General features: G+C 42.9%; 2 protein-coding genes across 4 annotated transcripts; both read left to right on the top strand.

Annotated features, from left to right (window-relative positions):
• The first annotated feature begins 13,727 nt into the window (after positions 1-13,727).
• On the top strand, positions 13,728-138,452 carry KIAA1549 (KIAA1549 ortholog). The gene is made up of 20 exons (XM_063133338.1): positions 13,728-14,257; positions 78,073-80,820; positions 82,317-82,405; positions 86,137-86,314; positions 89,851-89,981; positions 92,001-92,184; positions 95,723-95,782; positions 98,086-98,231; positions 102,110-102,287; positions 105,959-106,140; positions 117,614-117,816; positions 119,849-119,973; positions 123,619-123,824; positions 126,243-126,466; positions 127,608-127,752; positions 129,488-129,793; positions 130,459-130,511; positions 132,481-132,629; positions 134,492-134,646; positions 138,097-138,452. The coding sequence occupies exons 1-20, from the start codon at positions 14,002-14,004 to the stop codon at positions 138,349-138,351; spliced, it is 5,973 nt and encodes a 1,990-aa protein (XP_062989408.1). The 5' UTR covers positions 13,728-14,001; the 3' UTR covers positions 138,352-138,452.
• A 20,909-nt stretch (positions 138,453-159,361) lies between these two features.
• Positions 159,362-197,290, top strand: ATP6V0A4 (ATPase H+ transporting V0 subunit a4). 3 transcript variants are annotated; one of them, XM_063133344.1, is made up of 20 exons: positions 159,362-159,478; positions 160,112-160,190; positions 161,128-161,222; positions 162,483-162,608; positions 163,842-163,936; positions 166,361-166,487; positions 166,627-166,709; positions 170,784-170,877; positions 172,897-173,109; positions 176,006-176,156; positions 178,433-178,572; positions 179,951-180,108; positions 183,511-183,604; positions 186,155-186,273; positions 186,766-186,982; positions 190,268-190,375; positions 191,966-192,103; positions 193,962-194,079; positions 195,464-195,635; positions 197,200-197,290. In XM_063133344.1, exons 1-20 carry the CDS (start codon positions 159,362-159,364, stop codon positions 197,288-197,290), a joined length of 2,535 nt encoding a protein of 844 aa, XP_062989414.1. The 3 variants fall into 3 exon arrangements, with proteins under 3 accessions (XP_062989414.1, XP_062989415.1, XP_062989416.1); XM_063133345.1 differs by having other exon boundaries at positions 190,268-190,392; positions 191,992-192,103; XM_063133346.1 differs by lacking the exon at positions 191,966-192,103.
• The last annotated feature ends 23,955 nt before the right edge of the window (positions 197,291-221,245 follow it).

Here is a 221,245-nt window from a genome sequence, read left to right as displayed (position 1 = left end):
GCTGCTGTTGCCAGGCAACCACTCTCAGCAACCGAATGAATGAAGAAATAAATATATGGGTCAAGTGACAGGATCACTTTGCTGGTTTACCTACTCTTTTTACTTCTGCTCTCTTGGTTTCTCCATTCTTGACAGCAAGGAGTTCTACATATTTGTGTGGCATTTTCCTGTGCAGGAAACCCCATGCACACCTTCTAGTTGAAATTATCTTGCTGATTATGATGCCAGTGAAAGGCATACTCCTGAAGTATGGTGATGGGCAGGGGCCATAGCTTAGTGGTAGAGCATGTGTGTTGCATGCGGGAGGTTCCAGGTTAAATTTCCATGTAAGGATAGGAAAGAATCCTGCCAGATGCCATAGAGAACTGCTGCCAGTGCACTAGATGGACCAATAGCTTGACTCAATATATGGCAGCTTCCTTTGTACAAGATTTTCTGAGCCTTGTAATCTATTAAATCCCCATAACAGAAGGAGATGGTAGGAAAGGAGGAAAGAGCAGCTGGCCAATGAGCTGAAGCAGAGGAGTGGCTGTTAGGAAACACAATAGAGACCTTGCAGTACCCTCAGAAACAGCCAGCAGCAAAACACAAGAAGTGGACAAATAAAGACTTGCTCAGTTCTATGGAAAGCTCAGTAATAGATCATCCTGACTCCACAATTACTTACCTACATCTAGCATCCTTATGTTCTCTCTGATCCTACAGTTACTTACGTTTATCACTCTATGAACATTCACTCTATCCCTGCAGCTATTTACCTGTACGGTAGACCTTCAACCTGATCCTGCAGATACTTACCAGTATCACCCAACAAGCATCCATCTGGGTCCTGCAGCTACTTATTTCACTGTGTGACCTTTTATCCTGGGTTCTGCATTCACTTACCATTATTGTTCCAGACACTCTTCACCTCATCTTGTAGCTACTTACTACAATTCCGAAGAAGTGATCCTGATCCTGCAGCTACTAACTTGAATGATCCTCTGTTGTAACAAGGAATAAAATCTATAGTTGCTGCACTTATGTGGGTCACATTGTCCAGAAAATAATTGATATAACTCTGTGAAAATGAAGATAACTGCAAAATGCATTTATTAAGAATACTTAGATCTCATTTTATGGCTCTGAGAGGCTCTCAAACCAGTTTACAAAAGATTTGCCTTTCCTGGTGTCATATGAGACAGCATCTCCTAGCTAAATCCTCTAAGGCTCAAAGGAGTGGGGCTGAGAAGCTAGAATTCACTCAGCCCATGATGGAAGCGGCTGTCCCTTGCTGGCAGTTAAGAACACAAGAAATGTTGTGCTGAATCTGATTAAAGGTCTATCTATTCCAGCCTTCTGTACCCATGGTGGCTAACAAATGCCCACTGGGAAGCTACAAGCAGGATAGGAGTCAAATAGCACACTCCCACTTGTGTTGAGAGGCATAGTGGAGGTAAGGTATAGCCATCATGACTAGTGACCTTATCCTCCATTATTTTTTCTATTTCCCTTTTAAATCCATCCAAGTCATCACTACAGCTTGTGGTAGTGAGTTTCATAATTTAACTATAGGAGAGGGCCTTCTCACCAAACCCATGTAACAACCTCCCATCGGAGGTCCGTCATGCACCATCCTTGTAGGCTTTCAAGAAGGCCTGAAAAACATGTTATTTTACCATGGCCTTCCCATGATGAATACTGCTGTTGCTGCTATTATTTTTCCTGCTGGTTTTATTGTTTTGTTTTGATTACTATTTTATTGTGATTATGCTTTTATTGTTTTTAATATTTTAATATTTTATTGCTTTTAATATTTTATGTATCCTACTGTTGTAAGCCGCCTTGTGAGCCTCTGCCCTGAAAAGCGGCCAAGAAATGTTTTAAATAAATAAATAAATAAATCTGTCCTGAATTTCCCACCATTCAGCTTGTTTGGATGATGCTGGGATCTAGTATTATGAGGGAGGGAGACCTCTCCCTATCCTCTTTCTCCACACCATACATGAATACAACACTCACCTTTTCTCTGAGCAAAAATCCCCAAATGTTGTAACCTTTCTTCATAAGGGAGTTGCTCCAGCTCCCTGATCATTTTGGTTGCTACTTTCTGCATTTTTTCCAGTTCAACAATATCCCTTGTTTGAGACGCAGTGACTAGAAGTACATACAATATTCCAACTGCAGTTGCAACATACGTTTGTATAAAGGCTTTATGATATTGTCAGTTTTATTTCTTATTCCTTTCCTAATGATGGCATGGGAGGCTGCAATCCTGATGAAGCTAAGCAGGTCTAGACCTGGGGGGGATCTGCACGTCGCTCCCAGAGCGCTTCTATGCGACCCCAGTGCACCCCAAAAACGATAGTCTGACTTCCCTGTAAAAGAAACGACGAAGAGCCGTCCATGTTGCCGCCGCCGGGGAGAGCTCTCCGCCGGCGAGGAGAGCTCGGCAAAAGAAGGCGGGGTGAAGAGCGGAAGAAGCTCTCTACCCTGTCTTCTTTTGCCGAGCTCTCCTCGCCGGCGGAGAGCTCTCCTCATCGTCGTCGGCGGCGGCATGGACGGCTCTTCGTCGTTTCTTTTACAGGTAAGTCAGACTATTGTTTTCGGGGTGCACTGGGGTCGCATAGAAGCGCTCTGGGAGCGACGTGCGGATCCCCTCCTGGTCAGTTTCTGGAAGGGTGAATACTTGGGAACCCCATGTACATTGATTCCTGCATTGAGCAGGGGGTTGGACTCGATGGCCTTGTAGGCCCCTTCCAACTCTATGATTCTATGATCTTCAGCATGGAATTTGCCTTCTTTTCTTTTCTTTTTTTTACAATAGCTGCATACTGCTATTGTTTTCATTGAGCTATTCACTACAATATCCTTTTCCTGGTCAGTCACCATCAGCTCAGATTGCATCAGCGTATATGTGAAGTTAGGATGTTTTGCCCCAATTGCTTACATTGAACAACGGCTTCAATGCCCATTGTCAGTAAACCTGGCCACCTCACTGCTCACCCATAACTCCAAATAATTTAGGAACAAGTTAAAAAACACACTACACTTTTGTATTGGGTAAACCTGCAGGTGGCTTTGTGCTCCCCAAAACAAGATGCTTCACATTCCTATAAACACATAAGAAACCAGAGATTCAATGTAACAAAATTCCCAGACGGCAACATGAGAACCGAATGCTGCAGCCCTGCCATGACAGCTGGCCCATGTATTCCTGTCTGACCTTGGTGTTTAATAATTGCTGAGGCCAGGACCACAGTCAGTCACATTCTCGAATAATTTCAGAGCAGCTAACAATGCAAGTAAACACCACCGAAAGTCTAAAAGGGAGGTAAAGGCAAGTTCTTGATTGATTGATTACATTTTTAAACCGCTCAATAGCCTAAGTCCTTTGGGCGTGTACAAATTAAGAACACAGCATCCCAAATGAAACAAGTCAGATAAAAACAAAATAGAGAAAGTCGGATAAATACCGAAATAAAAAAAACCCAGGCCCCAATACGTAATGAAATCAGAAGTAAAAGAACTACAGGGATAAATACAAACATTGCTCCAAGGGCTCCAAGGAAATGCCATTCCAATTGGTGCAAAAACTCTTGAGGACCCTTCGTACATGGCATCCTGGGAGTCTGAAACAGCTGGGGACAGTGGAATCTAAAGAAGCTGTCCTTTTGAACTGTTTCACCCTTCTATGAGTAAGTTTCCTATTAGCTGAAATAGCACCTGTCCAAAATACACGTGTGTGCATGTGCCTATGTATACTAATATAGAGCCAGCAAGGGGAAGGATTTAGGTTGTAGATTCTTTGCCACTATTTATGCAACTGGATTCTCAGATTTGGCTTCTGAAGAGGCAAAAATAGGATTCCCTAAAATTGAGTTTGCAGGCTAATTTGAGAAATAACTCCCTTCTGCATCATTCTATATTCATAATTTACAGATACCTCAAAGTGCTTTCAAAGTCCCCAACCATGTTTTCTTATTGCTCAAAGACTGTGCCCATGGCAAAAAGGACTTTTGCTAATAGGGTCCATTAAAATCTGCTCAGTTTCACCTAGCAATAAATACCAGCATGCAACATTTGGGTCTCTCCCCCACCCCTTCTGATCATTGCCTTCATATTTTGCTGTGACTCTTTTCTAAGTTACTTGAGATCACTTCAAAATTAGTAGGACTTTCTTGCATAACTGAATGCAGGGTTACATTCAGATAGCCTGATGCCAACACTTGTTGCACGAGCAAACAAATGCTTAAGGTAAGGAATGCCTCTACTTTCACTAGCACATACAATGCATTATTATGCAAAGATGTTTCAGTATTGCAGGTGAATATAGTGGTGCTGGTGTTTAGGAACAAGGAGACAAATTAAGGGACTGACTTGTATTACATGGCACTGGACACTCCATATTTGCGCAGTGAATTTGGCAAAAGTAGCAGTGTTATGTAGTGGTTTGGGCAGTCTTCACCAACCTGATGCCTGCTTGTTGGGTAATAGGAATAACTCCACAGGCTTCCAAATACTAGTGGGTGATAAAGAATGCCCAGCAGTTTGATCAGTTCCTATTTCCTGCTCCCTCCCTTTCCTCTTCCTTCTTATTCTTGTATTTGCATCAAGCACTATACAGTCTCTCCAGAGAGGAAGAAAGTTACCATATCTCATGCCTTTGTTCACTTACAATCACGCATCCATAAGAACATAAGAAGAGCCCTGCTGGATCAGACCAAGGGTCCATCGAGTCCAGCACTCTGTTCACACAGTGGCCAACCAGCTGTCGACCAGGAACCCACAAGCAGGACATGAGTGCAACAGTACCCTCCCACCCATGTTCCCCAGCAACTGGTGCATATAGGTTTACTGCTTTAAGGGGTGCTTGTAGTTAAACAGTGCTAGATAGCCTTCTCTGACAATGTGTATAAAAGCAGTAATAGAGTAAGTTGATTTGAAGTTCTTTTAAACTGGGTCTAGTCTCTGTTTATTGCCTCCAATACTAAATGCTGTGGTGCCATGCTTTCTCTATATAAAGCAACTTTGCTGTAAGTCACACCAGACTTTTCAGCATTACTGATGTGTCGGACTTCAACGCCAATCATTCCCATTCCAAAGCCTCCCCTGAACCACCCCAGCTACAGTGGTGGAATGCTCCACCATTGTCCAGGGAGGATCTCTGCAGGCTGACCTTTCTCTCTGTGGGTAGGGCTCCCTCTTTACCTGCAGAGAGAGCAGTCTGCAGTTCTTCCAGGGCCTCTGGGTTCCCTCTGAGGGAGCATAGGATCGCACTGTAAAGGTATATGAGTTAAAGAAAGAAAAACATACCTAGTAATATTTACCTGTTTGTTTTTTTTAAAAAAATCACAATTTTAAATAAATACAGTGCACAGTCCTATTGCGATGATTGTAAAACTCTGAACCCAAAGGCTTTTGGATATCCTATGCACACAACTCTATTAGGAGTAGTTACTCAGAGTGAAATATATCTTATAGGACTATTATGCTCAATTATAAAATTCCTCAATATTTGTGGGGCACATTGTACAGCTATGATAATATATTACATTTGCTTAGAGTGCCTCTGACTAAAGGCAAGAAATACTGATAGCATGGTGAAAGAGCATTGGCAAATCAGAGAAGAGTGCTCTAGGTTTTACAAAGTAATTTGTAAATAAATTAGAGTGAATTAGGCTTACAAAGAGTCAGTTTAATAATGTTTGACACTAGTATAACTACCTAAAATTGCACTATTATGATAATTATTAAAAATAGTAACAAAAGAGATTAGTTAGCTCTTCCCAATGAATAAAATCAAGGCAGTGGCTGTGATCTGGCACACAGATTGCTTATATCTCTTTAATTTCAATGGGATTTAGGCACCCAAAGTAAGTGAAGGATTGAAGCAAGGGTTGGATTTAGGTTTGTTTGTGTGGGGAGTTAGATGGTGTGAGGGTCAGGGTTGAGTGAAGGGAGTTAGAGGGTTAATCAGAGTAGGAAAGAATTAGTTATGAATGAGATAACGTCTGTCGGGTAATTTGTTTCAATAATAATTCACAAGCTTTTTGATAGCTGCAACCTGTTTCTATGCCTGTGCTAGGACATCAACGTCCACTGTGTATTTAGAAACAGGCTTCCCAAATTTGGAGGCCATGTGTCCTACTTTATGAAGGACAGCCTTCCATTTTGGAGAGCTGGTGGAGCACAGTCCTCTATCTGACAGTGCTCTGTGTTTAAAGGGCTGTTGAGTCCCAAGTCTGGTTGAAAGAGAAAGACCCACAAGGGGAGAGCCAAGGGGGCTTGAAGTTGCTGTCAGCAACACCTGGACAGGTGAACACCTGAGCAGGACACAGGTCACCTAGTCAGTCTTCTCCACTATGGTGAGATCTATTGTATTTCTTTTTAAATTATCATAATTATTTCTAACTTTGCACCTATACACACAGATTTGCATATGTTAGGTCACATTAGAAATTGAGGCCTTTATTCCAACCCCAAACTTGTACTGTATTTATCTATCATTTTAATATGATTAAACATACAGTAAAAGGCTTTGCTAGTACATACTTTAAACAAAACTAAGTTTGGGATATAGTATGATTTCAGTTAGGCCTGGTTCACTTCCTTAGTATTCTTGGATTTTTTTGATACCACTATGATGTCGGGTTGAAAATCACTATCAAGAGCTGTATTATCAAGAGCTGGGAGTTGAGAGATCTGGGTTCTAGTCCCCACTCAGCCATGGAAACCCACGGGGTGACTTTGGGCCAATCACAGACTCTCAGTCCAACCTACCTCACAGGGTTGTTGTTGTGAGGATAAGATGGAGAGGAGGAGGATTATGTATGCTGCCTTGGGTTCCTTGGAGGAAAAAGGCAAGATATAAATGCAATAAATATTTATTTATTTATTTATTTATTTAATGGCTTGCCTTTGCTGCACTTGATATTCTGAAGTACGTAAGAATTTGAAATCCAAGACACATGCCTGGTGGGCTATTGGTAAATTTGGCCCCAGTTTTCGAGTCTTGTGTTTGAAAAGAGGAGGAGAGGAAGAGGAAGAGGAAGAAGAAGAGATCTCTGTGTTGAGACTTTTGGTGGAGCTGCCTTTAAAAGAAATATTTCTCTCTTATTCAGATCATTCACAAAGCTTACATGCAAATTGGAATTTTAGTGCAAAGGGGACTTTTTTTTAATGAGTTTGGCTTTGAATTTTCATATAGAGTGTTCACTAGAGAGGAATGCTCCTGCACTCGTCCTTTACGTGACCTTAATTTTGTATTGCATTAAATGCTACTGGAAGAGAAGGGCATTTTTGTTTAGAGATTACAGCTGCTCCTTTCAGCAATTCTTCCAGTGGCTTTTTTCAAAAAATAGCCTGTGGAACCTGCACCTGGTATCTTCTTAAGTATTAATGTGCGGGTCTGTATATATGGAATTGTTTTAGTGAGTCTCTGTAACTAATTTGAGAAGTGGGGAGGAAATCGAGGCCTTGTGAGTTTTATTTATTTATTTTCTAATCTGTCCAGTACCCAAAGCTCTCTGGGTTGCTCACAAAATAAATTAAGCACTTCTTAAGATCGAATTCATTTTGAGACATCACATCTTTGAAGTACTATTCCGATATAATCTCCACACTAGCTCCCTAAATTGTCATGCTGCCAATATTTAAAAGGGTTCCTGCCATTATCTTTATTAATGAATTTATCCTTTTTATTTGTATGTTGCTTTCAAACTAGGGAGGATTCTGTTTACCCTTCTAAACTGACTGATATACTGACACTGGTTTTTTTTTGGAAGGGGGTTGGGTCTTTGTTTTTTAATTCAAATGAATAACAAAATGTCCATTAAAGGTTGGGAATGTATTGTTACTCACCTCTGCATGCCCACATTTATTCTTGAGCCATTGATCCAAAGCTCTTAAATCTGGCAGTAAGATGGAATTGGTTGCTACATATGCTAATAGGACTCAAAGGAGGACAGGGATTGGTTACAAGGGCAGCTGATCTCAGATGCACTGGTGTTTTCATAGGCACTGGTGGTATTCAGAAGCAAGATGGACCCTTGATCTGATCCAGCATGGCTCTTCTTATGTTGCTTAGTCTGAATTTAGAATTTAAATTTGATGTTTAATTCCTGCCCCCAATCTCAAGAGATGCTCTGCGCGCCCACCCGTCCCCCAACGTCTTCATTTGGTGGCTGTTGTTGTTCAGGCGGCTCTCTCTTCTCCTTTGCCTCTTCTGTGGTGGTAGCATGGAGTATTAGTGTTTTCCTTCCCTTCTTGGTACCAGGGGTGGAATTTCTAATTCAAGAAAGAAGTAGGCTCCACAGATGATATGTTCTTCTCTTCCTGTTGAACAGCTTGCTCGCCTACTCTTCATCAAAGTGAACGGACCACCCAGACATTTAATTGAACATAGTATGTCACATTGTGGCTTCTCATAGGCCATCATTCAACATGAGCATCCAAGCCAAGAGGTGAGCCAAACAAATATACAGCATCAGAAAGGGCAGTTTTCTAAAACCAGTTGGAGAACACTTGAGCCTCTCAGAATACTCCTGGTGTCTGTGACATGCAAATGGTGAGGGCTTACAGGAGGGAGCAAGTATACTTCCATTTTCAATTGTTCCTATGTTGTTTGGTGACAGCCAGAACCAGAATGCTGAGTTGTTTAGGGGTTGCCTATGGTTTGTTTTTGGGTTAATTCTGGGTAGTTTAATCCATAAAAAACCCACAGTTTCTGGGTTTGGATGTCACGAAACAAGGAGCATTCCTGGGATATTATTTGAAAATGGAAGTAATGAGCAATGCATATGATCACTGCTGTGTCGTCCGTCCCCCCACCAAATTCTTGGATTAAACAACGCAGGAACTGGCCATGATGTGCGTACCAGGTCTCTGTCACTGACCTTAAAATGGCCATTCCGGAGCAAAGAAATTCAAAGAGAGATTAGAAGCTATTTAGTTGGAATTCATCAACAGTTTTAATTCTGTCACCAGAGGCTTGAATCAGGATAAAGGATATTTATCTCACTATGTGTGTTAAAGGGCTTTCCTAGTGCCATATTTGTGTTACCAGCAGCAACTGCACTGTGAATGACCACTGTAAATAATGCGATTGTCACATTCTGCATTTCATTTCCATCTGGCCTCACTGTTTACAATTCTTTCCCTTCTCCATATGTACTACATATAAACCTGAAAGTCTCCATAATACTCCATGCATCTGATAAAATGGGCTATAGTCCACAAACACTTATGCCAGAATAAATCTGTCAGTCTTTAAAGTGCTCGTCAAAATGAAGGAGGGGAAAAAACACTATGCGAATCCAATGGAAAAGAAGAGATAGTCTCTAGTGTTGGAAAATAGAAAAAGGTTTTTATTTTTTGCTACATATATCTTCAATCTTTAAAAATTGTATTGTTGTAAAAGGACTTAATGTATAAAAAGCTCGACGTTTCGGATCTCCTGATTCTTCTTCAGGAGCTTCTGAAACAAATCCGTGAACCACAAGTCCAAATACAGTAAGCTAAAACAGCTAAATGCAGCAGTTTTTTCGTTCTTTCTCTGCTGTAGATGTTCTTATGAATAATATATTCTTATGAATATGAAGGTGAATATTATGGGTCAAAGTCTGTATTCCTAGCCAAGGAATTACAAACTTCAGTAACATCACTACAGGTATTGTTTTTGACAGCATTTCCTGGATAATAGTTGCCTCTGTAAAAGCATACTTCCAGATATAACAAACTTGTTTTAATAAGCCATTGTTTATGGAACAAAAAAAAAAAAGGGGGGGGGAAGGTGTCGTACCCATGTGTCCCTTCCCCGGCTCCACATGCACCAGGTTTGGTGCTTTGATCATGGTTTATTGAAACCACTGTATCCTATATTGGCTTATTCACCAGGATCTAATTCTGAGGCTAAAACACAGTTTCCTGGTTCAGGTGTGACAGGAAACTATGGCTTAAACAAACCACAACCAAAAAAGAACCAAAACTGGGTGTGCAGCAGGAGTGTGTGGGCACAAGTTGTCTTAATAAACTATCATTTATTAAGCCATAATAGTTACATCTGAGCAAGCCCTATGTCATCGTTTCAGAAAAAAGAATTGTCTCATTTACTCTGTGTTCTCACTTTAGGTAATAGTTCAAATTACACAAAGTATATCAATTTCATGAGGTATATCAATTTATTAATTTCAGCAGAAATTCTAGAACTAGAAGATTTCTCAAACACACATATAATATGAAAAAGGGCACAGGATGTAACCACAACAAAAGGACAGTTACAAAACAGGAAAACCATAACATTATAAAAATATATTAAAAAAATTATATTAAGTAAATCTACTTAATGTGGAACAATGGTTAATGTTGGACTGGGAGAGGAGGTGAGCCATGTATCTCATTCGGTGTTCTTGGGCAGAAAAATGTCTCCCTATCCACTGGGTGTGTGCGCTCCACACCAAAAATCTGGGGGTACAACGGACCTCTGAAATCACGGTGCAATTAGGGGGCAGTTTTAAAACTGTTGGAGACCTGTGTTGCAGTTAGATCATTTGGAGCCCCGAACGGATCTGTAAGTATCCTAAGTTTTTTTAGGCAACGTGAGGGCTCATTTCATGTTGATGGAGAACTAACTGAACGCTTCCATATTAGGAAGACACTGTAGCTGAGGGAGGGGTAGTTCTGAGATTGACATCTGTGGCTAACCAATAGCCAGTCTCCTCCCTGTCCCCCCTCCAATCAGTGTTTAGGGGAAGGGATTGCAAATGATGTAACCCATTGTGAACCACCCAGGGTTGTGAACCACCCAGGGAGCTTTGGCTGTTGGGCGGTATAAAAATGCAATAAATAATAATAATAATAATAATAATAATAATAATAATAATAATAATAATAATTTCACTCCATTACTGTGAACCGTCAGTAAACACAGATCTCTATTTTTATAAACTGAAGACTGTGCATCAGCAAAGTAAAGGATAAAAGGTCCTGCACAGTTTTGGATATACGTGTTTGTGTGGGGGGGATATGGTTTGAGGTTTGTTTGTTTTTAAAAAAACACCTTAAAAATCAAGGGATGAAAGTATGTGCTTTAAACTTGGCATGGCTAAAGCCCTACTTAAGAGCTACCAGGGTGCCATTTTTCATCTCTTTATCTTTAAAAATGACAGATGTATGAATTTTTGTTAATTCCCATTGCTGATAATAGCGCAGTACTTTAAAAACGAAGTGGTTTTCTGACAAGTAATCTGGCAGTGCAGAGAGATGGATGCCCCCCCCTGAAAATCAGAGTGGAATTTCGGGGAGGAGCAGACCTGCTCTGAATACCCCTATCCACTATCTCTACACTGTGCATAATTTTGTACACCTCTATTATGTCTCACCTTACTCATCTTTTCTCCAAGCTAAACAATCACAGCTGTCAAAACCTTCCATTACAGGGGAGTTGTTCCAGCCCCTTGATCATTTTAGTTGCTCTCACACAATTTTAGTTGCAGGGTGGAAAGAGTGGCAGAGACAAACTTTGCCTCCCTGTCCTCCTGCCATCCATTTTTTTGCTAGACTGGCTTTTTTGCCCATCTAGCTGGGGCGCTTTGGAGGGGGAAGGAAAGAGGCTGGAGAGGCCTCAGGATAGCTTGTATCCTGGCCTCTCCAGTCTCCTCCCCTCCCCACTCAGCGAAACGCCCCCTTTTCACCATCTGTGAGGTCACTTTCCAACCTCAAAGAACAGCTATTGTGGTTCTTTCCATGATGGCTGTGAGGGGACAGGCACTGAATCCTCTTCTAAGGTTGAAGCACTGTCTCGGACTTTGTGGGAGGGGACTCCGAACAATCTTATGGCCCCTCAGACACAGTCTAGGGGCCATAGGATTGCTCCCATAAATTATAGCATCACCATGATTGTAGAAATAAAATGGGAGTTTACTTCTGCTGCCCTCATCACCTGCTACTTTCTGGGTGGACATTTTTTTGGGGTGGTCTGCAGGCCTGGAATTGGGCCTGAAGGCCCATCTCTACCTGCACCACCGATTCACCTGTGTACACTTATTTCTTGACTTCATATCAAAGAGTACACAGCAGCTATGCAGAGTATGGTCATATACTGAGCAGGAGATATGCAGAAAATGCCTACAAAGCAAGGACTTCAGATGCTGTTTCAGTATTACGTTGTTTGCTGCAACCGCATGGGTTAGAAACGTGCAGTTTTATCAAGGATGAATCCCTCTGTACCTCCTCAGTTCGATACAACGCAGAAGGCATCCCTGCTTGTTTCCTCATCACAAGTATATATGCTGAGTACCGTGACTTGAAGGAAAGAAATCTAAAAATCATTAGCCCTGAGGAAACATAACTTCAGTGCGAAGATGCCCATCCGCAGCCACTGCCGCCCTAGGAGCATGCACGCGTGACGCTCCTCTCTCCCTTTTGTCCCTGCGCAAGGCGGGAGATGGGGGTGAAGAGATTTGTGGATCCCACAGGGGAAAAGGGGAGCGTTCCAGTCCAGCTTCAAGGGAAAGGCGGTGTTTTAATAAAGAAGACCCACCCACCCCGTGTTCACTACGCCGAAGACCGCCCACGCGCGCCCCCGGCTCTACGCTGCTGCTGAGACGGCTGGCTATTCTGGCTGGCTGGCGCAGCGCACGGAACCGCAGCGGGAAGAGGAGGGAAAGAGGAGCGGGGGCGGAGGCTGTGAGATCACGACGCCCCATGCTGACCTCGTCTCTTTTTGTTTTGTTAATGAAAAGCGCTCCCCCCCCACCCCGCCTTCTTGCGCGCGCGCTCGGCTTGAATTGCCCGGCCAAGGATTTTGCCGGGCGCGCGCTCAGCCTGCCTGCGCCTTGGAGCCGGGCCTCCTTCCCCACTCTCTCTCTCTAGGCGCGCGCGCGCAGGTGCTGCTCTCTCCAGTCCTCCTCCGTCTTTCTCTCCCCCGCCCGCCCGCCGGCTCCGCTTCCTTCTCCGCTCTCCGCCCTCCCACCCCAAACTGAGCGTCGCCGGGAAGCAGAAGGGTGGGCTCGTGGTAGAGGAGGAGGAGGAGGAGGAGGGAGCCCAGAGAAGGAGAAATTGAGGGAGGCTCCCCGTTAACCAGCAGCCTCTATTACGCCCTCCACACACACAGAGCAGCCCCCTTCCCACGTGAAGAGCCGGGAAAAGCCAAGAAGCAACAGCAGCCGGCCGGCCAGCCTCTCTCTCTCCCTTCTCTCGCTGCTCCTCCTGGAAAACGAGAGCCGCGGCCCGGCCGGAGCAGACACGCGAACTGGCTCTCCTCCTCCTCCTCCTCCCGCCCCCTCCTCTGCCTGCTCCCCTCCTAGCATTGCAGCCTCTTTTGCTGTGCCGAGGGAGGGGCCTCTCCCTGGCAACCCTTTCGGCGCCCTAGTCGCTTCTTCCCTTACGCACAGCTCTTTCTCTCTCGCTTTCTCCCCCACCCCCCGCTCCGCCCTTATGTGATCTCTTACTGGATTCCCCCCTTTCGGTTTGCGTCCACCAACCTTTCCTCCCATCCCAGTGCTGCGAGATCTCCCTTTCTCTCCCCGTTCCCCTGTCCTAGCTCTGTATCCCCCCCCACCGCCCCCGCAAACCTCGGTGCAGGGTTCCCTCTTCCCTTTCTCCAGCTATTGCAATCGCTCTGCCTCCATCCTCCCACGCATTCTCGGCTCCATCTCTCTCCCCCTCCCTTGCCTCCCTCCCGCCAGCATCTCCCTGGAACGGGATCCTCTAATCCACTTTTTCTCCCATAAGAGGATCTCCTTTCCTTTCACTTTATTCCCCTCCTCCCGTATCCCCTTTTCTCAGCTCCATAGTATAGGGTCTCACTTTAATTCTCTTGCCTTCTCACTTGTTCTTTAGATCCTCCATCTCTCTCTTTCCAGGGCACCGCTAGCCCCCCTGCCCTCTTCCACCTGCTCCCCGCCACTGCTCCTACGCCTGTATTTCACAACATTGGGGTTTCAGAGCCGGGGAGGGGGGGACTTGCTCATACCCCCTCCCCATGCCTTTGATTTCTGCCCGCCTGCCTGCTGGTGTTGGATGCTCAGAGGAGGAAGCGGAAAGCCCGCCCAGCTCTTTCTTCTGGGGGATGCTGGTGGTGGCCGAGATGTTGACTTGATGCTTGGCTTTGCCATGGATGGGATGACATGCTTCATGGTTGCCTTGGTCACGCTGGTGCTCTGTTGCCCCGGTCCACCTTGGTGCATTGCCCGCCGGCTGGTGCTTTGGACGGGTCTCCCTGTGCTGCTGCCTCTGTTGTTATCTGTGCCAGCCTTTCTGGCTTCCCCAGTAGCAGGTAAGGGAATACAGAAATCCTGTGCCAATAATACTTGGCTCCAGGTATTGCTCTCAAGCTTCTTTTGTTGGGAGGCCAAAATATGCTTCGTTTTTATATCTTTAGAAAACTGTTTAAATTCCTAGGATATGTTGTAGCTGATTTCTTTTTAGAATCAACCTCTCTTATAGCATAGTTGTAATTGATTTTTCCTCACAGTAAAAGCGGTTTCGGGAATAATCAGTGCAGTGTTGAAGATTTTAAAAAATGAAGTCCAAAAACCTTTATTTCTTTGCCCGTCTCCTTGTTTTTACCAAGAAAAGACAAGTGTGTCGTTTTGGTCATGTCCTATCCATAGAGAGATTTTGTTGGGCTTGAGGGAATGAAGGTAAGCAGTGGAATTTTTAATTTGTTTTGTTTGTTTTTGGTTTGTTTGTTTGTGTTAAAGGAAAGGTATTCTCAATTAAAAGCTTGTTTTTTCTGGAAGTTAAATAATTGAATGCCCAAAGTGAAAAGGGTAGGAGGCTGAGCCTGTTGGAATGGAATTAAAAGATAAGGAGTGGTCTCCTGCCTTGTTAGTTGGAATGGGCTTGGAAATTAGGTATCTATCTGAAAGCTGATGTACAGTTGAAATCCATTTGGAATGTGCATATTTCTGGGGAACAGTGGAGTATTTTTCAGAATAAGTCCTTGGACACTTGGAGAGGTTTAGTTTGTAGTAGCTTGCAGTAGCATTTCTAGGATTCTACATAAATTCATTTGAAGCTCAGTGTGGAACCGCAAAGTGTTGAAAGGAGGAAATGAACCCAATATACAACTCTTTAAGACTAAACACTGCTTTCTTCCAAAAGAACAAGCAGCACGTAATGGGTCTCAGTTTTGCCTTGAAACAATAACTCATACTTCATTAGTATTTTCTCAGTACTTTAAATAGCAAGACTATTTTCTTCTACTTGTTATTGATAATAGAAGAACATGCGAAATTGAAATATAGTTGATAAATTGTAGCCGACAGAGTCTTTGTGAAGACTTCCACTTGTAGAAATGAATCCTTTACTCTCTCTTCCCACAATGTCCCCCCCACTTATTTTTAAAGAAGGAGAAAATGCCATCTTAACTTCACAGATGTCATTTGAGAGAGGAGTTACCATCTGCTGATGTATGTTTTGTTGTTGTTGAAAGAAATCTTTTTTTAAAAGATGGCGATAAATTAATACATATAAATCTTGTTTCACCATCCATCTAGTGAAATAGCTGAAGTCTCATATCTGGAGTTGTAATAATTGTGTTAGCCATTGACAAAAGCTTCATTTTTGTGTATAGCCAAGCAGCATTCACTTATTTTCATTTTCCTCATCTGTCATAATGTCTTACCTTCTTGGCATTTGCAAACCTGTATTATCCAAGGGGAACTAACAAAATGATGGAAGACAGAGGGACCATTCCATTAATCTTACTGGCCATTGAACAGGGTCAAGCGTAAGGTGAAATTCAGAAGTAATTTTGAGAGATTCAGCATGTAGATTGAATACCAGATGCAAGGGTGGATATATCAAAGTTATGGTTTTCAAGATCACAGGTGGGATCTTCAGCTTTTGAAGTGTTATTGGAAATGAATCATACATTAGAAGGACATAGCTATTTTCAAATTTTATTAATATCAGTCGGGAAGTATGTCCGTTGTGGCACGGGTCTTACTGCAAATGTTGTTCAGCCAGATAGCATGATGCAAAGCCCTGATAAATTTTCAGAAATCATGAAAGTAGGCCTGCCCCCGAATTATGTTACTTAATGAGATTTCCAAACATAATTTTGGGTACTTGGTCTTTTAAAGTATATGTCATCATGTGTTGAAAACCTTCTTGACTTTAAACAATTGTTAAGAGTTTCCAGGCCAAGGAACAATAACCTTTGAACTGTAGCTCATCCATATTCTTGAAAGGAGCTGAGTTCATTTGTTAGGTCAGCCACCAAATCCCTTGACTTGCTGTTCTATTTGTTTCTGAGCCCAATTCAAAGTGCAAGTTTTGACTTTTAGAGCCCTAAATGGCTCAAGGCCCACTGAAGGCCCACTTACTCCCATATTGTACTGCTTGCCAGTTGAAAACTTAAGAGGGGATGTGCTCCGCTTGCTTCCGCTAATAGAAGTTAGGTTGGCAATATGTGAAATTGTGTCTTTTCTGCAGTTGACTGTGCCTAGGGTTTGGAATTTCCTTCCAGAGAGGCACATTTGGCCACTTCATTTGGCTCTTTTGGGTGAATGTTGAGAAACATCTTCTTCCTGGCTTTTTAGAGATAATTGAATGGTCCCAACTCCTGACGTTTGCCTATCTCTTGTTATTTTGAGCTGTCTGTGTCTTATCATTGTTCTGATGTAATTGCGTTTTTTATTTTGTTTTTTGCTTGTGTATTTTCATTCTTGTACGCTGCTTTGGAGGTTTTGTGTCTGAAAAATGCTATAAACTTTTATTTGCCCTAGGATTGTCATGTGTTCCATCCACCTTCTTTCCCCAGTGGCTACATCTTTTTTCTTTTTACTCTAGAGTAGGCCCAGTTCTTAAAAGCACCCCTCCCTTCCCCACATGTAGGGTCACAACCTGCATTGTGACCCTGTGTCTACTCTAGAGTAAAAAGAATAATAAAAAATGTAGCTGCTAGATACAAATTTACATGATCTCTGTTTTCACTCTTAGTGACCATATATAAAAGAGCAATAGGTCGTATAAGCTTCCTACTCTAGTGGATTAACAGATTTAGGGTGAGATCTTATGCATGTGTAGACAGAAAAAAGTCCTACAACTCCAAGCATTCCTGAGGCAGCCATGCTGGATGAAGAAAGCTGGGAATTGTAGGACATTTTATTTTTTTAACTATGCACTGGAGTGAACCTGAAGTCTTCTGAAATATAATTTCCTAAATTTGCAGGCTAAAGAAACACTTGTACAACTGTTCTTCTAGGTAGAAAAAGAATATATTGGTAACTTCTTCCCACATATATTTGATATTTGGGACGGGGGTAGGATTAGTCTTATAAGTCTGTTCCCAATATTTTATCACAGTTCACAAAGCCAAGAAACAGAGTTCAGGACAGGGCTATGGAGATAGGGGTTGACTTGTTTCTCAGCAGCTCACATTGATTTCTATGGGACCTCAAAGAAAATAGATTAGAATCTGAGAAGAATGAAAACTTGGTTCCCGCTCTAGATTTTGAGATGGGTAGGTAGAAGAGGGCTATGATAAGAGTGAGGGCTATGTTTGTGACTATTGGGGAAGAAGAAGAGTTGGCACAAGAGATTAGGGTTATCTCCATATTATATACATTTTGGACTTAAACTTCATAGGAACTTTTGCTGTGCCATTTCTAGAGTGAATGGAAAAGCGCCTTTGAAAGGAATTTCCAAGGGACTCTGTGTAATTTGGAGAGCATGTCCATCTTAAAGGACATCCTTGTTTGGTTTTCATGCACTTCGACTATTGCTTACATCTTACTATTTTACAAGTTGGAGATGGTTCTTATTTCTCATATAGAAAAGATGGGAAGCATTCTTTAGGTGCGTTAGGTAATTTTCAATTTTAACCTGCAGCATTTGCCATCTCCTATGCAACTTCACCCAGAACTTTCTGCTGTCTTTGTCAGCTCAGTCCAATCTTCCTCATTCTCCTTAGGCTCTGAACTTTACCAGGACACTTGTCCTGTGTCTCGCCCCTCCCCTCCTTCTTATGTCTGTATTGACTTGTGCTCAGTGGTGCAGGTAGGCAGGTTTAGACCTTGGACTTAATGGTCTTACTGGGGTGGGAGGCGGGCTTTAGACAGCCTTGCATATTACTTCAGTTGTGAAGCATGCAATTAATGATTCTCTTCTTATTCCCTGCCTCCCCACAATTGCCACCCCATGCTTTACAATTGTTTCTACATTCCTGATATGTTGGCGCAAAACAACAACAGCCAGACTTGATTGCTAACCCTGATTGTAAAAAAATAAAATACTCTGAGCATGTGTGATTTCACATTATCAACTCACTTAAATCATAGCGCCATCATGACTCCAGGAATGAAATGGAATTTACCAGGTTTGATGCTGACTTGTTTTGCCACTGCTCTGTCATCTGCTCCTTTCTGGGTGGTCTTGCATGTGTGTGTGCGTGTGTGTGTGAGAAAGAGAGAGAGAGAGAGAGAACAGAGCCTAGCCTTAACTACATCACTGCTTGTTCACAGACATTCTTCCTGCCTCTGAATAAACAGTCTGCTGCTCTTGTCCGCTGTCTCCGGTCTGCATTGAAGACGGGTTGAGCAGTGGAAGCTGAGCATGTGATTTGTGGAAAGTAAGGTTGGATGCATGTGAGAAATTAATCTGGCAATCACCTTTACAAAAACTGTGTGTGTGCAGAATTGGCTCTACTTTAACTTGGTCTCTTCCTTGCTTGCTTTCCTAGGTAGACTGGAATCTCCTTGAAGTTAAGGATGGCTTCTCATCCTTGTAATCCCGTACTCTTGCATCATAGTCCCATTACCCAAACTTCTGATTATCTGTATGTTTAGGATGTTTGCTGGCTTGTTCAGAAAACAAGTAGACAAAAACATGCTTTTCAAAATACATTAGCAAGCAATGGCTAACATAGCAAGCAATGGCTACATCATTCTTCCACGACCTAGTGCCTTCTGGATCTGTTGGACTGCAACTCCTAGCATTCCCAGCCGTGCTGGCTGGAGGAAACTGGAAGTTGTAGTTCAACACATCTGAAGAACACAAGGTCGGGGAAAGGTGGTCTATATTCTGAATTCTCGTCCACAGGAAAATAAACCTGAGGTCATACCCAGTGATGTTTTTCTGGTAATAGAAGTAGTTCTGTCAGCAGAACTGGTGTGTGTGTGATTCCCCTCCCCTTTGCAGCTCCCTGTGTGCCCTCCAGATCTGCTCCAGAAGACTCGGAAGCTCTCTGGAAAAGATGTTCAGGCAGCATGGATGGCTGCAGAGGGGAGAAGAGTGGGAGAAAGCCCTGTGAGGCTGGTGGACGTCCGCTGCTGTGACTTACATTGGATTTAATCCATAGCTTTCCTGTTTTTTCCCCTTTGGTTTGGTCTTTTTTTGTGCATGCAAGTGGAATTTGTTTCTTCTGCTTTGTAACTATAAACTTGGTGGTGAAGTAAAGTTTGTTTATTTATTTATTTATTTATTGCATTTCTGTACAGCTCAATAGCCAAAACTGTCTGGGTGGTTCACAAAAATTGAACCATGAAAACAATTCAAAGTATAAAACAAACAACGGTATACTAACACAGAATAAAAGCACAACCAGGATAAAACTGATCAGCGATGCAGAGATTAATACAAATTTAAAATACAGATTTAAAACAGCAAAGTTAAAAACTAAGATGATAAACTGTTAAAATACTGGGAAAATAAAGAAGTCTTCACCTGGCGTCGAAAAGAGTATAACGTAGATGCCAGGCAAACCTCTCTAGGGAGCTCATTCCACAGCCGGGGTGCCACAGCAGAGAAGGCCCTCCTCCTGCTTCACTTCCTTTGGCAGAGGTTCATGAAGAAGCCCCCCTGAAGATGATCTTAGGGTCTGGGCAGGTACAAATGGGAGGAGGCATTCCTTCAGATAACCTGGCCCCAAGCTGTTTAGGGCTTTGAATGTTAATACCAGCACTTCTGGCAGCCAGTGAAGCTGGAAAAGGACTGGCATGATGTGGTCTCGTTGGCCAGTCTCTGTTGGTTGTTTTATTGGCCGATTCAGAACAGTGCCATTTAAGAAGCTAGCCAGTTCTTATAATAATTCTTGTCTTGTTTCCGAAAGGTGTTTGCTTAAGCTGCTTTGCTGCATGCCATGTTGATGAAGCTGCCAATTTCTGTACAAGCTACTTGCTTACTTCATTGCCTAATTTGTACAACAGCAAAGTTGTACTCTACCTTAATATATTGGGTTATGGTCAGCATGAGTTTCAGGTTCTATATTAGATAAAATTGCCCTCTCAGCTATCCCAGGAGATACCCAAAGACATAAATTATAGAATAATTATAATGCCGTATAGAATAAAATGAATAGTCTTTACTTGTAGGGTTTAAGTATTTTCATATATCAATTACTGATGAAGCATCTATATTTGTAAACATTCCCCCCCCCCCCCGATCTGGCATGCATACTGATTATTTGCTACAAATAAAACATATCTTGTAAAATCTTTATATCTAGGAATCCAAAACTCAGAGTTGTACTTGTATTGCAGAATGTATATCTGTTCAGACAGGGGTGTTCAACACATGCTCTCCCCGCCTCCTCGGTGTGGACTCTGCCAGCCCCTGCTGTCCCTGTGCTCCCCTCGCCTCCATTAGGAAAAAAAGGTATCTGTAGATCTAACGGAGTGCCAAAAAGTCAAAATTAGGCCCTGTAGCTGCTACAGGGGAATGCTAGGAGTTATAGGACTTTTCTCTCTCTAAACCTGCATAGGATTGCACCTTAAGCAAGATCACTTACTTGAAGACTAAAGTGCCTACCATCAAGGTTAGTACAGTATTTATGTATTTCTTCTGAAAGGTTATAAACTGCTTTTCAATTCACAACAGTTCTCAAAGTGGTGAACAATAATAATATTTATTTATTCATTGATTCATACATACATACAATTTATACCCCACTTTTCCACCAAGAAAATGGCACTCAAGGTGACTCAAGGCATCATTTTTCACCAACCCCCCACTTAAAATACAATTTAAATTACCAATTGTATAATGGGATTATCTATCTTTACAATTAACCCAAGGTAAGGTTATTAATTTTGGGGAACCACATGATACCCTGAAACTGCAGAGTTGAAGGAACACACTGATGCCTACTACTGAACAGGATACCAAGGGCCACTGAGAGACTGCATTTCCTGTCTCTCAGGAATAACTTCAGGACAAGGGGGAGACCATCCCTACCAAGAAAGCAGATGTTCTTAATGCTTGCTTTCCTCATCCCTCCCCTTTCCTTTTTCCTTTTTTATCTTGTGTCTGTTAGTTTGTGAATCTGTGGACAGAGACTGGCTTATCTGTTACTCTCTGTACTGGGCTAAGAAAAAATTAGGCACTTTATAAGTGTTAAATGACTATAATAATAATAAAATAAGTGATTACAAAGTTCTCATTTGGAAATTTTGTCTAATGTGTGGCTAAAATTTTCCTGATGCATCTGATGAGGTGGAAATTGTAACTTCATGCCAGAATACATGTTTTAGTCTTAAAGGTTCCACAAGACTCTTTGTTGTTTTGTTGCAACATGCTAATACAGCCATCTGTCTGTAAATTTACTCTATTAATCGCTTGTTAAGAGTTTGTTTATGTGAAACAGCTTGCAATGCTATGCACATTTACCTGAGAGTAAGCCTTGCTGATCTCAGTGGGACTTACTTCCAAGTAAACATGTGTAGGATTATGCTGTCAATGACTATAATTTTTGGAAATTATTTCAAAGGCATATTTTCTCTCCCCCCCCCCTAACTTTGCCCTCCTGTTTATGTACTGCACCATGTAGCTCTACATTTGTACAGGTGGAAAAAGCAGCAATGATAGTTTAAAGTTCTAGGAAATTTTCACTGCATGTGTTTATACATGTAATTAGTACTGCTTTCAATGGCATTTTTTAAAAAAGGTTTGGTCTGTGCTATGAAGCGATACCCAAATTTGTCGTGTTGTGAAAACTATATTCTAGGAGGAGGAAACCCATCTATCATTTGGAAACCCAATTTTGAGAATATTGGTTGATTTTAAAGCAAATCCGTTTTATAGCCTGATTATCCAATTTTGCAACATGTACCTAGTTAAGATTTTATTTCTTACCTACTCTTTGCCCAAGTAAGCGCTTTGCTTTGTTGAATATTAAATAGCTGAAATGTTTCTTTCAAAAGATGCTTTGAAAATCTTTTATTAAGTAGAAGTAGCAGTGCTCTCTCTCTCTCTCTCTCTCTCTCTCTCTCTCTCTCTCTCTCAATTCAACTCATCCTCATTATTTTTTAGCGCTCAATGTGGCTAAAATTCTCATCTATTTCAAGTGGGAGAACAGTGTGAAAACAGTTGCTAGTTGTTTGGGTAAATATCTTGAAATATTGCAGTTAGGCTCACATTCTTTTGCCATATACACCAGTATTAGATTTTTTAAAAAAAAAATACCCAGAGAGACATTAAATTCTTACAGAAGTGCTAATTACTATGGTATGAATGTGAGCTATAGGCAGAACCTTCCTTGGCATATGAAGCAAAGGCAAAATCATGAAAGTTTAGAATACTTTGTGTGTCATCTTAGATGTATGACCTACCCCATGAGTATTTCAGACTATCTGCTCCTCTGATAATGTTGGTGGGTTTGTTGACTGCCAGACTGACTAGACTTGTTGACCTTAACGAGACATCCCATTTATTGGTCACTTCCATTAGCAGAAAGAGAAGAGTAACCAGAACCAGCAGTTATCATTTGCCTTCCAACTTTGGCATTGTCTCCACAGAGAATGCACATAATTTTCTCTTGACACGGATGCACACAAAAAGCATCCCTGTCGCAGTCTACAAAACAAGATTTATAAGTGCCAGTAGGTTGTTGGCTGATAAGGTGGCTCATGGGAGGTTTATATTTTAGCCTGGGCTTTCAATTTATGATTGCCCACGTTGCATTCAATTCATAGTTATCCACATTGGATCGATAATGCAGAGCAAGCGAAAAACCCTGCAACCTTTTCTCTGACAGCAGGACTTCTCTCATCAAAAATCTGTCTCTTGATCACATGGCACTTTCCTGCTTCTATATTTATTTATTCTTGCATTTATATCTCACCTTTTTTTCCTCCAAGGAACCCAAGGCAGTGTGTACATAATCCTCCTCCTCCTCCTCTCCATTTTATCCTCACAACAACAACCCTGTGAGGTAGGTTGGGTTGAGAGTCTGTGACTGGCCCAAAGTCACCCAGTGGGTTTCCATGGCCAAGTGGGGACTAGAACCTGGATCTCCCGATTCCCAGTCCAACACTTTAGCCACTACACCACACTGGCTCTTTCTCTATATAAAAAGTGGAGTTGGGAAAAGTGCAGAAAAGGGGATCTAAGAGCACAATGTTATGCATGTTTAGACAGAAAAAAGCCATACAACTTCCAACATTCCCCAGCCAGCCACGTTTTCCATCTAAACATGCATAGGATTGTGACCTAAGATGATCAAGAGGAGCAATTGCCCTATGAGGAAAGGTTATAACATCTAGGACAGTTTAGCTTAGAAAAAAGGCAAGTAATGGGAGACAGTAGAGGTGTATAAATTTTTTGCATGGTGTGGAGAAAGTGGATAGGGAGACATTTCTCTCTTCTCTCAATACTAGAGCATAGAAACAGATCTATTGAAAACACAAAAATAAAAGAAATAGACAACACCCAACCAGTTGAAACCCCTTTTCAGCAGCACACTAACTTAGATGCCAAAGGTCTGCCTATATAAAAAATATTTTATACCTTTGTGCCTAGTCCAGAAACTTCATCTAGTTCAAAATATGGCAGCCAGGTTGGTCGCTGGAACATCTGGTGTGATCACATCACACCAGTCCTAAAATCTCTTCACTGGCTGCCAATTAGTTTCCAGGCGAAGTATAAAAATGTAATAATAAATAAATAAATAAAGTGTTGGTTATCACCTTTAAGTAGAGCCTTGTGTGGCACAGAGCAGTAAAGCAGCAGTTTCTGCAGCTGAAATTCTCCCCACGGCCTGAGTTTGATCCCAGCGGAAGCTGGTTTTAGGCAGCCAGCTCAGGTTGACTCAGCCTTCCATCCTCCCGAGGTCGGTAAAATGAGTACCCAGTTAGCTGGGGGAAAGGTAATCACAGCCGGGGAAGGCAACGGCAAACCACCCCGCTATAAGGCCTGCCAAGAAAACTTCAGCGAAAGCTGGCGTCCCTCCAAGAGTCAGTAATGACTCAGTGCTTGCATGAGAGGTTCCTTTCCTTTCCTATCACTTTTAAAGCCCTACAAGGTTTGGGTCCAAGCTATTTGCAGGATCGCCTTCTCCCATACAATCCGCCCCACACACTCAGGTCCTCTGGGAAGAGTCTACTTCAGTTAGCAAGAACTAGATTAACAACTGTTACCAAGAGGACCTTCTCTTCTGCTGCTCCCAGCTTGTGGAGTAGCCTGCTGGAGGAGACTCGTCAGCTTGACAGTCTTTTAGCATTCAAGAAAGCTATTAAGACTGATCTCTTCTGGCAGGCCTATCCAGTAGAATTTTAGGATATTTTTAGTATGTTTTTAGGATGCTTCTGGGATGTTTTTAGACAGTATATACTATGTTTTTAATCAGAAGTTTACGTATTTTATGCTTGTTGTTCCCCGCCTCAATCCAATTGGAGAGGCGGGTAAGAAATTATTATTAGTATTAGCCTATTAGCAGATGGACAACAGTGAGGGGCCCAATCCGTCCTTCCTTGGCAGGGATCCTGGAGCCTAAGAGCAGCCACTGAGAAGGCCCCCTTTTGCCTCTCCACCAAACAATGCATAGGATCGTGCTGTGAGTTACATAACTGAGCAGACGTTTACAAATCTGGGGCAATGTTTTGTGGTACCATCTCTTCCAATGCATGATCATTGGAAAAGCCCTGTTCTGAAATCACCAGCTCTTCTAAATAAGAAGGGCATCATTCACAGACACAGCTGACTATGTGGGGAATGCTTTTTGCCTCAAAGCATGTATGCTGTATGGGGCCAACTGTGAAATATTTTTGAGTAAAAGCAAACTATCCATCAAGGATTTCTGCAAGTCTTCTGTTGCAGTGGACTGTGTCTAAAATAAACTGTATACAACTACATTCTGGTATCATATGCACACACAGCCCCTCAGCTGTCAAGATGACTGTTTGTATCTGTTACATTATGTATATAGTGTATCCCTAGAGTGAGATTTCTTAATTTAGTGGCTGCATTGCGCCACAGCAAAGGATCAAAGGACACAAGATATACACCATATTCTGGAGTTCAGCATTTGTCCAAATTCCAGACTCTCTTCATATGAATTCACAGTGGCAGGCTGCCTTTAACTCTGAAAATCCAATTCCTAAAATGTGCTATGTTATAATTAATTATTCTGCTTCTCATGCTGAGTAGGTTGCTGATATTTTAATTTTTTGCCTGTTTTGGAGTATGGCCACTGTTGGGAGGGGGCACCAGTTATGTAATAATGCAACAGCTGCCAAGTTCTGAGCCATAGGGAAATCTTAGAAATTCAGGACAGAGAGACTTTATTGGAAATGTGCTGCAGCAAGTGCCGCAGCTTTGGAAAAGGATACACATACAGAGCTATTTCCTCCGTCTAAGTGAATCACAGCACTCATGCATACCGTGGCTTCATCTCTTCATCCATGGTTTGGGTCATGGAAGTAGACACCGAGTTCTGGTAAGAACGATGCTCATGGACCACTATCACAATAGCTGACAGTTGTGTGTGCCATGGTTTCAGCATTGCAACATAAGGCAAATCTAGATCTGGGCTGAAAATATCACTCTCAAAAATGGGGTGAGAATAATAAGAGCTGTGCCAGGAAGGGGGGGAGGGTGTTTTTAAATTTCTCCTGTGACAGTTTCCAGCCTTTGGAGTACTACTACCCAACTGTGCCCTAGTGCTAATGACATGGTACTAGGATAAACCATTGCATGCGCTTGCTAGGGCAGTGGAAAAAAGAAGTGATTTCCCACCGGCATTCTTAGGCCCTAGATACCTGATGGAGCACCTACTCCATTATGTAACTGCGTGGGCGTTGAGATCTAGTTAGAATGCCCTTTTGACGGTGCCAGATTTGCCTGGAGTTCAATATATATGACAACTTGAGAGAGGGCTTTCTTGGTTCAGGCACCCCAACTGTGGGACTTTGTCCCCTTTATTTATGGTCCATGCTGAATTTTACAAGCTTTCAGCTCCAATTAAAGACCAAAGGCTTTTGATAAAGCCCTTCAATGAAGACTCCTGAGCAAACTTAGCAGTAATGGAATAAGGGGCGAGGTCCTCTTAAGGATCAGTAACTGGTTAAAGAACAGAAAACAGAGAGTAGGAATAAATGGTAAATTCTCCCAATGGAGGGAAGTACTACATTATTTAAGGTGATAAAATCAAAAAGGGATTGTGAGGAGCTCCAAAGGGCTCTCTCCAAGCTTGGAAAAAAGGAGGCTAAGGGGAGACATGAGAGAGGTTTCCAAAATATGTATGGTGTAGAGAATGTGGATAGGGAGACATTTTTCTTCCTTTCCAATAATACTAGAGCCTAGGGTCATCCCATGAAGCTGATTGGTGGGATATTCAGCACAGATAAAAGGAAGGGCTTCTTCACACAGTGCATAGTTAAGCTATGGAATTCACTACCACAAGATGTATTGATGGCCACCAATTTGGATGGTTTTGAAAGGGGGCTCACAAATTCCTGGAGGAGAAGGCTCTCAATGACTACTAGTCCTGATGGCTAACTGCAACCTCCAGTATAAGTGGCAGTAAGCCTGTATACCCATTGTGTATACATAGAATCATAGAATAGTAGAGTTGGAAGGTGACTACAAGGCCATTGAGTCCAACCCCCTGCAATGAGATCACACTATTCTTTGATTCTATGTTGGGGAGTATGGTTGGGAGGGTGCTGTTTTGCCATGTCCTGCTTGTGGGTTCTTGGTCAACAGTTGGTTGGCCACTCTGTGAACAGAATGCTGGACTATATGGACCTCGGTCTGATCCAGCAGGGCTCTTCTTATGTTCTTATGTTCAATTTGTTCACCAGGATTTTGATTGAATTTGTTTTGTTGCATTGTGACAGTGGCATTAGGCAACTTTCAAGGCTGGGGCAACATTTGGCAATTTATGAGTCACTGTTCTGGGCACCACCGCTAAAAGACAAGTAACCTGACCAAAACCGAGTTAAAGGAAGAGGAGTTTAAGCCCCACCCCACTAAATAACTCCTTTTAACTCATAGTTTTCAGCATCAACAGAAAACTATTGTACACAAAAAGAGAGAGATGTAGGGCACCTTGTGGGTGCCAAGAAAGTTTCCTACTCCTGATGTACGTTGTTATTTAACTGTGTTTCTTCCCACCCCCCACCCACCCCGGTTTATTTGTTTCAGTCAATATTATATGATTTGAATGTCTTTTTATTGGTTGTACCCCAGTTTGGGATGATTTTATAAAGAAAAGTGGGCAAAACATTTCATAAATATATAAATATATGTTTGCATTGATATGGGCATAATGCTACACCATGGATAGCTCCAAACAAGGGGCATTCCAGACAGAGTAGGAAGGAGGAAGGGTGCGCATGAACTTTTGGCATGTTTAGGGGATTGGGAACGTTGCACCTGGATTGGAGCAACATCAAATATTCTGGTAAAGGACTGGATGAAGGCGAACAATCTGAAGGTTAACCCAGGCAAGACAGAGGTGTTTCTGGTTAGTCAGAAGACGGATCAGGGAATAGAGCCCCAACCTGTGCTGGATGCACACATACCCCTAAAGAGTCAGGATTGCAGTTTGGGTATATGTGGCATTACCCCACAATTGATTATATTGTATATGTCTGTGTTAGTATGTCTGGTAAGTATGGAATGTTAGAACTGAGTGGGTGTGGTTTATGTTGTAATAGGTGGGAGGGGGGAAAGGAGTATATAAGAAGGGTGTTGGGTGTTTGTGAGGGGAGTTTTGAGTGCGTGTGGGAGAGTTGTTTATTTGTAGAGTAAGAAGAGTTTGGATTCTAGCTACTTAGGATTGGTGTAAAGAGAGTGAGGTGGTTGGTGTGTGGAGAGTTTAGATTGGGCAGGATTGAAAGTATTACATTTTTATTTAAGGCTTTTAAATAACAATAAACATTATTTTGTTAGCTACCAAATACCACGTGTCAGCTTGGCATTATTTACCTGCCTTACAGTTATTAAACACCCACACCAGATTACACCCACAGTATATTTAGAGCAGATCCTGAATTAAACCGGTTTCCCTCATAGCTGAGGGAAAGGTTTTAATTAATCCTCCCTCAGGTTTTCAAGTGGTGGTGGCTTGGTCTGAGAAGGGTATATGTGACGAGCCTAGTGTAAGGGTCTGTTACGTCACAGTATACTCCTGGATTTGGCCCTGAATTTGGATGCCTAGTTTTCAGCGGTGGCCAGGAGTGCATTTGCACAGCTGAGGGTAGAATGCCAAGTGCTCCCATTCCTAGAAATAGCTGATCTGGCCATGGTCATGCATGCTTTAATTACGTCCTGTCTGGACCACTATAACATGGGGTTGCCTTTCAAAACTGTCCAGAAAGTACACCTGGTCCAGAGTGCTGTAGCCAGATTGTTAACAGTGGCCAATTACAGGGAACATGTGACTCCCTTGTCCCAACACCTTTGCTGGCTACGGCTCTGTTTACAAGCACAATTCAAAATGCTGGTTACAGCCTTTAAAGCCCTGTATGGGTTGGCCGCTCCCAGGCTTTAGAAATCCCTTCTAAGGGAGTCAAGGCTAGCTTCCTTTTTGTTCTTCTGCTGGCATGCAAAGATGTTTTTATTCAAGGAGGCCTTTGGCCTGGGAGCCGGTCAGTTGGATTGGCTGCCGTGTTTATTCCTCTATTGTTGTGTGTTTTTTAATTGTGTTTTTATTTTTAAAATGTTTTTATTTTAAACGTTAGCTTTTATTATTGTTAGCCTCCTTGAGTGCCATTTCCTGGTAGAAAATAAATAAATACGTTAAATTGCAGTTTCACCTTTCTCCCCCTTCATATATAATGTGTTTGAATTTAACAGTAGCTGGAGCTAGATATATAAAATAGATTCCGGAGAAGTGCACATACGTAGGTATAAACAATAAAAAAAAGAAAGGAGATTAAAAAAGCAAATTAAAATTATTCACCTTAAAACAAAGGACCAGTAAAAATAGTGGCTAGTCAGTTGAGGAAGGCTTCTCAGAATAGTGTTGTTTTCAGGAGGCGCCGGAAGCAGCCTAGTGTTGGGGGCTGCCTTACCTCCAGGGGTAGGGAGTTCCAAAGAGAAGAGGCCACCACACTAAAGGCTCTTCTAATCTGGTCATAAATCTATGTGGAACTGCCAGGAGCATGCCCTCCAAAGACCTCAGTGATTGGGCAGGTTGGTAAGTGATTGGTCAGGTTGGTAAGGGTGCTCTCTCAATGTTAGCAATAGCAAACTGAGTCAGTATCCTCTGCCCCCTTTTCAGAGAGCGGTGCTCTCCTTCCATCTTCACAACCGCAGTTCATTTAAAATGCAAGGACTGACAAAAAAAGTTAACATTTACCAGGGGATAGTTTGATTGGTTTGTACAGCTTGTCATCCCTCTTGCTTATCTCTTGCAGTGCAATCTCACAGTACTCTCCTGTACTGGAAATGCTGTTGCCATGTGAAGGCACGGTGCCCTGAGCTATTTTCCAGCTATAGTTCTTACTGGTGACGTGGTGTTTGTGTCTGGCACAGGACACAGTGTCATTGCAAAAATAAAAAGGAATATAAAAATGCTGCATTGATCTGGGTTTTGGTGGTGGCTGGAGATCTACCATTAAGTAATTGCAGGCAATTAATGTCAAAATTAATAAATGCAGAGAGGACTGAACAGACTGCAGACCACAGTATACCCTGCAGTTTTTAGAAATGTCAACAGACAGCACAATCCTATAAGTGTCTACTTAGAATTTGGTCCTATTGAGTTCAATGCGAATTACATCCAGCTATGTGTGTCGAAGTGCTGTTGTAATGGCATATGCTTGATCTCCAGGATTTGTAACATAGGTTTTGATTGAGGGGACAGCAGTGTGAGCAAATAGGAATTTCTGTGGTGGCTGGTGGCTCATATGTGCAAACTTTAGTGGTTTTGACCCAGACCAAAGGTGCTGGGTCAAGAATCAGATGGAGGATTCCTTCTGCTACCGATGAAGAGATATTGTGCAGCTATTCCATTTTTTCCTCCTTAGCAGACTTTTTTTTCTGATAAGAAAAAAGACAGAAGAAGTAAGAAATGGGAGAAATACAAATGGAAGATGACAACTTCTAGACTACCTGTAAAATTCCATGCATGAAGCAGAACAATATAAATCTAATGTGGTCATACCCTTAGTTAGAGCAGCCCCTCTGAAATCATATTGATTTAAATAGGTCTACTCTAAGGATGACTAACTCCGAAGCCAATGTGTACATTTGCTCACCACTTATGATAATTGTTTTTGCACATCTTTGTGTTATTCACTGTAAATGTAACTTCTGAATATTTTTTCTGAATTTCAAAATTTAGTACACACTAGCAAAATTACTCGTATACCACATCTTGTGCTTTACTCTTGGCTCTGATTTAACCTCCCAATGTACCTGCATGTAGTGTTTAAAGTACATTAATTGCTCTCCCAAGAATTTGTATATGAAATGAGGAATTTGGTATTATAACTTTTAAATAGGTGCAGTTTAATGCTGTGCTTCTCTAGAACCTATGGAACATTTCACAGTTTTCCTTTCAGTAGTGCAAATACTTCCCCCCAGCCCTGGTTGAATATATGAAATGTGTGCTAAAATAAGTTATTGGATTACAGAAATCTTGGATGGCAGGCATTGACCTTTCAATAAAAACTGCTTGCCGGCCTCTTTGTAGCCAGGGCAGCCAGGAAAATTCCTCCTGGCTCAGACTAAATTAATTCAAATAGGGCCATACTGGCCTCCCATTTTTCCTTGGCTGATGAAAATGTCCCGACACCCTCTATGGAAATTACTTAGTAAAAAGAACTTATTGAAGGAGGTTCCCATTCATCATTTTGACACCCCATTGCATGGGAATTACTAGCCAAGTTAACTGGCCCCATGGATATTCATAAGCTTTTGTTGATCTTAAAGCTAAATGAGTTGTCTAGCTTTGCAAACCTACATTAAGCAGGTTTATTATTGCTGAGACAGACACTTTTTCCACTTGGCAAAAGAGTGGAGTTTTTATTAGTTACACATAGTTCGGATAATATTTTCTTTACTGTCAAATTAAGTCTTCTGAGTTGCAGTGACAGCACTGAGTATCAGAACTTCCTGTGAAATCTTTTTTGGCACCATTGTGTTGCACAGTGGGCAGTCTAAAGCAATGCACCCCCTCACCCTGACCCCCCCCCCCAACTGATTCTATTCATTGCCCATTTCTCGGTGCATTTTTCTATCTTGAAGGGAGAGGTCTTGTGACTGAAGTACTGCAAAGAAGTACCTGTGGCAAAGCTTTGGCATCTCGTGAGAATAAGGGACATGACGTGATTAACATTTATTTATTTGTGACAATTCTCTACCGCCCAATAGCCCAAGCTCTCTTGGTGGTTCACAGCAAGTAAAACTGCAGTATGCAGCATAAAATGCAATATAAAATGTAAAAGTTTAAAACTCCAGCATAAAATTAGAACCAAAATAAAACCTAGCAGCAATGCAGAGATTTAAAATACAACAGATTTTAAACAATACAATTAAAAGACTAAAATGCCTGAGACAATAAAAAAGTCTTTACCTGGCACTGGAAAGAGCACCGTGTAGGCACCAGGTGAAACTCTCAGAAGCTCATTCCATAACCGGGGTGCCACAGCAGAAAAGGCCCAAGTTGGATGAACTTGTTTACAATGTAATATGACTTTTTATATATTTTACTTGAATGTCTTACAGCTCCTGACGAAGGATCTCTGGATCCGAAAAGTTTGATTGAAAGTTGTTTTGAACATTTTAAAAATTTTATATTTCGGATAAAAACAGAAATTTCTTTTGACATTTCTTATCACCAGAGCTAGTAGCCTCTTTTTCTCATAGCCTTTTCGTGGTGCTTTCCCCCTCTTTTTTCTCAACCCTCTTCTTGGTAGCCATTCACCTCACTTCCTTTTGCAGTGGCTCCCAGAGAGGGACTGCTGAAGATGCTTTATTTATTTATTTATTTATTTATTTATTGCATTTGTATACTGCCCCATAGCCAAAGCTCTCTGGGCGGTTCACATAAGATAAAAAAAATATATACAAAAATTAAAAACCACAAAAACATGCAATATGCACATACATTTAAAACCACTATAACAACTTTAAAGTGATGAAGATCCTTTTAAAAGATGATCATCTAAGATGATCTGAGCAGGTACGTATGGGAGGAGACAATCCTTCAGGTAACTTGGCCCTAATTTTAGAGGACTAATGTAAAATTGCAACAAAACATCTAAAATAATAAATTCCTCTTTCTTTACAATAGCATGAAAAGGGGAAGTGGTGGAAGATATTTGGGGCTGCACTGTAATATTTACAGGGGTGTTGAAAAGCCTGATGTGAAGTGGCCACCGGCATCTAAAAATTGATCCTGATGAGCTGCACCTGGGTTGTTGGAGAGGGCCAGAACTTCACTCTTCTCCATTGTGTTGCTGTCGTCTTGGTTACTTCCTCCTCCTTACTTCTTTACACCCTAATTGTAACCAGTGGCCATTTTCAAGAGGAATTGCTCAGAACATTGAGCCTATGATTTCCATGTAGATTTGAATACTGCTAGGCGGGGGGGGGGGGAATAGTGGAGGGAGGCAGACCCTGAACACCAACAAGAAAAGAACTCCTCAGCACTTCCGTGTTTATTCCTTCCAAATGAATCTTAGAATATGTATCTGCATGTTAAGTTTTGGCAAGCATCCTTTGCTCCACTGCATGTGTGTGTGTGTGTGTATCTGCTTGCAAACAGCAAACATTCATTGTATGCTGTAAGGTTGGATCAGACCACATAACATTTCCAGATCTGGTTTAATGGATAAAGGTGACCTACTCACCTAGCCTGCCCCCCTATATGTTTGTGGCATTTGCGCTTGCATCCATGCAGTACAATGCTTGAGACAAAAATTACAACATGGATTGCCTCATTTAAGTCGAGAAAGCGACCATATGATTTTCACCTGCGTGCACTGAACTGTTGGCGGCATTCTCAGTTTCCATCCCCGTGTGTACATGCAGGTATGGTGGAGTACCAGGTGGCTCAAGAGGAGCTGTGCACACGCTCTCATTTCCACTTGTTGGCAGAGATGCGTTCTCTCATCTGGCAAAGATGCGTTCTCTCATCTGGCAAAGAATATACCAGTCTGCTTTGTCTTTATTTCATAATATTAATATGATGGCTTTCGATAGTGTTTGGCAGCTTTATTGGGTGGTTTCTCAGTGAGCAAAGAGAAGGCCTGCAAGGGTTTAGATGGGCAGGAGAAAGAGGCAGGCTAAATTGGGCCTAGAGGCTGGAGATTCTGAGGCCATGGCTAGATGAAGGGGTAGGAGGATGACGATCTCGCAATTTTATGATCGTCGCCCTGGTCTATACGCGGTACGCGACATTGCGGCTGCTATTTTGTGTTTTTTGTTTTTAAAGGAAAATGAGTACAGGAGCATTCGAACACAAGGTAAGTTTGTTTAAAGAAAACACACCCTCCCCCTTCCCCCATCCCACCCCTGTGCCTGGGTCCCGGCTCCTTGCGGTTACTCGCAAGGAGCCAGGACAACCCGCTACGCCCAGCCACACGTTCCGCGGTCTTGGAATTATCCCACGACTGCAGAAAAAGTGGGCTAAAAGGATAGGGTGGAATCCTGGGCCAAGGGAGGGATCATCCCTCCCTGCTCCCGGGTTCCCCCGTGCATCATGTGGACGCACAGGGATGATCCCGGGACGATCCCAGGATATAGGCCTGGTCTCGCCATGGCCTGAGTTCCAAGGATAGAAGTCTTCAGTAAATTTCTTTAAACAAAAACAGCAGAACCGCCCCCCCCCCTCCAAATTTCCTTTTCCAGTAATGCAGAGTCAGTGGCTTTCCCTCTTTGACTCGTGTGCCTCAGACCTATTGGCTTCTGAAGTGAAATGGCTCTCGGCATCTCTGCTTGTCTTTTAGAAGTTCCCCAGTGACTCTCATCCCTTGCTTCATATTCAAGTACAGCCGCCCTGAGAATCCCTTGTACCTAAGAATGCGGATCTCCTCAGGGCATCTGCGATAGCAACCTGTCACTGGTGTCACATTGATCAGTGTTGTTTGCTTTTCTTTTTAACATTCATCTATTATATTTTAAAATGCAAGCCTCTGGACTGCTGGCAGTCTTGAGCTTAGGGATAGATGCTTGCATGTAAGGTTGATTTCTTTTTCTTGCTCTGGCTTGGGGTAATTTCTTCGCTATTTCTGAATAGAATAAACCCCATTTGATCTTGCAGCATTAACATGGGGCATTTGTGAAGCTGGTAAGCATGTAAAGATCAAGCATGGCTTTTTTCAATTGAATTTTCTTGATAAAATTGTTGGTTGCAGGCAAAGTTCTTTTAGACTCAAGTTATTGGCAGTGTGTGAAATACTTAGATTTCATTGCACTAATTGCAGTTTATTGCTGTTGTCTGGGCTCAGTTCAAAGGACTGATGATGACCCTATAAGTGATTCAAATGGCTTAGATCCTGGCATACCTAAGACACTGAGCTGGTTCAAATGTAATGTGAAACCATGGTTTGACAATATGTGAATGGGCTCTGCAATCGCGTGCTCCCTTCTCACAGTTCTTCCTCCCATTATGCACTCTTATTTGCCTTTAGCAAACCAGTGGTTGTTGTTTTTATCTCAGCCAGGCCAATTAAGAACACACTATGGTTTCTTGCTAAATTGGAAGTTAAGGTGGGAATTGAAGGGAGAGGAAGTAGGGAGCGCATGCGCACGACATCAAGCCATGAGTGATTTGGCTTTATGTCTGAACCAACCCACTGCTTCCGTCCATATTTCCCATTGCTGTTTCTAAAAGGGCCGTGCAGCCTGGAGGAGAGAACCCTCCAAGTGCCTAAACACAAAAGCACTGCAAGTTGGGAGATTTTGATGGTGTTAAACATCATTGCAATCTTCCAACTTACAGGGCTTTTGTGTTTAGGCGTTTGGAGGGCTCCCTCCTCCAGTCTGCACGATGTTTTGGTGCCTTCCCTCTTCGTGTGTGTGGTATTACCCTATTTCTTTGATTTTAAGACACACTTTTTCCCATATAAACATCTCTAAAAATGGGGTGCATCTTAGAATCACGGGTGTGTCTTAGGTTTTTTTTTCCTGTTGGTGGTAGTGAAATTAGTGTGTGTCTTACAATCGATAGTGTCTTACAATCGAAGAAATACGGTATTTCTAAAAGGGACCAGGGGAGTCCTCTTGAGTTTATCGCACATGAACCAAGTTAGACTGCAAGGCAGATAGAGAAATATTCTTGGTTGCTTCCATCTCAGCTATGGATTATTATTATTATTATTATTATTAGTAGTAGTAGTAGTAGCAGTATTGAAAATTCACACCAAAGCAGAGTTATTTTACAACATCATAAACCATGGTTTATGAAGTCAGACTTCAGCACTCGGGTGAAGTTAAAAAATACTAATATTAAGCCTGGTTCGGATATAATGGGGTACTCAGGCTTAATACAAGCCACAAAGGAAGTGCCAAAGCTGGTGTGTGGGAAGGGAGCACACAGTCTTGATGTATACTCTTTGCTCTGTAAAGCATTGGTTATGGAACTGGGAAAGTTTGTCTAAACCAAACATTTATATACAAACTATCTGGTTCTCTCCCCAATTTTGTTTTCTTGAGTTTGCTTCAGGGGTGTTGAACCTCTTTCAGCCAGAGGCCAGCTTCCATTTTGTGAAGCTCTCACGGGGTGCATTCTAGAGGTGGGCGGAACCAAAGGCAAAAGGGGCGGGGCCAAACATACCAGCATATTTGAGCTTAAAGCTCTTACTGCCAGTAACGAAGCTGTAGGAGAGGCATTTCAATGTTTTAGAATGGGGAATAAAACTGCACAGAAGCCAAAAAAACACCGAATGATCTGAGGTTGAGGGAAAGTAGGAGGGTTCATGGGAAAGGGGCAGGGCCATCTGCAGAATTCCATCTGCAGTCAAAACATTTTATGATATTAATTAGGTATGTTTTTGTCTTCCCTACTAAACCAGATCTATGTTCTACTTAAGCACTGGTTAGGCCAGTGTCCTGGGCCTAACCAAAATCTCTGAGGTTGCACATAGTTGTAATTGTTTTCATTGCTTTTAAGTTCTATACTGGTTTTAGCTTGATTAATGGTTTAATTTGTTTTTAGCTGTGTATATTTATTGTTTTATACTCTTCATATGATTTTATCTGTATGCTGCCCTGAGATCCCAGTGATATAGGGTGGGATACAAATGTTTTAATAAAGAAATAAAACATGTTTTTGTTGTTCCTGATTTTAAACCACTTTTCAGGTTAAATTAACCTCCCAAATGTGGAATATGTTGAAACCAAAAAGCACCATAGTGGCAATCTTTGCTGTGCTATTCATTCTTCAGTTTCAGCAGCTAGAGCATGAGTGGACAACCCTGCAGCCCGTATATGGCCCTCTGCCCACTACCCATGTGGCCCACCAATCCCATCTCCAGCTAACGCAGAGTATGGTGACATATATGCCATGATAGTGCAGGGAAGCAGAAAATAACCCTTGTTCTTCTAATATCTCTACTGACTCCCTGTTGTGTTCTGTGTACGATTCAAGACACTCTTTTGATAAAGCCCCAAAAGGCTTCAGTCCTGTATATCTGAGCACAGATCTCCTTTCCTGTTTTCATTTGTGATCTCTACAATTAACTTAGCACACCATCTTTAACAATAGCTAACTATGGTTCATGATTGTGTAGAAAGTTCATACAGGGAGACACAACCTGTCTTTTAGAAGCAGTGTTATATTTTGGATAGTTTTGAGGCTAAGCTGGCAGAAGGCTAGTGCTTTTAATGCCTGTTTGATTAAATTTTACCTTGTTTTGAGAAAATGTTTATAATTGGATTTATGTTGTTTAGTCTAGTTTCTGCTATAAGCTGTTGCAATGGGCAGCCTAACTTCCTAAAAAAAACCACACACCAATTTCAAATTGTGTAATTTTCTCCCTACTCTGAACAGTTCCATTGGAGGATAACAATCATGGTTTGTTATTAACTTAACTGTATGTTGGAAATCAGTAGCTGACCTACACTTGGGAATCTAATTTCTATTTCCTTCGTCTGAAAATAAACTCAGATTTCTAGTCCTTAGAAGAAAATTGAATTTAAGCATGTAGAGAAGAATTCAAAATGATGTGAGCTGTTACCAGGACTTTGTGTCTTTGTTTACACATGCAGGGTGAACTTATATCTGAGCACATGTGGGTAGACAAAACTATTAGGATCTTTTGAAGGGGCACATGCATGGAAATCTTTTGCACACTTGTGTTCGGGCATGGGTCACCATGGCTAGATCCAGCATTTCCACAAATAGGCACAGTTGGCATGCTAGCCTCAGCTGTGCAAACATACTCCTGGCCATCATCGAAACCTTGGCCCTTTCTACACCTAAGCACTATCCCAGGAAAATGGAGGGATCGTCCCTGCCTGCTCCTGGGATACCCTGGCCGTAGCTAGACCTAAGGTTTATCCCAGGATCATCCCGGGTTCGTCCCTGCCTGAGCGCTGGATGCGCTGTGTGGCACTTAGATGAACAGGTTTGACCCCAGGACAATCCTGGGAAAAACCTTAGGTCTAGCTACGGCCCCTGTGTGTCATTTGTATGCACAGCGATGATCCCAGGAAGATCCTGGGGGAAAAGGCCCTGGACTTCCAGGTTCAGGGCTGAATCCTGGAGCATAACGAAACTGTCAACCTGAGTCTTCAAGAAGAGTGGAACCCCACACAGCACAGGTTGAATCCCTGCTCCCTAACCTGCCTTTTGACTGAGCAGGAACACGTCTGTTTTGTCTAGATTAAGCTTCAGTTTGTTCACCCTCATCCAGTCCGTTACTGACATCAGACACTGAAGAAAATAGATTGATAGTAATTGACTCCCAGCATCCTAATCTGAAATACGGTATTCAATTTACTTATTTAATTTTTATTCTCCCCTTCCTCCAAGGAGCTCATATGGTTCTCTGCACATTCATTTTATTCTCAAAACAACCCTGTGAGTTAGGCTAGGCTGGGAGAGAGCGAGATAATTTTGTAGCTGAGTGGGTATTTGAACCTAGATCTCCATTTCACAAAATTCTGTTAGATGTTATGAAAATATTAGTGTTTTATTCATATAAATATATTCAAGAGCTACTGTGGTGTAGTGGTTAGACTACATAGTGTTTTTAACTAGGTAGAGAATAATTTTCCAGTACCTCTGGTGACATTTGGTTTTGTTAAGCTGCTTTTCCAGTAGCCTTGGCCTGATTTTGGTAGGTCAACAATGAAAAGTCAACTAAGTATATAACATTTAATGCTTTCCCTCCCAACTTCCATTTTCCAGGTCTTTATAAGGTGCCAGTCATTGTAGTGACTTGCATAAGTACATAAACCCAGAGCTTCCTGTTTTGGTCTTATTTAATATAAAGCAAAACTCGGACTCTGGCACCAAATTGCATTGTTCCTACTTCCTTCCTGTTCATCCATTTGAGGGAAGGAGAATGAGATGAAGCACTCTATGTGCAACAGTCCACAAACTACTTAAAGATGGCACATTTGCATTTTAAAATGATTTGGTCTTATTGAAGTCAGATTATATTCTCTGTTTTCCTACTTGTTTAATGTTGAAATGGAGAATATCTTTCATTACAGGTTGAGATTTCCAGAGATACTGTTTTGATTTAATGAGTGCAGCTTAAACTTAAAGCATATACTTTTTAGGAAGTTAGTGGTTTGTCCCTCATAACAGATTCACTTGCATTGGCTGCCTGTATGTTTCTGAGCCTGATTCAAGGTGTTGGTTTTAACCTATAAACCCTTGGGCTGAGCCCAAGATCATGGAACATGTGGCCCGTTGCTGCGGTTTGACTCGGCTCCACGCAATTACTCGCATGGATCCGGGAGCCGTCATGGGGCACTGCGCTCCTCAGGAGCACTGCGCCCATCAGGGGTAGGGTGGGGGGAGCGGGGAAATGAAATGATTTTTTTTTAAAAAGCACCTACCTTTAGCACACGAGCGTTTGTGCGCTCCTTTTCCTTTAAAAATAAAAAAGTGGGCGCGACACCTCTCTTCCTGACGTCGTTGCGCCTTGCGTGTAAACGGAGGAGGGATTTCGCGTTAATCGCAACGCGAGATCTTCCCTCCTCCATCGCAGACTATCAGGTAGGTCTAGCTAAGGTCATTCTCTCTCTCTCTCTCTCTTACACACACACACACACACACACCAAAGTCAGAACATTGTATTGTATGTAACTGATAGCCATTACAAACAACATAACTTAGTGCAATAACAAAACATAAAACATAAGTCAATTAACAGATGTCCTGCTCAGTCAGTTGCAATAGCATTCAGAGTGATTATACAAATATGTTTTGCAGCCTTAGCTAACAAAGCTGTTTAAATGTGACAAAGGAATTGTGGTCTGATATTGACTGGCAAATCTTCACATAGATAGTTTTACCCTGTAAAGATGCCAAAATGTGCCCCCATGATCTCTTCCTGAGGTTTTGATATAAAACGGGAAGTTCAGCAAATAAGTTCAACAAATGGGAGATATCCTCTACCTCTCCCAGACCACAGATAAAGAACCGTAGGTTTCTTAGCACCTGCCTCTTTCATGATCCATTTTAAACAGACAGTGCCATTGAGAGAAATTTGAAAGTTCAATTTGGTCTAAGTCTTGGTTATGATCCATCCCATATATCCACTCTCTCAAATTGTTTTTGGGTTGTGGGATAGTGAAAATACCTGGTGGGAGATTTTGGGAGAATAGCAACTCTTGACATAATTTAGCTCATCTACCCTTCATCTGCATACATTAATATCACAGTTTTATGGTTGCCTATTGCAGCGGGGAAGTGCTTTGGGCAAATTATTCTGTTTTTATTTTATTTTATCTTGTACACTGCTCCGAAATTTTCAATGGAGAGCGGCATATAAATATTGCAAATAAATAAAATAAATAAATAAAACTGAAATGATTCTGCACCCATTATTCTGCACCCATTATTACGTTCTGCATTTCCCCCCTGATTCCCGCATAATACAGCTCTAGCTATATGTTTTGAATGTGTGTGCAGTGCTCGGGAAAAGGTTTTTCTTTTCTTTTGCCATAACTCAGCCTTGCAGATAAATTTGTTGGTACTTATCAGCTTGCAGAAAACTTTTCCCTGCCTGCCCACTCAAGTGTTTATAGGACGACTTCAGCAGCAGGACTGGACAGCTACTTATCCAGAAGTAATTGTTGTTTGCTCCAGACAAGTGGCTGACTGCCAGGCTGTAATAATGGAACACAAAATTCTTACGTAGCTCATTTGTGCCATCTGGAATACTCATGATGCTTGCCTGCCTCATTTCCATTTGAGAGATACTACTGCACAAGCTCGTTGGGAAACAAGTGCATAAATATCACTGGACAAAAGGGATTGTACGTTTGGGCAACTTTATCCAATCTTTTTGATGCACAGGATATTGCCTTCTTGTTTTAGCAGGTCAGCGTCAAGTTTATGAATAGTTCACAAACCTTCAGATTGCAAAAAACAAATATTTGATTCCGTACAGTAACAGGAAAAGAAACTCAAACATTCATGAAGCTCACTTAAGAATACATTTTCAATTATTGAAAATTAGACTAGATTATGATAGAATTCAAACAGCCAGTAACCCTTAACAATTCTGCAGAAGTTGCTTCTTAATCTTTATAAAACAATCTTTATTCACCAAGAGCAGGAACCAATGGTGTCCTTGCGTGGGCATCCAGATCCACCAGTTCTGGTGCACTGCGCAGCTGTCTCCACCGTGTGCACAGCCCCTACTCCTGGCGGCTGCGATATAATGCGTCCAGGGGCAAGCCCTGAAATGAGCGAAAACTTTTGCTTCTGGAAGGGGACAGATTGTGTCCCTTCCAGAAATGAGATTTTGGGAAGTGCACCAGGACTGGCGAACCTGGCTGTCAAGGGCACCGTTGGATCCTGCCCCAAATGTTGTTGTTACTTCAGTATCAGGCTTACTTAAAAATTATATAATTTGTATTCTATTTTGGCAGTAGCCAAAGTTTCTAGTAGCTGTGTCCTGGTCAAATACAGTTTGTGCTAATGATTGTGTAGCTTAGGATCCAGTTGCCTTTATGATGGATTAAACCTAGGAAACTTTCTTGCAGCAAGTGAGATCATTGGCTCATCAAGCTCCAGATTGTCTACTCCAGAAGTAAGCAATCTGGTGCCCTCCAGATGTTTTGGACTAAAACTCCCATCAGCACTGGTCAGCACAGATAATGGTCAGGGATTTTGGAAGATGTGGTCCAAAACATCTGGAGGGCTTCAGGTTGCCTACCCTGTATATACTACTTTCCAAGTTTTTCGACAGGGTCCCCACCCACCCACCCCAGCCTACCTGAAGTTGCTAGGGACTCAACCTGGGATTTTCTGTAAGCAAAGCATGTACTTTGCCACTGAGCTATGGTTATTCCGCTGTTGATAAATCAACATTTTTAGATTTTTGGAGTTCTTGCAGGATCAGACTGCTAGTTAGGTGGTCGTCCGTCCCTCCCATCAGTTTCTGGACATGTACAATTGCGAATAATTATCTGCTATTTTGGGATCAAGGGCTATTTTTCATTCACAATAGTTTCCTGTTGGAAATTCGGCTGCTGCCCTTTAGGGCAACGTTTGGCTCCATGCGGAGTCATTTTGACAGCCTCTACCTCATCCCGCCCCCAACTCCAGTGATCCGTCTCCACCAATGTGAGCTTGTAGGTGCTTACCTAATAATTCATAAAAGTAAAGTCATTGTAAAGGGTCATATTCCAGCTTCTTCTTGTAATACGGAACAATTCTACAAATTTCTTTGTGACCTGAAGTGCATCCCAAACATTTGAAACTGGAGCACAGTGCTGTTTAGATACTCCTAGCAATACTTTAATACTAAAAAAAGGAAGGTTTTTATTGGCCTCCTGGCTGGCCAGCTAAACCATTCCATTACTTCATTTTGCATTTTTGTGGCTATTCTAGTTTATTTTTGAATCAAGCTGCCAGAAATTCCATCAACACACAAGTTGCATTTTTTTAAAATGATAATCGTTTTTAACTACACTAACAGAAAATTGAGTCTGGGTATTTTGTAACAGGTTTTCTTTTAACATCAGGCAACACGTGTTTTTCTTTCTTTTATAACTACTGCATTATGTATGATTCTATCATAATTTTAAATAACAGGAAATTAAAATAAAACTGCTTGAATGAGTGAGGTTTGTATCCCGCTTTGAATCATCTTGTAAAAACCACAGAGAATTGCACAATCATCTTTTAAGATGATTATATGGTTCAAATTAGTATTGTATAAATTAATTTCCTTTGTACTTCTAAAAGAAAATTTAAAAATGATGTTATGCATTTACTGGGTTTACTTTCTATTGTCTATTATTGGGGGTTCTTTAGACATTCCATTGCCTTTAGACATCAACTCTTGTTTGTATTCCTCCCAGTTATGTGACTTTGGTAACTTTAGCTACTTTCCTGGCAGACTACATCAAACGTCTACGCCACAGAACCAACATTTGTCTTTCCTAAGCTTGGACTGTGATGCATGATTTTGCCCTCAGACTACAGAATCGAAGGAAAACAAACTCTGGCCTCTTCTTTCAGCCAGAGGAGTAAGGGCCACTGGGAGTTGCATCCTCTGCCTCCCATGAAGAACATTATGGCAAGGAGAAAACCAGCCTCAAATCTCATCCGCCATTCAGAGAAGGAGCAGCTAACACAGAGCTTGCTTCCCCTATAAAGCTTCAAAATAAATAAATGCAGCTTCAGGGCATGAAACCATCAACAATATTCTTAAGCCCTTTGTAAACTTGAGTGTATGATTTCACCATAGTTATATGATTTGAAAAGGGAAAGGGATGGTCTTTCTGGTGTGTGTGTGTGTGGGGTGTGTGTGTGTGTTTAAACCTAGATCTGAAATGAGTGCTTGGCCCAGAAGAACTGAAAGACTAGAGAGTGAAGTTGCACTATGAATGTTCAGGTTCAGTTGTGGGGAGATTAAGACATATTGGCAGTTGTCTTAATGTGTACAACTGGTACTAAGAGCCATTAAATCAGCTTTCCCCAATCTGGTGTCCTATAGGTGTTTTGGACTGCAACTCCCATCAGCCCCAGCCAGCAGGTGGCATGAGGAGAGTTGTAGTCCAGCACATCTGGAGGGTGCTAGGCTGGGAGAGGCTGCATTAAATTAATCACTTTTTACTGTAGTGTGATGTTAAGAAGGCAAAGATTAGATTGGGAATTAGGTAAATACAGCTAGAAATATTTCTCTGTTTCTGTGCAGCATCCCTGGTAAACTCACCAAAGGCTAAAAGCTAAACGAAGGGTCAAAACAGTTGATATGGGAGATTTGTGAATGGAATTCCTGCCTTTTTTAAAAAAATAAACTTAAAAGTAGCTATGGGGGGGCTCCGATTTTGACCAGAGCAGCTGTGCTGGGGAAGTGTGTTTTCTTGATTTGAATCACACTGTCCTGAGCCTGCTATTGGTGCTGCTGGGGGGTGGGGAAATACAGGCACCTGTTGTAAATTCGGTCCTGTTTAACATCCAAACATGGCCTTTGACCCAGCAAAGAGCCCCCCACCTCCCCAGCTGCATCTAAACATTGGGAGTTCCAATCACTGATCTCCCAAGTCACATCTGGTGCAGCCCCCAAACCCTAATCCTATATACATTTACTCAGCGACAGATCCCATTGTGCTCCACAGGGCTTATTGCCAGGTAAGAGGTCATAGGAGAATGACCTCACTCTTTTCCGGTGTACTTCTAAAATGCTCCTGTTTCTCAGAATTGCATCCTCCAGTGGTTTCAGGCAGGCAGCAGCCACCTGTTCACATTGCCTTTCTACTTCTCTCATGGGGTACTTGCTGTATCTGTTTTGGCAGAACTAGGACACTCACCGTTTTCCAAGCTAGGGGCAGTGCTAAGCAATGCACTATTAACCATTTACCAAGGGAAAACAAAACTGTGCTTCAATAATAACACAACAGCAGAAGGAATTCAGCAAGGGCCAACTATTCTCTTAGAACCATGCAAGAACAACTTTTCTCGTTTTCCCTGCTATGGGAGGGAAAGGAGATGAGAGTAGGGTCAACTTGATTGGTGCTCCCTGCCCCCTGGACATCTCTTTCACACTGAAAAGGCAGACTCTTTCTCCTCTCCCAGTGGCTACTGAAATGTGATTGTCCAGAATTTGGGAGGAATATTGGATTGTTAGGGACTGGTACCTAAATACCTTCATAGAGGTTCATTTAATTTGCTTTAACATGAACTGTGGTGAAGAAATGCTGTGTATTAACTCATAGGTTGCCTCACGTATGAAACTTTTCATACATGGAGATCATATCTGTGTCGGAGAAGGTGTGCATGCTTCATGTAAACCATCACCTGTGGTGAATGCCCACCATGGAAAGCTATGATTGACTGCACCTTCTTGATATATTAACAGGTAGCGAAAATGAGATGGTTCAGATGTTTCCCCAGAAGTTGGATGAACTTATGAGGTGGGAACGAGACCACACCAGTTATCCCCACCACCTCCTGATGTCCATATGCATAGGGTGAATCTTTGCAGAGAGGTGGTCTTTGTGTGTACAACGGTATGTGCATTGACATCTAAACAATCTGGTTTTGTTTAGATGTCAATGTTCCCCCCTGCAAAGATTCACACTGTGTGCAGACACACTGGCTAGTCGTGTGTGACATTTGGGGTTGAATTAGCATGGCGCCAATCCCTCCTCACTCTTTCACCCAGTGTGTGAAGGAAACTTCCAAATAGGGCTAATATAGTCGTCATTCATCATAGTGTGCATGCAGTGTACTTGCTTTTTTCTACATGGCAGTGACACTCACCTAGGGCAAATGTGAAACAGCCCTAAACATTGAGATCTGTTGCACAAATAGAAAATATATTTAGGCAAGACAGTCTGGGATGTAGGAAGCAAAGGGCAAGTAAGAAGAATCAAAGTTTGTCATAATGGTAAGGATGCTTGACTGGAACGGTGGCTTTAATGGGATAAGGGAGTCACTCAAGCAACCTGGGGAATTGCTGGATTTGGTTCAGTAATTAAAGGTGCCGAAATCAGAGTTGTTCTCTACCCATTGTGATTCTCCAATATTGTATTTGGTAGATGAAGATTTAAATTTGGTAGCACTAATTTGCACTATGCCTCCTCATTGCCCTCTGGTTCTTTCCAGTGTTACAGAAGATCTTCATACTACTGAACTGGCTTAGGCCTTGATGGGGCCAACACAGCTCCAAGCCTTCTCTCCTCCATTTTCTGAGATGTATTTTTGGTCAGCTTCTCTTACAGTCTTCAACTCAGCTAGTCACTGTGAGTTGCTGTGGCGAAAAAAGCAACCTAGCAATGAATGCCATTTAATATTTATGAGCACCAAAATGGAGTTTTTGAGGGATAATAAGATCTTTGATCTTAGGGCTTAAGTGCAGGATAGGCAATGTGGTGCCTGTGGGCCCCAACGTGTTACAGCCACCATTCTTGGTCCCCAGCAAAGTGCCTTATCCCTCTCACTGCATCTGGGATTGCTGTGAAATAGTTTTTTGTTGGTGCTGAAAACTGGGTTTAAAGGAGTTGTTTAGTGTGTTAGGGCTCATCCCCCACCTCTGCCTTCTATGTTATTTGTCCTTTGCCATGCTCCCGTGGCAGTCATTTTGTGATGGTGCCCAAGACAATTTATCAAATTGCCAAAAGTGTTCATGGCCCAGAAAAGATGCCTTAACCTAATTTAAGTGATGCTTTTCTCTCTGTGCTATGAAAAGGACATTTTATTTGGCGGGGTGAAGTCAAAGCTACTTTAAAACTATTGAGATCTCTTGACTGAAAAGGATAACTAATGAGATGAGCAAATACAGGCTTGTAATGCCAATAGAATTACTCAAGTATATTTGACTGTTCTAACGCTGCTACCTCCATCGTAGAGAATATCTCTTGTCCTTGCTGTTTAAACTACCTACGTCGTAGTCTAATTTAACTTTTGTTTTCATCCTGCTTAGGTTTGCCAGCGCTGCAAAATGTATCTGTCTTGTTATGGTTTTTTCTCCTCCCATGACGTTTCCTGCACATTGTTGCCTGTGTCAGATGTTGTGCACATCTTTAAGGCCATTGTTACTCATCCAAGTGGTCCTCCAAAGCTTATGTCTCTCTTAGATGAAAGAAATGAAGTAGTTGCCATATCTGTTTACTTGACATTTTGTGCAATTTGGGTAAAGTGACTAGATCTTGAAAACTCAAGATGAGATTATCAGACTTCTATATCTTTGAAAAAGATTACCATATTCTCTGACTATATGGTACCTGGACCAGTTTCATGATATTTAATATATGGGAGTGGGTAGGAAACAGGTATGTTATATACTGTAAATAATAAATAATAATAAAGAGATCTTACAAGGTCTGTAATGCGAATGTAAAACCTATGTTGACTAGAATTAATATTATCACACCTAAAATTGTTAGAGGAGTGCAAAAAATAAAAATAAAAGTGTGTTTCACTCAGCTTTTCCCTACTATACCATGGTAAAGCCGATAATGGAATTTTCAATCTATTTTTCTCCCAAATAGCCCATGGCTATTCTGTGGATTTGTCCGTTGAGTCATTATTTTTAATTGATTAACATTATAATGTAAAATTAGATCTGAGACCATTAAAACTCTTGTTAAAGCAGAACAGCAAAAACATAATGTTGTCTATCACATTTTTATCACACGTTTCTTCCAAGGAGCTCATATTTCCTTTCACCCACTCATTTTATTCTTCTTGTGACCTTTTGAGATGGGTTAGGTTGAAAGGTAGTAACTGGTCCCAGGTCATCTAGTCACTTCCCCAGCATCTGCACCTAGTCGCTTCCCCACCACCTCCACGAGACAGAAATTGCTTTGCATGTAAGTGTATGCATGCCCCCTGTTTCCATATGCACCACTCCTTTCTTCTTCCCTGATTCATGTCAAAAATAGTTGTAGTAGCATTAGTAGTACCCATGAGCTGAATGGTCAATCTTAGCAATGCCCCGTGCTGCTGTTGCAGAGACAAGTGAAAGAGAAGAGACCCACAAAAGGTTGGGAGAAAACCTCAGTAACAAGCCAGGAATCTCCCAGATAGGCTAGCCAAGTACTCTCTCTCTCTCTCATTCCCTCTCCCTCTCTCATGGCCTATCTATGACCCGGTTTGCATAATACAGTGGGTAATTGTGGATTAATTAGCAATGGCATGTGCAGGGTGTGTGCAATTGCCATTTTTAATATGAAATTCTGAGTGGTGTGATCGAGTTTGGAGTGTGTTGTGAAAACTCTGGGCAGTGTGGGTAATGGTGGGTTAAACAATCCACACATAACCTTGGATTAGTACTATTGTGTGAACCTGCCCAGTATGTTGTTCCTTCTTCCCAGGCTGACACATGGATCCTAACCCATTTATGAGTCCTTACCCTTCACTGGCACATGTGCAATGTAATATAAGACTAGCTGCTCTGTTAAATGTTTTGTGTCTCAAAATGTGTGTTTAGTAGTTTTAATTAATAACTTTTCCGAGTGATATTCAAATTCATTTTTTTTAATCTGACTGTCATGTGTAGATAACCTTGGCTGACGAAAATGATAGTTCAGCTTTTTGTTCTTAATAATGAAAATTTGATAGCTTGTTTAACTGTGCACATTCACCTTTAATCCATGTATGTGCTTTGTTTCCAAAAGTATTGTTGCATTATCACATCGTGGTTTGTTATGTTTTAATTTTGAGACAGGTAGCCGTTAGTCTGTTGCATCTGATGAAGTGGACTGTGTCCATGAACACTTATGCCAAAATAAATTTGTTATTCTTTACGGTGCCACAGGACTCTTCATTGTTATGTTTTAGGTTCCTTAAAAAAAATTGATATCATTTTTGTGAGAAAATAATTTGATGCATAATTCAGGGGGTTCAAAAAGGACCATAAAAATGTTGTTTCTGCAGTCAGAGACTACAAATTTGAACAACATTTTTATCTGCTGCTACTTCAAAGATATGAAGCCTTAGGAGTTGATTCTCTTCTGGCAGTATTTTAGCTTTGAAAAAAAGAGGGTAAGGGGAAAAAAATATGCATGGTATGGAGAATGTGGACAGGGAGACATTTTTCTACCTCTCCCTTAATGCTAGAACATGAGGCCATCCTATGAGGCTGATTGGTGGGAGATTCAGGACAGATAAAAGGAAGTACTTCTTCACATAGTTAAACTATGGAATTCATTACCACAAGTTCTGGTGATGGCCATCAATTTGGATAGCTTTAAAAGGGGTTGGATAAATTCCTGGAAGAGAAGATTATCTTGATGGCTACATGCTACCTCCAGTATCAGAAGCAGTAAGCCTTTATATGCCAGTTGCCATGGAACATGGGTGGGAGGGTGCTGATGCTCCATGTCCTGCTTGTGGTTCCCTGGTTGACAGCTGATTGGCCACTGTGTGAACAGAGTGCTGGACTAGAAGGACCCTTGATGTGATCCAGCATGGCTCTTCTTATGTTCTTAGCTCAGGATACAAAATAACAAAGTTTGGGGTATGCAGTGTGTTAAGTTGACTACTAAGTGGCCTTTTTTATTTGGCAATCTAGTCCATTCACAGACTGCCATGATTTCAGGTCCACTTTAATTGATGCTGTGCTGGTAATATGGGATGTTCTTTCCTGTGATTTGCATCATACTATGTTCTTACTTTCATGACCAATGTTCCCGGTCAGTGGATTTCCCCTATATGTAACAGGCAGAATTAATATCCTATGTTGTCATTTTCAGCTTTTCTTCATGGGTTCTGTGAATTCCCACATACGGAATGCACTTGCAAATACTATTCAGGCCCATTGACTGGGGAATGAGCCTTGCCTCATTAGTCATTTGCCTGTACTCTAGCCATTGAGTAAGTCTTTTAGGACTTTGCTTTTCATTCTTACAGTGGCCCTAAAAGAGAAGCCCTAATCACATCTCAGTGCCTGTCTTAGTGGCTTACCTGAGTTACATGTCACTACCATGACAAATGCAAGGAAGGTCTTGCCTTATCTTAACATCCACTGCTAAGTCTGTGATTATGTTTACTGCCTTTGCCAGGGATTTTTCTGTTATCATAATATGTAGAGCAGCCACACAGTCTATGCCTTCCACTTTGGTTAAGGATCATGCCTTAAGACGTACAGTTCTGATGTGAAATGAGCACTGGAAGAGCGATCTTGCCTGATATTTTCATGTGATCATCTATTTTGTCTTCTAGCATAGTGAGCTCGCTAATGTAATCTCCCCTCTAGAGGACTGCACAGAACCTACAAATAAGAAAACAACTTTTGCTTGCTGAGTGGGTACTCTGTGCAGTCTTGCTTACTGCCCTCTATTCCCTCATTAGGAGACACCCTGGAGAGTTATGACCTCGGTTTTTAGGGTATTTCGATTATGCTCTCTGTGACAGACACTGGATGGAACTGAGCAAGTAGAAACTTGCTCTTCTCTTGCACCTGATGTAAGGAACACTTCTGTGCGGGGCTAACGGAGGACAGTATTTGTGTTGTTTCCAAGTAGGTCTCATCTGTGGTCTTCTCATGCGTCTTCCCATCTGTGAGACTGCAGAGAATAGCCACTCAAAGAACAACAGTTACAGGTAAAAGAACCCGTTTTGTTTTTGCCTGAATGAAAGGGGCAACCACTGAGTTAGGCTAAACTCCTTGGCATTCAGTTTGATCTTAAATCAGTTTTGCAGGCATTCATATTGTCCTCAAATGAATATGTGCATTGTTTATGCCTCCTGGGGGAGTTAGCTCTGCTAAGTTTTCTGCCAAGTAAATAATCATCTTCTGCTCTGAGAAATCCTAGCTCTGCTCTGAAAAGTTTTTCAATTATAGTGTACTGAAAACTCTCAGAAACGGGATGCTGCGGAGCATATCAGAATATATACGACCTTCTATGATAGTACCTTTTATACCCCTTGCATAATCCTTGTACATTGCGTGCAACTCTAATGCCCCACGCTTGACATGTAAACAAGTTACACTGGCATTGTAATTAGATATGTGTGTACCATTACCGACTGGGCATTTAGGCTGCTAGGGTTTGAGGATCCATCTTTCACATGCCTAATGACCAATCATCTTACTGCTATAGGCAGCAGTAGTATAAAAACTGGTTCTTCTGATTTACAGATTTGTTTTTAAGTAATAATTTCAGCTCTGTGGGATTCCTAGCTTTAGCAATTTGGATTCCATGATATTTACCTCAAAAATGTCATTATCAAAACTTTCCAAACTACCTCATAGTGCAGCTCCCTGAATAGAGGAATAAAAGTGTCAGAACCTCCTGAGTAAGACAGCTTCAGATGTCAAAGAGGCTTGGGGAAATAGGAAGTATGAGTGTCTCCTCTCTCTGCCACTCCTGTATTAGCCTCAGGCATGATAAAAGGAAAACAGCCTGCATTATGATCTATAGGCAGGAGGAAATAGTGACTGTGAGGAGTCCATGCATCTCTGTTTCCATCACTGAGGGCTTTTACTCTAATTCTGGCTTGAGGGAGTAACTGTTCACCTTCCAGACTGTCCAGAGAGATGTTATGTGGAATTCTCTGGCAATTTCCTGAACACCGGCATCTGCTACCTTATGCTTGAGTCAGACCATGGGTCCATCTAGCCCATAGTTGACACTGACTGGCAGCAGCTCCCCAGGGATACATGCTGAGTTTTTCCTGTCCTATCTGGAGATGTTGGGGATGGAACCTGGGACCTTCTGCATGCAAAGAATGCACTCTACTACTAAACAACGGACCTTCCCTTCTCAGCAGAAGTTTGCCACCTTCAGCTGAGGCAGAAGGTATTGAGTTAAGCTATGGGAAACATTTCTCATGAAGGATGACAAGTTCACATGGAACTTAATACTGTCCTCTGTTTTGGTTTCATAGAATCATAGAATAGCAGAGTTGGAAGGGACCTACAAGGCCATCGAGTCCAACGCCCTGCTCAATGTTTTGCAAAAGATTTTTGTTCTGCTTTGTTTAAACGACAATGCGATGGATTCAGACTAAGTGAGTTGCACTTCAGCCCCATTGAAATAAATGGGCCTTAAGTTAACTTGACTTGATTCCCATTGCAATTAATGGGACTTGCAGTCCATAGTTTTTTGGGTTTTTTTTTAAAAAAGGCTGAAGATAACAGGATAGCATTTTGCCTTTCCATATGAAAGAGTTGCCATTGCATTGAATGCACAAGAACGCTCAAAATGCACCAAAACAGAAATAACACACACATCTCCATAAGCTCTCCAGGCACCACTAGTAAGGGGGAAGCAGTTGTCTTCATTATTCTTCAGCAGTCTTGTTGACATACACCATTTAATAGTTCAGGTTCATTGACATGGAAGAGTACACGAGGTAGCTGTGCTGAAAATTATTACTAGCAATCTCATTAATTTCAAGGGCTTTGATTTATGTAACTGGCCTCTTAGGGAATGCTGAAGCCCAGAATCCTGGCAACTGAGGACTCCATTCTTTCAAAGTCTCTGGTTTGTTTGTTTTTTAGCTGGCAAGGTTGGCAATATTCATTGGGAGCTGTTAATCTTTTTTTTTTTTTAATTTCCCTTTTTTAAACCAATGGAGTTTTAACCAAACTCTGTCCTGAGAAATAACAATGTATAATATTTGATACTAAGATTTCAAAGGTGGATGCATCACTTCCGACAGGCCTACCCAGATGAATTTTAAACCTAAGAATTTTAAGATGTCCTGATAGTTATTTTAATATTGCACTGGTCTTATATGCTCTTTTAATTAATTTTATGTATTTGGTTTGTATTGTATTGTTGTATGTACTAATGTTGTCCCCTGGCTCAATCCAAAGGGAGAGGCGGGTAAGAGATGATGATGATGTATATATAGATGGCTTTGATAGTATTTATATCATAAATAGTTAACATGAAATGTCCAATAAAGATATGTCCTCTAGACAACATTTGGGGAGGGCACAGGAAATTTCAGATTCCTGGATCTGAGGCTGGAGATAGTACTCCAACTTCGGACCCAGGAGTCCGAACTCCCCTCCCCCTTGCAGTTGGCGTGGAGAGAACCATGCTGGCTGCCTCTCCAAGCTTGCAAGGGCAGTTCTGCGGGCAGAGAGAGAAGGAGACTGGGGGCTCATCTACATCTATGAGCCTTCCGGGATGGCGGGGGGGGGGGGAGGATCCTGGGCTTTCCCACTTCTAGGATCATCCCCTAGTGTGCATATGCCTGTGCATCATCCCGGAAGTGAGGAAGGACATTCTGGGATGCCATTCTTTTTTTTCTCTTCAAATTGGAGACAAGCAACACGGGCACGATCATGCCTCAGAGTAAGTGTTTTTTAAAAACAACAACAACTGGTAGAGCCATCGATGCAATGGCACAACAACTCCCCACGCCACCCTGAATGGGCACAGAGCCCCCTTGCAGAGCTCCATGCCCGGTGGCAGAGCCCCACTACTCGCAGAGCCCCACTACTCTTGAATGAAACGGATTATCTAGATCCATTTCAATCGGGTTTCAGGCCTGGTTTTGGAACGGAAACTGCCTTGGTCGCCCTGTGGGATGACCTCTGTCGGGAGAGAGACAGGGGGAGTGCGACCCTGTTGGTTCTCCTGGACCTCTCAGCGGCCTTCGATACCATCGACCATGGTATCCTTCTGGATAGGTTGTCTGAGCTGGGAGTTGGAGGTACTGCGTTGCAGTGGTTCCGCTCCTACTTGGATGGCCGATTCCAGAAGGTGGTGCTGGGGGATTATTGCTCTGTGCCGTGGCTCCTAAGCCATGGGATTCCACAGGGCTCTATCTTATCCCCTATGCTGTTTAACATATACATGAAGCCGCTGGGGGAGGTTATCTGGAGATGTGGACTGAGGTGTCATCAATATGCGAATGATACCCAGCTCTACCTTTCCTTTTCATCAAACCCAGGTGAGGCAGTGACTGTTCTGAACCAGTGCCTGGGCACGGTAATGGACTGGATGAGGGCTAACAAACTGAGACTCAATCCAGACAAGACGGAGGTACTGTTAGCGGGTGGTTCATCTATCCGGCGAGGTGATGTTTGTCCTGTCCTGGACGGGGTTGCACTTTCCCTAAAGGATCGGGTCCGTAGTTTGGGGGTGCTCTTCGATCCAGAACTGTCACTTGAGGCACAGGTGAACTCAGTGGCAAAGAGCACCTTTTATCAGCTTAGGTTGATATACCAACTACGCCCTTATCTGGACAGTGATAGCCTAGCTACAGTTATCCATGCTCTGATAACCTCTCGCTTGGATGACTGCAATGCGTTATACGTGGGGCTGCCTTTGAAAACAGTCTGGAAGCTTCAGCTGGTACAAAACAGGGCAGCCCGTTTACTAACAGGGACTGGCCGGCAAGATCACATTATGCCAGTCCTTTTCCAGCCTCATTGGCTGCCAGTCCAGGTCCGGGCCCGATTCAAAGTGCTGGTATTGACATTTAAAGCCCTAAACGGTTTGGGGCCAGGTTATTTGAAGGAACGCCTCCTCCCATATGTACCTGCCCGGACCTTAAGATCATCTACAGGAGCCCTTCTCCATGAGCCCCTGCCAAAGGAAGTGAGGCAGGTGGCTACTAGGAGGAGGGCTTTCTCTGCTGTGGCACCCCGGTTGTGGAATGAGCTCCCCAGAGAGGTCCACCTGGCACCTACACTGTACTGCTTTTGTTGCCAGCTGAAGACCTTTTTATTCTCTCAGTATTTTAACACTAAATTTTAACTTAAATTTAAATTTTACTGTTCTAACTCTGTATTTTAATCTTATATCAATTTTGTTGCGTGGTTTTATCCTGGTTGTGCTTTTTATACTGTATTTTGTAATTGTGCTTTTAACATGTTGGTTGTTTTATTATGGTTTTAATTTTTGTGAACCGCCCAGAGAGCTTCGGCTATTGGGCGGTATAGAAATGTAATAAATAAATAAATAAATAAATAAATAAATGGCTGGTGTAGACATGGCCTGGGATGGTCAGCTTACGAAGAATCTTCTGGTCGCTCCAGCCTCCTTCACCCCTGCTCTGCAGACCCCCAGCTAGATAGGCATTTGGCTCTAGGCTGCTCCTGCCCTGCATAGGATGGCTGCACGCTTCCAAACATGGATGCTTACAGCCATCCCAATAGGATTGTGCCCTAAGAGAGTTTCTCATGTTAATAACAATAAGACTTAGCATTACTAGAGTGCTTTCAAGGGCTCAAAGTGTTTTGCATATATTATCTTTCTAATCCAGCTTTGAGGGGGATCTTGGCAAATTGTTCACTGCTGGATCCCTGAAACAATGCAATGCCGAGGGCATTGATAGAAAATGAGTGCCCTTCCCATGAAATTTTAAGTCTCCCCTCCCCCACACTCTAGGTAGTTCTTGGCTTGGACAAAGGCACACACAGTAAGAAAATAAAATAATCAGTGACGGTCTAGTGGGTTTGTAATCATTAATATACTTTCAGTTCAAACCTGTTTAGTTTTTTATTTTTATTTTGAAGAACACATAACTGCAGAGCAGAAACGAATACCCATCTCAGTGTATTTTAATGGTGAATATTTTCCAGCAAATATTTGTTGAAAAATGTATATAACTTTGATAGTACTTAGTATTTAATGCTATCTGTTGAGGAGGCTTGTACAGTTTTAAAGTTTGCAGTTGAAGGTTTTGAATACTAGTTGGTTCAATTAAAGGAATTGCCTTACTTATGCTGTTTCTTCTTGGGGATTACCACAGCTACCAATATTCTGTTAGGTTATTAATTATTTTGGCAGGCTGCCACACAGGTTTGGAAACTGAGCCAATCCTGACACAGTATCTTCAAAATGTTTCCACACTAGATAAGACAGTTATGTTAGTCATCATCACATACAATGGCAGTTCTTATTTAAAGGTGACCAAAAGGCTGAAGAATTTAATCAATATATTACCTCCTTGGTGGTGACTCATTTACAACACAGAGGTCCAAACAAGAGAAAACTGCAAGTTATGTGGCTCTCTGTACATTAGCAGCTGCAGCAGCTGCTTCTGCTGCTTCTTCATCATCATCATCATCCCAGCTTTCAATACACAGCAGATACAAGGTGGCTTACAACAATGTATAAAGATGAAAGGCAGCAATAAAATTATTTAAAATCCAAAGCAAAGCAGCATAATACAATAAAAACAGCAGAGACAAGTACCAGTATCATGGTCTTTAAACATCAAAGCCCCACCATTAACTAAAGAATGCCTGCTAGAATCAAACAGGTTCTTAAAGCTGACAATAAGGGGATCAGATGCACCAACCTTGGGAGGTAATTCCACAGTTTGTGTGACATTATGAAAAAGGCCTCTTTTCTCATCCCCATCAGCCAAACACCTGTCAGTGGTGAGATGGCAAGAAAGGCCTCAAATAACGAGTGGAGTTTATTTCTAAAAACATTTGTGCTATTTTTATCTGTCTAGAGTTGACAAGAGTTCATTTCCCACCTCCCCACATCATGCTAAACTATGGTTTAACAGTTTCTCCCAACCTGATGGCCTCCATATGTGTCCGACTACAACTCCCATAATCCACATCCAGACTTAGAATCATAGATCATAGAATCATAGAGTTGGAAGGGCCCTATAAGGCCATCAAGTCCAACCCCCTGCTCAATGCAGGAATCCACCCTAAAGCATACTTGACAGATGGTTCTGGTTTGCTTCCTGGTATATTTGCTATGACACTATATGAGACTGACTTTCCATGTTATTTCAAAGTAATGCAGATGCACCTTCAACACTTAATCCTGATGGACAAACAGGCTATTTATGTGGTGATGGTGGCGGTGGCGGTGGCGGCAGCGGCTCTATGAGGATTTGGCGATTTTCTTCATGCCACAATGGCTGTACTTGCACTTCACATAAAAACATGCTTTAGTACACTGTGAACAGACAGGAATGAGTCTCAGACTCATACATTCCCTCCTTCCCTCTCTTTAGAAGCATTCATTTTCACTTTTAGTTAGCCATAATTTGCCATGTTCTCAAGACTAAACTTGTGGTTAACACTGGTTTGTTTTAACAAGCCAACTTCACAAACCACAATTTGAAGATGGCTTGTTTTAAACTGACCATAGTTAACGTTGGGCACAATTTGTCACACCAAATGACATGATAAACTACAGTTAAGCAAAATTGAACCTAAATGCTCCCAAAGTCCTCCTGGCCATCATGTGAACCTGAGTCTGGCAGTGGCATGTTTCTGCGCATTCATATTTTGCTAAACCAGGTTTCCCCCAAACTGGTGTTCTCCAGTTGTGTTGGATTACAACCCCCATAATTCTCAGATGGATGTGGATTATGGGAATTGTAGTCTGACACATGTGGAGGGCATCAAGTTGGGGAAGCTATGCTAAACCATGGCTTAGCATGATGTGCAAAAGCAGCCAATGTGGTGAAATTTTAAGAGGTCGCCATGATAAATTATTTTTGAGTGTACCTGGTCTCAATCACCATTGATTCCAAGGGTTACAGTGATTAATTCTTTTACATACTTAATGAGCTGAATGGACATCCAGTCTTTCCCCGCTGTTTAATTCTAAGAAAAGAAAAGAATTCAGGCTAAGCTTGCACAGGAGTTAAATAATAATGACTTAACAGCCCAATTTAAATAAAGTAATTGAAAGCAAACCTCTCTGAACTACCGTTGATGGGTGTTCCTTGTTGTTACTTGGACCGGTCAAAAGGATGTTAATCGTATTTTACTGCCTAGTTTTACAAAGCCCCTTCCTTTCTTTTTGTTCATATGTAATTCTTTAATGAGATAAACTGATTTTAGAGGGGGGTGGGAATTGAAAGGGCTCTAAATACAAGCCTTGGTTGTGTCTGGTTGTTTTTTCCTTGCAAAGCAGCTTAATCATAGCTTCTAAGTTTAAAGTAAAATAACTTTCCTGAATAATCTGTTGGTCAGCTGTCGACCTTCTTGTAGTCTGTTCTGTTTTACTGGGATCAGATTATTGTTTCACATGTTTGGGAAGCGTCAGCCGCTTTTCGTAGTTCTGCTGTGTACAAGATTTCTGTTAGTATACAGGTGCCAAGTCTGCTGTATTTTCTCCAGGCTTCCTACAGATAAATGCTCCTACATTTAGTAACTGAGGGCCTAACTACACATTCCCCCCTCCCCACATAAATAGCCATGGGGAAAACTGACTGATTTCGGATCCATGGAAGGCAAGGAGGGATACTGTAACTCTCTCTGCCACTGTGCTAGCAAAAACCACCTCTCTAAAGCTACTATACTGTTTGCATTTGAAATGGAGTTTTCTTGGATACTAGCAAGTAGCAGCTTCAGAGGCCTGATCTACACCAAGCAGGATATTGCAGTATGAAAGCCCTGGTTAGGCCTCATCTAGAGTATTGCGTCCAGTTCTGGCCTCCACAATTCAAGAATGACGCAGACAAGCTGGAGCGTGTTCAGAGGAGGGCAACCAGGATGATCAGGGGTCTGGAAACAAAGCCCTATGAAGAGAGACTGAAAGAACTGGGCATGTTTAGCCTGGAGAAGAGAAGATTGAGGGGAGACATGATAGCACTCTTCAAATACTTAAAAGGTTGTCACACAGAGGAGGGCCAGGATCTCTTCTCGATCCTCCCAGAGTGCAGGACACGGAATAACGGGCTCAAGTTAAAGGAAGTCAGATTCCAGCTGGACATCAGGAAAAACTTCCTGTTAGAGCAGTGCGACAATGGAATCAGTTACCTAGGGAGGTTGTGGGCTCTCCCACACTAGAGGCCTTCAAGAGGCAGCTGGACAAGCATCTGTCGGGGATGCTTTAGGGTGGATTCCTGCATTGAGCAGGGGGTTGGACTCGATGGCCTTGTAGGCCCCTTCCAACTCTGCTATTCTATGATTCTATGAAAGTGGTATGAAAGTGGTATATGGTATGTGTCATGGGCCCCAACAGTTGTTAGTGCACTTCAATACTACTTTAAAGCAGTAGAGTGGCTCCTGCCTTTTTTATACCGCTTTCATAGTGCTATATCCTGCTTAGTGTAGATTAGGCCAGAGAGTCTGTTTCTGATAGGACAATGGCTGGGAAAGAGGGAGTTGTTAAACTTACCTTTCCACCTTCCGTGGTCCTGAGCCTGTCCAGGCTTCCCTGCAGCTGCTTATTTATATAACAAAAACTGTGTTTGTTAATTGCATTTAAATAATAATAATAATAATAATAATAATAATAATAATAATAATAATAATAATTTCTTACCTGCCTCTCCCTTTGGATCAAGGCAGGGACAACATATCAACACATCTTAAAAATTCTTGATTTCACATTCATCTGGGTAGGCCTGCCGGAAAAGGCTAGTCTTTAAAGCTGTCTTAAATCCAGAGAGAGAGAGAGAGAGAGAGTTAATTTTACGAATCTCCTCCAGCAGGCCATTCCACAATCTGGGGGGTGACAGAAGAAAGGTCTTCTGGGTAACAGTTGTCAGCCTAGTTTTGGCTGACTGAAGTAAGTTCTCCCCAGAGGACCAGAGTGTGTGGGGTGGACTGCAGGGGAGAAGGTGATCCCTCAGGTAACCTGGACCCAAAGCATGTAGGGCTTTAAAGGTAATGATCAACCCTTTGTACTTTGCCCGAAAAGTACAATGAACGTCATGCCTAACTATGACTCCAATTGCCATAGTTAGATCATTATTTTTATATCGCACCAGTGTACATGGCACTTTATGGACTGACATGGCATCATAGGCATGTCACTCTTCTCAAAAAGTTTCTGGTCTAAAATAGTGGGGAATCAAGAGCGAGAACAGACACATGAGGGTAGGGTGGGAAGAATATGGCCAAATGCCGTCATGTGGACTTGAAGCTTGGTCACAGTTGGAGAAAGAGGATTGGTAAGATAAGCAAGCAAAAGGCCAGGAGAAAGAGGTGGGTTTTGAGAAAGAAATGGAGGATCAGCTGTGGCCCCTTGGGTGATTTGCAATGGACCATGCCATGCCTGATTGAACCCTTGCAAAGAATTGCAAGAATTGGGGGAGGGACTATAGGTCAAGGTAGAGCACATGCTTTGCAGGGAGAAATTACAAAGTCTTCTCCCAATCCCAGCCATCCCCAGGTGTTTGTGTGTTTTATAAGGATCAGGTTGGATTGTATAGAAGGTGAGGGGGAACATCTCTTCGAGGCCACAAAGAGCTGCCACCAGTCAGAATAATAGACAATACCCAGGCTACATGGACAAATAGCTTAACACAAGTTACCTGTTCATAATTCCTGTGACCTTGGTCTGGTGCTGCCAGGCATTTCATGTGCTCTTAAATGAAGATCACTGAACTCCGAGATTAGTTTATACCTTAACTGTTAAAGGATCATGAATTTAAAATGCACAGGTGGAAAATGGAGATAGTAGTATTCTCCCTAGCCAAAGCAGATCATGCAGTCATGGCTATGCCATGATGAAATGAACTGTTTTTGTTATGTTTTGAAGCATTATGCATTGAAGCTGTGGAGTGAAGAAACCTGTCTCAATATTCTTGTAAAAACTAGACACCTTATTTTCTGGAAGTAAGAGCAGAGTGAACAGATCCTTGTATGTTTCTGGAGTGTTTCCTAGTGCTGCTTGTGGGCAGGGCAGGAAAAGGAAGATGTTGTTTCAGTCAAGACAGACAGACAGCAGGTTTTTAGTTCAAGCTGGAAGCAGTGTCAAGCATGTCTCCCTCTTGACAACTCTGGGGAAGCCCTAATTATACATTTATCTTGCAGACGTCTAGATTGCAGCCAGTGTCTTGAGAAATGATGTGCAGAGTTAAAGCACTGAGTGGCCACAAAACAAAATATGCATAAAAGCTGTGGTTTCTTTCAGACATCTCTATCATTACAGCAAATGCCAGTAACATGTTGATCAGAACAATTCCTTCCTCTGGATGTAGTTAGTTAAATGAGGACTTAAAAGAGACCTCAAGCCATGGAAGTTTTAAAAATAGTTTTGGGTCAGAAAATGCCCACTAAGAGGAGAACTATTCTGAAAAACTAGGGTTTTGCTAGCACTGTGTTATTGGCATTTGCTTCGAACTCAACTGAACACGCTCAGATGTAGTGAAGCTTGGAGAAAAGTGGCATTGTTAACTAGTTCTGGGTACCAGAACACTGATGGGGAAGGCAGTTAAGGTTGGGAACAGGCAACTGTTTTAAAAGAGTTGAAAGCTGTTTGAGAGAGGCAACGTTTCCCTTGGCGTACACACAGATTTGTGCTGACCCAGGACCACCTTTGTCAGATGGGCTTTGAATGCCTTTGAAACAGCACAAAGCCTGTTTCACCAGAGATAACAGTAGAATGAATGTACACATCCAGAAGCTGTGCTCTATTTGGCCTTGGACTGGAGAGCAGACGGGCAGCATGCTCTTGCCCCTGCTGCAGGGCAAGGGGGCAAAGGCAACTGAGAAGGTGGCACCTGCCGCATCCCAGGAAGAACATAATGACAAGGAAGGCAACCCAGCCCTTCCATAGCCACCGAAAGAGCAGCTTCAGGGAGTTTGCTTCCCCTCCTTGCCAGAAAGAATACTTGGCTGCAGTGGCCAGATTCCCTGAGACTGCAGAACTGTAAGGGAAGCATACTTTGACCCATGAGCCAGAGAACTAAGGACTGCAGAGGTGTGTGTGTGTGTGTGTGAGTTGTTGCTTTTCGTATTATTGCCTCTTGCTTGTAAGTCGCCTTGAGAATTATTTGTATGAAAGATGGGTTATAAAAACTTCAAAATAAATAATAATAATAAAAAGAGTTAGGGTTAGGGTCCACAGTCCTCTGAAGAAACATTGTTTATTTCTAGGGAAGGGATAATTCCTCTGAGGCTCTCTAGAGTTTGGCCCAATTCATCTCAATGTTTTTACCCTCCAAATTTGGGAACATTGGTGCCAGTGAAAGTTTTTTCTAAGTTTAATGGTTCTGAGTGTGCGTGTGCCAGAGACAGCTGTCAAAGTAGCTGTGGTTACTGTGATTGGGAGAAAAAAAGGGATGCTATGTATATGTCCCTGAAAAAACAGTTGATGGACAGTGGGGCAAGTGGGTATTTGAAGCAGGGCACCCCCTAAGAGTCAGAACAATACTTAAAACCCTGGAGATAACCTTGCTAAGGGTGATCTAGACCCCTTTCCCCATCTGTCAATTATCAAAGGGTGTCAAATCAGTCTACTCTTGTCTGTTATCTTGTGTGTCTGACAGCTGAAAGATACAAGGCTGCAGACAAGATAAGCCTACATTTTTTACTGTCAGAGTTGCGGAAGTATGCAACTCTTAAAAACAACAACAACAACAACAACAGGCATTTGCGTACATTCCTGTGGTCAGAAAAAATATTGTCAGGACAATTAAAAAAACACCCATTGGAATCCTGTGATAGCGTCTCCAAAGTGCCTTTTGGGCACAATTGGAGGGGCTGTCATCAGCAAGGGGTGCTTGAAGCAGCTTGGCTGTGACTGCAAAGAGCCATCGTCACCATGCTCAGGAAGAGCAGCTGGATTTTCTGCTGCTCTTGCTGAGTGGCTCGCTGCCCAGTGCCCTCAACCCACAATGGGTTGGCAGTGCTGTGTTTGGATGACATGCCAAGCCATGATGGGTTAAGCAACCCCCAAAATAAACCATGGGTTATCAGGGTGCACAAGTCACCATGCAGGAATCAGTCCAGGTTTGCATGTTACAACAACCCACCGTGGCTTGTTACCCATGATGGATTGGCATGTCATGTGAACCCAACCAGAGACCCAGTTCGGACAATTAAACAACCCACCACTTGTTAACCATGGGTTGTTTGCAAGTAGTTGGGAGCGAGAGAGTGCTGGCTCCTGCCCTTCTGCCTGCACTTCTCCACTTTATTAAATAATCCAGGATGCCCCATTCCTGGGTAATTTACCATGAGGTCTAAACCTGGAACTCTGGGTTATTGAGGGAAATTTTGGAGCAGAATCCTAGTAGGAATTAGGAAATTAATTGGGGGTGACCTCCTGATACACTCTTGGCTTGCATTTGGTGCTCTGTCACATTTTTGAAATCCCATTTTGGACCAAATTTTCCATTTTTAGGAGTATGTGTGAATAACTTCATGAAAAAAATCCTCTCTTTTTGTGTGCAATTGTTTCCATACCTGTTCATAGCCTTTGCAAATTAATTGTAACTGAAGTGAAACTACTGATTTAGGATGATCTGGAGGTGAGATGCGAATTCATTGAAAAATGTTTTCTTTGGGGAGATTTGGATGGGAAATTGGCTGGCTTTGCCATCTGAGAAAATTAAATAAACCCCAGTAATTATTTCTAAATTTGCATATGTATATATAATTCAGCACATGCACATTTTGTGCAGATTTTTGTTCTATGGGTTTGTGCCCCCCAAATTTTAAAGTGTCTTGCAGCACGTCTGTTCCTCAGTATTTCATTTTTATTTATTTTTTTAAAAAAGGAAATTGCCAACACTGAAAATGATTCTCTCCTTTCAAATTTCTTTTCCTGCCCACGCTTTATAAATGTTCTGTGTGTATTGGAGCGCACAATGCGCAAGGCATTTCAGGCTGGGTCCACATGATGAACAAAGCCATAAATTGAACCATCTGTGAAGTGAAAGCATCACAGACTTTACTAATATCGAAGCATTATTGTGGAATCATGGAACTAGTTGTGTGGGTAGAGAAACAGGCAGGCCGTTTTTCTTCCTTCTGGCTTTCAATTGCCAGGAAATGATGTCATACTCTAAGCGATACTGCAAAGGGTCTCCCAGGAGTCAAAGCCACAAACTGTACTTGTTCTATAGTTGATTTATTCGTAATTGGATACTAGTAAATAAAGCCTGTCGCATCGTCTGTTTAAGAATATAAAATCCATACTGCCTTCTATGGGAAAATGGATGGGATTTTTCCTCATCCCTCCCTCCTATATTATTTGTGACTTCCAAAAGAGAGAGCCTTTTAACATATAATTCAATCCTGATTTTATAACTATAGGTTCTTGATGGCAATATTTAAGGCTGGCCTGTAGTTCTAGAGAGGAACAACTCCCGTACCCATGTAGTGATTTTATATGCTTCCCCCACCCCCCCAAATTTCTGTTTGGAAACACATTTACAGATTAAATCATTCAAAGTGTATTATAACGCCACAGGTCCAAATACAGGTCAGTTTTCTCTTCTGCTGTCATTGATGTAATTTTTTTCTGCGCTAGAAAATGAATGCTATAAGCCCATAGTAATTGCCAAACAAAAGGAAATGATGATAGGTTTCTCTGCTATTTTGTAATCTCTAATCTGTAGGATATAATAGAAACTTGTTTATCTAAATATCCTAGGACAGGGCTAGGCAATCTTTTGGGGCCATGGGCATGTTTGACAATTTAAGAAACTCTTTGGGCACCACCACAAAATGGCTGCCATGGGAAGCATGGCAAAGGACAAGTAGCCTGCTCAAAAGACTGAGTACAAGGCAGAGGTGGGGGCGGGCGGTCTGAGCCCCAACACATTAAACAACTCCTTTGGACCCACTGTTTTCACCATCAGCACAATAACCTATTTCATAGCAGTCCCAGCTGCTTGTAAGAAAATGTGTTAGTTACAAAAAAAAGGGGGGGAGCCATAGGGTACCTTGACAGGCACCAAGAAAGGTGTCCGGGGATGCAGTGGTGCCTACCTCACATTGCCTACTCCTGTCTTAGGGGTAGAGAATCCAGTGGAATTTTAGGATGTTTTTAGGATGTTTTAATAATGTATACTATGTTTTAAATTCAGTTTTACGTATTTTATACTTATTGTTTTATGTTTTATGTATTTTATACTTATTGTTGCTCCCCACCTCAATCCAAACGGAGAGGCGGGTAATATTATTATTATTATTATTATTGGCAGCATAGAAGGATCAGCATGGTTGGGCACCTGCTGAGTCCCTCAGCTTAGCAGATCTCTCTCCCCCCCCCCCCCCCCCCGCTGACCCAAGATGTACCAGTTTTCTATTTCTTAATGGGAGAAGTAGCTGTGAAATAAACAGAATGCAAAGGAGTTGTGCTCTGCTGCACCCTCTGGGCACAGGAATCTGGGGGGCAGGGGAGAGTGATTGTCTATCTTTTGCTGGAAGAAGCGCTGGAAGGAGCAGAGAACTACTTTCTTTGTCATGCCTTTTATTCTCGCAGTTGCTTGAAACGTGGGAGAGTTGTGGGCAATAGCCTCAGAGATCCCTGCAACATCACAACATCCATTTCCCAGTGTTAGAAATAAGCCAGAGAAACTTGCTGCTTCACTCTTTCTAGGGGTCTTTCCCAATAAATAACGGGGGCTTGCTTTAGAGGTTTCTGTGATGCTGAAGAAGTTTCTGAAACAAGCTCCCATTTTCTGTTGGGTGGTTCTTTGGGAAGGAGTGGAACAATTGATTTATACCCTATTGCAGTGGTAGGAGCCTGTAGGCCTCCTGTGCTGAGAACCCAGAAAAACATGTAGCCGGGTCCAGTTCACACATGCATAAGCATCTTTCTCTGCCCTTGGGGGCATGAGCAAACAAGGACAAATAAAATATCTGTAGAATGAGGCATGCTCAAGCTGTATCTGGGATTGTGGGTGAACACAGAAATTACTACCTGCAATATTTATAATCATGTAATTCACACGTTAATGTTTGTCCGTGTGAATGAGTACTCAAGAATTGTTGGGAAAGTGTGTAGTTCATTGGAAATACTGTTTATACGGAGCTAAATACATTGGAGTCACATGGAGGACAGTGTATTCACGTCATCACAAGTTTGGATCAAAGGGGATTCTATATTTCATATAACATACTTCTCCTTCACTGAGTCCACTTAGAGCTCTGTGATTTAATGGCAGAACTACCCAGGGTATGAAAACTTCACCTGGCAGATCTCTGTGAAACTAAATATTAATGACCAATCGTCGTTATGCCCTTTGAGTCCTGGTAAATTATGGATGACTTAAAAGCATACCGAAGAACTGGATAGACTAGACATTTTTATGAATATTTTTTCAAAGGGCTTTGGCAAAATAGAAGAACGTGGCTGCTCAAGGGCAACGTTGTAATCAGTCACATTGACTACTTAATTGAAATGCCCATTGAATCAATATTGTTTCAAAACTATCTCTAAATGTACATTTTAATGGTTATCTGTATTGATAAAAGTTCAGGTAACCATCCATGCAAACGGTATCAAGTTGCAGTTGTGAAGATGTAGTCAAAACATTCACTTGCATAAATTTTTAAAGTGATGTTACAAAAATATGCTGAGGTTTGGAAACATTAGAAAAATCAAATGTTTGATTATTAAACATCTGTGTATGCAAGGGAAGATACTTTTTTAAAAAATACATCCTTTCTAGCCTTCTCTATTACTGCATTTATATTCTGCCTTTTTTCCTCCAAGGAACCCAAGACAGCGTTCATAACCCTTCTCCTCTCCATTTTTATCCTTACAACAACAACCCTGTGAGGTAGGTTGGGCTGAGAGTCTGTGACTGGCCCAAAGTCACCCATTGGGTTTCCACAGCCAAGTGGGGACTAGAACCCGGATCTCCAGACTCCCAGTCCAACACTTTAGCCACTACCCCACACTGGCTGTATTACGTTCTTTCCTTATTTTGTTGTTCTTGCGGCTGCTACCACCACCACCACCAACTGTCTTAAATTTAGATTGTAAGCTTTTTTTGGACAGGGATCTGCCTTTTCATAGAATGATAGAATTTTAGAGTTGGGAGGGATGTTGGAGGTTACTTGATCCAAGACCTTACTCAATACAGGCTCTACGATGCAGATTACAATTACATCTACTGAGAAAAAGAGTCCATCGACTCCTGTCCCACTGTTGAATAGTTCTTACCATTAGAAAATTTCTCCTAATGTGGGCTGGACCCACCAATGGGTTTCAGTGCTCCAAACTGCACAGTGCCTCTTTGTTTGATCACTCTGTGCCATCGCTGCACCATGCACAAAACACAGGCAGGTTTGTCACTGGATGGTGATTATATATATATATATATATATATATATATATATATATATATATATATATGGGAATAAAGAGAAATGTGATAAGAAAGGAAAGCTCTTAGACTAGGATGAGAATGTAAAAGCAGCAGGAGGGAGGTATGAAATAAACTGGCAATGTGGGGGGATAGGTTAGAAATTACATGTGAAAGTTGGAGAGACAAAATGACAGGGATACTTGTAAGAATACTTTGAGAGGCATGTGGGGAGGAAAGCAATATAAAATAAAAAGTCTTCTCTGCTTACAGTTTCTGGGTCAGCAAATTCTGCCTGAAATGGGGAGATTGAGTCATGACACCTCCAGAGCCAATGTCTATAATTCAGTTGAGGAAATAGCTGTGGCAAAGAATTTTGCAATTTCCAAAAAAGGATTAGGAATCGATATAAAATTATATCAGTAATTGCTGGCTGATAATGCCAAATTCCACTTCCACCTGCCACCATTTTGTGACCGGTGGGCCTCAGTCATTTTTAGCTGTCTCAAGAGGACCCTGGGGATAAAAAGATTGAGAACCCCTGTCCTAGCATTTAGCTAAAATCTGCTTCATTTCAAATTTAACCTCTTGGCTCTAATCATGCCCCCTGGAGCAATGAAGGACAGGTCTGTATCATCTTATGTGTGATAGCTATTGAGATATTTGAAGAGCATTATTTTTCTTCTCTTCTCTTGTCTTCTCTAGGGTTACCCAGCTTTTTCAACCAGTCCTCATAGGACTTGGTTTTGTTTATGTTCTTTAAAATGCAATGTGTACTGGTCGTGCTATATAAATCAATATTTTACTTGGCCAACTCTATATGTGATCACAGCCAAAAGGGAGGGATAGTAGGAAACTGTATCTCTCCCCCCCTTTGATAATTCATTGACTAGCAAGTGGGGATTTTAGGAGAAGCATGATCATTATCATCAACATAGGGAAATAATTCACATGTGAAAAACTTAAATCTGAATTAACTCCTTATTTGCCTAAAATATATATATATTTTAAAAAAACCCAATTGTGTAAAAAAGAAAAGAAAAGCATGTTCCTCCTTTTTTAATTTTTGTGTCAACTTACACAATTATAGTTAAAAATAACAAAGGGTTATTTTGTTGTTTCATAAGTTTTTGTGGGCTAGACTTCATTTCATCCCATCTCTGGCAGTGTTTTCCATTTTTAGGTGGAGCATTCATTACTTATTCTATTATTATTTTTTATTCTGCCTTTCTGCTACAACATCCTACAAGGCAGCTCAAAGTTCCGAATACTGTGAATTACTTGCAAATTACTCGTTGGCCTAAAGGGAAACATTAAATCTTGCTTCTGATATTTTTTGTATAACTTCCTAAACTGAAATATTTTAAAGCCCTATAAATTGTAAGTAGCTTTTGAAGCTGTGTGATATTTACATGGATCTATCTTAATCACAATGAACATTCTTCTTAAGTTAATAAATGACAACAAGTATTTTCTTGTTTGGTTACAGCACTGGCGTTTAAGTTTGATTTCCTTAATGCTTTTGTCTCCTCTTTGCTCTCATAAAACATGCTTACATATTACTGGAAATAATCACAGACAGTGCTGTTCACTGAGTTAAAAAATTGGATTTGTTTTCCCGTGACAACTTAAAAGTAATTTGGTGCTTACAAATATGGAGAAGCAGATAAAATTCAGGGAAAGATCTGCCTTCAGTGTTTTGCACCAGATTTGCAAGGGAATTCAATTTGAAGACTCAATTCAGGTGAAGAGGCTCTTTCACAAGGTCAGGGGCATATAATACAATAGAATTAAGACAACAAGGGATGGAAAGCGAAGCATGCCTCTAAGATAGCTGACTACTTGCTGGATTTAATGTTGTCTGTGCCTTGCAGATTACTTTTAATTTTTAGTCTGTCCTCTTTTAACCAGTCGTTATTTAACATCCTACTCTGAGGCACATCCTACTCTTGAGGCATTTCTACATTGAATTGTCTGTCGAGGAAATTCTGCACTTTGGCCTTGGAAACTTCCTGAATTGCAGGGCCTTATGGGGTCACAATTTAGGGTGCACATTCAGTTTATGTGGCTGCTGGGACAGTCATGCTATGAGAATGCATCCAGGAATGGACCCAACCTGTCTCTGTTGCTGCATATCGCAGGGGAAGGTTGGGGATGGTGAACAAGCTGTCTTTCAGTCACCTTGTCTGTCATTACCAGTCGCACCATTCTTGAAATGCCAGAAGGTTGGGCCCACCAGTCCTGAGATGCTCATCTGCCTCCTTCTCCTCCTCCTCTTCTTCATTTCTATACTGCCCAATAGTCAAAGCTCTTAGTGGTTTACAACTCATAATATAATACAGCATATAAAAATAAATATATAAAATTTAAAACAATTTACACAACTAAAACCAGTTTCAATAGAATACTAGCCCTGTTTAGATGGCTGGCTTAAGTGCCCCCATCATATGCCGTTAAATGCCTATGAGTAGACAGTGTTGGTGCCAGGTGGGCCTAATCGGGGGGGGGCACCACTGAAAAGTCCCTCTCCCTTGTCGCCATTCTCCGAGCCTCCTTCTTATTGTCTTTGGCCATTTCTACACCAGTAGAGGGAGGGAGGGGGGATGATCTCGCGAGATCCTGATCGCGAGATCCTCCCCTTAGTCCACATGCGGGCGCGACATCCCGGGAGGAAGGAAGGTGTTGCACCCGCCATTTTTTAAAATTTATTTTTTAAGGAGCTGAGCTCATGTGCGCTCCAACAAAAAGTGATTTTTTTAAAAAAAAAAAAAGCCCCGACCCCACTCCCCCCACCCTGATTCTTCCTGGCCCAGTTCCTTCCCTCTACTGCTCCCCAATACTTGCAGGGAGGAGGGAAGAAGCCAGGACAGGTGGCCACATGTCCTGCGGTCTTGGGATGATCCTGAGACCGCAGGAAGAATAGGATTTTCCCAGGGATTATTTATCCCTGAGAAAACTTGTTATCCCTCTTTCCTCCCGGGAGTCCCTGTGAGTCATTTGAATGTACAGGGACTCGGCCGTGACCAGCCCACATTATCGGGCTGGTGTAGAAACGGCCTTTCTTTCCTCTTACTGCCTTTCTTTCCGTCACTCCTTCCTTTTGGCAGCTGCCAATGCTCCATCTTTTATTTCAGGTATGGGCAACTTGCAGACCCAGGGCTGTCTCAGTCTAATTTCAGAAACTCTTTGCAGGCGACTGTAACGGAAGTCAGGGTCCACCTGACATCCCTGCAAGGTAGGTTCCTGGACCAAATGTCCTAAACTCCCAGACAACCTGCCTCCCTAGCCCTGTCTGCAACTGGGACGAGCCAGATGTTCCAAGAGTAAAGCACAATCGCACATTAGGGACCAAAGCAAGTTTATTAACACCACTAAGACTAACATGTAAGGCCTTGGCCAATAAAAGCTAAGCAAAAGGGAAGGGGAAAGGTTGAGGAAAGGAGTGGAGGAAAAGGGGTGAGAAACAAAGCTGATTACCCCAATAAAATTACCAATAATTTTATTGGTAATTACCCCAGTAAAAGGGGTAATTACCCCCAATTAAACCATCAGTCATTCCACGACCCGGCCAAAGCGGCGGCTGACTTTTTACAAGATACCCCAACACTTAAAACATAAGAAAACCTAACTAACTCGAAGCAGTTCCCCCTGACTGCCTGGACCTGATCTTCCCTTGACACGCGTGTCGTCCAGACCAGAAGATGGAAGCCCTCCAGCACTAAACACCTTTATCCCTTTTCGGCCACCTGGCCCCATGATCCACACCAACCAACCAATGCCCTTCCTGGGCTCCTGGCGACCCCTCCCAACAGGAGCGAGACCCACATTCTTTCCCGAAGTTGAAACGAGTTGACTTCTAAGCACTTCTGATAATCCCCAGGTGCTACAGGGGGAGTTGGAAATGCCAGGCAAAGATGACTTTGGCAGGCGCACCCAGCTCCTTTCCTCCTACCTGAGCCTGGGACAGCGAAACTCAGATCACAATAATGTACACATTCTGGCAGGCACAAAAAGGCAACATTGAATTAAAGCAAAACCCAGGTCAATGTCCTTCACAGTGACCAGTTCAGTCGTCAAGCAAGAGGGATCTGTTTTTTCCCAGCATCCCGCTGGGGAGGAAGAGAGAAGGATAAGGTGGCCCTTTCTGCTGCCAGCATGCAGCCTCAACAGATTGCCCCTGAGGAATGCTGCCCTTGACAAAAAAAAGTTTTGCCCACCCCTGTTTTATGTATTCCGGTATTTATACTCTGCTTTTCAAGGCAAACCCTTTTCACAAAGCAGCTTACAATATAACTAAATTAGTGTCAGTTTATTAAGCAGTAATAATTGATGGAAGCATGGAAGGGACCATCTTGCACAACTGCTGCAGAATGCTTTTTTTTTAATACTTCACAAACTGATTTAAAGTTATATAACTTGAAGGTATTCAGCCCACCCCAGCCAGCATGACAAATGATCAGGGATGATGGGAGGTGTAGTCCAAAATATATGGAGGGTATCAGGTTTGAAAAGGCAATTCTGATCTATGCTTTCATGCTTTTCTCTTCAAATATTTTAATATTTATTTGTAAACCATTTAAATATTTTATTATATTAAGCGGTATATAAGTATAATAAATAAATAAATAGGCCACCTCCTTACCTAAGGTCATCTTTTGACATGAAAAGATGTCAAAAGGATCATCTTTTGACATGAACATTGTTCTAGCTATTATATTTGCCAGACATTGGTATCCCCATGGCAAATTTTCCACCCGTTAGCCTCGTTTCTCCTTCGATTCTGACCTCTGGTTTGTCTCGTGTCTCCTGGTTTCTGGCTCATCCCTGACTGCTCCCCATGGCGCAGTCCTGACAAGTTGGTTGGGAACAGTCCCTGAGTGAGCTTGCATGTCCTCTTGAGCATGGATTTTGAAGTCAATCCTCCCTCAGTCGTACACTAGACTGCTTTACATTCACCTAGGGCTACATAAAGGCTTTTGGAGTGGCGAAGGGAGTTAAGTTTTGTGAATAAAGAAGTTACTGTGAGAGATAAAGTATAATTTTCTCTATAATGAGGGGCATAAAAGAAAAAGAGCTGGCACAGTGATTTATGCGTCTTTTTTCTCCTTTCTCCTTTGAGTTCTGCACATTCTTTGCAGGAATTTGTTTGATTTTGCTTTGTTTTAAAGTACTGACAGTCCAGCTTGTGACAGAGGTGGAATAAATAGTTTTATCAGGCAGGAACTTTAAACAATTCTACTGAATTCTCTCCCCCCAACCCATTTTTGGCAATTAATGGATGAGCAGAGTTTCTGAGGTATTTTTTTCCCATGCTGATGGAAACCTTTTAGTGCAAAATGTCCATTAAGAGTAGCCACATGATTATGAATGTGTAAAAACTCAAAAATTAATAGTCTGGGACATATTATGGCAAGAGTGCCAAATTACCTACTCTTGCACAATTCATCATCTTCTTTTAATGGATGTGTTTATCAGACTGCCATGAGAGAGTCGGAGTGTGCAGAGTTGAAGCATTAATGTTAAATAGATGTGAGATTCCTCCAGCCCTTTAATGGCTTAAAAGCATCCTCTCTTAAGCAAACTAGCATACTGGGGCATTTTAGCATGAAATGAGAGGGTTGCGGAATATGCAAAGCATCTAGTGTAGTGGTTAAGGATGAGCTCCTTGTTCAGGATCTTAGATTGGTCATGAATTTCTTTGGCATATCAATTGTTCTTGGCCTCAGTCCCCTTCTGCAAAATGGGGATAATGATAGTGGCCTACCTTATAAGGTTGTTTGTTTAGGTAGGATATTCAACAACCCTTTTCTCAATACAAAAATTCTCTTAACAGCTTCCAATATGAAATTCAAGGGAACAATAACATGAGTTAAATAAAAAATAACCACATCTCCAGATAGTGGGATCAGATAGCAGGTGAGGGGGAAAGCCTCTGTTTCAAACCCTGTAAAACCACTGGCTATCAAAGTAGACAATACCGAATGTGATACAGAACTGGACTGAACTGCTTTAAGACACCTGCTTCTGTTGACTCTTAATAACTAGAATCAAACTTTTTCCTTCATCAGTGTCCCATGTCCTCAAATTTAGATACATTAATATAGCATTGGTTTCATTCTTCAGCAATTTAGCATATGGGAACAGAAAGTGAATTAATTTAATCCTTTCCCCAACTCTACGACCATTTAGCTTGCACTAACCAGGCAAAGTCAAGGGAGGGTCGTTGCTCTGTATTTGACGAAGGAGAATAATTTTCCCATATAACAAAGCTCTATTTCATGCCAGGTAAATAATTGAAATGGTGCTGCAGGAAACCCTAAACCCCAAGGTCATACTGGAGATGGTAGAAGCAATGTGGTGTAAAGGATAGGCTGCAACCAGTAAAAGGGACCCATTCTGAAAGCATCAAAGAGTGGATGTAGTTGAAAGCATTCACATGATACCCTGCCCACCCCCTTTCTCATCACTGGGCTGAATAAGAAGCTATTATATTTCACGTGCCTAATAGCCATCTGTCATAACAAGAACATGTTCCCCAAGGCTAGCAAGGGGAAGAGTGCAACCTCTTTAATGCTCCCTGCTCTAAAGCATCTCTCAGCTCCAGGCTTATTAGGCAATTTCAGTTTTGTGGAGAAGGATGCTAATCTGTTCCCAACAAATTTCTCGATTGTTCCTCCTTGCAAGCAAATCTAGGTTCAGGTGGGGCAGAGTGTTCTACTTTTCCCAAATTTTAATTCTTCACCATTGGCAAGTGCCTGTCTAAACTGACCTACTATAAAAACAAATCCGTGTCCATCAGATCATGGAGACAATAATCTCCATATGGGTTTTTAAAATTTAAAATGCTTTTTAATTTATTTTTTACATAAGCATTTTTTCCACTTTGGTGGCCATTTCTGTATGAAAGAATGGGAAATCCTGGATTCTTGGGACCCGGTTCGTTCCCTGAATGAGTGAATGCAGACTCTGTTAAGAGTCAGGAGTTCAGCCACCTTATGCAAGTGATGCAACTGGCCCAGGGTGTTGTAACAATCAGATGAGAAATCAATGTGGATAGGTTGTTTCCAGTAGGATATTTTTGACAGCAGTGATCAAGCCTGCTTTAATGCATTAGGCAAAATGCGAAGCTTGTGCTCCAGGCAAATTCTTTTTTCAGCAAAATGATAAGAAAAAGAAAACTGTGTTTCCTTTTGCATGTCACATTTGAACATATTATCAAAAGGGAACAAGGGAATCTGACAGGCTGACTAAAATTAGATGGCAAATGCCATGACCTTTTAAAACAAGCTATATGCATTTTTAGCATGCAAATTCAATTTGATCCTTATGAAGCAATAATGTGCATTCTGAACATAGACACACATGAATTATATCCTACCTTTTGCATATAGCAATCATGCAGCTTAGGCCTAATCTACACCAAGCAGGAGCCACACCAAGCGGTATATGGTATGTGTCAATGGCCCCCACAGTTGTCAGTGCACTTCAGTATCGCTATAAAGCAGTAATGTGGCTCCTGATTTTTATATACCGCTTTCATACTGCTTTCATAGTGCAGTATCCTGCTTGGTGTAGATTAGGCCATAGTTTACTAAGATTTAGTGATAACCAATGTTTAGTGATAACATTGCTTAACCATAGTTTTAAATAACTCAGACCCCACTCCCCTTTTGCAGGCAAGATATAGGCCCGGTTCAGATGTAATGCTAAAATATGATTTAACACTATAGGAACAAAGGTTAGGCTTGTCTGTTTCCATGTCCTCTAGTGCCTGTGCAAGGAGATAAAAAAAATATGTTTCCAATTGTAGGACTAAGTATGGTTCCCCTTGATGTCTAAACTCTGAGAACTGTGGTGTATTCTACATCTTCTTAGTCCAAATGAGGATCAAATAATGATTTGATATCCTGGGTTGTTGACTTAACAATAGTTAGAACAAACTTATAGTTCCCCTGAATTCAGAAGTCAGAAGAAACTATGGTTAGTGCTAAAGTGGAAAGTTTTGATGGAGGAGAGGAGTGGAGCATATGGGCCTGAAGCTCATGCAGGTTCATTCCATAATATGAAACCATGGTTTTCGCATTACATTTGATCTGGGCTTAGGTTGCAATTCAAGAGGCCCCTTTAGGCTTGCAGAAGATTTGCATTGGTAATGGCTTTTCCCACATCTTGGCAGGGATGTATTTTGTGCTCAGGTAGAGTGGGAACAAGAAAAAAATGAAAAGTTAATGGTGGACATGATAGTCTAGCCTGCCCATGCAACTCCCCCAAAGTAGGAAATCACTGAGTGCTTCCTCGATTGATCACTTGAGTTGCATAGTAGCATTGGTTCAGAAATTGATGTGTCATTGGGACCAACTTGGTTCTTCCCAAAGGCTGTCTTCTCTCTATACATTTTTGTAAAGGTAAGACATAATGTGAATATTCTTCAACATTGGACAATAAAAAATAGATACACTAAGATCTGATTCATATAATTATTTATTTTGTATATATGAGCCTGATATTTTCAGAATATATGCTTCTTTGCTTAAACCTTTTCCCTTGATTTGTGGATTTGGAAAATATGGCATCATGGTCTTAGAAATTGCTGCTGACAACTTCTGTGGTTGCTCTGTTTATGCACTACATTCATGCACTACATAAATGCGCACCTGTCCTGGAGACAATTGGGACTGCCTGTGTGGACTTTGAAATTAGATTTATAGTAACATACATTATAGGTATTTTTGTACTCTTACTTACAGGCAAGTGTGCATAGAGTTACTGGTTCACTGCCAGGCAAGTGTACATCCTGAAAGATTCATTGAAGCCTCACAGATTTGGGACATTTTTTTAATCTTGTGAGTATCTAAAATTTGAACCCTAGGAAGGCTGAAGCAAAACTATGTTGACTTGAACATTTTGTAGATCATCCAATGGTTGTTGAACAATCCTTACGGTTCATTCTTTGTCACAGTGGTTAAGGATCTGTGTCAGTGAAAAGGTTCCCTGTAGATAACTAGGTTACTAGGATAATTAGGCCGTTATGTTCACCAGAGTTTTTTGCTATTAAGTTGCGTAGTAGCGTGATCATTGTCATCTCTGTCCAGTCTTTCAGATCTTGTCAGGACTGAGCTGTAGGCAGTGGTCTGAGATGAACAGGGTATGAGGAGCCATAAGTTGTGCCAGGAGATGGAGGTGAGGGACGAAGCTAGAAGTTCAGGCTGGAGAGCAGGTCAGGGCTGAAGGACATGAGTCAGGAGTGATGAACAATCAAACGATACAGGAACACACCAAAGCTCAGGAAAATAATGTTGCTTTTAAAATGTTTAAATGGAACAGGAAGCACTTTTATGCTGCTTCCTGTCTACGAGGGAGCAGTGGCCAGCGGAGATGGGCAGGAGAAGTCCAGGATCTGAAAATAAGTAACAAGTAATCATATAGCAAGCTATCAGGATTCTGTAAACACTGGTGATGGGACACTCTCCTCCCTATTGGGGCAGACCCTGATGTCTTCTTCCTCTGTGCTTTCTCTCCTGAAATTAGTCCCCCCACCCCAAAACTCAAGTCTCATCTACACCAAGCAGGATATTCCACTTTGAAAATGGTGTGAAAGCGGTATATAAAAGGCAGGAGCCACACTACTGCTTTATAGCAGTATTGAAGTGCACTGACAACTGTTGGGGCCCACTGACACATACCATATACCGCTTCCATCCCGCTTTCATAGTGGAATATCCTGCTTGGTGTAGAGGTGTCATGGGCCCCAACAATTGTCAGTGCACTTCAGTACTACTATACAGCAGTAGTGTAGATCCTGCAGTGCACTTCAATACTTCTATAAAGCAGTATTGTGGCTCCTGCCTTTTATATACCACTTTCATACCGCTTTCATAGTGGAATATCCTGCTTGGAGTAGATGAGCCCCCTGTCATCATTCCATTGCCATTGAGCTTGCTCAGACCCCATTGGGCTGTTTGGGGGTGTTAAACCCCCCCCCCCATAAGTTTTTTCCCCTAATGAATCTTGCATTTCTCTAAACTTCTCCAAAGTTCCCTCAGATTGTTTTGGACACATATAGATAGGATATTTTATTTTTATTTATTTTATTTTATTACTTTTATATACCGCCCCACAGCCGAAGCTCTCTGGGCGGTTTACAACAATTAAAAATGGTAAACATTAAAAGTATACAAAATTTAAAAACCATCAAAAACATGATATCATATAACGGGAATACCACTCAAGAGTGACAAAGAAACAGAACCCAGGATACAGCCATGAAGACAAGCACAGACCCTGCTTTTAATATCTGTAGTCACCAAGGGCAGGGCAGTTTTAGCATACATACACACATACACATACTTCACACTCATCCTTTCTTTTCTCACAAGAATGAATGGCTACTATTCACTGATGTGGGGAAAAGTGTAAAGTGTTGTGCTTAGGGATAATGTTACCTATATTTCCTCTGCCTTGCAATACCTACTTTTGGCCTGTAGCTTAAATCCTTATTAAAAGCAAACAACAGACCACTTGTGTTTTGAGCACTTCAACCAATGTATTAAGGAAAATGAGCTCGTTGTTGTTGCCTTCATTTTTAAAATAGCTCAATTATAAAGATAATCAAGTTTTGGGGTTAATTTTTGGAATTAAGTTTTGAAACCCTAGCTGAAGTTGTGCTTATGTTCCTGTCACACATGGCTTCTTGCATGACATCAAATATAGCTAAATGCCAAAAAGCATAAATGCTCCCAACAACATATTTGAAGTATGATGGGCAATGGTTTACTGCAGTCAAGCTTGTGCAGCACCGTTGCTTTTTATTGTCCTAGATCTATGGGTTGTCGTTTCATGAATTTCCTGTCTACCAAGGCAAGTTTTGTGTTAATATAAAGTGTTCTTGCACTCATGTCCTCCAGCCCTTACAATGGCTTTGGTTTTTGAATAAATGATTGTTGACTAGTATTTGCATTTGGACTGTGGCAAAGAGTGTTAAGGAGATCTGAAATGTCAAGAATAAAATAAAATAATCAGTACAAAGCGTTTTTCTGGGCTTGCTTTGTGAAACAGCCACGAGGTATAAAGAGGATGATTATGTTGATTAAGAATGGGCCCAGCATTCAGCTGTTTTCATGGATGAGATAATTTGCTCAGTTCATTCCCAACAGAGGAAAGATTCAATATAAGTTGTTTTACGTGGTACAGTTTTACTAATGCTTACCGATTTTGCCTGTAGGTCAGTTGTTTGCTTACATGTGCTTCCTTTCTAGGCTGACCTATTTGCTGCGGGATCTCCTGCGTGTTGAGAAGGTTCTAGGTAGAGTTCCAGGACAGACACAGTTATTGCAGGGCTCTTTCTCACTACTTGGGCCTCTTAACCACTTAGTGTGAACTGGGTATGTGCTTTAGAACAGGTTGGGAAGAAGGTAGACCAGGATCTTTTGGTAGATCTCTGGATGATTTGCAGTATAATCACCAAGGATTTCTGACTCCCACTAGTGTTAGGAACAATATAGCTATTTATTTAATTATACTGCTGAAATGAAAAAGGCTTGGATAACCAGGAGTGGATTTTTGTGTGGAAGGAATCTGAGGCTTAGTCAGCATGGCCAGTTATCAGGGGTGATGGGAGTTGGAGTTCAAACACGTGCAGGGTATCATGTTGGGGAAAGCTGCTCCAGCAAAACAATTTGATGACAAAAAGATTCCCTGTAAAGTAGAAACTTTGGACAACTAATGTTGACATTCATTTCCCAGTTTAGCTCTGTTCATATGCAATTTTGCAGACGCATCCTATCATTCCCTGGATCAGTGAATTATTGTAGGATTTTGACATTTCAGGGTATTAATGTTCATTTTATTTAATATCATGATTAACTTGCTTTTCCCTGTTTTAATTTCAGATGACACGTATTTGGAGCAGCAGAATATTTCCTCCCTTTTGCCGAGTCAATACACTGAGGGCAGCATGACACACAAAGCCTTAACGAAAAGCACAACGGATCCCCAGGCAAATAGTGTGTTTCCTGAGAGGGCGTCACCACCTGTTACCTCTCCTTCTGAGGTGACCTCATTGGGCCAAGAAGAAGCAGGCGGAGTCTCGACAGGACAAAGCATACCAACGTTGGATATTTCAGTAACGAGCAATGAGGCAGTCTTAAGTGATGATAGATTTATTAGCTCATTTCCTAATGCACAACAGACTCCTTCATTAAAGTCTTTTACAGAGGACTATCATTCAGGTTCCTATCCAATGAAGCCAACAAAGGAAACATTACAAACTGTGTTGCTAGCGCCTTCGTTACCAGTCCTCTCCTCGTCGCTTGAGTACATGGAAATGCTGCAAACAACATTGCAAAGGGCTGTCTCCGTTCCTCATGTTCCTCTCCCACATTTGAAGCCTTTTGACACGACAGGTGTAACTCTGACTCCAAGCAGAGACTTGCTCATGCCCCTGACTTACTTACATTCTGTTGCTTCTGAAGTGGTGGATGCAACGATTGGAAAAGGAAGGGAAGATTCTCTCGTCCATGCCTTCTCCTCGACATCTTTGCTTTTTGATACTACTGTGGAAGACTCGCCCATGTTTATGAGACAGCTAAATGAGGAAACACAAATTACAACTGACGTTTTGACAAGAAGTACTGACACATACACTGAAGCCCACTATAGTATTAATAGTAATGTAGCAGGAACTCTCAGTCTAAGAAACTCATCTGTTCTGAGCATTTTAAAGGAAATTCCTGTTTCATTAACTAACACAGGGACTGCTATGTTTTCAACTCATCTTCCTTTTCTTTCCCCCTATTCTTCCCCAGCTACAGTTCTGACTGCCTCCAATAGTCTTTTTAATGAGAAATTGTTTACACTTGAGTTTTCTCAAAAATTCTCCAGAAGTACAGCATCAGTTTTGCCTGAAATTTCAGAAATACCAACTCAAGTTGAGTTCTTCCATGACTCCATGAGCCCAGTGCCTTTCACTAGACCATATGCTTCATGTTCATACTGTGACTTCACCTCAACTCCCTTGGAGCCAGTTTTTTCAGTGCGGCCATCAGAAAATGATGTGGGCTCGGGTGACTATGTTGACACACTGTCATTTCTGGCCACTGAAGTAAAAGGTGTTGCACCGTTTACATCAGTAGTTAGTGAGCTGTATGACATGCCGGAGTCTCCTCCTGAAGTATTTGATACTACTTTTCCCTCTAGACCTATTGTTTCATTTTCTTCAAAGTTTACAGAAGTCTCCAAGTCAAATGCTGTGGAAATTAGCCTTAAAAATATAATATTTACATCAATTTCCCCTTCCCCATCCTATGAACAGTCCTCTGAGGTAATATCATTGGAAAGCACTTCTGTCAGTTCCCCCTACTCTGAAACTGAAATGGTTACGCCATTGTCTAGTATAGTGGAACAACTACGCTCTGATGTTGCCACAGTTTCCCTTGAATCTGCCTTCATCGGAAGTGTGAGCACATCATCCATGACAATCAGGAATTCAACTCTGCTGGAAACACCTGAATTTATGCCATCAGCATCTACAAATTTCCTTGGCAAAACACTTGAGGGGTTCCCCACACAAGAACCTGCTGTAAATGGATCAGACATTCCACCCAGCCTTTCATTAACCCCTTTTCCCTCTGAGCCAAATGTCTTGTCACAGTCATCATCTTCTAGAGCCACATCTTTCTTGATAATGCCAAGTGATTTGTCAACATTTTTACCTCACATTTCATCCACATTCCTTCTGCCATCTGTGCTTTTTGACAATTCTTCTAGTTGGAGCTCAGCTGAGCTCCCAGGTGTTGACATCTCAAGCATTGAGGCTTCCCAGCCGTCTTCATGGCAAACTTCATTTTTTAATTCGAACTCATCTTCCTTTCCAGTCACACACAGTTCTACAACAGTGCCATCATCAAGTTTCTATATGAACTCTTCTGTGTTATTGGAACCAACATCAACCTTAGTGGTGGCATCTGAATTTTATTTTACCTCAGCTTTCACAGAAGCTACCTCTCAGTTTGAGTTATCATCCTTAGGCATTGATGCTACTGTCTCTACACAGGTGCTGCCCACTTCTGTTTCAGAGCCTGTTTTCACCAGCAATATCTTAGGGGATGAAACACGTGTGACCTCATGGTTCACTTCGTTACAGACAACTCCCATCTTAACATCTTCATCCCTTTTCGTGGCTGCAACTGCTGTTGAGGAGACTGGTGCTACTGCTAATCTCAGTTTGGTTTCCTCTTCCGCTGAAGCAGCTGCTACCACAAGTTTTTTTACAACCATCTCCTACATGCCACCATTGGCCACAGATTTGAGCAGCATAAAAGTTTCCCCTACTGAATCAGCGGGTATAGTGTCATCATACGTCCCTACAGTAATGCCTACATCTGTGAATACTTCAATTGAATCTGGCATTCCAACAAGATCTAGTATAACTGAGTTTACCAGTGTGACAATCTCTACTGCCACCACCTCTAGTAGTAAAATAAGCCTTTCTACAACTACCAGCAGTACACCAAACTCTGCTTTGACCTCTGCATTGGTCACTACTCCACAAGTTACAATGCCTACCATTCCAACTACCACAACTAGACAGCCCTACGTTTGTGACATCGCAATCCCTGATAAATATCTAGTGACAGCTGGTAAGACGTTTTCTGATCTATCTCCCCGTACCACCACTATTAAACCCTTCCCCTGCTCAAAATCATGCTTTCATAAAATTGTACAAAAAGAAAATGTATTGGTTTGTAAATGGTAATTTCCCCCAAAACACTATGGGCACTATTATTTTTTTATTTGTTTAAAATGTTTTAAATGTCAGCCCTAGTTTAATTCTCTAGTCACAAAAGTCTAGTGCATGCTAACATCATCAGTCTCAGGCCTGGAGTGGTGCAAGTAGGTAGACAATAGTGCTGGGGCAAATTCCATTTTGAAGAAGCTCTTGGGGGTTGAAAGCAGTTCTGCACCCCTGCCTTATGTAGACTCTTTCAGTCAGAGTAGTCAACACTGAGTTAGATCAACCAATGGTCTGCCTCAATATAAGACAACTTCATAACTTCTTCTCCCCCTAGCTCAGCTTCCTATTTATAGATTGATAATTATATGTCTTACATACGCTAAGGCCTTCTTTCGATTAAGGGAAAATCACGTTTCCTTACCAGGGCTTTGCTTCCTGTTTCTCTTGTGCAGTTGTAATGGGGCTGCATTACATGGCAGGAGAGGGGCGACCACATGGTCTATAATAGAAAACTTCTCCTCTCACTGCTCATAGCACTGAATGGGACAGTGCACCAGATTTTGAGGGTCCAATCCTCGCTTTACATTTTGTACATGAGTACAAAACAACATACCTCATGTTGAAATCTGAAAAGTGTGTGTATTTTGTACACCATTTTGAAATACTTGGAAGCAAGGAACAGCAAATGAACTGGCTTGTCTGCTGAGTATTTCATACTCCTCAAATTGTACATGTGCACAGCCTTCCAACTTGAATAGAGGCACATCCATTTTGTATCTCATATATTTATGCCCAACTGCAAAATATAAACTGACAATGGGCTCTTAGGAACATAGGAAGCTCCCTTATATCGAGTCAGACCATTGGTCCATCTAGCACAGTATTGTTGACAATGGACCTGTTCAGACAACAGGCTAAGCCATGGTTAGGCCACTACACATTTTGCAGCAAATGGTTAGTGAGCGTGTTTAAACCATGGTTATGTAGCCACCATGGTTAGGAACGGTTCACAAGACACTATACGTTATGGTTCACGCCACATGCTGAGCCATAATGTTTAGCTAAAAATGCTTAACCACTAAGACTTAGCATGTCATGTAAACGGGGTCAATGACTGGCAGTGGCTCTCCGGGCCTTCAAACAGGTGTTTTCCAGCCCTGCCTGGAAATGTCAAGGAGTGAATGTCAGGGAGTGCATCCAAAGCACGTGCTCTACAACTGAGTTACAGCCCCTTCCCTATATTGCTTGCATTTTCCCTGTGGTTCTCCAACCATTATTGTCCTATGGCCGGAGAAGGATTTTCTCTCCGTTGCCACACAGTCTCACTGTTTTAAATTTCTGTATTTAGATCTGTGAATGCATGATTTAAACTAAAACTTGTTCATTGATTCAAATTTCCAGTGCTAGCCCGGAAATCTGTATCAGAAAACGTCAGTGAATCCATCAAAGGAATCCTGCGAACTGAGTTTCGAAGACTGGTAGAGCTGGAGGTCAGTGATATGCAGTGTGCAATATAACTGCTGCTGTATAATAGTTTGTTCCATTATGCAGATTGGAGGCATCTTCACAGAGATACTTCAGGAAGTGATGCGTTTAGCTTGGATACATTCTCTTTTTAACTGGAATCTTAAATTCCATCTAACCTCCATTTAACTGGAATATCTTGCTATTGTGCCAGTGTAACATTGTGGTTTATGCTGGATTGGTATAAAAGTCGATGTGCTCTGTCCTTGTTTACCAATCCAGAAAGTCCCAGGACAAGAGGCCTTAAATCCAACTGTCTCTGAGCCCACAATATTATTAGCATAATGGAGAAAAGATAATTGTACCCTACAACACTCAACAAACACTTCAGAGTAGTGTTGCTTTCATGTCAAAGATCTGCTGTAGTAGAATCACACTGATTTATGCTATCAGAAAATATAGAAAGATATTTTAATAGTTTGGGGACAGTATCCATCTGTCAGGTATGCTTTAGGATGGATTCCTGCACTGAGGTTGGACTCGATGGCCTTATAGGCCCCTTCCAACTCTACTATTCTATGATTCTGTGATCCAGTTGGCCCACGTGTCAGTGGGACCCACTCCCAGCGCAACGGGAAGCTAGCACTTTCTAAAGCAGCTGGAAACAAGCCAAAGAGCTAGTTTCTGGAATGGAACAGGTCAGCGGAATTAGGGAACTCTGTTGACCTGTCCCATTTCAGAAGTGAGCATTTCAGCTTGTTGCTCTAGAAAGTACTAACTTCCTGTTGTACTGGTGTGGGTCCTGCTGGTGCAACATACTCATTGGAGGCACAGCAGCAGTGTTGGATATTGCCCTCTGTACCATAAAAAAGATAGATGAACTGATATTTGCTACAGCATACCCAAATGTGTCCTTAAAGTTTGTAAGTAAAGCTGAACAAATTATTTTTTTTCTATCCTTGCTTTTCTACATCCCTTGTGTATACACCATATTCCCTTCATTTACATTTACATTAAATCCGAGCTTCAGGCCACTATAGGTGTGCTGCGTTCATCAATAATGCAAGCCTGGATTCATCCTCTGGCAATCTCTTTTCACAAGGCAAGGAAGATACATTTCTATGCAGTTATTCCTTCTTGAGTTGTGACGGAACGATGTCATTGCATGCTTTTTCTGTCTTGGATGGAGAGCCGTTTCCTCTCCTAATGGCAACATTTTATATCTCAAGTGTTTCTCAGCTCCCTCAAGAAAGAGATTCATGCCTCCTAATGGAATCCTGCCAAGGTTGCTATGTTTTGAAATTAACCACTGTGCAGTTTAATAACCTACACTAATGAATTGTTGTTGGATATCTTGGAAATGCATTCCCTGGTGTGACACATCTCCCTGCAAACAAGCTTAACTTACAGTTAAACTCCGCACAAAAACTGGTTTATGTACAGTGCAATCTGAAGGTAAACAGTGTGTGTTCTATGGCTTGTTTCTCCCTTTGCATCTTGTATTCCTGTTCACAGCTGCCTCGTTTTTATGATGTGTTGTGCAGGAGGTATTTCTGTTAAATACAGCACTGTGGCAAAGTACACTTCAGGAAACTGAAATATGTGGTTGCAATTTGACGTTAATGGCTCAGCACCAATGTGAGATGCACAAAATATGCCAGGTGAAAAAAATTTTGTTACAATGTCTGGTGGTGAAAAGGCGTGCAAGCTTTGGAGCCTTACAGAGGTCTTCATTATGAATATGAAAACACTTGGAGTGAGTCTACAAAAAGGGAGATATCATAAGATGATACTCCTTTCATCAGTTGTCACTTGCCAGGTACACTGCCATGGCTCAACCCCAGGAGATGCTTTATTAATGCTCAGTGGGTGAATTTCATATAGTTGGTTTTTGATTTTTTGATTATTATTTTTTGGGATGATGGTATAACTCTAATGGGTGAGTTACGTTCTTTTAGGGATATTGGAGAAATCCTTTTGAGGGGTGAAACTGTTTGACGTGTTTTCCTTGGTTCGCCCCCTGTGGACTTTGCTTTAGTCCCCACTGCGACGCCTGACTCAATCTGCAATGAGTCAGGCTGGTTTGCGGATTTTCCAGGAATTTTGTGCCTTTTGTGGGGGAACTTCTGGAATTTGCACAAATTTTGGAGCAATTTGCACAAATTACCACCGAATGCACAATTTGCGCAAATTCCACTGTAATTTGGGCAAATTGCAGAACCTTCCAACCCTCCTCCCAAAATACGCAAAATGTTGCCAGAGTTCGGGGAACAGCTTATAGATCAGCTTACAGGTGCAAAGTGAGCCATCCAGATTGGGCACATAAAAGAACAAGATTTCCCAGCGATGGACATCCCTATGCACTGCACATGGTGGTGGTGCAGGTGGTAATAGAAGACATAATTACAGCCTTTGATTGTGCACTATTAATCTGCATTTGCCTTCCCAACCTTTGAAACATGCCCTGCTTAGCTGATAGGCACGCATTTGTTTGTGGGTTGGGATGATAAGCTGCAACCACACACAGGACACCATTCCCATTGTGGGGTTTATTCATAGCCATTGTGTGAGGGAGGTAGAAGAATTCCTACTTCCAGCAACTCAGAAATACACTACCATTAGTGACTGTCTTTTTGTTATTGTTGTGTTTCTTGAGTACATCTTCCTGTGCATTACTAGTCCTTCCAAATATAATAATTAAAAAACCCAAAAAACTAGGGCATAGTTAGGGTTGGAGTATGTATCATACTGGTGAAAGTAGCCTATGGTTGGTTATAGTTCTGTGGAAAGGATTAGGTTTTAAGGTCTGTTTATACAGACTTAGCAATATGATAGGTTATTATTGTTTGAGATGTTTACAAAGGTGGTATAAATTAGAATGAAGGAACGCATGTACCAATATTTGAAAGGATATTATAGGAAGGTGTGAAGGAACAGAACTGTCCTTCCTTTTTGTGTGTAAGGTTTGGATACTATTGTGTTAACTGTTTTTTGTGCGTATGCTGGTCAGTAATGGTCAAAAGTTTATTTAGAGATTATAGGAGTCAGGATGTTTGCTCAGGAAGCCAAAAGATTGCAGAAGGCTCAAGTCAAAAGTTTAGTTAGTTATAGGAACCAGGATGTCAGCAGAGAAAGAAGAAGAAAAGTTTGCAGGAGGTTTAACATCAGGTCAGGGAAAGAGCTTAGGAAAAGTGTTTACGGCAAAGCTGAACGGGACTGTCCTCCTGACTGGTTGAAGTTGGGGAGCAAAAATAACTAATTTTAAGTTAAAAGCCTAGGCAGAAGGAGGGTGAGATGCACAGAGAAGAAGAGAGAAAGAAGGCCAGAAAGAAGCAGAGCTGCTGAAAGTGGAGAACTGGTTGAAAGAGTACAGGACCGACGACAGTAAGATATTGCTTGGACAAAATAGAGAGACAATCAAGTTAGGTTAGCTAGAAGCATGTATCTCTGTTTTTATTATTATTAGTAGTAGTATTACCCTGTAGTTCATGTGTTTTTGTTTGTGTTCATCCATTCACAGTTTAAAACTGTTGTATTAACATTTTTCTTCAGTAAAATTTTAAACTTTGTGGTTTGAAATGTTGTGGTCTCTTTTCTTTTGGGTTACTCATCTTCCGTTTGGCCTCTTCACTGTTGAACACAAATACACCACCGCTACCACACACAGACTTTCAAAATAACGATTGTGCAGTGCAGTAAAAACTAGTCCATCTTGGTGGATTTAAACTCCCATTTTCTGTTTTTTGTTTATAAATAGGTTTATAGTCTTTCTCCCAAATTCTCTTTCCTGGTGACCTCGGGTCCTTTTGTTTACACGGCAATTGCTGTCATCAACGCTCTTGTGAACAGCAGCCTTCTTCGTGGTCAGATACCTCTCATCTCATCACTGCAATCTTCTTTCCCCGCCCTAGATCACAAGTTCCAGGTGCAGACCGGTAAGCTAAGTGACATCACCCTTGAATATTTTGATTGTGCAGAGAAGGAAATGATCATTTGGCATGATTGATCCAAGTTTTGTTGAAGGACAAAACATGGTCTCTTTCTCAAGTTGCAAATTTGGGATGGATATGTTTTGGGTTTGGTGTGTGTGTGTGTGTGTGTGTGTGTGTGTGTGTGTGTATGTATGAATAAAACTTTGTAACTAAATTTACTGTTTAGACTCACACCTTCCAAGATGAGACTGGTATAAAATAGGGGTGTGCACGGACCCCCCACTCCGCTTCACTTTAAGATCCGCCATTTTCGGATTGGCCCGCTCCGCCCCGCCCCCACTCCGCCTGTGCCCACTCCGCTCCGCTCGGAGCTCCGGATCCGGATCGGAGCTCCGGTCCCCCCCCATAGGGGGGGTTACCGGGCCCTGCCGCCATCGCCGCCCATGCGGCGACGGCGGCAGAGCCCGGTAAGGAGGAGGGGGGCCTTACCTGCCTCCATCCGTGGTCCGTCGCCGTCTTCAATTGAGCCCGTGGTTCCATCAGGAAGTCTGGACCGCAAGTGCGGCCCAGACTTCCTGCTGGAACCACGGGCTCAATTGGAGATGCTGACGGACTGCGGACGGAGGCAGGTAAGGGAGAGGAGGGCGGGGGGGTTACCGGGCCCTGCCGCCATCGCCGCCCATGCGGCGATGGCGGCAGAGCCCGGTAAGGGACCAAGGGGGAGGGGGGCCTTACCTGCCTCCGTCCGCGGTCCGTCACCGTCTTCAATTGAGCCCGTGGTTCCACCAGGAAGTCTGGGCCGCAAGTGCGGCCCAGACTTCCTGCTGGAACCACGGGCTCAATTGGAGACGCTGACGGACTGCGGACGGAGGCAGGTAAGGGAGAGGAGGGCGGGGGGCGTTACCGGGCCCTGCTGCCGTCGCCGCATGGGCGACAGCGACAGCGGCAGGGCCTGGTAAACCCCACTTACCTTTCCGGCGGAGCTCCAGATCGAGGCGAAGGATCCGCCTTCACCTCGATCCTCTTCGCCACGCTCCGCCGGCCCCCCAATCCTCTTCGCCTCCGCCTTAAGGGCAGGCGAAGCCCCCCGCTCCGCTACTGCTTCTCCGGTCCGATTAGAAGCGGAGCACATCCCTAGTATAAAACTCAGTATAGGACAGAAAGATAGATGGTAACCCCGATGGCTGTGACACATATAACAAATGGTTGGGAATGTTTGTTCAATAACAAATTATTAGTTAACTTCAATAATAATTTGTTGAGATCATAGTATTCTTAATGTTTGACATTTGCTACTAATTTATTTAGTTGTCAGGGAGCACACCCATAGGCACCAGTGTGCATGCAGACACCTCTCTTGGTGCCTTCCAGGTTCCCTGCTTCCCCTGATTTTTATTTCATTTCTTAAGATTTTTTTAATTAAAAAAAATTAACAGGGAGGATGGCATACTGCTAACTGAAGTGTTGTCTTCCAGTGCCATCTTTATTGGTTTCAGAAGAGGGTTCAGGGTAAGTTACTTTTCTTAGTCTAGTTTTCCTTTTGGGAAATAAGTGTTTTGTGATAGGCCATGCCCACCATGGTAGCCATTTTATGTATGGGCAACAAGCCCCATGGCAGCCATTTTGTGAGAATGCCCACAACACACTCAAAAGTGTTGGTCATTACCTTTAAAGCCCTAAACGGTTTGGGTCCAGGTTACCTGCGGGATTGCCTTCTTCCATACAGTCCGCCCCTCACACTCAGGTCCTCTGGGGAGAACTTATTTCAGTCAGCCAAAACTAGGCTGACATCAGTTTCCCAGAGGACCTTTTCTTCTGCCGCCCCTGGATTATGGAACGCCCCCCCCCCAAAAAAATACCTTTTTGCAGCAGAATATGGTGGGCTTTAGGGCTCTGGTAAAAACAGAGTAGATCAGAAGTCTACCCACCCTGACCTAGAGTGTATATAACTGCAGCAAAAACATCGTGATATTGCAAACAGCTAATTCTAAATAGACTTGTTTCTAGGCATATTTTCTTTTTTCTGTTTCTATAGAAAAGGTCAGCAGCATCTTTTTCCATTATCTGTAGAATGAATGAAATTTTGCTTTTTGACACCAATAAACAGATCACCACTACTCTTAGAAAACCATACAGCTCTGCAGACAGGACTCTAATTTTGCACACTCTTTGTCTCACAGAAACTGCAGTGCGGCCTGCAGAGCTTGGGATCCAGTAAGAAGTTCACCAGACATGTACTAGGGCACTCCAGATGCTTGGCCATCCTCTGGTTTTGCAGCCACAACAGGGGGTTATCAAGCTCTTTGCAACCCACCAAATAGGCAGGATGCAGGCCTGTTACAATTCGTTGCCTGATGAGGTGTAAGCAGGACTGCCAAGTCTAGGCTGTCGTAGATGAGTCTTGGCAGTATACCGGTTACATCTCAGGGGAACCACAACACTGACTCTGTCGGGTGCAGAGGTGTAATCAAGGCTTTGTAGGTTTCCAAGGGATCAAGGTAAACATATCAAGATCCCAAAGAGAAAGGGAAGACCCAGGGGATCAGTCCAAGATTACTTCTGTTGTATTGATATTGTGTTAGGTACCTTGAGTGCTTGATTGAGGAAAGGTTGGGTATAAAGAGGAAAGAAAAAAAATAATAACCTGAAGCAAAGGGAGACACAGACACATCCTCAAAGTATCCCAACATTCAGGCATGGGTCTATTAGTTGCCCTGAAAGTATTTTTTTGTGAACCGCCCAGAGAGCTTCGGCTATTGGGCGGTATAAAAATGTAATAAATAAATAAATAAATAAATAAATAAATAAATAAATAAATAAAATAAAAATTTATTCCTGGCTAAGGTCAGCACGGTCCATCGAGGTTGTGGTTGTGGTTGGCTTTAACCAACACGGTGTCTTCTAGATGTTTTAGACTACAACTCCCAGCATTCCTGACAATTGGGGCTGATTGTAGTCTGGTAGGCACCAAGTTGGGCATGTCTAGCCTTGAGAAAAGAAGATTGAGCGGAGGCATGATAGCACTCTTCAAAAACTTGAAAGGTTGCTACAGAGGAAGTCCAGGATCTCTTCTCGCTCATCCCAGAGTTCAGGACACGGACTAATGGGCTCAAGTTACAGGAAGCCAGATTCCGGCTGGACCTCAGGAAAAACTTCCTGACTGTTAGAGCAGTTCAACAGTGGAACCAGTTACCTGGGGAGGTTGTGGGCTCTCTCACACTAGAGGCATTCAAGAGGCAGCTGGACAGCCATCTGTCAGGTATGCTTTAAGGTGGATTCCTGCATTGAACAGGGGGTTGGATTTGATGGCTTTATAGGCCCCCTTCCAACTCGACTATGCTATGATTCTATGAAGTTGGGGAACGGTAGTGTAGGGGATGGAAATACCCTGTAATTCCAGAGCTGCAATGACAAGTAGGTGATCATGTGTTTGGGAGACACCAGGCTCTTGGGGGTTCCATGTTCAAGTCTTTCTGTCACTAACTGGTAACACTTACTCTTCAATTTAGTAACACAACCATTTCACTTTCTGTTTCTAGTGCTTCAGTTTGTGCCGCAAAGTATTGACGTTGGGTTCTGCAACTTCAGCCAGCGCATTGAAAAAGGGCTGATGGTTGCATTCGGAGAGGTGAGAAAACATCGCCTGGATATTTCCAACTTCACTGTGCAGGTGAGATGAGCATATTCTGAAGTGAAAGCCACCCTTCTTTTTCCTTCTTGCCCCCCAACCCTGCCCCAAAACTATTGACTTTGCATTGATAACAACAGTACTGCTGCTGCTGCTGCTGATTATTGCTATAATTATTCCCCGCCAATGCTGTAACTTAAGACAGTGTTCAAAGAATTTTTTTTCTTTCCAAAGGTTGCTAAATCCTGCTTTGAAAACAAAAACAATCCTATCAGGGCAGGTTTTTTTGTATTTTTGCATTGCAAAAATACAACAGCGGTGTGTAGGTTTTGCAATAGTGCGTTGGGGTACAATTCCTGAAGCAGAAAACAACTATTAGTGGGACCTATATATGTTGTTCAGCTTTTCAGTAGATCTTTTGAATTCTTGCCACTAAATTGTAGTCGTTATTATTCAACTATTTCTACAGCACTTTTTAGTGCATACTTAAGCAATATGTTAACTTGTGTCAGATAAGCAGATGTCATACCACTAGCCCCCTTTTATTTATCTGAAGTAAAGAATAATTTTGTTAAGTGTCTGCTTTTTCCTCCTGATAGATCCAAAGAAGTTCACGATATACAATTAATAAAAATTCAAGAATAGAACACAATGGCCACTTTCTCATGCACCATTGGAGAATCCTGGCTTACCATGAATGAGCTATATGCTGGTACCCATAGTCTGCTCATGCCCATGTGGTGCCTTCCACTAGTACAATGGGCTAAATAAAATCAACATGCTTAGTGTGTTGTCCAAACCCAGGATCCTGACTTAAGGCAGAATTACAGACTGCAGTTTGTTCTTGGTTTACGATTTCTGGCTTGTTAAGAGAGGAACAAGCCAGGATCCCAGGTTTAGAATACATGCTCAATGAACCACTTCTGGTTTGGTTAGCTAGCTGCACTCGCAAGAGGAGCCAGGTGGGTGTGAACACACTGCAGGCACACACATGCATCTCTTTCACTGTAAGCCAGGATCCTCTGGGATTCTAGCTTACCACTGCTTGATAATCTTATTCCATGTTGTTTTTAATTGTGTTGTACCCCGCCTCGATCCAGAGGGAGAGGCGGGTAACTAATAATAATAATAATAATATAATAATAATAATAATAATAATAATAATAATAATAATAATAATTCAGCCAAAACTCAGCTTGCAAAGAACAAATTAGAAAGTAATACTACAGTAAAGCAAAAGTCTTTATAAAAAAACAAAAAGGTTAAAAAAATCTGGATCCCTAATGGACTATTCAGGCTCCAAACGTAAAGATGCTTACTTGGGAATAACCCTTACTGAATACTGTATTTACTTATTTATTTATGACATTTCTATACTGCCCAATAGCCGAAGCTCTCTATACATTGGGACTTTCCTCTGAGTAAACATGCATAGGATTGTGCACAAGTCGAGTGAAGCCAGCTTCCTGAGAAGGGAATTCCTCAAAACTGGAACTATCACTAAAAAGGCCCTGTTCCTCCTCTTATAATAGTAACCATTAATAACGCTTAGCATTTATATAGTGCTTTAGAATACTCAAAGCATTTTACATACGTAGTAACGTACTTGTATCCTTACAACAACCATGTAAAGCAGGGCAGTGTTATTATCCCCATACTGCAGATTAAGCACTAAAGCAGAGAAAGAGCTGCTTATCTGAGGGCATTTATGCCAGAAGTGAGTTTCGCAGATCAGGGTTTTAGCCATTGCATGACACCAACACTACATCTCAAACAAGTTACTAGTTCAGCTATTTCATAAAGTCGTGGACTTTTCTCCATTGGATAGAAGTTGTCTAGACAGGTGAAAAGAGAATTCTGAGTACAGCTCTTTTAAGGATTGTGACATAAATTCACCCTGGCCTAGGCCAGTCTTAAACTTTTGTGAACACTGTTTAGCTATATACACTTGTCTCGTAATTATATATTTAGATTTGTGGGTCAGGAAAGGAAGAGCAGTACTAATGGGTTTGGTGGTGTGTGTTTTTTAAAAAAAACTTTATTCTAACTTGGTCTTTTCAGATATTGAACATAACCCTGGGTAGATCTAGAGCAGTGTTTCGGCAAGGCCCTGTGCAAATTGTTTTTGCCGTCCGAGAGAAACGTGGATTCTTGAATGGGTCTGAAGTCAGCGAACTGCTAAGGAACCTGTCTATGGTGGAGTTCAGTTTCTATTTGGGATTTCCTGTCCAGTATATTGCAGAACGTGAGTATTCATATCACACAGTGATTCCTGTTTTCCACCTGACCCTATGATTATTTGCTTTAAATATTTTCATTATCCTGCCTTTTCATTGAAAAGCCTTCAAGGCAGATTACCAACATTAAAATAGTTTGGTGTGAAATAGCAAACAATCCAACCCACTAAAAATTACAATCTCCTCCTTTCCCACCGTCAGATTCCCAATAGGACTTGTCTCTATGGCTGCTATTAAACTTTCTTAAAAGCAGGATGATATCTGATCATGGATCTCCCACTATCATGTCTAGTTTGTCCTTAAATCATCAAGAGAAATCTTTGGCTGTGTTCAGACAACTTGATAGTCAACAGTAGGGTAATAATCAACTCAACAGTTGTTTATCTAGGGGGTACTCCCCACGTACTATGATAATAAACAATCGTGGTGTGGATTAGGATCAGCCTTGAGTTGACTATTAGTCCACACTGAGGCCTTAGCTAGACCTAAGGTTTATCCTGGGATCGTCCCGGGGTTGTCCCTCACTGCTCCCAGGATCCCCTGTGTGTCATTTACATAAACAGGGATGACGCCAGGATGATCCCGGGATAAACCTTAGGTCTAGCTAAGGCCTGAGTTGACTCACTCATCTCCTGCCCTCTCTCCCACCCACCCCAGTCCTCCCATCAGCCATTGTTGCCGATAAATCTATCCTGCCATCTGGACTAGAGCAGCAGCTACCTCTGACCGTTCTTGCCTTGAAACTCTGTAGCTGAAGAAATAACTAACAGTGCCTTCCACACAACACGATAACCAACGGTGGTTCAAATACCCAACTCTGCACAACATTGGTTACTTGTGTTTGTTTTTCCAGACCATTTTAACCATTGGTTAAAAAACTCCTTCCACACAACATGATAACCCACAGTGGGTTAAATAACCAACCATCACCTATTTAAACTACCTTTGGTTATCATGTTGCCTGAATCCAGTCTATGGGCTCATCTACACCAAGCAGGATACATGAAAGCTATATGAAAGCAGTATATGAAAGGCAGGAGCCACACTAATGCTTTAAAGCGGTACTGAAGTGCACTGAGAACTGTTGGGTCTAACACACTGGCCTTAGCTAGACCTACGTGATAGTCCGCGATGGAGGAGGGAAAATCTCGTGTTGCAATTAATGCGAGATCCCTCCTCCATTTACCCGTGAGGCGTGATGACCTCAGGAAGAGAGGCATTGAGCCCGCCATTTTTTTTATTTTTAATGGAAGAGCACACGAATGCTCGTGCGCTAAAGGTAGGTGCTTTTTTAAAAAATAATTTCATTTCCCGCTCCCCCCCCACCCTACCCCCAATGGGCGCAGCTCCCAGCTCCATCTGAGTAATCGTGCGGAGCCGGGTCAAACCGCGGCAATGGGCCACACGTTCCGCAGTCTCAGGCTAAGCCTGAGACCGCGGAAAAAGTGGGCCCAAAGTGGAGGGCTCTATTCCGGGGCAAGGGAGGGATCATCCCTCCCTGATCCCAGGATCCCCTGTGCGTCATGTGGATGCACAGGGACGATCCCAGGGTTCGCCCTGTGATAAAGCTCGGTCTAGCTAAGACCTATGAAAGCAGTATGTGTCAATGGGCCCCAACAGCTGCCAGTGCACTTCAATACTGCTATAAAGCAGTAGTGTGGCTCCTGCTTTTTATATGCCGCTTTCATAGTGGAATACCCTGCTTGGTGTAGATTAGGCCTTTGAGTGAGTTGGGCCCTACTTTGGGAAATAGAAGTGGGATAGTGCAATTAACATTTAAGGAAGAAAAAGAATATATTATTTCACTGTAGAAATTTACAATTTAAACCAAAGGTTGTTCTCAGGTGGCCAGGGGCCTTCTTGGAATCCAGATGTGGCCCTTCGGGTTTCCCAGACAGCCACTGCTCTTCCCCTTGCTCCTAACTACCAATTATATGGTTGTTTCCCAGCTTTGTACAGGTTTTGCTCCCATTCTCTAACGCTGTAATTCTTCTCCCAAGGCTTAGTTACTGGCAGTAAAAGCTTTTAGCTAAAATAGGCTGGGATTTTGACATTCATGAATTCATTTATTCCATTTCTATACTGCCCCATAGCCAAAGCTCTCTGGGCGGTTCACAGAGGGTATAGCTAGACGGGGCGATATCCTGGGGATCGCCCCGGGATCGACCCTGTGCGTCCACATGACGCACAGGGCATCCCAGGAGCAGGGAGGGATGATCCCTCCATTTCCCCGGGATATCGCCCTACCCTTTCAGCCCACTTTTTCTGCGGTCTTGGGATGATCCCAAGACCACGGAACATGTGGCCTGGCGTTGCAGGTTGTTCCGGCTCCTCACGAGTAACCGGGGTGGGGTGGGGGGAGTGGGGAAATTCATTTACTTTTTAAAAAAATACTGACCTTTTGCGCACGAGCGCTCATGCGCTCGGTCTCCTTTAAAAATAAAAAACAAAACGGCGGGCGTGATGTCCTCTTCCTCCTAGGACATCGCACGCGTGTGTAGACAGAGGGGGAGATCTCGCAATAACCATATGGTTATCGCGAGATCCTCCCTCCTCCGTCGTGCTAGACCGGGTAGGTCTAGCCATGGCCAGAGATTAATAACCATTTAAAATACATTATACAAAGCGAAAACCATTTACATGAAAACATATAAACAGAGAGCACAGACACACACACACGGAAAACATATCTAAAAACAACTTAAATTGTTAGAGGGCACCACCCTTTTGGCTCCACCCCTTTTGCCTTCAGCCCTGCCCACTACTGGAATGCAGCCCCCGAGAGCTTCTCCGACATTTAATCCAGCCTGCGGGCTGAAAGAGGTTCTGCACCCCTGATGCAAGGAATAAAACTCTGTGTGTGTGTGTGTGTGTGTGTGTGTGTGTGTGTGAGAGAGAGAGAGAGAGAGAGAGAGAGAGAGTATAGTGTGTGCATGTGCGTGGCATATGTAGGTGATACGTTAAGGGATCCATTTAGACAACACGCTAAGCCATGTTTAGGCCACTAATCCTTTTGCAGCAAATGGTTAGTGAGCATGTTTAAACCATGGTTATGTAGCTAGCAACCATGGTTAGGAATGGTTCACACGACATGCTTAGCTGTTATATTTAGCTCAAAATGCTTAACCATCATGGCTTAGTGTGTTGTCTGAGCCAGGGTCAATGCCGTAAAACATGCTTGAGTTTCCAGATTCTAAAAGGTGGCACATTAAGGAAGCCACTGTGTATATCAAGGCAGGAGGCTTAGCCAGTCTGCAAATAAAATAACAAGCTTTCTAAATTTATACTTTAGCGTTCTTCCCCTCCTCCAGGCTCCTAATGTGCAAGCATATAATGGCTGTGTAGGAATTTAATTAATTTAGTTTAATGGTCAGAACATAGAGCTGGCAGTGATTATTATCTTGGTCAATTGACTTTCCCCAGGACCTTGACCAATTTATTTCACTGTCTCAGTATGAATTATAAAATATTCTCTTGATTCTAGGCTCTTACCTTTCTCAGTCTTTTAATTGATGGTCCTTGCTTCTCCCTATATTTTTTTTCCAGCTGTTTATTATTCTCAACTGAACACATCCTACTTGATGAAATTTTCCTGGGTGAGAACAGGTATGTACTGTAAGACTGAATAGCTTCATGATACCTATTTGATAGATAATATACGGAATCCATCATTAAATTCCTTTAAATTTTTAAAATTGTGTCTGCAGTTCTGAATAGCGATGGGCAAGCTCTCACCTGTTCACCTTGAATTGACTCAGAAATGAACCCAGTTCTTTTTAAAAACATGGAAAAATGTGGCTCGTTTTCTGATCTAATGTGAACATCATCCCTCCCTGCTCCCAGGATCCCCTGTGCGTCACGTGGACGCACAGGGACTATCCCGAGACAATCCCCGGGATATTGCCTGGTGTAGACATGCCCTATGACTAAGCATGCAGAAATCAAGGACGTCCCATAGCCACTGTCCATAAGGCATAGCACACTTGCTATCTAAATATGGAACTATAAGTTATGAAGAGCCTTGGACTGCTGCTAAAAACAACACACCCATGTTGACTATCTCCCTCCTCTCTGCAACATGTAATTAAACTTACCCCCTGGTATGATGTCATCACAGTGAGCAACTCTCCCACTTTGCCGGCTGTCACTGAAAGGAGTGGGGAAACGCGTCATAATGATCTCAGGACACAAATTAAGTGGTACTTTATGGAAGGGAGAACTAGACACGGAGCTATTGTTTCCAACATGGAAACAATATCTTGGTTTTTGCAGTGTGTAGCTCTGTTCTAAGTAACATGGCTTGTTTTGTCCTCTGCTTCTCTTTTTAGTTAAGGACTTCCCTTGTGCAAAATGTCTAGTAAAATACATAGAGCCAGCCGCACAGAGCAGAACACTTTTTTTTTTTAGCTTAGCAATTTTATGTAACTTTTAATTATACATAAGCTGTGAGTAATAATCACCTCTCTCCCCAACGACACACTTTCTGGTTGAGTTCTTGATGGCGAATGATCAAGCCCCCGGGGGGATGGTAGTAGGCGTAGAGTCGTGCATCCCGATCCTTTGCTTACTTGGATGTAGCTTCCACTGAGTTCAGCCTTAATGCCCCAGTTTTGTACTGATCACTTTGATGCCTTTCCAGCATCAATATAATCACATGGAGAGGAGACATCGAAGATTCCTTTCCATGTTTGCAGAGAGAGAGAGAGAGAGAGAGAGAGAGAGAGAGAGAGAGAGAGATACAGATATAAAGTTTGGAAATATCCATGGGTAGGCATTTAAATATATTAAAAAATAAACAGCTGTAGCAAAGGTTATTTCAAATTTAGGTCATAATGTCCTGATGTAATTCTGAGGACCCAAGTTAAGGATTAGAAAGGAGCAAAGCTTGCAGATGTGAAAACTGGATATTAGGAAAGAATCACATGGAGGTTGAAATGATTTTTGAACTGTTTTCTAGTTTTCTACCTTAGTGGTTTTCCTACCCCAATTTCTGTCTTTTATCACAAATAATCTCCCTCTTAGCTGGTGAGCTCCAAGTCCTGTAGTTTATGTTGATATACTCTTCTGCTTATGTATGACTATTTAGTTCACATGTCAGCATTATGTTGTGTTTGTAGCAGAGGCCAGGTTATTTCCAAAGAAGTGCCAAAGACACAGGCTTCTTCCAGAGGTGCCTTTATTATGCAGTTGCCCTGCCTCATTCACAGAATTTTATAGGGGTGTCCAGGTGACGTCATCTTCCCACCGCTTCTGCTGTTTTTTTCTTTCCATAAAAATATTTGTTAAAGAGGAAGTTGGAGTAGACCCACTGAAATCAATGGGCAATGTGTAATTCTGCTAGCGCAAATGAAGTTGCATTAGTAGAAACTAGGTTTCTGACTTTGTGCTAGAGAAGAATCCATCTAAAGTTACGATTGCTCAGGTGGTTGCTCAATGCTTACTCAAGCGGTTGCGCAATGCTTGCACAAGCGGTTGTGTAACAGAAAGATTCAGTGGAGCTCCATTAGCGCTATTTGAGTTTGCGCAATGACACTATTAGATGCTGTCCAGTGGGACTTAATTTAGTCATAACTGACCACTGATTTCAGTGCATCTACTTGAAATATGCCTAAATGTGGACCCAATCCATGTCTTTATTCTGGAGTAAATAGAAAAAGGGGAAGAGCAAGTGTAACTAAGGGAAAATAACTTTTGATAGCCAGATTCTAGTCTTAAATAGATATAATACATCATGATAGATAACTTAGCTATAGAATATCCACCACGGCTTCTATCATCACCAAGGAATCAAATCCTACCTTCACCACATTGGTTGGTAATCTCCAAATTACCTGTGATTTGAAGTTGCACATTCAAATATCATTTTTCCTATGGTCTTATTTTCTATCTGAATGTATTTTTCATCATAGTTGTCCTGGGTGTTGTCAACCAGAAAATTCAAGAGGACGTTTTCCAGGCTGAGATGGAGCGGAAGCTAGCCCAGTTATTAAACGAGGCCTTGGGCAGAGGGCGGATATGGAAAAGGGCAACGTTTGCTGGGAACAATGTTGTGCAGGTATGTGAACGGAATTCAAGTGGTTGTCTAAATCAGGAAAGAGAGCATCAGCCATACAAAATTTGCTGATCTGTGATTATCTCCCCGCCCCGAATGTTTTAAATTATGTTTTCTTGTTATTGCTATCTTTTGGTTTGCTGGGTGACTGAAGGAAAGGTCTGTTTTTTATGGTAACTGGCTTGCATAAGCAGAACTTGAATTAATTGACTTGAGTAGGAGTTTTATTTAATGTGGTTCTTTTGTTATTGCTTCAAATGGATGAAATTTTTTGCTTGTTTTTCTTCTGTTTCTTCTCTTGTGATCCTGTCAGTCCCAATTCCTCCTCCAAAGGTGGTAAGAAATTGTCCGGTTTCTTTTTTCTCCCCCTTTACCCATTGTAAGCTGAAGTCAGATCTATAAGAAAATTGTGTCCTTTGAATGTTTTCATGAACACTGAAATAGATGGTCATAAAGGGTATGCAACTGTCCATATTACTTCAGAAAGATACAGCATTTATTTCCCAGAGCTTTACACTACTTTTTGTTGTGATTTGGCTATTCAATGTAATTCCTCTGCAAGTAGCTTTGTCTTGGATGGAAGTAGACAAAAGTTCAGCCTGGTAGGGCTAGCTATTGGTGACCTTCTCTACGGATGATGAAACAGAAATACAGAAAGGTTATGTACAGGAATAGAAAAGTTTCTAGGTCTCAAGTTCTAGGTTAGTAGTTGCGATTGTATGCCAGCCTTTGTATTCCAGCTTTTGCTTGGCATAGTGACTGTACACTGGGGCTATTATCTACAAATACATTATATAGCTGGTGTTACATTTTGGTTTTTGCTCCACTGTATTTTATTCGTTCCTTATACAGAATCATCAGTGTACATAGTGCTTTATAGTGTTACACAGGCAAAAATATACAGATCCCTGCCCCAAGGAGTTTACAATCCAAAATAGCTAATGGACAGACAACAGAGAGAAAGGAGGAACAGAGGAGGTTAGCTAGGGATAAGTGTGGACAAATGAAGTTAATGCACTTAAAGCTTGGGTCACACTCTTACACACACACATACACACACACACACTCACCATGGGGAAATGTGTTGGAGGAAGAACAGCAGGGATACATAGTAGAAGGTAAAATTTAAAAGATCCATTGGCTTTGCAAATGCAACTCTTAGCGTGGCCTGAGGTAGATTCTCTGGTTGACCCCAAGTCAACCTTCACACTTATCTATGTTAATGATGAGATATTTTTTTAAAGTTTGGCTTTACGTTGTTGAGACTGACATCTTTTAATGTTTTCTGACTTCTAATGTATTGCTGCTTTCATTGGTTTGCTGTCCTAAGTTGTGATTTTAGATTTGGTTTTATGTACTCCTAGTTGTTGATTTGATATTATTATTTTTTATGACTCAGCTTGAGCATCTTATGGAAATGTGACTGATAAATAAACTGCTGCTGTTCTGATCTGAATTTTTATCAGTTTTGTAATTTATTCTTCTTCTGCTGTGTTGTGTGTTGTACATTAATTGAGTCATATTTATTGACATGGTTCCAGTGTAATGCTAAACCATAGTTTAGTGTTATGAAAATGAGACTGCTTAAACCTTGGGCTCCAGGACTCTCTCCCTCCTCCAGCAAAACTGCAGGAAATAAATTGAAAGCATCCTGGCTCTGGTTTTAACTAAATGGAATTTGTCATTACATCCAACCAGGAACTATGGGAGCATTGTTTCCATAACACTAAACTATGGTTTAGTATTTCTTCTGAACAGGACTGTTCTGTAGTATGTTATTTTATTGAAAGAGAGAGAGAGAGTTTGATTTGTTTTCATAGAAGTGATTTTTGTTTGCTGCTCAAATGGCCTGGTTTTGGCCATGTGGCAAGGTATAAATGCGAAAAGTATATAAATAAACAGGCAGATTTATGACATACATGCAAGTGAGGCAATGCAGTATACCCTACTCTACCAACCTGGGAGAAAAATGTACTGCTTATAAAACAACTCGGAATCTTTTATATTTAAGTCCTCCCACAATTAAATTTTAGCAGAGGAGACACACTAAATCTATCTGAATTGCTCAAAAAGGTTTTTCATAGACGTTAAATGTGCGGTGAAGATAACCAGAAATGACAGAGCTGTCACAGAATGTGTTTGATTGAATTCTAGCTATATTCATTTTATGTATGGATATCCTTTCTTTCATCCTTCATTACATTTTAGTATTTGAACTTCAATTGGAATAGGGGAGAGAGTTTGGCATGGGGAGGAAATGAAATTATGAATTGCTGCCCAAAAATATATTTTCCAGGAAACATAATTTCTAGATAATAATATAAATTTAGAATCCAGTTGTCTTTTCTTATTAGAACCTGTAACACAAAGTTTGTGTAATTTATGTTTGCAACAAGGCCTAGAAGCACTGCTATAGCTAAAGGTTTGTCAGTGATCCCATTGTAAATTTGACATTTTGAGAGATGATATTAGCAATGCTCCAAATATCATAACTAACTGAAAATAAATCCATAAATTATAACCTTGGATGACATGTATTCTTCTTGTGTTTTGATTTAGATATTATATTAGCTAGTTTTATTGAGGCAGCTCAGGCAAATCAAAAATAATTTTCTTCTGAACTGAACACAATACTAGCCCAGTCCTATGTGCCACCACATAAATTCTTACAGCTGGAACCATTGATAACCTTTTGTGCAGTATCTCATTTTTTTCTTCTTTCTGCAATATACTCAACTACTTAGGAGATTACTTCATACATCTGGTGAAATGGGCTCTAGCCCATGAACGTTTACGGCACAATAAATTTCATAGCATCATCGAATTGCAGAGTTGTTTGTCTTTACAGTGCCTTAGGAGGCTTGGGTGTTCTTACAGTATTGCTTGCTCCTTGTACATTAGTACCTTTGGTTTGGGTTTTCTATTTAGAATTTTCCTCTGCTATGCCTACTTTTGAACAAAAGCAACCACATAAATGGCTAAGCAAACTCTGGCTTAAAATGGATTAGATGAAATACTTCTAATGTTTATACAAAGGGAAAAGGGAGGGTGTTTAAAAAGAAGAAGAAAAGGTCTCAATTAGAGTCAATGCTGTCCCACGGGCCCCATGTTGCACACCCGTGTTCTACAACCTTACAAATCTCAGGGCCACAATACCTGATGGAGCTCCTCTCCTGATGCTTGTATTTTATAGTTTTTAATTGTGCACTGCCCAGAGAGCATATTATTTATTATAAAAATGTAATAAATAAATGAATGCATAAAAAAAATATTAACCTTCCTGGAGACTATGATCAGCATGTGAGGCCCTCTTCCAAATGTCTCCTCCAAGGGAGGCTTGGAAGGTGGCAACAACGGAGAGGACCTTCTCAGTTATGGCCCCCCAATTATGGAATGCTCGCTCCACTGAGGTCCACCTGGCACCAAAATTGGCAACTCTTCGGAGCCAGGTTACAGCTTTCCTCTAGTCCCAGGCATTTGATAGCATATGATAGGGCTTTTATTGACAGTTTTTTAAAATCAGGTCCTGATATCTTAGTGTAGCTGTTTTTTTAGCTGTTTAAATTTTTTCTTGAATTTCGTATGTTAATTTTTTATTATTATTATATTGTATTTTGGGGTTGTCATTTTTCTGAACTGCCCAGAGTGCTTTTGTTATTGGTTGGTGTAGAAATGAAATACATGAAATGAAATTATGAGTGCTAGCTTTCATGTGGAATCATCCAATGATACGAAAGGAAAGACTCACATCAGGTATTTGCTTTTTCATGCTGCTCTAAATATAATGCATGTAGTGATAGCAGTCATGGGGCAGGGAGAATATGCAGTATATCCAAGAGTGTTTTAATTTGAAGCTTTCTCGTGTTGATGTGCCTTTTCAGATTGTAAACGTATCACGCTTACACGAAGCTGACAGCCCAGTTATGCTGGTTTATTTTGTGGAGGATCAAGATGGAGAAAGGCTTGGTGCTGTGAAGACGTCTGACTTGATTAACAAAGTGGATATCCAGAGGGCTGCCATCATTCTAGGATATCGCATTCAAGGCCCAGTGGCTCAGCGTGAGTCTCTCTAACAAATGTATTGATTATCGGTTCAGCATTTTTGAGGCGACATGGGGTGGATGTACACCAGGGTGCAGAACCTAAGGCCTGTGGGTCAAATACAGCCTGTCTGGGATCCCAACCCGGCTCCCTGGTTTTCCCCAGATGGCCACATCCCCTTTTCCCTGACTACTGGTTGTTTGATGATTTTGTGCAGTATTTTCCCCACCCTAAAAGATTGAAATGCCTTTCAAAAGGCATAGTTACCGGCAGTTAGAGCTTTAGGGTGCAATTCTATGGATGTTTAGACAGAAAGGAAAGCCTACAACTCCCAGCATGCCCCAGCCAGCATGGATCGCTGGGGCATGCTGGGAGATGTAGGCCTTCTTTTCTGTCTTAAATATCCACAGGTTTGTGCTTTAAGCTAAACATCCATAGGATTGCAACTTTAAGCTAAAATACATGGTTTTGGCCACAACCTCTTCTGTCTTCGGCCGCACCCACTGGAGTATGACCCCTTAAAATGGAATTTGGGCCCTTGAGGTGAGAGAGGTTCAGCAAAGGCAATCATTTTTCAAGTGGACATGAGATTATGCAGGGCTATTTGTCCGTAGATTCACTTTCATTTTGTGGAGAATGTTAAACCCCCTCTGCTTTTTTGGAATATGAACAGATGTGGTAAAATTCTCACCACGTGAGCAGATGTTAGATATAACCAGCTCTCAGTGATTTTAATCCTGCAACACTTACTATTTGGTAAATAGTTACCTTTATTCATCCGTTATACAACTAAAATTTGGTTTTGGTTTTGGGGCCTGCCCTATATTATCTGAGAATATAAGATAGGATAGGATATTGCTTGTATGTCAAATCTGCACACACACATACACACACCCAAAAAACTTTAGGGGGAAAACAGAAATCAGATTTAACTACTGCTATAAATTAAGGAGCTATAAAAGGCCTTGTAACTTCAGGCAAAAGTTGTTGGCGTAACATGAGCTTAGAAACATATGTCACAGTTTCTTTCCCTTGATTTAAATGACATTTTCTTTGCCAATCCTTTATTAACAGGATGGTAGTTTCTGCCCTTTTCGTACTTATATAATGTATCAGCTATGTGTCAGAATTAATTAGTGACTTCAGTGAATATCAGAAAAAGGAGCAGGGGATGTGAGGGAAATATATACAACAATATGGAGCTGAGCTGTCCTCAAATTAAAAATAATTTTAAACAGCAGGCATATGTAAACTACACCAGAGGATTCAGAATAGCTAAGGTTTGCATGAGTGGGGTTTAGTTATATAACTGCTTAACCTCTTAATGGTGTTGGCTTGTCTAGAGTGTTTGCATGATCCGCATGATGTAGCAGAATTGTGGATCAGGCCCGTGTTCATTTCCCACTGTGTTTGAGAGACAGGAGCACCTCTCTGGGTGTAGATTCCCATGCATGTATCTGATACGTTGGATCAGAGCCACTTCTAAAACGGCAATCCAGTTCTTTGGCTTGCATGTAGGTATTTAGGAATCCTCCAGGACAGTACAACTTCTCAAAACTTAATATTGGTGAGAGAATATAATGTTTCTATTGCTGGCAGATAACATTAGCATGTATTTTAAGGATTCGGGGGTATTTATAATATAACAGGCTTTGTTTTTCTTAAAAGACAGTAAAAGGTTTTCTGAATTAATGGAGCAAGATTATAGTTTATAAATACGTGTTTATTTTATAAAACTGTGAAGGATTTGTCTTGCATAGTTTTTAGTTCCCCCAAATCCTATGTTTGTAAGGATAACTATGGGGAAGACAAGTAAGCCTTTAAGCTTGTTATGGTCTGCCTATTTAATAGTATATTATGATATTTGCCTTATTCAAAGCTCTAAAAGTTGTCAGTGTTACGATATGTTAATACAGAACAAGCTTGACTTTTTACATATATTTTTATCAAATTAGTGTAAGCGTATTATTTAGTATTGAAGTAAATTTCGTCTTGAAGAAATTCTCCAAGCAGATAAGAGATTAGGGATGCCACCCTATGGGTTGTGCTTGCAATAGACAGAGGGTCTGGGTTCGGAGCTATCTGCCTATCCTATGCTGTGCCAGCAAGAGCCAGGCAGGACAACAGAGGTGATTTTGCCTCTGTTTAAAATGCAAAATGCCGCTAGATGGGCCTCTATCTAGGTGACTTACCTTTCAGTGGGCGGGAGGAGACTAGGGAGGCCATAGCATACTGTAGAACCCAGCCTCTCCCCTCCCCTCCCCACCCCCAGCATGCCCCCTTTCCTCCCTCTCCAACTTATCTTATGAGGTCACAGTTGAGACCTTGTAAGAGATATTTTGTGCAGCAAGACCACATCATGCCAGTCCTTTTCCAGCTTCATTGGCTTCCAGTCCAGGTCCGGACTTTAACATTTAAAGCCCTAAACAGCTTGGGGCCAGGCTCTCTGAAGGAACGCCTCCTCCCATATGTACCTGCCCGGACCCTAAGGTCATCCTCAGGGGTCCTTCTCCATGAACCCCTGCCAAAGGAAGTGAGGCAAGTGGCTACCAGGAGGAGGGCCTTCTCTGCTGTGGCACCCCGGCTGTGGAATGAGCTCCCTAAGGAGGTTCGCTTGGCACCTACATTATATGCGTTTAGACGCCAGGTGAAGACCTTTTTATTCTCCCAGCATTTTGACAGTCTATAAATAAATTTTAACTTGGTGTTTTAAATTTGTAATTTTGCATTGCTGCTGTTTTTATCTGGTTGAGCTTTTATATTGTATTTTATGTTATGGTTTTATACTGTTGTTTTATACTTTGAATGGTTTTAATTTTTGTGAACCGCCCAGAGAACTCCGGCTATTGGGCGGTATAGAAATGCAATAAATAAATAAATAAATAAGTTGGGGAGGAAAGGTTCATGATTGGATTTCCTCTGTCCTCGTAGCTCTGTCTATAAGCATAGAGGAGGAGATCTACAGTCTCTTGTGGTGTCCCAGATGCTGTCTAGGGACTAGAGAATTCTCTCTAATTCATTGAGAAAACATGTTGAGGTGCAATCTGCATCCCACTTCCACTGGAGTGGAAAGTATTCCATTGACATACTTTAGCAGCAGATCCTCTAACATCCTAAAGGATGTTACCACTATTTCTAACACCTCTCCAGGAATGTACACATCATGCCCAGTTGGCCTTTCATTCTTATTTACTGTGATGTCAGGGGGCAAGGCTACATGGTGCAGTCCCATTCTCTGACCATGTAAGTTGGTAAGAACTTTTTTGAACATCTGAATAGGGCTGCTGTGTAGAGCCTGCTCTTATTTCTTTCCAAATGTGCAAAGGTCGAGTGAGGGGCAGGATTGGCATGTGCATGGAGTTTGGTGCAAGTCAGCCCATCCAGTCTGACTTCTCCCCCACCCCGAGTATATGTGAGAACAGGGCTGCAATCTCCGTTACTCTTCCTTATAAGCATACATTAGAACAGCCTTCTTCAACCTCGTGTCCTCCAAATGTATTGGACTCCAAATCCCATCGCTCTCCCAGCCAACATGGCCAATGGCTGAGAAGAGTTACATCTAGAGGCCACCAGGTTGAGGAAAGTGGCTTTAGGAGTTATGAGATCTTATGATTCAACACTTCTAAAATATCAGTACATTCACATCTGTCACAGGCAACATTCTAATTCTTTCCCAATTCCTTTGGCAGCTGTGGACAGGGTCAAAGAATCGCCTCCAGAGTCACAGAACAATCTTTGGATCATTGTTGGCGTTGCAGTCCCAGTAGCTGTGGTGCTGCTTATCATTATCATCTTATATTGGAAGCTCTGCCGAACTGACAAACTGGAATTTCAGCCGGACACCATGAACAACCTTCAGCAACGACAGAAGGTAATGGAGCTGGCGTGGGTGGAAAAGTTCTGCAGTGTCTAGACCAGGTTCCCCAACCCAGTCCCCTTCAGATGTGCCGAATTACAACTCCCATTATCCCCAAACAGCCCATGCAATGGGCATGCTGTTTGGGGATTATGAGATTTGTAGTATCTTTGGGCATTTTAAGGATGTTCCCCATGGCCCAGGAAGCATATCGTGTCAATGTGATCTTGAAACTATAGAACACTAGATTAATAATCCATATTTTTTCTGTAGGATGCATTTGGTACAATGAGAGAAAGAACTGTTAATTGGCTTGGCTGCTAATGGCTAATAAATGATGTAAGTAGCAAGTTTAGAGTGTAAGTCTCACGTTGCCTTCAGTGAAGAACAGGAAAAAGTTGATTAGGTGATACCTTTTATTGAGCTTATGTTCATTGGTGTTTGAATTACTAAGGGGAATATTTCTGACACTGCTATTTGTAGACCATTGGATGAGCTGAGAAAATGTCTTTTGCAAAACAGTTAAATACCACTGGCTTACTGGCAACATCTCCATGTAAGTTTGTTTTAATTTTCAACTAAGTAATAACAGGAAGAAACGTCATCAGCATTATCTGGATCCATTATCTGGATCCATTTCAGTTGGGTTTCAGGTCTGGTTTTGGCACGGAAACAGCCCTGGTCACCCTGTATGATGACCTGTGTCGGGAGAAAGACAGGGGGAGTGTGACTCTGGGGGAAAGGGGAAGAATGGGAGTGGGGCACGTGTGGAGGGGAGGGGGCTTCATGCATAATCAGTTACCTGTTGCTCTTTATCTTGGATTATGGGGTTAGAGTAAGATCTAATACCATTTTAGGTTGGAAATACATGACAATCCGAAGGACTTCACAAACTTTTTCTTGCCACTGTTAAGTGCTCCTGAAGCAAGCATTGTATGAGTTGTAGTCATAATATTTCAGTCCTCTTGCATTCAGGGACTGATATGCTGCAGATATTTTCTGCTCTGTGTCATACTTTCACTGTCCTTAATTAAGCATGGGAAAGAAGAGAGGGGCATTAAGCATTTGTGGTTGTGATGCTGTCAGAATATCTTAGTGGCACCTCCTGCCTCTCTCTACATTGTTGAGACTGAATGGTAAAATCAAGGTCAGCAACAGCTATAACCTAGATGAACTTCTGACTTTTGCATTCCCTGTTTTTCTTGAGCTGTGTTGATAGTTAATGGTAGAATTCTACCTGGGAAAAATGGGAGTGTGGTTTAAGTACTAAATATTATCCCACCTCCCAAAAAATTAACAAATACTTTTTGAAATGGTTTGTTCGTAATTCCTTTAAGTGGACTGTATATAATAGGCCTGGGGAACTTTGCTTTGAGAGGCAGACTTACCCCATTTGTAGCTTGCATGACCTTAGTTTGAACAGAAGAGTCATGTTGGATCAGGCCGAAGCCTGTATAGTCCAGTATTCTGTTCCCACAGTGACCACCCAGATGCTCCACCAGGAAGCCCTGAAGTAGGACATGAATGTAATAACACCCTCTCGGTCGTGTTGCCCAGCAACTGGCATTGAGAGGCATATAGCCTGTATTATATAATACATATTATTAATGTCCAAAGCAGGGACTTGCACATTTTCCCCATAAGATGTGTGTGTTCCCATACTCAGGTGTAGGGTTCAGAATTCACTGGCACTTTCTCCTATATTATTAATGTCCAAAGCCAATTCCAGACAGAACCCCAAAGCTCTCTGCCATCACAGGGTCCACAAGAATTAGATCCCTCTAGAATACTTCGCTGATTTAGGCTGAAATTCACTAGCTTCCAAAGGCTTTTTATGCGTCAAAGACCTTTCTTATGTGTAAATGTACCAGAAACAGTAATGCTTTTTACTCTTTCCTGGTGTAGAATGTTGTATATTCTTTCCTTCTTTCCTTCATTGAGCCCATAAAAGTTCTCCATTTTGATAAACTTGGAAGAGTTTTATTCTAAGTTTATACTTAGTGATCTATAAAATGTACAGTATTACACACTAAGTAAAGCACTAAGTATTTGGTGGTGATGTGAAGAGATCTCCTCCTGTTGCTGCTCCTGTTTCTGTGAGTCCGTCCCGTTCCCTGCCAGTGTATTTGTGTAACAGGCTAAAACAACACAAGTTTGGGGGTGCTCCTGGATCCGTAGCTCCAAATGACAGCTCAGATAGATGCGATGGCCAGGAGTCAGCTTCGGCTGATACGCCAGCTGCGCCCCTTCCTAGAGTCGGAAGACCTAAAGACTGTAGTGCACGTGTTGGTAATTTCGAGGTTCGACTTCTGCAATGCACTCTACATAGGGCTGCCTTTGTGCCTACTCTGGAAACTTCAACTAGTTCAAAATATGGCAGCCAGGTTGGTCACCGGTATACCTAGGGGTAACCACATTACACCAGTTTTAAAATCACGTCACTGGCTGCCAATTAGTTTCCAGGTGAAGTATAAAGTATTGGTTAGTACCTTTAAAGCACCTTCTCCCGTACAATCCGCCCTGCACACTCAGGTCCCTTTACTCCAGTCAGCAAAAACTAGGCTGACAACTGTTACCCAGAGGACCTTCTCTTCTGCCACTCCCAGACTGTGGAATGGCCTGCCGGGAGAGATTTGCCAACTCAACAGTCTTTTTTAATATAAAATGCTATGAAGACTGATCTCTTCTGGCAAGCCTACCCTGTCGAATTTTAAGAAGTCTGGCTGTTTTTAACAGTGTATTAGTTTTATATGTTTCAATCGGTTTTATGTATTTTATAATATTTTTGTATTTCATGTTGTTCTCCGCCTCGATCCAGAGGGAGAGGCGGGATAATAATAATAATAATAATAATAATAATAATAATAATAATAATAATAATAATAATACAACAGAGGGGTACCTTTAGTCACTGCTGCAACTTGAATGGGCTATTGAGATGACCGGGTGGGACAAGTAGGAGGCAGTTGCTTTGCAAGGATCATTGCAGTTCCCAAAGAGAGGCCTAACAGAAAGAAATTAACCGGGTATTTCATTGCTTTCCTGGCATGTGGGAAGAGCAGATTAAATTTGGTTCAAGGTGAGGGAAATGAATCAAAATGATTTGAAATCTATTTGTAGGCAGACGGTACAGCATAATAAAAATTAGCGGTGAGCTTCTGATCTGGAAGCATTGCAACAGGGACAAATCTCAGTCCTTACTGTTCCAGTGGCTTCATCACAGATTGGTCTCTCCAAGTCGAAGCAGCCTTTTTAGCAGAAAGGTTACATAGAAATGCACCTAAAGTATGAATGACCCACTCTGCAAGTCACCATGGGCATGTCTACACCAGGGGAGGGGAGAGGGAGGATCTCGTGATATGCTAATCGCAAGATCCTCCCCCTCAGTCCACATGGACTGCGGCCAATTTTTTTTACAAACATGAAGAGCTGGAGCGCACTTGCGCTCCAGCGAAAAGTAAAAGGTAACCCCCCCCCAAAAAAACCATCCTGTTCCCCCCACACCACCCCCGATGAGCATGGAGTGCCTGAAGACCTCCATGCCCGGTTCCCAGCTCCTCACGTTTACTTGTGAGGAGCCAGGACAAAACCGGGACGTCCACTAACACCTGCCGTGGTCTCGGGACGATCCTGAGACCACAGGAAAAATTGGTCTAAAAGCCATCCCGGTTATCCCAGGGAAATGGAGTGATCTTCCCTCCCTGCCCCTGGGATCCCCTGTGGGTCATGTGGACGCATAGGGATGATCCCGGGGATGATCCCATGTCTCTTAAGAGCCTCCCCTTGATGTGAACGGTGTTGTCACATTGGATAAGGATTTTTATTTCCTTGGGAAATAAGAAGAATTCAGTACTGACATTTGTAAAGTTCTAGTTTCTCCCATCTTCAGCTTGAAGGTATGACCTGTATTAACTATGTAGGTCTGTTTAAATGGCAGGAGGTGTATGTGTGGGTGCACACCTGCAGGGACACCTAATTTGTTAGTTTTCGAAGGAAATAATGTGATTTTCTTACTTGGAGAAGCTTCATCCCCAATCAGTCATGTTTGAGAACTGTTAGATATGTTCTGCTGAAATGCAGATGTGTCTTTGGATCAGGGCTGATCCACCCAGGGCCATAGGTTCAGCCTTCAAGGTATTGTTAGAATCTTGCCTTTTTTCTAGCTTATGTGATTAAAACTGTGATTAAAATTCTAAAGAGTTGGGTAAAAGTAAAGTAGAGTGTGTTATTTTTATCTTACTCTATTAGAACAAACCTTCATTTGCAACTTTTTAACAGAGAGCAATTCAAAAAAGAAGTGCAGTGTGTCCTTTGAAATCCCCTAACTTTCTATCTGTTTTGTCTGTATAAATGATGTCTGCCTTGTGAGTATGAATTTGGTTTTTAAAGTGTGTAAACACACTGTACTCGCCGTACAAATACTGTACACTGTGTAAATACACTGGAAATAGGTAAGACTATGATCGTATGTACATTTACATGGGAGTAGACCAGTTGGACATAGTGGGATCTACAATTGAGCAAACTTGCCAGGATTTCTCTGTAAATGCTGTCTTTTATCTAGGCCAAGGACCCATATTGCTCTTCTTAGCAAAGATATTCCTTTGCAGGTGCACCAAGGAATACAAGGACACAGACTTTCTGTTATTTATTAATTCTTTATCATTCTGTCTGTTGTCTTGAAGAATAGCATCATGCATCTATTATTACACTTTGAAGATCAGACTGGAATATAAAATCAGTTACTGACTTTCCACTGACCCTAAACTGAAGTCATTTCTGTACAAGAGCTTTTTGCATTGGCTTCTAATTTCTTGCAGATTTTTTAAAAGACTCAGAGCATATCTCTCTTTTAAAACAACAACAACATAACACCTTTTCATGTTTCCTTTTTCTCACCACCACCAGTTTTCCAGAACTATGTACACTAGCATTTTTGCCAGGTCATAATTCACCAAGACGTTTTTACAGGGTCTCCAGAGCAGCTCAGAGATTAGCTGCCAGAGCTGAAATATTATTATTCCTGGGATCAAATATAGGCGCTTACTCATTAAGTAATGTGCTTTGGCAGTTTCCATATCGGTTTCTCTAAATAGAACAAAGCAGCATTCTGCATGTGGATATAGACAGACAGATATACTCTGTCGATAGATCTACACCAACATGAACGTATATGATGCACACAAAAATGAGTAAATTAGCTTACAGTCATTGTCTTTATATGGACTATGTTCACACATAATGCTAAATCATGGTTTTGCACAACATGAGCAAGCTGAAGCAAGCCTTAGGCTCACATTCTCTCCTCCTTCTGTGTGACTGTGTTCTGCAGTCATTGTCCAACAAAAGGAAAACCACAGTGTGATAACAGTTATGTTACTCAACTCCTAATGGTGAGGACAAAGCAATGGAGGCTAGTGGCTCTGATGGCAGTGCAGTCAGAACTCTAAAAGGAGCTATCCAAGGGGCCAAAATAACAGCACATTTTATCTTAAAGCTCTTACTGCCAGTACCTAAGCCTCAGGAGAGGCATTCCAACCATTTAGAATAGGGTGGGGAAACATGCAAAAGAGGGAAAACCATGAAATGATTGGCAGTCAAGGGAAAGAAGGTGTGGCCAAGAAAAGGAGGTGTAGCAATCTTGGGAACTCTGGAGGGCCAAACTGGGTCCCTAGGAGGGCTGGATTTGGCCCATGGGCCTAAGGTTCTCCACCCCTGCTCCAATGGCATATGAAGGAGATGACTAGGCTGAACCCTTCTCTTAAAAATGCTAGTTTTCTACATACAGGGAGGTGTTCATGGCATTAGAACATAAGAAGAACCATGCTGGATCAGACCAAGATCCATCTAGTCCAGCATTTTGTTCACACAGTGGCCAACCAGATGCCCATGGAAAACCACAAGCAGGAAATGAGTGCAATAGCACCCTCCCAGTCATGTTCTCCTGCAACTGGTATACAAAAACATACAGTATGCAACTGGTGTATATAGGCATACTGCCTCTGACACTGGAGGTAGCATGTAGCCATCAGGACAAGTGGCCATTATTGCTTTAACCTCCATGAATTTGTCTGACCTACCTTTTTAAGCTATACAAATTGGTGGCCATCACTCCATCTTGTGGAAGTGAATTCCATGCTTTAATTATGCACTGTGCGAAGTAGTCCTTCTTTTTATGTGTCCTGAATCTCCCTCCAATTAGCTTCATGGGATGATCCCGAGTTCTAATATTATGAGGGAGGGAGGAAAACGTCTCCCTCTCCACACCATGCATAATATTGTACACTTCTATCATGTCTCTCCTTACTCACCCTTTTTCTGAGCTATACAGTCCCAGACATCGTAACCTTTCCTCATAGGGGAATTTCTTCACCCCCTTATGTGCCATGACGTGGTACAATCCTGGAAAAAGATGTAGGTGTAAGCCCCCTTCACACAATACTCTTATGAAATTGGTGGCCATCACTACACAAGATGTAGTGATGGCCACCGATTTGGATGGCTTTAAAAGGGGGTTGGATAAATTCCTGAAAGAGAAGGCTATCAAGGGCTACCAGCCCTGATGGTTGTGTGCTATCTTTATTTATTTATTTATTTATTTATTTATTTATTACATTTCTATACCGCCCAATAGCCGGAGCTCTCTGGGCGGTTCACAAAAATCAAAACCATTCAAAGTATAAAACAACAGTATAAAACCATAATATAAAATACAATATAAAAGCTCAACCAGATAAAAACAGCAGCAATGCAAAATTACAAATTTAAAACCATGTTATTTAAAATTTATAGATTGTTAAAATGTTGGGAGAATAAAAAGGTCTTCACCTGGCGTCTAAAAGCATATAATGTAGGTGCCAAGCGAACCTCCTTAGGGAGCTCATTCCACAGCCGGGGTGCCACAGCAGAGAAGGCCCTCCTCCTGGTAGCCACCTGCCTCACTTCCTTTGGCAGGGGCTCACGGAGAAGGAACCCTGAAGATGACCTTAGGGTCCGGGTAGGTACATATGGGAGGAGGCGTTCCTTCAGATAACCTGGCCCCAAGCCGTTTAGGGCTTTAAATGTTAATACCAGCACTTTGAATCGGGCCCGGATCTGGACTGGCAGCCAATGAAGCTGGAAAAGGACTGGCATAATGTGGTCTCGTCGGCCAGTCCCTGTTAGTAAGCGTGCTGCCCTGTTTTGCACCAGTTGAAGTTTCCGGACCGTTTTCAAAGGCAGCCCCACGTATAACGCATTGCAGTAATCCAAACGAGAGGTTATCAGAGCATGGATAACTGTAGCTAAGCTATCTCTGTCCAGATAAGGGCGCAGCTGGTATATCAACCTAAGCTGATAAAAGGTGCTCTTTGCCACTGAGTTCACCTGTGCCTTAAGTGACAGTTCTGGATCCAAGAGCACCCCCAAACTACGGACCCGATCCTTTAGGGGGAGTGCAACCCCGTCCAGGACAGGACAAACATCACCTTGCCGGACAGAAGAACCACCCGCTAACAGTACCTCCGTCTTGTCTGGATTGAGAATACTATCTCCAGTATTCGAGGCAGTAAGCCTGTGTGCACTCGTTGCTAGGGAACATGGGTGGGAGGGTGCCATTGCACCATGTCCTGTTGTGGTTCCCTGGTTGACAGCTGGTTGGCCACTGCGTGAACAGAGTGCTGGACTAGATGAACCCTTGGTCTGCAATAAAGAAGCACATGTGGGAGCAGCTCCTCTGGATTCCACAGATTGTGTAAACCAATGCTTCATTACACACAGTACTTGTGTGTTCCCTTACAGTATTGGCTGGTATTGGTAAAGTTTGTGGGTCGCCATGTTACGTGAATTTTTTGTTCATTTTTTTCCTCCTGAGTGCTTCCATTTCACACACACAAAGTGACGCCAGTCATTTCAGAATTCATGCAAGGTGGTGCAAAAGGAATTGCCTGTGAAGAATAAAACCAATAGATAAAGAAGAGAAAAATAAGCTTGAAGATGCATCAAAGTGTGAAGGGAATTGAGATGCAAACAGAATCTGTGAACAACCTTGAAAAAAGTAAATGCATTTGAAAACAATGGTGAAGTTCAGAAGTTGTCAGGGTTACGTGGTCAGAATATAATTTCATTTATCACGTATTTATTCTGCCCTTCCTCTAAACAGCTTAGAGTTCTGCCCTCTTTATCATCACAACAATGCTATGGGGAATGTTGGCCCAAGATCACCCAGTAAGCTTTATGAGAGAGTGGTCACTTGAACCCGTCTTGGGCTTCATCCAATATACTAACAATTTTTATCACATTAGGTTAATTTTGGCAATAAGTAGGATGAGCATGACAGAGAAAATGATTTAATTAGCAGAACTGTCCAAAGAAAAGAGGCTTGCTAGAATCAAATCAGGAAATGGCGGGTGAAAAATGGGAAACGCACATTTGGAAAGTGATTTGAACTTAATGGGTGAGGGGAAATAATGGAAATAATGACTCCTTCTAATAGCAAACTCCTTTCCCCATGCCAGTAGAATTGGAGTTAAATCAGGGACTCTGAAAGAGCTATCAGCACACTTGGATAAATTTCAAGCTATGCAGAAATACAAAACAGCAACGATGACCCCCCACCCCACCCAAAACCCAGCTCAATAAGCACTAAGCAAATTCAGTGCTATCAGTTATAGTTAGAAAAGAAAACTGGAAAACTGGGCAGGGAGTGGAAGAGTGAACTGGTTTGCTTGAAGACGGTTTCTGATCCCCCTATGGGCTGGATGTCATCAGAGGGCAGGACCAGGCTCCAGGGCCAGCCCTATCATTAGGCAGAGTGAGGCACTTACCTCAGACAGCTGATCCTGGGGGGCAGCAGCAAGGCAGAGGAAAGACCTGTGTGCCTTACATGGCTCAGGACCGCAATACCTAAGGTAGGGTGACCATATGAAAAGGAGGACAGGGCTCCTGTATCTTTAAGAGTTGCATAGAAAAGGGAATTTCAGCAGGTGTTATTTGTATATATGGAGAACCTGGTGAAATCCCCTCTTCATCACAACAGTTAAAGCTGCAGGAGCTTATGCTAGAGTGACCAGATTTAAAAGAGGGCAGGGCACCTGTAGCTTTAACTGGTGTGATGAAGAGGGAATTTCACCAGGTTCCCCGTATATACAAATGACACCTGCTGAAATTTCCCTTTCAATACAACTGTTAAAGATACAGGAGGCCTGTCCTCCTTTTCATATGGTCACCCTACCTAAGGGCACACCTCTCCCGGCTTGAAGAAGCCCATATTCTACACTCAACATCTAAGGTCCTCCTCTGGGTGCATACTCCAAGGGAGGCTCGGAAGATAGCAAGAAGGGAGAGGGCCTTCTCGGTGGTGGTCCCCCAATTATGGAATGATCTCCCTGACAAGGCCCGTCTGGCACCAGCATTGTTATTTTTTCGACGCCAGGTCAAGGCTTTTCTCTTGATGAGTTTCAGTTGATGCTGGATTTGTTTGGCTGATTGCTCAAGTTGTTTTTTAGATACATGTTGCCTCTGCATATTGTCTGTTTTTATATTTAAATTTTTTGCATATTGTATTTTTAATACCTTTAACCTTTGTGAACTACCTAGAGAGCTTCAGCTATGAGGTGGTATAGAAATGTTGTTGGAGATCACAGCAGAGATTTCTCTCCCCACTAGCCTTCAGGAAGCAGGAGGCTCACTTGAGGCCCTGCAGGCCAGATGGACCGGCCTGGGGGGCTAAAATTGGCCTGCGGCCTGAAAGTGCCGCATCCCTGGATTATAATACCCTGGAGGAATTTCTGACTGGTTGGTTGGAACGCTGAGCAGGAGCACTCCAATTAAGACAGCCTTCCCCAGTCCAATGCCCTCCAGTTGTTTTGGACTACAATTCCCGGAATTCCTAATCAACAGTCATGCCGGCTAGGGCTTATGGGAACTGAAGTCCAAAATATCTGGAGAGCACCAGATTGGGGAAGGCTGTTTTAAGAGATGCTGATACACTGTACCACTGTGATGCCAATACCCTGTCTATACATAAGGCACAGACAAGCACACAGAAAGTACCTTTCCCATTAAAGCTTTTTATCTCCATCTGCTGGTTCAGATATGACAGTGGCACCTTCTCCAACCTGTTGTGAAACAACATTAGTTTTCTGGTACCAACCTATTCAGTAGCAGCAGCTCTCTCTGTAGAGCTGAATGTGTTTAATGTTGTTTGACTGAGAGGTAGAGTTCATGCTATTTCTCATGAACATAACAAACAGAACATTTTAGATTTCTAGGAATCTCAGTTCTGCTGTAGGAACAAACGTTGCCCTCGTCTTTACGGAAGGGTCAAACTGAAGGATTAGAATGTAAGCAGTATCCAAAGCAGAGGTTCCAAATTCAAGGGAGCAGGCAGTTGTGCTCAGAGAGCACCTTTGTGGCACCTTGAGCCTCTAGGCACCTTTGTGGCACCTAGTTTGTCTTCACCTTTCCCTGTAGTTTTCTCTTTTAAGGGACATCTGTTCCAGCTGTTTTTCCTGGGATATGCCTCTAAACCAGCCTTCCCCCTCCAGATAGGTTGGACTGCAACTCTCATTATTCCCAGTCCACGTGGCCATTGGCTGGCTGAGAATTGGCTGGCAGCTCAACACATCTGGAAGGCACCAGGTTGGGGAAGGCTGCTCTAGACATCCCATGCCTACAGGTACACTCTGCATCTCAGTGTACGTTGTGTCCCTTTATTGGGTCTTTGCCCTTATGAATTGTTCTGCACAATTTAGTACCGCAACACCCTGCTTCTTTCACTGAATTTTACAGAGTGCCCAAACATCATCATTGTCTTTCTGTTTTCCTGCCACTTCTTCCTGGGGAAAATCTGCTAAGAAGAAAAAGACTGAATAGCTGCATAATTCCTTCTGATTGGTAGAACTAGGAGCCCACTGTCTGGAAGTGCTTTCGTCGCCAGCTGAAAACCTTTTTATTCTCTCAATATTTTAACACTTAATTTTAACTTAAATTTAAATCTTACTGTTTTAACTCTGTATTTTAATCTTATATCAATTTTGCTGTGTGGTTTTATCCTGGTTGTGCTTTTTGTACTGTATTTTGTAATTGTGCTTTTAACCTGTTGGTTGTTTTATTGTGGTTTTAATTTTTGTGAACCGCCCAGAGAGCTTCGGCTATTGGGCGGTATAAAAATGCAATAAATAAATAAATAAATAAATAAATAAATAAATAAGTGCCCATTAATTTTGGACAGCAATCACGGCAAATGGTCTGTGACAAACAATAATATTGAATGTAACACTGACTCATCAAAACTTCTTCTTGTTACCTTAACCACATTGTCGTGGAGACATGATGTTCATCTTTTCACTTTTTCCAGTAGTTCATGCATCTAACTTCCGTTTTCATGTTATTGGGGCATCCTGCAGCTATTTGGATTCATCAGCCAGATTTTAGCTTGCATCCTTATATCAGCTCATGATTTGCTTTGTCTTCCTTTTCTTGTCTCTTTTCTTTTTTTGCACCGTAGCTACAAGCTCCCAGCGTGAAGGGCTTTGATTTTGCAAAGCAGCATTTAGGCCAGCACAACAAAGATGACATCTTGATCATACACGAACCAACTCCTCTCCCAGGACCAATTAAGGACACCACCCCCTCTGAAAATGGTGACCTCCCGAGCCCCAAGGCCAAGATCTCTTCAAAGCCATCCAAGAATGTCCGACACAGAGGGAGGTCAGTTCAGATGATGAGAAATTGCTTGGCGCAGATTAAAGTTAATTAGTTACGGAGGATTATTTTGCTCTATAAGGATTTTTCTCAGCTTGAATAGTCTTTGCTCAGGGACTTGCCTTTTACATTAATCCACAAGGATTTGTGTCTAGTTCTTTTTTAGGTTCTTTTGCTGGCCTTCTTAATTGTGGAGATTTTTCAGTTGAGAAGTGCGGGTTTGAGCCAGGATATGAGGTGTTCCTACGATTTAATCGTGTAGCTAAACTTTCCGATGTTTCAACCTGGCACAACATGATGGCTAAACTGAGAAGATAATGCATCACTGCATTTTAACATCTCTTTTCATCTTGGCATTTGTCCTTCCCTAACTGGCTTACCTCTTACATCAGGAGTGGGGAACCTTTTTCAGCCTGCGGGCCGAATTCAATTCTGGAGAAGCTCTCAGGGGCTGCATTCCAGTGTGGGTGGGGCCAGTGGCAAATGGGTGGGGCTGAAATACAAAAATAAAATGGCAGCGTAGAAGAGGCATTTCAACCTTTTAGAATGGGGGAGAAACTGTGGAAAATCCGGGAAGCAACCAAACACTTGGCAGTTGGGGAAAGGGTTAGGGGGCAAGGGAAAGGGGCTTGGCCTTCTGGGAAACCCCAGAGGGTCAGATTGTAACCCAATTTGGGTTCACAGGCCTGAGGTTCCCCACCCCTGTCTTACATATCTCAACTCCAAATATCTTCTTGCATTATTCTGGTTATTCTTAAAGAGCCTAAGGCCTAATCTACACCAAGCAGGGTATTGCACTATGAAAGTTGTATGAAAGCGGTATATAAAAGGCAGAAACCACACCAAGCAGGATATAGCGGTATGAAAGCAATATAGTATGTGTCAATGGGCCCCAACAGTTGTCAGTGCACTTCAATACCGCTATAGAGCAGTAACGTGGCTCCTGACTTTTATATACTGCTTTCATAGTACAGTATCCTGCTTGGTGTAGATTAGGCCTAAGAATAAGCAGAATAGCTATTACCCCCTTCATTCAATTAAAGGGTAACACTGCCATGCTTTCTGGCCTCACCCCGGACATCACATGCTGGGACAGCCATTGCTCTCCAATGTTGATGCATTGAGTGTGGGTGTGTCTGGAAAGGAGTACCTATGTTTCACTTGGGGATTATTGCATTTATATCCCACCTTTTTTCCTCACAACAACAACCCTGTGAGGTAGGTTGGACTAAGAGTCTGTGATTGGCCCAAAGTCACCCAGTGGGTTTCCATGGCTGAGTGGGGACTAGAACCCAGATCTCCTGACTCCCAGTCCAACGCTTTTAACAATTAGAAAAACACAAAGCAGAAGAATAAAAATTCATAGTTCTTAAACAATACTAAACCACCACACATTATGGAGGAAACCAAAAGGCCTGGGGAAATAAAAATAAACATCTCTTAGCCTAGTGTTGGAAAAACGTTAAAGTCCTTACTGAATAGAGGAGAGCCTTCAGGCTTTGTTATTTTCAGCTGCTGCTGCTTGAATGCACATGATTTCCTTGTCATGTCTATCAATGGCAATTAGCCATTTCTGCCTTGTTTTTTTTTTCTAATCCTAGTTTCTTGCTTCAGTGAATTCCGTATGTTAAGTATGGATTATATGAGGGAATACTTCCTTTTACCTGAACCTATTGCCACTCATTCAGGGAACTTTTGCATATTATTGAATACAATGGAAGGCAGAGGGAAATAATGGCAAGGATCTGTTCAAAGGGAAAAGATGTGTATGTTGTAATTTGTTGGTATTCGACATGCTCTTCTGCACATCTTTATAAATGTCCTGTGGCATGTTCTGAAGGCATACGTTGCAGTAACCCGGCTTGAACTAAGCAGGTCTGGGTCTGGTCAGCACCTGGAAAAGAAGCCACCTGGGATCCCTACGTACACCACCTTCAGGTCTACATTAGGAAAAAGGAGAAACATAAATATACAGAGTAATAATAACAGTATGCCATAATTTGGTTTTTAATTTTGTGTGGCGGTTTGGTACCTACAGAGTTTCCCCCTCTGATGCTGACTCCACAGCAAGTGAACAGTCAAGTGGTCGAGAAACAGGAGAAGAAATGGCAAGACCACAGACAGCTGTCAATGAGGTCAAACCCCACAGAGTCAGCAAGTCCGGTATGTTGCACTCTCTTATGCTCCCATTTTCATAATGTGAAAAGAATTCATACCTGCGTCTGTTTATGAATCACACAGGTGTGCCAGGAATAGAGAAACGGCTGGATAATTTCAACTAGGCACAGCTTGAAATACATTTATGCCCCTTTGCTTTAAAAGTGCCATTTCTTGTATGACTTGTGCGCACACAAACGTGTGTAATGCTTGCGTGGGATAAATATATAATCCGCTTTTGGTTCCGTCTCTAATTTCCCCTGTTCAGGTTTATGGCTACAACATGCTATATCTCCAGACGGTAATAGAAAGCTTTGGGTTCAAAAACCTTTTACTGAGATTTGCGCTGCGATTCACCAAACACTGCAGTCGCCTTGTATTGAACCAGAAGCGCTTCTGTTCCTTGGTAATGTTGCTACTCAATGAGCACCAAGAAGCACTGTATTTGGTTATGCGAGTCAATGGAACAATTGTGATGTTAAGATCGAGATGTATGTATAATTGTGTGAAATTTCATCCCAGAACAGCAGTTAGATCTGATTCAGACCTTCAGAAAAACAAACACGTGATACATCCCCCCCCCCGCCCAAATGCAGGTGGGAGATTTCACATTTAAAAGCATCACTACATCAAAAATGCCCTCTATGTCGGGATGAAGGCTTCCAGCGTGGAAGCATGCAATACTCCACATTCATTCTGCAGTGGTTGTACACTCTCAGAAGGCTTATGCCATGTGCCTTTTTCTGGAACAGTTTAATCAACTCCCTCCTGTTAAAATTTAGGAACAGCTCTACCAGAGTTATTTTCAGTAGCATCTGGCTCTCCTTTTGTCACAGTTGGCTGAATTATAATGTGCTCTCTTTATCTTTTCTTTCGATGCTGCCAGGAGTAAACAGAGTGGGTAAGTTTCCAAAATAATGTGCAACTGTCTTGCAGGAACACTGAAGCATTAGATGAGAGAGATTAAGTGTAAATGTTGGTAGAGTAGAGTGGTTTTCAGTGTTTTAAGATTTAAGGTTGGATTTTGGATGCTTTCCCACATTATAGCCCATAGAAACCATGCAGTGGCAGGTGTTCTTCTGTCCTTAAAGAGCATTTGAAACTGCCACATACTGAACCAGGTCCGTGGTCCATCAAATCCCGTACGGTCTCTTGGCTGCAACTCTTTCCCATCCCCTGTTCCAACTTGACCATTCAACTGGAGATGCCAGGGGTTGAAGCTGGAAGTTTCTGCATGTTACGCGCATGCTTGGCTACCGAGCTGTGGCCTTCCTTCCTACATGTCACACCTTAATGCATATATCAGTGCCCCACTATTAATAAGAATTCCTCCTCTCCCACTTGAGGAGAGGAGGAATTTAGAGTGGAGAACTTTCAGGAGAAGGTGGGAATCCTTAATCTCTTTCCATACCTATTCTCTCCCCACTCAAATTCACCCTTCCAAGTTGTTTCCCTCACCCTCTGCAGGATTTCAAATGTGTGGTTGCCTTTTTCTCAAAAAGGCTTTGCTGCTTTTTAAAAAAATGGTTTGGTCATGTTATGTTATACATGTGGCTAGCCCTGGCTGTTCAGTGCCTCCCTCCTTTTACGGTTCTAGTACTCTAGCAAACTCCTCATTTAGTTCATTGTTATGTCTGAATGAGGCCGTACCTTCACATTCTGGCTGTAGTGGATAGACCTTTTAGGAATTAATTAACTTTACTGTGTGCAGCATATGAATTGCCCTCTATTTGTCTTTGCCACTGCATTTAGTGTAAGTCCTTTCCATCCACAAGATAATAAGAACACAAGAAGAGCCCTGCTGGATCAGACCAAGGATCCATCTAGTCCAGCATTCTATTCACACAGTGACCGACCAGCCATCGGCCAGGGATGAACATGCAGGACATGGTGCAACAGCACCCTCCCGCCCATGTTCCCCAGCAACTGGTGCACTCAGGCTTATTGCCTCGAATACTGGAGATAGCACACAACCATCAGGGCTAGTAGCCATTGATAGCCTTTGCCAACCCCCTTTTAAAGCCGTCCAGATTGGTGGCCATCACTACATCTTGTGGTAGTGAGTTCCATAATTTAACTATGTGCTGTGTGAAGAAGTACTTCCTTTTATTTGTCCTGGATCTCCCACCAGTCAGTTTCATGGGATGACCCTGGGTTCTAGTATTTTGAGAGAGGGAGGAAAATAATGAAGCTTCATGATCTCACTGTTCTTCTTCCCCTCCTCAGCACCCCATTCTTGCACCTGTAGTTGTGAGATACATGTGTGTGTGCATACACACACACACAGAGAGGTGTTGAAACCATTGCAGTACTAACTGTGAACCCAGGACCCTATTTACTAAGGCCAGCAGTTTACTGATGGTGTGGGTTGCTCCTTCTCCCTGGGAGCCAATTGGATAAGAGAGGTGGCTTCTGTGAGCGGGGCCCTGGAGTGGACCAAAGTGGGAACCTTTCCTCTCAGATCCTCACCCGTGGCTTTGGCCATTGTTGTCCCTGACTTCCTGGCTCACCTACCTTTGATTTTGCTTCTCGTTACCATACTGTAGGAGAAAGGAATTTTACTTGCATTTGTGTCTATCCTCTGCAAGGCAGTATTTTCGCCTCCCTCATAGGAATATTGATAATTTCTTGTTTAAAAATAGCGTTTTATGTTTCTGTCACAACTTTTGTTGCAATCGTTGCAGCAAAACATTAATCCAAATTAGGTTACTGCAATACGGACAGTTCAGAAGCTGCAACTTGTGCAAAATACAGTGACCACATTGATAGCAGTGACCAGAAGATCTGAGCAAATAACACTGTTTCTGGCCCGCTTGCACTGGATGCCTGTATATTTGCGAGCCAAATTCAAGATACTGGTTTTGCCCTATAGAGCATTACATGGCTTAGGACTGCAGAACCTAATGGAGCACCATGAACCTACCCTTATACTACATGCAGCATCTGAAGCCCTCTTCCAGGTGCCTCAACTGAGGGAGGCTTGGAGGATGGCAGCAACGGAGAGGGCCTTCCCCCCCCCCCCCGATTCCAGTGAGGCCTGCCTGGTGGCAACATTGTCATATTTTTGGTGGCAGGTTAAGACATTCCTCTACTCCCAAGTATTTGACAACATAGGGATAAGGTTTTTAATGGGTCCAAGGATTTACTGTTGATTTTTTTAACATAGTTATATTTTTGTGCATTGGTTTCATGTTGTGTATATTAGGGGTTTTAACTTTGTAAACCTCCCAGAGAGCTTTGGCTATTGAGCGGTAAGGAAATGTAATAAATGACGTGAAATTGATGGAGGCATTGGGCCAGATCCATGACAGGGAAAGCAGCAGGGATTGGCTCCCCAGTCCCCACTGGGTTCGGAAGCTCTAGCCGTGCTTCGGCACCGGTACACCTGTCAGACACTCAGGTTGCAGGAAGGGCCCATGGTATAAATTTGGACTGTGATGACCCAGGGATTCCTGCCACTCCCATCAACTTTATTCATTTTTATTAGTATTAGTATTATTTCTTTTTGTTGTAATTCAAATAATATCGTTCAAATGGTGATGCAATATTTGATCCAGAACATTTTGCAAAAACTTGCATTCGTTGGGCCTTGACCAAGATCATTAAACAAACAAAAGTTTTCCTACCTTTTTATCTGTACTTGTTATTCAGGCCCTCCGCAGATCAGTAATGGCCCAGAGCAACACTCCTCAGCCTCCATCTTTGAGCATGTGGACAGAATGTCACGCTCCTCAGAAGTCAGCAGAAGGGTCCCTAGCAAGATCCAGTTGATTGCCATGCAGCCCATTGCAGCACCTCCAGTTCCAAACCAACCACTTTCTGACCGAGTAGCAGAAACCAACAAAATTAACAAGGAGGTAATCCATTTGGTATATTGTTTCTCAGCCCATGATAAAGAGATCATAAATTGCACACTGGTAGCCTTTCTGCTCAAGGCCTTGATTGCGCACTTATGATTCCTCACTTACGGTAGCTTGCAGGTCCTTTACACAACATGGTCCTCCTCCAGGGCCTCTCACGTGTTTTGCAAGCATTTTAGCGGAGTTTTTTATTACTAGCGCTGAAGGGCTGCTATTATTTGTGGGATTACTGTAATTGCGGAATTCTGCTATGCCACAGTGCCACCTAGTGCTTGTGTAATGGAACATAAGGAAAGGAAGAGAAAGAAAAACCTTGGGTGAATAACACGTGTAAAGGAGCCAATCTTAATCCTGCAAAGAATCCAGAAACAGAAGCCTTGGTAAAAGTGCGGGTTAAAAGCCTCATGTAGGAAATCCCCAAGGGTATCTAAACTGCTGCCTTAAAACAGCTTAATAGAGATTTCTAGGTCCTGCCCACTTTTAGAACTGCAGTTCCCAAAGTTCGCTGGACAGCGGGAATGACTAAACAGATTCTTAACACTCTCACTGGACCACAGTTCCCAGGATTCTTTGGGGGGAAGCCCTGACATGGCTTTAGAGGAACCTGTGGTTCTTCAGATGTTTTGGCACACAACTTCCATCATTCTTTACCATTGGCTTTGTTGGCTAGGAATGATGGGTGTTGTAGGCCAAAACATCTGTAGAGCCAAAAGTTTTCCAACCCCCACCTTAGCATGTCCCCTGAGGACTCTAGAGGAGGGCCCACAGGCACTTCTCTTCTGAACCTGGCCCCCTTGCATGTCTCCCATAGCTTTTATTAATCCTGCTCCTTAATGTGATCTCCTTAAGTGTGCTTCTTAAGGAAATAGGAAGACCATTAATAAACCAGGGTAAACTGGCAACAGAGAGAGCTAAGAAACCAATGCAATTACATCCCCCACGAAGGCACAAAAATATATTTCCCTTTCCACCATCACCCACGTGGTTGTATCTCTACAGAGCAGTTTTTCCAGAGAAGAAGCTACTTTCTTATGTACAGGTTCCCCATTTTTCACAAGCTATTGTGGTCTGATGAACTTTTTTGCACATATTCCCATGTGTGTAAGACTTTGCTGGATTGGAGCAAATGTATACATTCACATTTGTGTGTGCTATACATGTATATGCACCTGCACACTCATGCACATGCATGCATAGACATGGTGAATGCATATTTGTCAAAGTACATCTGTGGGTAGTATCCAATGTTAGTTCTATGTAGAGTAAGACCCATTGCAACAAACTGATGTCTCATTCATTTCAATGGGACTCTTCCATGTAGGACTACCATGGATAGCATATTTTTAAAAGTGACCCACCAACAAAATAGCAGTAGGAAATGTGGGTCTCAAAGAAGGGAAAAAAGAGGATAGCAGACAGATATCCTGTTCAGATGACATGCTAAACCACGGTGGTTAAACATTTTGAGCTAAACATTATGGCTTAGCATGTTGGGTGAACCATGCTGTAGTGTGTTGTGTGAACCATTCCTAGCCACATTCCTGGCTACATAACCGTGGTTTAAGCATGCTCACTATCCATTTGCTGGAAAAGGGATAGTGGCCTAACCATGGCTTAATGTGTTGTCTGAACAGGCCCAGAAAGAGGAGTGTGAAGGAAGGTAACCCCGTTAGCAAGCCATTGTACTGAAACTGATGAAAGGAGGAGTCAGAAATTAGGAAGAAGCAGAAGAGGTGGGCATTGTCTTTCTGTATGCCTCGCTGCTTTGGCTTTGCCTCCATCCAGTCAACTTCCCCGGGGGAAGTAAACCTTCTGCATCAAGGATGATTGCCCATGCAGTCACTCCCAATGCAGGGGCTCAAGAGGATTGCCTGTACTCGGAGAAGGCATGCCCAGAGCAGTGACTCATATAGTCCAGTCACACATGAGATGAGTCCCTCTGAGATGGCTAGTTCTTACCGTTGCATACTCAAAAAGGAAACCTTTGAGGTGTGTCTCCGATTTGAATGCGTTCACATGTATGTACTAATGTGCGCGCGCACACACACGTTATCATATAAGCTGATACTGTACTCTAGATCCCTTCTGATTTCGTTGCTGCTGTGGTTTTATGGCAACCTGCAGGAAGTATAATTTGCTGTTTGTCATGCATTTTTATGAGATCTCTGTGCACTCTCTCTTAATTGCCCTTGCTGTGTTAATCATCGTGCTGTGTGTAATAATTCTTCTACCTGGAACGTCTGTGGGTGAATTACAAGCTGGAGAATGAGATATGGGGGTGTAAGTGGGATGTGTGTTCAGTATTTTTCTTCTAATACTTCCCCTCCTCTACATGACCCCTTTCTATCACAGCAGAGGAAAGTTATGTGTTCCAAAACATATTTTATGTTTCTCACTTCCCCCCGCCCTTTAAAGATCCAAACAGCTCTGAGGCATAAATCTGAAATTGAACATCACCGCAACAAGATCCGACTTCGAGCCAAGCGCAAAGGGCACTATGAGTTTCCCATCGTGGACGATATGGTGATAATTGATACCAAAGAGCAGCAAAGGATGTACCGCAAGGCGCAGATGCAGATAGACAAAATCTTGGACCCCGGCGGCAATATGCCGACTGTTTTCATAGAACCCAGGAAGAGGTAAGAATAAGAGAGGGAGTGAGTGAGAGAGAATGCATGCGTTTGGAAAGGCGTTTATTCTCTATTCATGTGAAAATGTGCAAACTCTTGTGATATTTGTACTGTGAGACTCATACAAGATGTGAATTAAGGCAGGCAGCCTTACTTGCAAAAGGAGAAAAGGACTAGGCAGAACACAAGGCATGAGATACTGAGATGTAAAAGGGTTTAGCGTGTTTGTTTCTGTTTTGTTTCTTAATAGACCCCACAAATCTGGACAACTTATTTAGTTAGTTTGAGAAGGGCGTCTTCTATATAAGCCTCCCATGGCATTAAGATCTCTGAATTGGAGACCAGTTATTGGTGCCTTTCTTGTTTGTTAACATCCACCAACAGCAGGGCCTTTTCAGTAGTGTCTCCTTGATTGTGGCATGCCCTCTCCTGTGATGGTCATGTGATCAACTTACTGCTGTTCTTGCCTCCTGGAAACAGGTCAAGGCCATTCTGTTTCATTGGGCCTTTGGTGAATAATTTTCACCAAGCATGGTTCCTTTCCCTGATGGTGTCTTCTATACATTTTAATAGATTTACTGTGGCCTTTTTCTTTTTTTTAAGATTGTTGTTACTTTATTATTGTAACCCGCTTTGTGGTCCTCTTGGGTGGGAGGGTAGGATAAAAAGTAAATTAAAATGATAATAAAGAATGAAGCAGTTTCCTGATTCCCTTAGGTCCAGATTACTGGTTGACTCACTCAGGTTTCTGTATTCCATTAAGTTAGCTGTGCATTTTGGGAACCAACAGGATTGTGCGATAAGCCTCTTTATTTATTTTGATTATTTATTGGTCACTCTCCAGTAGAAGCTCTCAAGAGTGGTTTGCTAAATTAGAAACAATAAAATACAAAATATAAAAACAGTAAACAGTGGAGAGGATGAACGTTCTAACATAAGGCATCTGTAGATGAATAAAAAAACTTTAAAAGCTTTAACAGATAAAAAGGTTTTTTTTTCTTTTCTTCTATGTGGTTCAGGTTCTACAAACTCTCAAGCATTTGGAAATATGCTATATTGAAAAGGATCAAGAAAACTCACAGTTTCACTTCAGCTGGTGCTCAGAAGTCTTAAGGTGTTTAGGTTTTTACTCCTCTTTATTTTTTCATAGCTCTCGGGCCAAGCGTTCTCCAAAGCAGCGTCGAAGGCATCAGATAAATGGAAGCCCAATGGATGCTGACAAGGACAGGCTAATCACAACCGACAGTGATGGGACGTACAAGAGGCCTCCAGGAGTCAACAACTCTGCTTATATTGTACGTTTAGACCCTTTGAAAGGAGGAAGACATTTGGTTTCCAAGGAGCATTGGTGGTGCCAGTTTGCATCTGAATATTGCAAGAATGCACTGCGGAGAAAGATCATGTAAAGCAGAGGGGGAACATTTGGTCCTCTACATGCATTTACCGCATTTACCATGATCCTCCACCATTGGCTCTGCTGGCTAAGGCTGATGGGAGTTGCAGCCCAGCAACATCTGGATAGCCAGATGTTCCTCTTCTCTGATGTAAAGGCTTGGGATTTCACAACCATTTTGAGTACTCTTAGAATCATAGAATATTTGTTGATTTGCAAGGGGCCTATAATGCCATCGACTCCAACCCCCTGCTCAATGCAGAAATCCACATTAAAGCATCCCTGACAGACGGCTGTCCATCTGTATCCTGAATGCCTCTAGTATGGGAGGGCCCACTACCTCCCTAGCTAATCGGTTCCGTTGTTGTACTGCTCTTAACGGTCAGGAAGTTCTTGCTCCATGTTTTAATTATTTATGAAATTGATTGCGTGCTTTTCATTATAAAATAATCCCAAAGTGGGCTACAACTAATAAAACATAATAAAATCATGTAGTGTCCACCAGAAATACAATCAAACAGGAGAGGTCAGTAACATAGATAAATAACTGTTTACACAATGCAGCGAAACCAGTCAGAAGCCTGGGTGAACAAATAGCTCTGTCGTTAGTGCCGAAAACTTGTAAGACTTGATGCCAACAGTACGAGTGGGGAGGGAGTTCCACAGTCGGGTTACGTATATTGAGAACACCTTCTCTTGGGTTGCCAGGTATCAAATTCCAGGCAAATGCGTCATCATCAGGTGGGCATCCTCACTCGATCTAATACCTAGGCAGGTACATGAGGGAGAAGTTGCTCCATCAGATATCCAGGTCCTACGTTATGTCGTGCTTTATAAGTCAGCACAAATGCCTTGAACCTGGCTGGGTAGCTTATTGGCAGCCGGTGCAACTCCTTCAGAACTGATGCAATGTGTTCCCGGTAGGCTGACCTGCCCTACTAGATAGATTTTCTGTCTGGTAGGGCAGGTATAATAAGGAACTCAAGAAAACGCCTTCGCGCACTGAGCACCAATTCCCTAAGCGAACCCAAATCAATCCTGGCATGCGCCTCTGCAGTCTGGGAGCCCAGGCACATACTAAGTGCAGATGAAGGGTTAGGGAGACTAGGTGGCCAGGTGTGCTCAGTGTTATTGTCAGCTAGTCTTCAGCATAATTATAAAATAAATGCTCTCCATGTGACTTCAATGTACTTAATAGGTACTCAGCGGATTTCATTCAGTTCCCGGAATATCTCTAAAAAGCACATGTTCTGTTTTTGTGGCTTTTTTAGCCTCATCGCCTGTGTAGGAAAGGGCAAGTACCAGATAATAATCATGTATCTTTTGTGAAAAATGCAAATATGCTGTTGTTGAAGCAGTTGATTGAGAGATGATGGCTAGTTCTCACTCCCTTGTTGACATCTCTGTCATAATACTTCCAGGAATATGCGGCAAATCATCACCTATCTGCTCTGCAGAAGGGGATGCTATTAACGATTCAGATGCATATCTCATAACGTCTGCAGTAGTAAAATGTCAAACATGGATGACATCATTGTAACGAGTAAAGTCACTCTCAAAATGGTGGGAGCTTGTAATGTAACAGCTGCCTAAGCAATGTTCTCTTCCTTACACCACCATCTTTCTTTCCTTTATAGTCTGATCCTGACCTTCCTGCTGAACCCCAGACACCTTCTTCAACTGAACTGGGGAAGTACTCAGGCCTCCCCACGCACACTGCTCCATACATCCCTCCTCAGCCATCCATTGAAGAGGCCCGGCAGACAATGCATTCACTCCTGGATGATGCTTTCGCCTTGGTGGCCCCCAGTAACCAAGCATCCAGTTCTGCTGCCATCACACATCCTGGAGGGTTGGGGGGACAGCCACCAAACACTCCAGTTCGAGCAGCAAGGGACACCCCCAGCAGCCAGTGGGGATCCCCGTATGGCCCAACTCACACAGTAAGCAGCCCAATTGGTGGTCATGTCAAGAATTCACTCAGCAGCTTTAAAACTTATGAAAACCGATGGCCGCTTCTACTGCTGTGCTCTCTGTTTTTTAATTTATTTATTCCAATTTATAGCTCACCGTAGTTTGGGTCAAGAATGACAGTGGCCAACGAGATGCCTATGGGAAGCAGGACATGAGTAAAATAGCTCCCTTCTACTCAGATTCCCCAGCAATTTGTATAGAAAGGCATACTGCCTCTTGTGTTGGAGGTAATACAGAGCCATCATGGGCAACTGTGTCATTCTGCTAGCGCAAATGACATTGCGCTAGTGGAAACTAGGTTCAGAATTATGCATAAAAGGAGAATCCACTGTACGGATACTAAGGCTCACAACCCTGTCAAAATTGCACATCTTTGTATACAACCAGAAAAATCTTGTATGTTAGTGGGAATCAACATTGTACAATTAAAATTCAATATCATCTTTAAACAAAAACAATTACTTGTTCATGATCTGATTCATACTCAGTTAACTTATGTAAATTATCTTAAATCTCATTTTCTACTAAAATTCCAGAACGAAAGATCTTAGGAAACTTAGCGTCATGGATTTTTTAAATTTTAAATTTTCTTTTAAACTGTGTTCTGATGGATGGTCTTTTTTTTTCTCCCCAGAGATACATGGAATTTGGGATGACTCCTCCAACAGCACCAGGCCTGCTACAGAGGTAGTTCTCTGAATGTTTAGTTTCTTCCGTTCTGCTAGCATTAAAATGAATGTAGCTTTGCTTGGTTATGAGTGTAGCAGAAAAAAATAAGGGCTAAAATTAAATTTTCGAACAAAATTGATCACATTTTTCAAGTTTGAAATTTTGATTTTAAAATTTGATTTTAAAATTTGATTTTCGGTGACACTGAAAACAAATATGTTTTATTCATCAATTCTGAGGCAGTAGTTGCTAATCTTTAGGACAGTTGTGCCCATACCTGGGAACGTTAGAGAAGCACTTGGAGACTATATTTTGCAAGCTTGATAGAGTTAGGATAATTTGATAGTGAATTGAAAGCTTCCTTGATTTAGCTGTGAAAGGGAAGCACTGTCTTCGTAAGCAACTCCCTGGTTTTGATCAAGAACATGTGGTTGGTTTTGCCCTTGGGAAAAGGACAAGTATTGGCTGCAGGTTTCATTCAGAACTAGCCATGTTTTAAAATGTCTAAATATATACTACTAAATTTATTTATTTATTTTATTGCATTTTTATACCGCCCAATAGCCGAAGCTCTCTGGGCAGTTCACAAGCTCTCTGGGCGGTTTATACAGGAACTTCTACCCCGCTTTTTCCTCCAAAAAGGGGGTCACTCAAAAGCAGCTTACAAAATGTAAACAAATATAAAAACCTCAAAACCCCATAATTAAACACATTTATGACAAGCTAAAAGCGGCAGCAAAGACAAACACGCAAAGAGCACAAACTGACAATAAATAAATTTAAATTAAGCAACAGTAGAACCTGATGCTTTTTCCAAGGAGAAATGACTTCAGTTGCTGGTAGAACACACCAGTTGAAATTTCTAGATGCTTTTCAAGGGCAGCCCCACGTAGGGTGTGTTGCAGTAATCTAATCTGGGTGTGGCTAAGGCCAGATCTGCTTTCTCCAACAAGGGGCAGAGCTGGTGCCCTAGCTGAAATTGGCAAAGGCTGTTCTACCCACAGCAGCCACCTGTCTTCAGTGGAAATGAGATGTACATCCTCCCCTTATGTTGAGAGGACCCTTTCTACATTGACATGTATGGGCAGAAGGTAGATCTCCAGTTGCCTGGGACTTCAACTCCCAGAAGCCCCTGCCAGCATAGCCAATGGTTAGGAATGCTGGGAGTTGGCGTCCAAAACATGTTTGCAGATAATTATTGGGGGTCACTCCTTGCCTGTCTGGATGCTCAGCCCTCAGCCACAACTGCGTGGTTTTATCCTGGTTGTGCTTTTTATATTGTATTTTGTATTTGTGCTTTTAACCTGTTGGTTGTTTTATTATGGTTTTAATTTTTGTGAACCGCCCAGAGAGCTTCGGCTATTGGGCGGTATAAAAATGTAATAAATAAATAAATAAAAAACTATGGCAGCTTTACATCATACTCATTCTCTTCTCTCTAGCCTTAGAGGGATACAAGCTTTTATGTCTAGAAAAGTGAGCCTTAAAGAAGAACACTGTTATGGAGGTTTCATGTCTAGCTCTCTCCTAATTGTAAAGGACTTCTGACTTGATCTTTACGAGTAATGGCTAAAGTGTTGGACTGGGAGTCAGGAGATCCGGGTTCTAGTCCCCACTCGGCCATGGAAATCCACTGGGTGACTTGGGCCAGTCACAGACTCTCAGCCCAACTTACCTCACTGGGTTGTTGCTGTGAGGATAAAATGGAGAGGAGGAGGAGGAGGATTATGTACACCACCTTGGGTTCCTTGGAGGAAAAAAGGCAGGTTATAAGTGTAATAAATAAATAAATGAAGAAGCCATGCAGCTGTTCTAATGTCATTCCATGCTGTGGAAGCTGCATTTCGCAATCCACTGGATGTGTGTGGGGAGAGCTTCCCACGGTGAAGAAGACAAGTGGCAAAGTGCGCACTTGGAATAGGTAGCGCTGTTTTCTCAGGAGACAGGCCAAACATGATGGTGTCGTGTTGCATTGTTGTTCCGCCAGCAGGCAAAACCTGGGCCCAGGTTTTCTTCCACCTGTTGAATTAATGCACCCAGACCAGCAGCCATCTGACGTTCAGTTTTCCACTAGAGGGATCTACCCAGAGGAAATCCCATCGGTGGCACGGCCGCGACCAGTTGGAAGCACTGCAGGTACTTAAGGATTCCTAACCATTGTGTGCTGCATTGACTCTATTTCATACAAACTGGCCACATTCTACAATTCAGCACTTATTTATAAATAGCTGCCGCACTGTGGCAGCTAAGATATTTCATGAATTTAGAATACAAACGAGCATGATCAGTCCCCTTCGATTCTGAGCGCAAGTAACCATGCATGGCTCGGGAGGAGTTGAGGGGGGGAGGAGGGCTGGATATATACATAGGACTTGTATATTGTTCGCCCTTTAAAAGTAATGACAAGGCACCTATTAATGCGTACTCCCTGCTGAGCACTGGAGGGGGGGCAGGGTAGAGGGACAGGCTCCATCGAGGCCTATGGGAAACCCCTCCCATATGAGTGGGGCTGGATCATGCCTTTTGATTCCCCCCACCCCAATTCAGCCATGCAATTACAATGTGTGTGTATACATGTCATTCAATCGCTCTATTATAATTATCTTGGGGAGGAAGCAATAAAAGATACAAGGGTTCATAACATTTATTTTTCAGCCCCAAGCATTAGGGCAAGAGTTATGTTGCCAAACATATTCCCAAAAGGTTTCCTAAGGCTTCTCAATCAGCAGCTCCACTTATGGAAGTTGGTTGCAGACACATTGAATTGTCACATTATGTACAACAGCTACAGCAGGTAAAAGCTGAGATTAAGTGCCATGTGCATTAGCTGAAGGCTCAGAGTAGTTCAGTATGTTTTTTCCCTAGTAAGGAATCAAGACGATTTTTTTCCTAACTAAAAAGATTCCCATAATACACCTGTGGATAAAGTTGTTTTATTTCTGGCATACAGTTATAGATAACGTTTGTGATTTATTACGCGAGGAGATGAAAAGGCTGGCCAGGGGCCAACAATGCTTCTGTTGCCATTAATAATGGAACCTCCACTATCATCCATTAGAAACCGGTCCAGATTAAAGGTGTTAGATTTAGCTTCCCAGCTTGTGGCTAGCTTTTTGCAAAGATACTGATGCCCACATATAAAATGCATGCACACCACCACATCGATGAAAGGTGTAAGATTGGCAAATCCTTGCTTTTCTCTTTATAATACACAAAAGCAGGGGCTGTCAACTTCCCAGTCACAACTTCTGTGTGTTTTCATGGGGGAAACGGTGATTTACACGTGAGCGCGTTCCATAACTGATGGCAGCTTGTGTGCATTTTATACAAAACTAACGTTAGAAGCAGCCCTGGGGACATTACCAAGGTCCTGCCCTTGCCTTTCAACCTCAAAACAGAGGTGACGAAAACTGCTAACAGAGCTATAGCCATTTGCTATACTCACCTTAGAAACTGATTTGAAAGCTGTCGTCCCAAAGTTGGGCTCCTGCTACAACTGTACAGCTGAGTGTCCTGAAGTAAGCAAATATTTTCTCCCTTCCACTAAGGGTAAATCACTAGCATGCAAGCCCCAAAGCTTATTACTTTCAATTGCACATTCATCATGGCTAAAATATTGATAGGCTCAGTGGGACGGAAGTGTTCCCTACTTTTTTCCCGTTCTCTTCCCCCACTCCCCTGCTCCACTGTGCCTGTGTATGACACAACCCCAGTTTTGAACCACACGAACAACATCCCTCCCTTTGTAAAAGGATGTGCTTCAACGACTGCATGCAAACGGGTCCTTTTGTTGTCCCTGGTTTGGTCGTCTTTTTTAAAAAGCCTTACTGAATTAAACAAAGTCAAGAGTTCCCTTTTTCCGCACATCACAACCCTGATTTCCTTTGGTGTTTGATCTTCCCCGTTCTCCCTCCCACCCACCCAGTTTTATTTGCCCTCCACGCTTCTGTTGCTGCATGGAAAGACGAAAGAAAAAACAAACAATATTTGCTTTTAAGGTTCTCAGATACAGCACCTCACTCAGGTGGGAATTGCTAGCAGGATCGGAGGTCAACAGGTGGAGATCCCCTCAGGCAGAGCAGGGCATGGCCAGCCGGGGGAACCAGGGTGGCCCCCGTATCGTGGAGAGGATGAATATGCTAGGAGAGATGCAGTGAGTACTGTGCTTCATGTTTGAATAGTTTCCGAAGCAGTCTTGTGTTCACTTAACTTTCTTTTTATTCATCCTGTACTGTTTTGGGAGTTTCCTCCCAAGGCATTTTTTTTCCTACTCGCTCCTCTGACCTTCAGCTGCTGCTTTTGTCTCTTTCACACGCCAGCCCCCGAATCTCTGCTTCTCTTTCCATTTCTTTCTCACTGCGGGCTCTCATCCTGGACTCCAGTGCCCATCAGCCACAGCCAGCATTGCAAATGGTCTGGGACAATGGGAGTTGTAGTCCAGTAACACCTGGAGGTCCACAGGTTCTCCCCCCCCCCTCCGGTTTCATGCTCTCAGTAGGATCTGCTCTTCTGCAATTCTCTCTCTACTGAAGGTAGAAAGTTCTGACCAAAAAAGAAAAAGAAAAAAAGGCCCAGACTGTCTGGGTGATGTTAGCGGAGCGCCATCAGTACTTACCACTGGGGAAAAATTGGCTACTGGGTATGTCAAAACAACAAGCTTTGTGATGATGATGATGATTTTCAGGAAGATGCTGGTTCTAGAACGTGGCCTTTCTAACTGAACCATGCATGCTTGAGTTGTGGCAAGTTCCCCCAGCCTCTGGAAAAGCATAGATACCTGTCACTCATGCTCAGTTGTGCGCGCTCTCTCTTCCCCTCCAGACCCCTTGTTTTCCCCATAATTCACCATGCTCTGGTGTGGAGATAGACAGCCGTTCATGAGCATGCTGAAGATGCTATGATAGAGGTACCGTTGCTTATCCTGTGCATATTCATTGCTTTTGTCCCAATGCCTCTCTCTGCTCAATCAGGTTTTACATGTCTTTGAAGCAAAACATTCTTGATCCAGATGGGATTAGTCTGCAAACCACAAGCAATGAAGCCTCTATCATACCATCGTCAACTCTTTGAGGAATAACAAACTATTGTTTGTTTACAGCCTGAGTTCTTTCCGGAATTAATCGTAGTGCACTACTGATTTTTGACCCCTCATTGTCTTGTGTCCTCAGATCCTTCCTTTATTGCAGGAAGGTAACACAGCCTGATGGCCATTGTTGTCAGCAATAATGGTGCCTCCATCCCACACACACCCTTTGCACCCAAATGGTCGTAAATGGGTTGATTGGGGAAATAAGTAAAAAGGAGTCTCAAGGAAAGAAAAAAATCACAACATAGTCCTGATTTACAGAAGGAAGAGGTAGAATTCTCAACACTGCTACAAATCAGATATTGACTTAAGCCAGGGATGGGCAGTGGAGGCTGGTGGTTCTGATGTCAATGGGGCAGTGGATCCACTCCAGGTTTTAGTCAGACTCCTAAAGGAGCTATCGAAGGTGCTGAACCTATTTTTGGTGGGATTAGGTTCAGCACCTTGGATAGCTCCTTTAGAATCCGGACTGTTTTTTATTGAAACCTTTTATTTCAGCACATCATAATATGGAATATGGGAAAGGATCTGAAGGGCCCACAACTATAACAAAACAGTGCTCTTTTTGGAACTCTTTCCCATAGTACCTTTTGCAGTAATTCTGCAATCGTATGACAAGTGTTAGGCTAGGACTCCTGCTGCCAAGACTGTTATGAGAGACCTGTGGACTGAGACTGCAACACAAAGAAATGCAGAGAAGGCCCCAGCAAGTGCTGCACGCGGCCAGGCTCTATAATTTTCCTTTACCCATGTAAAACCAGATGTCATGCAGGTAGGCAGTGGGCACGCCAGAGACTGATGTGCTGGCAGTGCAGAGGGAAAGCCTGGTGGTTTCCCTTACCAACAGGTTGCACGGAGTAAGAGAGGTCAGTAGGTCTAAGATCAGCCAGTGGGACCCAATCGGCCTTCTGGTGTCACCTGACGTCTTGGACCGGGAAGATTCGGGTTTCTTCTGCAATTGTCCCATCTGGAACTGCCTTCAGTTTCCTGCTTTGAGCAGTGCTACAGTACCTGATCGGTAGGGCTTCCGGTTCGAGACCCACAGCCTCTGACCACAGAATCGCCAGTTCTGCATCACCTGTGTGTTAGTGCTGTGCTTTGAAGCATCTCCCTCTACCACCTGCTGGTTCTTGTTAGAATAAACCCCTCAGTGCTTGTTTTTCTTTGTCACAGCTGTAAGCTGCATCTCTCCCGTTCCCGCATGCCCTCGCCATTATTAATATTGTTGGCTCACTGTTGGCTTTGCAACCCTCTGTTGGTTTGTTCGTTCTTCCGCCTATTTTACCGGTACTATTCAAGTTTTGCTATCAGTATACCGCAGGGCTGTGGAACCAGGTGTCCATCCAGATGTTGTTTTCTGTCTCCAGCTTTCAGCAGCCCCAGCCAACATGGCCAATGATCAGGGATGATGGAAAGTGTAGGCCAACAACATCTGAATGGCCACAGCCACCCCCGCTCCTGTTCTACAGGTGGTGGGTATGTGTGGCCGGGGTGTGTGTGTGCGCGCGTCTCCTTTCAAAAGCATATGGAGTATTGTGTTGTTGGTACTGGTGCTGAAACAGAGTCAATCGGATGTGCAAACATCATTGATTTTGATTATCAGTATATGTATCATCCATTCAAATACATTTCTATAGAGCTACTTATTACAATATGATGATTGTCCATTGTTACAGCTTATCGTTTTCCTCACCTTCGTGCATTTCGAAGTAAATTATCCCCCTCTGGTTCTCTTCAGCCCACTTCCCCTTTTTGAGTCAGTTGCTCTTTTTAGGTAAGCTAAATGTTTATTTTTAAAAATTTTGTTTTCTTGTAAGGTACTCGTATTGCAAAATACAGACAGGCCAAACAAGTGTGTACCTTGATCTAGTCATCCTTTTTGGTCTCAAATAAAACCAGTACATGTGTTAGGTGCCTGATACAAGTAGCTGGTGCTTTCCCCAGAACTGCCATTAATGTCCATATCCAAAACCAAACAGTGTATTGTGGCACCTTCAAGACTAATAAAGTAATTATAGCATAAGCTTTCATGGACTAGAATCTCCTTCATCAGACGTATGAAGTGTTTTCCTAAGGTGGCGGGCTTGTGGAGGAGGCGAAAGAGAGAAATGAAAAGCAAAACATACATACAGATGGTGACAATAGCCTTAAAGCTTAAAATGCATTTAAAATAGATTCAGTTGATGATTGCTTGCATTTTCTCTCTGTTTCTGCAACTGAGGATAATACTTCTTGCATCTGACAAAGCTGACTCTAATCCATGAAAATGTATACTCTTAATAATTTTTAAGGTGCTACATGATGCTTTGGTGTGGGTTTTCCCCCCGGCAACAGACTAAAATGGCTACCCCTTTGGAAATAATACAGGTATTCAGCCTTCTGGTTTTACATTTCAGATCCAGGGGAAACTTTCCGCTTTCTTCTCTGCCTTTTCTGTTTTGGGGTTGTTGTTTTTCTCCTTTTCTCGTGCACGCTTCTCAAGCAGAAACTGCAGTAATGCTCTGTGCCTTTCCCCAGACGCATACGCCTGGACATCAAGAATATTCCTCCTCACCAGTATTCCAGATGTCGAGGACTTCGGCCCGACAGCCCTCAGCGCCACCTGCTCAGCCTCCACACAGCAACCACCAGGGCCCGGGGCTCTGCTACAACACCAGCTCCACTGAGGACCTCCAGCCGGGTCACTCTTCAGCCTCCCTCATCAAAGCAATCCGAGAGGAGCTTCTCCGGCTCTCTCAGAAACAGACCATTGTGCAGAACCTCCACAGCTGATTTGTCGTGTCCTTGCAAATCTGCCAAGTATCTGCTTCCCATGGAAGCTGGACTCGCAGGAAACCAGCAAGAGCCTGCTGTTCTTCTGTCAGAGGAGTGAGCGTGTACAATACCAGAGATTATTACACCAACAGAAAAGGACTCTCCAGCTGCAGCGGCACAAGAGAGAAACTTGTGTTTGGATGGGAGGGAGGGCCAGGAAGGCATAGCAAGCATTGACACAGAGCCATCGTTTCACTTCCTGCTTTTAGAAACTATAATTCAGCTTTGGCTGGGACTGTTCAATTCAGTGGCAGTTCTGGTCCAGAACCCAAACACTGCAAAGAAGACCATGCCATTCCCGAAGACGGCAATGCATTTGAACATGCGGCCCTTGGTTTGAGGAAGGAAAGCCAAGTTTGCAAGATGGAAATTAGTTGCTGTTTCACGAGAGGCTGTACAAGAACCCCACGGTTTCAAACCTCCCTGGGAAGGTGGATTGTGTGTGCCGCCCACGTGTTTTTCTTCAAATACACAAGAAGCCGTGTCGATCCCGTTCAAGCAATTACTTTAATGACACCATTGTAAGACTCCTCAAATAAAGGACTCGGAGCAACTTGTTAAAACAGAACAATAATCGTTGTTGTTAAATATTGCTCTGTGCTTCCAAATGGAGCCATTCTCTGCACTCTTCCTTGTTGTTCTTCTGGTGCTGAAGCTTCAAAGTGTCCCTTCATCCTGATGTTCGCAAAGTTGAAATGATGGCCTTTTAAAAAAGAAAAAAGACAGAAAAAAAAGCAAAGAAAAACCCAAGGATATAATCATATATATTCATTCAGGCTGGGAAAATGAAATAATCCCCTTTAAAAAAAATGCATAGACTTACTAGGCATTAATAATTTATTAGTGGATGCGTAGTGGATGGATTGATAAGTGGATGGAAATGTTCAGGGCAGTTTCACAAGTGACATAGAAGACACTATCGATACACAGGGTGAGGAGCACACAGCCCTCGTCCACTCCAGGGACAAACATGGCCACTGTAATGATATAGTAAGTTGAGTCCTAACAGCTGCATACAACTGACTAGCAGAGAGATCTAATTATTCGATTGAGTATTCTAATACATCACAAAATCAGCTCAGGCTAGGTACTCAGGGCGCATTCCTATGCATGTTTAGAGAGAAAGAAGGGAGTCCTACAACTCACAGCATGCGCCAACCAGCCAGAATTGTTTTCCCATATAAGCTGCCTCAAGCATTGTGAAAAGAATGTTCTAAATCAGCAAACATTAGGTGGCTTCTCTGATTAAAAGAGCATCACTGGTCCCCTTTCATTTGCCTGCCTCCTCTCTTCCTTGGAGTGGCCACCTCTAACCTGAAAGGAGCAGGCCAGTGAAGAGAGCATTTAACTCATGCACTTCTTTGCCTTTCTCCCTTGCCATTTTAAGTGTGTGCATGGGATGCCTCTGTTAGCCTAGACCTAAGCCCAGTGGCCCCATGCTCTGAAGTACAAAATTATGCACATTTCATACTGAAGTATTTCCCCATTTCTAATTCCCATGATTACTTTTTTTTAAAAAAAATAAACTCCTATGCAAAACCCAGCATCTTTTACATCAGGAGAAGCCATGTGTCCCAAGAGGTGAGCCTCGGTATATGCCTCCATTTTCAGAAAGGATTCAATAGGACATTTATTCACAGGCGACCAAAACTGCCACTGGACACCAAATTTGAACGCAAATCCACTTTCCGACTGGATCCTCAGTCGAATTTTAAAATGAACATCTCGTATGTGGTGTACCAGATTAGACATGAGCAATGGCATGGGAAAGAAGTGAAAGGGCCTTTGCACACATTCCGTGGCGACAAACTGAGTGTGCAACAGAGGGTACGCTTTACAACGAACTGCAGCCAATCCCAGTGCTCCGATTAGTGTAACTGTAGGGTACATATTTCCAAACAAGTGGTTACCTTGGTTTATTCATGCATGTCTTAAAACAAAAAAGATACCTTTAACATACAATGTTTTTAAGTGTACCCTCTCTCCAAAAAACTTAGGTGTACACTTAAATATGTAATAGTAAACTGGCCCTGAGAGGTGCCCTTAACATCACTTGTGAAAACTCCCTTGATGTGGTGAATTAAACTTCTTGTTAATTTGCCAAAGGCCATGAATAAAACAGGCAAGTCTGTGGTTTGAAATGAGATGAACAGAGAAGGCCAGCCTGGGTGTTAGCACACCACCAGCACTAGTTTATCCTAAACCACGCTTTTGGTTCTTGATCAAACCTACACAAAAAAGGTCAAACTTGTGATAAAAAGACCATTTTAGAATAACAAAAGCTTAGATTTCACCATTAGAGGCAATCTCTGCATTTGTACGTGTTCCTACTGATATGGTGGTACAAGCCATCCAGGCACTAGTTTTTACGGAATTTTAATTTTACTGTTAGTTGTGAGGTGTAATTTACTGTCATATGGCCATTGCTTAATTGTAACCTGCGTAATACGAGTGAAAATTCTAACTAAATTATTTTATTTGTTGGAGTGTATTTTTTGTTTTGTTTTTTTTGTTTTTAACTTAGACTAAATTAAAGCTAAAGCAATGGCATAAAACACAGTGGAAAGCAATTCTTTGTGGTGGAGATATAAAGACGACTGAAAGTAGTTCTGTGCGTGGCATCAGTGAATTTTCTGTCTTGGGTATTAATGAATGACTTGAAGGTCTATCAAGAGGTTAATTCACAAGTGTGTTAAAGCTTGCTTAGTGGATTCTTGAATCTGCATTGCTGCATTGTATGCTTTGACCCCTATCCGGCAATGCAACTTTCCTCAACCTGGCACCTTCTAGGAGTATAGGACCACAATTTCCAACCAGAAATAATTCCATGAATTTTAAGAGTTTCAGAAAACACCTGTGGCGGTGTAGGAGACAGTCACAGTAATGTGATGAAAACATAGGAGAATCAATACACCCTGATTCATTCCAACGGAAGGAGCTAGTTCATATGCTTATTTCTGTTATACGTAGCGTAGCGTCTTCCCATTGAAAATACGGTTTATTTAAAAGGAAGTAGAATGGTGATGTGGCCCCATGCTCTACCCTTACCCCTCCCCTGTCATGTGCCAGTTTTGCATTGCTTATTAATCCTGGTTTGTTAAACAACATTAAGCCAGAGTTCCCTGGTTGTGATATAACGAAACTCTGGCTTAATGCAAGCTAGAATCTCCACACTGAAGCTGGGGCGAAATGGAAGAAAGGGATGAACAAACAGCCTCAGACCTTGTCCACACCTGGGACAAACGTGGCCGCTGGCAACCTGCAATGGAATACTAAGTTGAGCCCTAACAGCTGCATGAAACTGACTAGCAGAGAGATCTGATTTTCTGATTGATTACTCTTAATACATCACAAAACCAGCTCAAACTAGATATTCTTACATATTTAGGGGACAATCCTATGCACATTTAGACAGAAAAAAGTCTTACAACTCCCAGCATCCCCCAGCCGGCCATGTTGGCTGGAGGATGCTGGAAGTTGTAGGACTATTTTTCTTTCTAAACATGCATAGGATTGTGCCTCAAGTATGTAATTTGCTGGGCATGAAAAGCTTGGCCTTGACCTACACAAAGCGAACGCTCACTTAGTTCTACGTTTCAGCTCTTGGGAGTACAATGATTCCCAACATATATTCCAGCTGGCTGGATAATAATAATAATAATAATAATAATAATAATAATAATAATAATATATGTACACTTACTATAAATGTAGATTCTTTCTTCCTATTACGTGTGGGATAAAAGATCTTGCTTTACACAATTATAGCAGAGTCAAAATTCTGCACATTAGTCTCTTTCTGCTCACAGATGATTGCAGTATAAATAAAAGTATAGAATTTTTGCTGTAACAAATTAAACTGGGTAGAGAATCCTAAGTAGAAGGCTACTTTACGCTATTCAGGACATCTATTCCTGATGTTTCATGGTGGGGGGGAGGAAGAGGGTGCAGGATATTTGATGTCTTGATAATCTATGAGCATGAAAGGTGACTCTCTGAGCCACGCTTTAGTCTCGTTGCAATCAGTGGGACTTAAGTTAGTCGTGACTAACTTCCAATTGATTTCTGTGACTAAACTGCGACTAAATTAGTCTAGATCCAACCTTATGAAAGGCAGTATTTCTGGAACTATCAAATGCCACTAATACTATTGCTATTGTGTTTGACCTAATTCCTCTACAGAGTTATAGTTTGGAGCTATGTGCTTATTTGAAAGGAATATTTTGGGTCTACCCTCACTTATCCAATATGAGCACCTTCTCTTCCATTAATAAGCAAGCCAGAGCATTCTTCATGCACTGGAACTATGCATAGGCATAGTTACAATGAGGGAATATCACTCATATCTAGAATAGGTTTGATCGTTTTGATTGCCCATTTCTGCACCTCTTCCAATTCTATGGTATCTTTTTTGAAGTACAGTAACCAGAAATGTACATAGTATTCCAAATGTGGTTGCACCATAATTTATACAAAAGCATTATGCTATTGGGATTTTCATTTAAAGTATTTTAGTTGTTTTCTAGAGCTATGCCCAAGTTCAGATAAGATCAGAGAGAACATGAAGGAGAAGATTAAACGTTCCACCCTAGTTGTTGGCTTCCTGAAATCTTTCACACACACCCCTTTGGAGGGTTAAAAAGAAAGAGAGAAAATTCTCCATTGGGTTAAGAGTCATATGCTGCCTTTACAAACATACTCCATACCCTGACCATTATGAAAAGCTATTCCACCATTTGGAGAGTGCAATATTGATCAGTCCAGACACCTCATAGGTAAAGATGTCATGCAAGAAATCATCCTGTGTAACAGATTTCTGAACTCTGGAGGAAGAACATGGAGGTTACTGAAGGTTGCCAACACTCCTCTAAGGCCAAGAGAATTTGCCACTTCCCCCACCCCCCGCATAGTGAAGTCTCACCCCAGAAAGTGCTCTTGTCCACTTTCTGTGTCTGTGTGCTTCTCCTAAAGTAGCCTTCCCCAACCCGGGGCCCTCAGAACACTTTAGACTACATTTTCCATCAACCCCAGCCAGCATGGCCAATGATAAGAGGTGATGGAATATAGAGCTAATGCATCCAGAATGTACCAGGTAAGGGAAGGCTGGCCTAGAGTGCAATTGCTTGAGAAGTAGTGCAGGCCAAATCAAAAGAAGTAGCACTAGATTAGACATCTCACTGAAGGCCTCTTAGCGAATAAACCTCTGAAACATGAGCGAAAGAGGATGGTGCAATAGGAACTGCTGCTGTTGAGACTAGGTGAGTTAGAGGTGGGGCTTTGTTTATACAAAGGGTTGGTCCTCCATCCGAAGTTTCTAAAGATTTTCACACTTGGATGGAAATTTTAGGAGCTAGGAACTTTGGACACCAACTCTCCTCCCCAATATTACGGCAGGCAGAACAAAGAAACACTACTGTCCCCAATGGTGAGAAAAAGATGTGAGCAGGGAAGTCTACCACCATTGCTTGCTTTTTTCCTTCACCATGAAGAAGGAAGTCTTGGAGTTCTGCAAATGGCAACACAAGCCTGCTCTCTGAAAAAGAGCATACCTGGGCCCTGGAGAAGGTGCCCCCTCCCCCCAAGCATAGTAATATTATACTTGAAATCCAAGTCTGCCTACAGACTTCTCAACCAGTGAGAGCCAGTGTGAGGTAGCAGTCCATGTTTTTGACTAGGGCAGGATCTACACCACTGTTTTAATAAGTTTTATAACAGTAGCAACAACTGTTGAGCCCCAGGACACACTCCATCTACAGTTTTCAAAATGTTTTCGAAGTGTCACGTCCTGCTTGGTGTAGGTCTAGCCTAGGACTGAGGAGTTCTCGGTTCAAATCCCAACTTGGCCATAAAACTAACCGGGTGACCTTGAGCCACAGGGCTGGCCCTACCATTAGGCAGTGCAGAGTGGCTGCCTCAGGCAGCACTTTCTGGGAGGCAGGGAGCAGTCTTGGGGTGTTGGAAGACATGACTTTGTGCACCACATGTCTTGCCTTCATGCCTTCAGGTGCAGTGGGAGATGCTGTCCCATCAACAGTGTTGAGGTAAATTCAACTACCAATCCAATTGGTTTTTGTACATGGAATGGGAGGGAAAGCCATCTTGTCCTGCCCTCTAGCAGCAAAATGTCATGGACTCGTCCTGTTGAGCCAGTCACTATCTTTCAGCCTAAGGTACCTTTAAGGATTTTTTTCAAAGGGCAGAGAATCATGCTGCCTTGAGCTCTTTGTAGGAAAATCAGAATATACATGTAATTCATAAATAAATAAACAACCCACCTAGGTATTTCTTGAAGTGAGGGATAAAAGAATGAAAGAAGAGGCTTTGCCCTATTTTGCATGCAATGGCAGCAAATTGTATGTTAATTAGTTCTGAGGTTAACTGTGGGTTGTTTAAACCACGATTAACCCATAGTTTCTGGGTTTGCACATCATAGAATAACTTCCAATCAGAGATGCATATTCAAAATGTCAGTGGCATGTGCCACAGCAAATCATGAGTTAATTAATTCACAATTTGCTGCTGTTACATATAAACGAGGCCGCTGTCTGTAAGGAAAGGTTATGTCCTGTGAGTGAAAAATAGTGGAATTGCCGCTTCAGGTTTTTGCTGAAGGAGCGAGAGGACAACCTCTGCATGTAAGACATTGCAATACAACAATGTTCCATCATATTGTTATCCCATACTGATCTGTCCTGTTAACTATCAGATTGAGTTTTGAGGAGTTTGTTCTACGTGGGTCCCCGTAGGAAAAAAAAGTGGGCAAGCATGATGGAAGGAGGAAGGAGATCATTGGTACGGCGTTCTTTGGGAAACACTGGAATTTCTTCCTTATGGAGGAAGGGGCAGACACAAATCAGACATTTTATGACAAAACGCCATTCTTTTATTATATTTAGCAGCCCTCTTAAATGCTTCCTATGTCCTTCATGTCCCTTTGAAACTGTGAATGCTGCAGCTTTTACAACCTAATGAAAAGACCAGCAATTGTCAGATGGCACTTCCTGTACGCGACTGCTGTGAAATGAATCAGAGGAGAGGTGAAAACAATTTCGTTGTTGTGCAAGCAACTGGCCTTGTGTTTACTACACAGAAGCAAAAAACACTGCCGTTTTCCAGAGAACCAGTTACACTGCCACTGTTCCTGGTTTCATTTTAAAAAAAACCACAGCAGGATCTACACTATGGTAGTGACAACTGTTGGGGTCCCGGACACACTCCATCTACAGTTTTCAAACCCTTTTCAAAGTGTCATATCCTGCTTGGTGTAGGCAAAGCTACGTCGTCGTTTCAGTCAAACCACTGACCCGGCAAAATGTCAGTGCGTGTCATCAAAAGTAAATGCCCACTAGCTGCAGCCTCTCCATTCCGGTTTTAGAAGACATAAATTGTACTTTAACTATGGCTGTTCAATTCACAGCTAAGACAAGAGAAGAGCGGTACAATCTTGTTTGATCAGCCTGTAAATACAAACTACAATAAGGAGCTGGGGTTCTCTTCCAGAGGCTTGGAAAGATTAGCTACAGAGATGTGTAAAAACAATAAAGCACAGCCCGGTGGTGCCTCATTCCTCTTCGGCCCTTTTTATCACCTGCCGTGCATAAATGTCCTTTTTCTACACTTCAGCAATAGAGCGGGCTAAATTAATTTTTTCATCCCCTTGTTGACTCTAATATGGCATCGGCAGGCAGAAGCATTCGTCTGCTTCGCCAGGCATCATGCTCCCAAATACTTTGGTTCATCAGGCTTGAGTTTCGTGAGTTTATCAATGCAGAGAAGGATAAGGGTGAGAAACCAGAGGCTCCAGCCGACCGCTGCGGCAATCCAGCCGTATTCATCCACTCCAAACTGACAGCATTTGGCTGCTTCCAAGCAGAATTCAGTATCTGATGGCAGAGAAAGAGAAGAGAGTCCTACATAGAGATATTCTCATTACTTTGTATTATGAATAGGTTGAACATCGAATGTGTACCAATGTGCCAAGGGACCTGATGGGACTGTACCCCACAATGCCGATTCTGCTTATGGTGCAGAAGAGCCTATGTGATACAGTAGCTAGAGCAGAGGCAGGCAACCAAAATCAAGTGGGGGGTCAGATGACCGACCGCCCCCCCTTCCCAGCCCTCTGTAGGCCAAATGATGTCAAGGGAACATGGCCACACCACTGATGTTGGGTGTGACCCCACCTCATAATGTCCAAGGGGCATAGCTACACCCCCTGATATCAAAGGGGTGGGGGCACTCCAGCTGCTAGAATGTTGGCTTTTGATTTGGTTCACTTCAAATCCCTTCTCAAAGATGAAGTGACACATCCATCGACACCATTTATTTTTGGTGAGAATTACTGGTAACTGGGGTAGGTATTGTGAGAAATCTTTAAGATAGAATTGTTGAGATAGAATAGAAACATTGTCTTTCTTGTCTCTTCTGTGAACTCCAAGATGGATGGATGGATGGAGATATATATATACACACACACACACACACACACACACACACACACACACACACACACACACACATATATATATACATTGTCTGATCATAGGAGAGAAACAGGTCAATGGTTCAAACTAAGGCCTTAGTTAGACCTAAGGTTTATCCCGGGATCGTCCCAGGGTCATCCCTGTTCATGTAAATGACACACAAAATATCCCGGGAGCAGGCAGGGACAACCCCGGGGTGATTCCAGGATAAACCTTAGGTCTAGCTAAGGCCATAGTGAGACAGAGTTTATTCTGAAAGCAAAGGGCAGGGACAGCCCAAGAGATTTTGTGGATCTTGAGGTAGAGCAACGAATTACATGCCATCCACTCATCCCCATCAAGCTGCATAGTACTCAAAGTCAACAAAATCTTTTTGGTACATGAGGCAGAAAATCCCATCAGCTGCTCTCTTCATCCCTGGGAGTAGAAATACAATAATAATGAAATAAATAACAATTTGCTGCCTTTTTATGCCACCCAAAATCTGCTATCTGACACCTCACACTGCCCAATAGCAGGGGCAGAAGGATAAAGTATATCCTCTACCTAGGAAGGCTATTGGCAGAAAGTTAAAGATGAATTCATCTAACAGTGGGGAATTGGTAGCTAGGGAGAAAGAAGCAGTTGATTTTGCTTTTAGGTGTAAATTATACACCCTACATGCCTAACTGTCTAGAGTGAGTGAATTTATACCACTGCCTCTGCACAGAGCAATGAGTCATAAAGTTGTGAAGCTGATGATATGAAGAGAGAAATTAATTAACCAAGGCCCTATGAAACTGTCTGTTGCTGCAGGATGTGGGGACATGCAGGAAAATAGACACATGTTCATTTGTCACATACATGAGGTGGGCATGCAGCCATTTTCTATGCATAAGTGATATCCATGTTCAACGGTCATCATTTGTTTTGGTGAAAGCAGGCCTCTGATTCAGCAGATACGTCGTGGGTTTTGCAATGATCATGCGGTGCTTTTAGTTATAAAAGCACCGCATGATCATTGCAAATCCTGGACAGCCTGTGTAAGTGCCACTGTTGTTGTTGCACATTCAGAAATATATACTTACGAGGACATGAAGGGTTGTCAGGATATCCTTTAGTCACTAGAAAATAAGAAAACAGTAGGAAGAAGTATCGTTTAGGATGAGAAATCCAAGAGTAGATGTCGATTTCTACCTTGGGAATGATGAAGGAAATTCCATTTCCTACATGCAGGCAATGTTCTGATAAAATTCCCTGCTCATGCACTCATTTTGCTGTCTTTATTGTCCTAAAGAATACACCAGATCTCAAGAGCTATTATCCACATTCATGGTATTCCCCATACCAGTTAGTATTCAGTGTCTACCAGTACTATTTAGATTTATTTATTGCATTTATATATCACATTTTTTCCTCCAAGGAACCCAAGGTGGCCTACATCCTCCTCCTTCTCCTCTCCATTTTATCCTACCAACAACAACCCTGTGAGGTAGGTTAGGCTGAGAGTCTGTGGCTGGCCCAAAGTCACCCAGTGAGCTTTCATGGCTGAGTGGGGTCTAGAACTCAGAACTCCCAACTCCCAGTCCAACACTCTAACCACTACACCACAACTTGCACTCTGTTTTTGCATGTAGAACAGCCCTGTAATATAGATCCTCAGTATACTGACAGGGAAATGAGGCTCCTGGTTGCACTGACAAAACTAGTTCCATCAGCAAAATGGTACTGTTGGGTACAACCAAAAAAAAACTAAGGCGAGAGACCTGCAGCCTTGAAGTTGCCTATCACCAGTTAGCACCTGAACAGCAGACTGACCAGGTAGGCACACAGATCATCAGGTCACTGTCTCCCCCTCTATGGTGAGATGGCGTACATTTCGATTTAAATCATAGCAATTAGTTCTAAATGTGCATCCATACATATAAATTAGCACATGCAGATTTTATGCAAGTCTGTATCATCTTTGTGCTTTTTTGGGAGGGTGGGGTTGATGCATTTCCTCTTTTTTGGCCACTTTAAAGGTGGGATCTCATGTAGATGAAGCAAGTACTCCTAACTGTTGAGCTATGCTCTCTCCCCATTCTTGCTTCCCATTGCAAAAACTAAATCTTGTGCCAACAGCAGGTGTACAGAAATGCATCATGGCTCACTGTGTGCCATGAATACCATTTTTTTCCAAATGCCCCCCCCCCCTCCGCAGGGTCCTTTGAAAAGATCTTTAGTCAAGACACTCTGGCCTTTGGTTTATCTAGCCTCAATTTTAGATGAGTGAAAATGTAATATTTAAAACAAAAACAAAAGCACCCCACCTCTTTAATACTAGTATTTGCTGCATTGAACAACCCCATAACAGCTGTTAAGTTTAAAACAATTTAATTTCTCGATGATGACTGCAAGAAAATGCGTGCATTTTTAAACACAAGCACCATTGACCCCCCCCACCAGTCCTCTCTCCCACCCCCACAACTGGACACCACACACCCCCTGTGCTGATATCCCAACTGCTGATTTCCCAGCTGTGCTGATATCTGATAAATCAGAAAAGGATGGATCACCTTCTGAAAACGAAGCAGAGGGCAGCAAGAGGACGGCAACAGCAATGAAGGTCAGTGGAGCCATCCCTGAATTTTGGGAGCCCAGACCCCAAGGACCGCGCTGATGATCGGTACCAAAGCTGCCAGCAGCAACCAGCAAGGTGACTGTAGCAATTCAATGCAAAGTCAAATGTCGTGTCCCGAGCAAGTGGGTGGAGAAAATGAACTTCCGGCTGTGCTCGGACACCTTGAATCCACCTGTTGCCAGATGAGCTTAATCCAAACACAAAACAATCAACTCCTCCTTCCAAGCTGTGCAGTGCCGGTGGCTTCCGGGGAAGTTAAAAGCAAACCAAATTACGCATGGGTCATTTCCTCGCAGTCAGCAGCAATTACAGCTCCGCACTGTCCTTTGGGCCATTGCTTATCTGAACACATGCTATTCCTGAGATAATCTTGATCAGCATTTAGAAACAGGCATATGTTAAGTTGTAACCCCTGATGAAAATAAAGAACTCAATATGCATTGAGTTTTATCATTTAAGCTGGATAATGAACACACACACCTTTCGGGCCGGGCCCTTTTTCTTCTTTGTGTAAGGCTGGCAGCTTTTCTAGAGGTGACCTTTCTTCAGCAACTTTTGAAGAGGCGGCTGGGTTAGTTTGTAGCAGCAAAGACAATGAAGAGTCTTATAGCAGCTTAAAGACCAGTAGGTCTTTAATACCATACACAGACTGTCCCTAACCGGATGCCCTCCAGATGTTTTGTGCTGGACCTGAACTGGCTGGGGAATGCTGGGAGTTGTAGGACTTTCCTTTGTCTACCCATGCATAGGATTGCAGACCAACACACCTGGAAGGCACCTGTTTGGGGAAGGCCGCTCTAACCAGATGTGTGCATTGCCCTGCTCCTATCCAGGAGTGGCACAAAATAATTAATGTTTGTACCACTCCTGGACCGGAGCAGGTTGATACACACATCTGGTTAGAGTGGCCTTCCCCGTACTTGCCATAAAGGTCAGAATCCAAATATAAGACAATTCAACTGGAGGAGGGGGGAACTTTATAGAATCGCCCCAATAGCACGCATAAATGGTACTGCGCATACTTATTTAGAGCTCCATCCGACGAGTGTTTTATTGCACGCTCGTTACTGGGCACTCACGGAATTTGCTCAGGTCCTTCACATGATGTCCCATCCACCCCTTCTGGCCTTCCTTGTGCAACAACAAAAAAACCCTCATTAAGTCTGAAGTTCTTTTAAACTCGGAATTGCTGCTCTCTCCTGCTGTGTGCAGGATAAGCAGAGCCATTAGAACAGTGGACTCAGTGGGCCTCGGGCTCCTTGTGTACTTCCTCTTTTGAAAAGAAGAAGTAACTGAGGAACAAAAACAATGGCGGAGAAGCGAAGGTAGGGAGCGTGTTAACCTCTGGTGTGATGGAGCTTTTGATGGATGGTGAAGCATTTGACGGATGGGGATGAAGAGCCAATCATAGCTGACAAATGAGCCAAACATAGTGATCTTTTTATATTATTAAATCCTTATATTATGGGGGAGAGGGCCTTCTCAGTGGCTACTCCAGGCTCTGGAATGTCCTGATGAGGGAGGCTAAGTTGGCTCCTTCACTGGCTCTCTAAGACGCTTTTATGCCTTTGGCATTTCAGCTGGTCTGTTGCCGAAGGAGGTTTTAATTGACTGGTGCTGTTTATTTCTCTTATTGTGTTTTGAATTGTGTTTCTAATGTATTTGTTTTTATGCTTTGTTTTAATTAAGATGTTGCTCATGTGGATTTTATTGTTAGCTGCCTTGAACACTATTATTATTTTTTTGGCAGACAGGCGGGATAGATATGACTGACCAAATTAAATCTGTGCCCTTGTTCTCATTAGTTCCCACTATTTGCCTGTCTGAAGAATGACTGATTTCAACCTGGAGTTTGTCCCCATCCCCCCGCATGCAACAGGAATCCCACTTGGGACTGTGCAGATGCTGGAACCACTGTTTTGTTCACTCAGATCATTTCTACACCTGCCTTTTTTCCAGGGATCATCCCCGTGCATGCAAATGACACACAGGTGATCTCAGGAGCATGCAGGGACAATCCCTCCATTTTCCTGGGATAATCCTTAGGTGTAGAAAGGACCTCAGTTTGGTAGCTTGATGGAGAAGATACTGCAAATGTGAACATTTTTTAAATTATGATTTTAACCCAGTTTTATCAAGAATTATATTGCATGAGCAAGTATTTGTCTGTAGATCAGTATGGAAGAACAGGTCAATTTAGAATTGACCTTCAACATTTGATGTTCCAGTTCAATTTTGTTTCATGTTTCAACTTTTAAAGAAGCTGCAGCATCCTACAGGCAGTCTCCAGTGGATTGTTCTTGATGGGTCCGCCTTTCTGTCTGTTGACATTCAAACTAGATGAGGATGGCTCCTCCCACCCCCCGCTTTTCCTATGTGACACAGCAGTCATGTTTACACAGCAGTCAAACCTCTCATTGGACATTGCGAAATAAGGGCACAATTCTATGCATGTTTAGACAGAAAAAAGTCCTACAACTCCCAGCATTCCCCAGTTCCGGAGGGCAGACTCCAACCTGAGCCTCTTCCTGAACCGTTCCTTTTTCTCTCACAATAGCATCATAAACCACTGCCTCAAGGGCCTGCCCAAAATATTTTACTGCCTGAAGCAAGGGACAAGATGCCCCCCATCCCCAGTCCATGTATAGAAGTTAACTGGACTGGACTTAGAGTCGAAACTTATTTCAGCACTGGCAATCAATAGCATCTTTCATTGCACTCGAGGGGAGCAGCCTAGCTTAGTGGACACAGGGCAGGCTGAGTAGCACACACAGCTCTGTCCTCCAACACCTTATTTGCCTCTTAGCATTTGCTGCCTGAGGCAAGCGCTTCACTCTCCCTAATGATAGGGCCGGCCCTGCACTGCCTAGTAGAAGGGAAGTGCTGTAGCTAACTTATCACGAATCCTGAGGCAGTTGTAAAGCATGGAATGATGGTTGGGGTCTGTGTGAAGAGAAATGTTTTATCAGTGCTTCACAAGTAATGCACATGTCTATCTAAAGCCCCCCCCCCAAAAAAAAACCCCATTAAGTCTAGGGTCTAAAATTACCTAGCCTCAACACTGAGAGCAGCTGTCACACTCGACTAGATGACCCCATGGTCTAATTCCTGTATAGGGCAGCTTCCCATGTTCCTATGATAAGCATGGATGCCCCAGTCTTCTGTGATTCTTTCACCTTGCTTCAGACAGCAATGTCCCAGCCATACCAGTTGCCCTTTACACTTAACCAAATTTAAGGGGATGCAGCCGAAATGGAGAGTGAACGGGCTCATCTTTGTACACTTGATCATCCCTGCTTGGGCCAACAAGAGCAGAAGATCAAATGATATCAGCTCTTCAGCACACTTCTCCACACAAACTCTTGTGAGGCCTACGTTTTTTGAACACACACACTTGAAAGGTTGTTGCATGGAACAATGGGCTCAAGTTACAGGAAGCCAGATTCCGGCTGGACATCAGGAAAAACTTCCTGACTGTTAGAGCAGTACGACAATAGAACCAGTTACCTAGGGAGGCTGTGGGCTCTCCCACACTAGAGGCATTCAAGATGCAGCTGGACAACCAGCTGTCTTGGATGCTTTAAGATGGATTCCTGCATTGAGCAGGGGGTTGGACTCGATGGCCTTATAGGCCCCTTCCAACTCTACTATTCTATGATTCTATGACTTGTCCATCTGGCTATAAACTTGGTATGTTAATTATTTCTTTAAAACTTTTTATACTAAGAGGAGTGCATGAGGGAGAGGAATGAAACCTGCCCCCCATCTCACTGTGCTCTGCTGCTTTGATCCATTTCCCTCCACTCTGGCTCCAATAGGGCATGTGGGCTGACAGCGCGAAAATGGCTTAAAGCAGTGGAGTGCAGCAAAGTAAAGTGGGGGAGTAAATGAGGGATTTGCTCTACTCCTCAGGCTCCTTTTATTTAATGTAAAAAATTACCCCCCACCCCACTTTCTAGCTGAACAGAGAAATATGTGTTTAATAAAGGTTCTGCACCAATGTGTGTGACCCATCACCAGAAAAAAACAAAATCTGTGGCAACTGGGAACTGCTGGTTTTGTTGATAGTGGAAACATCGTACTGCTGACACAACACTGTTAGTTCTTATCACGTAGATCTGTTGTGAAAGGTTTAGGCAAAGCAAGATGCTTCCTGGTCCTTTCTACTCAGTGACTAGAGGACAAAAAAGTTCTCTTTGGCCCGGTCAGGACTAGTTCAGTTATTCTAAGGACACATGTCTAGAAACGCCAGGTCTCCCGGGTGTTTCATTTGCAGCCGGGTTCAGCAGGAGGCAGTTTCAGAATTTGCTCAGGCTAGACGGAGAAAAGGAAACCCAAGAGAGGATAATTGAGGTGAGATCTTGGCATGGATAAACTAGAGCAATTCTCTGAGGGCACAGCCGTTTCTCTGCAAAAAAAATTTTGGGGGTGGGGTACCTATTGAATTTTCCTAAAGAGGGAAATCACTTTAACATATGGATGATGGATGTTTTCTCCTCTCATTAACACACAAATAGCCTAAACTCCCTCCCTGCTTAAAAATAATCATAATATAGGCCTTGATTAAATAGTTAAATATGTATTTTGAAACCAGCAATTAACATTCAACAGCAACGGATTTTTAGGCTCTCTAATTGCTGGTGTGCTTGATCTAATTATAACTTTAGTACGAAAAGCCAGCAAGAGCCTAGCAGAAATGAATGCGAGTGATTATTCTTTTTCATGAACTGATATGGATGAGGGATAGGGATGATATGTGAATTCAGAGGTGAAGAGGGACTACAAGCTCCATCCGACGAGCATTTTACTGCACGCTCGTTACTAGGCACTTGTGAATTACTCACATGACATCGTTGTGCCTTTCGCCCATCTTCCGCCCCTTCTGGCCATTATTGCACTGCAAAAAATTCCCTCATTAAGTCCGGTTGCTGCTCTCTCCTACCGGACTGAATGGGGGCTAATTACTTCCTGTTTTCAGGAAGCGATGTGGGAGCGGCGGCAGAAGAAGCGACAGGAGCCGCACATTTGACTAGATGTGATGAAGCTTTAAATCAGGGTAGTAATATTTATACTGGAATTGGCAATATATGGGAAGGTCGACTGTGGACTTTGAAGCAGCAGTCCAGAATTCATTTGTGTGTTGTAAGCTTTCTTGAGGATTCTGCAGAGATGTGTGATGGGGTAAATATCTCAAATAAATTGCATTTACATTAGCGTATCTCCAGTACATGTGGGGAGGAGCCAAAGCTCAATGGTAGAACTGATCTCTGACACCTTAGTTCAAGGGCTCAGGCAGCATGGGAAAGATGAGACCCTGGAGAGCCAGCAAAGGCGCAATCCTATGCATGTTTAGGTGGAAAAAGCCCTACAACTCCTAGCATTTTCCCAGCCAGCCATGCTGGCTGGGGGATGCTGGGAGTTGTAGGATTTTTTTTTTCCTATCTAGGTGTGAAAAGGGGTGAAACGAGTTCTCAGGATGCTGAACTTTTTATTTTTTTATATTAGGTTGAGGAGCACCAACGTGTTTCGGCCTGTATTCTTGCTAGGCCTTCCTCAGGGGGTTGTAGGAAGTAGTCTGCAGAATTCTTCTTAATAACAAAATGTCTTTCACTGATTATTAGTGGCAATTATCAGGTTAAAACTTTCCTTTTCTCTTAGGCATTTGGCAGTATAGGATAGTTGTTGTTTTTTAAATCAGGTCATGGAATATTGTTTGGATTGGCATGCATATGTGTGTCTTCTCTGTTTATACCTTTGTAGCTAAATTGTTTTTATCTTTTGCATAATACTGTATTTTTAAGTTTTTTAGTCTTTGTAAATTGCCGAGGGAGCGTTGGTATTGGGCCGTATAGAAATATAATAAATGAAATGTGCTCTAGGCAGGGGGTTGGACTCAGTCTCGCCCTCTAATAATGAATTTGGCTGATGAGTGCCGAGGGGATTACAGCCAGAAGGGAGCCACTGAGAAATGAGAGAGGTATCAGCAGGTTTTGGGGTTTGCAGATGTATAAAAAAAAGCCTATGGGGAAAACATTCCTGCTCCCCACCCCCAATTCCAATAAAGACCGACCATGTTCAGTGGCCACAGAATACTGAGCGTTTTTGGGCAGGAAAGAGAAAACGAGGGGAGGGGGAATGGAACGGAGTATCCCAGAAAGAGGGCGTGGCTGGCTGGAATCCTGAACAAGAGCACTCTGCGCTGCAACATTTTGTTGCAGGTCCCACTTGTGAACTTCTTTCCTGTTGAGTCAAATGACATTAGGACAGACTACACTACTGCTTTAAAGAGCTTTATAACAGTTTTGACAACTGTATATGGAGTGTGTCCTGGGCCCCAACAGTTGTCAAAACTGTTATAAAGCGCTTTAAAGCATTTTAATACAGTAGTGTAGATCCTGCCCAGGTGGCAGTGATAGAAACAGCGAGGTGTCCTACAGGGCTTGACAGGGAGTGGCTCTCCTCCAGCCCCGTGTTTTCCAAAGTAAAGCAGTGAAAAGCTGGTGACTCCGACGTCAGTGGGGCTGTGAATTTACTGTGAGTTTCAGTCAGAACCAGCGAGAACTCTAAAGGAGCAATCCAAGGCGCTGAACTTGAGGAGATAGCTCCTTTAGAGTTATACCTGAAATCCAGAGTGGATTCACTTCCCCACTGACACCAGAGCCAGCAGCCTGCAGTGAGTTCAAGGGGGAAGGGTTCAAGAGCTGCAGGTCTTCCTCCTTCCCTGAAGGGGCTGCTGTGCCGCTCTTAGTCATGTTCCTCTCTTCCTCGCAGCAGGAATGGGACAACAGCAGAAGGAAAAGTTTGGGGAGCTGTGTAGCGAGGGATTCCAGAGAAGGCACCCTTTCCAACTCTGCTTTCTCTCAGGGTCTGTTGTCTTTCTTTTGACACCCCTCCTCCTCCAATAGCTGAGAAGTTTGCAATAGAAGCAGTTTGCAGAGCAAGCCAGGTCAAATTCCAGGCCTCTGGTTGCCAGGACATCTTCATTTTAAATGCTGGGGGCAATTTGGTCTGAAATATATTTCCCCATGTACATTCAATATTGGGATGGTGCCTAGGCTTTTGATGCCCAACAGTACAGTCCTATACAAATCTACTCAGATGTAAGATCCATTGAGTTCAGTGGCACTTACTCATATGTAAATGAGTATGGAATTGCACCTTAAGACTACGGTAGGGGAATATTTTCCTAGATTTGGTCAGCGTTCACATTAGTTTCATTGTGAACCCGTTAAAAGTAGGGCTGTTAATGGATTAAAGAATATTTAAGGTGAAATCCTATACACACACTTACCTGGGAGTAAGTCCCATTGAACACAGTGAGACTTCCTTCTGTGTAGACATGTATAGGATTGCGGTGTTAGTTGCTTAATAACCATCTGTGTTTAACTGATGGAGTATTCAATTTATAAATTATGCTTAAGTGATAGAACCTTAATACTGCATGCCTCTTTAAAGTACAGAAGGATATGTGACAAAATTAAATATATTTTTTTTAAAAAACCTACCACTTATTGTTAGAGAAAAGGGCCATCTTTGATATTTCCCCCTTATTTTAATGCCTTATTGTAGTATAGCACCAGAATCAAAATTAGATTTAAAAAAATATACACATGACCGTTAACTCTCAGTCTGATTAATATTTGCCCTTTCCTATTAATCATTGAAGCTTTAGTTGATTATCAGTTAAACTAATTAACTCTTAAACAAATCAGCTAAACCAATTAACTCCGATTTAAAAAACATATCTTCCAATTATGCTTACATAGTACCTGTTTTGGTATATACTGAAGTTATAACTACCCTCTTTCTTTGGAAAAGAAAACACACTACTGCCTACCATATATGGGGAAATGGATCTTGGAGCTTTGTTAGAATTTACACAAACTCTGAATAATTTGTGGGGTCGGGATATGTCAGTAAGGGCACAATCCTATTGATTGCACCCTTAGTGATTGGCAGTCCCTGAATTCGGAGGTGTCCAATTATCCAATTAAGAGTGGGGGGAGCCGTGGAAGTAATCTTTTCTTCCCACTCTGCAGATTTCGCTAGACATCCCTGCCCAGCAGAATGCTCCCTTTCCTCTTCATCCAAGGTTGCTTTTCCTATATTGGAATACAGCCCCCATGTTTCTTTCCATGCTGGTTGCAAGGGGTCGGAGCCCCTTCTGAGCTCAGAGTGCTGTCTCTGACCTCGGAAGGAGGACTCTGAAATAGCCTTTGGTCCCTGGGACGCTCCCCCAGAGACCATATGATTGCTTCCCAAATCAGTATGAATTTATTATATGTTAATGTGTCAACATGATTTTCTTGGGCAATGCTACCAGTCCTCATGAAATTAGCTTGCTCATCCGGCTTGCTAACTACTCTGAACTCCATATACACTTGCAAGAGAATTCTGTACATGTCTAGTCAAAAGTAAGCCACAATGGAGCTTACTCCCAGATAAGTGGACATAGGATTACTGCTTCGGAGCGGCTTCACAAAAACCATTCATGTTTCGTTTGAAGGCTCCTGCAGCAGGAAATTGGGAATCCAAAGTGCCCCAGGAGCTTCCCAGTCTGTTTATTTCTGGCAGATTAAGCATTCTAGCATCACTTCAGAATTATTATTATTTATTATTACATTTATATACTGCCCAATAGCCAAAGCTCTCTGGGCGGTTTACAAAGATTAAAAACAGTGAACACTAAAAACAGATATACAAAATTTAAAACCATAAAAAAGCATAAAAACTGGCAATATCCATTTAAAAACACTATTCTGGGGTCAGTTAAGAAAAAAACCTCAACATATGCTGTTAAATGCCTGGGAGAAGAGAAAAGTCTTGACCTGGAGCTGAAAAGATAAGAACATTGGTGCCAGGCGAGCCTCGGCGGGGAGATTGTTCCATAATTGGGGAACCACCACTGAAAAGGCCCTCTCCCTTGTTGCCATCCTCTGAGCTTCCCTCGGAATAGGCACCCGGAGGAGGACTTTAGATGTTGAGCATAATGTACGGGTAGGTTCATGTCGGGAGAGGCGTTCCGTCAGGTATTGTGACCTTTGCACAGTTTTCCCTGTCGCTGAGGAGATCTCTCTGTCAAAGGAAAGTGACCTGTGTGAAACACTCCAAATTCACTTGCAGAAAAGCTCTGGGGGCGGAGTCACATTCCAGTAGGGTGGGATCAAACATACCAGGATATTTTAGCTTAGAGCTCTCACTTCCAGTAACTAAGAGGGTTATCACATGGGGGGAAACCACATTTCCTTACTGTCACTTCTCCGCCCACGCTTTTGTCCCTCATTACTTTCTCTTTTGAAAGCGGAAGTAAACAACGTGCATGTGGCCCATTCTGTGGGCTGTTGTGATCGTGCTGCTTCTCCTGCACACAGCAGGAGATAGGGGCAAGTTCCGCCTAAAAAATCATTCGAATTTACTGGGGTGGGTGGGTTTGTCACGTGAAGAAGGCTAGAAGGGGCGGGAAGCATGCAGGATACAGATGAAATCGTGAATAGGACCTGCGAAAATCCATGGGTGCCCAGTAACGAGCGTGCAATAAAAAGCTTGTCTGAAATTAGCTTGCTCATCCGGCTTGCTAACTACTCTGAACTCCATATACACTTGCAAGAGAATTCTGTACATGTCTAGTCAAAAGTAAGCCACAATGGAGCTTACTCCCAGATAAGTGGACATAGGATCCACAAGTCTTAGGCGAAGCATTTCAATAATTTAGAATGGGAATTGGTGTCTGAGGAAGGGAGGTGATGTCATGGGGTGTGGTGTGGACTTCTGGGGAACCCCTAAGGGCCGGATTGGAACCCCAGCCTTGATGCTCTGCACCGTGCCTTAGACAAAGGCTTCGTTTTTATTATTTTTCCCATGTCCCCACAGAAGAACATGCAAGATGGTGTCTGTGTTCCGGAGCGAAGAGATGTGCCTGTCCCAACTTTTTCTCCAAGTGGAGTCTGCCTATTGCTGCGTTTCAGAACTTGGCGAGTTGGGCCTGGTTCAGTTCAGAGATGTGAGTAGGCACTGGAAGCCGTCGAGTGGGAAATGGATGCTAGTTGTGCTTCCAAGGACTTAATAACGAGAGTTGGGGTTCCTTGCACTTTAGAGTTAGCTCTAGTTGTACATGGAACCAAGAGCTAAATCAGTGTAACGTTATATAAAGCACTGCTTTTCTACCTTTGGGGAACTCTTTCCACATCTGCCACAGAAATCTTGCATGTGGCTCAGGAGAAATGGCTGAGGTGTTACCTCTGCTGATACCCGTCCCCCGCATTTGCTACCTGAGTTAGTTACCTCATTATGCCCGATGGTGGGGCCAGCCCTGATAGATGGAGATCTATCTATCTACAGTATCCATCATGGTTATGTCCATTTTTTATCATCACTTGATGGGCTAATATTTTAGCTTTATAGGCCTGTGTTTAAAAGTAATATCCATTGTTAGTCCTAGACCCACTAGGGAAAGGGGAATGAAACACAGATTCCCTCCTCTGAGGTCGGAACGGTGTCTCCAACCTCAGATCTGGGAATCTGAAGTATCCTATTCCCCCCCCCCCCAATTGCTGTCTAGGGGCCATAGGATTGCCCGATTCATCTGTGTCCCTTTGGATAATCTCTTTATTTTTGTTGTATACAAACCCTTCAGTTGAACGCAAATGTGAACAGCTTCCAAAGAAAGTTTGTGAATGAAGTAAGAAGATGTGAATCCTTGGAAAGGGTCCTTCGTAAGTAAATTTATTAACTTATTTATTTTCAATCAAGGATGATGTTCTTAGTAAAACAAACTGCAAAGTGGTTTTGCATTTTAAAACCACTCTGAACCAAACCTTAGGGACGTTGTAGTAAAGATTGCTAGCTCTTTTTTTGTAGAGATGTTTAGTTTTAGCACTTAAAATATTTCCAAAAGCTAAATGCAAACTGGAATCGAAGACAGTATTAGCGGAGGGACCACAGCTCAGTGCTTTGCATGCAGATAGCCCCAGCTTCAGTCCCTGGCATCTTCTGTTTAAAAGGGGGCCAGGTGGCAGGTGAAGGGAAGACCCTTCTTTGCCTCAGACCCAGGAGAGACACTGCCAGTCAGAGCAGGCAATGCAGAGCTAAACGGCCAAAAACCTTGGCCTGTGTCAGGCCACTTCCTATGCTTCCATAATTTGTTTTTATTATTATTGATGATGATATTATTATTATTATTAATGGTTTATGATACTTTTATCATTATTGATGATGATGATAATATTATTATCATCATCATCTATATACAACAATTTAAAACAATAAAACCTTAAAAAAATATGAAGCAAGAATATTAACAACAATAAGCCTTCAATCCTAACGGATGCACCCTGGGTACACATAAGTCTCTGAATTCGGAAGCTTCTGAGTATCCAGTGCAGAGTGGGAGGTTTTCTTTTTCGCTGCCAAATTCAGGCTATTATTCCTAGCTGTGGCTTCAGATACTTTCCAGAACTCTTTTTGTCATGGTTTATTAAATACTAGTCCGGTGGATTATTATTAAGAGAGTACAGCCTTGTTCACTTTCGACTAGTCAGCTCTGCAAGGATCGAGGGCGGTGGGCGGCTGGCTCTTCCTTTGGCGTGGCAAAGTCCAGTCTATGTGCCTGTGAAAGTGAGGGCACCATGCTTCTATTTGGTTTCCTTGCAGGCTTTCTGGAGAGTGAAATGGGAGAGGAGATTCCGCTTCTTAAGCCTGGGAAATATCCAGAGACTCCACTACCTCGAGAAATGATTGACCTAGAGGTAGGGGATTCAGGACTTTTGGCACGCATGCGCTGGGGACAAACAGCAAGGCAAGATGTTGCCTTCTTGCCTAGGGTGACCCTATGGAAAGGAGGACAGGGTTCCTGTATCTTTAACAGTTGCATAGAAAAGGGAATTCCAGCAGGTGTCATTTGTATGCCTGCAGCACCTGGTGAAATTCCCTCTGCATCACAACAGTTAAAGTTACAGCAGCCCTGCCCTCTTTTGTATCTGGTCACTCTAGTATAGCTCCTGCAGCTTTACCACTCATTGGGTGGTTGGGGAAAAGGGGGCGTGGCAATCTGGGGGATTCCTGGAGGGCTGAATCATTACCCCAGGAGGACTGGATTTGGGCCTTGGGCCTGAAGTTCCCCACCTATGCCCTGGTGAGTGTGTCCTGGGGTGCTGTTTATACACGGGGAAAGCCCTGCGGTGGCTGTGGATCTGCGCTGCATCAATTACACGCTGCAGCCGCAGCTTCACAGCCACCGCGGGGCTTTCCCCCGAAGCTGTGCATTGAAAAAGTCGGGGACTTACCCCAACATTTCAATGGGAGAGACATCAGTATGGTTCTTCCACTGTCTGCTGCTGCTCCAGGGCCAATCCGGGAGCAGTCCCTGATGGAAGGAGACCGGCGATTGGTCACCTTCCAACAGGAAGTGGGCAGGGGCAGTACCCTGATGTCTTCTGGAATCCTTGCACTCCCTCCTCAGCGTTGGAATTACCCGACAACACCTCGGGGGACAAAAACCACTGGGTTTTGGAGGGAGATGTCACCAACCCGGCACCATCAAGACAACCCCTAGGATTACAGCACGAATGACTTAAGAAATAAAAGGGCTATATAGCTGAACCCTAAAAGAGCCTTAGCTATGAGAAACTCATCACCATCTTTCACCATTTCACTTAAAGCAAACTAAAGCCGATTTGTCGTGCTTTATTTATTTATTTATTTATTTATTTATTTATTACATTTTTATACCGCCCAATAGCCGAAGCTTTCTGTTCTTTCTGTGTGCTTTCTGTTACTTATTTTACTATCAGTGCATCGTTTTTGTAATTCATGAATCATTCTTTCTCAGAAATGGCACAGAGATTTTAATATTCTCCACAAGATTGACTAACGTGCTGAGAGACGTATTTATTTTGAAATGTTTGCCACCTAATAACACATCTTTGTAGCAATTTGTTTTTCTGTCAGCAGCGAGGTGGGTGAAGGGATAATTGGACATGCCTTTGTTTTGCTCTGGCTATCAACAGGCAGTTTTGGAGAAACTGGAAGGTGAGCTGCAAGAGGCCAACCAGAACCTGCAGGCCTTGAGGCAGAACTTTCTAGAACTCACTGAACTAAAACATCTCCTGAAGAAAACTCAGGACTTCTTTGAGGTGAGGTAATCTTGGAATTCACTGCCAGTTTTTCAGAAAATGTTTTTGCTTCAGCTCCGGGCCAAACTGTATACGATCAGGGCTCAAGCATGGTTTCCATGAGCATGATCCAATCTTGTAATAAAGAGGCCTAACTCTTTTAGGGTGCAGTCCTGTGACTTCTGCCCTCGATGCTCGTAAGTCTCCGAACTTGAGACTTATGAGCATTCAGTGCAGAGTGGGACGAGCAGCAGAGGCTATCACCACTCCTTCCGCTCTGCATTTTTGCTGGACAGGCTTTTTTTGCCCATCTAGCTGAGGCGTTCCAACAGGAGAGGAAAAGGAACTAGAGAGGCCTCGAGGTAGCTTGTATCCTGGCCTCTCCAGTCTTCTCCCCTCCCTATCCACTGGAACGCTCCCTGAGGTCAAGTTCCCACCCTCGGAGAGGCCGATGGCGTGGTTCTTTGTTTATATGGCACAGCCACCAACTCGCAGCCACATTGGGCCTCTCGTCCTGAAACTGCGATTTTTCCTGGTGTCCTTTTACTGTGATTTTTTTAGTTGTGTCAAGGTCACCACATTGTGTCTCAGGCCTTTGCTAGACCTAAGGATTATCCCAGGCAAATGGAGGGGTCGTCCCTGCCTGTTCCCGGGATCCCCTGTGTGTCATTTGGATGCACAGGGATGATCCCCCGACAATCCCAGCATATAGGCCTGGTCTAGCCATGGCCTTAGTCTGTCAGTGGTGGCTTCGGTTTGGGTTCAGTCAGTGGGCGTTGCTGGGGGTAGGTACAAGTCCAGGGTAAGTCCACTTAAGTGTGGGAAGGAAGAGCAGGGGGTGGGATTGGTGAGTTGAATGGCCACAGGTGCTGCAGTTTTCCTGGCCGGATAGCCCACCCTCCCTCCTGCCATCTGAATTTATTGTTCCTGCCTCACTGCAGCAATATTGTGGGGGTTGGAGGGAACTTAGCTACAAAGTGGCATCATATAGACACCACCCCCATGTTTAGGCAGAAAAAAGGCCTACAACTCCCAGTATGCCCCAGCCGCCATAGCTGGGGCATGCTGGGAGTTGTAGGCTTTTTTTCCTGTCTAAACAGACTCAGGATTGCACCTTAAGTCTGCAATGTAGCTATGCCCTAAAACAACATGACTGAGATCAACATTAGCAGCAATGAGGCCTGACAACCACTTCTTGCTCTGCTGATTTTCTAAACAGAGCTGTAAGATAAATATTTTTTTTCCTGCTTTCAGACTGAAACTAATTTGCCTGATGATTTCTTCAACGAAGACACCTCAGGACTGTTGGAGTTAAGAAGCACTCCTGCAGCAGTTGCTGCAAAACTGGGGTCAGTGTTATTCCTGTTGATTTGTTTTTCATGAAGGCAGCTTTCCCCCTTGGAGAGCACAGAATTCCCTTGGACCATCTCCAAGCCCTTCATTGAAATGAATGGCAGCTCCTTCTGGCTTGGCTCAGAAATGATCGAGAAGACCTTCCTCTGGTTATCTAGCTTAATTCTTCCTCTTTCTTCTAAGGTGTACATTTGAACCACAGACTCAATTTATTTATTTATTTATTTATTTATTTCATTTCTATACTGCCCAATAGCCGAAGCTCTCTGGGCGGTTCACAAAAATTAAAACCATGAAGAGCATAATAAAACCAACCAACAATTTAAAAACACAAATACAAAATACAATATAAAAAGCACCAGGATAAAACCACACAGCAAAAATTGATATAGGTTAAAATATGAAATTAAAACAGCAGAGTTTAAATTTAAGTTAAATTAGGTGTTAAAATACTGAGAAAATAAAAAGGTCTTCAGCTGGCGACGAAAGGAAAACAATGTAGGCGCCAAGCAAACCTCTCTGGGGAGCTCGTTCCACAGCCGGGGTGCCACAGCAGAGAAGGCCCTCCTCCTAGTAGCCACCTGCCTCACTTCCTTCGGCAGGGGCTCACGGAGAAGGACCCCTGTGGATGATCTTAAGGTCCGGGCAGGCACATATGGGAGGAGGCATTCCTTCAAATAACCTGGCCCCAAGCTGTTTAGGGCTTTGAATGTTAATACCAGCACTTTGAATCAGGCCCGGACCGATTCAAATTAGTTCTATAGTCATGCCCTTTCGCACAGAACTACAATTCCCAGGGTTCCCTAGAGAAGGTTGGTGCCTTTTGAACGTTTGCTGTGGAGAGCCTGCTGGGGAAACATCTATCTGAGGTTCAGTGAAATGGACACGCTCCTGGAAGATCCAGTCACTGTAGGTGTTGATGGGTTTTTAATTTTGTCACTTCTCGTATTGTGTTGGGCATACAGTGGTATTAAATTGCTAGCGTAGCATTTGGCTGGGTGGTGAGAGTGCAGAAGGCTAGGGATCTCTTACAGAGAATTTGTGGCACTGACACCAAACTGTAATACCCAGGATTCTTTGGGGGAAGCCATGACAGTTAAACTGATATAAAAAGTTTATCATACAGCATACTGATTGAGGAAGGGGAGACACACTAAATACTACCACCTTTTGCCCAAAAGAACCTGAAATTCTATGCTCTAAAACGGTTATGGAAAACAAATGTGAATAAATTTTATTCTGAATATTTTTTTCTGCTTCCATTGTTTAGATTTTCAAAGAATTGGAAAGCAACTGGCATAAAACCAATACAAGTTTGTAGTGTCAATATAGCCTCTATGAATTAGCAATTTGCCTAGGAAGTAGGATTAAAGCATGGCCAGAGGGTGTTATGCATCTTTTTTTAGTTTTTCAACTGAGCACACTGCACCCCAACACCTTGGGGTGGCTTCCCACCCCTCCATAGTATTACCTCCAGTATCAGAGGCATTATTATTATTATTATTATTATTATTATTATTATTATTATTTATCCTGACTTTTGCCCATTGCTAGGCCTCGAGGCGGCTTTACAAAATTAAAACATATGCAGTTAAAACCTATAAATAGAAATAAACAGAAATAGAAATATACAAAAGTTAAACATATAATTAAATATGCTTCATATTAAAAACATGTAAAACGCATAACAATTTTAAGAGTCCTATGCACAGACAGAGGTCCAGGCTATTCGCTAAAGGCCTGCCGGAACAAAAATGTTTTTGTCTGCCTCCGAAAGCATATTGTGGAGGGAGCCAGTCTAGCTTCCCTGGGAAGGAAGTTTCAGAGCCCTTGAGTAGTTCCCACCAGTATGCATCTGAATACTAGTTGCTGAGGAATACGAGAGAATCATAGAATCATAGTATAGTAGTGTTGGGCCAACGAGTCCAAACCCCTGCTCAATGCAGGAATCCACGTTAACGATTCCCTGACAGATGGCTGCCCAGCTGCCTCTTGAATGTCTCTAGTGTGGGAGAGCCCACGACCTCCCTAGGGCATTGGTTCCATTGTCGTACTGCTCTAACAGTTAGGAAGTTTTTCCTGATGTCCAGCTGGAATCTGGCTTCCTGTAACTTGAGCCCATTATTCCGTGTCCTGCACTCTGGGATGATCAAGAAGAGATCCTGGCCCTCCTCTGTGGACCACCTTTCAAGGTGCTGTTGCACTTATGTCCTACTTGTGGGCGTCCTATTGGGACATCTGGTTGGCCACTGTGGGGACAGAATGCTGGGCTAGAGAGGCCTCTGGCCTGATCCAGCAAGGCTCTTCTTATGGGGAGAAATGGTAATTTTGCACCTTGAGCCTTTTCTCCTTCCTCCAAAGATAACCAGTAATTTAACTAGTACACACGTAAATTATTCCATCTTGTTTTTCTTCTACAGATTCATAGCTGGTGTGATAAAACGGGAAAGGTTGGTGCCTTTTGAACGTTTGCTGTGGAGAGCCTGCCGGGGAAACATCTATCTGAGGTTCAGTGAAATGGACACGTTCCTGGAAGATCCAGTCACTGTAGGTGTAGATGGGTTTTTAATTTTGTCACTTCTCGTATTGTGTTGGGCATACAGTGGTATTAAATTGCTAGCGTAGCATTTGGCTGGGTGGTGAGAGTATTTTAACATTCTACTTACATTGCATTTATTTTCTTCAGAAAGAAGAGATGAAAAAGAATGTGTTCATTATCTTCTATCAAGGGGAGCAGCTCAGACAGAAAATCAAAAAGATTTGTGACGGGTAAAAAAAGAAAGGAGGGGGGTCTGTTGGGAAAACAGCCTTTTGACTCTAACAGATGAAGTGTTTTATCAGTTGTGATCAACGGTGTTTGGGATGAGAGTCAGCATCTTATGCAGAGTGGCATTCAAATCCTATTTATGCGGGTGGGATCAAGACTGTGGCCATAGCTAGACGGGACGAAATCCCGGGGCAATCCCCGGGATCATCCCTGTGCATTCACATGAAACACAGGGGATCCCAGGATCAGGGAGGGATGATCCCTCCCTTGCCCTGGGATCTCACCCTACCCTTTCAGCCTGGTTTTTCTGTGGTCTCAGGCTGATCCTGAGACCGCAGAATGTGAGGCCGGGCGTCGCGGTTTGTCCCGGTTCCTTGCAGTTCTTCGCAAGGAGCTGGGACTCATGCACAGGGCGCAGAGCTCCTCAGGAGCACTGCACCCACCGGGGGTGGGGTGGGGTGAGTGGGGGAATATCTATATCTATATCTTAAAAAAAACCCTTACCTTTTGCGCACGAGTGCTCGTGTAAATCATCTTTAAGAATAAAAACCAAAATGGCGGGTGTGACGCCTCTACATCTGAGACTGTTGTGCTCTACGTATGAACAAAGGGGGAGATCTCACGATAAAAATATCATGAGATCTTCACCCCTCCATCCTGCTAGACCGGTAGATCTAGCTAAGGCCTGTCAGCCTATCCTACGCCCTTTAGCATGCTCACTCCATTCTGGCCTGTCATTTGTGTGATGGACTTTGGACCTTGAATTTGTGGCATGCAGATGGAATGAATAGGCTATGCACATTGGTCTGCACATACGCAGGCTTCTATGCAAACATGGGGTGGGATCCAGACTAAAGCTGGGAGATGTAGGACTTTTTTCTGTCTAAACATGCATTGGTCACTTTTAGTTCCCATTGATATCAATGGCACAAGTCAGATGTGGCTAAGGTTTCATGTCTTTTAGGCACTGCCTAAAAGAACATCCAGTCCAGCAACACTTTTTGGCCATCCAGGACCATTTATCCCAGGAACTTCCCACTGGACAATAATAGGGTGACCCTATGGAAAGAAGGACAGGGCTCCTGTATCTTTAACAGTTGTATATAAAAGGGAATTTCAGCAGGTGTCACTTGTAGGCATGCAGCACCTGGTGAAATTCCCTCTTCACCACAACAGTTAAAGCTGCATGCGGCAGGGTCTTGCTATTTACTGTTTTACTCTGTACAGCACCATGTACATTGATGGTGCTATATAAATAAATAATAATAATAATAATAATAATTGTATCTGGAAACTAAGCCCTATGAAACAACTGGGCATGTTTAGCATGAAGAAGAGAAGATTGAGGGGAGACATGATAGCCTTCTTCAAATACTTGAAAGGTTGTCACACAGAGGAGGGCCAGGATCTCTTCTCGATCCTCCCAGAGTGCAGGACACAGAATAATGGGCTCAAGTTACAAGAAGCCAGATTCTGGCTGGACATCAGGAACAACTTCCTGACTGTTAGAGCAGTACGACAATGGAACCAGTTACCTAGGGAGGTTGTGGGCTCTCCCACACTAGAGGCAATCAGGAGGCAGCTGGACAACCATCTGTCAGGGATGCTTTAGGGTGGATTCCTGCATTGAGCCTTATAGGCCCCTTCCAACTCTACTATTCTATGATTCTGTGGTCAACAGTTCCTAGTCGTGTGCTGGCCTAGTTCCTTGGAGGTGCTGGCACAGAATTTCTGCTGAAGTGCAACTACAAACAGTGTATATTTTACAGAAATTAGAAATATGGGACAACAGTACTACTCCAAGGTAGAGTTATCCGTTTATTACGATGTTCTTCTGCTTCTTGTTTTTACTACGAGTTCTTCTTAATTAGCACTACCGCTGTACCAATTTCACAAATGGTAAATTCACGTGAGGATTCCTTAAAATGAGAAGGCAGGAGAAAAATGCCAGGCATTCTCCCAATCCTGTCCTCTTACACTTGCGGGTGCTCGGATGATGATGATGTGAGCACTGCAGCAGATTTATCAACCTGAAGGCTCCCCAGCGAATTCTCCCTGAGCTTTCCTAAATGTATGTGTCATTAGGGTAAAACTGACACTCGGTATGCAAAAGGAACCGTTCGGAGATCAAAGCCGCATTACTGCGAAAATGTGATGGGGTGGGAAGTGGGAGCAAGTCTGGGGGCTGCAGGAAAGAGAAATAATCTTTCAAGCATGATTAAAAAGCCCAATTTAAATACTGGCTAAGAACCCAGAAGCATATGAAGCAGAAATTATAATGAAAAGCAGGCTTGAGTTGCTTTTTTTAAAAATTAGAATATTTTGGTGAAGAGCCCTTTTCAGAGTTAGAACTGAAGTGAAGGTTAATACGGATTTGTAGCCACAATTGGCCTCCTAAAACTGCTTGAGGGAAGCCACGAATGTTAAACCAGTTCACGTTGGCAGTGAAAACAGGTCCCGGAAGTTTTTGTTGACTCGAGGGCAGAGAGAAGGAAATAAATAAATTGAGTAGTTGTAGCTAAGTGGTAAAGCACATGATTTGCATGGAGAAGTTCAATTCCCAGGATCTTCAGATAGGGTGAGGAAAGAATCATAGAATCATAGAATCGTAGAGTTGGAAGGGGCCTATAGGCCATTGAGTCCAACCCCCATGCTGAATGCAGGAATCCATCTTAAAGCATCCAAGACAGCTGGTTGTCCAGCTGCATCTTGAATGCCTCTAGTGTGGGAGAGCCCACAGCCTCCCTAGGTAACTGGTTCTATTGTCGTACTGCTCTAACAGTCAGGAAGTTTTTCCTGATGTCCAGCCAGAATCTGGCTTCCTGTAACTTGAGCCCATTACTCCGTGTCCTGCACTCTGCGATGATTGAGAAGAAATCCTGGCCCTCCTCTGTGTGACAACCTTTGAAGCGTTTGAAGAGGGCTATCATGTCTCCCCTCAATCTTCTCTTCTCCAGGCTAAACATGCCCAAAATCCTTGCCTGAAACCCAGGCGAGCCACTGCTGCCAGTCAGTGTTGACAGTACTGGGCTAGATGGACCAAGGGTCTGACTCGCTCAGTATATGGCGGCTTTTCCTGCCTGAAACTGATGGAGCAAAGTACTTCTGTGGGTTGCTGCCTTCCCCTTGTGTTCTTGCTCATGCATATGCAAGCTCTATCTTGTGATCAGGCTTTTGCTTGGCAAACGACAGCCGCTCCGTGCTCTTGCTGGGCAAAACACACGGCGTTTCCAGTAGACTGCTGATTCAAAGTATCCGGTCATGACATTGCTTTCATTATTGAATACCAATCGGAGAAACGAGCCGTTTAGGACACAAATAAATGGCAGGGAGAACAGGAGGGAAACTTTCCACTGGAAATTATACAGCCCCTGGGTCAAGTTCAACCTCCCCTTCCATAATGTCTAATTCCAAAAACTGGGGTGCACCCAGAGGATGGCAACCAGGATAGTGAGAGCTCCGGAGATGAGGAATGGTTGAAAGATCCGGGTCCCTTTTGCTTGGACGAGAGGAGCAGGGCTGGTGTCAAAAGCAGACAGGGTTGGGCCCCACTGAGAAGAACCCCCTAGAGTTGCTCCTCTTCTTCACCACTGCAACCTGCTTGTTTGCTTGCCTCTTGCTCTTTCCCCACCCACCTAATGTTTCGTGGCGTCCCAGCTTTTGCGAAGTGTTTCCCCAATCCTAGGGTGACCATATGGAAAAGAGGACAGGGCTCCTGTATCTTTAACCGTAGTCTAGAAAAGGGAATTTTAGCAGGTGTCATTTGTATGCATGCAGCACCTGGTGAAATACCCTGTTCATCACAACAGTTAAAGCTGCAGGAGCTATTCTAGAGTGACCAGATACAAAAGAGGGCAGGGCTCCTGCAGCTTTAACTCTTGTGATGAAGAGGGAATTTCACCAGGTGCTGCATGCCTCCAAATGACACCTGCTGAAATTCCCTTTTCTATGCAACTGTTAAAGACACAAGGAGCCCTGTCCTCCTTTCGATATAGTCTCCCTATTTTAGTATATAACGAACCCTTGAATCCAATGTGTGCTGTTGACTTGTTCATTTTGTCTTGTTTCTCCACCAGATTCCGTGCCACGGTGTACCCCTGTCCAGAGTCAGCTGGAGAACGCCGAGACATAGCTGATGGCGTGAAAACAAGGATTGAGGATCTAAACACAGTAAAGACCCTTTGGCCTTGCTCTTCTGCCTTAGTCATGGACCAGGCCTGGGATCTATAGCATCCTCAGGCAAATTTCAGGGCCTCAAAACCTGGCAAGATCCACTGCTGTTAGGAATAGAGGAAGTTACCTCATACTACATCAGACCATTGGTCCATCTAGCCATTACTGGACCTGTTCAAATGACACACTAAACCATGGCTAGGCTGCTAATCCCTTTGCGGCTACTGGTTAGCAAGTGTGTTCAAACCATCGTTATGTAGCCACCATGGTTAGGAATGGTTCACACAACATGCTAAGTCATGGTTCACACAACATGAAAAACCATAATGTTTTGCTCAAAATGCTTAACTACCATAGTTTAGTGTGTTGTGTTTCTCCAGGGTTTCAGACAGAATCCCCTCATAGCCCTACCTGGAGATGCCGGGGATTGAACCTGAGACCTTCTGCATGCAAAGCAGGTGCTCTGCCATGGAGGCTCAGCCCTTCCCGACCCTAGTCTCCCCTTTTATATTTAGCCTGGCAGGGATAATCATAGCAGCCCTGCATCACATTGTTTTGGCCTTTGGGCAGTACATTGTAAAGGGCAGGACTTTTGTGTAGCAGAAAGCAATTTCCCCCATTCTGCCACTCTAAGGGTGACCATAGGGAAAGTCGGACAGGGCTCCTGTATCTTTAACAGTTGTATTGAATAGGGTAATTCAGCAGGTGTCATTTGTACGCGTGCAGCACCTGGTGAAATTCCCTCTTCATCACAACAGTTCAGGCTGCAGGAGGTATACTAGAGTGGCCAGACACAAAAGAGGGCAGGGCTCCTGCAGCTTTAACTGTTGTGATGAAGAGGGAATTTCACCAGGTGCTGCTGCATGCAGGACGACACCTGCTGAAATTCACTTTCCTATGCAACTATTAAAGATACAGGGGCCCTGCCCTCTTTTGTATCTGCTCACCCTAGCTGTTACCTTGGTGCATGCAATTTCTGCTGCTTAGGAAATGGTGAGCCAGGCCCAGCACTGGCACAAAGCACCCTTGGGCAACTGCCAAGGTCCCCAGGACCCCCCTCTGTCACCTGCCCTGTTTTTCCCTTTTTCACAACAGCAACTGCTTCTGGGAACTGCCATTTTTATTTCCCACAATTCCCCGGAGCAAAACTAAGTGGAGCAACAGCACTGTGGAAAATTAAAATGGTGGCTACTGTCTGCCGATGCCAGGAAAGCCCACTAGGATTCACTGATGTAATAGGGACCCTTTTCCAAGCACTCCGTTAAACCCAGAACTGACTTTGTTGTGTTAGAAGGATGAAGAGCAGCTGAGGTTTGTGGCTGTGATGACAGTGGGGTGGCGAATCCACTCTGGGTTTCAGTCAGAACCAGTCAGAACAGTAAGGGAGCTCTCCAAGGTGCCAAACCTGTTTGGGGGATGGGCTTCTTTGAATAGCCCTTTTAGAGTTCTGAGTGAAAACCAGAGCAGGTTCACAGCCCCACTGACATCTCAGCCACCGGCCTCCAGTGATCCTCGAAGGGAGGAAGCAAATTTCAGGCACCATTTAAAGGATTCCCACGGTTGTGACATAAATATGCGGGAACTGGCATCAAGTGGTCCCCAAACGTGGGTGAGTCATTTGTTACAACCTGGTATCTCTAATATGCGGCAAAGCTAAACCAAGAATGGCCTAATCCAGGGGTGCAGAACATCTTTCAGCCCAGGGGCCGAGTTCCATTTTGGAGAAGCTCCTGAGGGTTGCATTCCTGTGGTGGGCGGGGCCAAGGACAAAAGGGGTGGAGTCAGACACACACACACCCGCAAAAAAAATACCAACATGTTTAAGCTTATTGCCAAGAACAAATCCTTAGGAAAGGCATTTAGAATGGGGTGGGTGGGCGGGACCAAAGCAGGGAACCGCCAGCCAATTGGTGAGCAGGGGAATGGGGGTGGAGCTGGTAGAAGAGGGCGTGGCTTTCTGGGGAAGCCCAGAAGGCTGGATTGGGACCTAAGTGTTTGTCCACCCCTTGCTTGCAGGTGATCACCCAAACAGAGTCTCACCGCCAAGGGCTGTTGATGGAAGCGTCTGCAAACCTGTGGAGCTGGGCCATCAAGGTGAAGAAAATGAAGGCCATCTACCACATCCTGAACTCATGCAACATCGATGTCACCCAGCAGTGCGTCATTGCCGAGATCTGGTTCCCCGTGGCAGACGCAGGCAGGATGAAGAGGGCTCTGAATAAAGGAATGGTAAGATGGTGCATCCGGAAATCCTTCATTCCAGAGGATCTTGGTCAGCATGGTTTGGGCGAATGGCTCAGTGGCAGAGCAGCTGAAGGCCCCAGGCTGAATCCCCTGCATCTGCAGGTAGAGCTGCGAAGGACCCTTCTCAGACATCCATGAGAGCCGCTGCCAGTCACTGTAGCCCAGCCTTGCCCAACTGGTTGTCCTCTTAAGTATGTTGGACTTAAACTCCCATGAACCCCAGCGAGCATGACTAGTGACCATGCTGGTTGGGGATGATGGGGTTGTAGTCCAACACATCTACCAATTGGAGAGGGCAACCAGTTGGAGAAGGCTGGTGTTGACATTACTGAGCTAGATGGGCAGTTGGCCAGCATCAGGGACAATCCTGTGTTTGTAATGATTTCCATATCTGAATTCATCTGTTTCTTGTTCTCATGACCTTTCCCCCTTGTGCTTTCCCTGGAAACCAGCCAGTTCTGATGTCATTTTCTTCAGGGGTGGGTGGGGTGGGTACCTATTGCTTGAGAATGCACCAAAATCTATGTGGGTTTTGCAAGAAACGTCTGGGATCAAGATCAACTCTTGCCTTGATGCTGTTCAGAGATCAGAGATGTTTCCTGCAAAAGTCAGGATGGATCTTGCATTGGGATGGAGGCCTGGTTTGGACAAATAATGAGGCTATGCGCAGTGGATGAATGTGATGGTGACCATCTTCCTTCTCCCAGGTAGTGCACCTCTTTGACCTCTGGGCCCTTTGGCTGTCTAGGCATGGACATAGTATTTGTATGGGACAGGCAAAATCCAGCTCCAGGTTTTTGAGGGCCCTTGGGGAAGACCTACTCAACGGACCACCACCTCCCTCTGAGTTTGCGGCCTCACTGTCATTCTCACCTGCTGCAATTGCTCCTCATTGACTGGGTTTGCATGATCACAGAGAAGGAAATAAGCCACCTTGGCTTATTCCACAAGCCAGCCACCCACCCATGCGCATGCACACCATGGGTTCTGGGTAGCTTGTTACCCATGGCAAGAAGCCACTCTCGCCATGTTCACACAACACAGCAAGCTGTGCTTCCCAGGGTAATGATGTTAATCCCCCTGGCCATGGCATGCAACCAGTGTGCACAGGGTGATTAAGAAACCTTAACCTTCTTGTGATTGTGTGAACTGGGGTGTTCTCCTGCTTGACATTGCTACCACTTGCTTGCTTGACAGGCAGAGAGCCAATGAGCAAGTAGGCTGTGGTCTTTGCTGCTCCTCCTTCTCTCCACCACCATTGTCTGGGCCAGAGTGAGGGCCAGGTGAACGAGCAGGTAGAGGAGGAGGAACTCCAAGGGGCTCTTGCCATTGTGACCCTCCTGGGACGTGGGCCCATGGCATGGGCCCAACCATACTTAACTTTGATTCTGGCCCGGTCCAACAGACATAGGCCGAAGCTATGGAGTCAATTTTCGTATTTCAGCAAAGGCCCTCTGCAACATGTGGAGTCCATATGTGCCTGAGGCAGGACAAGTGCACCCAATGTGTGGGATGGAAGGAGCTCAGTCTCCATCTCATGTCCCCACAACATGTTGCCTCTAAGCTCATCTGAACTAGGCCATTACTGCTCGTAAGGAATCTTCCATGGCAGAACGTCTTCATCACAAGGTGTGGGTGGGAAATGGAGATGGCTGCCCTCCGTGTGGCGATAGATCATTTGGGAAACTTCATAAAAGAAAAGTGTGACCCTTGGAAACAGCGCTCAAAACATGTGGGAAACTGAAGAAATTAGCTGTAGACTGCGGACTGCAGCTGTTTTCAGTTTGGTTGTGGGTGTTGTTGTTTTTGCTGGTGTCTGACCTTTGTTCTGCTAGATATGACAAAAACGTTCTGTCACAAGTAGCCCATCACAAATGTCTATCGTTAACGCTTGAGATTTAAGACCACTTCACCCCTTACATGAAGGAGGGATGTGCTTAGAAAGGAGCTGTGAGGCTGCCCCCCCCTCTTGATAATACACATCTACCCCAACTCTGGTCTTCATGAGTTAGTGTGGATGACTGAGACAGAGATTCCTACCCACATAGGACTTCTTTGGGATCTGGAAGACCTCTGCACTAACATGTGGTGCAGCCTTCCCCAACCATGGCCATTGTCCATGCTGACTGGGAATTATGGGAGTTGTAGTCATAGTGACGGCCACCAATTTGGAAGGCTTTAAAAGAGGGTTAGATAAATTCCTGGAGGAGAAGGCTATCAATAGCTACTCGCCCTGATGGCTATGTGCTCCCTCCAGTGGCAGAGGTGATAAGCCCATGTACACCAGTTGTTGGGGAACATGGGAGGGAGAGTGCTGTTGCACTCATGTCCTGCTTGTGGGTTACTGGTCAACAGTTGGTTGTCCACTTGTGAACAGAATGCTGGACTAGATGGACCCTTGGTCTGATCCAGCATGGCTCTTCTGATGTTCTTATGAGGGTACCAAGTTGGGTAGCCTAGCATGGAAGGTGAGGTTGGAAGGAGCCACGTGTCATTGAGGGTGGGGCCAGAGGGACAGCCCCTACTGGTGAATTTGGAATATACATTTTATTTCAGCCTTTAGTCTTCAGGATAGAGTGAGTTGGGATAAATAAATGAAATTCATGATATCTTTGACTGGTTTTGCTCCCCTCTGTAGTCCTAGGGCACATCCATGCTATAGATTAACACAGTCCAATGGCCATGGTTTCTCTTGCAAAGACCCTTGGGAATTGTAGTTTAGTGAGAGCACTTGAGACATCTATCTGAAATCGCTCATTGGCCCTCCTCCAATGTACTACAATTCCCAAGATTCCTTGGCAGATGCTATATGACAGTTAACCCAGTTTTAAAGCCAGTCACAGTGTAAATATGACCATAATCATCATCAATCTGGTTTCAGGAACGGAGCGGCTCTACAATCAACCCAATCCTGACCACTGTACAGACCAAGATGGCTCCTCCTACCTTCAACAGAACCAATAAATTCACCACGGGTTTTCAGACCATAGTAAACGCATATGGTGTGGGTAATTACAGAGAGATGAATCCAGGTAAATGCACTGTGTTTTATTTTGGCTGTACCTGGTGTTTTACATTGAGGGTTTGACATGAAATGCAAAGGGCCTTGATCCTGGTTGATTCCACTTACTCCAACTTATACCAGGACAGTTTGCCTGAAATGCAATGACATTTGGGTATTCCTAGATCAAATATTTTATAGGGGGAAAAATAACAGTGCGGGTTCTGGATATATTCTTTTTATGTATGCTGTTGCCAGGATTTCAGTAGAAGAACAAAACGTACAACCGACCAAGTGAACATTTCTTGCTGAATGTTCAGTACGATCACCAGTGTCTGTTGTTATCAATTTCTGGTAGAGAAAATGCCTGTCTTCCTGCTTTAGGATACGTTGCCCAGAAGGAAAAATGTAACTGCAAAATGAACAAGGAACAGCGTTCCTTCCCAGTATGTCCTCAAAAAGCATGTGACAACTCTGTGTATCAGCGCCCCCTGGTGATTCCAATTGTGATAACACATGGCTTAAACTTTTTTGCGTGTTAGTTTCTGTATCTGCCAAAATCAGCACAGTCAGTATTTGAACGTGGGGGAAGAGATAGGGAAGTTATTGGTGAAATCGACAAGGCTTATCCCATCACCAGTCCACACAATCACACCTCACACATTTTTATCAAACCTTGGGCTCACCTGTAGCCTGAAATCACCTGTAGCCTGAGCTAAAGGTAGGGACGTTGGAGATTTTTTTTTTAATAATAATTTTATTTAATTTAGTGATACAAATCACACACAACAAACAACAGCCATAATGACAAAAAGTAAATACACCCCCCAAAAAGCCCCGAACACATACACAAAATTCTTCTCACCATCTTTTACAATAATAAATTTTATCAGGAATCATCGCCATTTAGGCTATATAGTAGAGGTATCAGGTCTTAAAATCCATTCATTTTGTATTTACTGCTTCAAGGTATCTTCCCTAATATTTCAAATCATGTTCTGGAGGGTTATACAAAGAATTTTCTTTATTTATAAATGAGATAAAAGGGAACCAAGTTTCTTCAAAATTGTCCATGGCCTCAGCTAGACCTACGGGTCTAGTGTGACGGAGGGGTGAAGATCTCGCAATATTGTTATTGCGAGATCTCCTCCTGTGTTTACATGCGGAACACGACGACCTCGGAAGGAGAGGATGTTGCGCCCGCCATTTTGTTTTTTATTTTTAAAGAAGACGTGCGCGGGAGCGCTCGTATGCAAATTATTAGTGTGTTTTTTATTTAGAACAATTTTTCCCATTCCCCCACCCCACCCCCAATGGGTGCAGTTCCAAGCTCTTCGCGAGTAACCGCAAGGAGCCGGGACAAACCGTGACACCCGCCCACACGTTCTGTGGTCTCAGGATCATCCCGAGGCCGCGGAAAAAGCAGGCTGAAAGAGTAGGGTGATATCCCAGGGAAAGGGAGGGATCATCCCTCCCTGCTCCCAGGATCCCCTGTGTGTCATGTGGACGCACAGGGACGATCCCAGGGATCGTCCCGGGATATCGCCCCATCTATCTATGGCCCATATGTCTTTCACGTGGGGGAAATCTTGAATGGATTCAGATGAGTTCAGATTTCTGTGAATCTGACTTGCAGATTCCGCAGGAGACTGGCTTTTTCCAAGTCATGTGGACTGGCAGACTGGCTTTTAAATTGTGATTTGCACTAATGTGCATCAACTAATTTCAGATTGGTTAAAGGTATGGGATAAATGCAAGAGATAAATAAGCCCAAATATATCTCCATTAAGTTCAGTGATTGAAGATCTGGAACGAAATAGCAAACAGCATTTTAGAACATGAGAAGAAAATAGCTGTTTTTGTTATATGGGCCTATTAGTTTCAAAAGTGTATATCACCATATGTATATTCACCATACGCTGAAGTTAAAGACTAAATGATAGGGATCTGCCTGGTTTGTGTATTTTTCAAATTAGATCTCATTCGCCTGAATTAATTAAAACAATATTTAAGAGATCCAACACAATTTGAAAATTAATTAGGAAAGAAGCATTCCTCAACTGACCAGCCACTGTATTTAATGGTACTTGGTTGTAAATTGAACAATTAGAACTTGCTGTTTTTAATCTTTCTTTCTTCTATTTATTCCTATGTTTACCACCGTGGAATCTGTTTTAGATATGGAGCGGGTATATAAATATTGTAAATAAATAAATAATAAATAAATAATGTGATGATGAGCATGACAGTATAGCAGTTCCCTTCCTTTGACGGGAATGACCTGATCGCCTTTTCTCCTTCCCACAGCCCCCTTCACTATAATTACCTTCCCCTTCCTGTTTGCGGTGATGTTTGGTGATTGTGGTCATGGGGCGGTTATGCTGGGCTTTGCTCTTTGGATGGTCAGCAACGAGAAGTCCATTTTAGCCCAGAAGAGCAACAGTGAGGTGAGTGATCTCGAGTGGAATTGTTTTCCTGTAGCAGTCTTGTAGTAGTCAAATAGTTTCTTTACCAAGGTTTGTCCGGTAAATCCATTTCTTTCCAAATTTTCATTTCTTCCAAGCACCAGTAATAGAATGGGGGGCGGGGGAATGAGGGGGCAAAGAACTGTAGCTTTAGACCAGATTGCCCAACCTAGGCCAAAACATCTGGGGGTGGGAGTGGGGGTGGGGGCACCAGGTTGTGGAAGGTGAATTTAGACAGTAGTACGCTCTGTATACCTAAACTCCAGTGGAGGCTGGTGGCTCCGATGCCAGTGGGGTGGTAAATCCACTCTGGGTTTCAGTCAGAACCCTAAAGAAGCTATCCAAGGTGCTCCACAGCTTTCATCAGCCTTGCAAAGCACCTTGGGTACTCCTTTGGAGTTCTGAGTGGTTCTGACTGGAACCTGGAGTGGATTCACTGCCCCACTGACATTGGAGCCAACAGACTCCACTGCAGGGGACCCCAACCTTTTTGGGTGGGTGGGTATGTTTGGAATTTTGAGAGTGTCATGGGCATTCTCACAAAATATCTGCCATGTGGGGAGGCTTGCCCATTCATAAAATAGGGACCACAGTGGGAATGGCAAGTCACAAAACACTCATTTCCCATAAAGTAAATTCATAAAACCATAGAATAGTTGAGCTGGAAGGGGCCTATAAGGCCATCATGTCCAACCTCCTGCTCAATGCAGGAATCTACCTTAAAGCATCCCTGACAGATGCCTGTCCAGCTGCCTCTTGAAGGCCTTTAGTGTGGGAGAGCCCACAACCTCCCTAGGTCATTGGTTCCATTGTTGTACTGCTCTTACAGTCAGGACGTTTTTCCAGATGTCTTGCCATAATCTGGCTTCCTGTAACTTGAGCCCATTATTCTGTGTCCTTCACTCTGGGATCACCGAGAAGAGATCCTGTCCCTCCTCTGTGTGACAACCTTTCAAGTATTTGAAGAGTGCTATCATGTCTCCCCTCAGTCTTTTCTTCTCAAGGCTAAACATGCCCAGTCCTTTCAGTCTCTCCTCATAGGGCTTTGTTTCCAGACTCAAAGAACAGTAACTTGCCCAAGTAAGGCAGATGTTGGGTCTGAGCTCCAAAACACAAAACCACTCATTTGACCCCAAGTAGAGATGGCACCGGAGGGCAACACTTCCCTTCGCAACATACCAGCCACCGAATTTTAAAGAACATTAAGAAATAAAATAAAAATTAGGAGGGGCAAGAAGCCAGGTGAACACTCGGAGAGGTGTCTGTGGGTTCTCCAGTGCCTACGGGCACCATGTTGCAGATCCCAGCTGTATACTTTTCCTAATTGTCTCTTGAGTAACCTTGTAATATTCCTGTGCAGATCTGGAACACCTTTTTCGGTGGCCGCTACCTGATCCTTCTCATGAGTATCTTCTCCATCTACACTGGCTTTATCTACAATGATTGCTTCTCCAAGTCATTCAACATATTTGGGTCTTCCTGGCATGTCCGCCCCATGTTCGACAATGGCAAATGGACGTAAGTGGTAATCGTGCACCCAACCAAAGCTGAGGAGGAAAGAAGTTGAGGACTTACCCCCACCTTTTTCTCCGGAGTGAGGCGAGGACGTGTAAGATGGCATCGAGACAGCTCCAAACCTCGTTCCGGAGTTGCAGCGGTGGCGTGGCTGGGCGGTGCCTGGTGAAAGGCGACCTGCAATTGGACGCCTTCCACCAGGAAGAGAGCAGGGGTGGCTCCAGTCCCCGGATGGCCGCCCAGAAGCCCCACGCTCCCTCCTTGGCATCAGGATTACCCCACACCACCCCGGGGAAGGGAAAGCGTGGGGTTTCCAAGGGAAGTGGCACCAACCTGGCACCGTGAAGACACCCCGCTCCAAGAGGGAATCTACACGTAGTACTGAAGGCGCTTGCATGCGCCTCCAGTGCGCCGTCAAAACGATGGTGTAGACTGCGAAAGAACAGGCGGAGGAAGAGACGGAGGAGGAGGCAGCTGGGGAACCGGCCGTGTCCTTGCCGCTGCCGCCGGGCTAAGAGCCACCCGGGTCAGAGAGCTCGGCAGAAACGGAAGCCGAGCTCTCCGACCCGGGTGGCTCTTAGCCCGGCAGCAGGAGGCCGGCGGGGAGGAGGAGGCGGCGGCAGCAGCAGCGGCAAGGACGCGGCCAGTTCCCCAGCCGCCTCCTCCTCCGTCTCTTCCTCCGCCTGTTCTTTCGCCGTCTGCACCATCGTTTTGACGGCGCATTGGAGGCGCACACCAGTGCCTTCAGTACTACGTGTAGATTTGGCCCAAGTGAGGGAAAACTAGTGACAGGAAAACATCTCTTGGCTCGATTCAGAATTGGCTTGGCTAATGCAAGCTGGTGTGTGTCTGTGTTAAAGAAAAATCATAAGTGTTTTTATTCTGAGCCTATTTCAAAATTCTGACTCCAGGAATATGATAGGGTTCACACAAATTATCGCAACCCATCCTCAGTCCCCTGACCTCATTTGCAAGTAGCTTATCCTGGCCCTGACATCCCCTATTGAACCAAATAACTTATTTGGTAGTGGTGGCAGTGGTGGCAAACCTTTTTTCCTGGACCCCTGGGAAATACTGTTCCCCAGCGTACCCAAGTACACTTAATGTGGACACCAGGCATCTGGAAATTACATGTTCTACGCTCCCTGTGCCTGGGACATAATTGTAAGCATGGTTACAACGATGTCTTGGGTGCAGGGAGCCCAGGAGCATGGCTTTAACCATGGTGGTTAAATCAGAAAGCTGGGTTGTGTTCAGAAGACACCTCAAACCACTGTGACAACCACGCAGCCTTATTCACTGTGGTTAAAGCCGTGGTTTAAGGTGTCTTCTAAATGGGGCCACTGTGAACAACTGGAGGATTTTTTTGATCACCAAAAGAACAGGAGGATCTCGACCTGACAACCTCAATTAGAACAACAAGATGAAAAGATTTTCTTCCAGTGACAATGAAGTTATTTTGTTAAAAACTCTGGGTTATCATTGTAAAGGAAGTCAGGGTCCACCTGACAACCCTGCAGGGTAGGCTTCTGGACCAAATGTCCTGAACTCCCGAGTCGCCCACCTCCCTGCCCGGTCCACAACCAGGACGAGCCAGATGTTCACAGGAATAAACCACAGACACACATTTAGAGACCAAAGCAACTTTATTGCAATCACTCAAACTACCACGTAAGGCCTTGGTCGTAAAACAGCCCTTAAAAGAAGAGGAGGAGGAAGGGTAAAGGGAAGGGGGAGGAAGAGGGAGATGTGGACGAGGAGGAGTGAGGAGAGAAGGTGAGGAAAAGCTCTAATATTTAGCCATTACCCCAAGAAGCATTCATACAATCCCACACCCAGCCAATATCCAGCTGGCCTTCTCCAGAATAGCCACACAAATTAAAACATAAAAAACCTTTCTAACTCCGGGCAACTCGCATAGCTGCCATGGACCTGATCTTCCCACTTGACATACGGATGCACCACCAAGGAAAATGAAAGAACTTCATTATAAGGCTTTTTATCCCTTTTGGGGACCCCTGGTCCCACGACCTGAGTAAACCAACCCGTGCCCTTCCCGGGCAGTAACCCACCCCCCTCCCAGAGGGGCCAGGCCACCTCTTTTCCCTACAGCTGAATCCTGTTAACTGTGTCCAAGGCCCTGATAATCTCCAGGTGCCAGTGGGAGTTGGACTGGCTCGGGACAGAAAGGACCTTGGCTGGCGGCCACGAAAGCCTGGCACAGCGAGTTCGAACAATAACCCATAGATCCTACCTAGGGCAGATCTTCCAGCCTCATAGCAATAGCAGGTTAAAGGTACAGGCTTGCACCCCTGTCCTTCACAATCATGAATGGAGGTGCTTGCTGCCGGATCGCTCCTGCTACAAGAGGGAGTGGTTAAACAAACCACAGACCTTCCCCAAGTATTGCATGCGGACCAGGAACTGTGGGCCAGAGTCATAACCCATGGTCCACGGTTTAACCACAACTGCTCTTGCTTGCAGTGGAAGTGATCAGGTACTGTCTACCAGCCCTCTGCCTTGCTTGTGGTGTGCCAGAATTTTTTTTTTTTTAAACCTGGATTACCATGATGTGCAAATTAGGGATACAAATATATTTTCCTGCTTCTGAAGAAGAAAAGATTAGAAACATCAAGGGAAAATATGTTTATATTATTAAATGGGTCGGATTATCACGTTGTCTTTAGAACAGTGAGATTTATTAAATCTGCTCTGAAAGTGAGACAAGGGGTCTTGAATTCAAACCCCTGATTAACTACCTTTTTAAAAAGCAAGTCAGGACAAAACGGTATGATTTTAAACTTTGAATTTTAAAGGGGCTGTTGTTTTCCAGGATGCAGCCAATGGGCATATTCTAGTTACACATGTTTTAGAGCGTCATCAACCAGGGGGAAATCGCATTTCCTTACTGTCGCTTCTCCGCCCGTGATTTTGCCCCTCATTACTTCCTCTTTCAAAAGAGGAAGTGAACAATGTGCACATGGCCCATTCATTGGGCCATTTTGATCCCGCTGCTTCTCCTGCACACAGCAGGAGATAGCAGCAAGTTCCATCTCAAAAATAATTCGGATTTACTGGGATCTTCTTTTGTCGCGCGAAGAAGGCTAGAAGGGGCAGAAGGTGTGCGGGATGTAGACGACATTATGAATAGGACCCATGCAAATCTGTGAGTGCCCAGTAATAAAACGCTCCTCCGATGATGCCCTTAGCCTTATAGATAGGGAAACTGTTCTGCGAATGACTGGCTGTCACAATAAATTAAACTGACACTGAATTAGGCCAGTGTAAGCTATGGTTTAGGGTTGCGTGTTTATGTTTCCTGTTTATCATCGAGCAGTGGTGAGAGCCCAACTCACTTCTTGGGGCAGCCTAAGAATCTAACGTTTTCTTTTCCTTCATTTTTAGGGTGGACATGCTTCATACAAGTCCATTTTTCCAGCTGGACCCAAACATATCAGGAGTGTACTCTGGAAACCCCTACCCTTTTGGAATTGATCCGGTAATCAAAAAAATATCTCTCTATCGTTCACCTGCAGTGGCTCATAAGGAAGGAATCAGGGACAATTTGTTGGGGCAACCTAGCTTTTTCCAGAACAGCGTCAGCAAATTAGCACAGTTACTCAGATGATAGCAGTTTTAGGGCTAGGTCTGGGGTGTCTGGCATTTTCTTCTGTGTCTTGTAAGGCACAATCCTATGGATGTTTAGACAGGAAAAGGTCCTACAACTCCCAGCATTGCACAGCCACTGTGGCTGGCTGGGGAGTGCTGGGAGTTGTAGGGCTTTTTCCTGTCTAATCATGCATAGGATTGCACCCTCAATAGCTGAAACTATAGGCAGAAATTCAGTAGGCTAACGGCTCTTCTGTCACTGCATCACCATGCGAGGGTTGGGGGAAGCTTTGCTTGCTGTATTTCTGCTAGCCATGCAGGCATAGCACTATGGCTACATGAATTGTTAGGGTTTAAGCTGGTGAGCTGGCAACTGCTCTGGGGGACAAAGGGTGTCATCAGACTGGCCACTCATGGATTTTCGCGGGTCCTTTTCGTGACACTGTCCACCTTCTGCTCGTTTTTCCATCACAAAAAAAGACCCGGAAAATTTGACTTTTTTTTTTGCTGTAACAGAATTTATGAAATATGTATTTGTGTATTTATGAAATATGCAAGCATAGTTACTGGGGGGAAACTTAATTACAACCTCAAAACTGTCCAAATTAGCTGAGGTTGTATCCATTCATTATGTTATTAATGAACTTTATGAAACAATGCATAAAAAATGGAAAATTTTCTACAGAAAATTGTAACAGCGAATTCCCTCCCCGCCCCAGAACATTTTCCATCCCACATCAATGTTGCCTTCTACCAAAAACTCATTATCAGTGCCTTGTTAGGGCTGTTTGATAGACATGAAAGGAAACGTCCAACTTAAATCACTGAATGATTGTGACTATGGCAGAACGTCACCAGATGGCGGCATTGGTTGCAAACGTTTTTCTAAGCTAATGCTAATGAGCTTCATCGGAGGAGCATTTTATTGCACGCTCGTTACTGGGCACTCACAGATTTCTCCGAGGTCCCTCACATGGCGTTGTCTGCCTCTCGCACGCCTTCTGCCCCTTCTGGCCTTCCTTGCGCTGCAAGAAAAAACAGAAAAAGTCCGGTTGCTGCTCTCTCCTGCTGTGAGTGGGAGAAGCAGCGTGACTGAATGGGCCTCGTGCTCCTTGTTTACTTCCTGTTTTCAAGCAGGAAGTAACTGAGCGACAACGGAGAAGCCACAGTAGCCAGCGTTTCTTCCTAGGTGTGATGGAGCTCAGTATCCATCTTAATACAATGGTTCACTTGGGATGGCCCAGCTCAGAGCTATGATCCAGCAACCTCATCATGACTTAATGAATGAATGAAATTTCCATGCTGCCTTTCAGCCAAGAAGCCTTGGCAGAAGACTTACCAGGTATAAATAGTACAATTAAAAACAATTTCAAAGTTTGCATAAGGACACTGTCATCCTTTTGGTGCCAGATTAAGACAGTACTCTGTTCCCAGCATATCATATGGTTTTAACCAGTCTCGGGATTTTTAGTAGCTGGCAGTAAGAGCCGTTAGCTATAAAATGCTGGTATTTTGGGCATTTGGGGTTCACCCACCACTGGAATACAGTCCAGGAGAGCTTCTGTGAAATTGAATTCAGCTCTCAGGCTGAAACAGGTTTATCCTCTCTGCCCTATAGAATTGTATCATTGCAAGGGAATCAAGACTTGCAGCGCAGCACTACTCAAAGGCAGGGCATTCGCTCACCAGCTTCCTGCAGATCACCCTGCTACCCCCATCTAGGGCATGTCTACACAAAGGGTTTGCCCCAGGGTGGATTCGCAGTAGCGGCAAGTTATCTACACGATGCAGCCCCCATTGCGAAGCATCCGGGGGCAAACCCTGGAAACTCCACTCCAAAACAGTAGGGCAGTTACCCTGACTTTTTTGGCAACGGAGGCTTGTTGTAGCCTATGGTGCCCCCTGATTGGTTGCCCTGGGCTGGACAGGGCAGGGGGCGGACCTCCATGAGCTCAGGAGAGCTCTGTGCCCCACGTTAAATAATAATAATTTAAAAAACGGGGAGGGGAAGGATAGGAACGGGGCCCACACCTCTGTAAAAATAAAAAAGGTGGGAGGAGAGGAATGGGGCCAGTTCCTCCCCCTGCTTTTTAATTTTTTAAAAAATTGACCAGATACAAATGAGGGCAGTGCTCCTGCAGCTTTGCCTGTTGTGATGAAGAGGGAATTTCACCAGGGGCTGCAGGCATGTAAATCACACCTGCTGAAATTCCCTTTTCTGTGCAACTGTTAAAAGATACAGGAGCCCCCTGTCCTCCTTTCCGTAGGGTCACTATTTCTGTAGTCCCACAGAAGATGGATAAGGTGGATGACAAATTGTGTGGGATAAGGCCTCCTTCTGCAGCCATTGATCACACAACCTTAAAGGCCCTCTCTTCTCATTGATCTTTCTTTCGTTCATTCTTTCGTTCTTTCTTGTTCGCTCACCAACTTCTCCTAGGTCTGGAACATTGCAAACAACAAGCTGACATTCTTGAACTCCTACAAAATGAAGATGTCCGTCATCATGGGGATCACTCACATGGTCTTTGGGGTGGTGCTCAGTCTCTTCAACCATGTGTAAGTTTGAGTAGCTTGCAGTTGCAAACGTTGCTTGTCATGATATACTACTGCGAATCATTTGTGAGCCCACTGGGAGTTCTGAATCGAACACCTGTTTCCCATCCTTACGTTGGAGAGCTCACAGTTTTTGTCTTCCATGTGCTAGAGTTGCCTCTTGTGTGGTGTTGTGGCTAAAGTGTTGGACTGGGAGTCAGGAGATCTGGGTTCTAGTCCCCACTCGGCCATGGAAACCCACTGGATGACTTTGGGGCCAGTCACAGACTCTCAGCCCAGCCTACCCCACAAGGTTGTTGTTGTTAGGATAACATGGAGAGGAGGAGGATTATGCCGACTTGGGTCCCTTGGAGGAAAAAAGCCGGGATATAAATGTAATAAATAAATAAATAATAAAATTTGGAGGACCGCATATCGTTCCCTACCACCGCTTTCGCAGGGTCCCCAGGCCCTCCTCACTGAGGCTTTTCCTTCTCTTGGCTCATGTCTTCCCAGTTATTTCAAGAAAACTGTCAACATCATCCTGCAGTTCATTCCAGAGATGATCTTCATCCTCTCCCTCTTTGGTTACCTCGTTTTCATGATTATTTTCAAATGGTGCAAGTACGGCGCCGAGGATGCCCAAATCGCCCCGAGCATCCTCATCCACTTCATCAACATGTTTCTGTTCAGTTACAATGACGCGTCAAATCCTCCCCTCTACGAGCATCAGGTAGGGACTCTTTGTCTTCATCCATTCGTTTATTTTATCGCCATGATTTATCTGCCACGTTTTCATAATACATCCTACCAAAGCAGCTTATGACGAACTTTAATAAAACCATAGCAAACAATATATCTCAGTATCATTCCCCCGGGGCAGTTGCTAGATCGCCCAAGATGAACAGAATGTCGTCACAAAGAACGTCGACCGGGACGGCCTTCTCTGTAGTGGCACCCAGCCTCTGGGAAAAAGAACCCTCGGGAGGCAGAAAATGTAACTTCCTTCAAACGCCTCCTAAAAACATACCTTTTTAGACAAGCTTTCCCTGGACTATAACATATTCTGGTTTTATTATGACATCTTTAAAGTTTTAAAGTTTTAAATCTTGACTTTTTTATATTAGGGTTTTAATTGTAAACTGCCCAGAGAGCCTAGGCTATAGGGCAGTATAAAAATGTAATAAATAAATAAATAAATAAATTGTAGCACTGGGGGAAGGGAAACAGGAACAAGAGCAAGTATGTGGGGTTAGCTTCATCTACCTCCCTCTTTCTCCTGAAATCCTTCCCACGGGATAGTTGATGGTCAATGCCCCTGAGGACCCAGCTGGGGCAGGCCCTGTGCTCTTCTTTGCCTGCCTTTCCCCCGCTCCTCTGCACCTAAGGATCTGGTTTACCTACTTGAGGAAATGCACTTCAGTCAAACACAGGAAATGTTTTCACCAAGTGACTTTTCCTTTCATGTTTTTATTTATTTTTATGGTGACTTGTTTTTACCCACGTCTTCCCACGTGATGACTGTGATGCAACCACAGAAAATAGGCTGTATGAAGATGGGGTTGTTTTTTTGTTTTTTTCAGCGCTTGCTTTTCATGGATAGAAACATGTAAAAACACTTCCTGGAGAAATTAAAGGGAAAGGTTGCCTTGTAGAATAACAGTTGTGCAGTAGGGTTTACTTAACCAAGGTCAAGGTGACACTATCAATTTATTTACAGGGAAAGGTAACCACAAGATGACATTTGTCTCTAAAGTAAATGGATGGTATCACCTTGCCTTTGGCTAAGTTAACCCTAATATGTCCTGAGTTATATGATTCTACTATAATAAATGTCATAATATAGCGTGACCTTATGAAAAGGAGGACAGGGCTCCTGTATCTTTAACAGTTGTATTGAAAAGGGAATTTCACCAGGTGTCATTTGTATCTATGAAGATCCTGGTGAAATTTCCTCTTCATCACCACAGTTAAAACTTCAGGAGCTCTGCCCTCTTTTAAATCTGGTCACTCTAGCACTATATAAAAGCACAACCGGGGTAAAACCGAGCAGCAATGCAGAGATCTATACAGATTTATCTGCAGATTTAAAACAGCAAAGTTAAAAGGCTAAGATTGTAAATTGTTAAAATAATGGGAAGATAAAAAAGTCTTCACCTGGCGTCAAAAAGAGGTGCCGGGCGAACCTCTCTAGGGATCTCATTCCGCAGCCGGGGTGCCACTGCAGAAAAGGCCCTCCTCCTCCTCCTCCTTCTTTTGCTTCCCTAGTACTCGCCCGTTGTTTCTGTTCATTTCTCCCTTGCTACAGCTAATCTGGTTGTTCTGGGGCTGCCAGTGAGTGAAGACCAGGGAGTTAGCTAGTGTAGAAGGAAGTCTCGGAAATCTCGGAGGCTTCTGCATATCCAGTGCCCTTGCTGGGTTTGCTGGCAGCAGGGCAAGAGGAGCAACGGAGGCTATTTTCACCTCTCCGTCCTCCTTTTAAATGTTTTCCCTCTAGATGGGTCTTTGAATCTGACTTCACCTGACTTCAGGTGATACAGATAAAGTTGTTTGGTTTATTCAGGAGGCTTTGGCCTAATCTACACCAAGCAAAATATTGCACTTTGAAAGCAGTATGAAAGCAGTATATAAAAGGCAGGAGCCAGACAAAGCAGGATTTAGCACTTTGAAAGCGGTACATGGTATGTGTCAATGGGTCCCAGCAGTTGTCAACGCACTTCAATACCACTATAAAGCAGCAGTGTGGCTCCTGCCTTTTATATACCGCTTTCATACCATTTTCATAGTGCAATATCCTGCTTGGTGTAGATTAGACCTTTATCTCAGAATGGTGAGAGAGCCAAATAAACAGCCATTTCTCTATGGATGTATATGTCCTATTGTATCACAAAAGCAGGTTGTGTTGAAATGACATACATGAGCTTGCAGAAACCAGATTAGCAAGTTATTAGCAAATCCACTTGCTTTATTATCACATGCCCTTGAGCAAGAAGAATGCGTCTCATGTTCGCCAAATAAACCTTCAATGAAAATACAGTTGAAAAGTTGGGAAACCTCTTTCTTAACAGTCCTAATTAATCATGTTGGAAGGCATTGTCTAATTCCTCTCATTTCTTAGGATATATATCCATTTCTCAATATAGTAATTTCACCAATCTAGAGCCAAGACAGTTGGAAGGCATGGTGCCATGTCTTTTAAGAATCTGTATTTCCAATAAAACAAGTTTTTGTTATAAGAGATCATACACAGAAACTTCCACCATCCTGGGTAAGACCAGCAAATAAAGCTAGAAACATCTGGCTTTGGTCAGCCTTTGCTACCAAATATAATGTGAATATATGGCAATGGAGATACAAATAGGGTGACCATATGGAAAGGAGGACAGGGCTCCTGTATCTTTGACTTTTGTATAGAAAAGGGAATTTCAGCAGGTGCAATTTGTATGCATGCAGCACCTGGTGGAATTTCCTCTTCATCACAACAGTTAAACCTGCAGGAGCCCTGCCCTCTTTTGTATCTGGTCCTTCTAGGCAGGGCTCCTGTTTAACTGTTGTGATGAAGAGGGAATTTCAGCAGGTGCTGCATGCATACAAATGATACCTGCTGAAATTCCCTTTTCTCTACAACTGTTGAAGATATAGACACCCTGTTCTCCTTTTTGTATGGTCAGCCTAGATACAAACCCAGAAACATACTCCTTATATGCTTTATAGTAGGGGTGGGCAGAAGGTAGATTTCCAGATGTTTTGGACTTCAATTACCAGCATACCTGACCATTGGCCAAACTGGATGCCTTTATAAGAGTTCCCAGAACTGTTGGATGAGCTGTGAGCATGCAAAGTGATAATTCAGTGTATGACGACTGATTTAAAGCAGTCACCCGGACTGAATGATAATAACTTAGATTAGGAGGTGGACCTGGTGCTGCATAGGGAATATAATTTAGGCTACTGGGAAGTAGGAACATTTTTCTTTAAGCAAATTTCAAAAACATATATTTGTATATATTCCTTCTAGCAAGAAGTGCAAACCTTCCTGGTCATTTTTGCCTTGATTTCTATTCCTTGGATGCTCCTGATTAAGCCCTTCATCCTTCGAGCCGATCACCAGAAAGCTCAGCGTATGGTAAGAACGAAGGTGCCGTTTGGGCCTCTGCGTGGGTAAAAGGTTGCATTGGGTCCAGCCTAGCTGAATCGAAGATTAGGATAGTGTGACCGTGTGGAAAGGAGGGCAGGGCTCCAGCATCTTGAACAGTTGCGTAGAAAAGGGAATTTCAGCAGGTGTCCTTTGTATGCATGCAGCACCTGGCAAAATCCCCTCTTCATTGCGCAACAGTTAAAGGTGCAGGAGCCCTGCCCTCTTTTGGATCTGGTCCCCTTCCAACTCTACTATTCTATGATTCTTAGAGGGCTTCTGTGGCTTTAACTCTTGTGATGAAGAGGGAGTTTCATCAGGCGCTGCATGCATACAATTGACACCTGCTGAAATGCCCTTTTCTATGCAACTGTTAAAGATGCAGGAGCCCTGGGTCCTTTCCATATGGTCACCCTATGTATATAGGAGCAACATTTTGCAAGCTCTCACAATTGGGTTATCTCTATATTCCTGCTGAAAATGTACCAGTCCCCTTCAGTTGACAAATTTAAGCAGTTTGTCATGTTGTCTGAATCAGCACCATTTGCCAAACTATGGCTTGCAAATAGCTGCCAAATCAGGCTCTGAAAGCTGGCTTACAAACCACAAGTTTTGGCAAACTATGGTTTGGTGTTGCATCTGAACCAACAAGCCACAATTTATGACGTTACCATATCTTCAAAGACTGCCGTTTGGAATAATATCTGGGGATTGTGAAGAACTCTTTTCTGAAGGTCTGTTTCCGAAAATACTAAACACACAAGGAGAGAGAGAGAGAGAGCTCTAACAAAATGTCTTCCTTGTTCCAACACTTGACACAGCTTGAAACAGACAAGTGTGATAGAGATTACTGAGTCAGTTGGACAATACCCACCTCTATCCATACATCATTATGAGTTTTTGCTTACAAAACAGCTTGAGAAAGAAATCCAAGATCTGTGCAATGAGAATATTTCTGATTCAGTGTCCTAAGTTACCTTTGTTTTCATGGGCTATTTCTGTTCTTATGTAATTTGCAGGTGCAGATTTTCATGTGTGAATGTTCATACACATAAACACGAACTCCCTGCAGGTGGAAAAAAAGCATAGAATAGTAGAATTGGAAAGGGCCTATATGGTCAATGAGTCTAACCCCCTGCTCAATGCAGGAATCCACCTTAATGTATACCTGACAGGTGTCTGTCCATCTGTCTCTTGAATGCCTCTAGTGTGGGAGACCCCACAACTTCCCTTGGTTATTGGTTCCAGTGTCAGACTGCTCTAACAGTCAGGAAGTTTTTCCTGATGTCCAGCCAGGATCTGGCTTCCTGTAACTTGAGCCCATTGTTCCGTGTCCTGCACTCTGGGATGACTGAGAAGAGATCCTGGCCTTTTTCTGTGTGACAACCCTTCAAGTACTGAACCTTCTCTATGACTTACTCTATGCGGAAAAGGTAGCCCCATGCTCCCCTCGCAATGGGGAGACTGTTCAGTCATGAAACCCACGTCTGCATCCAGAAGTCAAGAACTTGTTATACCTCTTGGTTCTGCTCTTCCTATGCTGACATGCAATAATCATTTTTCTGTCTTGCTTCTCTTAAGCTGTTTTCAGCTGGACTGTCGGAGAGTCCTGCTGGTGATATTGAGGTAGAGATCATGGAGTCTAACCACTCTAAGAAGGGGAAGCTAGAAGACCACAGTGGTGGTGGTCATGGAGGACATGATGACCATGAGGAAGAGGTAGGATCGACGAATCCTGAAGAAAGCTACAGTGGAATAGCTCATTGCTCCCCCCCACCCACTCTTGCACATGTGTGCATGTATGGTAATGGTCAATACTGCTTGAATTCTACCAGCTTGGATGGTATATATATTCTTGGATTCCCCTCCCCTTGACTCAATAACCTGAGAGTCTGCACATCTGGTTTATACAAAACCCAGTGCTCGTATTATAGGGGGGAAAGTAGAGGGATCCTTAATGAAATCCACAAGCCTCCACTCCTTCCAGTTCTAACCAAATCACTCCCTCCCCATTAACCTTCTGAACACAGTAGGTAAGAGGGCTTCTAAAAAAAAAGCAAGTCCCATCTTGAGTCCTGACATCTTACCATGTGAAACTGGAGTGAAAAAGGTATTTTGTGGTTGTGGGAATTGACCCAGAATCAACCTTAGACCCAAGGCCTTAGCTAGACTTACCTGGTCTAGTGGGACGGAGGGGTGAAGATCTCGCAATATTTTTATTGCGAGATCTCCCCCTCTGTTCACACGCGGCACGCAACAACCTCAGAGGAAGAGGCGTCGCACCTGCCATTTTGGCTTTTTTTTATTAAAGGAGAAGATGTGCACGAGTGCTCATGCGCAAAAGGTAAGCTTTTTTTTTTTAAAAAAAAATCCCCTGCTCACCCCATCCCCCCGATGGGCGCAGTGCTCCTGAGGAGCTCTGCACCCCGTGCGCGGATCTTGGCTCCTTGCGAGGAACCACGAGGAACCGGGACAAACCGCAACGCCTGGCCACACATTCCGCGGTCTTGGGCTCAGCCCGGGACTGCAGAAAAACCGGGCTCAAAGGGTAGGGCGAGATCCCAGGGCAAGGGAGGGATCATCCCTCCCTGATCCCGGGATCCCCTGTGCATCATGTGAATGCACAGGGACAATCCCGGGGATCGCCCCGGGATTTCACCCCGTCTAGCTATGGCCCAAGTGTTTAGATTCCACTGGGCAGTGGACTGAATGGCTCGTCATATTGAAGTCAGTATGAATTAAGAATGTATGCAGTACTGGTGATGAGTGGCTGTGGGGATTCTGCTATTTGCGAAAAATTAAGTCCAACACCTTGGCCATGTCTACATCTTGTGTTATATCCATACAATCCCATCATGGTGACTCTGTATTCCTCTTGTGCATTTATACCTTGTAGTGCACACGTCTGTTGATGTATTCTGTATAATACGGAATAAAAAGCAGGCAATAACTCTACGGTGCTCCAACAGTTAGCAGTGCGCTTCAGTACTGATAAAAAGCATTAGTGTAGATCTTGCCCCTTTGGGGCTAACGGAACCAATTGTACATAATATATTTGGGGTGGGATCCAGACTTAGTCGTGCCTACCCATTAAAATCAGTGGGACTTAAGTTAATCATGGGGGCTGTCTTCACGGCGCCGGGTTGGTACCGCCTCCCTCTCAAACCCTGCGCTTTCCCTCTCCCGGGGCGTCGTTAGGTAATCCCAACACCGAGGAGGGAGCGTAGGATTTCTGAGCGGCCATCTGGGTACCGGACCCACCCTCTTCCTGGTAAAAGGTGACCAATTGCTGCTCGCCTTCCACCAGGCACCGCCCCCAGGTTGACCCCGCATTGGCCCAGGAGCGACATCAGATGGCAGAAGCACCATGTTGACATCGTTCCATTTGGAAAAGTCAAGGCAAATACCCGACTTTCTAAAATCACAGCATCGCGGGGAAGCCCTGCGGTGGCTGCGAAGCTGTGCATGCGTCGTCTAACCAACGGAGCGCAGATCCACAGCCACCGCGGGGCTTTCCCTGTGTATAGTCAGCCCCAAGATTAAATTAGGTTCTGTTTTTCTTTAAAATCCATTTCAGTTCAACTTCGGAGACATCTTTGTCCACCAGTGTATTCACACCATTGAATATTGTCTGGGCTGCATTTCCAACACAGCTTCCTACCTTCGGCTCTGGGCGCTTAGTCTGGCTCATGCACGTGAGTTTTCATTTCTTTGTTGCTCGCTGTGACGTACACGTTTTCCATCCTCTTCTCCATGTTATCCTCATACCAATCCTGTGAGGAAGGTTAGGCTGAAAGTCAGGGACTGGTTCAAAGTCACCCAGTGAGCTTTATCACCGAGTGGGGACTAGAACCTGTATCTCTCCAATCCCAGTGCAATACTCTAACCACTATACCACAGTGGCTCTCAATATTACGTCTTGTACTGATACTGTAGTATTAATCTCTATAGAATATTTGAATTAGTAGCAGGTAGTTAAATCACTCTGGGCACAAAACAGATCCCGTTAGACTAATTTAAGGTAAGACTCCCATAATGCCACCCAAAAAAGAGAGTCCAAAAATACAGGCAGCTGTGTTGATCCATATCAATAAACCACCTGGAGAAGGCCTATATGGGTTTTATTTCCTATTCAAGACCAAGTCATCCAAAAGTACTTGCCATTAAAATAAAGAACAATATTCTGTTGCTGGGGAAATTTGTCGTGTCCCCCCTTCCACCCCCCAGCTACTGTGAGAATTGCAGCCAAGCTCAGAGGGAACTGGGAAGTCTGAGGGGGGTGTCAGGTGATGTCACTGTTGCTGCAAATACCAAAGCGCCCGCACCATGTCCCTATGGGCTCTGCTACCCCACTCCAGGCTCCATTACACCACTGCTTAGGGCAAAGATGGATCCTCTTATTATGCTGAAAACTCTTTAACTCTTGTCATGGCTTTGTAGTGCTGTGGTTCCTAAACATTTTACCAGGGGTTTCCGAATGCAGAATTTCTCTCCCTGCTGATACTAACCTGGCACCTGTCAGTATACATATAGCTTGCCCACATCGCCCTGTGCCCCTGCTGAAGGGTTCTAACCAACAGTTTTGAGCCTTTCTGCCAGAGGCTTTTATTGTGCGCTTGTAATTCCTCACTCACGGTAGTTTGCAGGTCCCTAACACAACGTCATCATCCTTCAGAGCCTCTCCCATGCTTTGCAACCCTTATTGCGTGTTTTTTTTCTTAAGAGGAAAGTCTTTGTTTTTCTCAGTGGTGTTATAGAGCCTTGTGCATTTGTGCAATTCTGCTATACCACAGCACCACCTAGTGGTTGTGTAATGGAACCTATAGAAAGGCAGAAAAAGGAAAGCCCCGGGAGGGTGGGGAACACTTGTAAAGGAACCAATCTTAACCCCGCAAAGAATCAAGAAGCAGAAGCCGTTGTAAAGGTGCAGGATAAAAGCTTCATGTAGAAAAGCCCTTTGGGTGGGGGTGACTTCATAAGAGATTCTCAGGTCAGAATGGATTGTAATATATTGTTTTTCCTGTCTGTTTCTCACTTGCCATGTTTCTTGGTGCTCTTTATCTCCCATTTCTTCTTCAGAGCTTTCAGAGGTCCTCTGGACCATGGTGATGAAGAATGGGCTCAACTTTTCTGGATGGGCAGGACTCATCGTGGTCTTTGTCATTTTTGCTGTCTTTGCTGGTCTGACTATAGCCATTCTACTTATCATGGAGGGCCTCTCGGCCTTCCTGCATGCACTAAGGCTTCACTGGTAAGGGGAGAAATTCATTCGGTTCTCGTTTTAATATAAATCTACCTAATTTGCCCTTCCCAAACCAATATTCAAACTAAAACACAGTAATCCTTTGGTATATTCGTCCGTCTCCAAATTTTGCGATACATCTCTTGGAACAAGAAATGGATACACAAATGCATGCATATGGGGAAAGTGTGCACAAAAATACAAATATCAGTGAAAATGGTGTACAACAATGTATTAATTACGTTAGGGAAAATTGCTTGCAAAAATCCATCTATTAGGAGAAATGCTCACAAAAATGTAAATGTATTTTAGTGCATTTTTAAAAAAAAACCCCAAAAGGTTCACTAACTGATGTGAGAAAAGGTTGGAACAAAGTTAAGACTGGGAAAAGGTGGCACTGATAGAAACTGATATTGACGGATTCATCCCTCTGAAATGCTGCATAGCCTGGGTAGTTTTCAGTAGTTAAAGGTGTAATCTTATGCACATTTAGAAAGGAAAAAAAAGTCCTACAACTCTCAGCATTCACCAGCCAGCATGCTGGGAGTTGTAGGACTTTTCTTCTGTCTAAACATGCATAGGATTGCACCCTAAAGGGCTGTAAGTAGTGACAGTTTTAAGCAGTGCATGTATAAAATAATACTTTGCACAGGTGTTGTTATGAGTTCTCTGCTTCGCTGAGACGTTCCAGGCGAAGTGCTACTTGGGTTTGACTTCTCTTGGAGGAGATTGGCAGTGTTTTGTTTTATAAAAACATAATATTTATTTTATTTACAATTATTCAAGTAAAGTGGCAGTGGAAGCAAAGATCAGGGGCACTCCTGCCAGGCAACAGATCCGTTCCTTCACATCTGATCCCTGGAGAGTGGCAGTCTCTACCCCAGCCTTGCCCAACCTGGTGCCCTCCAGATGTTTTGGACTTCAACTCCCATCCACTCCAGACAGGAGGCCTACTGGTCAAGAATTCTGGGAGTTTTAGTCCAAAACGTCTGGAGGGCTCTTGATTTTCTCGACCAAGCCACCTTGAGAACCTATAGTTTGTTATTGCATTGTTCAGGGTGGTTAACAGCCCACATTGCATAGTTGACAAGCCGCCCTGCAGAAAACGTCCTGGGTTCAGACAACATGCTACTACACGCTTCAACAACAACCCACACTCTGCCACTGAGTGTGGGTTAGGAAGTTAGCCTTCCCCAACCTGGTGCCCTCCAAATTCCTGCATGCAGATTGCCTCTGCATTCCTGACCATTGGCCATGCTTGCTGGGGCAGATGGGAATTGAAGTCCAAAACAACGAGGGCAGCAAGTTGGGGAAGGCTGCTCTAAGGCACACCCACCCCTTCCCCTTGATTCCAAAGTGTTGATACTGTTGCCTTTTTGATATTTTTTAATGCTGTATGGTGAAAAATGAGGATGTCATTTTAATTTGTTTTTTTTTATCTTACTGTATTTTTCTCTCTCTTTTTCCCTTCAGTAAGTCACTTTGATTATTATTTAATAGAAAGGTGGGATAGAAATAATTCCTCAAGGAATGCAGACCTCTTAACTGCTTTTCCCTCCTTTCCCTCCATTAGGGTAGAGTTCCAGAACAAATTCTACGCTGGGGCAGGTTATGCATTTGCACCGTTCTCCTTTAAGACCATCATAGAAGGAACAGAAGAATGAAACCCATTTCGAGTGCCAAAATGTGCAACTACTGGACATGCCTCTCCTCTCCTCTGTTTCTTTTTTAAAACCTCTCTGAGAGTTAAGAACCACAGGGAATACAGAAAATTATTGCGCCAGAGTTTCATAGACTGCATCTGGATATAAGCAAAGATTGCCTCTCCCTAGCAAGGTGGCAAAATAAACACCAATCAGTCTATTTCCCTAAGAATATGCTTCCGGGATAATTTAGCAAAACGCTTCCCTCTATCATTCATTTTTTAAAAAAATAAATGAATTGGTTCAAAACAAAGTTCTAAACATGAGTTTTCTCTCACTTGAATCATTTGACGGCACTGTGCCCCATGCTACAGTGTCAATATGAAGTGCTAAACAAGTTTCTGGGCTCTTCCATTTGAGACTGCAGATGTGCAGACTCATATGATTGGATGCTCCTTCATATACATAAGCAAACACACACCCTCCATACCGAAAACGAACAGTCAACCTACTCATTGTTTGAGTTCATCCAATGATAAGTGAGAAATCATAGAATCATAGAATAGCAGAGTTGGAAGGGGCCTACAAGGCCATCGAGTCCAACCCCCTGCTCAATGCAGGAATCCACCCTAAAGCATCCCTGACAGATGCTTGTCCAGCTGCCTCTTGAAGGCCTCTAGTGTGGGAGAGCCCACAACCTCCCTAGGTAACTGATTCCATTGTTGTACTGCTCTAATGGTCAGGAAGTTTTTCCTGATGTCCAGCTTGAATCTGTCTTCCTTTAACTTGAGCCCGTTATTCCGTGTCCTGCACTCTGGGAGGATCGAGAAGAGATCCTGGCCCTCCTCTGTGTGACAACCTTTTAAGTATTTGAAGAGTGCTATCATGTCTCCCCTCAATCTTCTCTTCTCCAGGCTAAACATGCCCAGTTCTTTCAGTCTCTCTTCATAGGGCTTTGTTTCCATACCCCTGATCATCCTGGTTGCCCTCCTCTGAATCCTGGTTTAATAAACCATAATGTGAATGAGCTGCATGCTGGTGCATGCAGCCTGTTTGTTTCTCCCTATGTACTAAACAAACTAGGAAGGAAAGAGCTCCACATGAAGTCCAAACTTGAGATTATGGTTAAGTGTGCCTAAACAAGCCAGGATCAACCAGGGTTTGTTGTCTTATAAATCCCGGCTTGTGCGTGCATAAGAAACCATAATCCCAGATTTGGAAGTCATGCAAAGCTATCCCCTTCCTGTTTCAGTTCCCATTTATGCAAAGTGGGGAGTGAACAGGCTGGGTGCTTCAGCATGCAGCTCATTCACGTAGTTTATTAAGCCATGCAATCACTTCCATTACATCGGAGCTCCATGTAATTTTCCTTTTTTTAAAAAAAGCAGCTGCAGACAGAGGAAGAATTTGGATGGGGCGGGGGGCATATTAACCCTCCCCTCCCCCTGTGTTACACCCCCGACACAGATCCCCATCAACCCTCAGAACTGCTATTAGCCGCAGAAGGGGAATTTTGTGGGCTTAAATGTTTAAGCCTGCAAGTTTTCAATTCCATGATGAATCACGTTTAAGCATAACACACATCATTGGCATGGCTCTGATGCAATTTGGGCTTGTCTCTCCCATGCTCCCACCCCACGCATGACTGCTTTTTACATGGTGCTCCCTTGATAATGTGTAGCTTGGCTCTTAATATCAGGGGCAAGGCAAGTAGCCTAGCCTTCCTGCAGTCATGCCAGTGTGCTAGGTGCCTGGATTTATTTATTTATTTTTATACGGAGGAACGTTCGGTCCTTTGAGTCTCCTGAATTCGTGAAGTTGTACAGCCCAGACACAGTTTTACCACCCCCTCACTCAATGAGAACTAGGCCTTTGCTTTTTGTGAATGCAACACTTTCCAACTTTGCTACACAATATGCTCCACTCAGCCAGAAGGGAGGTTTATGTCAAACTGCAGGGCCAGTGTGTGATTCCTTCTCTGCAGAAGTTGAAAGCACAGAATCAACATGCATCTCCAGTTAACAGCGCTGCCAGTGAATCCTGCTACAAATGGAACTTGCCAGTTCATTGGCAGTGTTGCTCACAGAAGGCCTGAAACAAGATTTCTTAGCCTCTGGATAGTTTTACTGGGAACTTGGAAAAGATTTCCTGACATTGTAAGCCTGCAGAAGAACCTCCTCATGCCAGGAAGCAATCATGCTAAGGCAGGAGACTTTGGCACAAACTTTTCTGGCGTTCTAGGCTGCTGCACCAGGATTGTTCAGAGGCCTTCTGGCCAGTGAGATCTGTGAGGCTGTTAAAGAATCACACTGGTGCAGGAGGCGTGTGCCCATGCATGCCCAACAACATAGCCTACAATGTTGGGAGAAGCCAGAACCCAGCGAAGCCCACTGCATTGTGGGGAAATTCACCAGAACGTATCACCAATGTAGATTGCGAACCAGATTCTAGATCATTCAGGAGGTTCATTAGTCTTCTGGATGAAAACGGCTGAACCTGAAAAACCTTTTCCAGAGTGAAATCAGATGGCTCTGCCCATAATGATGGGTTGGGCTCTAGTTGCTTGACTTTTATGATTTCATCGTTGTGTAAAACAGGAGTGGACAACTTGTGATCCTTCAGATGTTTTGGCTTACAACTCCCATCAGTCCTCATCATTGGCTATACTAACTAGGGATAAAGGGACTTGAATGCCAAAACATCCGGAGGGCCACAAGTTGCCCATTCCTGGTCTAGAAGAAAAACGAACCAAGAAGTTGGTGCTATTCCTGCTACTGGGCACGATGGTGGGAGAAACCAAACTTGCCCGCATTCTCCCTTCTGCTTAACTATGAAAGGCACAGTGACCTTGTCCCATATTTGCAGGCTGGATTTAGGCAGTTTACATGGAAATAAGTCCTACCAAGTTCAATGGGGACTTAGTTCCTGGTAAGTACTAGAATGCTACAAATGCAAGAATGACCTAACACACTCCTATCTTTAATTTCCTGCTCTTGAACATGCCAATTCTGACCTCTTTATATATTTTACTAGTTAGTGATGCAAAGAGGAACTTCCCCTTGAAAGCGTTCTGTTCATGATGTTAACAAGCAGCAGGTAGCAAGTAACACATACATATATAGAGTGGCCATCTGGGAATAAGGGTAGGGGTCTTGAAAAGGGAATTTCAGCAGGTGTCCTTTGTACGCATGTAGCACCTGGTGAAATTCCCTCTTCATCACAACCGTTAAAGCTGCAAGAACCCTGCCCTCTTTTGTATCTGGTCACTCTAGTATAGCTCCTGCAGCTTTAACTGTTGTGATAAAGAGGGTATTTCACCAGGTGCTGCATGCATACAAATGACACCTGCTAAAATTCTCTATTCTAAACAACTGTTAAAGGTATAGGAGCCCTGTCCTCCTTTCTATATGGTCACCCTATGTATACAGGAGCATGTTGCATGTTTAAGCCCTCAGGTTTAAACTTTCACAAAAACCAAGGGATGTAATGGGCCATTCCTTCTAATCCCAAAGCTACATTGTGCAAATTCAGCTTCACATCCTGTTGTGAATGTTGCTCCATGGAAGAGAGTTGTCGAAATGCTCTGCACATCTTCAAAAAAATCAACTGCTTGTTCATTGGGTTGATAACAAATGCGAATAAATTGTTCAAAACGAACTTGTGTATGCCTCTCCCTCCCTCCCTCCCAGCCCCTTACTGTCACACCTTGTGAAGATTTTCCAGAGAAGGATATTTATTTGGCTTAAGGCCATGGCTGATCAGATGACAAAATGGTCATTAAATTAATCCTCTTGCAAGATCACATTTCTTTGTTCCATCACCTGAAGAACACAAACACAATTCAGTAATGACTGGAAAGCATTCAATACATAAACATACTTCACTGCAAGAACCCCCTAATTATCTTAATTATTCCGCAGCTTAACATTAACTTTCTCGCATGTCATCAGAAACAGGCTGAGCTGGAGCTTGAATGATTTTTTTTAAAAAAATATTTTTATTATTGAAACAACAAACACAAATCAAAATCACTTAATACAGGATATTATAATACCTTACTATCATATATTCAATGTTAACCTATTAAACATAATATAATAAACATAACAGTGCTCCCCCCACCTCGGGATCTCATTCTTGTTTCCAAAAACTGTTGGTGGATCCCCCCTTCCTTTAGAAAATTCAAACTCCAGGAACTTTTTCCATATACTCTCAAAATCATTCGTTTTTACTATGCCTCTTTTCATTTTTATATTACATGTCAATTTATCGTTTATAGCAATGTCCCACACTTCTTTATACCATTCTTCAATACAATAATCTCCTGTAATTTTCCAATTCCTAGTTACTATCAACCTCGCAGCTGTCAGCAGGTTCGTTATCAATTCTTTCATTTCTTTATTACATTTAAGATCATCATGCAGTGAGAGTAATGCAATCCTTGGTGTAACTTCTACTTTAAATCCCACAATCTGTTCAATCTCATAAAACACCATTGGAGCTTGAATGATTAAACATAGTTGTCTGCAAGAAGAACCACCAATTGTCCCAAAAACAAACACTTCCTCCTTCAGAAAAACCTGTTTTATTATGTGGCTGCTACCAAAGTGACATTTCTACTGCCCTAACTAGCAGTCAATGTCCATTTATAACCCTCCTCTGCGGTTTCCCGCAGCTGCTTCCGTATTTTATCTAACCACAGAAAATCTGTCATGGATGGAAAGATGGAATAGCTGCACATTGGGCTTCTTTAAACGGGCGCTTTATAGCACGCTCGTGACTGACCACTCACAGAAGTTTGTGGGTTATTTTGACTATGTTGTGAGCCTCCTGAGCATCTCCTGCTCCTTTTCCTGGTTATCCCATTTAAAAATAAACCTAGGACAATGTGGTTCTTCTGAAAGTGGTGCTATAAAACAACCACTAGAGGGTGCAGATCCCATTCAACTATATGAGCTGGGAGGTTTTAAATTACAGGCATAGGGTGGCTGCTCTCTTCCCGCATGAATCAGCTCTTTTCAAATGCGGAAGAGAAGCAGGAAGCAGAGCGATGGTAATGAAACACGATTTCCCCGTCTGAAAGCACTCTATGTCTTTTGGCTGGTAGTGTTAGGCGTTGTCTGTATGGAAGCACCCGAGGTGTTATTTCATCCAGGAATACATATCATTCTCAGTCAGGCAGGGTTGCCATGAACATTATGGAGCAAATACATCATATTCAAAACAGAGTACCAAATCTTTGTATAATTGCAGTTTGTTATGTTACTGCAAGACATAGCTTTTCAACCTTTTATTTTTTTGTCTTCTTTAGAAATTATCAGAATTTAATTGGAAGGAAGATTATATGAAATGGAATGTGTGAGTGTGGGGAGAGAGAGAGAGAGAGAGAGAGTATCTGGGGTGTATGTAGGAGAATCGCTTACAAAAGGGAATTTCAGCAGGTGTCATTTGTATGCATGCAGCACCTGGTGAAATCCCCTCCTCATCACAACAGTTAAAGCTGCAGGAGACCTGCCTAGCGTGACAAGATACAAAAGAGGGTAGGGCTCTTGCAGCTTTAACTCTTGTGATGAAGAGGGGATTTCACCAGGTGCTGCATGAATACAAATGACACCTGCTGAAATTCCCTTGTCTATTCAACTGTTAAAGATGCAGGAGCCCTGTCTTCCTTTTCATATGGTCACCCTAAGGTGACACCATGGGAGAGTGTTTCACCCATTTTTGTTCAAATTATATACACACATACACACTGTATGGGGGATAGAAAAAAATAAGAGGTCTTTCTTCCCTCTTTTTTAACCCTTTCCTCCCGTGCTGCAAATCCTCCTTGAACATTGCACCCTGCATGGTAATTAAGCAGAGGGGGAAAACGTTACATTGGCACCAATGGACACTCAAAACTCTGGGAAACTCAGGGGCCTTTTGAAATAAATTCGGCCCAGGCGTACCAACACCTCTGGTTCCCATCCATCGTTTTTTCTTCTTATTGCTCAAATCCTTACTTCTTGATGCTCCTGTGCTTCGCAATTGCACTATCTGCCATGTAGAGGAAATATTTTACTGCAGGAAAATTGCTACCCTTAACAGCTGTGTGTGTTCTCAATTCTAAGGCTGGTCCGGATCTAGTAGCCAACTTTTTCTTTTTCTTTCTTTATTATTTTTAAGCAGCCTGGCTGATCTGTGAAGGGCAGCTATGAGCAAGATATTTGGAGGACTAATCAGTTGTACCTTTGCTGTTCTACTACACTTCCTTCTCTGGTTTCTTCCAATCAACCATTGAAATGGCTATATTCCTGCCCCTTTTAGAGAAGACAGGTGTGTTGAAGGGGTGTGAGACTCAGGAAAATCCAGCATTTTTTTTTTAAAGTGGGAGTGTGAACTAAATAATAATAATCATCTAGCCTGGGATTATGCACTTGCTCAGATACTGCAGGTGCGGCCGCTTGTGCTCCAAAAGTGGTGGAAATAATTGCCCTCGAAGTCTTAAAACTGGAATCTTAAACAAAAGGTGAAGGTTTTAAAGCCAGAAGCATATCCCCCAGACTGTGAAAAAGGCCAATGCATAGAGGATGATCCAAACACAACACTGGAGCAAGCGTAATCCAAGACAAGGAGCTGCAACCTTTGAAAAGAAGAGAAAGGGGAACAAGATTTCATCAAGTGTTTGAGCATTAAAAGGTAAGGAATTTTTACAGGGCAGCAGAATGAGATAGTTGCTTGAATAGGTTTATTTACCCATGATAAGGTCTTCAAGTTCTTATTAACCAGTGACCTAATGCGGCTCATTAAGCTAAGTCAAGAGCGTTGGAGTGTTACGAGGAAGAATTAAAAAGTACAGGTTTGCGGAAATGTGGTTTCACTTTATAAGTTTTATTAATACAGGTTCCACAAACCGGCATCCACCAAATAATCATATTTCTGGAAGAGAACCATTTTGCAACTGCCTCCAATTGGTGGTCCTCTGGTCAAAAACCACACCTGGTTTTTTTCCCTGCACCTAGTCAGCCTAAACATCTTTTAAAATTAATCAATAAAAATAGTTGACTGGCAACATCTCTCCAGGGGCTTGAGGGAAAGGTCTTTCGAACCCCCTGCTGCCTGCTCCTTTTAATTGGAGAAGCTGGATTAATTCTGAGGTCTTCTGCCTGCAAAGCCAAGCCCTGCCATTGCACCGTGACCCTGTCTTGTAGAAGAGATATGGTGGTGAGTGTATTGATCAGTAGCGCCTGTGCTCTTTGTGCCAGGTGGCTATGCTTTTAGGTTGGTGACAAATGCCCTATGTGTATATGCCTGTGTATACACGGTGGGAGGTTGTACATTTTGTACATCATATGCAGCTATTTCAGAGTTCTTGTAGTGGCTGCTCAACCTTTGAAAAGAAACAGATTATCACAAAGACATCATGAGTCTTCAGTGCTTTTTCTTCCAAAGGAAACATAAAATATCTACAAGAGGACCAACCTGGTCCTCTCTGGATGTGCTGGACTGTAACTTTCATCATTCCCGGTCAGCATGGCCATTTGGGAATTGCAGTTCAACACATCTGGTTTCAAGGATGTTCTACAGGCTGCCACAAGATTCCCATCATTTGGGAGAGATCAAAATGTCAGGCTGTGTTCTGGGAGAGCTAGATTGAGATCCAAACTTGGCGATGAAGCTCACCAGGTGACCTTGGACCAATCCCTACCTCTCACCCTAACCTCTCTTGCAGGGTTAGTGGGATAAAATGAACCTGGGGAAAACCATGTCCTGGGTTCCTTGGAAGAAGGGCAGCACAGTAATGCAAGAAAACAAACCAAGTGTTGTGTGGCTAAGTGGTTATGAGTGTATCCTGGGCTCTTATGAAGTGTGGCACAATTAGTGACCAGTGACATACAGCCCACCCATTCCCATAGCTGCAGCGCACTGAAGAGATACACCTGGCTGGAATAGGACCTCTATCACTAAGGGGAGAATAAACCCGACGAGACTCTGCGGTGGTATGTTAATTTTTCAGAGCAGGCTATATCCCACACTTTCGGGCCAACTTAGCTATGACCCATTCAATGAAATATGGTCTCCTTTTCTCAATTACATCAATGGCACAGATGTGGCATCCAACTCTGGTTTAACAAATCTTCCTCTGACCACAGTAAATTGAAGGAAACAAGCTCGGTTCGGCATCTACAGAAATCGTGTTTGTGTATTTATTAGAAACGCTGTCTGACTTGCATGTTTATATATATATATTTAACTTTTTAAAAACTGCTTTGATATATATATATATATATATATATATATATATATATATATATATATATACTAAGGGGAGAATAAACCATCTCACCCCTCCAACACACCCCTAATTATATTGTGCTTTTGTATGGGTTTTAGTCTCTTCGTGAGCCAATCTCTTTTTGGCTAAAAAGTAGGGTATAAATATAATTAATATGTAACTAATTGACTAATTAATACATAACAGGGTATAAATATAATAGTAGTAGTAGTTTATTTTTGTAACCTCAGATCATAATACAGTGAATCAAACATACACATAGAAATAATAAGACATAGATACATCATGCATAAAAACAACACTTGCTAAAATACAAGTAAAATAATAAAATCCTACATATCAAACTGTCCTGATAGCTAGAATGAAGAGGGTATAAATACAATTAATATGTAACTTAGTTATTTCTTGGCCACCTTTAAGGGTGGAACACTTAGGGAGCATCAGTCTGCAAAGAATTAAAGCATTGACAACGCTTCACCCTCTAGCTTTAAAGTGAACTCAAGATCTTCTCAACCAACATCTCAAGGCACGAATACAATTGGAAGATGGCTGATAAGGAGGATCAAGGAACAAATGCTATCGCCCTGGAGGAAATGGGAATCCAGAGACAGGAGACAAAGGAAGGTAACCTATTTCTGGGATTTAACCTCTCCTGTATCCATGATAACACTCTAGTTCATGGCTAACCTACCCCCACAAGCTCTGATGGCTTATAGAAAGTTGTCCATGAGTTCTTCATTACAGAAGACAGTCCTCCATTGGAGGCATCCTCTCTTTGAAAAGCTCTCCAGCCCAAGCCCGGTTTAAAGTTAAAGAACCATAAGATTATATGCAAATGGGCATCTCCTTATTTAAATTACCATATGCATATTTTAAGCATGTGTACTCCTTCTTCCTCTTTTTGGGGGTGATCTATTTCCTCCTCTTTTCAGTGATGCATAAGTTATGGTGGTGATGTGTCCTCTTTTATAAAGGACAGTCCTCTATTTGAAGGCCTGCTAGAGGACTGTCCTCAATTTTGAAGGTGTCCTTTATTTGAAAGGCGGTCCTGTCCAATTCTGGCTTAAAAAGAAAGAACCATAAGAATTGCTGCCCATCAATGGTCTGCTTCTGGGCAGCAGATTGAACAGGTAGGCACCCAGGTCACCTGAACACAGTCATCTGCACTATGGTGAGATGGGCTGTATTTCTTTTTAAGCTACATCATGTCAGTTCTAAATTTGTATCTATGCTTATAAATTAACACATGCAAATGTTATGCAGATTGAGGTCTTCTTCTGTTCTCTTTTTGGGTGATGAATTTCTTCTCTTTTGGAAATTCCCACATGGCCATCCTTCTCATCAGCCAATCCATGCTTGACTCCCAGGGGCTGTCTTCACAGTGGCAGGATGGCACCACGTCCCTCACAAACCCCATGATTTTACTCCCCTGTGGGGGTGTTGCTTAATACCAACGCCAGAGCCATCCCTCACTCTCTTCCCGGTGGAAGGTGACCAATCAACAGTTGCCTTCCACCAGGGACTGCCCTCAGACTGGCCCCGGAGTGATGTCAGATGGCAGAAGAGCTGTACTGATGTTGCTCCCATGGGAAAAGTCCCACGCAGCTTCGCGGGAAAGCCCCATGGGGGATGTAAAGTTGCGTCCGCGTCATATAGCTGATGCAGCACAGATCTGCAGCCACCGCAGGGCTCCCCTGTGTATAGACAGCCCCCCAGTCCCACTGGCAGTTTCCACCACCCCTCCACCGTGCTGAGGTCCATTGTGTTTTGACTTTCCCTTTCTTGTCTTCATAGCACTGAGTTGTAACAACTGGCAGCCATCTGGATTGGCTTCCCATTAGTTTCCAGGCTCAATTCTACATACTGATCTTGAGCTGTAAGGCCCTAAATGGCCTGAGTCCAGAGCAGAGCTGTGAAAAGGCAAGCGTGAGCCCAGGGGAAATCAAAGAATTGGGACCCTCCATTTGTACCCTCTCCCCCTGAATGTTGTCAGCAAACAACAGAGTGTATTTAACTACGTGGACTATTGACATAAACAAACAGTCTTTTATTACCATAAATGAACGAACCGTCTAATACTTAAGCAGGTAGCCTATTCAAACGGCTTCTTTCTTGCTTTCATTTGGGTGAACTTATCAATTAAATTGTCAAAAGAGATTTGTTTAGCAAGCTTGCTTTCCGTTGAGCACATAATACATCCATTAAGCCTTTCTTGCCCTGTGCTAGATCTTAGGTCACCTTTTTCCTGGTTCAGGTTGCTAAAGATACGCCCGCCTGATGTAGCTGGTACAATGGAACATTCATTGGGTAATAGATGTCTGTGCAAATGGCCTTTGGCGTACAGTATATTTGTTTCCAATAAATGTGCATTTTTAGCCATGGGTGTCACATAGTCCTGAATTGTTTTAGCAAAAAGCTGTTTCTTTCTATTTTTTTTAATATTTTTATTTTCTACAATACTTAAACATACACTATTACAATTAAAGAAACAACATACTACATAAATGTTGAATAACATCAATATCATATCTATATAACATGATCAAACTTAACATATAAGTGCACCCCCCACCTCGGGATCTCATTCCTGATTCCAAAATCTTATACTTTCTTCTGCTGGTAGTTTCCCACTACCCTTAGAAAACAAGAATATTAGGAACTGTTTCCAGATTCCTTCAAAATCATTTGTTTTAGCTATACCTCTTCTGAATTTAATATTACAAGTCAATTTATCATTAATAGCTATGTCCCATACTTCTTTATACCATTCTTCAATACAATAATCCCCTTGAATCTTCCAGTTCCTAGCTACAATCAATCTTGCTGCAGTCAGCAAATTCGTTATCAATTCCTTAATTTCTTTTTTACATTTTAAATCTTCAAATAGTGACAGTAATGCAACTTTTGGTGTTCGTTCTATCTTCATTCCCACAATTTCTTCAGTCTCCAAAAACACCATCTTCCACAATTTTTGTACATATTTGCATTCCCACCACAAATGTAAATACGTTCCTTTCCCCCCACATCCTCTCCAACAATTTGCTGAGTGCTGATTATTTATCTTATTTAATCTAACCGGGGTTAGGTACCACCTCCATATAATTTTAAAGTAATTCTCTTTTATTCTTACTGACATATTTCTCAACGCTCTTTGTTTCCATAGTCCCTCCCAACTCTGTTGTCCTATTTGTACATTCAAATCTGTCTCCCAAACCATTTTACCTGAACTATCCATCGACCCTTTCTCCAACAATATTCTATATATTTCACTCATTAACCCTTTTGACGCTGTTCTTTTTCCCTTATCATTTTCTTTTTTAACTATTAATTCCTCAAACTTCGTCAATTCTCTACAATCTCCATTTTCTCTTACCCACTTTTTGGTCCACTGTTCTAATTGCCAATAATTTAACCAAGTTAATTTTTTATCTTTTAAAACCTCTTCCAAATCCTCTCTTGTATTCATTTCTCTTAACCATTCCCTTAATTTCATTTTATTTTTTTCTATTAAAACTTTACTTAATCTACTCTTTAATTCCTCCAGGAAATTCTTAAGCATTATTACCGGTGATAAAGGTGAGTTGCTCGGGAGCAACTCCCCTTTATATTTACTCCAAACTTCCCAGTGAAACCTCAAGAGTGGATTACCTATACTTTCAACCCATTTTTTTTCTCCTTCCCTAAAAAATACATTTTCCAACTTCATCTCTATGTTACTTGTAGTTTTATCCTCCATCCAGTCTAAATCTCCCACTCCTATAATTGCTTCCACAATATGTCTTAACCTATTAGCTACGTAATATAGGTTAATATTTGGGAGACCCAATCCTCCCTTTTTTTGACTTAAATACCATTTATTCTTATTTGCCCTCGCTTTCTTATCCCCATTACAATAATTGTTTATGATATTTTGCCAACTTTTTATCTCTGATTCTGAAATTTTTATTGGTAACATCCTGAACACAAAATTAATCTTTGCTAAAATCTTCATTTTTATTAATGCTATTCTTCCAAACCAGGATAAATTTAATCTTTTATAGTTTTCCAATTTTGCTAAAATCTCTTTTTTTAAACTATTTAAATTCTCCTTCTCTAAACTCTCTAAATTTTGTGTAATTTTAATTCCCAAATATCTAATCTGTTCCTTAACTCTCATTTCTCTTCCCTTTCCTTCCCATTCCTTCTCTTCCTTTTTAGTATAATTAAATAACATCATCTCTGATTTGGATCAATTTATTCTTAACCCAGTAATTTCCTCAAATTCTCTCAATTGCTGTTTAATTCTTTCCATCTTTCTTATTGGATTTTTAATAGTTAGCAAAGTATCATCCGCAAACATATTCAATTTTATTTATTTTTAATACCACCTATTCATTCTATCTCTCCATCACCTCTTATTGCATTCACCAATAATTCCATAACTATTACAAACAGGACCGGCGAGAGTGGACATCCTTGTCTTGTCCCTCTGACTAGTCGTATCTTATCCATGACTCCGTTGTTCACTACCATTACGGCTGTATTTTGAGAGTATAACTGTTTTATTATAGCTTTAAATTTATTTCCAAATCCCATTTTATTTAAAACCATCTTTAATGCCTGCCAGCTCACACAATCGAAAGCCTTAAAAATATCCAATGCCAAAATTCCCACTTTAATCTTAGACTTTTTTTATCACCTGTATTGCATTTAAAACCCTTCCCACTAAATTATGCATTTGTCTACCTTCCGAGGACAGCTTTTCAAGGCGGGGGGGATTATGATTAGAGGGGCGTATACGGCGTCGCCAAATTACTTTTTCAGCTTTTTTTTTATTTTCTAATGTTTGGCATAGGGCATAAATCAATTGCTTAATGTCCCGAATAACAATCAAAACAGTCTCTCATTCCATGCAGGTAAACAGCTTTTCTCTCTCAGTACTTTCCGATAGTTAAATTTATTGCCAATTCTCGCTCTACCCAGATAAGGAGTGATATATCACAGTAATTCAATTCAGCAGTCGCTGGAAGAGATCCAACAATAACGAAGTCTTTGGTTTTGGTTTTAAACTCTCCACTCTGAACTGACTGATTTGCAAGCCCAGAAACCGGGCTGATTTCCCCACTCCTTATACCGATTATACTTTCAAAAAAGTCATCATCAGCATCAGTTAAAGGTCATAAGCATTTTCCGTTAATGTTCATTAGAGATTCATGCCTTTTTAAATGAGATAATTGAATTCTCAGCTGTCCCGTCCGGGAGCCTCACAAGAAATCTTACCAGTTCATGGTCGTCAAGCTCCGCCCCCCCCGCAAAAAGCTGTTTCTGATCACGCCTTACTCAGTAGCCTAAATCTACTAGTTATTTTTCACAAGGTACATAAGAACATCAAAGGGAGTTAGATAAATTCCTGCAGAAGAAGGCTATCCTGATGACTATAAGCTACCTCCTGTATCAGAGACTAGGGAACCCAAGCAGTAGGGTGCTGTTGCACTCATGTCCTGCCTGTGGGCTTCCCACAGGTAGCTGGTTGGCTACTGTGCGAACGGAACGCTGAACCAGAGAGGTGTTTGAACTCATCTAGCATGACTTTTGCCCCCAAAAGTCTCCCCTTGGGCTGATCCTGTTTGTTTATTTCTCTCTCACACTCCCTAATCTACAAAGACACTGGCAGCTAAAGATCTCGTTCCATTTAAGTTGGCAGAACATTTTATGCTCTTGAAAGCTCCCAAAGCTTTCCCAGCCATTTACATGGCACTTTGATAACAACATTTGGTTATTCTTTGCTGTAGTGTGTGTGCGTATGTGTGTGTGTGTTTATGGATAGCATCATTATATACTTTATACAGGGTTGCACAGCCCGCAGGCTGCAGCCAGTCCTTGGCCGCTCCCAATACAACCACTTTTCAGCTGTTTTCTGATGGTGGGTAATGTTGTTCTCACACTGCTTGTAGCAATTTCAGGATATTGATCTTGCTGGGGGATGGGAGAAGTGAAAGCCTTTTCCAACCCCCAGAAACACATTTCCAAGAACACTGTTTTCTCACATCTAGGGCTTCTTTAGATTAAGGGGAAATCATTTGTTCTTACCGGGGTTTTGATTCCTAATTCTCTTGTGCAATTGTAATGGAGCTACATTACATGGGCAGAGAGGGGCGACCACGTGGTCTGTAATTGAAAACTTCCTTTCCTCTCCATTCGCATAGTATTGAATGGGACAGCGCCCTCTAGTGGGATGCTTTCTAGCATAACTTCCCTTGTACATTGTAGGAAATATTTCAGCAGAATCTAGATATCAGAACTTCTTCTTTTTTAAAAATGGAATTACTAGGGGAAGGCATGGGAGATGTACAGGAAGTTGCGAACATCATCAAAAGGACCCACAGACATCCACAAGCATGCCTTATTTCACTTGCATGAAGATGTCCTTAGACTGCTGTTTTCTCACTGCTATTATCCCCAGCAATTCCTAGATTTCAGGAGGCAGGGAAGGGAGGTTTAAGTCTCCCACTGCAATGCGCTTGTCTATGCGTACATGCGCATATGTTTGAATGTGTGCTCTTGGGCACATGTTTTACCCCTAGCCACTCACTAAATGTTGTCCTCGGGATCAAAAAGGTTGTGCATTCTTGGTTAAGTACTAAGAGCAGGCACTTGGCCCAGTTGTATCTCGGTGGAGTTAGAAGTTTTCTTCTGTGTCTGTTTTCTTCTTCTTAAAATTCTTCTTCAGTTTCCTGGCTAAAACGTCCTCTGAATCTTTCATGACAGTGGCCTTGATGCTAATACTTTTTTTTCATCATGGAATTTTATTTTATTTTGAAATAAGGTAAACAAAATAAAGGCGACAAGAAGAAAGTACATAACAATAAATCAAAATCGCAAAAGTAACAAAAATAATTAACTAATTATAAATCTTAGTCTATAGCTGATATTTTTATGGAACACCTGCAGTGAAATGGCCTATGTAGGAGCTCAATGCAAGTAGAAAAAATAATACAAATTCTGCAACATATAAAAGGAATATGTGCAGGTGCATGACATGTTATATGTTCGTGCATATTAATCAGAAAAAATATAGGCAACTATACTTTGTATTATATTGTGTTTGGTGTTGTTCCCCACCTCGATGCAGAGGGAGAGACGGGAAATAAATAAATAAATTTATTATTATTATTATTGTTATTATTTGTTGAAACTTTATCAAAAGTTTGAAGTGATTCAACATAAGAAATGAATGGAAACAATGTACCATAACATTAGGATTCCTTGCTTGCTGCACTTGTTGAATAAGTTTATACATACTCATAGGCCAGATCTACATCAAGCAGGATACAACACTTTGAAAGTGATTTGAAAATGGTATATGGAATGTGTCGTGGGTCCCAACAGTTGTCAGTACACATCAAAATGATTATAAAGCAGTAATGTAAATCTAGGGTGACCATATGAAAAGGAGGACAGGGCTCCTGTATCTTTAACAGTTGTATTGAAAAGGGAATTTCAGCAGGTGTCATTTGTATATATGGGGAACCTGGTGAAATTCCCTCTTCATCACAACAGTTACTGCAGGTGCCTTGCCCTCTTTTAAATCTGGTCACTCTAGTATAGCTCCTGCAGCTTTAACTTTTGTGATGAAGAGGGAATTTCAGCAGGTTCTCCATATATACAAATGACACCTGTTGAAATTCCCTTTTCTATGCAACTGTTAAAGATACAGGAGCCCTGTCCTCCTTTTCATATGGTCACCCTATATAAATCCTGCCATAGTCTCCCAGAGATTATTAATCCACTTTTCTTTAGTTGGTTGCTTTGAAGACTTCCAGTTACAGGCTACACTGTATACAATCGTTTAAGAAGGTCTTTATGCAGGAATCCAAGATCATGAGGTTCAAAAAGATGAAGCAGCATTACTTTAGGAGTTACCAATGGTCCAACGTGAAGAAATTTCTGACAGTAATCAGCAACCAAGTTCCAAAACTCCTGCACTGTAGACCATTCCCACCAAAGATGAAAGTATGAGCCATTGTGATCACATCCCTTCTAACAGCATTGACTGTAATTTGGACAAATTGGGTGAAGTCTTGCAGTAGTAATATACCACTTACTCAGAACTTTGTATCATACTTCCTTTACATTAGTTTTGATTGATAAAGATGCAAAAGAACTCCAAACACACTGCCAATCATCTTCTTCCAAAGACTCACCTAAGTCAGTCTCCAATGCCCCCACATAGGATGGCTTGTCATCCAATAATGGCATTTGAAGAATTTTATAAATAGATGACATCAAACCTTTATTTGAAATAATGTGATTCAGGCTAAGGAAGTGACGCAATTGTAGATACTGATAAAATGATAGCACAGTTGGTTCAATTCTGCATAGGAGAGTGGTTCCCCTTCATCAAAGAAGTAAAAAAATCTATAAAGTTTTCTGTTAATCAAGCACAAAAACCATGGGGATCATTATGTGCTGCAAATTCTAGATGCTACAACACTGACATTAGTAGAGGCAGATCAGGAACATTTTTTTCCTGCCACTGTTCTCAAATAAATATTGTCTGGGTTCAGATGACACGATAACCCATGGTGAGTTAAATAATCCATGGTGGTTTATTTAACCCACTGTGGGTTATGTCATATGGTGGGAATTTTTTAACCCACAGTCATGTGGAAGGCACTGTTGGTTATTTTCGTCAGCTACAGAGTCGCTAGGCAAGAGTGGTCAAAATATCAGCTGCTGCTCTACTCACGCTGGGAGAACTCTATTTTCAGCAGCAAGGGATGGTGAGATACTAGCTGGAGGACTGAGAGGAAGAGGAGGGAGAGTGACGGATGAGTTAGTCAACGCAACATGGATTAATATTCTACTCACAGTTGCTTATAACCAACTCATGGTTGGTTATTTCCCTCATCATGTGGAGAGTAAGCACAAAATAACTAACTGTGAGTTGGCTATTAACCCACTGTTGACTATTGTGGCATCCGAATGTATCTCTCATCACTGGATGCTCAAAGATGCACTTAGACCTATCACAATGTCTGACCCATATCAAGGCATCAAGAGGGTTGTTGCCCACCGCTTGACGTTCTCTGAGTGTCTACTGGTGCTCTGAGGAAGAATGCATTCATCCTACAAGAAATCTCAGTTGAGCTGCAGCATAATATATCATTCCAAACTTGGCATTCCTTGTTGCTAATACTGCCTGTCTTTCTCAATGTTTTAGAGCAGAAGACATTTACGGTGGAAGAAGCTGTGGAAACCATCGGCTTTGGGAGGTTTCACATTGCACTCTTTATGATCATGGGCAGCACTGGTGTAGGTGTTTAGCAGTGGACATAAGCACCTGACTCTGAAAATGATCATCTATGTATAATGGTTTGAAATAATTATTTTATAAAAATAAGGATTTGGGAGGTAGTTTCTGACCAATTCCCTTTAGGAACATATATGATTGTGTCCAACCAATAAAGGCTGGCTCTACCTTTAGGTAGAGCAGGGGTGGGCAACCTCCTTTCTGTTGAGGGCCTCATTCCTTCATGGGTGATCTGCCGGGGGCCAGTTGGTGGTGGTGAGTGAAGCCAGACCCAGTGGTGGACAGGACTAGAGTCAAAAAGGGGTCTCTTCCTTCCACTCTCTTTTCTCTCTCTCTCTCTCTCTCTCTCTCCCTCCATGCAGGAACCTGGCTGCCAGGAAAGGGACAGATTGTTCTTTCCAGGGGCCTAAACTGATCACATGCTGAGGGCTTTGAAAATTAGCCCCTAGGGCCATAGACTGCCCATCCTTGAGAGTGAGGCTGCTGTCTCAGCTGGAAGCTTCTGGGCAATATTAAAGGATAACAAGTAGTCATTTAATTTATCATTATAATATTTTTTATCATGGCGAGAGGACGCCGCCTGTGTTTTCCACTCTGAGGACCCAAACTGTCCTGATCTGGTCCTGTGACCAATGGCCAATTAGCCACACAATTGCCCTAAGTGGGCCAAACCAATAGAACTAACTAGGCAAGTTCCATGGAAGCCAGGAACTATGGCATATTCCTTGCTGTATATACCCAGCCTCCAGCAACCCAACCTCCTATACAATGCAGGAAGCTTCTTGAGGTATACGAATTTAAAAAGCACTGGGCTACTGTCAAGGACACTTAAGGAGGGCTAACATAGGAAGTTGCCCTGTTTAAACCTTGTATAATCTATACTATGCTTGTATAACCTATATGTTCATATAGAACAGGGGTAGGTAATTTTGGATTGGGCCCCACTTTCAAACTCCCTGGGACCTCCCCGACATGGCTGCATTCCTGCTGCTGCCACACCACCAAATGTAGCAAAAGAGCAAATAGCTACAGGGTGGTAAAAAGGTAAAATTTATCTTGTTGACTCTGGGTCAATTCTCACAACCACAAGGCGCCTTTTTCACTCCAGTTTCACAAGTTGGAATGTCACTACTCGAATGACAGGGGACAAGGGAGGACTTGCTTTTTCTGGAGGTTATGTTCTCTCTTTTTTGTTTTTTTGTGATTTTATTTTCAAACCAGCCAAATTAAGTACTTATAAAATAACGAATGGCTATTATTAATGGTTAAATACGTAAGTATATTTGCTTTCATTGTTCTAGTCTAGTCATCTTATGGTTAGCTGATTTTGTAAGCTTATCTTTGCATACACCTTTTATATAAAGTTATTTCAGGAGGCCAAAAGATAGATTTGTTTGTTTGTTCTTGAACAAGGATCTCAAGATACTGAGAAGAGCTGCTGTTATTTTGATGGCACTAGCCAAAGCATGGGCCAAATTCTTTAAGGCAAATGCAAAAAGCAGCACTGGAGAAGTTTGACCGCCAGGCAGAGTGGAGTGCAGACAGCAGCTCCGAAGGCAGACGAACCGCTATATCAGGCTGCCTCATGCTGGCAGCACGGATGAGAGAAAGGAGTGCCTTTGTTGTTGTTAACTTCCTGTTGTTATTTTTTTTAAAAAATACCCCAACTTCAAAGCTGGCCTATGTTGATGTGTGTGTGGCGGGGTGAAGGTTGGATTTCAGGAGGCCTTTGGATCCTACCTCCCTTGATCCACCTACAGGGAGGAATGAAGCTCTTGATCCACCTACCACTAGGCAGAGTGAAGCACTTGCCTCAGGCAGCAAATTTTGGGGGCAGGGAATGACGGTGAGGGGCCGGTGCCAGACTATTTTGTGCCCTAGGCAATGCGAGCTACTTGCACGCACACCCCACAAAAATTGCCAACTTCGATTTTTAAGAACAGATGTTTTGTAGAAAAAATAAAAAGCACAAAACTTGAACATATTATTTTTTTCTTAAAACAGTTAATTTGTATAAAACTGTGACCCTTAAAGGTCAATACTGCACCACTCTGAGGTCTGCGTTCCAGGTCTGCATCCCAGGCCAACCCTAGTTGGCCTAATGGTAGCGCCGGCCCTGAGAGCAGAGCTGTCTATGCTACTCAGCCTGCCCTGTGTCCCCTCAGCTGGCTTGCTGCCCTCAGGTGCAATGAAGGACTGCTATTGACTGCTAGTGATGAAGTAAGATTCAACTGCAAGACCAGTCCCCTTGGCTTCTATACATGGAATTTCAGGGGCAGGCAGCAAAATGCCTTGGGGCCAGCCTTGCAAGTGAACTCTGTACCTCCCTCACTTCTGCTGTGTCAGCAGGAATCCTGGAAGGTGTTAGATATGTTGTACACTCTGACTTCAATGAAAGGGTTGCCCTGCCTGTGGATGAAGGGCTGCAGTGAGAAAGCTCTTGAGGGAATACAGTCCATCTCCCCATTCGGTCCATAGCATGCGAAAGGTGTATTGCACAAGCAGTAAAATGAATTTCCATATGGGGCAAAACTATATCTTGAGTTGGCCCTGAGCCTGGGCTACAGGCTGTAGAATGAGATGGAATCATCTTTGAAATGATAGAGCAACTGCCCTACATCAGGCAGAGTGAGTTAGCAGCCTTAGGCAGCTGGTTTTGGGTGCCATGGAAGGGAATTGTTCATTATTAAATTTATTAGCTGTTGTATATTTACTGTCAGGGAGGGGGAAGAGGGCTTTGTGGGATTTTCTGCCTCAGGTGCCAATATAATTTGAGCAGTCTTTTGTACTAGGCCCGTTGACTTGCTGCAGGGGTGTGTGGGTAGGTGGCACCATTTGCTTCTCCACCTCAAGCAGCAAAATATATTGAGCCAGCTTTGAGAGATGGAGGCTACCATTTTTGTATGCCAGCTCACCCCGTGCAATTACTGAGGTAAATTTTGAACTGTTGAAGACCTATTGTAGAATAACTGTGGATTCCGCCCAGTGTGGTATAGTGGCTAAAGTGTCGGACTGGGAGTCAGGAGATCTGGGTTCTAGTCCCCACTCGGCCATGGAAATCCACTGGGTGACTTTGGGCCAGTCTCAAACTCTCAGCCCAACCCACCTCACAGGGTTGTTGTTGTGAGGATAAAATGGAGAGAAGGAGGATTAGATACGCCACTTTGGGTTCCTTGGAGGAAAAAGGCGGGATATAAATGCAATTAACAACAACAACAACAACAACTGCTGCCCAGTATATATCTAAACAAAAGAATGACCCCCACCACACCAGCTTTTGAACTGCTAGAAGACAGGCATATACGGAGTGAATGAACCCAGCACACAGAAGCAGAGTGCAGCCTTCAGCATTGTATGAGAGTAGAATTGGTAACCAAGTGTCTTTCAGATGCCTTGGACTATAATTCCCACAATCCCTGTACAGTGGCAATTCTGGCTGGGGCTGATGGGAGTTGTAGTCCAAAATATCTGGAGGGAACCAGGTTGCTTACCCCTGGAGCAGAGGATAGGAACCTGGGTAGTGATCCTTGGTATGAGAACAGGGGAATTATTATTATTTATTTATTTAGAATATTTATATACTGCTCCCCATTGAAAAACTTTTTGGCGCGGTGTACAAGATAAAATGAAAATAAAAACAGAATAAGACACTTAAAACAAATTTTAAAAGAAGCAAATACAGAGACCCAAGGCTGCATATTAAGGAATTATAGGCTCTTTTTGTCTCTGAGATGTTGAAAGATATGCCTACGTTATTAAACATGTTATCCCTGCAGGTGGCCGAAGCCATGGAAATTATGCTAATAGCTGTGGTGAGTCCTGTCATCCGTTGTGAATGGCAACTTGGAAATTGGCAAGTGGCGCTAGTGACAACGGTGAGTAGAGTTTACATCGTCCGTGCGAGGTTTTTTTCTGGGTTGAGACAGGCACTGGGCCAGGGCTGCCATTACGCAGCTGCCCTAGGCAGCTGATTTTGGCTGTTATACAAGGGAAACAAAGTAGTCATTGCTTCATTTTGCATTATTGTATTTTCACTGCCAGGACTTGTAGGATTTTCTGCCTCAGCAGCTAAAAAGAGCTTGACTAGCCTTGGAGACATGTGGGTTGGGTGTGGAGTGTGGATAGCACCATTTGCTCTTTCATCTTGGTAGGATGGCCATGTCTCTTTCTTTACAGAGGTCAGTCCTCTATTTGAAAGGGTGTCCCATCTAAGTCCGGTATAAAGACAAAGAACCTAGGTCTAACTGTTGAAGTTGCCCATCAACAGTTAGAACTAGGTAACAAACATAGCAGGAAGACAGGTCTAGTCACAGTCCTTCCCTCCTATTGTGAGACTAATGTATTTCTGTTTAAATTATGGTAATTCTTTCTAAATATGCACTTAAAAATAGAAATTAGAGCTGGGGTCTCCAATATGATCCCCATGGGGATTCTCTTGGTGACTGCTAGGCTTCCTATCCCTCCTGAATATTTTAAACTTTTAAAGGTTTTTAAATTAAATAACAACAACAACAAAAACAACAAGGCAGGCATGCTGCAAAGCAAAATGCCAGCCTCCAGCATAACTACTGATGGAGAATGCTGAACCAAAGTAACGCCATCTAGTACATTCCGCCTTGCCTATGTGACTTACTTTGCTATGTGACCTATTTTATGAGGCCAAGGAACGAACTTGGTGTCTGCTCCCCCACCCTTATCTGATATATACGTGCAAACGGAAATGTGAAGCAGGAAACCACAAAGCCTGGGCACCCAGCTAAAAGACGCTGAGTGAAGAACTTCTGCTCAGTAACTGTATCTGAAAAAAGTCTATAAGTAGGAGAGCTGTATCGTGTATTCGGGGGGAGCTGCCTTCAGATAGCTGCTCCAGAGTGCTCTGTCTGACTAAATAAACACCTCAACAGCCAACTCGTGTCCTGTGTCCTACACCCATGACACTACATCTTCATTTTCAAGAATAAAAGGCCCTGGAGGCATTCTTAGAAAATAAAAATGGTGGGTGGCTACAGTCCAGTGCTTCATTTTATACTGTACCTTCTGTGAACTGGAGGTTGGAGCACAAAGCTGTGGGTTCCAAAGAATGGTTTGGTCTTTTGGAACTCAGAACCCACCTCTGACTTGTACTTAGGGTCTCAGGTTAGTTTTGTTTTAGCCTCACCAATTTGCCTTCTGGGAAATGGGGTTTTTGTGACTGGCCACATTGACAATGGCAGCCATTTTGTGAATGGGAAGCCCCCCTCATGGCAACGGTTTTGTGAGACTGCCCATGATACACTCTCAAAATTCCAAATGTGCCCACCTCTTATACATAGCTAAAGATTCAGGTGTCGAGTCCCATTATGCAAAGTAAGGCAGTTGCCTGAAGCAGGACACACAAGGGCAATCTGCATCAGCAACACACACACACACACACACACACACACGGCCATTCCTCCTGTGTAGAGATATTCTTCAAAGAGGGGTCCCTGTAATCTCTGATGTTTGGAGAAAAAGTCCTTGAAAAATGGGGCTTCCCTAGGCTTATTTGCTGTGCATGCCACACTCGCTTCATGGCTTACGACCCTGGGCCCAGCTGTTCTATAGAGGAGAAAGGTAGTATTTTGAGTCAAATGTTTTAGAGAATTTATCCTGGGAGTACTAATTGATGATAAGGCTTGCTTAAAATAGTGTGCCTCTGTCTAACCCAGAGGGTTACAAAAGAGAAAGACGTGTGCAAGTTAAGTTGGGATAATGGTTGCATCAGATTGTTCCATCATCTTCCCCCCCAAAATATCTATCTATCTATCTATCTATCTATCTATCTATCTATCTATCTATCTATCTATCTATCTATCTACAACCAGCCTGGGTGGAGGAACTCTTCTCTTGTTTGGACCAGAGCATCAAATGAAAAGTCTTAGCAGCTAAGCATTGCAATGAGATAGAGGGAGGGGTGTTAAACAAGATGACCTTTCAGGCATCTGTTACTGTAAGGGTGAGCAAAACATAGCCTGCAGGCCATATGGGCTCTCCCTCACCAATTTTGTGGACCCTGCTCCTGCCAAAATTGCTGAAGCAACAACTTGCCTCCCCACTCATGTGATTTGTCAACAAAACAAGGATTGTGACCATGTTTAGAAGCAGAATCTCAGCCACAGAAAGTCTTCTGGGAAAGTGATTTTCCTTGTTTTTGAGCAAACTCATGAGGTGTTTGTGCAGGTGGGGAAGGATTGTCGGCAACAGGGAGGTATTCTCACCCCTGGGAGAATTGGGGTTTGAAGATGTAACTGTACATAAACTAGTCTGAAGAAGCCCATTTCAGAGGGGAGCTAAATCTCTGTCCATCAGGTTCTACCCATCATTTTTTTCTGTGAGACTTGATCACCCTCACCGCAAGGCCTGAGCTCTTGGTGAGTTAACATCACTTATG

This window comes from Elgaria multicarinata, chromosome 9 (genome assembly GCF_023053635.1).
Source record: "Elgaria multicarinata webbii isolate HBS135686 ecotype San Diego chromosome 9, rElgMul1.1.pri, whole genome shotgun sequence".
Lineage (NCBI taxonomy): Eukaryota > Metazoa > Chordata > Lepidosauria > Squamata > Anguidae > Elgaria > Elgaria multicarinata.
This window is presented reverse-complemented; position numbering and strand designations above follow the sequence as displayed.

What these genes read in the sequence shown, in the direction of transcription:
- KIAA1549 (XM_063133338.1), top strand. Translation starts at nt 14,002, where the DNA reads ATGCTCAGAGGAGGAAGCGGAAAGCCCGCCCAGCTCTTTCTTCTGGGG. An exon ending in TAAATATCTAGTGACAGCTG is followed by an intron (nt 80,821 to 82,316) that starts GTAAGACGTTTT and finishes TCAAATTTCCAG; the next exon opens with TGCTAGCCCGGAAATCTGTA. An exon ending in GAAGACTGGTAGAGCTGGAG is followed by an intron (nt 82,406 to 86,136) that starts GTCAGTGATATG and finishes GTTTATAAATAG; the next exon opens with GTTTATAGTCTTTCTCCCAA.
- ATP6V0A4 (XM_063133344.1), top strand. Translation starts at nt 159,362, where the DNA reads ATGGTGTCTGTGTTCCGGAGCGAAGAGATGTGCCTGTCCCAACTTTTT. An exon ending in GCCTGGTTCAGTTCAGAGAT is followed by an intron (nt 159,479 to 160,111) that starts GTGAGTAGGCAC and finishes CAAACCCTTCAG; the next exon opens with TTGAACGCAAATGTGAACAG. An exon ending in CTCAGTCTCTTCAACCATGT is followed by an intron (nt 186,274 to 186,765) that starts GTAAGTTTGAGT and finishes ATGTCTTCCCAG; the next exon opens with TTATTTCAAGAAAACTGTCA.